This window comes from Oncorhynchus tshawytscha, linkage group LG13 (genome assembly GCF_018296145.1).
Source record: "Oncorhynchus tshawytscha isolate Ot180627B linkage group LG13, Otsh_v2.0, whole genome shotgun sequence".
NCBI lineage: Eukaryota > Metazoa > Chordata > Actinopteri > Salmoniformes > Salmonidae > Oncorhynchus > Oncorhynchus tshawytscha.
In genome coordinates, this window is record NC_056441.1 from 59,702,401 (window position 1) to 59,990,758 (window position 288,358).

Below are 288,358 nucleotides of genomic sequence, written 5' to 3' on the forward strand. Positions count from 1 at the left end.
TAAATTGAATTAACAAGAAAATTGTGGAGTGATTGAAAAATGAGTTTTAATGACTCCAACCTAAGTGCATGTAAACCTCCAACTTCAACTGTATATCCTGAGGCTGAATTTATTGTAGCTGGGGATTTTAACAAAGCTATTCTGAGAACAAATTCTATCAGCATCTCGATTGTTGTACATGAGTGGGTAACACACTCGACCATTGCTACTCTAACTTCCGCGATTTATACAAGGCCCTCCCCCGACCTCCTTTTGGCAAATCTGACCATGACTCTATCTTGTTGCTTCCCTCCTATAGGCAGAAACTAAAACAGGAAGCGCACGTGCTTAGGTCTATCCAACACTGGTCTGACCAATCAGATTCCACGCTTCAAGATTGCTTCGAACACATATACTGGGATATGTTCCGGGTAGCCTAAGATAATAACATTGACGTATACACTGACTCGGTGAGCAAGTTTATAAAGAAGTGTATAGGATTAATGGCAGCATTTGCGCAAAGCTGAAAACACTTATCACGGCATTTAATCATGGCAAGGCGACTGGAAATATGATTGAATATAAACAGTGTAGTTATTCTCTCCGTATGGCAATCAAACAAGCTAAGTATCAGTATAGAGACAAAGTGGAGTCGCAATTCAATGGCTCAAACATGAGACATATGTGGCAGGGTCCACAGACAATCACAGATTACAAAAAGAAAACCAGCCCCGTCATGGACATCGATGTCTTGCTTCCAGACAAATTAAACAACTTCTTTGCGTGCTTTGAGGACAATACAGTGCCACTGACGCGGCCCACTACCAAAGACTGTGGCCTATCCTTCTCTGTGGCCGACGTGAGTAAAACATTTAAACGCGTGAACCCCCGCAAGGCAGCTGGCTGGTGTGTTTACGGACATATTCAATCAATCCCTACCGCAGTCTGCTGTCCCCACATGCTTCAAGATGGCCACCATTGTTCCTGTTCCCAAAAATGCTAAGGTAACTGAACTAAATGACGATTTCCCTGTAGCACTCACTTCTGTAATCATGAAGTGCTTTGAGGGACTAGTCAAGGATCATATCACCTCCACCCTACCTGTCACCCAAGACCCACTTCAATTTCCTTACCCCCCCAATAGGTCCACAGATGATGCAATTGCCATCACACTGCACACTGCCCTATCCCATCTGGACAAGAGGAATAGATATGTAAGAATGCTGTTCATTGACTACAGCTCAGCATTCAACACCATGGTACCCTCCAAACTCATCATTAAGCTTCAGACGCTGGGTCTTGACCCTGCCCTGAACCACTGGGTCCTGGACTTCCTGATGGGCCGCCCCCAGGTGGTGAAGGTAGGAAACAACATATCCCCTCCGCTGATCCTCAACACTGGGGCCCCACAACGGTGCGTTCTCAGCCTCCTCCTGTACTCCCTGTTCACACACTAATGCGTGCCATGCACGCCTTCAACTCAATCATCAAGTTTGCAGATGACAATACAGTGGTAGGCTTGATTACCAAAGATGACGAGACAGCCTACCTGGTACGGCAACTGCATTGCCCACAACCGCAAGACTCTCCTGAGGGTGGTGCGGTCTGCACAATGCATCACCGGGGGCAAACTACCTGCCCTCCAGGACACCTACAACACCCGTTGTCACAGGAAGGCAAAAAGATCATCAAGGACAATAACCACACAAGCCACAACCTGTTCACCCCGCTTCCATCCAGAATGCGAGGTCAGTACAGGTGCATCAAAGCTGGGACAGAGAGATTGAAAAACAGCTTCTATCTCGAGGCCATCAGATTGTAAACAGCCACCACGAGCACAGAAAGGCGGTTGCCTACCTACAGACGTGATATCGTTGGCAACTTTAATAAATGGAACACTAGTCACTTTAATAATGCCACTTTAAGAATGTTTACATATCCCGCATTACTCATCTCATATGTATGTAATGTATACTGTATCCCTCACTATCTATTCTTTACTATCTATTTCATCTTAGCCACTCTGTCACTGCTCATCTATATATTTTATACTTATATATTCTTATCCCATTCCTTTCCTAGATTGTGTGTATTAGGTTTTGTTGAAGAATTGGTTACATATTACCTGTTAGATACTGCTGCACTGTCAGATCTAGAAGTATAAGCATTTCGCTACAGTCACAGTAACATCTGCTAACCATGTGTATGTGACCAATAACATTTGATTTGATTTGAATACTGTTCAGTCGTGTGGTCAGGTATCACAAAGAAGGACGTAGGAAAATTGCAATTGGCTCAGAACAGGGCAGCACGGCTGGCCCTTAGATGTAATCTCTCCTAGTTCAAAGTGGAGGAGAGATTGACTTCATCACTACTTGTATTTCTGAGAGGTATTGACGTTGAATGCACCGAGCTGTCTGTTTGAACTACTGGCACACAGCTCGGACACCCATGTATACACCACAAGACATATCACCAGTGGTCTCTTCAGTCCCCAAGTCCAGAACAGACTAAGAGAGGTGCACAGTACTACATACAGAGTACACAGAACTCTGTTCTCATGCAAGCAGTAAAATTAGATTAAAAACATAAAAAATAAACCTTATGGAACAGCGGGACTGTGAAAAGACACAAACACAGGCACAGACACATGCATACACACACATGATAAAATACGCCCTATATAGACATGTACACATGGATTTTGTATGGTAGATATGTGGTAGTGGAGTAGTGGCATGAGGGCACACACTTAATGTGTGTTGAAATCTGTTGTGAACGTATTGTAATGTTTTTAAAATCGGATAACTGCCTTAATTTTGCTGGACCCCAGGAAGAGTAGCTGCTGCCTTGGTGTAATAAGTAGAAATATAAATACACTAAATTCGTAGTTCTTGTTATGTTTCCCTCGCCGCTCTAGGGGGCACTGTCTTGGCATTGTGGAGATGAAGTCCTCGTTTCCTCGTCAGCAACCTTGTTTCCTCGTCTGAGTCTCAGACTTGCACCCCTTGCTATGGCTTTTCATCAGGCAGCCCTAAGGACGGAGCTATAGAGTCAATCACAGAAAGGAGAAACTGTCAGTTAGCTTATATCCGCGTGTCAGGGCAGCAAAGGGGTTGAGTCTGCAACTAAAGACCTGTAGTTAGCTGCCCTGGGACTACAGGTGCAAATTAGCTTTGGCTATCCACGGCACATTTACATGGATGTTGCATTACTGTAGTATTGTGTAATATAATGTGCATTGTCCCCTGTAAATAAAAAGACAAATATTATTAATTGATTGCTCTTTAAAAATGTAGGTTCAATTTCTTATTGTTTGCTTCATGGGTGTTGTGGGGAGGTTTGCCCCTTTCTGTCCTGAGGTAATTTCAAGACAGTATTTTTGTCCATTTAGGAGACAGCTTTTGGCTCGAGAGCACCCCTAGTAACAAAGGTTATGTAAACACTCTTTAATAAGAGGTGTCATAGATGTGATTTGCTCCATTGATAGTGGTTCTGATTGGATAAGTGAACAGGAAGGAACATAATAGAAACAAAAGTTGAAGCTCAAGCTCAAGTGTGCTACACCCAGAAAACCGTATGTCTGTAGGCACTAAGACAGACCGAAACGCATGCTACCTCAGACATTCTGCATGTATTAGCTTGAAATGAGTGTGGTGGCCTCTTTAAGTAGGCCAAGTTGGAATTTGAAACGCACTTCTATTGTGAAACAAATATTTTCAACAACACGAGAACAGCACATACTCACTTGCTATATAAACTGTAATCTTTTTACAAACAATTTACTTGTCAATTTGCTAGACTAGAATAGGCTATAGAGAATTTAATGTTGAGACATTATAAATAGAGGGAGCCATTTTCCCATAGGCATGTCATTAATGACAATGTATTCAGAGTTTGATCGATGGACTCAGCGTGAATGAAAAATACTTTTGAGTCATAAATTGTGAGCAGCTCTGTTATCATTGTTGAAACAATATTTTGGAAGTTTAACTGTTACCAGTTCACATCTATTCCCTTCGTCGACTCCCACTTAATTAATTTGTTTTTAATTAATAATCTTCTCTTAATGATATGAACCAGTAGATATTTAATGCACATTCATGATAACTTTGACTCACTATCAGACACACTCCCTGATCTTTCTCAGTGACATAATTAATCAAAAGGTTCAAAAGTTAGACATCACTCAACTAAGGCAAGGCATCTGCAGATGAAAAATCATGGTCTTTAGGCTCAGGAAATTGGTCCATAAAAATGTTACTTATTTAATACACATTTGGTTGACACCGGAAAGGAATATCATACCTTGCCTTTGACTTATACATTCCCCAGGTTTGACTATATGGTTTGACTATATTTTTTAAACTGTGCCTCTAAAAATCACTGTCACATACAATAAGACACTGTTTGTCTGTGCACGTGTGTGACCAAGGTGTGTGAAACCGTGGGAACCCTTTTCCTGTTGTCAAGTGTCTAGAGACTGATGATGATCTATAATGCAGAGAGTAAGGCTCTATGGTTTCAGATCTGGCTGTACACTGTAAGCACTTGGCCTGTTTTGTTAGCTGGATCGAGTCCTGCCACTTTCCTCTCCAAATCTAAATCAGAACATGATTGATTTACCCCCCAGCACAGTAAAGTACACTGACTCCAGGAGCAGTCAGCTGATTTAACTTTTTAACCAAATAACAATTTTAAATTACATTCACATTATCATTCAACTCTATAAGGCCCAATTACTAGCAGACAATAATGTAATACCAATTACTACTCCCCCCCACTCCCCCTACCCCTGCTGCATTCCTACATATCACTCAATGAGCCCATCAACGCTGCACTAAATGTCCTCCTACATCTACCAAGGGGCGGCAGGTAGCATAGTGGTTAGAGCGTTGGGCCAGTAATCAAAAGGTTGCTGGATTGAATTCCTGAGCTGACAAGGGAAAATCTGTCAGGCAGTTAACCCACTGTTCCCCGATAGGCTGTCATTGTAAATAAGAATTTGTTCTTAACTGACTTGCCTAGTTAAAAACATTTTTTTTACACTTAACTTACTGTGGTGCAAAAGACTGTAACTCGTCCCATTGTAGTACATAATTCTGAATGTGTTGTTTCACCTGGGGTAGGATCAATGAGTAACTTCATATTACTGAATTGTTAATTATTTTCCATATTAACTACAGTATGGAGTTGTTGTTTCATCCAAACAGTGAAACTATAGTAAATAACCAGCTAATTACAGTAAAACTTTAGGCAAGTTGAATGATAAGCATAAACTTAAAAAGTGAACTATCACTTTAATTACATTAAGTGTGTCTGTACTGTAGTCAAACCTCATGCAGCCCCTGAGAAAGCTGTGGGCTCTGACAAGCAGTAACCACATGTATAGCATGCATGTCAGTGGGAAAGGAAGCTACGGCACACAGCATTACTCAGAGGTCAAACCATTAGAACCAACCAACGGAAGGTAAAGCATTAGCTATATAGCTGTGAAACGGAATACAGTGCATTCGTAAAATGATTCTAAAATGTATACAATTATGTTTTTCACTCATCAATCTACACGCAATACCCCATAATGACAATGCGAAAACAGATTTTTAGACATTTTTGCAAATGTATTAAAAAAAGAAAACAGAAACACCTTATTTACATAAGTATTCAGACCCTTTGCTATGAGACTCGAAATTTAGCTCAGGTGCATCCTGTTTCCATTGATCATCCTTGAAATGTTTCTACAACTATATTGGAGTCCACCTGTGCTAAATTTAATTGATTGGACATGATTTGGAAAGGTACACACCTGTCTATATAAGGTCCCACAGTTGACAGTCAGAGCAAAAACCAAGCCATGAGGTCGAAGGAATCGTCCGTAGCACTCAGAGACAGGATTGTGTCGAGGCACAGATCTGGGGAAGCGTACAAAAAAATGTCTGAATCATTGAAGGTCCCCGAGAACACAGTGGCCTCCATCATTATTAAATAGTAGAAGTTTGGAATCACCTAGAGCTGGCTGCCTGGCCAAACTGAGCAATCAGGGGAGAAGGGCCTGGGTCGGGGAGGTGACAAAAAACCCGATGGTCACTCTGACAGAGCTCCAGGAAACCTAGCACCATCTCTATGGTGAAGCATGATGGTGGCAGCATCATGCTGTGGGGATTGTTTTCAGTGGCAGGGACTAGGAGACTAGTCAGGATCAGGGGAAAGAAGAATGCAGCAAAGTACAGAGAGATCCTTGATGAAAACCTGCTCCAGAGGAGTGGCTTCGGGACAAGTCTTTGAATGTCTTTGAGTGGCCTAGCCAGAGCCCGGACTTGAACCTGATTAAAAATCTCTGGAGAAAAACTGAAAATAGCTGTGCAGCAACGCTCCCCATCAAACCTGACAGAGCTTGAGAGGATCTGCAGAAAAGAATGGGAGAAACTCCCCTAATACAGGTGTGTCAAACTTGTAGCGTCATACCCAAGAAGACTCGAGGATGTAATCCCTTTTTTAAAGTATTGTATTGTCAGTATTGGTGGATTGTGTGTAGATTGATGAGGAAAAAAACAATTTAATCCATTTTAGAATAAGGCTGAAATGTAACAAAATGTAGAAAAAGTCAAGGGGTCTGAATTCTTTCTGAATGCACTGTATCATGTCATGTAAAATGCTGAATTTGATACATTTGGAAGACCTTCATTGTTTTTTTAAATAATGCATTATTATATTCCACTACCTATTGGTGAATATAACCTCTTAATGTAACTGCAGCAACCAGAAACTGTACAAATGGAAATTAGATTGAGCGAGTGTGTGAGGGGGTGTCCACATTTAATATGAACAAGAGCAGTTCTATTTATAAATTTAATTGATATTAAATACGGCGATCTAAGAGAACATAAAAAAATCACGATTTCAGTCCTATTTCTCATAAACACAAACACTCACGAGCATGCACGCACGCCAAACACACTCAGACACGCATGCACACACACAATTCTGAGCTGTACAAAAGAGGAAGCAACGCAGCTGTGATGTGTTTTACAGTGGTGTGGCACTCAAGATTTTTGGCAACATGAAGACCAACCTCCAAATGATTGCCTTCCTGTTTCCAAAGGGGCTTCAACATAACGCTTTCTCCAGTGATTCTGACAACATTGATTTTAGCACTGTTACCACACGTCAATATGCTGAAGTAGACAGTTACTCTCGTTAAAATTGTGGATCTCAAATTAGGATTTGGTTTGAAGTGCTACTTAAACACCATCCCTGTCTCTGATTAAAGAATGTAAAAATCCTTCTGTCCAAACAGAGGCCTACTCTTTTGTTCCTTTTATACTCACCAAAGTATTACATCTCCATCTGCTGCTTTATAAAGACTTTCTAAGTCAAAAACCACAGTAAATCATCTTAACCATGACACTAGAGTGCATAACGGTGAGGAAGCTTGGAGAAGACTATCCATCAAGACTGACCTGAAACATGTCGCCACACGACTTCAACGGTTGACTCAGCAAATACTAAGTAGAAAATCCTTTTTCTGTAGGGCATGTTGTATCAATTATGACCTTCAACCTCTGACCCCAACTTTTAACCCTCAATGACAATGTGCAAAATGCTTATTCTCATGCCATAGTTCTCAGTGCTGTTATCTTGTAGTAATCATATGGACTTGTTCAACACTGTGCACATTTCCACAGCGCCCACATACAGTACGTACTGTATGATGACTGGTCAGTTGGAGGAGGTAGGCTAATTGACACTGAGTCACTTGCTATTACTTTCCATGCAATAATATGTTAGCATGCTGTAGTAAAAAATCTAAATGATTATGTTAGGCAACATTTGATAAATTTATAAAAAAGTACAATATCATGCTTTGGAATATAGCACAACATTTGGTCAGATAAATTAATTAATTTATGAGCTGATGTGTCAACATTTCTAATTTCAATTTCGATTCAATTGTTTGAAAGGATCATGTACTTACATTTCTCCCAGGGCATGCTCTACGGCTGTCAGATATCTCAAGCTCTGAGTAATTTGTTGAATTGCTTGACTTTTCTTAATAGGATCTGAGTTTGAAACAGAACCATAGTGAGTGATGGGCTTCAGTGACTTTCTTTATAGCAGCCGCTACAAAACCTCAAGTGATGTCACATCTCTTCCAACCACAGGTTTCCCTGTGTGGTCCCAGTGTCACCAACGCTCCACTGACATTGACTTAGAGCTTGACTACTACACTCTTTTACACTCTAAACATGTCAGTGTTCACCAAGATCCATTAGATGAGATGTATTTTACTTGAATGGTACCTACATAAGGACTATGAGAATTTGCGATAAATATTTTATTATCCACACAATTCAAATAGTAACTATTAATAGTTACTGTTTTCTTTACATTCTTTATATTCAAACAAGATTACAACAGAGTAAGTATTGCTGCACAATATTGTACATGAAACAGTTCTTCCCCTCGCAAAGCCTGTAGAAATGTTGATTCATGGGGAAAACAAAGATAAAAATGTGCAGTTTTACGGCTAATCTCATGCTATTCTACACATTTTGCCATGAGGCTAAGAGAAACTGTTGCTGTTTAAAAGCAAATTTCCTGAAATTCTACACATTTTGTCATACTCGTGGCAAAGGCAGACAGATTAATAGGCTACACATGCAATAGTGTCTAAAAGACACATATTATCAACATTTCCAGGGTTTGAGATATCCATTGTAATCTTCCTGATATGTTACCTATAGCTACTATTTTGACCAGAACTAGAACATAATGAATACGTTTTAACTTACATTATCATGGTGAGATAATTATGTAGTTCCAGCTACTACTACTACGCCCTTGTCTAAAAGTTATCACTGTTCATTCTATTTTCTTCCCATGGCTTTTGAATGAGTGCACTGACTGATGCAAAGTATGGCTTCATTTAGATAGCTGATGCAAAGGAGCTGATTTAGAGGGGAAGCTGTTATAGAGGGGATTTCAAATGATCACAGAGGTGTTCTGTGGCATTAAGCAAAATGAGCCGCTTTGATTACAATGAACATTTATATTCACCATGATGTATTTTCAGTGTAACTGTATTGTAACACTGAGGTTGTGTCTCTCAGAAGTAGCTTTCTGATTTCACAAAGGAAGACGCTCATTGGCCTCTCTGACTGACACATGCACATTACATACCCAGACACGCACACACACATTTTCAAAATGTTTACAAAGTAATACAAATAAGTAGTTGAAATGTCTTGAGTCAGTGAGTATCCAACCCCTTTGTTACGGCAAGCCTCAATAAGTTCAGGAGTAAAAATGTGCTTAACAAGTCACATAAGTTGCATGGACTCATTCTGTGTGCAAGAATAGTGTTTAACAGTGTTAATGGTGTTTTTATTGACTACCTCATCTCTGTTCCACACACATACAACTATCTGTAAGGTCCCTGCATCGAGCAGTGCATTTTAAACACAGATTCAACCACAAAAGAAGGTTTTCCAATACCTTGCAAAGAAGGGCTCCTATTGCTAGATGGGTAAAAAAAATATACAAAAATGGAATTCCCCTTTGAGCATGGTGTAGTTATTAATTACACTTTGAGTGGTGTATCAATAAACCCAGTAACTATAAAGAAACTGACAGAGTGAAAAGAAGGATGCCTGTACAGAATAAATATATTTGAAAACATGCATCCTGTTTGCAACACGGCACTAAAATATATATTTTTTAAATGTGGCAAGCAATTCACTTTTTGTCCTGAATACAACATTTTATGTTTGGAGCAAATTGATTAAAACACATTACTGAGGACCACTCTCCATATTCTCAAGCATAGTGGTGGCTGCGTTATGTTATGGGTATGCTTGCAATAGTTAAGGACTGGGGAGTTTTTCAGGATAAAAAAAATAATTGAATGGAACTAAGCACAGGCAAAATCCTAGAGGAAAACCTGGTTCAGTCTGCTTTCCACCAGACACTGAGTGGCCGAATTCAAGTTTTGACTTAAATCTGCTTGAAAATCTATGGCAATGATCAACAACCAATTTGACAGAGCTTGATAAAAATAAAAAATAAAATAATGGGCAAATATTGCACAATCCAGGAGTGGAAAGCTCTTAGAGTCTTACCCATAAAGACTCACAGCTGTAATTGCTGTCAAAGGTGCTTTTACAAAGAATTGACTCAGGCATGTGAGTCAATTCTACGTAAATGAGATATTTATTTATTTCATTTTCAATAAATGTGCTAAAATGTATAAAAACATGTTTTCACCTTGTCATTATGGGGTATTGTGTGTAGATGTGTGAAAACAAAATCTATTTAATCCATTTTGAATTCAGGCTGTAACATGTAGAGTAAGTTAAGGATGATTAATACATTCTGAAGGCACTGCTCCTGTGTAGGGATACCGATGACTCTGGAAAAAAACAAAGAATGTGATACTTATCTTCCTGTATCTCTACTAGTACTTTATTCCTCTCTCACATGTAAAATCTCCATTTAGACATCCTTAAACCCTCAACAAATCAGAGGATTTTACTGGAACAGATGGTTCAATATATGAACAATGGATTAATATAATTTCTGAGAGGGAAATATAAATTAAACTTGGACAGCACAGATTTCTTTTGGTGATGGTATCAGAAATGAGTATGACATGGGAAAAGTACGAACCGCGAGGAAAATGTAACTCTTAACATCGTAATTTACTATGTCAATTACACAGACATGAACGGATGCGTGCCTGCAAGCACTCTCTCTCTCTCTCTCTCTCTCTCTCTCTCGCTCATTCACCATCTTAATCCCACTTTCAGCCCCTGTCTCCATGTCACATGCACACACTTGCTGAAGAGCAGTGAGGGGGTAACATGATGTTGCTGAGCTGAGAGGGAATTTCCTCAGGATGCCCACAAGGTAAAGATAATGTATTCTGTTTCAGCCCAAAGGTTGTAGTCAGCGTCATTAGTGGAAGTGTAAATTGTATAAGGGGCTTTAAACATACAATAACAGGTAGTTGAGCCAATCTAAATTTGGTAAGCAACATCGGTATGATCTCTTTTCTCCTTATGACCACAAGGAGGCAACCAAAGCACCATGAGAAGCCAGCAGAAGCTCTCACTTAGATTGAAAAGCTAATATCAAAATGGACAATCAGTCGTTGAAACAAAAATGATTGACTGTCTCTACCTTATCATACTGTATCTAAATACTGTATGAGGAGACATTCCCAAATTCAGTGGTATCAGGATTCAATGTGTTCATCAGGATTCAGTCAAGTTCTCCTCAGACATTGATGAACATATCTGATCAAGATAGTACCTCTGTCTAGACAGGAGGTAATGAATGTGATAATATTAAAAGATGTTCTAGATGGGACGGTGTGTGTGTGTGTGTGTGTGTGTGTGTGTGTGTGTGTGTGTGTGTGTGTGTGTGTGTGTGAGGTGTGAGGGCAGTATCATGAGATTACCCGGAGCAGTGTGTGTGTGTGTGTGTGCCAGGCCAAGTGAGGGCTGTGCTAGTTCCTACGGCCTGTGTGTACATGCCACCTCTCCAGAGAGCTGCAGCAGGCCAGGACCTGCTAAAACAAACATGAGCAGCCTGCTCCAGTGGCTGTGCACTTCCCTTGCACTTCTACTCCCCACTCAATCCCACTGCCATGAGATCAACAAGTCTAGGGTCTAACACGGGTGAGGATTTAAGGCGCCATACAGCCCCATCTCCAGGAGTAAAACTTGGGTTACTTCAGACATCTTGAATGAATCACTTAGTACATTTTGTAAAAAGGCCTGCACAAATCAAATCAAATCAAATGTATTTATATAGCCCTTCGTACATCAGCTGATATCTCAAAGTGCTGTACAGAAACCCAGCCTAAAACCCCAAACAGCAAGCAATGCAGGTGTAGAAGCACGGTGGCTAGGAAAAACTCCCTAGAAAGCTGTTTGTCTTCATATAATGGTCAGCAACAGGAGATTTGGGGTGGAATATGTTAATAGATCTGTAGAGGTTTGGTCTTCAACTGTCCTGGTTCTTCCCCGTGTGGGAAGGCTATACACTAGGTCTGAGGGAGTAAATACTTAGCAAATACCCAAAAAAGGGTTCAAAGTAACCGGTTCAAAGGAAGTAAGTTGATATCAATCAATATACAGTACATATCCTGATAACAAAATGGTACTGATAATACAGAAACACAGCTGTAAAACTACTCCTACAAGTAGCTACACAAGACAGGTAACAGTGGACTTTAACCAAATGACATAAATTGCTCCACACTATGCCAAATACATTAACTGCAAAAAAAAATCAAGTTTCCCACTACGTTTTGTTATTCACTGTAATGCACTACCTTTTTGCCTTGCTTACTTAAAAGCGAGAGCTGTTTTTAGACATGGAGTTTATGGTTTGTTTAATTGCTCGATAAACCAGTTTGAGTCTCTGTGCGGCTGTCTGAGACCTGCATTCTTTTTGATCAACAGTTAATCAGTAGGTGTTCTGTCATGTTTTATATGGTCATGATGCCCAACGAGAGGACACCGAGGAGGATGTTCATATCGATAGTTTAGAAGGAACTAGAGCTGGGAAATTCCCTATTCCTCCCCAAGAAAGATGAACTCCTTCACGGATGACAAATTACTTAAAAAAACAAGCTATGGCAAATCAGTTACTGTATGAGTGACATGCTAATGTAGGCTAAAATAGAGTACTGCATGACACAGAGGATTTCATACATGTAGAGTAAGTGTGTGATGCCTGTGGGGATATTTCCTTCACAGAGCAAACTATTATTTGTAATGCACCTGAGCAGTATCTGCCGTTGGACTCTGCCAAATAATGGAAGACAATACCCAAAGCTAGCTAAAAAACACTGAATTATGCTATCTTTCACCAAGAAGCGCTCCCCTGTTTCAAAGTACCATAATACCCATGGCAGAGTATACTATATACTCTCCCTGAGAATCCTGTCTGTCATCTTCTCAGTCATAGACATCAGCCTTGGTTCTCAAATGCACATGGACAACACTTAGGCAAGCGATTTACCTCCTTGCCACAGATTTGTAAATCACTACATGATTCTAGCTATCTCTATATCAACTCTGTGAGGAGGACAATGTACCGTTTATGATGGATATGTTTCTATGTTGTGAACAAGACAAGACATCACCTGCTAAACTTGAGCTATTTTGGCATACTGTCAAATGGAAACACGTTGCATACACGCTCTGAATTAGTTTTCCTAAATTAACTATTGCTCAAGTTGGATTGACACCTTTCAGTGCCTCACTTCCTCATTCAGTGGCTGAACAATGATAAATGGTGCCCTGTGAGGGACTTTCTCAGTATAGCTTGGTTAAACAACAGCGTTCCACTGAAAAGCACATACTGTACGACCAAGCAGCCAGCCATGCAGCCAGGCGTGCAGTCAGTCAATGGACCACTTTTTTCTCCCAATAAACATCTGAAGCAAAGTAGCCTATTTAGGTTGCCTTTGTCACAATACGACAATGACATCAGAGAACTGCCTAAAAGGTACATTTTCTTGGAGACATGAGATCTGAAGACTTTCTCTCTCGTTACTACATTCTTAGGTAAAAGGGTTCTAAAAGGGTTCTTTGGCTGGCCTCATAGGATGACCTTTTTTGGTTCCAGGTAGAACCATTTTTGGTTTTAGGTACAGTAGAACACTTTTGGCTTCCACATAGAACCCTCTGTGGAAAGTTTTTTCATGGAACCCAAAGGTGTTCTACCTGGAACCAAAAATGGTTCTTCAAAGGGTCCTCCTATGGGGATAGCCGAAGAACCATTTTAGGTTCTAGATAGCACCATTTTTTAAAAGATTGTATTATGTGTCCGACAGCTATTAAAGAAAACACAATGAAAGTGGGGAGAAGAACAGCTCATAGGCCAACTAAAGTGAACTACTGTAAGGCCACGATAAATCATTAACTTTAATAATGCAATGATACAATAACACTAATCCAACATTGGCTGGTTTCAACCAGCAACATTTTAATGTATTACAGAATCATGACACTGCTGATTTACTGTAAACTTCTCGCAGGCATGCCAGTTAAATTATAAATGATGAAATAGGTGGGAGGCAGGGGCAGGCATGGCTGTAGTCGGAATCAGGAGCAGGTCTTTGAGTCTAGTTTTTATGGGGGGGTTTTAAGAGCAAAATACCATGGACATGGGCATGCCCTTTTTAGTAGAAATTCATACTACCACACATAGATAGCACTGACAAAACTAGGCAACAATAAGCCCCAGCAGAACATCTTACATTGAATACAAACAAAAAATAAAATCAAACTTTATTTGTCACAATCGCCGAATACAAGTGTAGACCTTACCGTGAAATGCTTACTTAAAAGCCCTTAACCAACAGCGCAGTTCAAGAAGAGAAAATATTTACCAAATAAACTAAAGTAAAAAATTATAAGAAGTAACACAATAAAATAACAATAACGAGGCTATATACAGGGGGTACCAGTACAGAGTCAATGTGCAGGGGTACAGGTTAGTCGAGGTAATGTGTACATGTAGGTTGGGGTAAAGTGACTATGCATAGATAATAAACAGCGAGTAGCAGCAGTGTACAAAACAAATGGAAGGGGTGTGTCAATGTAAATAGTCCGGTGGCCATTTGATGAATTGTTCAGCAGTCTGTTAAGGAGCCTTTTGGTCCTAGACTTGGCACTCCGGTACCGCTTACCGTGCAGTAGCAGAGAAAGTCTATGATTTGGGTGACTGGAGTCTGACAGGTTTTTGGGCTTTCCTCTGACATCGCCTATTATATAGGGCCTGGATGGCGGGTAGCTTGGCCCAAGTGATGTACTGGGCCGTACACACTATCCTCTATAGCGCCTTGTGGTCAGATGCCGAGCAGTTGCCATACCAGGCGGTGATGCAACCGGTCAGGATGCTCTCGATGGTGTTAGCTGTAGAACATTTTGAGGATCTGGGGACCCATGCCAAATCTTTTCAGTGTCCTGAGGGGGAAAAGGTGCTGTCGTGCCCTCTTCACCACTGTCTTGTTGTGTTTGGACCATGATAGTTCGTTGGTGATGTGGACACCAAGGAACTTGTTACTCTTGACCTGTTCCACTACAGCCCCGTCGATGTTAATGGGAGCCTGTTTCAGCCCGCCTTTTCCTGTAGTCTACGATCAGCTCTATTGTCTTGCTCACATTGAGGGACAGGTTGTTATCCTGGCACCACATTGCCAGGTCTCTGACCTCCTCTCTATAGGCTGTCTCATCATTGTCGGTGATCAGGCCTACCACTGTTGTGTCGTCAGCAACCTTAACGATGATGTTGGAGTCGTGTTTGGCCACGCAGTCGTGTTTTTTCCATAAGGGTGAGGACTTTTTTTGTTAGGACTTTTGTAAGATGTTCTCAAGACATTTATTTTACCAGTTGTCAGGACGTCACTTGATGTCCCTGATGGTCACAAACCATTATAATTAAAATAATGTTATGGTTGTTTTAAAGTAAGTGGTACGCTGTTCAACTAAAATATGACCCATTCTGGGAATTGAAAACACAACCTCTCGATGTGAGGTGCGCTGATCTTTCTGTATCCTCACAAAGTCTGTAGCATTTCCTTACCTATAATGCATATTTTTACTCAAGTAAAGGAGGGTTTTCTGTATAGTTGTCTAATGTTGGTGGGGTATATTATTCTGTTTCAATCTTATTCCTGAATCACTATGATAGTTGTTCTTGAGTGTATGTTTTACAAAGCTGAGATTTACTGCAATTTACACAGATGTGCAGGCTTGGTTAGGTTACTTTCTAAATGTAATCTGTTACAGTTACTAGTTACCTGTCCAAATTTGGATTACCCAAACTCAGTAACGTAATCTGATTACATTCAGGTACTTTTAGATTACTTTCCCCTTAAAAGGCATTAGAAGAAGACAAAAATGTTACCAATTGAATGACATCTATTGCAGGGTAAATCAATGTTAAAGTTTACATTGCTGGACATATATGGATGTTACATTTTTCTTTATGGGTTGGTTATGTTGGCTTCTTCCAAACCATCACTTTCTACTACATATAATAATACGATTAAATTGTATCTTTACATTAAAAACCAAATTCTGAATTCCAGTCATTCCAATAAATGTTATACCCCTTGATCTTCAAGAATAGGACTTGGAAGTATAGATTAGCCAAATTGTTTTACCTGAGCATAACCCCATAACTAAGGACTTATTAGCCAGGCCTACTCTGTTGTCATGGAGGACTGATTGGGCTCACTGATTCAAGTTTTTAAATGTTTTTATTGTCACACCCTGATCTGTTTTACCTGTCTTTGTGATTGTCTCCACCCCCTCCAGGTGTCGCCCATCTTCCCCATTATCCCCTGTGTATTTATGCCTGTGTTCTCTGTTTGTCTGTTGCCAGTTTGTCTTGTTTGTTCAAGTCAACCAGCATTTTGTGTCTCAGCTCCTGCCTTTTCCAGTCTCTCTTTTCTTGCCCTCCTGGATTTGACCCTTACCTGTCCTGACTCCGAGCTCGCCTGCCTGACCATGTTATGAGGCTATACCGCATTTACAATGTTTACAAACATTGGAGAAAAACAAACTTACATTTTGGGTTCTCATCTCGTGTGACAGTTGAACTAAGCTCATGAGACATTTATAAATTATATTCTTCAAGAATCAGTAGATATATATATATATACAACTACAGATTGCCCTTTTAAGTCTGTCAAAAGTTTGCGAATTTGAGCACATGTCCATTAAAAACGTATGGGTTTATTTATTTTATCAGTATGAATTAGATTGAGCAATAAAAGCCCCACTTTTATTCCACAGGCTGGGATCCGTACTGTGCAGCTGTTGCAAGAGCGCATTTTTCACTGGCTGTCCACTGGTTCCAAAAACAATGATTGATAGGCAGTTTAAATGTATTGAATTAAACCATTATTGGGTTCAAATACACATTTAGATTTGTGAAAAGCCGTCCACAACAACCACAATCCGTAAGGCGCAAATAGCTAAATGAGAGAGCAGCAGTGTGATTCACATCAATGAGCTTTGTAGATATCAATAATAAGTGATATCCGTATCGCCATAGACTACACCACTGCTGTCATCCTTACCGCCAAGCGTTTATTCAAGTTGGATAATCTTAGGATGCCGACAGCAGTCGCACCATTGGAAGACATTGCTTGGACTGTAGCCTAAAAAAGCCTATTTCTGCTCTTTTCCCGCGATCCATCAAACCCATTTGGTGTGTCATCATAGTGGTCTCTGATTTGTGGTCAGACTCACTCAGGTGGAACAAACTTAAATTTGCGCCTTTTTTCAATGCGGATTTGAATGTCATTGAGAAAACAGAGAAGTGTCAAATAATTTTTTCCGCAAACATCCTTTATGAATTTAGAAGGAATCGTCTAGTTTTTCTAAAGTATCTGTAATCTGATTACAATATTTTTTCTGGTAACATAACGGATTACAGTTACCGTATTTTTGCAATCCCTTACATGTAACGGATCTGTTACATGTAATCCGTTACTCCCCAACCCTGCAGATGTGGAGGCGCAACAGAAAGATTGGAACGCTGTGAACCAAGAGGTTGCGAGGTCAAATCTCCGGTGATGAGATGTTGAATAAAAATGACTGTATATACAATGCAATCATGTGTGTCAAATCTGTCAATTGAAAACACTGTATGTCCTTTGTTTTCACGTATGAAGTGTTCCTAAAACACATTCACACACGTGAAATCATGTCGTTTTTCGGTGAGGGCTAATTCAATGACGAACATCTTTAGAAAAGTGATCCTCAATGAAAGCATATTGGCATTATCTATTGAAACAGATCTAAAGATGACTTACAGCCCCAACAGAGCATGTAGAGGCTTGTTTCATAATGCCTATAGAAAGTCACTCTTCCAATACCCACCCAACACATTCATGGTGCTCCAAGTATCAATGAAACGTGATTCATATACCTGCTAATGCGAGACAAACGCTTTCGTAAATATTTGTTCAAGGCACGCAAACTGTAAATCTGAATTTGTTGTTTCAAGGAGAACTTTCAACAAGTTTTGGATGAGTAGTGGTACTATATGTGCTAAAATATGTCATGTTCATTCTCCCTACACTCAACAAACCAGTTTAACGGTTTACATTCAAAAACCGTTTTCTGGGAAAGTTTGCTAGAGTGATGGGATGATAATTCTGCATTCCTATTGGAGTTTCAACTAAATGGTCTGAGTACAGTTAATAAGTTACACATGCAGTGCCCTATTTAAATTCCAGCATAGTAGGTTGTATTATGAATGGAAGACATAACCCCACATAACACCAAGGGCCCCCAAAAGGGTAGGGCTGGCTCTGACTGCATGTGTAGGTATGGATGTGGGTACACAGACCCGCAAGCCACTGGAGCCCCTCATGATGAGTTCAGATTTTTTGTGTCCCCCCCACCCCTATCAACGGTGCCCATCCCTAAACTATATCATTGGAAGTTGTTCTTATTATACTGTATATCAGCTGAAACAGTAGCATAAACTGAACCATTTATTTTCTACTTCCTCAGGATTTTCCTGTCTGGAAAAGTCTGCTATAATACTGTGGTATGGTCTTCTAAATTCAGTACCTTATTCAATAAAATAAAAATGTATGAATTGGTATTCCCCCTCCTATTATGCTACATTCCAATACACTACTGCCACCTAGTGTAGATATGGACTAACTACCATAATATACCACACTGTAATACAGTAACTGTAGGGCATGCTATACTGTATCACCAACAGCAGAGGGTGCAAAAGAATTGAAACAATTACGTAAGTAAAAACAAAACCCACTTACAAATGTACACTTACAAAAACACCATAGTAGAACTCAAGTAATGATGTAGTTTAATAGGCTAAATGCATTGTTAGCCGGCAAGGAGGACATGAGGAATCAATACAATTAAGATTCACTCAAAGACCCCAGCCTACATTTCCTTGGAGACATGATATCTATAGATTGCTTATTAAATCCTTTAGATGGCAGTGTTTTACGACTATGCACCGAAGATTTTTCTCAACCCTCTCCTTTCTGAGCCCCATTGAACTGTGGCGTTATCCTCACAAGGGGAGGGTGCTAGAGTATTGAAAACAGGGGAGCCAATAATTTTGACTCCTATCTTTTAATTACTTATTCAACAAAATACCTTATTTATACAAAGGTATATGGACATCCATTCAAATTAGTGGGTTCTGCAATTTCATATGCACCCATTGCTGACAGGTGTATAACATCGAGCACACATCCATGCAATCTCCATAGACAAACATTGGCAGTAGAATGGCCTTAATGAGGAGCTCGGTGACTTTCAACATGGCACCATCATGGGATGCCACCTTTCCAACAAGTCAGTTTGTCAAATTTCTGCCTTGCTAGAGCTGCCCCAGTCAACTGTAAGTTCTGTAATGGTGAAGTGGAAAAGTCTAGGAGCAACAACGGCTCAGTCAGGAAGTGGTAGGCCACACAAGCACACAGAACGGAACCACCGAGTGCTAAAGAGCGGAGAACGTACAAATTGTCTTTCCTCAGTTGCAACACTCACTACCGAGTTCCAAACTGACTATGGAAGCAACGTCAGAACAATAGCTGATCGTCGGAAGCTTTATAAAATGGGTTTCCTAGGCTGAGCAGCCACACGCAAGCCTAAGCATCGGCTGGAGTGGTGTAAAGCTTGTCGCCATTGGACGGGAGTGATGAATCACGCTTCACTATCTGGCAGTCAAACGGACAAATCTGTGTTTGTAGTTTGCCAGGAAATGCTACCTGCCCGAATGCATAGTGCCAACTGTAAAGTTTGGTGGAGGATGACCCTTTCTTTCAATTTTCACCTAAAATGACATACCTAAATCTAACTGCCTGTAGCTCAGGACCTGAAGCAAGGATATACATATTCTTGATACCATTTGAAAGGAAACACTTTGAAGTTTGTGGAAATGTGAAATTAATGTAGGAGAACATAACACATTAGATCTGGTAAAAGATAATACAAAGAAAAAAATGTGCTTTTTTCCCCTTCTCATGATATTTGAAATGCAAGAGAAAGGCCACAGTATATTAATCCAGTTTAGGCACAATTTAGATTTTTTTAGAGCAGTGTATGTGCAACGTTTTAGACTGATCCAATGAACCATTGTATTTCTGTTCAAAATGTTGTATCAAATCTGCCCAAATGTGCCTAATTGGTTTATTAATACATTTTCAAGTTCATAACTGTTCACTCTCCTTAAACAATAGCCGGGTATTATTTCACTGTAATAGCTACTGTAAATTGGATAGTGCAGTTAGATTAACAATCATTTAAGCTTTCTGCCCATATCAAATATGTCTATGTCCTGAGAAATGTTCTTGTTACTTACAACCTCATGCTAATCACATTAGCGCACATTAGCTCAACTGTCCTGCGGGGGGGGGGGGGACCTATCCTGTAAAGGTTAATGGCTCGGGCTAGGCCCCTTAGTTCAAGTGAAGGGAAATCTTAACGCTATTACATTCTAGACAATTCTGTTTTTCCAGTTTTATGGCAACTGTTTGGGGAAGGCCCTTTCCTGTTTCAGCATGACAATGCCCCCTTGCACAAAACGAGGTCCATACAGCAATAGTTTGTCAAGATTGGTGTGGAAGAACTTGACTGGCCTGCACAGAGTCCTGACCTCAATCCCATCGAATATCTTTGGGATGAAATGGAACGTCTACTGCGAGCCAGGCCTAAACGCCCAACATCACAGCCCGGCCTCACTAATGCTCTTGTGGCTGAATGGAAGCAAGTAACCGTAGCAATGTTCCAACATCTAGTAGAAAGCCTTCCCAGAAGAGGGGGGACCAACTACATATTAATGCCTATGATTTTGGAATTAGATGTTTGACGAGCATGTGTCCACATACTTTTGATCATGTAGTGTATATTTCTATGAGTAATTGAATTGCTAAAAATTAATATAATTTAAAAAATGTTTTTGCATAAAATATAGCTCAGTATATGTCTTGTTTATTTTATACAGTCTTTTTTTTGTGCTAATCTTTATCAAGGGTGTCACTAGTTATGGATCCCACTGTATATACAGTGCCTTTGGAAAGTATTCAGACCCCTTGGCTTTTTCCACATTTGTTACGTTACAGCCAATTTCTAAAATGTATTAAATCGTTTTCCCCCCTCATCAGTCTGGCACATAACCCCAAAATGACAATGCCAAAACAGTTGTTTTAGTCATGTTTGCTAATTTATTACAAATTATAAACTGAAATTTCAGATTTATATAAGCATATTTACTCAGTACTTTGTAGCACCTTTGGCAGCGATTACAGCATAATAAATAATACATGTATATCTAGATATGGCTATAGGGATATAGGCTATTAGTTTTCAAATAAAAATGACAAAAATGCCAATAAAGAAGAGACACTGAAGAATAGTAGGAATAGTGCACATGCGAAAGTGAGGGACTAGCTAGGCCAGTACTGAACATTTCTCTCTTCTTTTCTACTTCTGACTTGAAAAACAGGTGTGGTAAGAACAATTTAGCATTCGCTCCACCAGGTTCTTCATTTAGGGCAGGCTACCGCCCCACTGAGGGATTTCAGACAAAACTGACCTTGAACGCTGATATTTACAGGCAAGGACTCCCAGGTAAACAGTCCGTCTGTTTCAATATATTGAGAGTGCTCCGTTTGATTTAGTTTCCAACTAACTTTACTACATTTCCCTGCTGCTGCAAAGGGGAGCGAGATGCGTGAGCGATATAAAAGTAAGGAGAACGCGGGCAGTGAGTGCATCCATAGTTTTGAGGGGAAACGGGCGATTGGAAACAGGCTGTTTAAGAGACACGACTCACCTATGCCAGGAGAACCTGCCAGCTACTCGGAGAGGCCAAATTCCCCTACTGGAGGTATTCTGACAAGTTTGGACCACTATCATGGGACTGGGCCGAAAACGCTGGACTCTTTGACAGATTAGCGCAATTTAGTGACTGCCTTCCTTGTTTAATCAAATGTCATTATCTAACCAAATATATTAATTTAAGGGGTTGACGTCCATAAATGTTTTAACTCACAACTTTACTGAAAATGAGAATGACCACTTCAATGTGTCAACTTGTGTCGAGTAGTCAACATTTAGCCAAAAGGTGAAATACACAAGATTTCTAGTAACACTTTACATCCCAACACGGTCTCAGAGCATTTCGCATTATTCTGTACGATTTACAATTCGTATCCTATGTTACAAATTTGCAAAAATGTACAATGTTACCAATTTGCAAAATGTAAAATATGTTACAAATTTGCAAGAGGTATGATATGTTACGAATTCCAATTTGTTGTGGCTAACTTTAGCTAGCTGGCTAACGTTAGCTAGGCCAGGGGTTAGGGTTAAGGTTAGGATTAAAGTTAGAAGTTAGGTTAAAAGGTTAAGGTTAGGGGAAGAGCTATCTAACATGCTAAGTAGTTGCAAAGTAGCTAAAAAGTAGTAAGTAGTTTTAAAAAGTTGCAAATGAGCTAAAATGCCAAAGTCTTTTTGTTTAGGCCTTAAGTAACCCGCTGTCTTATGTAACCATGCCATACCAAGCCTAACATAGCATACTAATTTGAGTGTCCCGAAAATACGGTTACTATGTTACGTCTAGTGTATGAGACCAGGCTGCACATCCAGGTATACTGCTTTATAACTTGTTATAAGCATGTATGAGCCTTTATATTGTCTTACAAGCAAGGCTCATACTGTTCATTTTTGAAAATAACAGTGAGTAATATTTTAGGCCTTGTTATTTGGAATGAGTGATACATTTTAGGATAATCGGATCATCAGTTATCACATTTCTTCTGTCTGAATTCACAAATAAATTGCATTCTGTTGCAACATGGTTTTATTAATTAGGTCCAAAACGCTCCAACTATGACAGTGAGAAAAGGTACCTAGGAGTCAGGGTCAAAATGCCTGTGAGAGACATGCTTAATAACATTTGCATAGCAAAGGGACTGGACCCCAAAAATATCCAGGTATTCACTGTGACTAAATTGCTTGGAAGACAATTATCACATTCCCCAGTCAGATGTTTTGACATATTGATGATGTATCCTTTACGTCTGTCTACAGGGCAACCGCAGCAAGGCATTGAAAGGTTGAACACTTCTGTCAGCCTCCTTAAAAATGGCTCAGCAGTCAACACTGCATACTTATTATGTGTGCCCGCTGTGTTTCAGAGAAAACAACCTCCTTGCCATAATAGTGGAGGTATTGGAGCAGGATCTCAAAGCCAGCAAGCCATACAGCCAGTCTAACACGTCTGAGTCACCCAACTACAGCCCAGAGCCCACTAAGCAACCATGGAATATTCCAGAGCCACTCCAACATAGCCACTCAATGAAGTTCAGTCAGGAAAACAAGATGCCACAAAAAGCATCTAAATTACTATATGTCAGAGCTCAAGTTATCCCGCTCTGCAGACAATCACAACACTAGTGTTCCTCCGCTGAACTCCCAAGGAGGGTATATCAACGACGAATCCGACAATATGATGCCCAGTCCAGATTCATATACTGTATGTCTTACTCCCCCAGCAACACCAGTGAATACCAAGTGCCATCTCCCCAAGATTCGGTCTTCGCTAGCCCCCAGTCCTCCAGCTATGAGTTAGGTCAGAATGGAGAAAGTGACTACCAGGATAGCTTTAGCCGTCAGGATAGGTTCAGCTTGCAGTGCCAGGATAGCTTTAGCCTCCAAAGCCAGGATACCTTTAGTCCCCAGTGCCAGGATAGCTTTAGCCCCCAGTGCCAGGATAGCTTTAACCCCCAGTGCCAGGACAACTTTAGCCCCCAGTGCCAGGACAACTTTAGTCCTCAGTGCCAGGATAGCTTTAGCCCCCCGTGCCAGGATAGCTTTAACCCCCAGTGCCAGGATAGCTTTAGTCCCCAGTGCCAGGACAGCTTTAGTCCCCAGTGCCAGGGTAGCTTTAGTCCCCAGTGCCAGGATAGCTTTAACCCCCAGTGCCAGGACAGCTTTAGCCCCCAGTGCCAGGATAGCTTTAACCCCCATTGCATGGATAGCTTTAGTCCCCAGTGCCAGGATAGCTTTAGCCCCCAGTGCCAGGATAGCTTTAGTCCCCAGTGCCAGGATAGCTTTAGTCGGTATTGGCTTTGGGGATGACCAGTGAAATATACCTGCTGGAGCGCGTGCTACGGGTGGGTGTTGCTATGGTGACCAGTGAGCTGAGATAAGGCAGAGCTTTACCTAGCAAAGACTTATAGATGACCTGGAGCCAGTGGGTTTGGCGATGAATATGTAGTGAGGACCAGCCAACGAGAGCATAAAGGTCGCAGTGGTCGGTAGTATATGGGGCTTTGGTGACAAAATGGATGGCACTATGATAGACTGCATCCAATTTGCTGAGTAGAGGGTTGGAGGCTATTTTGTAAATGACATCACCGAAGTCAAGGATCGGCAGTATAGCCAATCATACGAGGATATGTTTGGGTGAAGGAGGCTTTGTTGCGAAATAGGATGCCGTTTCTTGATTTGGTTTGGAGATGCTTAATATGAGTCTGGAAGGAGAGTTTACAGTCTAGTCAGACACCAAGGTATTTATAGTTGTCCACATATTCTAAGTCAGAACCGTCCAGAGTAGTGATGCTAGTCGGGTGGGTGGTGCGGGCAGCGATCGGTTGAAGAGCATGCATTTAGTTTACTAGCGTTTAATAGCAGTTGGAGGCCACGGAAGGAAGGTTGTATGGCATTGAAGCTCATTTGGAGGTTTGTTAACACAGTGTCCAAAGAAGGGCAGACGCATACAGTATGGTGTCGTCTGCATAGAGGTGGATCAAATAATCACCTGCAGCAAGAGCGACATCATTGATATATACAGAGAAAAGAGTCGGCCCGAGGATTGAACCCTGTGTCAGTCTGGGTCCGGACAACAGGCCCTCCGATTTGACACACTGAACTCTGTCTGAGATGTAGTTAGTGAACCAGGCGAGGCAGTCATTAGAGAAACCAAGGCTGTTGACTCTGCCGGTAAGAATACGATGATTGACAGTGTTGAAAGCCTTGGCCAGGTTGATGAAGACGGCTGCACAGTACTGTTTTTTATTGATGGTGGTTATGATAACGTTTAGGACCTTGAGCGTGGCTGAGGTGCACCCGTGACCAGCTCGGAAACCGGATTGCATAGTGGAGAAGGTTCGGTGGGATTCGAGATAGTCGGTGATCTGTTTGTTCACTTGGCTTTCGAAGACTTTAGAAAGGCAGGGCAGGATGGACATAGGTCTTTAAAAATTTGGGTCTAGTGTGTCTCCCCCTTTGAAGAGGGGGATGACCGCGACCGCTTTCCAATCTTTAGGAATCTCAGACGATACAAAAGAGAGGTTGATCAGACTAGTAATAGGGGTTGCGACAATGGCAATTTTAGGGAGAGAGGGTCTAGATTGTCTAGCCCAGCTGATATGTAGGGATCCAGATTCTGCAGCTCTTTCAGGACATCAGCTGTCTGGATTTGGGTGAAGGAGAAGTTCCAAAACTTTTTGGAATTAGTGCTGCAGGATTCAAATTTCTGTTTGAAAAAGCTAGCCTTTGCTTTCCTAACTGATTGTGTATATTGGTTCCTGACTTCCCTGAAAAGTTGAATATCGCAGGGACTATTCGATGCTAGTGCAGTGCGCCACAGGATGTTTTTGTGCTGGTCAGAGGGCAGTCAAGTCTGGAGTGAACCAAGGGCTATATCTGTTCTTAGTTCAACATTTTTTGAAAGGGGCATGTTTATTTAAGATGGTGAGGAAGGCACATTTGAAGAACAACCAGGCATCCTCTACTGACGGGATGAGGTCAATATCCTTCCAGGATACCCGGGCAAGGTCGTTTAGAAAGGCCTGCTTGCAGAAGTGTTTGACAGTGATAAGGGGTATAACGGACGCAGGCAATGAGGCAGTGATCGCTGAGATCCTGGTGGTCTATTTAGAGGGCAAGTTGGTCAGGATGATATCTATGAGGGTGCCCATGTTTATGGATGTAGGGTTGTACCTGGTGGGTTCCTTGATCATTTGTGTGAGATTGAGGGCTTCTAGTTGATGTAGGGTTGTACCTGGTGGGTTCCTTGATCATTTGTGTGAGATTGAGGGCTTCTAGCTTAGATTGTAGGACGGCCGGGGTGTTAAGCATATCTCAGTTTAGATCAGCTAACAGTACGAACTCTGACAATAGATGGGGGGCAATCAATTCACATATGGTGTCCAGGGCACAGCTGGGAGCTGAAGGGGGTACATAACAAGCGGCAACAGTGAGATACTTATTTCTGGAAAGATGGATTTTTAAAAGTAGTAGCTCGAACTGTTTGGGCATAGACCTGGATAGTAGGACAGAACTCTGTACAGTAGATTGCAACTCTCCTTTAGCAGTGTCACGCCTTGGTCATTGTATTTTGTGTTTTTGTTATATGTTTGGGTAGGCCAGGGTGTGACATGGGTTTATATGTTGTTTTTCGTATTGGGGTTTGTAGTTTTGGGATCGCGGCTGATTAGGGGTGTTGTATAGGCTTGGCTGCCTGAGGCGATTCTCAATCAGAGTCAGGTGATTCTAGTTGTCTCTGATTGGGAACCGTATTTAGGTAGCCTCAGTTTCGCTTTGTATTTCGTGGGTGATTGTTCCTGTCTTTGTGTAGTGTGCACCAGATAGGCTGTATAGGTTTCACGTTTCGTTTGTTGTTTTTTGTATTTATGAGTTATTTCATGTATCGTTCCGTTTTCTTCATTAAAGTAACATGAGTAACCACCACGCTGCATTTCGGTCCGACTCTCTTTCAACAACAGACGAACGCCGTTACAGAATCACCCACCACCAACGGACCAAGCAGCGTGTCAACAGGCAGGAGCAGCAGGAGAGGCAACAGATGCAGCAGGAGAGGAGGCAACAGGAGCAGCCCAAAGAGGAGTACAGTATGGACTATACTTCTTGGGAGGAGATAGACAGGTGGGCGGTCGACCCAGGGTGCGTGCCGGAGCCCGCCTGGGATTCGATGGAGCAGTGCGCGGAAGGTTATCGGAGAATGAGGTTGGCGAAGCAAGCACGGCGGCGCGGACGGAAGCCCGAGAGTCAGCCCCAAAAATTTATTGGGGGCTCACAGGGAGTATGGCTATGCCAGGTAGGAGACCTGTGCAAACTTCCTGTGGTTACCGGGGGCTAGAGAGACCGGGCAGGCACCGTGTTATGCAGTGGTGCGCACGGTGTCCCCAGTGCGGGTGCATAGCCCGGTGCGGTATATTCCAGCTCCTCGTATCGGCCGGGCTAGAGTGGGCATCGAGCCAGGTAAGGTTGGGCAGGCTCGGTGCTCAAGAGCTCCAGTGCGCCTGCACGGTCCGGTCTATGCAGTACCACCTCCACACCCCAGCCCTCCGGTAGCAGCTCCCAGCACCAGGCTTCCTGTGCGTGTCCTCGGTCCAGTACCACCAGTACCAGCACCACGCACCAGGCCTTCAGTGCGCCTCGCCTGTTCAACACAGCCAGAGCCTTCCTTCCCTCCTACGCTGTCGGAGTCTCCCGCCTGTTCAGCACAGCCAGAGCCTTCCTTCCCTCCTACGCTGTCGGAGTCTCCCGCCTGTTCAGCGCAGCCAGAGCCTGTCTCCTCTCCTGCGCTGCCGGAGCCTCCTGCCTGTTCAACACAGCCAGAGCCTGTCTCCTGTCCTGCGCTGTTGGAGTCTCCCGCCTGTTCAGCGCAGCCAGAGCCTGTCTCCTCTCCTGCGCTGCCGGAGCCTCCTGCCTGTTCGGAGCAGCCTGAGCTGCCAGTCTGCAGAGAGCTGTCAGTCTGCCAAGTGCTGTCAGTCTGCATGAAGCAGCCAGAGCTGTCAGTCTGCAAAGAGCTGCAAGTCTGCAGGGAGCTGTCAGTCTGCAAGGAGGTGTCAGTCTGCATGAAGCAGCCTGAGCTGCCAGTCTGCAGAGAGCTATCAGTCTGCAGGGTGCTGTCAGCCTGCATGGAGCAGTCAGAGCTGTCAGTCTGCATGAAGCAGCCTGAGCTGCCAGTCTGCAGAGAGCTGCCAGTCTGCAGGGTGCTGTCAGCCTGCATGAAGCAGCCAGAGCTGCCAGTCTGCAAAGAGCTGCCAGTCTGCAGGGTGCTGTCAGCCTGCATGGAGCAGTCAGAGCTGTCAGTCTGCATAGAGCAGCTAGATCCGCCAGTCAACCAGATTCTTCCAGATCTGCCAGTCAACCAGTCTCTTCCAGATCTGCCAGTCAACCAGTCTCTTCCAGATCTGCCAGTCAACCTGAATCTTCCAGATCTGCTAGTCAACCAGAATCTTCCAGATCCGCCAGCCAGCCAGGATCTACCGGAGCCTACTACCTGCCTGAGCTTCATCTCAGTACTGGGCTTCCTCTCAGTACTGGGCATCCTCTCAGTACTGGGCTACTCCTCAGTTCCGGGCTACCCCTCAGTCCCGGGCTGCTTCTGTCCCGAGCTGCCCCTCTGTCCCGAGCTGCCCTTCTGTCCCGAGCTGCCCTTCTGTCCCGAGCTGCCCTTCTGTCCCGAGCTGCCCTTCTGTCCCGAGCTGCCCCTCTGTCCCGAGCTGCCCCTCTGTCCCGAGCTGCCCCTCAGTCACGAGCTGCCCCTCAGTCCAGTGGGGATCTGGGTAAGGACTATTAGGCCATGGTCGGCGGAGAGGGTGGATTATCCCAGGACGCGAAGGGGAGGAACAAGGACATTAATGGAGTGGGGTCCACGTCCCGAGCCGGAGCCGCCACCATGGACAGACGCCCACCCGGACCCTCCCTATGGTTTTGAGGTGCGTCCGGGAGTCCGCACCTTAGGGGGGGGGGGTTCTGTCACGCCTTGGTCATTGTATTTTGTGTTTTTGTTATATGTTTGGGTAGGCCAGGGTGTGACATGGGTTTATATGTTGTTTTTCGTATTGGGGTTTGTAGTTTTGGGATCGCGGCTGATTAGGGGTGTTGTATAGGCTTGGCTGCCTGAGGCGATTCTCAATCAGAGTCAGGTGATTCTAGTTGTCTCTGATTGGGAACCGTATTTAGGTAGCCTCAGTTTCGCTTTGTATTTCGTGGGTGATTGTTCCTGTCTTTGTGTAGTGTGCACCAGATAGGCTGTATAGGTTTCACGTTCCGTTTGTTGTTTTTTGTATTTATGAGTTATTTCATGTATCGTTCCGTTTTCTTCATTAAAGTAACATGAGTAACCACCACGCTGCATTTCGGTCCGACTCTCTTTCAACAACAGACGAACGCCGTTACAAGCAGTTATATCTTGATGGAAAATGTTGTAATTGGAGATGGACATTTCAGAATTTTTGGTGGCCTTCCTAAGCCAAGATTTAGACACGGCTAGGATATCAGGGTTGGCGGAGTGTGCTAAAGCAGTGAATGAAGCAAACTTAGGGAGGAGGCTTCTGATGTTAAATTATATTGTAAATTGGAATGGTAGAGTTATGTCCTTCATGGATTTATCAGAATTGTATGGAAAGGTCTGCTTAATCCAAGAGTACAACCAATTGGTTACAGCATTACCCCAAAAATGAAGGACGCGGGTGGCAGCGGGAGGAGGTAGGGAACTAGTATGTCTGCCCAATATAAAGGCTCAAAACTTGCGGAGGAATAAAATAGCATAAATAGGAAAGTATACCAGTTTCATTTGAGGACCAGGATGTTCCATACAGATTGCAAAATAGTTGGGAAGAGAGTTTTGATGTACCGATTCCATGGTACAGAGTGTATGAGTTGATCTATACAACAAAGCAAGATTCAAGACTTCGTGCTTTTCTACAAAAATTATATAGAATTCTTGCCACCATCAAAATGTTGAATATTTGGGGCATAAAATCATCGAAGCTCGGCAGATTTTGTTGTGAGGATACAGAATCAATAGACCATTTGTTTTGGTATTGCCTTCTGGTAGCCTGTTTCTGGTCTCCGGTTCAGGAATGGCTGAAAATGTTGATCTAAAATTGACCCTAGAAATAGTACTGTTAGGAGATCTGGAGAGACCGGGTCAGTAATTACTAATATACTAATACTCTTAGTAAAAGTATTTACATTCAACTCGCAATCTGTGGATTGTATTTGATTAGATACATTGAAATTGTACAATAAACATCACAGCATAGTTGAAAGATATGTGTTGCATAGAAACCTGAAGAGGGTGGCCAGCAGAGATAGATGGGATGGGCTGTGGAATTGGAGACGTGGGAGGGGAGTTGATGTGCAGGAGATAGAATGATGGTCAAAGATAAACTTTTTTTAAAAGTCTAAATAAAACATAATAAAAAGTATGTTTGAATGACACTGAGGGGCAGTGTTTTTACAATTAATACCGATTTGCCTGAGGCTGATGCCATGCAGGTGTTTGTACACATGCACATACAGTACACACACTCTCATTCAAATAAATGCATACAAGAACACACACTTACATGTAATAGCGCCAGACATGTAGACAAACATATACAGTTGGAAATGCTGTTATGATTTTACTTCTCCTTGGTGTCCTTTGTTTTTTGTTTATTTATTTATATATATTTTTAATGTGCATTGTTTGCTGTTTTCTTCTGTCTTTTTCTTTTTTCTCTTTAGTTCATTCTCTTGACTGTTGGTGCATTGGGGGGTTCTTAGGGGTGGGAAATGGAATAAATTGTTTAAAAATATATATATTCTTGGGGGGCACTGTGGGAGGGGTCTCGAATGGTTGAGAGACAGCTATTGGGGAACTGTGGGGGGATCTGGAGGGTTTGGGTTCACGTTTGTTGGCCTGGTGGGAGATCTGTCAATGTGCCCTTGAGCAGGGCATTGACCCTGGATGCTTCTGTGTGTCGCTCAGAATGGGAGTCTGTTAGATGACTGGTATGATGTAGTGGTTGAGTGGCTTCACTGCAAGTACAGTGGAGCAAAAAAGTATTTAGTCAGCCACCAATTGTGCAAGTTCTCCCACTTAAAAAGATGAGAGAGGCCTGTAATTTTCATCATAGGTACAGTTCAACTATGACAGACCAAATGAGAAAAAAAATATTTGGTCACCTACAAACAAGCAAGATTTCTGGCTCTCACAAACCTGTAACTTCTTCTTTAAGAGGCTCCTCTGTCCTCCACTCCTTACCTGTATTAATGGCACCTGTTTGAACTTGTTATCAGTATAAAAGACACCTGTCCACAACCTCAAACAGTCACACTCCAAACTCCACTATGGCCAAGACCAAAGAGCTGTCAAAGGACACCAGAAACAAAATTCGTAGACCTGCACCAGGCTGGGAAGACTGAATCTGCAATAGGTAAGCAGCTTGGTTTGAAGAAATCAACTGTGGGAGCAATTATTAGGAAATGGAAGACATACAAGACCACTGATAATCTCCCTCGATCTGGGGCTCCACGCAAGATCTCACCCCGTGGGGTCAAAATTATCACAAGAATGGTGAGCAAAAATCCCAGAACCACACGGGGGGACCTAGTGAATGACCTGCAGAGAGCTGGGACCAAAGTAACAAAGCCTACCATCAGTAACACACTACGCCGCCAGGGACTCAAATCCTGCAGTGCCAGACGTGTCCCCCTGCTTAAGCCAGTACATGTCCAGGCCCGTCTGAAGTTTGCTAGAGAGCATTTGGATGATCCAGAAGAAGATTGGGAGATCTGATCAATCTTTGTGGTAGACTTAAACAGTGCCAGTATCTCCTGTCAGATTTGTCAGAGCATGTCAGTACCAGAATACCTGTATAAACTCAATGTAGTCATCTGAGAATTAGAATCAGAAAAATGTCCAGTGTATGTCTCTAACACCGTAAATCTGGAAAATATATTAAATTAACCAAATGGCCACTGGATTATTTGCATTGACACCCCCCATCCATTTGTTTTTTACACTGCTGCTACTCGCTGTTTGTTATCTATGCATAGTCGCATCGCCCCTACCTACATGTGCAGGTTGCCTCGACTGGCCGGTACCCCCGCACATTGACTCGGTACCCATGCCCCCTGTATATAGCCTCGTTGTTGTTATTTTATTGTTTTACTTTTTATTATTTTTTACTTTAGATTATTTGGTAAATATTTTCTTAACTCTCCTTGAACTGCACTGTTGGTTAATAAGGGCTTGTAAGTAAAGCATTTCACGGTAAAGTCTACACGTTGTATTCGGTGCATGTGACAAATAAAGTTTGATTTGATATTCTCTGGAATATGGCTTGTTTGTAGTCAGATTTGTGAAATCCCCTCTTCCAGGGATAGGCTACAATACGGCCAATGTTAGTCACCTCTTTTCTCAGGACCCGATAGGCCTTTTATTACATCTCTGCCGCTGCGAATATCCAACAATCTAAAAAGTGATCTATCAGATGAGTTATAAAGGCAATGCCCCAAAGCAACCACATGAACAACTCTCAGAGAGTTGAAAGTTTCTACCCTGTTTCTACACTCTGTCTACCACTGTCTACCACAAACTGTGCAATGTATCCCTGTCTACAGTACAGTGCTGGTTGGTTAACTACAGCTATAATAGGATAATTGGAGGGGTGACTTTTACTGTACAATGGCGCACTATAGGATTAGTGTCACTATAGGATTAGTGCAAAGCATACAGATTGTGGTCTTAGAAAGATTGATGTTTCTAAACCCATTTGGCTCATCGAAACAGTGATTTTGACACCTCCAGAAACATTACAGAGAAGACATTTAATAAGGGATTGTTTAAGTTATACAACACTTTTCAAGATGTTCAAAGCACTTTACATTGTATGGGGCTTAACTCATCTCTTCCATTAATAATGTGTAGGACCCACCTGGGTGACCATAGAGAATCAGGATTGTATCTTAATATCTGATCTAATGGATGGTAGCCTGTACAGAGCAGTACCCCCAACCCTCAATGCTCTACTACGCTGGCATTGTTTTCTGTTCAAGTTTCTGTCCATCTGATAAATTGAGCAATGTATTATTTTTCACAAGAATAAAATATATGTTTACTGAACTAACTGCAATTATAACTAAATGAACCTCCAAATGTGCTATACTATCGATACAAATGTAATCACAAAACACGAGAGGAGTATATCACCCAACCACCCAGTGAGAAGACAGTGAAGCACTAGAGCGAAGCAGACATTTTTATTCCTTCCAGCAACACCCTCTTTCTCTCTCTGATCTGCAAGAATTGTATAAGATTGCCTCATACTTTCAGAGGCCCCTGTAGGATAGATATGGAGATGTTTCACACACCCTCCTAGTAGTGGTGGATGAGATTAGGAACTTCAGTTGTCACTCCAAGAGACAGATACCAGCCCTCCTCATTGTGCCTTTGGCCTCTGGGTATGCAGCAGATTATTACTTTAGCTTCAGATGACCTGGCCTCCACAATCACCTGACCTCAACCCAATTGAGATGGTTTGGGATGAGTTGGACGGCAGAGTGAAGGAAAAGCAGTCAACAAGTGCTCAGCATATGGCAGAACTCCTGTTGGAACTGTTGACTGTTGAACTAGAACTTGACTGTTGGAAAAGCATTCCAGGTGAAGCTGGTTGAGAGAATGCCAAGAGTGTGCAAAGGTGTCATCAAGGCAAAGGGTGGCTACTTTGAAAAATCTAAAATCTATTTTGATTTGTTTAACAATTTTTTGGTTACTACATGATTCAATGTGTTATTTCAGTGTTGATGTCTTCACTATTATTCTACAATGTAGAAAATAGTCAAAATAAAGAAAAGCCCTTGGACGAGCAGGTGTGTCCAAACTTTTGACTGGTACTGTATGTATAAATGACCATTTCTGTCATGCCCTGATCTGTTTCACCTGTCCTTGTGATTGTCTCCATCCCCCTCCAGGTGTCGCCCAGCTTCTCCATTATCCCCTGTGTATTTATACCTGTGTTCTCTGTTTGTTGGTTGCCAGTTCGTCGTCTTTGTCAAGTCAACCAGCGTTTTTGTATCAGCTCCTGCGTTTTCCCAGTCTCTCTTTTCTCATCTTCCTGGTTTTGCCTGTCCTGACTCTGAGCCCGTGTGCCTGACCACTCTGCCTGAGCCTGTCTGCCGTCCTGTACCTTTGCCCCTGTTGCTGTAATAAACATTGTTACTTCGACACGGTCTGCATCTGGGTCTTACCTTTATCCTGATACTTTCTATGTTTTCCTCCCTGACTTTACACTAGAGAGTGATCTCCTACAACCGTAGTGACTTTGCAAGCATTGTAGAAATTGTGTTTGTAAAATGTCCCATATTTCTATGGAAAATGCAAGATTTTATGGTAAACAGAACATTTACTAATTTTCATCATAATATGCGTCATGATTCCTTTACTGTCTTCCCTCTAGTGGTAAAAAAATATATGTACTTACTCTCCCTGCAACGCAGCCAACCAGACCAGAGGGAGTGAAATCTCAGTTCAAAACAGACATAGAAGAAAGGGGCATCTCACATCCTACTCTTGTCTATGACTTTGAGAATACAGCCCAAATAGAATGCATAGCCTTTTGGGATATGAAGGAACTGAATAAGTGTTAGAAAATAGTGATACAGTACTACACCTATAAAGGGTTTAAGGGTTTCGCCATATTGCTACACCAATCTGATTCCTTCAGATCTACACACCGACATACTGGCAGGTCAAGATGGGTCCACCTTAGCCTGGTGAAACCACCCTGATCGCTGCATTCATTATTCTGTAATATGTTACGTGAAATAGAATGTTGAATGCAGCAATCACGTTGGTCCTGCCAGGCTAGATCCAGATGAAATATTTACCTCACTGTCGGGTCTGTAAGAGTTTGACTGGGAATCTTTCAGCCTGTGTAACGTCTCTGTCTTTTTTCTTACCCTTGCTCCGCTGGATGTCTACGAGTTTGACCTTCCGGTCTGCATAATGCCCCTGCAATGCCCCTTACCACCCCATTGGGTTTCTATGTCTTTCGGCCTGTGTAAGGCCCGACACAGCGGTGTCTGGGCCGATGGAGAGACTCCCTCTTGATCTACCTTGACAACATTGTTTATTCGATGGACATTGACAGACATTGAGTCCACATTTAACTAGTCTTCCAGAAGATACATTAAGCTACATGAACAAGGCTTGGAAATCCTGCCCTTGAAGAGAATCAGGTGTGTTAGCTGGGCTAAAACAGAAAAGTGCACTCCCTCTGTGGGTCCCACAGGAATGGATTGAGCAACAATGATGTAAACTGTCTGACTTCTATAACAGTGTAATAACAATGTATTGTAATAACAGTCCACAAAGAATAAATGATCAAACATAACTGGTTTATTTGACTGCAATTTACCTGATAGTTACCTGATATAGTCATCTATCAAACAAGTAGACCTGAATTCAACACATATTCATTCAATAAGATTATCATGAAGACATTATGCCCAACAACAATTTATTGTTGTGTCAACAGGTGATTGTTTTTATCGCAAAATACAGCCAAGAAAAAACCAAGATGATAAAACAGTGATAGCCATGTCAATTTTCCTCATTATGTAAAAGTGGACAAACATCCTGAGTATAAAATAAATAGTTTAGAGTAAAGCTCTGTAGAACTTGTCAGCTAATGAAACTTAAACAGTTAAAGCATGACTTGAGAAAATGCTCTATGGAAACCATTAAATCAGGAAGCCATGCAGTTAAAAGAATAGTCATTTTCAAATAACAAGCAATCATGCTTTTTTAACAATCAAACATGCATTGGGTACTTTAGCAAGGTCTAGGTGGTTTCCTACATGTTCTACATCAGCCTTTTAGCAATAAAATGTTCTAGTAGTTTGCAGCATTTATGAACTTTTCCACAGCATTTTAAACATTCCTTCTTCAGTCCCTTATACCAAATGAGTGGACAAAGCAAAAGGTGATGAATAAATAAAACAAAACATACATCATCACAGCATGAAACATCCTTCCTTTATGCTGACATTGACTGTCAATAAAAACAGGCATAATTCAATCGTTTCTATTACGGTTAAAAAATGACTGTAAAAAGGTCAATCATTGCAAGCTCAAACTCCAACATTACAAGGCTGTGAGTGCAGGTCAGTGTCACAGTGGTCACGGACAGTTTATAGTTTCCTCCTAAATTCACCAACTAAGCCCTGAAGTCATTCAGGGAAACATTTGGAAAGATACATTGTGTGGCTTATTGTCTGTAACAATAATAAAGCGATTATATTTTTTAGAAAAACTACCAAAATCATGCAACTATCATTTTGAACAAACAAGTGCTCTTGATGCGAGTGCTGGTGTTGTGGGTGGGAGATTAGGCACTGGCATCTTGCTTTAGGCGTTGACTACGGGCTTTGTAGACCTCGATGAGTAAATCTTTGACATATTGAATCTCTCGTTCCACTGACTCCGCCTTGTCCTGGAGCTCCCGGTTCTGTCCCTCCAGCCCATGAAGCTCCTCCTCCAGTATGTCCAGCTCCGCCCTCTTACGCAGTCGATACCTTTAGTTTACAAAATACCAGGATCAGCTTGCATCTACCATTGGAGCCCCCCTCCATCTTTTCCCCTTATTTTGTCCTTCTCGCACGCCCCACGGCAACTGGCAGTTGCCAACCCTGTCCTACACCCACAACATCCCATCTGTCAAAAAAAACCTACCACAGGACTTTCTGTACCTTTGTAGAAGCTACCATGTCTGGGTCACTGAGCTACAGTAGGCTGGCAGTTCAATATCACTTCTCTCTAATTATAGAGAAAGCTAACATCATGAATTTAACATGGACATGTTTTCCCACCCTCATCCCTCAAGAACTAGATTTCCAGATATGCATCTATGAACATCCAAGATAGCGGGACCTATTAGAAGAAGAGTTCAGATTTCATCTTTTATAAAACACATTTTGTAACTAAGCAATTCTAGTAGCATATCACATCAGTGAAAAGCCAAAGTTATCCCATTCAAACCAGATATTAGAGTCTACAAAAAAGTTCAGTTTTTCAACTTTAAAAGATTAGTTAAAATGTACACAGACGTTTCTTTGGTCAAACTAAAAAAATGACCAAACATTCTATACTCACAGTTTTTATTTAAACTTCATAACACAAAGAAAATCACTACATTTTTCACAAAATACCTGTGAGCAGCTGTTTTGTTCTGGTCTCTCTTCTTCTGCTTCCGTTCTCCGGTATGTACTTCCAGAGGGACAGAGACAAGGCCTGGTTTGAGGCAGCTCAGGGAGCATGGATCTTCCTTTAGCCTCTGTACTGCTTGCCTGTGAATGGGCGAGTCCACCATTGGCCCCTCGCTCTCTCCTCTTGACAGACATTCATAGCTTTGGTCTCCGATGCATTCTGGGAAGAGGTAGTGGCCATGCTGGGGCTCTATACCATGTGCTTGTGTAGGCTCTTCGATTTCACCGATAAAGCTATGATAAGGCTCTGTATGAGCAACGTTCGGGTGGTGGTGGTAATACCCATCGTTTGCCTCTGGCTCTTGAGGAATAGTTCCAGAGAGTCCACCATCTTTGTTGCAATGCAAGACCTCCAGCCCCATACCATCATAACCACTAACCTTCATACCATGCATCAACTGTCCTTCTCTCTTGGGGTGGGTATCGAAGGACCCGCCCATACAAAAACCTCTGGTCATCTCTTCACTGCAAAACACGTCCTCTGTAAAACAATAACTTTCCTGTTCCTTCAACGATACACCACATTCTCTGACTTTCTTAACACTGCTAATGCTCTTCCCCACGGTTTTCAATGTAGAACAGTGGTTAACAGCCACCTCTGTGCTTCCTGAGTAACTTCCTTTGGCACTCCAGGTGTCATGCTCAAGTTCCTCACCAACTTTGTTGACACCATCTGAAACTATTCTTCGGCAAGTATTGTATGAACGATGATGATAGTTGTATGGGGCTGGTCTCGCCATTTTGGATCTTCCAACGGGACCACCACAGAAGCTCACCCGGTCGAGTTCCCCCGTTGCCAGGGTAACAACCAGTGGGCTTGTTTCTGATTGGTTGCCACTGTAGGAAGCATAGGGCAACTGGTAGTAAGAATGGGCACCCATTGCTTGGGCGCCTTTGTCACATTTTGGTGATTTGTCCAATTTGGTTGAAGTCGATTCAGACCGGAAGTAATCCTCAAGCTGAGCAAGCTCCTCTTGCAAAAGAGAGGTCATGACCTCCAAGTCAGAGGGCACCTTGACATCATGTTCCAACGGTGAGGGCGGAGAAGATGAGCTAGAAGAGGATTCAGTAGTCGACTGGAACGAAGACAAATCAACTTTTTCCGTCATCCAGTCCGTCTGACCATCACCTACGAAAAATACAATTTTCGTTAAAAATATTTTATTTGAATGTCCATATTGCAGGCATAAAAATTAAATGAGGATTTAAAAAAAAAGTCCTTTAATATCTGATGATAAATGTAGAAAAATCAGAAAATGAAGACGATAAATGTAGAAAGGTAAAAATATCCTTGAAAAACTAACCGATCATTTGAAAATGATTGAACGCCATCGTCTTCATTGGGAAAATATCCACTTAGCTTTACTCACTGTACGACATTAGCTCGTACTGCAGTGCGGTTCCACCTGGAATGTGGAAAAATAAAAAAGCGTATTGCAGTAACTCACCAATTATGTGCAGTCTCTCCAATAACTCCGCCCCCTTCCTTCCCCAGGATTGGCTGTCGTTAGCTTGTTGGAGAGAGGGAATAATGAGGTCGACCATGCAAACAAGAGGAATTTTCCTGCGAAGGATCGATGCAGCCATCGTGTCTTTTATTTCGGTCCAAGCGGTGAAATGCACTAAGTGTGCAAGGGTTTGAGAGAAGCGTCACTATGGGCAGAGTGGTGGGAACACTTGAAGACCTGTAAATGACAAAAAAATACAAATGAAAACAATCAACAACTCTACTGAATTTCCACACCCAAACACCCCATTACACCCTACTGCCACACCCCCAAAACCACCACAGTCTCAAAACACCTATACAAACGGTGCAATTATCAGAGAGTCCAAAATTGGTTAAAGATTCCTGATAATTGCATGTTACATGCATAAAATAACATCTAAGTTTTATTTTTATGAAACTACTGAACTTTAGGAAAATAAGTTAGGAAATGTTACAGGGCTACATTCTTTAACACTGTCTCTATGAAAACTCACTCCCCTCATAAATGCAACTATAATATCTCAACAACATCAACTTGTATTTATTCTAATCCATTTCACAGTTCAGGAGAGTGGTGTCTGCAGCATGGTAAAAAACTTTCATGTTAGTTAGCCTATGTGTATTATAGATCAAATACCAACAACAATTATTAATTTCCTCTCATTCCAACTATTGTTATGTGTTAATGTTTTTAACATACAGCACATTTCTACGTTTGAAAACTATAGTTTTACTATAGTAGTCCACTGATCAAATATGTTTCACTGGCAATTCTCACTTCTGAGCTCAGTAGGCTACTGTAAAACTGTATATTCAAAATATCTGTTAGACTAAAAGGTGATTACAATAACCCCAACATCATTTCAGAAATAGTTAATAAAACAATTACAATGTCAAAGCAAACATATTCAACACATTATACTTCACAACTACTGTAGTATAAAGAGAACAAACAATTTCACTTACCCCATTATTACTGGATAGTTTTTTGGAAGTGCGTTGCAAATGCAGAGCACAACGACTAGAGTGACAGTGGGGTCAATTTAATAAGCCATGTCTTCCTAAGAACACAATGACTTCACATGGACTGTTATGAAGACGAGTTGCAAACAGAAAGTTTTGGGATCCGCTACTTCTTCTGGAACTCCTAAAGCAGGACCGAATCACACAGATACAAATCAATCCGCAGTTTACATTTCACCTTTTTATCGCGTCATATATGCAAGGGACTTTCCACCTTCTGTTATTTTCAAAGGTCATATAGAAATAAAATGGAAAGAAAACGATGTAACTTTTAATTATTTAAATTGAAAAGAATACACCTACATTTCTACACCCACACTTCTGTTGCAATAACGTAATTCGCTTCTGCATCATGGTATTTTTATGGATAATATTTCCGAGCTAATGTATTGTTAGTAAATAATATGTCTCCCACAGAGAATGTCTTATAGCCTTCTGTAATAACGGCAACGGTTTATGAGGAACTATTTGGTCACACACCCGGGAGGAAGGATACAGTCTTGCAGTTGGAAGGTGTAACTTTTGTTGCAGCCTTGTTGCATCAGATACGCAGGGGATTCGCCGAATGCTGTAAGACTGTGGTCACACTATTGGTTTATCTAGACTGAACCGCTTATTGGTCTATTATGAATTGTCCAATGTTTTTATTTGTCATAGATCCAATGTTACTTTGTATACGTGTGTACAAGTAGTAAGGAGACAGAGGCCATCTGCCTCTTTAGTATTTATTATTTCCTACATAAGACATTACCTCTTTAATAATTATAATAAGAAGGTTGCAACCTTAGAACTTATAACGAATGAGCAACTTTTATTATAAATGTAATGCACTTTAGTGTCGTCAGCCAGAGAAACACTTAGTAGGCTACCAGCCATTAATTTCATCTCAGCTAAAATGGTCAAACTTGTATAAAAACATATATTATTTCCATATTCTGTTAATAGAAATGAGTATAATAATAATAATTCCAAAGGGCCATATGGTTAGAAGGACAAAAGGACACACAGGAGGACAAATCGGCTTACACTTGACTTTATCTCTCGTTAGTACAACAGTTACACCACTCCCTGTCTGGAGTTGCTATGCATTTTCCTCACTGAGAAACCCAAAGCTGATTGAAGCAGCCATGTCTTCTTCCTGTTGCTATAGTAATAGGGAACACTGCCCCCCTTTTGAAATGTGTTTTTTTCAGCATGTCTGTTGCCAAGGGTTTAAAATAATCCCCTTACCTCTGTGCTTACAATGTTCTTGTTATTGCACTCGTTGCAGCTTTTGTGCATATTTAACCTCTCAATTCTTTGCATTTGTAATATGCGTGTCATGAAGTTCATGAAAATGTCCTGCAGTCGTCTGACCCTCTCTACATCTAGCGTAGGGCCAGTTACCGAAAGGTTGCTGGATTGAATCCCAGAGCTGACAAGGTAAAAATCTGTCGTTCTGCCCCTGAACAAGGTAGATGTTCAGGGACAGGCCCAGTAGGCCTTCATGGTAAATAAGAATTTGTTCTTAACTGACTTGCCTAGTTCAATAAAGGTTGCATTTAAAAGAAATCTAATATATGCAGTGCATTCGGAAAGTATTTAGACCCATTGGCTTTTTCCACATTTTGTTATGTTACAGCCTTATTCTAAAATTGATTAAATTAACGTTTTCCTCATCAATCTGCACACAATACCCCATAATGACAAAGCGAAAACAGGTTTTTAGAAATGTTATTAAAATTGATTGCATTTTTTGTTGTTGCTTAGGTGCATCCTGTTTCCATTGATCATCCCTTCTACAACTTGATTGTGGTCCACCTGTGGTAAATTCATTTGATTTAACATGATTTGGAAAGGTGCACACCTGTCTATATAAGGTCCCACAATTGACAGTGCATGTCAGAGCAAAAATCAAGCCATGAGGTCGAAAGAATAGTCCGTAGAGCTTCGAGACAGGATTGTGTCGAGGCACAGATCTGGGGAAGGGTACCAAAATATTTCTGCAGCATTGAAGGACCCCAAGAACCCAGTGGCCTTGATCATTCTTATATAGAAGAAGTTTGGAACCACCAAGACTCTTCCTAGAGCTGGCCACCCGGCCAAACTGAGCAATCAGGGGGAGAAGGGCCTTGGTCAGGGAGATGATCAAGAAACCGATGGTCATTCTGACAGAGCTCCAGAGTTCCTTTGTGGAGATGGGAGAACCTTCCACAACCATCTCTGCAGCACTCCACCAATCAGGCCTTTATGGTAGAGTGGCAAGACGGAAGACACTCCTCAGTAAAAGGCACATGGAGTTTGCCAAAAGGCACCTAAAGGACTATCAGTCCATGAGAAACAAGATTCTCTTGTCTGGTGAAACCAAGATTAAACTCTTTGGCCTGAATGCCAAGTGTCACGTCTGGAGGAATAAAGGCACCGCTAATCACCTGGCCAATACCATCCCTACAGTGACGAATGGTGCTGGCAGCATCATGCTGTGGGGATGTTTTTCAGTGGCAGGGACTGGGAGACTAGTCAGGATCGAAGGAAAGATTAATAGAGCAAAGTACAGAGAGATCCTTGATGACAACCTGTTCCAGAGCATTCAGGACCTCAGACTGGGGCAAAGTTTACCTTCCAACAGGACAACGACTCTAAGCACACAGCCAAGACAACATAGGAGTGGCTTCGGGACAGGTCTCTGTATGTCCTTCAGTGACCCAGGCAGAGTCAGGAGTTGAATCCGATCTCTCTCTGGAGAGACCTGAAAATAGCTGTGCAGCGACGCTCCCCATTCAACCTGACAGAGCTTGAGAGGATCTGCAGAGAACAATGGGAGAAACTCCCCAAATACAGGTGTGCCAAGCTTGTAGCGTCATATTCAAGAGGACTCGTGGCCATAATCGCTGCCAAAGGTGCATCAACAAAGTACTGAGTAAAGGGTCTCACTACTTATGTAGATGTGATACTCCGTTTTTTTTTTTTTATAAATTTGAAAAAAGATCTATAAAACATTTTTTTCTTTGTCATTATGGAGTGTAGATTGATGAGGGGAAAAACAATTGAATCCATTTTAGAATACGGCTGTAAAGTAAAAAAAATGTGGGAAAAGTGAAGTGGTCTGAATCCTTTCAAAACGCACTGTATGCGTTCATCTGCCACATATCATCTCGTATCCCATACCTATATAATTTGATGCTATATTTTCTTCATTTTCTATGTACATTTCATTTATTGAAAAGAATACAAATCATATTTTCTGCTGCAAAAGCATTGCCCCTTTTTGAGCATTATTGCCGTCCATCATTCTGCAACTACTGTACAAGAAGCTCTGAGAGATCTGACCCTGCAGCATATAGAGAAACGCTTTCAAAGGAAGGCTTGCACTTCGCAAGTATGGCACATTGGTAACAGTTACAGCATAGTTTCATCACCAGCTCCCTGCAAATCCTGCTTACATTAACTTTTCACAGGGATTGGTAACATGGGAAGCAACACTACAGGTTATTGCCAATGCAGGGACACTTTTGATAGCTTTAATCCACCCTCCCTCCCACATTACTTGTGTTTAAGATGTAATTGTAGTGATTAAAACCTGTACTATAATAATCAACATAATTGCTTCCTTTACTTTCTGTATGTATATTTTGTCAAAATCATCCTTTACCGAAATGAATTTGCATAGAATAATCCCGAAAAATAAAATCAGAGGCAAATATACATAGATATGACCTTTAATTTGATGAAACCTTCTTCTTGAACATAAATCATCCCTGAGGAAGCTTTGTAGAAATAGGGAGAAAGAGGGAGTGTCATCCTGTCATCTTATCATGCGGATGGTGTGCTGCATTGTCAAATGTGGTTCAATCACGAGCTGGAACTAACAACTTTTGTAAGTCTGTATGACATTGAGAAGAATAAATCATCTCTGTGTTGAATTAATACAAATGCTCATACGAAAATACTTTAAATCATATTGACCATGAGTCTGAATATCAATTTAACAATTTAGCAGGAATAGTGAATTAGAGGCTAAAGACAATTTTTTTGCATGTATTTTAAGGCAAGGCTTCTAAGGTTCTCATTACATTTCATTTCAGTTGTCATTTAATTTCATTAATCATACCTGTGACATTTTGTTCACCTTCATCTTAAGCTCTCTCAATGTCACCTCCAGTCAGTAACTGATCGTGGCTCAGATTGGGGAGGTAGCTAGTATCCAATGCCCCACAGCCCTGACTGTGAGCTGACCAGGACCAGGAGAGCTAAGGCAGCAGACCACAAAATAACTGTAAGTTGCTCTGGATAAGAGCATCTCCTGAATTACTAAAATGTCAAATGTAAATCTAAACTATTTTTCCAGGGCCCATAGACCCTGGTCAAAAGTGATGCATTATTTAGTGAATAGGGTACAATTTGGGATGCAACTTCTGTATGGTCTGTCACGTAAAAAATGACAAACATGTCTGTGAGAGCCAAGACAATTAATACATCAACAGGACCTGGGTGGAAGATGGTGGGAGGAGGGAGACACTATCCTCTACCTTCACAACACCAGCCTCTGGGATGACAACAGTATTAATGCTTCGTTGTTATGGAGCCCTATTAAAAGCAGTCACTATGGGAAGATCACTGAAGAAGAGCTAAGAAACGACCAAATCCTAGACAGTAGTATTTCAAAGGGAGGACATAAGGGTTACAGTTATATGTTCAGATAATGTTACTGGATTACTGAATCTTATTTGAGTGCTGCATAACAATATGGGTTGGAATAGAGAACGATCCAGTGATTTCAAGCCATTGTAGTTTTATCACAGAACACAGAATAATAATAAGCCGGGTCTTTGATCGTAGAGCCAAAGGGAACAAGTGTTTTACAGTGTTCAAATAATGTTCTTATCTCTCCCTCAGCACCTTACTTACTCCCACCCGACAGTCTATTGTGAATCTCACCCTGAGAATATTTGTGGAGTGCTAGTCCACCAGGGGTTATCCTGAGGGATTATAGATACTGGATACTGGATAGGAAACTCAGAGTGGGTAGGACACAGCAACAGGGACGCTCCCGAACAGCAGTACTGCCATGATCAGTCACTCCTCCCATGACAACAGGGGCCTTTTGAACCTCAGCAGCAGTCTGAGTCTATAGGGAACTAACAGGCAGCAGCAGCCAGCTGCTCTCCTGTGTCAGCCACAACCACAGGCTTAATCAGTCCCTCATAAACAGGCCAGACACGACAAATGTCCCCAGTACCCTCACACAGGTGCCTCCGTACGGCTTCTGTATACTAAAATGAGATGATGTGTGCACCGATGAACATTCGGTGTCAAAATGCGTCAATGGGCATTTGTTTTTGTTACTCTGAACTTTAACATTTTGATGAAGATGTAGCAGATTCAACTCAATACAGTTGAGTTGTAAGATCAGGATCACTTCAGAAGGAGCCTCAAGAAAAATATAGAGTAGACTTGTCTTGGCCTCATGAGGTGATTCAGATACTGCAATACAATGCCCATGAATTAGATATTGATCAGTATTAGATATTGACCAGAAATAACTATTATTCCGAATTACATTGTTTAAATATATTCATCTATCAAGTATGATTACTCAAAATGAGCCCATCCCAAAAATACCATGGGTTCTTGATATGCTACTGTGCTTGAGTCTGCTGCCCTCTTCTGTTACTTGTTGTAGATGACTGTGAAACTGAAAAAACTTCATTACATTCAGGAGATCCTCCAGTACCACTTCTCTCACTTTTGTTCTGTTGAGAAGGAACAAATGATTGTCCAGCAACAACAATTAAGAGCACACATACAACACACACATGCTGGATCTAGTCTGTGTGTGTGTGTGTGTGTGTGTGTGTGTGTGTGTGTGTTTGGTGCATGTGTGTGTGTGCGCGTGTGTATGTACAGTGCATTCGGAAAGTATTCAGACCCCTTAACTTTTTCCACATTTTGTTACGTTACAGCCTTGTTCTAAAATGGATATAATAAAATAAATTGTCAGCAATCTACACACAATACCCCATAATGACAAAGTGAAAACAGGTTTTTAGAAATGTTTGCGAATGTATTTAAAATAAACAACAGAAATATCTTATTTACATAAGTATTCAGACCCTTTGCTGTGAGAAATTGAGCCCAGGTGCATCTTGTTTCCATTGATCATCTTTCAGATGTTTCTACAACTTGATTGGAGTCCACCTGTGGTAAATTCATTTGATTGGACATGATTTGGAAAGGCACACACCTGTCTATATAAGGTCCCACAGTTGACAGTGCATGTCAGAGCAAAAACCAAGCCATGAGGTTGAAGGAATTGTCCGAGCTCAGAGACAGGATTGTGTTGAGGCACAGATCTGGGGAAGGGAACCAAAACAAGAACCCGATGGTTACTCTGACAGAGCTCTAGAGTTCCTCTGTGGAGATGGGAGAACCTTCCAGAAGGACAACCATCTCTGCAGCACTCCACCAATCAGGCCTTTATGGTAGAGTGGCAAGACGGAAGACACTCCTCAGTAAAAGGCATACGACAGCCCGCTTGGAGTTTGCCAAAAGGCTCCAAAAGACTCTCAGGCCATGAGAAACAAGATTCTCTGGTCTGATGAAACCAAGATTTAACTCTTTGGCCTGAATGCCAAGTGTCACATCTGGAGGAAACCAGACACCGCTCATCACCCTGCCAATATCATCCCTACGGTGACACATGGTGGTGGCAGCATCATGCTGTGGGGATGTTTTTCAGCAGCAGAGACTGGGAAACTAGTCAGGATTGAGGCAATTATGAACAGAGCAAAGTACAGAGAGATCCTTGATGAAAACCTGCTCCAGAGCGCTCGGGAGCTCAGACTGGGACAAACGTTCACCTTCCAACAGGACATTGACCCTAAGCACACTGCCAAGACAATGAGGAGTGGCTTGGGGACAAGTCTCTGAATGTTTTTGTGGCCCAGCCGGAGCCCAGACTTAAACCTGATTGGGTATCTCTGGAGAGACCTGAAAATAGCTGTGCAGCGACACTCCCCATCCAACCTGACAGAGCTTGAGAGGATCTGCAGAAAATAATGGGAGAACCTTTCCAAATACAGTTTTGCGAAGCTTGTAGCGTCATGCCAAGAAGACTTGAGGCCATAATTACTGCCAAAGGTGCTTCAACAAAGTACTGAGTAAAGGGTCTGAATACTTATGTAAATGTGATATTTAAATTGTTTTTTTTTGTATACATTTGCTAAAATGTCTTAAAACCTGTTTTTGCTTTGTCATTATGGGGTATTGTGTGCAGATTGAATTTAAAAAATATATATATTTTAGAATAAGGCTGTAACGTAACAAAATGTGAAAAAAGTCAAGGGGTCTGAATACTTTCCCGAATGCACTGTACAGTATGTGTGTGCGTGTGTGTCCCTGCGTGTGCATCTTCAATTCAGATTGTGGTGTTGTGCTTCACAAGTCTGTAGGAGCTGGGTGTCAAGCCAACAACAACTCTAAGGGTCTCAAAGTGTTCTCTTCTCCAGCCACATCAAGGGTTATTACCGGACAGGGAAATATGAACAAATCTGTAACACAATTGGTAAATGTCTTGTCACCGAAAGAAAAATCATTTGTATACTGGTTCATATTTGATACAGACAGTAGGATGTCTTGAGAAACGTTCATATCCCTTGAACTGAGTAGTAATATCCTGTCCTATCAAACCAAGAGAATGTAGGAGCATGCAGCCTCTTCGGGAGAGGCTTTTCAATATGCGTTGGTCAATTCCTCTGTTAACCTCCCAATGGCTGACTAAGTGCTTCTGTCTCTGCTTCTGTCTCTCTTATCAAACCATAAGACCACTCTAGATTTATTACATATTCATATTATTAGTGTGCTTGCTGAAGGCAAGACCGCACAAGATTTCTTACATACTCATTAATGTGCTTGCTGAAGGCAAGACCTCACAAGATTTCTTACATAGTTGTATTATCAATGTGCTTTCTGAAGGCAATATCACTCTAGAGTTCTTACGTAGTCTTATTATTATTATTATATGATTTCTTTAGCCCGCTCTAGAACGTAAACAATTTAAGCCATGAATATGAAACCAACTTTAAAACGTACCGACGGCACCAACTTAGATTAAAAAAATAGATATAATTGAGAGCATTTCAACTTTTTGAACAACAACAATCTTTTTTTATGATCTCCAATGCATTTGAATGTCAATAAACAGAGTCATACAAGTGCATGAGTGAAGGAGCTGAACAGGGTGGGACTAAAGTTGGGGAAAGCTGAACTTCTTCCGCAATATGGCGATGCGAGTGACCGATCGAAGCTCACGATCGCTTCCAACCCCTACTAGATTGGCTGACAAAGGCTGTTAAATATTAGCACTACCTAGCTTGCTTGCTAGCTTGTTAGCACCCACATGAAGGCGAGGCTAGCGTGGCTAGGAGAATGCCACTTCTATAGTGTAAATGCTCTGATGGAGTTCAAGGGTAAAAAAAAATCTGAAATTCTAATTCTAATTCTAATCTCCTCTTTCACTGTGTAAGCAATCAACTCCAAACCAATGTTTAGATTTTATACAGCTTTCTGATACTATATCAACTTTTTGAAATGTAACTATTTTAACATGTGTTTGATAAGAACCAAATAAAATAAAATAACATTTTATTTGTCACATGCTCTGGTGTAGACTTTACCGTGAAATGCTTGCTTTACCATGAAACCCTTGCTTACAAGCCCTACCCAACCATGCAGAGTCAAATAAAAATGGAATAGTAACACAAGAGGAATAAAATAAAACACACAAGAACGGAGGTATATACGCATGGTACCAGATCAATGTGCAGAGGAGCAAGATAATGTATTTGAGGTAGGTACAGTATGTACATGAAGGCAGGGTAAAGTGACTAGGCATCGGGATAGATAACAAGTAGACCACAGGAATTGCTCTTTGGCCAATTAAGCTACAACACATCTGACTGACTTACTGCAAATTGAGAAATTGTGTGACAAAACTCAACATGAAGCCAAGATCAATTATTTAAAGAATGATGGAAAAAAACTTTGGAGTACTTTAAATGGAATTATAGGCATAAAGACAAATTGTACTCTCTTTCATCGAATCAGATGGCTTATTCATCACCAAACCATTTAACGTTGCCAATTATTTTAATGATTACTTCATTGGCAAAGTGGGCAAACTTAGGCAGGAAATTCCCACAATGAACAGTGAGCCATCGTATTCATACATAAAAAAAACAAATAATGAAAGAAAAGCATTGCAAGTTTGAATTTTGTAAAGTTAGTGTGGGAAAGGTGGAAAAATTATTGTTATTGATTAATAATGACAAACCTCCTGGCATTGACAACTTAGATGGAAAGCTACTGACGATGGTAGCTGACTCCATAGCCACTGCTATCTGTCATATCTTTAATCTGAGCATAGAGGAAAGTCTTTGTTCTCAAGCCTGGACGGAAGCCAAAGTAATTCCACCACCCAAGAGTGGTAAAGAGGCTTTTACTGGTGCAGCCAGCTCTTAGCAAACTTTTGGAAAATAATTGTGTTTAACCAGATGCAATGCTATTTCTCTGTAAAAAAAATTAACAACTGACTTCCAGTATGCTTATAGAGACGGGCACTCAACATGGACTGATGATTGGTTGAAAGAAATTGATAATAAGAAGATTGTGGGAGCTGTACTGATAGATTTCAGTGCAACCTTTGATATAGTGATGGAAAATTTTATGTTGGTGATTTTCTATTTATAGACATTTCTGCATTCTATGTTTGTGCTTTTTTAATAACTGTTCATGCAAGTGATTGGTTCAGTATCTGCAATTTGGCAGTATGTCCAGACCCTTGTTTTGAGAACGAAGTATATCTCAGTTTCAAGGTCTCAACTTAGAGAAGAAGCCTCGTGAGGTATTGGTCTGTCACATGCATAAACCAGTATTGGTTGGTCACATGAATGAAGCAAACGTTAATTATGATTTAATTATGAATAAGCTAAATTATGTAAAAATTACTTGGCTGCAGTATATAAGAGAACTAACATGACTGCCCTGTCAGAGCTCCTGACATAATTCAACATGGTGCATCACGTTTGTTGTAACCTCTCCAGTTAACTGATAATAAACAATGATTAATTTAAGATTGACTTTGAGTGTCCATGTGTAAGAATTTCCACAAAAATATTATTGACCATAACCTGTTGTTGAAAAAACGTGTGTTATGGCTTTTCAACCTAGGCCATATCGTGGATTCAGAGCTATCTATCTAATCGAACTCAAAGGGTTTTTTCTTTAACGGAAGCGTCTCTAATGTCAAACATGTAAAGTGTGGTATACCACAGGGCAGCACTCTAGGCCCTCTACTCTTTTCAATTTATACCAATGACCTGGCACTTGCATTAAACAAAGAATGTGTGTCCATGTATGCTGATGATTCAACCATGTATGCATCAGCACCCACAGCTAATGAAGTCACTTAAACCCTTAACAAATGGGTGGCCAGTAACAAACTCGTCCTGAACATATCTAAAACTAAGAGCATTGTATTTGGTACAAATCATTCCCTAAGTTCTAGACCTCAGCTGAATCTGGTAATGAATTGTGTGCCTGTTGAACAAGTTGAGGAGACTAAAATACTTGGCTTTACCTTAGATTATAAACTGTCATGGTCAAAACATCTAGATTCAGTGGTTGTTAAGATGGGGAGAGGTCTGTCCTTAATAAAGCGATGCTCTGCTTTTTTGACACCACACTCCAAAAAGCAAGTTCTGCAGGCTCTAGTTTTGTCTTATGTTGATTATTGTCCAGTCGTGTGGTCGAGTGCTGCAAGGAAAGACCTAGTTAAGCTGCAGCTGGCCCAGAACAGAGCAGCACATCTTGCTCTTCACTGTAATAAGAGGGCTGATATAAATACTATGCATGCCAGTCTCTCTTGGCTAAGAGTTGAGGAGAGACTGACTGCATCACTTCTTCTTTTTATAAGGAACATTAATGTGTTGTAAATCCCAAATTGTTTGCATAGCCAACTTACACACAGCTCAGACACAAACACCTACCCCACCAGACATGCCACCAGGGGTCTTTTCACAGTCCCCAAATCCAGAACAAATTCAAGAAAGCGTATAGTATTATATAGAGCCATTGATGCATGGAACTCTGTTCCATCTCATATTGCTCAAATAAACAGCAAACCTAGTTTCAATAAACAGATAAAGCAACACCTCATGGCACAACCCTCTCCCCTATTTGACCTAGATAGTTTGTGTATTTATATATATGTAGTCTATGTGTGCCTTTTTTTAAATGATGTAGTTCTGTCCTTGAGTTGTTCTTGTCTATTAATGTCATGTTTATTATGTTTATGTTTATTCTGTATTATGTCATGTTTCATGTTTTGTGTGGACCCCAGGAAGAGTACAACAGCTAATGGGGATCCTAATAAAATACCAAATACCAAACTTCAAATTCTCTAAAACCTTTATAAATTATTTGAAAAAATGTGTTGCATAAATTAGCAAAACATTTTATGGATTAAATTCCAGCCATAAGAACACAGTTGTAGACATTTTGAATGTTACTGCTCTTTTAACATTTCAGCTACAAACATTAAAACAACTTTAACATTTTTGAAAGTTATAAATGGTTTGTTTAAATTTGTACAAATTTGCATTAAAAAACACACCAAAAGTAATAGTAACTCTCTAACCATTCTAGCTAGACACCAAAATAACTGTCACATGTTCAGGCTATCCAATGCTATCAAGCAATCAATCGATCAAACTTTCCATCTATAGTTTTTCAACTATAACCATTTTAAAATATATTTAAAATTTGCATACTGCCCCAACAGATCAACGGATGACACAATCTCGGTTGCACACCACTCCACACTGCCATTTCCCACCTTAACAAAAGGAACACATACCTGAGAATGCTGGTTGTCGACTACAGCTCAGAATTCAACCCCATCATGCCCTCAAAGCTCATCACTAAGGACTCTGGGATTAAACACCTCCCTCTGTAACTGGATCCTGGACTTCCAGATGGGCCGCCACAGGTGGTAAGGGTAGGCAACAACACATCTGTCACGTTGACCCTCAACACGGGTGGCCCGCAGGTGTGTGTTCTTAGTCCCCTCCTGTACTTCCTGTTCACCCATGACTGCGTGGACACTCATGACTCCACACCTTCATTAAGTTTTCTGACGACACAATGGTGGTAGGCCTGGTCACCACCAACGATCAAACAGCCTATAAGGAGGAGGTCAGAGACCTGGCAGTGTGGTGCCAGGACAACAACCTCTCCCTCAACGTCAGCAAGGCAAAGGAGCTGATCGATGGGGCTGTAGTGGAGCAGGTCGAGCTCTCCCAGTACCTTGGTGTCCACATCACTAACAAACCATCATGGTCCATACACACTAAGACAGCCGTGAAGGGGGCACGACAACGCCTATTCAGGAGACAAACATGTTTTGGCATGGGTCCTCAGATTCTCTAAAAGTTCTACAGCTTCACCATCGAGAGCATGCTGACTGGTTGCATCACTGCTTGGTATGGCAACTGCTGAGCATCCCACCAAAAGGCGCTAAAGAGGGTAGTGCGCATGGCCCAGTACATCACTGGGGCCAAGCGTCCTGCCATCCAGGACCGCTATACAAGGCGGTGTCAAAGGAAGGCCCTAAAAATTGTTGAAGACTTCAGCCACCCAAGTCAAAGACTGTTCTCTCTGCTTTCGCAGGGCAAGCAGTACCGGAGCGTCAAGTCTAGGTCCAAAAGGCACCTTAACAGCTTATAACCCCAAGCCATAACACTGCTAAATAGTTAATGAAATGGCTACCTGGATCTTTGGCATTGACCCCCTTCTTTACGCTGATGTTACTCACTGTTTATTATCTATACATAGTCACTTTACCCCTACCTACATGTACATACTACCTCAATTACTTCGACTAACCTGTTTATTATCTATACATAGTCCCTTTATCCCTACCTACATGTACATATTACCTCAATTACCTCGACTAACCTGTTTATTATCTATACATAGTCCCTTTACCCCTACCTACATGTACATATTACCTCAATTACCTCGACTAACCTGTTTATTATCTATACATAGTCCCTTTACCCCTACCTACATGTACATATTACCTCAATTACCTCGACTAACCTGTTTATTATCTATGCATAGTCACTTTACCCCGTACCTACATGTACATATTACCTCAATTACCTCGACTAACCTGTTTATTATCTATACATAGTCCCTTTACTCCTACCTACATGTACATATTACCTCAATTACCTCGACAAAATGGTCCTGCTCCTTGGCCATTTAAGCTACAAGACCAACTTCAAAATCTTTAGGCTACCTAATGTCAAATTCTCTATAACCTTGAAAACTATAAACAATTTAATTTGAATAAATTAGCATACAACTTCATGATTCAATGCCAAAATGTCTACTACTACAAAGTAGTAGACATTTTAAATGATTCTGCTCTTTAACCATTACAGTTAAAAACATTAAAACAACTTTAACATCTTCAAAACTGTATAAACTATAACAATTCAAATTAGAATGACTTAGAATTGGTTAGAAAATAACTTTATGGTCTATACAGACAATTTATGCACAAAGCTTGGCAAAATTATTACTTAAACAGTGCGTGCCCCAATCTGTTATTGATTATGAAACTACGGACCGATCGCCTTAAATGGCATTATCTCTGGACAGCACTCAAACATATGGGCTTTGGAGATTGTTTTATCAGATCAAAGTACTGTATTCTAATCCATCCCCCATGGTGCTTGCTGGGAAAATATGTTCTAAACAATTCCCCATTGCCAGAGGAACAAGGCAAGCCTGTCCTCTCAGCAGCTTACTCTTCACTTTATCACTAGAACTCTTGGCTCAGGCAGTCCATCAGTTCACACATGTTCCTATCACTGATCACAACTATAACAACCATATCTCCCTTTATGTGGATGATATTTAAGCCATAAGGCCCGAGGAGGTGTGCTATATGGCCAATACATATACCACGTATGCGTGACACAACACGGAGTGCCTGGACACAGTCCTTTAGCCGTGGTATATTGGCCATATATCACAAACCCCTAGGTGCCTTATTGCTATTATAAACTGGTTACCAATGTAATTAGAGCATACCTGTGGTATACGGTCTGATATACCATGGCTGTCAGCAAATCAGCATTCATGGCTCGACTCACCCAGTTCACGTTCCTCATTCTCTACCTGTCCTTCTCAATATCTTTAAAAACTTCAGTTCAATCTCAGGTTACAACATTAATTGGTAAAAATCCACACTATTACTGCTGACTGAAGAGGAATACCTCCCTGTCCCCTGGCATCCCAATAGTAAGCCATTTCAAATACCTAGGTATTAACATCTCCCCGTCCTTACAGATCACCACCACCACCAATTTGAATAGCGTTTATAAACAAATAGTCCGACCTGCAAAGGTGGTCTCAAAGTTCGAATTTAAGGTATTTTCAGACATGCATTTCCATCATTAAGATGCAACAATACCACGGTTAAACTTTTACATCTCTTTGAACCCCAATATCTGGCGCCCCCTGGAGGGGAATTTAGCAAAGCTCTATGTTCAAATATTTCCATAAAAAATCCAAACTCACCTTTGGCTCCATCATCACACAAATGCTTACAGTATGGCATTCAATGAGGAACCATTGTAAATACAGTTGAAGTCGGAGGTTTACATACACTTAGGTTGGAATCATTAAAACTCGTTTTTCAACCACTCCACAAATTTCTTGTTAACAAACTATAGTTTTGGCAAGTCAGTTAGGACATCTACTTGTGCATGACACAAGTAATTTTTCCAACAATTGCTTAGAGACGGATTACTTCACTTATAATTCACTGTATCACAATTCCAGTGGGTCAGAAGTTTACATACACTAAGTTGACTGTGTCTTTAAACAGCTTGGAAAAATTCCAGAAAATGATGTCATGGCTTTAGAAGCTTCTGATAGGCTAATTGACATCATTTGAGTCAATTGGAGGTGTACCTGTGGATGTATTTCAAGGCCTACCTTCAAACTCAGTGCCTCTTTGCTTGACATCATGGGAAAATTAAAAGAAATCAGCCAAGACCTCCACATTATTTGTAGACCTCCACAAGGCTGGTTCATCCTTGGGAGCAATTTCCAAATGCCTGAAGGTACCACGTTCATCTGTACAAAACAATAGTACGCAAGTATAAACACCATGGGACCACGCAGCCGTCATACCACTCAGGAAAGAGACTCGTTCTGTCTCCTAGAGATGAACGTACTTTGGTGCGAAAAGTGCAAATCAATCCCAGAACAACAGCAAAGGCCCTTGTGAAGATGCTGGAGGAAACAGGTACAGAAGTATCTATATCCACAGTCAAACGAGTCCTATATCGACATAACCTGAAAGGCCGCTCAGCAAGGAAGAAGCCACTGCTCCAAAACCGCTATAAAAAGAGCCAGAATACGGTTTGAAACTGCATATGGGGACAAATATCATACTTTTTTCCCCTCTGGTCTGATAAAACAAAAATAGAACTATATGGCCATAATGACCATCGTTATGTTTGTAGGAAAAAGGGGGAGGCCAAAGAATACCATCCCAACCATGAAGCACTGGGGTGGCAGCATCATGGTCACAAAATAGATGGCATCATGAGGCAGGAAAATTATGTGGATATATTGAAGCAACATCTCAAGACATCAGTCAGGAAATTAAAGCTTGGTCGCAAATGGCTCTTCCAAATGGACAATGACCCCAAGCATATTTCCAAAGTTGCGGCAAAATGGCTTAAGGGCAACAAAGTCAAGGTATTGGAGTGGCCATCACAAGGCCCTGACCTCAATCATATAGAAAGTGTGTGGGCAGAACTGAAAAAGCGTGTTTGAGCAAGGAGGCCTACAAACCTGACTCAATAACACCAGATCTGTCAAGAGGAATGGGCCAAAATTCACCCAGCTTATTGTGGGAAGCTTGTGGAAGGCTACCCGAAACGTTTGACCCAAGTTAAACAACTTAAAGACAATGCTGCCAAATACTAATTGAGTGTATGTAAACTTCTGACCCAATGGAAATGTGATGAAAGAAATAAAAGCTGAAATAAATAATTCTCTCTACTATTATTCTGATATTTCACATTCTTAAAATAAAGTGGTGATCCTAACTGACCTAAGACAGGGAATTTTTACTTGGATTAAATGTCAGGAATTGTGAAAACTGAGTTTAAATGTATTTGGCTCAGGTTTATGTAAACTTCCGACTTCAACTGTATATCATTAATTCTCATCCCCATATGCCATTATTTAATAATCATAGTCTCCTCTTGGGTGGCTAGACAACATATTTTCCAGCTTGCAGTGAGAAGGGAATTCATTCTCTCTCTGACATTGTGGACAGTTGTAGCTTAATTGCGTTTCCAGAATTGAAAAAGCAATGCGATCTGCCTGGTTCTTCATTTTTTTTAATATACTGCTTCGTTCTACCCTAAGTGCTTATGTAGTACCTTGGGTTCAGATATAGTATCTCATCCAATCAAAAACATAATGACAGCCAGGGTAAGTCTCCAAATTATATTTTTACTCAAACCGACTTATCAGCAACTACCAATCTATTAAAACTGGAACAAAGATATACCAACAGTAGATATTAACTGGAGTACTGTCTGGTCTAACATTTCATTCTCATCAAGAAACCCTAATCACCAAAAGACCAACTACATTTTTGCCAACATGAGTTATGCAAACCCCAAAGAAGGATTTGGTTTGTCAGCAAAATCGGACAACATTAACATATGGACAACAACACTTCACTGTCACGTTCTGACCTTTATTTCCTTTGTTTTGTATTCATTATTTAGTATGGTCAGGGCGTGAGTTGGGGTGGGCAGTCTATGTTTGATTTTCTATGATTTGGGGATTTCTATGTTTCGGCCTAGTATGGTTCTCAATCAGAGGCAGGTGTCATTAGTTGTCTCTGATTGAGAATCATACTTAGGTAGCCTGGGTTGTGTTACGGTTTTCTTCGGGTGAAGGAGAGTCGGACCAAAATGCAGCGTGGTTAATACGATACATCTTTAATGAAGATGAAACACGAACAATACAAAAACAATAAACGTAACGTAAACACCGAAAGAGCCTAAACTAGTGCAAACTAACACAGAGACAGGAACAATCACCCACGAAACACTCAAAGAATATGGCTGCCTAAATATGGTTCCCAATCAGAGAATGATAATCACCTGCCTCTGATTGAGAACCGCCTCAGGCAACCATAGACTTTTCTAGACAACCCTACTAAGCCACAATCCCAATATCTACTAAAACCCCAATACAAAAACACACCACAAAATAAACCCATGTCACCCTGGCCTGGCCAAATAAATAAAGAAAAGACAAAATACTAAGACCAGGGCGTGACAGGTTACATTGTTTGTTTGTGGGTGATTGTCTATGTTGATTGCTTGTTTCGGCACAGTGTTTTCTTTATTAAAATTCATGATGAACACATACCACGCCGCATTTTGGTCCTCCGATCCATCTCGCCTTTTCTCTTCAGATGAAGAGGAGGACGACCGTGACGTTCACAGCTTAAAATCACTTATTTGATATATGTACTCAAATAAGCAGGTTGTAAGGGATTTCTTCCATTGACGGAGAGGCGGACCAAAGCGCAGCGTGGTTATTTTGATTCCTGTTTTAATAAATCACTTCACATGAACAAACTAACAAACTAACAAAAACAAGAAACGTGAAAACCCAAAACAGCCCTATCTGGTGCAAAACACAGAGACAGGAACAATCACCCACAAACACACAGTGAAACCCAGGCTACCTAAATATGGTTCCCAATCAGAGACAATGACTAACACCTGCCTCTGATTGAGAACCATATCAGGCCAGACATAGAAATAGACAAACAAGACATCCAACATAGAATGCCCACTCAGATCACACCCTGACCAACCAAAACATAGAAACATACAAAGCAAACTATGGTCAGGGTGTGACAGTACACACCCCCCCCGGCCGCAAAACCTGAACCTATTGGGGAGGGTCTGGGTGGGCGTCTGTCCGCGGTGGCGGCTCTGGCGCGGGACGCGGACCCCACTTCACCATTGTCTTAGTCCGCCTTATTGTCCGCCTCCGTGGCTTTCTAACCATGGCCACCCCTCTTAATGACCCCACTGGACAGAGGGGCAGCTCGGGACAGAGGGGCGGAAGCTCTGGACAGAGGGGCGGAAGCTCTGGACAGAGGGGCGGAAGCTCTGGACAGAGGGGCAGAAGCTCTGGACAGAGGGGCAGAAGCTCTGGACAGAGGGGCAGAAGCTCTGGACAGAGGGGGGGCTCCGGCAGCAGCGCCGGACAGGCGGGAGACTCCGGCAGCACCGCCGGACAGGCGGGAGGCTCCGGCAGCAGCGCCGGACAGGCGGGAGGCTCCGGCAGCAGCGCCGGACAGGCGGGAGACTCCGGCAGCAGCGCCGGACAGGCGGGAGACTCCGGCAGCAGCGCCGGACAGGCGGGAGGCTCCGGCAGCAGCGGCGGACAGGCGGGAGGCTCCGGCAGCAGCGCCCGACAGGCGGGAGGCTCCGGCAGCAGCGCCGGACAGGCGGGAGGCTCCGGCAGCAACGCCGGACAGGCGGGAGACTCCGGCAGCAGCGCCGGACAGGCGGGAGGCTCCGGCAGCAGCGGCGGACAGGCGGGAGACTCCGGCAGCAGCGCCGGACAGGTGGGACCACCTGCAGGGAGGAGACAGAGAGACAGCCTGGTGCGTGGGGCTGCCACAGGAACCACCAGGCTGGGGAGACCTTCAGGAGGCCTGGTGTTAGGAGGAGGCACCTGAAGGACCGGGCTGTGGGGGAGCACTGGAGCTCTGGAGCGCAACCTTGGCACCACTTCCCCAGGCTGGACAACTACTCTAGCCCGGACCCTCCAGAGTGCAGGCACAGGTTGAACCGGGCTGTGGGTAAGCACGGGAGGTCTAGTGCTTACTACACGCACCTCTCCCTTAGGCTCCACTCCCACATTTGCCCGGCACGAGCGGAGCGCAGGCAGAGGACGCACTGCACCCTCCCAGCGCCCCGGAGACACAGCACGCAGAGCCGGCGCAGGATACCCTGGACCAAAACTGCGTACCGGCGACCAGACCCGCTGAGCAGGCACCATATGCCCTGGCTCGATGCCCACACTCGCATGGCACTTTCGGGGGGCTGCCCTATAGCGCACCGGGCTATGGGCACGCACTGGCGACACCGTGCGCTTAACCGCATAACACGGTGCCTGACCAGTAATGCGCTGCTTATAATAAGCACGAGGAGTGAGCTCAGGTCTGCTACCTGGCTTAGTACCACACCTCGTCTGCCCCCCCAAATTTTTTGGGGGGGGCTGCCTCTCGTACCTGTCGCACTGCCGTGCTGGCTTCGCCAACCTCATTCTCCTGTAACCTTCCTTGCACTGCTCCATCGAATCCCAAGCGGGCTCCGGCACTCTCCCTGGGTCGACCGCCCACCTGTCTATCTCCTCCCAAGTTGTGTAGTCCAGATTCTGCTCCCATGTCCCGAAATCCTGACCTCGCTGTTGCTGTTCCTTCTCCTGCTGCTGCTTTTGCTGCAGCTGCTGTTTACCACGCCGCTTGGTCCTGTTGTGGTGGGTGATTCTGTAAGGGATTTCTTCCATTGACGGAGAGGCGGACCAAAGCGCAGCGTGGTTATTTTGATTCATGTTTTAATAAATCACTTCACATGAACAAACTAACAAAAACAAGAAACGTGAAAACCCAAAACAGCCCTATCTGGTGCAAAACACAGAGACAGGAACAATCACCCACAAACACACAGTGAAACCCAGGCTACCTAAATATGGTTCCCAATCAGAGACAATGACTAACACCTGCCTCTGATTGAGAACCATATCAGGCCAGACATAGAAATAGACAAACAAGACATCCAACATAGAATGCCCACTCAGATCACACCCTGACCAACCAAAACATAGAAACATACCAAGCAAACTATGGTCAGGGTGTGACACAGGTCTTGGGGATGGGGGATACAATTGTATCTGTGGAATGTCTGTTGATTTTTGTGCTTCTGTCCTTTCAACGGAAAAATTCTAAATACTTGATTAAAAAAATATTCAAATGAGCATAAATCAGCATATAATAACCCACCAACAACAATAGCAATTATTGAACCATTCAAGTTAGAGAAACCAACTTTCACAAGTTAAGGATATCCAATCAATCAATCAGTTCTCCCATCTATCTACTTTAAAAAAAACTATAACCAGTCATTACCACTGCTGCTGCAGGGGCTATCACTACTATCACTTATTTCACAACCATAAATTCTTTAAGACAATCAAGCAAGCACACCACATTTTCTTCAGCAAATGCACTTTTCTAGATATTATTATTTTTCCTTCTGTTGGAACCTCTAGTGCAAAAAAAACAAGAGCTGCCGAGATCAAAACCATTATAAAATGTGCTGACTGACTGTCTCCAGGTTGCTTGAAAAAAGGTTTTTGATACTACTTATACGTTTCACACTACAAACACATTTGCATGAATCCCAATGCATTTCAATGACCATCAACTTTAATGGGAAAATGTTTGATCGCGACTAGTCTTCCCCCATTTAAACTAGAAATGCCATTCAAACTTTAAAACGTGCAGACCGGTCTGGAATAGGTTGCTTTTACAGCTTTTTGATAACATTTATACTTTTTAAACTATAACCTTTTTTACATTTGCAAAAAAGCTCCAGACTTCAATGGGAAATATTTATCGCTAACACAACGTGCCATTGGAACACAGGAGTGATGGTTGCTGATAATTGGCCTCTGTATGGCTATGTAGATGTTCCATAAAAAAATCTACCGTTTCCAGCTACAATAGTCATTTACAACATTAACAATGTCAACACTGTATTTCTGATCAATTTGATGTTATTTTAATTGTCAAAAAATGTGCTTTTTCTTCAAAAACAAGAACATTTCTAAGTGACCCCAAACTTTTGAACGGTAGTGTAGGTTTTTACTACCATTCATACTTTATAAACGATAAAGCTTGTTTTATCCCCATTCATTTTGATGGTGGAATGTAGGGATTTTTTTTCTTTTTTTCGACACTCAGTCAAGTTTAATCTCACACAATGTAAATAAATAAAATAAAAAATATATTTTTATTTCCTTTTTGACCCACGTTCAAAAGTGTCACACATGCAAGAGACGTCATGCTCGAGAGGAGGCGTTCATGCATATTTCCAGTATTTTCTCATTAATACCTGAGTTCTGTTTTGTATGATGTAAGAATGTAAATTGTTGATCTGTATTTGAATTTAAAATTATTTTTGTTTTATTTTTTAAATTAACGATTTGGATTCTCGAGGGAGAGGGGCGTTCCTCCAGATGCAGGAATGCCCACATGCAGGGATACCCCGAATTACGGGCTGCATTTGCACACCATTAGGGATAAAATAGCCTGAAATAGTTTGGTTGTCATTCTGACTATCCCATTGGTCGGGGTGGCTGTGCGGTTCCGAACAATTGTTAAGGGAGTGACACAAGAGGGTGCATTTTGAGTATACACAGCCTCGTCTGTGCAACTTTCCTGACCATCTGGACGAGGGAAGGGAGCATTTCGAAGTGTGGAGGAAGGAAGACAGGCTGTGTACCACAGCTATGGCCAGGACTCTCAACTTACTTTGCCTTGTATTTATCAAATCAGCCATTTTAAAAACTGTGACATCGAGCACTTTCAATGAATCATAAGTACGCTACAAAACATTTGATGCAGTAGAAGCACGTAGAGTATTTTCGGCATTTCATTGAGGTATTAAACTCACATAATGCCTGGCTGCATACCAAAATCTTCAATCAAATGGAGGAATGCATTAATCTCCGTATTCTGCTGGCAATGCACCTGCAGATGTAGACTAGCCCACTGAGCATGGTAATGATTTTAGTAAAAAACATAATTTTGCATATAAAAATATAATAGTTTTATATTCTTACTGCACTGCTATAGCTGAATATCTGTCCTCCAATGTCCATCTGTACAATCATCCCCAAAAGGAGCGCCCCCAAAATCTGAGGGGATGGCAGGGGGGTGGTCCATAGGGGGTTTAGCAATCCCCCCCTGTCCCGAAGTTGAATTTCAAACGCATGAAAGGTATTTTTTTCCTGCAATCTAGAGCCATAATCATTACTATTAATTCTATGTCAACAATCTTTTTCAACTTTTTTTTTCATATCTAAGCATACCTTTTGAGCTCTCTTTATCGTCCTGACTGGAGATTTTTTTTTAAATAAACATTTAAGCAGCAATCTGCAGTTGAAACTATAACAAAGCGTTTCCCCGCTCCTTTTAAGGTTAAAAGCTGAAGGATGGGGCTGGAGAAATGAACCACTAACAAATTTATAGACAGAGCTATGGATGCAAAGACTGACCATCCATTATGTCAAAGTTATAGTTTTAACTTCTTGGATATAGGGGGCGCTCTTTTAATTTATGGATAAAAACACGTGCCCGTTTTAAGCGCAATATTTTGTCACGAAAAGATGCTCGACTATGCATATAATTGACAGCTTTGGAAAGAAAACACTCTGACGTTTCCGAAACGGCAAAGATATTATCTGTGAGTGCCACAGAACTCATGCTACAGGCGAAACCAAGATGAAACTTCAAACAGGAAATTAGCAGAATTTTTGACACTCTGTTTTCCATTGTCTCCTTATATGGCTGTGAATGCGCCAGGACTGAGCCTGCCCTTTCTATCATTTCTCCAAGGTGTCTGCAGCATTGTGACGTATTTGTAGGCATATCATTGGAAGATTGGCCATAAGAGACTACATTTACCAGGGGTCCGCCCGGTGTCCTTTGTCTAAATTGGTGCGTAATCTACAAGCTGCACGCAGTCATCCAGTGATTGAGAGGAGAGAGGAGGCTTCCACGAATGATATATCATGAAGAGATATGTGAAAAACACCTTGAGGATTGATTCTAAACAACGTTTACCATGTTTCAGTCGATATTATGGAGTTAATTTGGAAAAAAGTTAGGCGTTTTGATGACTGAATTTTCGTTTTTTTTTGGTAGCCAAACGTGACGCACCAAATGGAGCGATTTCTCCTAAACAAATAATCTTTCAGGAAAAACTGAGCATTTGCTATCTAACTGAGAGTCTCCTCATTGAAAACATCCGAAGTTCTTCAAAGGTAAATTATTTATTTGAATGCTTTTCTGGTTTTTGTGAAAATGTTGCCTGCTGATGCTAACGCTAAATGCTACGCTAGCTACGCTAGCTGTTACACAAATGCTTGTTTTGCTATGGTTGAGAAGCATATTTTGAAAATCTGAGATGACAGTGTTGTTAACAAAAGGCTAAGCTTGAGAGCTAGCATATTAATTTAATTTCATTTGCGATTTTCATGAATAGTTAACGTTGCATTATGGTAATGAGCTTGAGGCTGTATTCACGATCCCGGATCCGGGATGGCTAGAATGTTTTTAGGCTATATAGTGTTCATTTACATTTGACTTTGTTTACAAACAATTGTGTTTTTTTGTTTGTTTGTGTCGTTTGTAACTTATTTTTTAAACTTATTTTGTTCATAATGTTGCTGCTACTGTCTCTTATGACCGAAAATAACTTCTGGACATCAGAACTGTGATTACTCACCACGAACTGGCAGAATCCTTTTTTTCCTTTAACGAGCCCGACGTGAAGGACATACTGCTTTCCCGGGAACAGGCCCAGATCCCCGTCATTTGCGTGAAGAGAAGGTTGGAGAAAAAGGGTCCGGAGAGCAGGTTTCCTTCTGAGAATTTGTAGGCGATCAAATAAACCTCCACTGCCTTCCATTCTGCTATCTAAACGTGCAATTTTTGGGAAATAATTGATGACCAACGCGGAAGATTAAACTACCAACGAGACATTCAAAACTGTACTATCTCATGCTTCACGGAGTCGTGGCTGAACGGCGACATTATTAACATAAAGCTGGCTGGTTATATGCTGTATCAGCAAAATAGAACAGCGGTATCTGGTAAGACAAGGGGCGGCGGACTATGTATTTTTGTAAATAACAGCTGGTGCACGATATCTAAGGAAGTCTCGAGCTATTGCTCGCCTGAGGTAGAGTATCTCATGATAAGCTGTAGACCACAGTATCTACCTAGAGAGTTTATCTGTATTTTTCGTAGCTGCCTACATACCACCACAAACTGAGACTGGCACTAAGACCGCACTCGATGAGCTGTATTCCGCCATAAGCAAACAGGAAAATGCTCACCCAGAGGCAGCGCTCCTAGTGGCCGGGGACTTTAATGCCGGGAAAATTAAATCGGTCTTACCAAATTTCTATCAGCATGTTAAATGTGCAACCAGAGGGCGGGAAAAAAACTCTGGACCATCTTTACTCCACACACAGAGACACATACATAGCTCTTCCTCGCCCTCCATTTGGCAAATCGGACCATAATTCTATCCTCCTGATTAAAGCAGGAAACACCAGTGACTCGATCAATAAAAAAAAGTGGTCAGATGAAGCAGATGCTAAGCTACAGGACTGTTTTCCTAGCCCAGACTGGAAAACGTTCTGGGATTCCTCCGATGGCATTGAGGAGTACACCACATCAGTCATTGGCTTCATCAATAAGTGCATCGATGACATCGTCCCCACAATGACCATACATACCCCAACCAGAAGCCATGGATTACAGGCAACATCCACACTGAGCTAAAGGCTAGAGCTGCCGCTTTCAAGGAGCGAGACTCTAACCCGGAAGCTTATAAGAAATCCCGCTATGCCTTCCAATGAACAATCAAACAGGCAAAGCATCAATACAGGACTAAGATCGAATCGTACTACACCGGCTCTGACGCTCATCGGATGTGGCGGGGCTTGCAAACCATTACAGACTACAAAGAGAAGCGCAGCTGAGAGCTGCCCAGTGACATGAGCCTACCAGGCGAGCTAAACAACTTCTATGCTCGTTTCAAGGCAAATAGCACTGAAACATGCATGAGAGCACCAGCTGTTCCGGAAGACTGTGTGATCACGCTCTCCGCAGCTGATGTGAGTAAGACCTTTTAAACAAGTCAACATTCACAAGCCTGCAAGGCCAGACGGATTACCAGGACATGTACTGCGAGCATGCTCTGACCAACTGGCAGTGTCTTCACTGACATTTTCAACCTCTCTCTGTCCGAGTCTGTAATACCAACATGTTTTAAGCAGACCACCTTAGTGCCTGTGCCCAAGAACACGAAAGTAACCTGTCTAAATAACTACCGACCCGTATCACACCGCCCTATCAAAACCACAGCTGATGCAATCTCTATTGCACTCCACATTGCCCTTTCCCACCTGGACAAAAGGAACACCTATGTGAGAATACTATTCATTGACTACAGCTCAGCGTTCAACACCATAGTGACTTCAAAGCTCATCAATAAGCTAAGGACCTTGGGACTAAACACCTCTCTCTGCAACTGGATCCTGGACTTCCTGACGAGACACCCCAGGTGGTAAGGGTAGGTAGCAACACATCCACTATGCTGATCCTCAACACAGGGGCCCCTCGGGTGCATGCTCAGTCCCCTCCTGTACTCCCTGTTCACTCATGATTGCACTGCAGTTTGATGTCCTGCACGGTTTGTCGATGACAAAACAGTGGTAGGCCTGATCAACGACGAGACAGCCTATAGGGAGGAAGCTAACATGGTCCAATGCACACCAAGACAGTCGTGAAGAGGGCACAACAACATATTCTTCATGTTGTACAGGTACCCTCAGTGAAGACTGACAGTGTGGCCACTGTACATGTTAGCATCAAGGGGAGGAAGGATGAGATGAGTAAAAAGACCAAGATCTTTATCAAGCCCAAAAGATTCCTCACCATTTTCCAGACAGACAAACCAGTCTACAAACCTGGACAGACAGGTAGTTAGATACATTATTTGATGAACACTGAAATGTACTAAACTGACCCTTTTCGTCTGTTAATAATGTTGAATGATAATTATACATACTCATTTTGAGGAAAGGTCATTACTGAAATTGATGATGAATATACTGTATATAGACAGATGTTATATAGATACATGTTTCTACCACTTTTCCAGTCAAGTTCCGAATCGTCTCGCTGGATGCTAGTTTCTTGTCATTCCATCAGATGGTAAGTTACTCTCAGTGTTATTCAATAAAAATAAAGTTAGTCTTTGAAAGCATTTTTAACTTGGGTTGTACAGGACAGCCCAGTGTTAGTCAGCATTGGAACATTTTAGGGAGGTGCTGTGTGGTTTGGGAGAGGTTTACTGTAGTTTAGTAAGGAAGCGACGTGATGGAGCAATGATTTCATTCTCTTGCAGTCTCGTTTTTTTTTATGGGGCAGTGTGGGTGGCTGGGTGGGTGGGTGGATCAGAGTTCATTTGGCCCGGCTGTTTGATCAGAGCATCTGAATCGAAAGGAGCTCAAGGCCTGCTCTGTACTGTCGCTCTGTAGATGCCTCTACTGTGGAAACTGTTTTGGAAAGTTATGTATTTAATGTTTTAAACCCATTTCTGACACCAAACAATTCTGGGAGGAAATACAAATACAGTTAATTTTTTGGGGGGGCCCAATGTAAATGCTGAATGTTTGTTTCTCTTTTCTAGTATGAAACAGTGGAACTTCAGGTGAGACTCATTCAAATCTATTGCACCTAAACTAAATCTGCATATATAAGATAAGCAATAATAATGTCATGATCTCCCTTCGAAAATATTACCTGCCAATATGTACTGCGGCATAAATTGATACAATGCCTGCCTCTGTAACAAAAATACCTTCCTTCAGCCTACTATGAGTCTGTATACAGGACCCCAACTCCAACCGCATTGCTCAGTGGTTGAACCAGTTAACAGTGAGTGGAATTCTGGACCTGTCCCACCCCATGTCTGCAGAGGCAACGCAAGGAGGTTACATCATCACTGCATGGAATGAGAAGGGAGAACAAACCTCCCAAAACTTTGACATCAAAGAATATGGTGATGTCTTCTGTCTGATTCTATTGTTTTTACATTGTGATTAAATTGTGGTCTGTGATTTGTTTTTGGTGTAGTTCAACAGACATTGAAGACGTAATATCAACATGTATCTTTTACAGTGTTGCCCAAATATGAGGTGAAAGTCCATCTTCCCCAAACAATAACTATTCTGGACAATCAAGCAACACTGAGAGTTTGTGGAAAGTAAGTGAATAAGACGATGGCGTGTGACAGACAATAAGATGATAATGACCAGCAAGATAATGATAATGACAAACAAGCTTTTAAACAAGGACATTTTATGGGCAGAATATTAGGACTTAATGTGTGTGTTGCATAGACTATACTTTATAGATACTGTCCCATGTTTGATACTTGCTCATGTTCATAGCTGTTTATTTTATTTTTTTACAACACATGTATATACCATTATTGAATTGTCATTCTTCTGGTGACTTTGTTTCTAGATACACTTATGGAAATCCAGTGCTGGGGTCTGTCACGATGAAAGTTTGTAGAAATGCCATTCGACATCACTGGTTATATGGTTCTAGTAATATCTGCGAGTTGTATATTATGAAAGTAAGTATTTTTTATTCTTGTTACGCTAAATCCTTCGATGACAAATAGAACTCACTGTGGTGAAATTTGTGAAGTTTATGGAAGCATGCTTTTGTAGTGGAGCTAAGCTGACCTACAATAACTGTACTCATTCTCCTTAGACCGACAAAACTGGTTGTGCAACCCAAATTATTGACGTGACCCGATTCGCTCTAAATGAATCAAAGTTTGATGACTTTGAAGTGGAGACTGAGATGGAGGAATATGGAACGGTAGGAGAGAACTTCATCTTTAACGTAGAGGTATTTACATGCTCAACTGTTAACCTCTGACCCTTGCCTGTGTTCCCTCCAGGGGTCATCCTTAAAGGTAGTGGCAAGGCAAGCTTTACCGATGTCATCGTAACTGTTTGTTTTGAGGACGTGCCCCAAGCATATAAACCAGGGATTGAATATGAGGGGAAGGTGAGGACAAAATATATTAAATGCCTTTTTAATAACACTGCAGGGAAACGGATTGCTCAGGAAAATCTTTGAAAGATGTTATGATAAATGTTAACGCATCATTTGGAGCATCTAAACCATGATTTTGATGTGTTGTGTGAAATGGGAGTTTACATGTAGTATATTGGACATCTGCAGTCATCATGTCCTGTGTTTTCAGATCAAAGTGACCGATCCAGACTCTACTCCCATTCCCAATGAGCCTGTGTATCTCTTCCTACAAAACAGTGGCACATCTGAGGACTGGACTCTCACCACAGACAGCAAGGGCATTGCTTCTTTCTCTCTAGACACTTCTCTGTGGAGTTCTGAGTGTGTCTCTGTCGGTCAGTTGTCACTCACTCATGTTTTCCTCTAAATATTTAATGATAAATTATTTAAATATGAAAATGTTTGTTCAGAATGAGATCATTCATTTCTCATGGTGTATTCTCTAAGGTTACTACAATTGTTTATTTTTCATATATTTTCTGTATTTCTTCAACCAGGCTCGTTATCAAAAGGTTAGGGAGGATTATCCGTACACGCACGGTGTGCGTAGACGAGGATATAAATACGCTTTCCATTTCGCAAGGAAATTTTATTCCAAGAGCAAGAGCTTTGTGAAGATAATGCAGGGCGAAGAGAAGTTCTCCTGTGAGAAGGACGGTATTGTTCTTGCTCGCTACATCATCCAGGGGGTGGAGCTGATGAAGGGTGTCACGTTCTGACCATAGTTCTTGTGTGTTTTCCTTGTTTTAGTGTTGGTCAGGACGTGAGCTGGGTGGGCATTCTATGATGTGTGTCTAGTTTGTCTGTTTCTGTGTTTGGCCTGATATGGTTCTCAATCAGAGGCAGGTGTTAGTCATTGTCTCTGATTGGGAACCATATCTAGCTAGCCTGTTTTGGTGTTGGGTTTTGTGGGTGATTATTTCCGTGTCTGTGTTTGTTTCACCACACAGGACTGTTTCGGTTTTCACATTTATTGTTTTGTATAGTTGTAGTGTTTTCTCGGTATCCGTCTTGATTAAAGATGTTTAACCCTAACCACGCTGCGTTTTGGTCCGCCTCTCCTTCCCAGGAAGAAAGCCGTGACAGAATCACCCACCAATCATGGACCAAGCGGCGTGGTAAACAGAGGCAGCAACAGCAGCAACAGGTGCAGCAGGAGAAGCAACAGGTGCAGCAGGAGAAGCAACAGGTGCAGCAGGAGCAACAGCAGCAGCACCAAAAGCAGCAGCAGCAGTGGGAGAGGCTGCACTATTTGGAGAAATGAACTTGGGAGGAGATCCTAGACGGGAAAGGACCCTGGGCAGACTCAGGGGAATATTGCCGGCCCAAAGCCGAGCTGGAGGCAGCGAAAGCAGAGAGGCGGCATTATGAGGAGCTAGCACGGCAGAGCGGCTGGAAGCCCGAGAGGCACCCCAAAAATGTATTAGGGGAGGCACAGGGAGAGTGTGGCAGAGTCAGGAGCCAGACCTGAGCCAACTCCCCCTGTTTACCGTAAGGAACCATGGATGTTATCGGAGTTATCGGCGAAGCTGAGGGCTAAGTCTGAGAGGGTCGAGGAGTTATTGGACAGAATGGAGGAGAGTGAACGGATGGGAGATGAGGAGACACTCGAGGAGGTGTTAATAGAATTGGGGGAGTGTGAAGAGAGGGAGCAGTTGATTTGGCGTAGTATGCAAGGCATTCACCCTGAGGTGCGTGTCCCCAGCCCAGGTACCACCAGTGCCGGCACCCCGCACCAGGCTGTCTCTCCGTCCCATCAATACAGGTGCTCCCGCCTGTCTGGAGCTACCAGAGTTTCCGCCCCTCAGTCCAGAGGCGCCAGAGCCCCTCAGTCCAGAGGCGCCAGAGCCCCTCAGTCCAGAGGCGCCAGAGCTCCTCTGTCCAGCGCTGCCAGAGCTTTCCTCCTCTCCAGCGCAGCCGGAGTCTCCCGCGCAGCCGGAGTCTCCCGCCTGTCCGGCGCTGCCAGAGCTTCCGCCCCACAGTCCGGAGGCGCCAGAGCCCCACAGTCCAGAGGCGCCAGAGCCCCACAGTCCAGAGGCGCCAGAGCCCCACAATCCAGAGGCGCCAGAGCCTTCCTCCTCTCCAGCGCCGCCAGAGCCTTCCTCCTCTCCAGCGCCGCCAGAGCCTTCCTCCTCTCCAGCACCGCCAGAGCCTTCCTCCTCTCCAGCGCCACCAGAGCCTTCCGTCTGCCCAGCGCCACCAGAGCCTTCCGTCTGCCCAGAGCCGCCAGAGTCTCCCGTCTGTCATGAGTCGCCAGTCAACATGGAGCCGCCAGAGCCGCCAGTCAGCCAGGATCCTCCAGAGCCGCCAGTCAGCCAGGATCGGCCAGTCAGCCAGAATCGGCCAGAGCCGCCAGTCAGCCAGGATCGGCCAGAGCCTCCAGTCAGCCAGGAGCTGCCAGAGCCGTATGTCAGCCAGGAGCTGCCAGAGCCGTCAGTCAGCCAGAAGCTGCCAGAGCCGTCAACCAGCCTGAGCTACCTCTCAGTCCTGAGCTACCCCTCAGGCCTGAGCTACCCTTCAGTCCTGAGCTACCTCAGTCCCGAGCTGCCCCTCAGTCCAGTGGGGCCCTTTGTTAGGGTTCCTAGGCCGGCGGCGAGGGTCGGTGGTGGTGGTATTTAACCTTTATTGAATTGACCATAAATTGACCATAAACCATGTGTTCAAATGGTAACATACATTTTGTTTTTATTGCACCCTTTTCACCACCAGAGATACAGGAAAGGTGGATGTTGAGAAGACTGTCCCTGACACCATCACCAAGTGGGCTGCAGTGGCGTTCTGTACTTCCTCAGTGGGTTTTGGCCTGGCTCCCAACACTGGCCTCACTGCCTTCCAACCCTTTGTGAGCTTGACGCTGCCCTACTCTCTCATCCGGGGGAGGTGTTCACAGTCAAGGCCACAGTGTTCAACTACCTCTCCAAGTGTATCATGGCAAGCCCTCCCAGTATTGTCTATTTCTTTTACCTCTCCAGTCCCACTTCATTTGGATAGTCCCTGTAGACTACCTGACGCTCTGACACTAAGGACGAGACAAGAGGACGTGTGGAATCTAGGAAAGACTTGAGATTGACCCCATGTGTTTTCTCCTAGGTGAAGGTGATTCTAGCTGAGTCGGACCAGTTCACAGCCAGGCCATGTGAAGGCTGCCAGTACACCCTGTGTCTGTGTGCTGAAGAGAGCAGAACCTTCAAGTGGATCCTCACCCCAACTGCTCTGGGTGAGCCATACAGTACTTTCTGTCAATCTATCACAAGGCTCCAAATGTACTCCCTGCACCCTGGTCCTTCCCACTAATTCTTCTGTAAGGTGTAATAAATATGGTGGTAACTCCACTAAACTGCTTATACCTATCCAGACCCTTAATTAATGTAAATGTTGACAGGTTAGGGCCAAAGAGGGGGTAGGATGTGAATTTTGCCGTCTGTGGTACCACTGTGGTGCCTAAGGACAGTGTTGTTCACTTCGCACAGCTCTCGTCAGACTGAAATGTAAGAATATTCAGTTATGTATCTAATAGACATGGCTCAAATACATTCCTTGTATATATCCTAGCCCTGTAAAGAAATGTTGACAATCGCTTGTACTAACAAGTCAAGAGGGATATCTGATGTGCTCAGAAAGATCTCCCTTGGGGTATCAAATAAATGGAAGGAATGAGGGTGGGTGGGTGGGAAGGAACAAACGAGGGAGGATGGGAAGGAACGAGGGAGGGAACAGTTGAGCCAGGGTACATGAGTGACTGAGGAGTGGCGAGAGGAATCTTTTTTAAATCATGTTTTTATTTAATTAGGCAAGTCAGTTAAGAACAAATTCTTATTTACCAAAAGGCCTCCTGCGGGGATGGGGGCTGGGATTAAAAATAAATTATATAAAGAAATATAGGACACAACACACATCACGACAAGAGACAACACAACACTACATAAAGAGAGACCTAAAATGACAACACAGCACGGCAGCAACACATGGCAGGAGCACAACATGGTAGCAGCACAAAATAGGGTACAAACATTGTTGGGCACAGACAACAGCATAAAGGGCAAGAAGGTAGAGACAACAATGCATCACACAAAGCAGCCACAACGATCAGTAAGAGTGTCCATGATTGAGATTGAAATAAAGATGTCCAGTTTGAGTGTTTGTTGCATCTCGTTCCAGTCGCTAGCTGCAGCGAACTGAAAAGACAAGTGACCCAGGGATGTGTGTGCTTTGGGGACCTTTAACAGATTGTGACTGGCAGAACGGGTGTTTGTGGAGGATGAGGGCTGCAGTAGATATCTCAGATAGGGGGGAGTGAGGCCTAAGAGGGTTTAATAAATAAGCAACAACCAGTGGTCTTGCGACGTTTATACAGAGATCACCAGTTTACAGAAGAGTATAGAGTGCAGTGATGTGTCCTATAAGGAGGTAAACAGGTAAAGACATTGTCACAAATACTTGAATAAAAAAGGGGAAGGGAAGGGGGTTCTAGGTGCCGAGTTGAGGATGATGGGTCACGTTTCATCTGAATGGAGTTGGCCTCAAATATGGACATGGCAAGTCTGATAGCTGAATGAAAAAGAACATCTAGCAGCTCGAGAGCACCCTTACCTTACGTCTCCATAATCTGGCATGGGTAGGATGGTCTTCTGAATTAGGGTTAGTTTGTCAGCTGGGGTGAAAGAGGAGCGATTACGATAGAAGAAACCAAGTCTAGATTTAACTTTAGGATGAGAGGGTGAAAGGAAGCTAGCTGATGGGTGTCTGGTCTAGACTTGCATGTTAATGTCTCCCTGTCCTGAACTATAGGGGAGGTGAGTGTGAAAGTGAGCGCCGAGGCATTGAAGACTGAGGAGCGCTGCGGCAACGAAGTGGCCACGGTGCCAGAGAAAGGACGCCATTGATACCATTGTGCAAACACTGCTGGTAGAGGTGAGTGTCTGTCCTTGTTACGTTCCCCAGATTATGTGTTGTAGATTGTGTATTTGCATGTGTTTATTTCAGGAAATGGCTTCCTGAAATCCCTCAAGCAGCTGATTGGTCGACTCCAGGGCTAATTGGAGAGCTGACCCCGCCCCCTCGTCAAGACACAGCTGTCTCCAATTACCCATTCCTTCTGAAGCTATATAAAAGCCAGTGTTCTGTTCAGGAGGGAGATCTTTTTGGAGGTAGAGATTTTGCTGGAGGTAGGGATTGCTGAGATTGATTGTGATAGAGGTTGATTTTGCTGGAAAGTGGTATGTTCTGTGAGTTTGTTGCTCAGATAGAGCTTATTTGACATCCTTTGTTTCTTAGTTTGTTTGAAATTGTTTAATATTCTGTTTCATTTGTTCCCAGGGGGAAAGGGGAAGGCACCTTGGGAGTGTTTAGGCAAGAGGCCCGCGGGCATACATATACCCGTAGCATATTCGCTGTCTAGACACATTTTGGTTAGGGCACCAGGTGGTGCTAAATTAGGTAAGTAGTGGGTAGGCAGGTAAAATAGGAGAGGGGGGCTTTGAGATTTACTTTCTTTGCTTTGGTTCCGTCCAGCCCCTTTTCCCCATATTACCGTGTAAAGGAATAAAGTCCTTGTAAACGGTACCACATTCTGCCTGTTGTCATTCTTACTTGCACCTACAGTCCATACCTTTTTCGCTTCACGGAGAGTTTAGTTGTAGCAGGGTGTTGCGTTCCCTCTTCATAGAGGCGTGCGTAACAGTCCTGTATAGCAAGTCCACCGTTTCTCCCACTGTGATAACATGTTTTCAGTAACACTAGGGTGAGGGTAAATACATTAGACTTTATATCCCCTGCTATTGTATGTTTGGTATTTTGATGAGGAGACCAACATGGTTTGGTGTTTTAAGCTTAAATACACAGACACCGGCCCAGGCATAATAAATAAAAAAGGAAATGTTTTTTACAAGTTTGAAGAAAAATGTAATCTGTCAATTAATTAATGCATATATTTTCATATAGCTGGACTGACACAACAGACGGCCTGGGGCGTAGACTTATCTGAACGGTGTACTTTTCAGGTCAAAAGCCTCCCGGGTGGCACAGTGGTCTAAAGCACTGCATCGCAGTGCTAGCTGTGCCACCAGAGACTCTGGGTTTGAGCCCAGGCTCTGTCGCAGTCGGCCACGACCGGGAGGCCCATGGGGCGGCGCACAATTGGTTAAGTGTCGTCCGGGTTAGGGGAGGGTTTGGCCGGCAGGGATACCCTTGTCTCATCGCGCACTAGTGACTCCTGTGGCGGGCCAGGCACAGTACGGTGTTTCCGCTGACACATTGGTGCGGCTGGCTTCTGGGTTAGATGAGCGTTGTGTTAAGAAGCAGTGTGGCTTGGTTGGGTTGTGTTTCGGAGGACGCATGGCTCTTGACCTTCGCCTCTCCTGAGTCCGTACGGGAGTTGTAGCGATGAGACAAGACTGTAACTTCTAACAATTGGATACTACGAAATTTGGGGGAAAAAAACTAACTTAAAAACATTTAATTAACCTTTAAGTGATTAGCATATAAATCCTAGGATCAAATGAACTAGATTTGTCATCATTAGACTTATTTTGGTGCTGTTTTTTTTTCCTGAAAATGGTCAGTTTCCCTCTATTAGGCCGAGGGAAACCAGGAGACGGTTAGCCACAACGCCCTGCTCTGCCCTGCAGGTGATCTCCTGACCTCTCAGTCATTTTACTTTCTCATAATTACCCTGATGATTAAGTTGACATGCATTTGTTTTGGTTTAGATTAAATACTTTTTAATTGGTTGTACAAGTTTAAGTCACTCAGTCTGTCTCATTTATCTGTCTCCAGAGGGCCCAGTGGAGAAGGACATCTCTCTGAAGTTGCCTGAGGTGTTTGTGGAGGGCTCTGCCAAGGCCTCTCTCTCAGTACTAGGTGAGAATACTCCGCCTGTTTTGTTGAGGTTTCACACGTAATTCTAAGTTTTATAAAATGTTCAGGATATGTTTTCCTTTTGGTGCAGATGAAGTGTAGGCAAGGATTTTTCATCCATGTATTCATGATGGGGGAAGTGGATATTCAACTATTCAACCTGCAGATCTATGATTTCCTTAAGGTTATGGGTGAGGACAGGGATAAGCATTGATTAATGTTAGGGTAAGGAACAGGGATCTGCAGGTCAAATAACTGCCATTAATTAGAGATCAATGTTTGATTGCTTGCCTCAATGGTTGGTCTCTTTCACCAGGCGAACTGATGGGCCGGGCCATGAAGAACCTGGACAGCCTGTTGCAGATGCCCTATGGCTGTGGAGAGCAGAACATGGTGCTGTTTGCTCCCAACATCTACATCCTCAACTATCTGCAGAGCACCAGGCAGCTCACCAAGGAGATCCAGGCCAGGGCCACAGGCTTCTTAGAGAGTGGTGAGGAAGCTGGATCTGGTTCAGTAAGGCACAAAACAAAACTGTTTTAAAATATGTTGCAACGAAAAACAAGCATTTATTATCAGACATGTTCAGTTACAGCCTACACTCCCTATTTTCCTCAAAAGCATTTAAAAAAAAAATCTCCCTACTGGACACAACCCTGGTAAATAGGCTGCTATCTATTCTGAAGACAAATGTTTAATTTAATACATATAATGGGATATGACAAAATAATTTGCAATAAGCATTGTGCTTTAAAAAAAGACTTGTGATTGAACAAGACTCTGAAAAGATGACCACGGTCTCTAACAGTTTGTAGTCTGATCATTTCTATGTGCATCTCCCCTCTGACTAGCAACAACATGTTGCCTATATTTGGCACAAAACCAGTTAACTGCACCTTCCACATACAGTACCTGTCCCTAGAAGGAGAGTCTGTTTGTTCATTTGGCCATTTGTGTTGCAGGCTACCAGAGAGCTCAACTACAAGCATGATGATGGCTCCTACAGTGCCTTTGGGAAGAGTGATGAGTCTGGAAACACCTGGTCAGTTTATTGCAAGTCCACACAGTCATAATACCGTCTCTTAGATTATTCTACAATTTAAATGTTTTTTTAAGTCCCTCTAGAAAATGACATTTGATTTAAGGGTGTTAACAATATGTAATAAAGGTAGAATGTGATTGTCTCAAATCATTTCTGGGGGGAATGGCCCTAGCCCTCACCCTCCGATCCAACAGGTCCAAGATGTGCTCAATTGGATTGAGATCCGGGCTCTTCTCTGGCAATGCCAGAACACTGACATTCCTGTCTTGCAGGAAATCATGCACAGAATGAGCAGTATGGCTGGTGGAATTGTCATGCTGGAGGGTCATGTCAGGATAAGCCTGCAGGAAGGACCTGCCTTGCAATATGCCTACAAGCCCTCAGTCCAGCCTCTCTCAGCCTATTGCGGACAGTCTGAGCACTGATTGAGGGATTGTGCTTTCCTGGTGTAACTCAGGCAGTTATTTTTGCCATCCTGTACCTGTCCCGCAGGTCTGATGTTTGGATGTACCGATCCTGTGCGGGTGTTCTACGTTGTCTGCCACTGCGAAGACGATCAGCTGTCCGCCCTGTCTCCCTGTTGCGCTGTCTTAGGCATCTCACAGTACTGACATTAAAATGTATTGCCCTGGCCACATTAGCAGTCCTCCTTGCAGCATGCCTAGTGCACGTTCACGCAGATGAGACCTTAATTGCCTACAGTCTGTAAGCTGTTAGTCTTAACGACCGTTCCACAGGTACATGTTCATTAATCGTTTATGGTTAATTGAACAAGCATGGGAAATGTTGTTTAAACCCTTTACAATGAAGATCTGTGAAGTTAATTCAATTTCTACGAATTAGTTTAGTCTTAGTAACTCCAGAAACATCTTCCCTGTGTCCTCTCAGGCTCACCTCCTTTGTGCTGAAGTCCTTTGGCGGGGCCAAGCCCTACATCTTTGTGGACCCCGCCCACATTGCCCAGGCCAAGGCCTGGTTGGCCAGTCACCAGCAGAATGATGGCAGCATCACATCAGCAGGGAAACTCTTCCATTACGGCATGAAGGTAAAGGGGAATCAGAGTTTAGCTGGAAGTAAGAGGAGGAGGAGTATCTTACTGCTGCCACCTAATGTGAAAAGGTGACGTTAAGGGCAGAGATTCAGCAGGAGGTTCTGGTGTAAAAGTGTCCCATTCTATTTAGTGCAATGGTGGAGTCGGTATAAAATCCTAGATAACTAAACACAAAATACATGATAACAATACATATCGTACAATCAAATACGTGTACTTTATATAATTCATCCTGCACTGACACCTGGGATAATGTACTGTTCAGGAGGACCTTAGGACCCCACGTGTGCCCCCCAAAAAGCACATGCTGAGCACAACAAGAATCCCAAGCATGTTTTAGCCTGCCCTGAGAACACACCACCTCCCCAAAGTTACCAGAGTCTGACTAGTCCTGACATCTTTTGTGTATCTCCAGAACAGTACACTTGTATCTGAAGGGCTTAACAGGTTTTCCCACCCTGTTCTTTATCTTGGTGCACCATACCATGCAAATGTTTTAAACACTGCAATGATTTTTTTCCTGATATCGGTTGATATCAGTGTGACTTTGAAACTCTGTAGCACCTGAGAGTACTGTATCATTTTGGATGAAGTTTACTGTCATCCTTTGGTGTTATAGGGAGGGGTCGGGGATCAGGTGTCGCTCACTGCCTACATTACCACTGCACTGCTGGAGCTGGATGGCAACACTACTGTGAGTTAGCATGACCTTTCTCTCTTTCCATATCCATGCCTTTTTTCTCATATTGATAAACAAGAAGACCACATTTGGTGCTTTTATCAAAAAATGTACAGCCCTAGGGGATATTTCTGCTTAGCCGTCTCACTATTTCATAAATAGAAATACATATCCATCAGTGCATTCGGAAAGTATTAGACCCCTTGACCTAATCCACATTTTGTTACGTTACATCAGGGCGGCCCAACCCTCTTCCTGGAGGTTTTCAGTCCAACCCTAATTTAACACACCTGATTCTACTAATTAGCTGCTCAACAAGACCTTAACTAGCTGAATCAGATATGCTAAATTAGGGTTGGACTGAAACCACAGGACCGTAGAACTCCAGAAAGAGGGTTGGACAGCCCTGCGTCTCAGCCTTATTCTTAAATGGATTAAATTAAATGTTTTTGTCATCAATCTACACACAATACCCCAAAATGATGACAAAGCTGAAGCTGGTTTCTAGAAATGTTTGATAATTTATTAAAAATAGAAACAGAAATAATGTATTTACATAAGTATTCAGACCCTTTGCTATGAGACTCGAAATTGAGTTCAGGTGCATCCCGTTTCCATTGATCATCCTTGAGCTGTTTCTACAACTTGATTGGAGTGCACCTGTGGTAAATTCAATTGATTGGACATGATTTGGAAAGGCACACACCTGTCTATATAATCTATATAAGGTCCCACAGTTGACAGTGCATGTCAGAGAAAGGAAAACCAAGCCATGAGGTTGAAGGAATTGTCCGTAGAGCTCCAACACAGGATTGTGTCGAGGCACGAATCTGGGGGAAGAGTACCAAAACATTTCTGCTGCATTGAAGGTCTCCACAGTGGCTTCCATCATTGTTACATGGAAGACATTTGAACCTCCACAACTCTTCCTAGAGCTGACCGCCCAAAACTCAAGCAATCGTGGGAGAAGGGCGTTGATCAAGGAGGACAAAGTACCTGATAGTCACTCTGACAGAGCTCAAGATTTCCTCTGTGGAGATTGGAGAACCTTCCAGAAGGACATTCATCTCTGCAGCACTCCACCAATCAGGCCTTTATGGTAGAGTGGCCAGACAGAAGCCACTCCTCAGTAAAGGCACATAACAGCCCGCTTGGAGTTTGCCAAAAGACACCTAATAGACTCTCAGACCATGAGAAACAAGATTCTCTGGTCTGATGATACCAAGATTGAACTCTTTGGCTTGAATGCCAAGCGTCACGTCTGGAGAGAGCCAGGCACTGTGTGGACATGTTTAACTACTCTTGTGGGGACATCTGGGGACATGTTGGTCCCCACAAGGTCAAATGCTATTTTTAGGGTTAGGCGCTAAAGTTAGAAGCTAGGGTTAGGTTTTTGGGTTAAGGGTAAGGTTAGGAAAAATAGGGTTTTGAATGGGACTGAATTGTGTGTCCCCACAAGGTTAGCTGTACAATACTGTGTTTAAATACATACAGTACCAGTCAAGTTTGGACACACCTACTCATTCCATGGTTTTTCTTTATTTTTACTATTGTAGAATAATAGTGAAGATATCAAAACTATGAAATAACGGAATGGAATCATGAGTCTGTAATACCAACATGTTTCAAGCAGACCACCATAGTCCCTGTGACCAAGTACACGAAGGCAACCTGCCTAAATGACTACAGACCCGTAGAATTCACATCTGTAGCCATGAAGTGCTTTGAAAGGCTGGTATTGGCTCACATCAACACCATTATCCCAAAAACCCTAGACCCACTCCAATTTGCATACCGCCCAAACAGATCCACAGATGATGGAATCTCTATTGCACTCCACACTGCCCTTTCACACCTGGACAAAAGGAACACCTATGTGAGAATGCTATTTATTGACTACAGCTCAGCGTTCAACACCATAGTACCCTCAAAGCTCATCGCTAAGGATCCTGGGACTAAACACCTCCCTCTGCAAGTGGATCCTGGGCTTCCTGACGGGCTGCCCCCAGGTGGTGAGGGTAGGTAACAACACCTCTGCCACGCTGATCCGCAACACAGGAGCCCCTCAGGGGTGCGTGCTCAGTGTCCTCCTGTACTCCCCGTTCACCCACGACTGCGTGGCCAGGCACGACTCAAACACCATCATTAAGTTTGCATACGACACAAAGGTGTCACGAGAATGACGAGACAGCCTATAGGGAGGAGGTTAGAGACCTGGCCTGTTGGTGCCGGAATAATAACCTATCCCTCAACGTAACCAAGGACCAAGGAATTAAGGAGATGATTTGTGGACTATAGGAAAATTAGGACCGAGCACGCCCCCATTCTCAACGACGGGACTGTAGTGGAGCAGGTTGAGAGCTTCAAGTTCCTTGGTGTCCACATCACCAACAAACTATAATGGTTCAAACACACCAAGACAGTCATGTAGAAGGCACGACAAAGCCTATTCCCCCTCAGAAAACTGAAAATATTTGGCATGGGTCCTTACATCCTTACAAGGTTCTTCAGCTGCAACATCGAGAGCAAAAAGGCTTCTCAACAGCTTTTACCCCCAAACCAGAAGACTCCTGAACAGGTAATCTAATAGCTACCTGGACTATTTGCATTGTGTGCCCCCCCCCCCTCTACATATTTTACGCTGCTGCTACTCTGTTTATCATATATGCATAGTCACCTTAACCATACAGTGCCTTGCGAAAGTATTCGGCCCCCTTGAACTTTGCGACCTTTTGCCACATTTCAGGCTTCAAACAAAGATATAAAACTGTATTTTTTTGTGAAGAATCAACAACAAGTGGGACACAATCATGAAGTGGAACGACATTTATTGGATATTTCAAACTTTTTTAACAAATCAAAAACTGAAAAATTGGGCGTGCAAAATTATTCAGCCCCTTTACTTTCAGTGCAGCAAACTCTCTCCAGAAGTTCAGTGAGGATCTCTGAATGATCCAATGTTGACCTAAATGACTAATGATGATAAATACAATCCACATGTGTGTAATCAAGTCTCTGTATAAATGCACCTGCACTGTGATAGTCTCAGAGGTCCGTTAAAAGCGCAGAGAGCATCATGAAGAACAAGGAACACACCAGGCAGGTCCGAGATAGTGTTGTGAAGAAGTTTAAAGCCGGATTTGGATACAAAAAGATTTCCCAAGCTTTAAACATCCCAAGGAGCACTGTGCAAGCGATAATATTGAAATGGAAGGAGTATCAGACCACTGCAAATCTACCAAGACCTGGCCGTCCCTCAACTTTCAGCTCATACAAGGAGAAGACTGATCAGAGATGCAGCCAAGAGGCCCATGATCACTCTGGATGAACTGCAGCGATCTACAGCTGAGGTGGGAGACTCTGTCCATAGGACAACAATCAGTCGTATATTGCACAAATCTGGCCTTTATGGAAGAGTGGCAAGAAGAAAGCCATTTCTTAAAGATATCCATAAAAAGTGTTGTTTAAAGTTTGCCACAAGCCACCTGGGAGACACACCAAACATGTGGAAGAAGGTGCTCTGGTCAGATGAAACCAAAATTGAACTTTTTGGCAACAATGCAAAACGTTATGTTTGGCGTAAAAGCAACACAGCTCATCACCCTGAACACACCATCCCCACTGTCAAACATGGTGGTGGCAGCATCATGGTTTGGGCCTGCTTTTCTTCAGCAGGGACAGGGAAGATGGTTAAAATTGATGGGAAGATGGATGGAGCCAAATACAGGACCATTCTGGAAGAAAACCTGATGGAGTCTGCAAAAGACCTGAGACTGGGACGGAGATTTGTCTTCCAACAAGACAATGATCCAAAACATAAAGCAAAATCTACAATGGAATGGTTCAAAAATAAACATATCCAGGTGTTAGAATGGCCAAGTCAAAGTCCAGACCTGAATCCAATCGAGAATCGGAGGATGAAAAAGCCTGGAAGGAGGAGAGAAGACTAGAAACGATTCGTTTGGCCGTTTTATGTGTGGATAAATTGTTGAACCTTGTGCATTTCAGGTAAAATAACAACTCAATGTTTATATCCCAGGACAAATTAGCTAGCAACAGCAAGCTAGCTAAATAGGACAAATTAGCTAGCAACAGCAAGCTAGCTAAATAGGACTAAATTGCCATACATGTTTAATGCTTTTCGACCTGTCCCCAAATTAATGTCATTGGTTCAGAGTTTGTTTTGATATTTTAACCTGCGTGTTGGGATCGCGTTTGGTGTAGGGGGACAAAATGTATGTACGATAATATCTTTTTTTTAAATGTTAGTAAAAAAAAAAATTACCCCGTTTTCTCCCCAATTTCGTGGTATCCAATTGTTTTGTCTCATCGCTACAACTCCCGCACGGGCTCGGGAGAGACGAAGGTTGAAAGTCATGCGTCCTCCGATACACAACCCAACCAAGCCGCACTGCTTCTTAACACAGCGCCATCCAACCCGGAAGCCAGCCGCACCAATGTGTCGGAGGAAACACCGTGCACCTGGCAACCTTGGTTAGCGCGCACTGCGCCCGGCACGCCACAGGAGTCGCTGGTGCACGATGAGACAAGGATTTCCCTACCGGCCAAACCCTCCCTAACCCGGACGACGCTAGGCCAATTGTGCGTCGCCCCAGATAATTCTTTAAAAAAAAATGTATATATATTATTTTTACTTAGAAATTGCACTGTTGGTTAGTAAGCATTTCACTGTTGTATTCGGCGCACGTGACAAATAATTTGATTTGATGTAATATATTTGAGATTCTTCAAAGTAGCCACCCTTCGCCTTGACTGCTTTGCACACTCTTGGCATTCTCTCAACCAAAATTCAAGAACTTTGTAAGTTTCTTCAAGTGGAGTTGCAAAAACCATCAAGCGCTATGATGAAACTGGCTCTCATGAGGACCACCACAGGAAAGGCAGAACCAGAGTTACCTCTGCTGCAGAGGATATGTTCAGTAGAGTTACCAGCCTCAGAAATTGCAGCACAAATAAGGGCTTCAGAGTTAAACAGACACATCTCAATATCACATTTTCAGAGGGGAATCAGGCATTCATGGTGGAATTGTTGCAGTGAAACCACAACTAAAGGACAACATTAAGAAGAGACTTGCTTGGGCCAAGAAACATGAGCAATGGACATATGACTGGTGGAAATCTGTCCATTGGTCTGATTCCAAATTTGAAATTCTTGGTTCCAACCGCTGTGTCTTTGTGAGATGTGGAGTAGGTGAACGGATGATCTCCGCATGTGTAGTTCCCACCGTGAAGCATGGAGGAGGTGTGGGGGTCCTCTGCTGGTGACACTGTCAGTGATTTATTTAGAATTCAAGGCACACTAAACCAACATGGCTACCACAGCATTCTGCAGTGATACGCCATCCCATCTGGTTTGCGCTTAGTGGGACTATCATTTGTTTTTCAACAGGACAATGACCCAACACACCTCCAGGCTGTGTAAGCGCTATTTGACCAAGAAGGAGAGTGATGGAGTGCTGCATCAGATGACCTGGCCTCCAGAATCACATGACCTCAACCCAATTGAGATGTTTTGGGATGAGTTGGACCGCAGAGTGAAGGAAAAGCAGCCAACAAGTGCTCAGCATATGTAGGAACTCCTTCAAGACTGTTGGAAAAGCATTCCAGGTGAAGCTGGTTGAGAAAATGCTAACATTGTGCAAAGCGGTCTTCAAGACGAAGGGCGGCTACTTTAAAGAAACTCAAATATATGAAGAAAATAGTAAAAAATAAAGGAAAAACCTTTGAATGAGTAGGTGTCCAAAGATTTGACTGGTACTGTGCATGCATACACCTAATTTATTTGTATTGCTAACATTATTCAGTACTCATACCCATATTAAAGACCTGATAAAAGGTCTTGGTTGTATTAAATAGGGAACGCAGTGGAAAACCCATAGACATTTTGCAACTGCATTAGCATTTCTTATTGGTCCAGGTATTCCCTCATAGTTTCAATCAGTGTTCCTCTGTCTGGTGCCTAATGAACACAACACTGTTGTATTTGTATGTGGGTGTGTCAGGACCCCATGGTGGAGAAGAGTCTGGTGTGTCTGAAGGCAGCAGTGTCTGACAAGCTGGACAACACCTACACCACAGCCCTGATGTCCTACACATTCGCCCTGGCACAAACCCAGGATATGAGGGCCAAGCTCATCACCCACCTGGACAAGATTGCTGATACCTCAGGTATGTGTCTCGTCTCTTTGTGAAAATGTCTTTGTCTTTACCTGTCTGTCTGACTGCTGTGAAACAGTCACTGTTTGTGCCAGGGCGAATGTGTAGGACATCAGGGCTGTGGTGTAGGTGTTGTCCAGCTTGTCAGACACTGCTGCCTTCAGACACACCAGACTCTTCTCCACCATGGGGTCCTGACACACCCACATACAAATACAACAGTGTTGTGTTCATTAGGCACCAGACAGAGGAACACTGATTGAAACTATGAGGGAATACCTGGACCAATAAGAAATGCTAATTCAGTCTGGGAGAGAGCAGAGGCTTCTGGGCGGAAGACAGACTCTCTGGAGGTGGAAATGACATCCTACGTGCTGCTGGCGCTGCTCTCAGGCCCGTCCATGCCAGGCTTTGGGCTGGACTACTCCACCGCCATCGTCCGCTGGCTTGCCCAGCAGCAGAACCCCTATGGAGGTTTTGCTTCCACACAGGTACTTTTTTGGTCTGGTAGACATTAATTCACTAGCACCTCATCTGCCTGTCGCTCCTACTGTTAGTAAATGGTTAAACATTGATCACACCAAATACTTATTTTATATGAAATGTAGAATATTGGACATTTTATTTAAGCCTTACTTCATAACACATTGTATGGATTTCCTTGAATTGTTGTGATTCATTTTAGATTCTCAATGTATTTCTTTGTTATATTGATTCTCTCCATCTTTACCCAAGCTACAGTCATCCAGATTTGTTTTTGCAACAGTATCTCCCTCTTCCCCTGTCACCAGGACACAGTGGTAGCACTGCAGGCTCTGGCCATGTACGGTGCTGCCACCTTCAGTCCAGAGGGCGCCAGTACAGTCAGTGTGAGCTCAGCCGGAGGCCTGAATATGGAGTTCACTGTGAATCAGAACAACAGGCTTCTCTATCAGGAGGAACAGCTGAAGGAGGTCCCTGGGGACTACAACATCAAGGCACAGGGCAAAAGCTGTGTGTTTGTGCAGGTCAGGCTCCAGTCATTAGCCCTTTGCTGCCTCTACATGCAGTCCTGAGTGTCTGGTTTGTGTTCAGTAGGGCACACTGTTGAACAAAAACTAACGTTTCAACCCTAGAGTGTCAGCATTAATGGAAATGCCTGTGTACTGTACATTGAAATGTGGATGTTGATTTCATGCATCTCAATGGTATTGTCTCTGTTTTCTTTTCAGATCGCCATGCACTACAATATTCCCCCTCCTCCTGATTTCTCTGCTTTTAACATCTCAACAGAGACGCTGGGGAAATGCAACGGCACCAAGAAATCAATGATTGTGTCTGTGGATGTAAGGTATAGTGGTATTCCTTTTAACCTTGAAATAGCACCTGACTGATTCTGGTAGGAAGTGAACAAAGTAACTGAACCACCAGTGTGTAGATGTCAATATCTTTAAAGCTGCTATATGTAACTTTTTGGGCAACCCAACCAAATTCACATAGAAATGTGAGTTATAGATCTGTCATTCTCATCGACAGCAAGTCTAAGAAGCGGTATATCTGTTTTTATGTGTGTTATTTTTATGCTTCCCATTCTAACGTTTAGTTTTTACATCTTTTACTTTCAGTTTTGTACACCAGCTTCAAACAGCAGAATATACAATATTTGTTTTTATTGAAGATATATTTCAGAGGTTTAGATGGTACAATGATTCTCTACACCATAGAGCCCCACAATGGAGGTGTCATAATACCCAGAAAACCTAGCGGTCAAGCAGGGAAATGGTTCAGGTTGTTTTTTTAATCATTTATTTTAGAAACACTTAAACACATTTTTGGGGGATAAATACAGGCTAATATATATTGATAAGTCACCTTGTCCTAGAGAGATTTACACGGTTATCAAAACATCACACCAGGTAGAAAACGATTGGAACATTTCCCTGTTTGACCTCTAGGTTTTATGGGTATTATGACTCATACTGTGGTACTCCTTGTTTTGTCACATAAACATAAATTAGGCAAACTAGTAGAATTGTAGCAACCAGGAAATGGTGAGATTTCTGCAACTTTTTAAGGTAATACAGTATGTTACCTTCATCTGACCTGGTTTGACTGACAGGTACAATGGTCGGCGAGAGGAGACCAGCATGGTGATCATCAATGTCAAACTTCTCTCCGGCTTCGTCCTGGACAAGTCCTCCCTCAGGCCCGTGAGTCAATAAGAGAGCCATAGTTGAGGGGAACGCATATACAGTTTAATCAGGGTCAGGAGTTTTACCAGGTTGGTGAACACTCCTGGCCCTAAGTATAACCCCCTCCTGGATTAGTTAATGTATATTAATGATAATGGCGTCTGTTCTAATTGTAAGTATTGTAAATGCCAGTGGTTGTCCTTTGGACTAATCAGTTCTACTGTCTATGACAATGTTAACCTGTGTTCGGTTCTTCCAGTTGAAAAATGACCCCTGTCAAACGAGTTGATCTGGAGGAAGGACATGTCATCATCTACCTAGATGGGGTAGGAACATGAATAATGAATGTTGCGTCTAAACAGGCTGCTGTCTTTATCGGTCACATTAACCTGGTTGGATGTGGTCTCATTTGCATCCACACACTGGATTTAACTTGAACAGTAACATCAACGTAAGACCGTAGTGGATGTTTTATACAGGAACACTATATGAATCAATAACATTGAACTGCAGTGTCAAATGTATTATTTCCTTTTCTTCCAGCTTATTCAGAAGGAAACTAAGACGTACAGCCTGGCCATAGAGGAGGTTGTGCCTGTGAGGAATCTGAAACCAGCTGTGGTGAAAGTGTATGACTACTACCAGACAAGTAAGAATTCCATTTAACACGGACAGTAAAAACGTGTTCTCATGCACCGAAAACATTGTTCCCCATAGTCTATATTAGTCCTTTGAAATAGCGCACCATGAATTGAAAATAACAACATATACAGCAGTTGTTTGGATGTTGCTTTTTTTGTTGTCTATTAATGGAGACTACACGTTTCTATTAACCAGTTTCCAAACCACCCATTTCTCTCTGAAATATTTGGTGGCACTGGCATACCTGTCTGGGTTACATACATATCTCTTGTTCCCTAAAGAAGGAAACAAGACCTCCCCAGTGGGCCCATTGGTTCACCCCAGAAGTGGGAGTTTAATGATGATGTTGACTGACAGAAAGGGAAGTAGTTATCATTAGAATGGAACTGACCTCTGCATTATCTGTTCTGTTCTCAGGTGATGAAGCTGTGAGTGAATACAGCTCCCCATGTGCAGAGAGAAGGTACAAAACCTTTCTATAACCAAACCTACTCGTCTCATACTTCTGTTTGTGAAATTAGCCTAAATGACAAATGTAGATATTAATGTGTATGTTCTCTGTTTGTTTTATAGAGTAAAATCTTAGGACAAGTGATGTTTGACATTTTCACAGGTGATGAAATCAATGAAGTGTGAAAGACAGAAAGCCAATCACAAGCTGACTGGACCATGGCTCAACCAATTGCTTTCCTATCAAGGAAGTCATGTTTTTAGGTAGAGCTCATAAAACCTCTACAGTTCATGGTACCACATTGACCAACTTGTGATCTGTTTTTAACATGTGTTTAATAGATGGGCATTAGAATGTACTTTTAATTCTTTTCTTTTTTTGTAACTTTGATTTGTGCTAACACGTAACCCTAAAACGATTGTGAGATCGTTATTTCAAAAGTAATATCAGTGTTTCTACTGCGACGATGAGAATGAAATGTTTTAATTAAACCATGGCCATGTTGCTATGATTTCAAACCAGACTCACAGTAACATTTGTTTTAATAGATCTGACAATATCCTTATAATCCATACATGAAAGTGCCGTATAAAACAGTGTACCGTCAACATAACATAGTCTGAAGATGGTGTGAGAGATGTTCTACACGGTGTTGAGGGAGTGTAGACAGTTGTATGACCCTGTGAGTGTTTTAAGTATACTGAAGTGTATTCTGACCATTCTTTTGAAATGACAAAAACAAGTAAATTGCTTTTTATACAATACTGGTTGAATGATGAGTAAATTACATTTTCATACAGGCATCTTTTTTTTTTTTTATATAACACTATGATATACCTCTGGCCAATGCTGAATATTTGGTTGCACCCATTTCGGTGTGGGGAAAAAATAAACAGGAAAATATATTAAGGTCTTTTCTCACTAGTCTCTTTTCCTCTACTTGACAGTTTACAGTACTACTGTATCTCAGGCAGGTTAACCATAAATAGAAAAAGAGAACTACATTTCACAAGGCTTCTCAATAAACCTAAACACTCAGGTTTACATGTTCAAAATCACAGCATAGTCTTCTTTAAAAAGATATTCAGATGGTGATTTATAAATGTTGTGATCGTGTCGCCTGTCCGAGGCCTTTACAATGATTTGTCAAGCTACCAGATCATTTGACGTTCTATTAAAGCTGAAATGCACCCTGAGTCTGAAAACAAGCCCATATACCCTGTGCACTTGTGTAGATCTGTGTAAGCAATAGTATATGGCGACAATTCCACATTGCGTATCAGAGAGCGATATATGTAGCTACCACCTCTTTACCAATCATCTCAGATCAACACAAGAGCGTAGGATGTGGTGGGGGATGGAACTTGGAATTCAGGGGATGTTACTGTTCACATGTACTTGTGTATTGCTGCATCAAAACAGCAGTCAGACTCCCCTCTCCCTTCCCCATGCAAGTCTGTTGAATTCTGATACTGTTAACAAAGATTGTAAACCAGCACGATCAACAGTTACAGACTATGTATTACGACACATCAAGGCACAGAATGATTAGCATTATTATAATGACATGTACTGTTGTCTCATTTATGTAGTCCCTAGAGCTCCTGGTGTTGTAGGCTGGCAGTGATGGAATGGCTGCTTACGCAAGGGGTCAAGTTTTCAGGACTTGGCAAACAGACTGTGTGTGTCTTTAGGAGTAGTATAAGACGGACACAGTGGAATCTAGTTCAGTAAAGTAAGATCACAGAGATGGATCAAGATCTAGTTTCATCTGTGGAACTTAAATTAAGTATGGACTCCTGAGTTGGTGTGTTGTGTCATGGTCTTACTGATTTCAATTCGGTTTTCTCCATTTTCAATAGAATTTCTTTTAAGCATTTCTTAAATGATTACATCTTTCGCTCACTGATAAACTTAAGTAGATTTGGGCAAATGCCTTTGTTTTCTATTTGAAACATTCCATAAAAACGACCATCTGTTTGAAACCATTGTTATGTCATTTGGCAATATTCCACGTGTGTAAAAAAACAAAAAAACAAAAAAAAAACTATCAAAGACATTTACTGATACACAAAATAGGTCTCACGCAAGAGACTAACTAAAACAAGATCTCCATTTGGCAATATAGAAAGGCATTTGAGCAGAAAGTCTGACAGTTATGTCATTTGGTTATATACAGTGTGTGTGTCTCTTCCAGGGCTCCCTTTTTTAATGAGTAGAAAAACCAGTGGAGAAAAAATGTATATTGTAAAGTGAGAGACGTGAGATTTAAAAATAGATATAATGAACTTAACAAAATAAAAAGGCAATTTCCCAATATTGGGAGAGGCGCTAGAAGGAAAGGCCTGAATCTCTTGAAGTGTTCCTGCCGAAACAGTCTCCTTATGTCAACGTACGCAAGTCTCCAGTATTAGTTCATGAACTGCGTGTAGCCCTCGGCTCCGGTTACTATAACGTCCATCCATATCCTCATGGCCTCCGGGGCAGGGGCCACCATGTAGTAGAGTCTGTCATGAGTTTTCACACAGAAGGTCAACGAGGGATTGGGGCTCTGGGATTGGAGGAGAGAGAAAGGTCAAAGGTCAGTAATATGGAGCTGAAGTATAATTTAATGACTCCGATTTAGCACTCCATGTTAAGGGGTGTGAAAGTGCAGAAGCTACCCATATCCTTTTTGGGCATCATTGGAGGCTAGATCGAATGCAGAATGTGGGTGGAGAGTTTTTTTTCTACGTGCTACCCTCGGATATTGTCTCTGATTCAACTAAAATAACCAATATCATGCTCTGTCCCTATATATTTTTCCTAAATTAATTGGTCATGATGGTTAGTACAATGGGTGTGCTACAATAATCAAATATCATAAACGACAACCCAAAAACCACAGGCAAGGGTTAGTTGCTACACATTTGCCCATATAGATTTTTTTCAACTGATTGTCTTGTTGCCGGACAGTGGGGCTTCTCCTAGGACGAGTCACACGTCTGTCTTTTGGACAAGTAAAAAGAAAAGTGAGCCCTACTCTGCGCTACCACGTGTTTATCCACAACACACAGTTAATCAGGGCGTGGCTGGCACACACACCTCTCTTCGAAACTGAGGAGGCAGGAGCTCAGAAAAGTGCTGAAGGAGACAGAGTCAAAACAGGATATAAGAAATACAGCAGGACAGTACACACACACACACAAAACATGACATTCTCCACACAAACTATAAGACGCATGTGCCCATCGCACATATTTTACAGTTGCACACATGCACGTCTTAGGAGTTCATAAGCTATATACAGTGTATGAAATACAACGCTGATACACACAAACACACACCTAGATAATCCACCCTTATTTAGTCTGTTTCAATTGTATTAATTGAAGGGACAGATTCAAACACAACCAATTCCACAGAGGAGCAGACAAGTGAATTATCACTAAGGCTTGCTTTGGCAAACAACTCCAATGCAGGCACTTCAGACAAATATGAAACTAAGGGGGGAAAGGGAAAATGTGAAGATCCAGAGATGCACTGTTCTGTAATGGCTGTGTTTTTTTTGTGTATTAATCATGCATGATTACGCCCCTGGTGGGTATTCAACTGAGAGTTGCAGATAGCAATGGAATATGTAGAGCTGACACAAATCCTTATTCTACATGACAGACAATCCTATCTATTCTCCATGACACATTTCTATCTGAACATTCTGTGTAAACAAACAACCAAACCAACCAACAAACACACACACTGGGGTAAGGGGGGCAGAACAAGCAATGGGTGGGTCTGTGAGCTCACAGACAAAAAGTGATACATACATTGGCCAAATTGAGGTTGAAAAATCCTTTCTGTGAAACCAGCCAGTCAAAGCAAAAGAGTGAGAAGAGAAATGAAAGCGTAGAAGAAGCAAAATGTGTATAAAACAAAAGATCTTCAAGATAAATATTTAATCAGTACAGTGAAAGCGTAAAAAGAAAAAGTGATTAAAAGAGCATTTCATTGTGTTCTGCCTAAAGATTGTTTTCCGATTGTTGGGTAGATAACACAGAAAGTACCTTCGTGGCGATACGCAAGTGGTCGTAGTAGACCTCTTCAATGGCCTGGAAGTAGATGACTCCTTTCAGTTTGGTCTCGTGCTTGTCTGTAGAGGAGATAAACATCACATTATTATTTTCGATTCCTACAGTACAGTTTCCTTGATGACAGAGGGAAAGACAGTCATGGAATATATGTAGATACGGACAATCCTTTTCATTGTTTATCACAATTCTATTCTTGAGCTCCTACAGTATTTCCTAAGCCAGTGTCATAAAAGGAACATACTGTATCATCATGTCCATTTGAAGAATATTTCAGCCAAAAAAGCTCCTAGAAATATATGTATGTTTCAAGTAATGTTTTTGTAGAGAACACGGCTTCCTTTTTGTTTTAAATAGGTTGCAGTGTCTGACTACTATTGTATTTTAGACTTGGGGCTCTATTCAATCCTCCTCGCAGAAATTCAGCTTTACAGCGTGATTGGAATTTAAAGGCAATACCCCCCCCCTTTGCCAGCAGCATACCACCCTGCATACCACTACTGGCTTGCTTCTGAAGCTAAGCAGGGTTGGTCCTGGTCAGACCAGATGCTGCTGGAAGTGGTGTTGGAGGGCCAGTAGGAGGCACTCTTTCCTCTGGTCTAAAAAATATCCCAATGCCCCTGTGTCGGGTGCCGTCTTTCGGATGGGATGTTAAACGGGTGTCCTGACTCTCTGAGGTCGTTAAAGATCCTATGGCACTTATCGTAAGAGTAGGGGTGTTAACCCCGGTGTCCTGGCTAAATTCCCAATCTGGCCATCAAACCATCACGGTCACCTAATAATCCCCAGTTTACAATTGGCTCATTCATCCCCCTCCACTCCCCTGTAACTATTCCCCAGGTCGTTGCTGCAAATGAGAACGTGTTCTCAGTCAACTTACCTGGTAAAATAACGGATAAATAAATAAAATAGCGGAGACTGCATTCACAGTAAACGCTGCATGTTGACTCAATCGGAAGTTACTTTTAATCTATATTGCGGAATCTGTAACGCTTGAACAGAGCCCCTGATTTCTACATTCTTACACCCTTATGGTACAATATTGCAGATTATTTCATCAACCACTGCAAAAACATAAGAGGGACCGGGGGTAACTTTATGCCCATTTTTACCTTCAGGCATAAACTGATCCCTGCTACATAAAAATAATAATAAAAGCATCATTTTCTAGGAAAGTAGTTGCAATTTTATATAAAGTAATTATTTCATAATTAGCAGTTTATCATTCAAATCACCAAGCATTTGCATATTACTGTATCTAAAGCCTGCTACCAAACTGCTAACCACAAATGTGCATTACCCTTGTGTATCCTAATGTTCATCTCCACTGACTTCATTTACACCACCTTTCACAAATACGGTCTACATTAAGGTCAAGGGGTATCAATATGCCATGTACTGTATCTCCCATTGGCTCGATCAGAGCAATAAGAGGACACAAATATGTCTGTATATAAACATGGATATAAATGGCAGCATTTTCCTTACCAACGTAATAGGAGAAGGTCCTTTTGAGGCGGTCGAAGACAAACCAGCGTTTCTTCCACGACTTGATCTTGCCGCCCATCTTGACCAGGTAACCCTTGCACATCTTCTCTGTGAGGATCACGTGGTGAGAGGTCTCCACGTTGTGGCCGGATGACTCGATGTGGGAGCGCAGGTCAAACTCCTCCTTGCGGATGGGCAGGTAACGAGTCATAGGACGGGCCTGAGGAAAGAAGGAAACAGATGTGTAACCAGTCTTTCTGTACGACTAACAGAGGGTCAGAGAGACAGATCTCAAACTGCATATTCTTTTTGATTGGATTTTGTAGGTTGTTGTTGTCGGGCCTGAGGCTCACCTGGGAGAAGTTCTTGCTTCTCATCTTCACCTCCTTGTCCACCAGCTGCTGCCTGTGCACCGTCTCCTCCTGCAGCCTCTTCTCAGCCTCCTCGCGCCGCCTCCTCTCCTCCTCCAGCATCTGCCTACGGGCATGGCTCTCACGCTCCTGGAGAGAAGGACGGAGGTGGAGCGAAGATCATGAACATAAAGCCCTTTTTACATCAGCAGTTGTCACAAAGTGCTTCACAGATACCCAGCCTAAAACCTCAAAGAGAAAGCAATGCAGAGGCAGAAGAGTGGCTAGGAAAAACTCCCTAGAAGGCAGGGACCTGGGAAGAAACCAGGCTCGGAGGGGTGGCCAGTCCTCTTCTGGCTGTAAACACTGAAGTAAGACGTTAGTATGGGATCTGATAGGAAGCTAGACATGGTGTGTGAGGTGGTGTCTTACTCTGGATTCTATGAGCCTGGCCTTCTCTAGGTGGGCTTCTTTCAGCATCTTCTCCATCTCCTCGATCTTCAGCGCGTCCATCCCACTGGCACTGCAAACCGGACAGTCAGAGTTACATCTCAACTACCAATGACATCCATCATTCAATATATTTATGGGTTACAGTTTATTAATACTTTTAAGTCCTAAAACTGTGGCCCGTCATGGAAAACCACGCCCAAAATGGCTAAAGATCGGCAAGCTTCTTACATAGGAACGAAGAGGATTACGTAAGTAAGTAAGTCCTAAAAACACCTGTCATCATTGGTCATAAAAACAGTAACTTACTATGTGGACACTAACTAACACAAACAGTTATTAACTATCCCAGACAGTTATAAAATGTGTCATGACATGTCTATAACTGTTTAGAGGTCCAATACACTGGAAATGTCCCGTACAGCCAGGTGGTACCTAGCGGACAGTGAGTGCAAGGTTGTGTTCATTAAGGCATGAGAAGGTCAACATTCTAAAACACTTTGCAACAGAAGACAAATGACTGTTTCTCATTGGACATGTCCAGATAGTAGCCTTCCCTCTTTGGACAGTTTTTCTCTCTCAATTTCCTGCCCACTGAACACAACCCTAATGAGTGCTTGGGCCTGATAAGTACATGAAATCTTTGATTACCTGTTTAAAGTGGAGAAACAGCTGTGCTTTCACCAGATCCAAAAGGGGATGGTCACGTCTGCCTAATCTGTGTGACCACACACACACCCTACCTTTCAGACCAACTGGCTCAAGGAAACCCCTCTATCTGTGCAGAGTGTCTTTCACTAGTCTTAAAAGACTATATTTAACTACTCTTTTGACTATATTTCAGCCGGTGATAACTCATGCACGACAACAAACCAACAAACTTGACGAGTTCTGTACAGACTGGGAGTGCCTTTCACTGTCACAAAGATGACCTGTTCACATTTGAATTCTAAGTTGTAGAATGTTCGAACTGGATTTAGAGAAATATAGATTTTTCACACTATCGTGCCGACTGAAACCCAACTGTGCTGGCTCGGATACTTTACACACCGTCCTTTTCGGCATTGTTCCAGCACACCATCTCAGGACAGACAGCCTGGTTAGGTTCCAGTACACCATCTCAGGACAGACAACCTGGTTTGGTTCCAGCACACCATCTCAGGACAGACAACCTGGTTTGGTTCCAGCACACCATCTCAGGACAGACAACCTGGTTTGGTTCCAGCACACCATCTCAGGACAGACAACCTGGTTAGGTTCCAGCACACCATCTCAGGACAGACAACCTGGTTTGGTTCCAGCACACCATCTCAGGACAGACAACCTGGTTTGGTTCCAGCACACCATCTCAGGACAGACAACCTGGTTTGGTTCCAGCACACCATCTCAGGACAGACAACCTGGTTTGGTTCCAGCACACCATCGCAGGACAGACAACCTGGTTTGGTTCCAGCACACCATCTCAGGACAGACAACCTGGTTAGGTTCCAGCACACCATCTCAGGACAGACAACCTGGTTTGGTTCCAGCACACCATCTCAGGACAGACAACCTGGTTTGGTTCCAGCACACCATCTCAGGACAGACAACCTGGTTAGGTTCCAGCACACCATCTCAGGACAGACAACCTGGTTTGTTTCGGCTCAGTAGCGTACATTAAATATCCACCAGAATACTGACAACAGCTGAGCACACACATAGGATTCTTTTGTCACTGTTAGACAGACAATAATGAATAATGAGCTGATACAAGACACAGCTTTACACCTGTGGTTACTTATCGGAGATTCCTTGGCATAAGTTAGTCAGTATTTGTGTGTACTTTGTGTATCATGTAAGGCTGAGTGTTCCTCGCTCTGACCTGGACATGTCGGTGAAGTGTGTGTGTGTGTTCGAGGATATGCGTGCGGGGTGTGTGTGTACGTTTCTCTGACCTGGACATGTTGTCGGGGGAGCAGGCTGAGTTGTTGCCGGTGGAGACGCTGGTGTCCATGCTGTCAGAGCTTTCCAGACTCAGTGTGTCGTATGGCTGCTCGCCAGCCGGTGGCGGCTGGTGGTGCAGGATGGAGTGGTGCACCATGGGAGGGCCTTGGGCATGGGAAGGGGCATACTGGGTGTTGAGGTGGGTCTGAGAGCCGTGGAGCGCATCCCACTGGCACTGGGCCTCCACTGCAGCTCGCTGCTTCAGCTCAGCCAATCGACGCCGCTGCTCCTCGATCACCTGGTGGCCTGGGGGTGGAGGGAGAGGGAGGAAGTAGGAGGTCACAGCTGATCTGGGGGGTGGTTTCATCACGTCCAGGGATACCCCATTATGTCCCATGATGACAGTTCCAGGATGCATGGTAACACCCTCAGCATGCAGACATACATACTCACCCACTAACCAACTCAAACACACTCACATCCACTTGCCAAGAAAAAGGTCCTGATGATCAGCGTCACCCGGCTATGAAGAGAGAATACCTAAAGATTGCCTGTGAGTCCATGTAATGTAGATACCACAGGTCAGCGACAGATGAAACCAGGCCCCACACATACATCAAACATACATGTATAGTATGTGCTCGGTATTATCAAAAGCCCAAGCACTATTCAACCGGCAACACGTTTCCTCATCACCAAAGCCTCCTACGTACATTAGCAGCAGAAATACTAATGCAAAATTATCCAGTAACCCAAGGAAGTCACCTTCAAGTTCAAACCCATGCTCGCTATCCATCATATAGGTGACAGATACCTCTTTTAAAAACAGGCGCAAAGTTAAAGAGGAACAACGGTGGCCCGACAGATGAAGAGCACTGCTTCTACCAAATGCATGCATTGTTGATTCTCAGCAGGGGATGGAGAAGAAGAAAGATGGAGAGTTTATATGAGACGAACATCAGACTTTTAGGAAATTAACATGAGACCAAACCCACTCCCAGGCTCAGAGGTCTGTCTGTCTATCTGTCGGTCTGTGGGATTGTCCATGGTAGAGCAGGGAGACTCAGGCGTGGAAGGCAAGGAGGACTCTGTGACATGGAGAGTGGAGGACAGTAATGGAGAGAGGGATGGTTGGATGGAGGGACGGAAGGACAGGGTGACAGACAGGAGGACAACATGGTGGTTAAATCCGAGCTAGAGGAGGGACGCGTGGGAGGGGTCGTAACCGTGGAAGCAGAGACTGGGTGAGGGGGAAGTGGGGTGATGAAGACAGGGACGGGGTGTGGTTTCTCTGAAGCATGACAGGAAATCTTGAAAATGACAGACAAATCTTGGAGAGGACCATCTTAAACACATTCTAACTATATTTATTCCATGTTGATGTTTACTGCTGAAACTCTCACCTCAGACCAGAACATGGGACAGAGTGGCCTGGTGAAAACCCCCAAAAGGTGGTTACCTTTCTGCTGTAAGGCTAGCACTCTCTTGGTCTCTATGTCCTGCATGGTGGCAGCCAAGTTCCGTGGCAAACTGCCGGTACTGTTGGGAACCATCAGTGGGCTCTAGAAGGACACAAAAGGAGGAGAGTGATTGATTGATTAAATTAATTCAATTCAATTAACAATGAAAAACATATACAGCAACATATCAATGCAATGGAAGTACACAAGTGACAAGCCATCAAGGTTTCCACCAAAATATTGATTTCCAATGTGGTTGTCATTGACTGGCAGGCAAGGCCAAGAGCCAATAAGATATCCAGTGAATGGGACAGTATATAAACCATCATATGCTATGCATTTAAACTCTCGGTCTTGTGAGCAATGTCATCTAATACTATCATGTAACACACAACACATAACAACCTGCCGTTGTTTACCAGTATGTAACCATATGCTAGGTCAAATCAATCACTAGGTGACCTGAGCAGGATACATGTACTACATTCAGATTGATTGTGTATAAAGGGCATTATGTATTTTAGTCGTCCTCATAGAAACTTAACACAAACTATTATGATGAAGCTAGCTAGATTGCAAGTTTACAGCAAATGGCTGCCTCAGAAGAGATCTGCACGAGCTACAAAATCCAGCCACAAACGTGACCTCCCTCCTACACCAGTACCTTCTATTTAGTATTTTCATTTGGTTGTAGGCTTGTGTAGGCTGCAATTCGGCTTTTAGCTGCAAATGTGTGCTATTCAAATGAACCTTACATAAACCTCACATTATAATAATAGTTGATTACTACATGATCCGCTGAGGAGCCTACTACTAGCCAACCAATAGAGATGGAGCGGAGGTGGCGAGGTTTACCTTGGAGGTTGTGTTGCGTCCCAGTGTGGCAGCTCCACACTGCAGATGGGATCCGGAGCCTGCTTTGGGTTGATGTACCGTCTGTCCAGCATCACTGTCCAGCTTGGAGCGGAACACCTGGGAGGAGTGAAGATGGACCAGGATCAGCTATCAAACACAGTAAACTAATTGTTCGAGGTTACCCCGCACATAGTAAAACATGTATTACATTAAATGGAATGAGGAATATAAACTGTGATGCTTAGTCAAAACTAGTCTGGTGGGAGATGCTATGAGAAGTAGAGTAGGGTACAAATACAAAAACTGTTGGCTTTTTTAGAGTTTCAAAGGAATTTCAATTCAACCAACATATTGACATTGATTGATATCTTTGAAATGTTAAAGCAGCCTACTTTTGGTGAGTGTACTTTAAATCACTACAGCTACTACTGAGATATCAGCACCAACAACATGGCAGCACCAACAACATGTCACGACTTCCGCCAGAGTCGGTCCCTCTTCTTGTTGGGGTGGCGTTCGACGGTCAACGTCACCGGCATTCTAGCCATCGCCGATCCACTTTTCATTTTCCATTTGTTTTGTCTTTGTTTTCTACACACCTGGTTTCAATTCCGCCATTACATGTTCATGATTTAACCCTTGTGGTACCGGTATTGTTCCTGCACCATAGTATTGTGTTTATATTGGTGTTATCTTGTATTAAATACCTTGTCCACATATCTCAGCTCTCCTGCGCCTGACTCCTTTCATCAGTTACCCACAGCCTTGACAGAAACACGCACCCACTCGGAATGGAGTCAGCAGGAGCAGTTGCCCCTGCAGTAGGGGTTGAGGAGCGAGTCCAGCAGCACGCTGCCATGCTACAGCATCTCGGCAGCACCATAGATCGCATTCTACAAACCACAGAGCGCTGGGAGAGAAGAGTTCCTCCGCATCTCCACCAGCACCACCAATCTCACCATCACTCACCCCTCCTTCACCCGGGCCCAGTGGGATTCGGCTCTCCCTCCCGACAAAGTATGATGGAACGGCAGCGGGTTGTCAGGGGGTTCTTGCTCAAGCTAGAGCTCTACCTGGCAAACGTCCACCCGGCTCCTTTGGGCCGTGAGAGTGTGGCCGCCCTCGTCTCCTGCCTCTCAGGGAAAGCCCTGGAGTGGGCCAACGCCGTATGGGGGGAAGAAGCGGTGTTGGACCACTTCGAGGATTTCACCCGCCGCTTCCGGGCAGTCTTTTACCACCCGCCTGAGGGTAGAGCAGCGGGAGAACGTCTAGTCCACCTGAGGCAGGGGACGAGGAGAGCACAGGTGTTTGCGTTGGAAATCCAGACCCTGGCTGCGGGCGTGGGATGGAACGACAGGGCCCTGATCGATCACTACCGGTGCCGTCTGTGTGAGGACATCCGTCGGGAGTTGGCCTGCAGGGACACAACTCTTACTTTCGACCAGCTGGTGGACCTGTCCATCCGGCTGGATAACCTTCTGGCTACCCGCAGACGTCCAGATCGGGGTCTGTTGGTTCCATCCCCAAGCACCACCGCTCCGACGCCCATGGAGCTGGGAGGTGCTGCACTTAGGCGACCGGAGGAGGGGCCGTTCCATGCACTATCTGTGGCCGCAGAAGGCACACTGCCGGTCAGTGCTGGGGAGGTTCCTCTGGGAGTCGAGGCAGCAGGCAGGGCACTCTCGTGTCACCCCAGGTGAGTCGGCACCAGGCTCACCCAGTTTTCCTCGCATTCCCAGCATAAGGCGCTTGTAAATTCAATTTTTTATTGACAGATCATTTGCCCATAGTTTAGGGATCCCCATTTTTCCTGTGGATATGCCCTTCCCTGTGCACGCCCTAGATAGTCGACCATTAGGGTCAGGGCTATTTAGGGAGGCCACCGCTCCCCTGGGCATGGTTACGCAGGAGGGTCACAAGGAGAGAATCAGTCTCTTCCTTATTGATTCTCCTGCGTTTCCCGTGGTGCTGGGCCTACCCTGGTTGGCCTGTCATGACCCCACTATTTCGTGGCAACAGAGGGCTCTCACGGGGTGATCACAAAAGTGCTCGGCGAGGTGTTTAGGGGTTTCCGTCAATGCTACTACGGTGGAAAGTCCAGCCCAGGTCTCCACCGTGCGCATCCCCTCTGAATATGCCGATTTGGCCCTCGCCTTCTGTAAAAAGAAGGCTACTCAATTACCGCAAGAGGGGGTAGTGTGCAGGGTAGTGTGCAGACCTCACTACCCTCTGGATAGCCTTACGGTTGCGCACTATGTCTCCGGTGCGTCTGCACAGCCCAGTGCGTCCTGTGCCTGCGCCCCGCATCTGCAGGGCGAAAATAACCATCCAGCCAGGACGGGTTGTGCAGGCTCTACGCTCAAGACCTCCAGTGCGCCTCCACGGCCTAGTGTATCCGGTGCCTCTGCCTAGGACAGGGCCTCCTGTATGTCTCTCCAGCCTGGTGAGCCCTGTGGCAGCTCAACGTACCAGGCTGCCCATACGTCTCCTCCCTCCAGTGATGATCCATGGCACGAAGCCTCCATTGATGATCCATGGCAAGAAGCCCCAGTGATGATCCAAGGCACGAAGTCTCCAGTGATGATCCATGGCACGACTTCCTCCAGTCCGGAGCCTCCAGAGATGGCCTCCAGTCTGTGGCCCGCAACGCGGGTGCCCAGTCTGGGACCCGCAACGAGGGTGCCTAGTCCGGGGTCCGCAGCGAGGGTGCCCAGTCCGGGGCCCGCAGCGAGGGTGCCCAGTCCGGGGCCCGCAGCGAGGGTGCCCAGTCCGGGGCCCGCAGCGAGGGTGCCCAGTCCGGGGCCCGCAGCGAGGGTGCCCAGTCCGGGGCCTGCAGCGAGGGTGCCCAGTTCTGGGCCAGCAACGAGGGTGCCCAGTCTGGGGCCAGCAACGAGGGTGCCCAGTCCGGGGCCCGCTATGAGGGTCCCCAGTCCTGGGCCCGCAACGAGGGACCCCAGTCCGGGGTCGGCGATGAGGGTCCCCGCACCAGAGGTGCCACCAAAGTGGGGTGAGCCAGTGGTGGAGCGGGGTCTGCGTCCTGAACCTGAGCCGCCACCGTGGATAGATGCCCACCCAGACCCTCCCCTATAGGTTTAGGTTTTGCGGCCGGAGTCCGCACCTTTGGGGGTACTGTCATGCCCTGACCTTAGAGATCCTATTTATGTCTCTATTTTTGGTTTGGTCAGGGTGTGAGTTGGGGTGGGTATTCTATACTCTATTATTTGTATTTCTATGTTTTGGCAGGGTAGGGTTCTCAATCAGGGACAGCTGTCTATCGTTGTCTCTGATTGAGAACAATACTTAGGTAGCCCTTTTTCCACCTGTCTTTGTGGGAAGTTGACTTTGTTTAGGGCACAAAGCCTTTGAGCTTCACGGTTTGTTTTTGTAGTGTTTTTTTTTCTGCGTCTCTTTTCAAATAAAGAGAAAATGTACGCTCACCACGCTGCACCTTGGTCCTCTCCTTTCAACAGCCGTGACAGGAAAACTAAATGCATGAGTGGCAGCAAGCCCAGGCAGGCCATTGATGAACAATTAGCTCAATCAACAAAGCACACTGCACTTGAAAAGGCATTTTCATCGGAAGTGAGAACATGAAGACAGAACAGAAACAATGGAAGAGTAAAACATGGTGAGGAATAGAAAAGAGGAGGAGAAGGCAGCACCTCTGAGAATTACCTGCATAGGCCTGCGAGGGGAGAGAGATTTAGCTGGGAGAGGGGGGCAGAGATGGCTGCTCACCCCAGCAGCCATCACCTCCTGGTACCACTGCTCTAAATCGAGAGTGGGGATTTGAGGCCTACTGCGCTCAGGCTGGTACTGGAGGGCCGCAGTGAAGAGTCCACAGTAAGAGAGGCAAATGACAGGATGGACAGCAGAGAGGCAAAGGACAGGATGGACAGAGCAAGGGAGTGGAGGAGGAAGAGAAATAAGAAAACAAAGCATTAATGAGCAAATAAGAGGATCTGGTAGTTTTCTAAATGTTATGTTTTTTTATGTTAATTCTCATCTTCTTAAAACATCAGCAAATGCTGACAAATAGGTCTCTCAACAGAAAAAACCTGTTGAAATGAATGTCATTTCAACTAGCTTTGTCCACTGGGGTAGAGGAGTCATTTGGGCATCTTCACAGAAACGAGAGGTGGAGGAGAGATGGGTGAGAAGGAATAGAGAGAGAGAGACCAGACACACACCTCAACAGAGAGAGAGAGGGAGGAACCGTGAGGAACGGAGAGGCAGGAGAAGGCAGGGTCTCCCGCTCCTGACTGGAGGGGCCGGAGAGGAGAGGTAGGGGAGGACTCGACCTTCGGCATCCCAAAGATCTGAGTTAACTGGCCCACAGTCAAATACTCCTTTCATTCAGGGAGCCACATATAAACAGGCAGACAGGATGTCAAAGGGCAAACAGGGAAAGATAGAGAAACACAGGCAGAGAAGGACACACGTCAACAGGGAGGAAAACAGAAGCTACAAGGACAGCATGTGAAATACATGTGAGTAAACCTGACTCTCATATGGATAGTCTTTCAATAATATCAACCCATTGTACCATCCAGACCTGGGTCAAATACATACAGTATGTCAAATACTTGAGCTGTGCTTGATTCAGTTTGCCTGGTACAATGGAACCAATGAAACAGTTCCAAAAGTGCAAGCTCCAAGCTAAATCAAGCTCACCTAAAATATACTGGCAAGTATTTGAATGTATATGACATATGTACAGCATTTCATCCAGGTCTGGTACCATTATCCTCAAAATTCTCATTCTCAAATCAGTAATGCAGAGGTTAGTTGAGCTGATTATAACAAGGACAGGGCCATCTAGCAGAAAGCCAATACACCAGTATGTAAGTACAGTAAGCTACCTACAAGAGGACAGCTAGAGAGAAGAGCAACAGCTAAAGAATGAAAAGATGGGGTGATAAGGAGAGAATAGAGTGAGACAGAGACAGGGAGAGAGAGAGAGAGAGGTAGGAAGTGATGGAGAGAGTGATAGAAAGAGAGAGCAGTGGTACCTCGCAGGGGACAGCTGTGTCTAGGATGAGCGAGAGGCCGTGCTGAGCAGTGGTGGTGAGTTGGGTGTCATGGCAATCTCTCCCATACATCCTATAGACATCCGAGAGCTTCATGTACTCCTGAGAGCCAACGCAACGCAAACCAAACAGGACAAGAGGCCATGAGCTCACTCCATGACACGTCCTTTTCATAATATGCATACTCATACACACACGGATGTGCACCCATTTCACACACAGGCATAAAATATATGTACACTTTACAACCACCTAAGACTGCTGCTTTATCTTGTGTTTTTAAAACATAAAACACATATATGTGAAAAACTACATGAACGGAATACATAAGGAGCACAGCATCTCTCTACCCTGTAATTTCCCACAATTCCCCAAGCCTCACATCGGGCTGGAGAACTGCAAACACGCTGCGAAAGAATAGAATAACAGTGACGTCAACAAGCTCTCGCCATCTTCAAAGGATAGCAAAACGCTAATTGAGAGAAGTGTACTACACAAACCAAACAGAATAGTACACTTCAATGAGAGACAAAGCACCATGCATGTGAGCCTCTGGCTAAACTGTCACACAAACACAGCATCCTCACACCCCAGTTGTAGCATGAGTTGTTTATGCTTTTGCCCATTCTAAAAGTTGAAGAGACACATCAATTGAAATGGCAACAGTTAATCCAGCAGACCAAGTATTTCATAAAGACAAACAATGACGACATTCAAATCAGTACTGTATTTCAAGGGCCTCACAGGATAACCAAATGTGTTTTTAAGCTACATATGGGGGCGGGGTGAAATTTGCTGGGAGTCATTGGGGGTAACAAGACATAACTCACGCAGACCTCTTAAAGGCCCACTCCTTAATTAAAAAACAACGATAAAATGGCAACCTCGCACCTTGGTTTCCTATAAAGCTGTAAATATCACAGAGTGGGCCTTTAAGTGTTGGACGAAGACACACTGTGCATAGGGGGGTTACAGTGAGTGAGCTCAGGTGTCATGCAGGAACAGTTACACTGACAGTCTGGTTACCTCTGTCGGGCTGCCCCCTGGGTATAACTGAAAGGAGGAGCTTAAAAAGAAAGCAGCGGGTCGGCAGAGAGGATGCTGGGAGTGGGAGTCCTTTAACAGGTCAATCTCGCTGATATGGAGCACTTCCTGTTTCAACAGGGACAGTCAGGGACACTGGTCTCAGCTCCAGTTGCTGTAGTGTACAATTACTGTTTATGTCCCTCTAAACTACACAAGTGTCAATACAGTATTGGGGTAAAAACTGTCAATCACAAAAGGGTCAAACATAGGTGTTACTGCACATTGAGTGCCCTTGTATGGGTTATATTCAGTTTAATAGGTCTAGTTTACAGTGGTCTAAATGATTATCATTGTTGAATATCCAATTCAACAATGAAACTGATAGCCATCTCATGTGATGAACGTGGTCTAAATGCATAAGAATGCAGGTTGATAGGATATGTTAGAATTGGACGAGAGTTTAGCACCAGACTAATCGGTTCATGTTTTCAGACTAAACCACACAGCCCACGGATTCAGTATCTCGCTGGCCTGAGTTGAGATATGTACAATCCATCATAAAAGTGCAGATGTTTCCAATCCCCCAAAAATATTAATTATCAGATCAAACCGGTCTTACTGATGTGATCAGCTGCATCTAACTATCTGAACACAATGTAAATAAGGCCATACTTCACAAGCGGACACCACATCGTGTTAAACACAGTAAATAAATGGTTACTCTGGCACGCCAGTGGTAGAACAAGCACACACTAGACCTACACCGCATGTAAAAACAGAGAGAGAGATACCAAGTTCTATTCACCAGTCAAACATTCTACCATCTCAACTATGAAAACCATCAAATTCCCCTTAAAGCCACAGTCTAATTGTGTAACTTGAAATAATTCATTGAGAACAACAGATGTATCATAGAAAACCAGTATCCTAAGCCTACTATTTGCATATGAAAATGTAATGGAGGCCATTTGCTCCATTGTTAACATCTTTAGTGGTGGTCTTTGTTAGTCTTTGCCAGTATACACAAATTAAGGAGTGTGGCTTTAGACAAGTGAGCAGAGCGGAGGTCCGTTTATATATCTGCGTAATGGTAGATAACTGTCCTTGGCGGTGTGACCCCTGAAAGACCGTAAGATAAACCCCCCTCACCTCTTTCATGGTGCTGGAACTCTTAGGGAAAGTCCTTCCTCCAGTAAGGCTGAGGTACCTCTTCTCCAGGGCCGATAGTCTCTCTTTCTCCTAGAACACAGAGACACCAGAACACATAAGTATCGGACTCTGTCCTGATTATGGATTGCCATAGTTTCTTCACCAAATTAAAAAATGTTCCACTTGCAGAAAAGCTGGGGACAAGGCAGCACATACGCCGAGATTGAAAGTGAAATGTCGACAAATGGGAAAAACGCCAACAAGCTCTTAGTTAATAGACTTAATCCGAAGCGGCTGGCATGGCACAATGCCCTTCATTTGGTGATGACTTTGTGTGCAATTCTCACATTGTCAAGCAAGACCAGAGTGATAATGATTAGATTCTAATTATATTCATTTTCAAAGTGGTTCCATGGGAATCACCAGTCCATTTACAAAAAACAGAGTAATAACCAACCAATGTATGATTGTAGTGGCTGCTGGGCCAGATATAGACTGTATTATAATGTTACCTTATGGAGCATCTGCAGGGTAAGGTTCCTGTCCTTAGCCAGCTTGTCACACTCCTGAGACGCCTGCTGTCCCAGCTGACTGGCCTGGCCTTCCAGAGCTGCCACCTTGTCCTGGAAGAAAACATGTTTAAAGAGTTATTGATGAATTAAAGGGGTACTCAACAAGATAACTTTAAATTGAGAAAATATACACTACCATTCAAAAGTTTGGGTTCACTTAGAAATCTCCTTGTTTTTGTCCATTAAAATAACATCAAATTTATCAGAAATACAGTGTAGACATTGTTAATGTTGTAAATGTCTATTGTAGCTGGAAACTGCACATTTTTTATGGAATATCTACATAGGCGTACAGAGGCCCATTATCAGCAACCATCACTCCTGTGATCCAATGGCACATTGTGCTAGCTAATCCAAGTTGATCATTTCAAAAGGCCAATTGATCATTAGAAAACCCTTTTGCAATTATGTTAGCACAGCTGAAAACTGTTGTTCTGATTAAAGAAGCAATACAAACTGGCCTTCTTTAGACTAGTTGAGTATCTGGAGCGTCAGCATTTGTGGGTTCGATTACAGGCTCAAAATGGCCAGAAACAAAGAACTTTCTTCTGAAACTCATCAGTCTATTCTTGTTCTGAGAAATGAAGGATATTCCATGCGAGAAATTGCCAAGAAACTGAAGATCTCGTACAACGATGTGTACTACTCCCTTCACAGAACAGCTCAAACTGTCTCTAACCAGAATAGAAAAAGGAGTGGGAGGCCCCGGTGCACAACTGAGCAAGAGGACAAGTACATTAGATTGTCTAGTTTGAGAAACAGACGCCTCACAAGTCCTCAACTGGCAGCTTAATTAAATAGTACACGCAAAACATCAGTTTCAATGTCAACAGAGAAGAGGCGACTCCGAGTTGCAAAGAAAAAGCCATATCTCAGACTGGCCAATAAAAATAAAATATTAAGATGGGCAAAAGAATGCAGACACTGAACAGAGGAAGATTGTAAAAAAGTGTTATGGACAGACAAATCTAAGTTTGAGGTGTTCGGATCACAAAGAAGAACATTTGTGAGATAGAAAAAATGAAAAGATGCTGGAGGAGTGACTCCATCTGTCAAGCATGGTGGAGGCAATGTGATGGTCTGGGGGTGCTTTGGTGGTGGTGAAGTGGGAGATTTGTACAGGGTAAAAGGGATCTTGAAGAAGGAAGGCTATCACTCCGTTTTGCAATTCCATGCCATACTGTGGATGGCGCTTAATTGGAGCCAATTTCCTCCTACAAGACAATGACCCAAAGCACAGCTCAAAACTATGCAATAACTATTTAGGGAAGAAGCAGTCAGCTGGTATACTGTCTGTAACGGAGTGGCCAGCACAGTCACTGGATCTCAACCCTATTGAGCTGTTGTGGGAGCAGCTTGACCGTAAGAGGTGCCCATCAAGCCAATCCAACTTGTGGGAGGTGCTTCAGGAAGCATGGGGTGAAATCAATTCAGATTACCTCAACAAATTGACAACTAGAATGCCAAAGATCTGTAAATGGAGGATTCTTTGACAAAAAAAAGTGTATAACCTTGTCAACATCTTGACTATATTTTCTATTCATTTTGCAACCCATTTCATGTATGTTTTCATGGAAAACAAGGATATTTCTAAGTGAGCCCAAACGTTTGAATGGGAGTGTACACTACACTCAAAACAAAGCAGTGATCATGTATCATGTCTTTGTCAGGTATCCCCACCAACACCATTCTTGATGTGAATAATCATACTATTTACACTCAACCTGTAAAGGCATTTGGCCATCATCAGAAATGAGCTAGTTTCTCTGACAGACATTCATATTCACAGCTCCAGATATGATGAAGGGGATGCCAGAATTGATAGGAGCAGCCATTGTGGTCCAGTCCATTACCTTCCTCTTGGCCATGCTGGTGTGGTACTCGGCCCTCTCCTGCAGCAGCTGCTGGCTGATGGTCTCCCTCTCCTCCTCCAGGCTACTTTCCCTCTCCAGCTGCTGGAACTCCAGGTCCTCAAACTGTTTTGTCTCCGACTCCAGGGTCTCGCCCTCCTGTTGAACCCCACACAGAGCCCATCACAATGGGTCACAACCACACCAGGCCTCAGCCTCCTCTAATATACAGTTTTCACACTGCTGAGCCGAGCCGAGCTGTATTTGGCCTGCCTGTTCATGCATTCATCATAGAAAGCACAATGTGTTTAGAAAATACCTGAGCCAGCAGAGTCTGGTGTGGGTTGGCACGATAGTGTGAAAAGGGTTCTAAAGTACCAACAACTACCAACCCCAAGAGACAGACAGCCCCACCACACCCCACAAGGTCACCACAGGGTCAGGCCAACCCCCTCCGCCCCCTTGACACTCTCCAATGACCATGCTTCTCAGCCATGGCGGTCAAGGCCCAAGCCAAGCCAGCACAACCAGGGGTGATAGGCCACGGAATGAATGTGCTTCAAGTCCAGAGTAAACTGCATGGAGGTTCTAACTAACGATTGGTGGAGTTCTGTTTAACACTATGACTACGTTGATCATGCTTTGATAGATTTGAATATTATGTTATTTGGGTTAACTTTGCCATTAGACTCTCTCTTCATTGTATCCTAGGTTCCTAACTATGCCACCAATGGAGAAGCACCATAACATTATGAAAATGTTGTGGTATACAGCAGCAACAACAATCAATATTACATGCATATCTGGAGGAAACTGCCTCATTGCGAATCTAATTGGTTGAAAGATTTTATAGCCCAGTAGGTTGATTGAATGGTGACAAGCAGTCTTCTCTGCTGCACTATCTATCTATATGTTACAAAAGGTAATACTGTGCTTTTACTCTAGTAATACTAAAGTACTTATACAGTACTATCTTCTATACTGAATTGTATAGCTGATTTGCATGTGAGAACCCAACTGAATGCCTTGATCCTTTACCATAAACCGAAGAAACCCACACAGAGATGTGAGGACTTTGCAGGGGGAAAGACAAGGGCCTGCCCTTGCTGTCAGTTCATCAGAGCGTTACTGACGTTGACGAGAGAAGGCTCATGTCAACACTGACATCTTCAGGCCCTCTGTGTTTGGAGAGCAGGCCACTCAAGAGCCTCTGTCGCACTTCTGAAGAATGCCTACAGCAAATCAGGGTCGTGTTCATCAGTGTACGCAATGGAAAATGTTTTGTTTATTTTTGTCCAGATGGACCCCCCTCTCCCCCTTTCAGTTAATTTTCCTCCATTCGGTGCCTAATGAACATGACCCAATGAGACGTACAAGGCGGCATTTGCAAATGTAGAAGTATACAAAATGTATTATATCTGCTTTCTGTCCGGTAACGAAGGGAAATTGGATAGCAATTGTTCTCATTTCAAGTCAGTCAGCCAATATGTCATGCTACTTTACGTGGATAGGACAGCAAAGTGAATAGAGCTAACGTGCTAAATGTAATTGGCTGATAAACAGTTGCACTGCCTGACAAAATGTAAAATACATTTTCTATGGACTGACATTTCAGAGCTGACGATATAAAACATTATTCAGACACAAAACAAACCCATTTCCATTTAGAGGAAAGACATGAAAAGAGAGTAGGACAGGGAGTGGAAAGTGTCTACATTAATAGATTAGTAAGCAGTTATTAAGGGGTCATAAGCCATCACTAATCAAGAAGAGAGGGAGGGATGCTTCCAGATGCAGAGACTGTATCAACCAGAAAGACAGCACACACACCTCTTTGTGAAACGTCTGCAACGCACATACAGCCCAGAAATCACCACAATGCAGCACCTCGCCCCAAAGTCATCAGGAGCCATATTGACACTCCTTCTGATTGCTCAGAGGCATAGCACATCGTTGTGGCGGAGAGAGGAGAGGGGAAATTCCAGCAGCTTGTGGCATTAGCACATAGGCGAAGGGCATAAGACAGGATTTTCATACGTGCAGAGTGCAACAGGTCCCGGCTAAAGGGGTAAAGGTCCCAGTAACAGTATCTGAAGAGGTATGCACCAGGTCTTATGATACCAAGATAGTGTTTTGCATACTATGCAGCAATCACCGACCGGCATCTGGCATAAACATTACAGGCAGGTTTCCCAGACACAGATTAAGCCTAGTCTAGTCCATGTAGAATCTCCATTGAGCATACTTTCTAGTCCAGGTCTAGGATTAATCTGTGTCCAGGAAACCTACCCTAGATCTGTATGCCATCTTCTTGGATGTTACGAACATTTTTCAGTGTTCATCATAGAATTTGAATTCCAATTCCATTTCTTTGGCCGTCAAGTGCAGCCTTCTATGCACTTTATCCAGGAGATCAGTAGACATTACACTTGTAAATTCATCAGTACACCACTTCAGCTTTTCCTGAAAATGCTATTCTCTTACTGGGTACTTCAATAATCTGGAGGTAAGTATATGCTAATTGTGATGTGGCTCTGCTGGAATTTCCCTTCAAAATGTTGGATTGGTGTAGCTCAGAGACGAGGGTGGAGGAAATGGGTGGGTGTGTGGAGGGGTACAAGGGCTGGGGGGACACTGCCTGTCTCTGGGTCTCAGGGGTGGTTGGGGGTGATGGTCTTGGTGGTAGATTGACGACTGACCCTTTTGAGCTGTTCGTGTAACTGCTCCCTCAGTGACTCGGGGCAGTTATGAAGCTGGTTCTTCAGCTCACTGTAGCCCTCCTGGAGGCTCGCCAGGGCTCGGCGCTCTGCGTCAACATTTGCCCTCTCCTAGAAAGAGAACACACCGTCCGGGTGGGAGGGAGGAGAGGAAGGGGGGACGGACAACAGAGAGAGAAAGCAACAAAAAAAAAACACTTGCTCAAATCCACGCCATGCAAAAAGCTTCCGATGTTAGAGGTCACAACAGTGGATAAGCCAGAGGACGAGGGACATGGGGCATCTGTGGAGTTTATAATACTGTGAATTCAATCCCCAGTGACTAACTTTAAAAGTGCTGGACTGCAGGGCACAACACTGAAAACATAAAAAAAAAAATTGCAATGGAAAGCAAAAATGTCAGTTTCTTATTGGACAAGTCCAGGTACATTCTCCTTGATTAAGTCATTTTTTCCCCCATTTCGGTGCCTGATGAACACGACCCAGGACTCAAACAGGTCTGAACAGACTTCTTGTTCCCAGACATTTCCAAGCTGCAGGGTTCGATGCTCATGATAACACTGGTCTGCGATGGAATGGGAGATTTTGCTATTTGATCAAACATTAAATAGTTTCTGTTTTGGCTAAGCTGTGGTTGTTTTTTCACGTCACAGTGCTCTACTTTGAGTGGTGCCTCTCTTTATCATGTGGCTTGAATTTTTTATTAAATAATAATAATAATAATAATTGGCCTATCCAGATTTTCATGTGACTTTGGTATTAATACTTTAGGTCAGTCCAGTTAGTTTTGAACCGGATGTCTAGGCATGCTAGAATGATCAGAAGTCACATTCATGCTTCTTCGGGCTTCCCAAAATGAACCATGAGCAGCATATCGTTACTAATTAGTGTGTTGCTTTAGTTATCATGGTTGACTACCATTGTGTTTGAAATGTTTTTAAAACAGTTGTATTATAAAACAGCAGAAAATATCAATCCGTTATTTTCCAGGCACTTTGTGGGTTTCGCTCATACCAAATTAGACAAAACAGTAGATCATAGTAAGGCCCACTGCTAAAGCATGAATTACAGAAGGTCAAGGGTAGCAGGGTTGGGTATCCTCTGGGCATCTGGTTAAAAGCTTACGGAACGATCAATAACAACAGATCTTTGTTGTTATTGCAGCATGTGAGTGCAGGCGGTGTAAGCATGGGTAACTAGTGCTCTGCACTACTGCACTACTGGCACCCAGGCTGTGATATCAAAACCCCCGGAGGGAATAAAAGCTTTCACTGGTACAGTATGGAGCTCTTTCGCAATAGGCCCTCCTCAATTCCCTGCGTCGGCTCTCCTCGTATCCTTCGAAACGCAATGGAAGGTCAAAGGGGAAAAACCTTGGATCTTTTCCTTCAATATGTTTTGAAGAAAAGGAGAGGATGTGTGGAATAAGGAGAGAGAGAGTTAGAGCCTGGGTCTGATTGTAGTGAAAGCGCCTGGTAAACTACCTCTAGAGGGCCACCACTGTACAACCAGTAGAGTAGAGTAAACCATGCACGAGAGAGAGGGAAACGTTCTGCAGACCAAGAACCTTTTTAGCATTACTGCATTATCTAAAGTCACATGGTGGGATAGGGGTGTGGGCGGTGCTTTGGAGTTTGAGTGGCACTCCTTTTCTTCAATCTGCCTAACTGTCACCCTGCTCTGGCTCCACCTCTGTCTGTGACCAATGGCAATAACAGTAGAGAAGAGGTTTTTAGCTGAGACAGACCGACAGGGTCTCAAGGTTCTAACTTGAACACAGGAAGTGAGAGCGAGAGAGAGACTCTCCGAAATTGTCAGGAATATACAAATAACAAGATTTTGTTTTTAAAGCCTTAAGAAGAAAAGACAAGAAAATGACCCCTTTCAGATTCTCAGTTTAAGTGTGTCTACATAAACCCTACATCAGTGGAGTGACATGACTAGGTGAAAACAACATACAGTTGTGTAAAGCGTTCAGATAGAGGCCCTCTGTAATGTTATGAACTACTGTATTTGGTAGCCTACACAATAGTCCTAAAAAGACTCCCACAGATATACTTTTAGTGGCCAGCCACTCATACCCACTAGCATCCTGTCCCGAAAGCTTCAGCGAAGTAGAAACCTAAAAGATCAATTCACACCTACGTCCCAAATGGCACCCTATTCCCTTCATAGCCCATAGCCTGGTCAAAAATAGTACACTGTATAGGGAATAGGGAGCATTTGGGACACGTTAAAGACAAGTGATAATGACATACATGGATTTCAGGCTGACAGTGGAGGAAAGGAGGAGAGGAAATTGCTGAGTGAAGCAGTGAGAGGATTAGAGGTTAATGGAGGATGGTTAGTGGAGCCGAGCTGCAGAAGAAGAAAAATCCCTGAGGAGAGAGACAGAGAAACCACCAAGGAAAATGAAGAACCAAAATAAAGAAAAAAACACCCATACTTAAGTCTAAGAGCCATCGTCCAAAGCTCTTCTAAGGTAAAACACCAATGCATACAACAGATGGAAGGATGGAGCATTCCTCGCTGGGGGAGGTTGAAGAGCGACTGCTACGGCTGGGTGAATTTACCTTGGGATGGCAAAACCAACTAGATACGGTCTTGGGAAGCCATCCAGGATTTGGCAATGCCTTTAAGGAATGTCAAGATACCAGAAAAGGCTGTTCAGTCCCTTTGAGGCTTACATGATGTATAGTCAGTGATGTGAAACGTTCGGAACGCTGCAGAAACATCACGAATAGAACTGCCATGAATCTTTTTTTCTATCTGTCAGAAAATGGTATATATTGTTCTACAGGATACATTTCTACGTGAACGTTCTGTAACGTTACATCCACCTGAACAGGAACTATAACAGACAGTCCAGTGGAGGGAAAGGTGGGATGGGTTGTGTCTGTGGTGTTTAAACACAATGTTAAGATCTCACAAATCTCACCTCCCTGTCTGCATACCCACCATCTGTTTGTTGGTTTTCTCCATTAAAATACAACACAGTAACATTGGAATGACAGGTTTATAAATCGGGCTAAAAGTCATCTGCAGGTGGTAAGACTGGTTACTGTGTACAGGAGATTATACTGTGTGTGTGTTTTCCCCCAGGGTCCGACCTTGTCTTTCTCCCTCTGGATGGTGTTCTCCAGCTCCTTGCGCTTGTGTTGCAGCTGTCTGATGATCTCCGTCTCTGCCTCCATCTGGTCCAGTTCCGCCTGCCTCTCCCCTTGTAGCAGGGCCCGCTCCATCTCCGCCTGGGAACGGGACACACCCGTCACACATGAGCCCCCCTGGCCCCCTGCTCCAATCACAGAGCTCCCTAACAGACAGCAGACCTAGCGGTGCATGTGACTTGACACCACCCAGTGCTCATTCAATCACTTTCTGCTTGTTTGTGTTACTAAATGTATGTGAATGCACACACACTCACAGACACACAAACAAACACACACACATTATATAGTTTCCTTCAGCTTCCCCACATATCTTTCTAGTATTAGAAGTAGCTTACTATCTGGAAATTGAACTGATGGACTTTCTTACCTCCTGCTTGGACTCCTGTAGCTGTTGCTCCAGCTCTGTAATCCGTGATTTGAGCTCGTCGACTCGGGCCAGCACTCTGACCCTCTCGTCCTCCAGGTAACCCAGCTCTGCCCGCTCCACGCCGCCAGAAACAGACTGCTCTTCATGCTGAAGGGGGAGAGAGACAGAAGAGGCAGGCACATATAGGTGTGAAGAGCATGGCCCATTGGCAGTAGTTAACGGTTTCAGTCGGTTGCACGCACACACAGACACACACATTAGGTTAGGGAGGGACTATTTACATCACATGCCTCCTTGTTAAACACTGTCGCTTGGCAAACAAATGTTGTGATCTTCCTCCTGTGTCTGTTTAACCATCAATCGTGTCAAAATTCAAGGTCAGGCTATGTCTAGCAATTTTCCACATTAAATGCATGCAGTAAGCTCTTGCATGCTGTTGTCATTTCAACGGCATGCCTGTAGTTCTCATAGTAAGTACTAGTATGTCATGCCTGTAGTTCTCATAGTAAGTACTAGTATGTCATGCCTGTAGTTCTCATAGTAAGTACTAGTATGTCATGCCTGTAGTTCTCATAGTAAGTACTAGTATGTCATGCCTGTAGTTCTCATAGTAAGTACTAGTATGTCATGCCTGTAGTTCTCATAGTAAGTACTAGTATGTCATGCCTGTAGTTCTCATAGTAAGTACTAGTATGTCATGCCTGTAGTTCTCATAGTAAGTACTAGTATGTCATGCCTGTAGTTCTCATAGTAAGTACTAGTATGTCATGCCTGTAGTTCTCATAGTAAGTACTAGTATGTCATGCCTGTAGTTCTCATAGTAAGTACTAGTATGTCATGCCTGTAGTTTCTCATAGTCAAGTACTAGTATGTCATGCCTGTAGTTCTCATAGTAAGTACTAGTATGTCATGCCTGTAGTTCTCATAGTAAGTACTAGTATGTCATGCCTGTAGTTCTCATAGTAAGTACTAGTATGTCATGCCTGTAGTTCTCATAGTAAGTACTAGTATGTCATGCCTGTAGTTCTCATAGTAAGTACTAGTATGTCATGCCTGTAGTTCTCATAGTAAGTACTAGTATGTCATGCCTGTAGTTCTCATAGTAAGTAGTAGAAATGATGAAAGTGATAATAGACGGCCCTACGTCTGACCTGGTATCGGTCTCCATTGTGGAGGGCCTGTGGAGGAAGTGGCGTCCTCACCTCCTGATGGGTGCTCTCTGTACTGCTGCACTCCTCCTTGAGGTTCTCCTCGTCGCTCTCCCTCTGCTGTCTCTGGGCCATGCTACGACGCAGCGAGCTGGACCCTGCCAAGCTGTCCATAGAGGGTCTCCTGGCTGCCCCCTCCCCCGGTCCCAGACCCCCAGGGAAGCCCATCCTCCCCTCTGCCTCACCCCCCAAGGGCCCGTCGCCCTTGTTGTACTCAGCACACAGGTTCAGGATGGTCTCCAGCCTCTGCCTCTCCTGTGGACAGACAGAAACATAGAAGATCTGATTACATCCAGCCTCAGCTGCAAATATGTCCTCCTCCTCGCCCTCGCCCCAAATCTCATTTCCTGTGTGTGGCTGCCACTGATGCCAATCTGGAAATGAGCAATTTGGAGGTGGGTGGAGATAAACAAAACCCTCCCCAGACCCTCCCCCACCTCCCCCCAGTGATGGCATCTTTCCTCAGGAACCAGGTCTTATCAGGGACAGATCTAGCTCCAGCAATGGCTAGGCCAGACCAAGCTGGTCTTATACGCAGTACAGATCACACTCCTACCAAACAACACAAAAAAAACTCCCTTAACCGACATGTTTGTGGATGTTGGTGTGTTCATAGTTATTGTGTCATTGCCTATAACTGGGTCACAGGAAGTTAGTAGGTTAACTATAGGTACTATACTGACGACCGTGTCTTGATCCCAATGAGCAGACATATAGACTGCCTGTGCACCCCTGAAACAACAAGATGTATCACAGCTGGCAGTGCATTGCCAGTTTCTAGAGGTCCTACTCAGGGGTCTCAACAAACAACAGTGATTGTAGAAACAGGTGTCATTCTAAGAGGTGTGCTGGCCCACCTCTGCAGCAGTCCATTGCTGCTCATCACCAGGTGACCCCTGAGGTGACCTTTAACGTCTAAAATTCAACTGGCCCCTGCTGTGAATCCTTTGCTGCAGACGCTGTGACTCTGGTTTTACAGAGACACAAGTTCCTTTTCACTCTATTGTGCCGAACCAACTGTACTGTGCTGACTTGGACTTGGCTTTTCTTTTTACATTGTTCTTTCCAGCACGGTTCCGGTAACCGGGCCAGCGCAGTACAGCTCGACTAAGTATTGTGAAAAGGTTATTAGGCAGTCAGTAGAATACAGTGCTCAGACAGATAAACAGACAAAGAATATTAGAAAACACATTTTTTTCCAGATGAGTTATGTTTGGTATTTTCAGACAAAGGAGATGTTTTGATCACATGGAAATAGCACCCGTACCACATTACTCCGTCAGATTTGACACCAGGTCTAAAACCAGCTAGGTTTTAGACCTAACTAGGGATACTTGGGGTGGCAGGTAGCCTAGTGGTTAGAGTGTTGGGACAGTAACCAAAAGGTTGCTAGATCAAATCCCCGAGCTGACAAGGTAAAAATCTGTCATTCTGCCCCTCTTCCTAGGCCGTCATTGTAAATAAGAACTTGTTCTTAACTGACTTGCCTACTTAAATAAACATATGACTGAAGTTTTCAGGTGGTAGGCTCTAGAATTTTTGATGCACACTCAGACAGTGATTCCCTGTGATTTAGGTAAGTGAGGTTCTCTGATTGGGGTTCCACACACCAAACCCTACATTACCTTGACCTGTAATCTGAGTCAGCCAGCTTCACTTAACAGAGGGTTAGAAGAACAAGCCCTGGGCTACAATATGTTCACTAGAGATATGAGGGGAAAGCACAACAACAGTGGAGCCTCCATTTGCAATGCACAACACCCACATCTTACTGGCTTTCATCTGAAAATGGCACCATGCCTTCCCTTTCTGGATTCACTGATTAGTGAATTAGGTCTAGAAAATGCAGGCCTGACTACACCGACAGCTGAGAAAAACAGAAAATGTTCTCGTTCCCTGCATTTTTGTTTGCTAAGAATGTAGTTTAATAAGAAACAGAGCATACCGACAGCAGGCATTCATGGGGCTTTAAAGTTTGTATGGCATAAATCCAGCAGCTTTTCTCTCATATCATGTAACAGGACCAGGCTGGCAGTGCATGGCCCTGGGCAGGTTTGCACTTTTGGGACCATCCCATTGGTTCCATTGTGCCAGACAGAGCTGCTTAAATATTTGGAAGAAAACACTATTTGAACAGAGGTCTGAAAAGAATATCTGGATAACATACTATATGCTCTCTCGAATCCCACCACCTCTCTGTGAGCATGTTTACTTTTTGATGCTGTTAGAAAGTTAACAGAGAGTCAACATAATCGCTGTGTCCAAACAGACTGTCTGAACACAGTAGGCCTGTCTGTCTGTCTAGGTTCAAAGAGCCTAGGCTGATTTCTGTTTCTGCAATGCCCATGTGTTTCTCTGTACATGAATCAGCATGACAGTGTCAAATTAGCATAGACACAACCTTCGCATTATGTGATTTTCTGATCTTATTTTCAGTGACTGGTTGCCCGGCTTTTGCTAACTTCAGCAAATTGCTAGTACGTTTTCTTTTCCTCGCACAAGCAGAGCTAGTGTCTAAAGACCTTCAAGAGTGGAGCACCTCGCCATCTGACGCACCATTTGAGCACCTCGCCATCTGACGCACCGTTTGAGCACCTCGCCTTCTGACGCACCGTTTGAGCACCTCGCCATCTGACGCACCATTTGAGCACCTCGCCTTCTGACGCACCGTTTGAGCACCTCGCCTTCTGACGCACTGTTTGAGCACCTCGCCTTCTGACGCACCGTTTGAGCACCTCGCCTCCTGACGCACCGTTTGAGCACCTCGCCTCCTGACGCACCGTTTGAGCACCTCGCCTTCTGACGCACCGTTTGAGTACCTCGCCTCCTGACGCACCGTTTGAGTACCTCGCCTCCTGACGCACTGTTTGAGCACCTCTACTCCTCTTGTATAAGCACAAAGTACCTTCTTTTGTTTTACAAGCAGAGCTCCCAGAGCCTACGGTGTTTTTATGTTCAAGTCCCAGGCCACCACAGACTTAAGTGTCAATATGTAACTTTTTGGATGACCTGACCAAATCCACATAGAAATGTGAGTTATAGATCTATTATTTTACTTGAAAGCAACTCTAAGAAGCATTATATCTGTTCAATGTGCGCTATTTCTATGCTTCCCATTTGTATGTTTTTTTGGGGGCTCCCGAGTGACACAGTGGTCTAAGGCACTGCATCTCAGTGCTAGAGGTGTCACAACAGACCCTGGTTTGATTCCAGGCTGTATCACAACTGACCGTGATTGGGAGTCCCATAGGGCGGCGCACAATTTGCCCAGCGTTGTCCGAGTTTGGCCGGGGTCGGCCGTCATTGTAGATAAGAATTTGTTCTTAACTAACTTGCCTAGATAAATAAATGTTAAATTATGCGTCTTTCACTTTCGGTTTTGTACACCTGCTTCAAACAGCTGAAACAACAACATTTTTGGTTATGGGAAAATATATTTCACAGCGGGTAAGATGGTACAATGATTCTCTACATTATATTATCTTATTTTGTCATATAAACTGAAATTAGGCAAACTATTAGAGTTTTAACTTCTTGGTGACAGGGGGGCAGTATAGAGTAGCTTGGATGAATAAGGTGCCCAGAGTAAACTGCCTGCTACTCTGTCCCAGATGCTAATATATGCATATTATTAGTAGTATTGGGTAGAAAACACTCTGAAGTTTCTAAAACTGGTTGAATGATGTCTGTAAGTATAACAGAACTCATACGGCAGGGGAAACCCTGAGAAAAATCTAAGGTTTGTAGTTTTTCAACTGTTTGCCATTCCAATATACAGTGTAAATGTTGCACTAAGGCTTCCACTAGATATCAACAGTCTTTAGAAAGTTGTTTCAGGCTTCTACTGTGAAGGAGGGGGGAATGAGAGGGGAATGAGAGAGGGTGTCTGGCAGAGTGCCACAGGCTCTGAGGCATGGTCACGAGAGAGTTAGCTCTCGTTCCATTGCTTTTCTACAGACATAGGAATTCTCTGGTTGGAATATTATTGAACATTTATGATAAAAACATCCTAAAGATTGATTCTATACTTAGTTTGACAAGTTTCTACGGGCTGTAATATAATGTTTTCAACTTTTCATCCGACGTTCGGCTGGACCTGAACGCGCGATTGGATTTGTTTACCAAACACGCTAACAAAAGAGGCTATTTGGACATAAATTATGAACTTTATCGAACAAATCAAACATTTATCGTGGAACTGGAATTCCTTTGAGTGCATTCTGATGAAGATCATCAAAGGTAAGTGAATATTTATAATGCTATTTTTGACTAATGTTGACTACACAATATGGCAGATATCTTTTTGGCTGCTTTGTCGTCTGATCGCTGTACTCAGATTGCATGGTTTGCTTTTTCCGTAAAGGTTTTTTGAAATCTGACACAGCGGTTGCATTAAGAAGAAGTATATCTCTAATTCCATGTATAACACTTGTTTTTTTCATCAAGATTTATGATGAGTATTTCTGTGAATTGATGTGGCTCTCTGCACAATCACCGCATGTTTTAGAACTACTGAACGTAACGCGCCAATGTAAAATGAGATTTTTTAAATATAAATATGCACTTTATCGAACAAAACATACATGTATTGTGTAACATGAAGTCCTATGAGTGTCATCTGATGAAGATCATCAAAGGTTAGTGATTCATTTTATCTCTATTTGTGCTTTTTGTGACTCCTCTCTTTGGCTGGATAAATGGCTGTGTTTTTCTGTGACTAGGTACTGACCTAACATAATCGTTTGTGGTGTTTTTGCTGTAAAGCATTTTTTAAATCAAACACTGTGGCTGGATTAATGAGAATTTAATCTTTAAAATGGTGTAAAATATTTCTATGCTTGAGGAATTTTAATTATGAGATTTTTGTTGTTTTGAATTTGGCGCCCTGCACTTTCACTGGCTGTTGGCGAGAAGGGACGCTACCGTCCCACATATCCCAGAGAGGGTTAACCACCAGGAAATGGCGGAGGGATTTTAAAAAGGTCAAATCCCTCAGTTTATGAGCCTTAAACAGCCTCTGTAGATGTCATTAGCTGGCTCCCCCAGGGTAGAGGCACAGCAGAGGCAAGGTGGGACTAAAGTTTTCCAAGCACATTTAAAGCACACAATACCAAAACCTGGTGGCACAGTCAGAACCCGAGGAGTCGAGAGGAAAGGAGAAGAGGGCGACTCATTGGATCTCCAAGTTGGCCCACACGTCTCACTCTGAACCTGCAGCTTCCGCTCCGTGTAGGTCTAAGTTACTGACTGGTTCCAATCACAACATAGCATATCACTTCACATCCACTACCTATTAAACACATGACTGTTAATGGTCTAGCACCCGCTAGTCTCATGCTTTGATACCGATTATATGACACAGAGAATTCCAAGAGTTTCCTCGAGTTCCACAACCAGCATGGCAGCATCCACACAACACTATGTAGGCCTAATACTACACTGAACAAAAATGTAAACCAAACATGTAAAGTGCTGGTCCCATGTTTCATGAGCTGAAATAAAAAAATCCCAGAAATGTTCCATACGCACAAAAAGCTTATTCCACTCAAACTTTGTGCACAAATTCATTTACATCTCTGTTAGTGAGCATGTTTATCCTTTGTCAAGATAATCCATCTACCTGACAGGTGTGGCATATCAAGAAGCAGATTAAACATTATGATCATTACACAGGTGCGACTTGTGCTGGGGACAATAAAAGGCCACCCTAAAATGTGCAGTTTTGTGACAAAACACAATGCCACAGATGTCTCAAGGGAGCGTGCATTTGGCATGCTGACAGCAGGAATGTTCACCAGAGCTGTTGGCAGAGAATTTAATGTTCATTTCTCCACCATAAGCCGCCTCCAACATTGTTTTTGAGAATTTGGCAGTGTGTCCAATCGGCCTCACAACAGCAGACCACATACAAGCACGCCTGCTTAAGACATCCACATCCGGCTTCTTTTCCTGCGGGATTGTCAGATGGGAGAAGAGAGTGGGGGGGTGGATTTCTGTCAGTAATAAAGCCCTTTTGTGGGGAAAAACTCATTCTGATTAGCTGGGCCTGGCTCCCCAGTGGGTGGGCCTATGCAATCCCAGGTTTTCTTATATGAACTGTACTCAGCTAAATCTTCGAAATTGTTGCATGTTGCATTTATATTTTTGTTTATTTTGTTGTTTAAAGTTCACCATGTTCAAGAGTAAAAAACAACAACTATCAATTATTAAATCAATCAACCAATGAAAATTCAATTTGATCATCTACAGTACAGCAAATAAAAGTCAGCAAATCAGTGGGCTACTTACTCTCATTGTGGAGGTGTGAAAAGGCAAAGCTCTAGGAGGACAGTGAGACTCATTGGAGTCCCGTTCAAACAAGTCCAAGTCTCCCTCTTTGAGACAGATAAACAAACACAGCCCTTCTACAGAGTCCCACCCCCAAACCCCTCCATTGTCTCCAGACCTGAGTAAACACAGAGATGTAGGGATGACAATGAAATATATTTTATTTAGTGCCCTCAATAAGCAACAGGCCTCTGACTCACATTCCTACCTAGTGTATAGTCGTGGCCAAAAGTTTTGAGAATGACACAAATATTAATTTTCACAAAGTCTGCTGCCACAGTTTGTATGATGGCAATTTGCATATACTCCAGAATGTTATGAAGAGCGATCAGTTGAATTGCAATTAATTGCAAAGTCCCTTATTTGCCATGCAAATGAACTGAATCCCAAAAAACATCTCCACTGCATTTCAGCCCTGCCACAAAATGACCAGCTGACATCATGTCAGTGATTCTCTCGTTAACACAGGTGTGAGTGTTGACGAGGACATGGCTGGGGATCACGCTGCGATGCTTATTTGAGTTCGAATAACCGACTGGAAGCTTCAAAAGGGGGGTGTGTTTGGAATCATTGTTCTTCCTCTGTCAACCATGGTTACCTGCAAGGAAACACGTGCCGTCATCATTGCTTTGCACAAAAAGGGCTTCACAGGCAAGGATATTGCTGCCAGTAAGATTGCACCTAATTAATCCGAAATCTAAATTTATCGGATAATCAAGAACTTCAAGGAGAGCGGTTCAATTGTTGTGAAGAAGGCTTCTGGGCACCCAAGAAAGTCCAGCAAGCGCCAGGACCGTCTCCTAAAGTTGATTCAGCTGCGGCATCGGGGCACCACCATAACAGAGCTTGCTCGGGAATGGCAGCAGGCAGGTGTGAGTGCATCTGCATGCACTGTGAGGCAAAGACTTTTGGAGGATGGCCTGGTGTCAAGAAGGGCAGCAAAGAAGCCACTTCTCCCCAGGAAAAACATCAGGGACTGACTGATATTCTGCAAAAGGTACAGGGATTGGACTGATGAGGTCTGGGGTAAAGTCATTTTCTCTGATGAATCCTCTTTCCGATTGTTTGGGGCATCCGGAAAAAAGCTTGTCTGGAGAAGACAAGGTGAGAGCTACCATCAGTCCTGTGTCATGCCAACAGTAAAGCATCCTGAGACCATTCATGTGTAGGGTTGCTTCTCAGCCAAGGGAGTGGGATCACTCACAATTTTGCCTAAGAACACAGTCATGAATAAAGAATGGTACCAACACATCCTCCGAGAGCAACTTCTCCCAACCATCCAGGAACAGTTTGGTGATGAACAATGCATTTTCCAGCATGATGGAACACCTTGCCATAAGGCAAAAGTGATAACTAAGTGGCTCGGGGAACAAAACATTGATATTTTAGGTCCATGGCCAGGAAACTCCCCAGACCTTAATCCCCTTGAGAACTTGTGGCCAATCCTCAAGAGGCGGGTGGACAAACAAAACCCCACAAATTCTGACAAACTCCAAGCATTGATTATGCAAGAATGGGCTGCCATCAGTCAGGATGTGGCCCATAAGTTAATTGACAGCATGCCAGGGCAGATTGCAGAGGTCTTGAAAAAGAAGGGTCAACACTGCAAATATTGACTCTTTGCATCAACTTCATGTAATTGTCAATAAAAGCCTTTAACACTTATGAAATGCTTGTAATTATACTTCAGTATTCCATAGTAACATCTGACAAAAATATCTAAAGACACTGAGGCAGCAGACTTTGTGAAAATTAATATTTGTGTCATTCTCAAAACTTTTGGCCATGTCTGTCCATACTGCATGTTCTCATGTCTGACCTATTCAGATGGAAGAGTTGAATTTGATGTTGCTCCAGCGTTGAAGTAGCGTTGAAGTAGTAGCAGATCCAGCTTGCTGACAGGAGGAACACTGACTGGATTTCCTAACCAAGCTAAAGACTTATTCCTTATCTGCTAAAGCGAGACTCAAGGGATCAGCTCAGTCACAAGTCTAAACCACAACCAGCCTTACAGTTACACTACAGTCTGCTCCACAGGAAACTACTTAATGAGAAGTAAAATACTGTACAACAAGGTCCATCCCTGCTATGGCCAACCTGGGATTTGAACCCACAGACCCAGAAAAGCCAGGTCCGGGTTGACAGTACTACTCAATAGTCAAACTGGTTGCAATTCAAAGATGGCAGTACTCCCACCAACTAACCCACCCACGTTCCATTTATCCATGACTCATTCCTGGTTATTTCATGTTGTTCTGCACTGTTTACTGAGTCATTCTTCCTCCCACCTCCATTTAAATTCATCGACAGAGAAAATGTGACAGCACAACACAAACTCGCAGCGAGCTCTCTAAGCATCATTAGCTTTCCTTCTCATATTAGCAAAATGTACTTAGCTTGTTTAGCTAACTGACTGGCAGCGATCCAATGAGTAAATGAAGTGTACAGTTAAGAAAGTCAAAGGAGATTACAACCCAGGAAAATGTTAGGGTAATTGCTTGACATGAGACCGATTTGATAAAGAGTCTGGAGTGAGGATACATGGTGTCTTGCAGAAAGTGATTGATGCTCCTCGTTGGGACATTCAGGCACACTCATTTCTAGCCAGCGATTTTAAGGCATTCCCCAAACACCGAGACTCTATCTATCCCTCACTCTCTCAACATCCTCTTTCTTTGAGTAAGTCAGTAGCTTTCCCACAAACCCACTCTCCCTAACGTTTAACGACTAGGCCTATTCTTTAACGACTAGGCCTATTCTTTAACGACTAGGCCTATTCTTTAACGACTAGGCCTATTCTTTAACGACTAGGCCTATTCTTTAACGACTAGGCCTATTCTTTAACGACTAGGCCTATTCTTTGAATCAAAGCATCTCTTCCTCATTCTTGCCTTCTTTACAATGTGAATCTGTGGTTGTACCAGTCTCTCTCCCTTCTTCCTCCTTTTTTCTGTTCCTCTCTCTCCTGTCCTTGTTATGCACTTCTGCATCCTTTTCCCAGTGAGCAAAGCTGTTTACAATGACATATTTTCTGATGGCATGGTCAAATTACACTGAGTTTACAAAACATTAAGAACACCTTCCTAATATTGAGTTGCACTCCCCCTTTTGCCCTCAGAACAGCGTCAATTACTCAGGGCAGGGTCTCTATAAGGTGTCAAAAGTGTTCCACAGGGATGTTGGCCCATGTTGACTGCAATGCCTCTCACAGTTTTGTCAAGTTGGCTGGATGTTCTTTGGGTGGTGGACCATTTTTGATAAACACAGGAAACTGTCGAGCGTGAAAAAAACAGCACCGTTGCAGTTCTTGAAACAAACCGGTGCACCTGGCACCTACTCCATACCAAGTTCAAAGGCACTTAAATATTTTGTCTTACCCATTCAACCTCTGAATGGCACACACACACAATCCATGTCTCAAGGTTTTAAAATCCTCCTTTAACCTGTCTCCTCCCCTCCATCTACACTTTTTGAAGTGGATTTAGCATAAATAAGTGATCATAGCTTTCACCTGGTCAGTCTATGTCCTGGAAAGAGCAAGTGTTCTTAATGTTTTGTACACTCAGTGTATATACACTGACCAGAAAACAACCTACACCCCTGTGGGGAATGCCCATATTCTAGGCATCTTGTCAGCTGTTGGATTGGAACATATTTTGGTATTGCTTAAAATGTTGCACTGTAGACATGCAACAAGGCCACCACCGAGTTACCCAGAACAAATTCAGAGTCTCACTGATGCAAAGGCATTATTCACAACTCATAACCCAAGGAAAAAAAGAATGTCACACTCTCCTTAGTGCAGCGAACACTGGGAAAACAACCACATTGAAGATCTCTCTCTCTCTCTCTCTCTCTGATGAAAAATCACGGCGGTTTCCGCTAGTCATTAGCTCGCGCTAATTAGAACGGCAGCTTCAAACAGCCACATGGAAGACTAGCCCTCCAGCAGCATCCAGTACTGGTGGCCATGTCCCAAATGATACCCTATTCCCTATACAGTGCACTATTTTTGATCAGGTCCCATAGGGTAAAATAGGATACCCTTTGGGATGCAGCCTCTGTCACTGACTATGTTTGAGAGGAAACTTGTTGTCCCTGGTCGAACTGGCTTACATTCAAAACGAATGATGCCTCTATTAAATGAGACAACAGCCCCCTTCCCCTGGTTGTCTCTCTGAGTGGCAGTAAGGCCGGTCTTACAGCCACATGTCAAATAAAAAACAGAGACAAGTTGAGGAAAGATGCAAGTGAAGTATGATCCCGTTTTAGAAGCTGACTAGATGACAAAGGTTTCCAAACCTATACATTGTGTTGTGCCTATCATCCATCCCACAATATTTAAATGCAAAACAATGTACTACAGGAGAACATGGAAGCACCAAGTCTACACCACTATACAACTAGTAGCTTTTATGATACTGCAGCATGCTTTCTATGATATCCATAAGACCAGGTTTGTCCAGGTGAGGTTAAATGAACATACGGGCTCTCACTCTCTGTCTCCCCACTTTCTCTCCCTCTCTCTCTGTCTCCTCCCTTTTGGCTGGGCCCCTGTCTGAGAAGACAGAACACACTGGCACGGCAGGATGTTGACTAGGCTAAACTCAGACTTCACAGCCACACAGTAGAAGATGAATGACCCCTGACCTCCAAACATTTACACCCTCAGGTTGGAGTTTTCACTGTGGCCTGAGTTGTGCTCATTAAAAAGGATAGTTCACTCAAATAACAAAATGACATACTGGTTTCCATACAATGGAAAATGAAAATGAGCCCTGAGTCTAGGTTATCCCTCCCTGTTTCCGTCTATTTGGTTCCTAACTAACACGACTCTAGAATCTCTTAGCGACAGATGCAGAGGTCTTGAAGCTGAGTGTGTTTGACGTTGTGTGGATAGGATGCACTTTGAAAGGAAGCGTAAGAGTTTCATGGTATGTTTCTCTGTGAGAATTGAATCATTCAATTCAAGGTCATCTTAGCATAACATTGTTAACCTCTCTAGGGTAGGGGGAAGCATTCGGAATTTTGGATGAAAAGCATGCCCAAATTAAACAGCCTGCTACTCGGGCCCAGAAGATATGATATGCATATAACTGGTAGATTTGGATAGAAAACTCAAAGGTTTCCAAAACTGTTCAAATAGTGTTTGTGAGTATAACATAACTGATTTAGCAGGCGAAAACCTGAGAAAAATCCATTCAGGAAGTTTTTGGGGGGATTTTGTAGTTTTCTATTCAATGCCATTACAGTATCCATTGACTTAGGACTCCATTTGCAGTTCCTATGCCTTCCACTAGATGTCAACAGTCTTTAGAAATCGTTTCAGGCTTGTATTCTTATAAATGAGGGAGTAAGACCAGTCTGAACGAGTAGACCCTAACGTGACGCAGAGTTTTTTCAGGCGCATGTACAACCTGAGGATTGAATATAAACATCGTTTGACACGTTTCTATGAACTTTACGGATACAATTTGGATTTTTTTGTCTGATTGTTTTGACTGAGTTTGAGCCTGTGGATTACTGAAGAAAACGCGCTAACAAAACAGAGGTTTTTGGATATAAAGAGACTTCTTCGAACAAAAGGAACATTTATTGAGTAAATGAATGTCTTCTGATTGCCACCATATGAAGATCATCAAAGGTAAGGGATTAATTTTATCTCTATTAAAGTGTTTTGTAACGCTTCTGCTTGGCTGGTTACTGTTTGTAATAATTTGTCAACTGGGCTATGTTCTGGGCTAGGTATGCTTTTGCCGAAAAGCATTTTATAAATATGACACTGTGGTTGGTTTAACAAGAAGTTAATCTTTAAACCTATGTAAAATATGTTTTGTTTTCTGAATTTTTATAATGAGCATTTCTGTAATTGAATTTGGCGCTCTGCAACCTCACTGAATGTTGGCGAGATGGGACGCTAGCGTCCCACATACCCTAGAGAGGTTAATTCTACAGTACAGACTTGGCGAACAGGCCTAATGTAAAACTTTTATTCTGGCCTAGCGAGTGGCGCAGAGGTCTAAGGTAGAGGCATCACTACAGATCCGGGTTTGATCGCGCTTTAGCGACTCCTTGAGGCGGCCAGTTGCATGTACGCTGACTTCAGGTCACCAGCTGTACGGTGTTTCCTCTGACACATTGGTGCGGCTGGCTTCCTGGTTAAGCCAGCAGTGTGTCAAGAAGCAGTGCGGCTTGGCAGGGTTGTGCTTCGGAGGACGCATGGCTCTCGACCTTCACCTTCCCCGAGTCCGCACGGCAGTTGCAGCGATGGCACAAGACTGTAACTGCCAATTGGATATCAAGCACATTAAGCATATTTCACATGCTCTAACCAGCCAAATCTCCAAAGTCTAAAAACTGGTTGAAACTGTTAATCTGAATGCCACCATTGTGAATTGCTCTGCAAATGAGCTCAACAAAACACACCCACACACCAACTTCAGCACATGCAGGAACGCACAGGCCCACGCACACATACACACCAACTCAAGCAGATACAGGCAGACACGCACGTACACACACAACCCATTGTTTCCTCCCAATTCCACATCTATTCTGGAACAACAAACAATAATTGCGTTAACTTCTCTAGGGTAGGGGGTAGCATTTGGAATTTTGGATGAAAAGCATGTCCAAATTAAACTGCCTTCTACTCAGGCCCAGAAGATAGGATATGCATATAATTAGTAGATTTGGATAGAAAATAGAGGTCGGCCGATTATGATTTTTCAACACCGATACCGATTATTGGGGGGGGGGGGCGCACACAAAAAAAGTGGATACCGATTAATCGGACGATTTTTTTGGGGCATTTATTTGTAATAATGACAATTACAACAATACTGAATGAACACTTATTTTAACTTAATATAATACATCAATAAACTCAATTTAGCCTAAAATAAATAATGAAACATGTTCAATTTGGTTTAAATAATGCAAAAACAAAGTGTTGGACAAGAAAGTAATGAACGCAAGAGAATGAACGCAAGAGAAGTGACACAATTTCACCAGGTTAATATTGCCTGCTAACCTGGATTTCTTTTAGCTAAATATGCAGGTTTAAAAATATATACTTCTGTGTATTGATTTTAAGAAATAGCATTGATGTTCATGGTTAGGTACACATTGGAGCAACGATAGGCACTGCATCGATTATATGCAACGCAGGACACGCTAGATAAACTAGTTATATCATCAACCATGTGTAGTGAACTAGTGATTATGATTGATTGATTGATTATTTTTTATAAGATAAGTTTAATGCTAGTTAGCAACTTAACTTGGCATACTGCATTCGCGTAACAGGCAGTCTCTTCGTGGAGTGCAATGAGAGGCAGGTGGTTAGAGCGTTGGACTAGTGAACTGTAAGGTTGCAAGATTGAATCCCCCGAGCTGAAAAATTGTGAAAATCTGTCGTTCTGCCCGTGAACGAGGCAGTTAACCCACCGTTCCTAGGCCGTCATTGAAAATAAGAATATGTTCTTAACTGACTTGCTTAATTAAATAAAGATTAAATAAAGGTGTAAAAAAATAATAATAATAATTGGGACATCGGCCAAATCGGTGTCTAAAAATACAGATTTCCGATTATTATAAAAACTTGAAATCGGCCCTAATTAATCGGCCAATCTGATTAATCGGTCGACCTCTAATAGAAAACACTTTCCAAAAAACTGTTAAAATAATGTCTGAGTATAACAGAACTGATTTGGCGAAAACCTGAGAAAAATCCATTCAGGATTCATTAATTTTTCTTTTTTGTAGTTTTCTATTCAATGCCATTACAGTATCTTATTGACTTAGGACTCAAATTGCAGTTCCTATGCCTTCCACTATATGTCAACAGTCTTTTGAAATTGTTTCAGGCTTGTATTCTGAAAAATGAGGGAGTAAGAGCAGTCTGAATCAGTGGACCCTGCCATGTCAGAGATTTTTCATGCACATGACCGAGAGAGTGCCTTTCTTGTTTACCTTTTAAATTGACGACGTTATTGTCCGGTTGAAATATGATTGATTATTTAGGCTAAAAACAACCTGAGGATTGAATATAAACATCGTTTGACATGTTTCTATGAACTTTATGGATACAATTTTTGTCTGCCTGTTGCGACTGTTTGAGCCTGTGGATTACTGAAGAAAACGCGCGAACAAAACTGATGTTTTTGGATATAAAGAGAGACTTTATCGAACAAAAGGAACATTTGAATCCTACAGACGAAGAACCATATATGTGACAATTTTTTGTGTGTACCACATTAGGTGTTTTATAGTTGACAAATAATTCCCCATACCCATATCTTCCAACAACAATTGATATTTAAAAAAAAAAAGTATTAACTGCTTAGAGTTAATGCTAAATGTGGTGACAGAGAGACGTACTGTATATTGTAATGAATAAAAAAAAGGGAATCAAGATCAAATGAATACTCACATACTATATGTGATGACTTTTGTTTTTAATTAATTCAGATTAAAAAAGGTTCAAATGATCACACACAAAATAATTCTCAACAGAACATATTGTACATAACATTTTCTACACTAGGAACAACATCTTAAAATTGAATTAATTCAATATATTTGTGCTGGTTCAAATCATACACAAATTGATTCACATAGAAAACACCCACTATACATTTAATTTCCTACAACAGGGGTGACATGTCTTCTGTAATGTATTCAGATTCATCATACTATACAGGTTCATGGGATCATAAACTCAGAAAAAATGCTCTGCAGCAGCTGGCAAGGTCAGCATGGTCATCAAATCTTGGTACTTGTTTTTTTTGATGGGCAGAGGACTCTGATATGCTCTATGGTAGTGGCTTGCAAAATAGGGAGGTAGAGGTGTAGCTCCTTGTTTTGGTTTGGAGATCAGCCACGATTTCCATACCTCAAATAGACTGTGGCTCTGTCTGGCGTACAGATTCCAAGGATCCTCAACTGAAATTAGAACAGAAACATTTGAAGTTCCTGACATCAATAAACAACTTTCACAGTCAAGCATTAGGATATTTTATTGTTAGAACAACATGGTGCATGTTGATGGGATGTTAGTAAACTATTCTCTGTGCAATATCTGTGACTTTTAACCACCTCACTGAGGTGATCTGTAGTCCAGCTGGTCGCTTGAGGACAGAATCTGGGAGGTGCCTGAAGTCTTCACATTTCATCCTCATCGCCTTGAATGGTTTTGCTGGTTGTGCTTCAAGTATCATCATCAGGTGTATGAAGGACTGACACCTTGCGCCTCTTCTCGATGGTGGCAAAAGATCGATCACAAGGAAGAAAAGAATGACCAAAGACCATGAACTTCTGCTCAGCTTGGGTAAAGTAACCCATAGAGACGAGCATCGACATCAGGTTGAGCATCCGCCAGTTGTTATTCTGCCCACAGCATCTGTCACTAAAGATGATCAACTTGCGCACCGCTGGTTTGGTGAGTGGCGTGAATTTTGTCTTCACCCACTTCAATACGCAGCTTGTCACCTCAATGAACCCTCGGTGTGCAATCCCTGCAGGATACAGTGTAACGTTACATATAACTAGCTAGCTACTGTAGCCATGTCGAATCATCTGGTGGATGGAGAAAAAGTAACTAGCTATGTTTCTTCTATAATCTAGCAATAACATTTGTAACGATAATGTGTAAGTTAGTAGCCAACAAACTTTAGCCAATATGTCTTCTCTATAGTCACAAATTAGACAACCCAGAAGATACATGTTACTTACTGTACTCTATAGCTAGCTAGCTTGATTGTTTGATATACGGTTCTTCCACATACCTCTTTTGGACAGCTTTTCTTGACCCTTGCTATTTGTATAGGGTTTTCCCGCATCCCGTAAGATCTTCATTTGCCTGTCTTTCCATTCTTTTAGTTTTGTTTTACGTTTCTTTCTCACATTTCGGCAATTTTCATCAGCAACAGAAAAGTTGTGCGCTTGTCCGTCCATTCTGAGTTGTGCACATAAACGGTTATTCCACGAGAGCCTATCTTTAAATTTAAAATGATTGTTAATTAGCGTGTGGAAAGCTTGTGAAACCGGTTCACTATAGAAAAAGGGTGTCCAGTAATGATTTTTCATGTATATCTCTTTTTTTCTTTTTTTTTATGTCACATATATGGTTCTTCGTCTGTAGGATTCATTTATTGAATAAATGAATGTCTTCTGAATGCAAACATATGAAGATCATCAAAGGTAAGTGATTAATTTGATCTCTATTTCTGATTTGTGTAACTCTTCTACTTGGCTGGTTACTGTTTGTAATGATTTGTCTGCTGGGCTATGTTCTCAAATAATTGTAAGGTATGCTTTCGCCGTAAAGCATTTTTGAAATCCTACACCGTTGTTGGATTCACAAGAAGTTCATCTTTAAACCTATGTAAAATAGTTGTATCTTTTCTGAGTTTTTATAATGAGTATTTCTGTATTTGAATTTGGCGCTCTGCAATCTCACTGGATGTTGGCCAGGTGGGATGCTAGCGTCCCACATACCCTAGAGAGGTTAACAGTTTAAAAACTTGTCTGTGTAGCTCTCTCTTGCTAATGCAGTTATAACCAACGAAACAATGAATACCCGACACAAGTCTTTAACACCATCCAAACACACAGACACATAACAAATCACATTTAAATATAGACAGAGACAGCAGCAACAGTTCCACGATTGCTAATATTAGAGTTGTCCCCTGTTACCCTCATGAGTGCAGTCACATTGGAGAGGAAAGCTGGGTACTCCTGAGCCAGAGAGAGTAAGTACAGCATGGCTTGGTCCCTACTCTGTCCCGCTGTGTGTGCTTCCGATCCGCTTCCATTGAGGACATTACGTTGCTCCATTACTGGTCCTAGATCAGTGTAGTATGTACAGTCAAGCTTTGGCTGCACTGTGGCTCTATTGCTAGGTTCTTTTCTCAGTGCTGGCTTGTTCAGTTGTGATTCACCTCCTCACGTTTCAACAGAGCTCGGATGGAGATCATTCCTCTGTCCTCAGGCCCAGGGGGAGAGGCTTAGACACTGGGAGGAGGGGTCAGAGCTCACTACATGGGGCTGACTTCCTCAAACGGGATGTGGCTTACATAACCACGCCTATGTTACTGATTAATATTTATATCCTAATAGAATTGATAAAATATTAAGAATCCTACAGCCAAATCAACAGATCAGAAAAACAAGTTATTGGGGGCCTATTTGTTTACAATGCTCTAGTCTTAAGACATGTTTCTGCACACCCTTGGGAGACCATAAAGTAGGAGCTCTCCTAAAATACAGTAAGGTAAGAATAGTCCCTCTTGTGGAAATATTTTTTGATATTTGTTTTTGTTGTCAAGATAACATTTCTTGTCCTCTTTTCAGACAGAGGGTTTTTGACCGCTTGCAACTTCTGGAAATGAAGCTTCTCCTCCAAGTCGTTCCAATTTGTACGTAAAATGATTTACCTAATTCATGTAAAAATGAACAACTGCTATTGGGTAAACTTTATCTACTTGAATATAAAGTGTAATCCCCCTTCATCTAAAATGAATGCATTAAGATGGTAATGACAAAAACAAATTTCAGATCACGGTTATTGTCCATAATAGTCGGCTACACGATTACACAATAATTGTGACAGCCCTATGACCTCTATCTCACTGAATGTTCTCTGAATGCAGATAGCCTAACATATTTTTGATCACCTCACATGCCATCTTAAGCACCCAACCAACGATTGCTTTGAAACAGCATGGTAGCGTGCCGTATTTGGCAAATCGTGACAATGGGGCGGTAGAACTGACACAGAGAACCTAAAATAGACACAGAGCATATTTATTGTTATTCACACAGAAAAGCTACTACAATAGCTTCCCTTCAAATGGAGTATGAATGAGAGATGTGCTACTTACTGTCTACTCACAGATAATCTGGGTCTCTCTTTTCACCGGTAGCTGTCACTATAATCTTCCCTGGCTAGTAAACTCGATACTCACATGCTTTAAAACCACACACACAGGCCTCCATGGATGCAGTTAACCAACTGTTCCTAGGCCGTCATTGAAAATGAGAATTTGTTCTTAACTGACTTGCCTAATAAAATAAAAATAGACCGTAAGTTAACAAATACATTTATCATTTTCTGGCTTCCACACACAGCCTACAAGCCACTGATACAGACCTTTGGAACATCTACATTTTAAAAAGTCTAATAAATCCTTGTAATATAGCCTACACCTTCACAATAAATCCATTATTTATTTTAGACAGGTCTAAAGAAACATGATATGAAGAAAATGTAGTCTATTTCAGAAGAACAAAATAGCATACTTTGAGTTGTCCTGATCTGGCTATGCCATGGCTGTGGGCTACACTAGGTTAATTTAGCAGACAAGATTTGCTTAGAAGTCCGTGGAATTATTTTATATTATTTTATAGCATGAAGAATACAAATGAACAAAGCTGAATAAAATAGAAAGGATGTTTTCTCCAAACGATTTGAGGAAGTGCGCACGTGTGACTATTCTGTTTTAACTTCTTTGGGGTAGGGCAGTATTTTCACGTCCGGATGAAAAGCTACTCAGGCCCAGATGCTAGGATATGAATATAATTAGTAGATTTGGATAGAAAACACTCTGAAGTTTCTAAAACTGTTTGAATGATGTCTGTGAGTATAACACAACTCATATGGCAGACAAAAACCCCAGAAAAAATCCAACCAGGAAGTGGGAAATCTGAGGTTTGTAGCCTATCCAATATACAGTGTCTGTGGGGTCATATTGCACTTCGTAAGGCTTCCACTAGATGTCAACAGTCTTTAGAACCTTGTTTCAGGCTTCTATTGTGAAGTGGGAGAGAATGAGAGCTGATTGAGTCATGCGTCTGCCAGAAGGCCATGTGCTCAGTCAGGCGCACGCCCGTGGGAGTTAGCTCTGTTCCCTTTCATTTCTAAAGACAAAGGAATTCTCCGGTTGAAACATTACTGAAGATTTATGATAAAAACATCCTAAAGATTTATTATATACATAATTTGGCATGTTTCTACGAACTGTAATATAACTTTTTTGACTTTGTCTGGACCTAGTGCCTGTGCATTTGGATTACTGTACTAAATGCGCTAACAAAAAGGAGGTATTTGGACATAAATTATGGACTTTATCGAACAAAACTAACATTTATTGTGGAACTGGGATTCCTGGGAGTGCATTCTGATGAAGATCATCAAATGTAAGTGAATACTTATAGTGCTATTTATGACTTTTGTTGACTCCATAACATGGCGGGTATCTGTATTGCTTGTTTTGGTCTCTGAGCGCTGTACTCAGATTATTCAGTGGTGTGCTTTTTCTGTAAAGCTTTTTGGAAATCTGACACAGCGGTTGCATTAAGGAGAAGAATATCTTTAACCTTTCTAGCGCAGGGGTTCCGCTAGCGGAACACCTCGACAAACATTCTGCTGAAAAGGCAGCGCGCGATATTCAAAAATATTTTTTTGAAATATGTAACTTTCACACATTAACAAGTCCAATACAGCAAATGAACAGCGTCCTTATCCAATTCCGAGGTGCATATTGAAGGTATTGGAAGAACTGTCCACATTTACTCCGTCAGCCAACAAGATGAGTAGGTCTAACAAACAGCAAAAGCACCAGCCTATGTCAAATCTACTATCCTCATAGGACAAAAGTTGTCCTATTATATTCTGTGTGAGGAATAAATATTCCAAACAGTCTGAGACAGTTGTGGGATGCAATAGATCCCAAATTAATACAAGCACTAGCATCAAAAAAACAATCTTTAATAAGGCTGACACAACAGATCAGAACGTTTAACATAAAATGTTGATAGCCTAATAGGTTATTTCTTCACATTATAAGAGCAACAATGTGCACACGGCAGTAGGCTATTGTTCCATTAGTGCAAAAACGCCATTCTCAAAAGTGACCACAAATACAATTATGCATTTAATCCTTTTATTATAAAGGTGCATTTTTAGGGTGAAAATGATCTTCCCCAAACTTGAAACTCACACGCTGCTTATGTATGCTAGTTAGGCTCTACACCCTTTGTAACGTGGAGTAATGTGCTTAATTTTAAGAAGTTATTTGGCCACCTTAGTTGTGATAAACCTTATCAAATCATATAGGCCTATGGGCTAGGTTACATGATGTGCATGAATATGATTTTCTTTAAAAAGGCATTTCTTACCTTAATCATTCAAAAGTGATAATACAGTGCCTTGCGAAAGTATTCGGCCCCCTTGAACTTTGCAACCTTTTGCCACATTTCAGGCTTCAAACATAAAGATATAAAACTGTATTTTTTTGTGAAGAATCAACAACAAGTGGGACACAATCATGAAGTGGAACGACATTTATTGGATATTTCAAACTTTTTTAACAGTTCAAAAACTTAAAAATTGGGCGTGCAAAATTATTCAGCCCCTTTACTTTCAGTGCAGCAAACTCTCTCCAGAAGTTCAGTGAGGATCTCTGAATGATCCAATGTTGACCTATATGACTAATGATGATAAATACAATCCACCTGTGTGTAATCAAGTCTCCGTATAAATGCACCTGCACTGTGATAGTCTCAGAGGTCTGTTAAAAGCGCAGAGAGCATCATGAAGAACAAGGAACACACCAGGCAGGTCCGAGATACTGTTGTGAAGAAGTTTAAAGCCGGATTTGGATACAAAAAGATTTCCCAAGCTTTAAACATCCCAAGGAGCACTGTGCAAGCGATAATATTGAAATGGAAGGAGTATCAGACCACTGCAAATCTACCAAGACCTGGCCGTCCCTCTAAACTTTCAGCTCATACAAGGAGAAGACTGATCAGAGATGCAGCCAAGAGGCCCATGATCACTCTGGATGAACTGCAGAGATCTACAGCTGAGGTGGGAGACTCTGTCCATAGGACAACAATCAGTCGTATATTGCACAAATCTGGCCTTTATGGAAGAGTGGCAAGAAGAAAGCCATTTCTTAAAGATATCCATAAAAAGTGTTGTTTAAAGTTTGCCACAAGCCACCTGGGAGACACACCAAACATGTGGAAGAAGGTGCTCTGGTCAGATGAAACCAAAATTGAACTTTTTGGCAACAATGCAAAACGTTATGTTTGGCGTAAAAGCAACACAGCTCATCACCCTGAACACACCATCCCCACTGTCAAACATGGTGGTGGCAGCATCATGGTTTTGGCCTGCTTTTCTTCAGCAGGGACAGGGAAGATGGTTAAAATTGATGGGAAGATGGATGGAGCCAAATACAGGACCATTCTGGAAGAAAACCTGATGGAGTCTGCAAAAGACCTGAGACTGGGACGGAGATTTGTCTTCCAACAAGACAATGATCCAAAACATAAAGCAAAATCTACAATGGAATGGTTCAAAAATAAACATATCCAGGTGTTAGAATGGCCAAGTCAAAGTCCAGACCTGAATCCAATCGAGAATCTGTGGAAAGAACTGAAAACTGCTGTTCACAAATGCTCTCCATCCAACCTCACTGAGCTCGAGCTGTTTTGCAAGGAGGAATGGGAAGAAATTTCAGTCTCTCGATGTGCAAAACTGATAGAGACATACCCCAAGCGACTTACAGCTGTAATCGCTGCAAAAGGTGGCGCTACAAAAGTATTAACTTAAGGGGGCTGAATAATTTTGCACGCCCAATTTTTCAGTTTTTGATTTGTTAAAAAAGTTTGAAATATCCAATAAATGTCGTTCCACTTCATGATTGTGTCCCACTTGTTGTTGATTCTTCACAAAAAAATACAGTTTTATATCTTTATGTTTGAAGCCTGAAATGTGGCAAAAGGTTGCAAAGTTCAAGGGGGCCGAATACTTTCGCAAGGCACTGTATATACAGTTGGAGGTTTACATACACTTATGTTGGAGTCATTAAAACTCGTTTTTCAACTACTCCACAAATTTCTTGTTAACAAACTATAGTTTTGGCAAGTAGGTTAAGATATCTACTTTGTGCATGACACAAGGAATTCTTCCAACAACTGTTTACAGACAGATTATTTCACTGTATCACAATTCCAGTTGGTCAGAAGTTTACATACACTCAGTTGACTGTGCCTTTAAACAGCTTGGAAAATTCCAGAAAATGATATCATGGCTTTAGAAGCTTCTGGCTAATTGACATCATTTGAGTCAATTGGAGGTGTACCTGTGGATGTATTTCAAGGCCTACCTTCAAACTCAGTGCTTCTTTGCTTGACATCATGGAAAAACCTAAATAAATCAGCCAAGAAAAAAGTTTTTGTAGACCTCCACAAGTCTGGTTCATCCTTGGGAGCAATTTCTAAATGCCTGGAGGTACCATGTTCATCTGTACAAACAATAGTATGCAAGTATAAACACCATAGGACCACGCAGCCATCATACCTCTCAGGAAGGAGACTCGTTCTGTCTCCTAGAGATTAACGTACTTTGGATGCGAAAAATGCAAATCAATCCCAGAACAGCAGCAAAGGACCTTGTGAAGATGCTGGTTGAAACGGGTACAAAAGTATCTATATCCTCAATAAAACAAGTCCTATATCAACATAACCTGAAAGGCCGCTCAACAAGGAAGAAGCCACTGCTCCAAAACCTCCATAAAAAAGCCAAACTACACATGGGGACAAAGATCGTACTTTCTGGAGAAATGTCCTCTGGTCTGATGAAACAAAAATAGAACTGTTTGGACATAATGACCATTGTTAGGTTTGGAGGAAAAAGGGGGTGTCTTGCAAGCCATAGAACACCATGCCAACCGTGAATCATGGATTGGCAGCATCATGTTGTGGGGGTGCTTTGCTGCAGGAGGGTCTTGTGCGGTGTGGCGGTAATACGGTCACTGCAATACGGTCAATGATTGACCACAGATTTTGACCAGTGACTGACCGGGCATTGTTCTAGGTCTAAAACCTAAGCCACGCTGTCCGATGACAGGACAGTACAGCCAAGAATATATTTGGTGTGCTGGTTATATTTGGTGTGCTAATCCATGTGAACACTGACGAAGATTTCTTCTCTGCATGACTGGCCTTTCACTCTCTTGTGAAGAGCCAATCTTTTTCTCTGACATTCTCACCAACTCTGAAAAGTCAATCTCCATTTGCTAGAAATTCTTCACGAACAGAATTGCATGCACAGAGAGACAGGGAAAGAGAAAGAGAGTTGGCGAAAGAGACAGGGAAAGAGAAAGGGGGGTGAAAGAGAGAAAATAGAGAAAATAAAGTAGAGAAAATAAAACAGAGATACCTTTTTACATAGGTATTCAGACCTGTTGCAATGAGACTCGAAATTTAGCTCAAGCATTTCGCTACACTCACATTAACATCTGCTAACCATGTGTATGTGACAAATAAAATTTGATTTGATTTGATTTGAGGTGTATGCTGTTTCCACTGATCTAGAACTTGATTGGAGTCCACCTGATTGGACATGATTTGGAAAGGCACACCGTGTCTATGTAAAAGGTTCCACAGTTGACAGTGCATATCAGAGCAAAAACCAAGCCATGAGGTCAAAGGAATTGTCCATAGAGCTCTGAGACAGGATTGTGTCGAGGTACAGATCTGGGAAAGGGTACCAAAAAATGTCTGCAGCATTGAAGGTCCCCAAGAACACAGTGACCCCCATCATTCTTAAAATGGAAGAAGTTTGGAACCACTAAGACCTTTTCAAGAACTGACCGCTTGCCAAACTGAGCAATCAGGGGAGAAGGGCCTTGGTCAGGGAGGTGACCAAGTACCCGATGGTCACTCTGACAGAGCTCCAGAGTTCCATTGTGGAGATGGGAGAACCATCTCTGCAGCACTCCACCAATCAGGTCTTTATTGTAGAGTGGACAGACGGAAACCACTCCTAAATTAAAAAGGCACATCACAGCCCACTTGGAATTGGCCAAAAGACACCTAAAGACACTCAGACAATGAGAAACAAGATCCTCTGGTCTGAAGAAACCAAGATTGAACTCTTTGGCCTGAATGCCAAGTGTCACATCTGGAGGAACACAGGCACCATCCCTATGGTGAAGCATGATGGTGGTGGTATCATGCTGTGGTGATGTTTTTCAGTGGCAGGGACTGGGAGACTAATCAGGGTTGAGGGAAAAATGAACAGAGCAAAGTACAGTGAGATCCTTGATGAAAACCTGCTACAGAGTACTCAGGACCTCAGACTGGGGCAAAGGTTCACCTTCAAACAGGACAATGACCCTAAGCACACAGCCAAGACAATGCAGGAGTGGCTTCGGGACAAGTCTATGAATGTCTTTAAGTGGCCCAACCAGAGCCCGGACTTGAACCCAATTGAACATCTCTGGAGAGACATGAAAATAGCTGTGCAGTGATGCTCCCTATCCAACCTGACAGAGCTTGAGAGGATCTGCAGAGAAGAATGGGAGAAACTCCCCAAATACAGGTGTACCAAGCTTGAAGCATCATACCCAAGAAGACCCGAGGCTGTAATCGCTGCCAAAGATGATTCAACAAAGTGCTGAGTAAAGGGCCTGAATACATATGTAAATGTGATATTTCAATTTTTTATTGTTAATACATTTGCTAACGTTTCTAAAAACATGTTTTTGCTTTGTCATTATGGGGTATTGTGTTTAAATTGATGAAGACATCAAAAAAAATCAATGGTCAAGGGTCCTGAATACTTTTCAAATGCACTGCATGTCCCTCGAGCTACAGAGAACAATAATAACCTAAATCGTATCCATGCTAATTCGGAGACGCTCAGCTGACAAATAAGGGTATTTTTGTTTAGCTAAGTTTAGAAATGTTGCTGTGAGCATGACGAAACTTGTCAGCATTATAATGGTAACGGAATATGTGATATCATCATCCTTGGACCTCTCATTACAACAATGAGATCCTCTTCAGTAGACTGGCGTTTTCACAACACTGTCTGACAGTCAGAGCAGCCAGCCAGTGACTAACGCCATATGCCAAGTGTCTTGGCCAAGGCAACGCTTCACTAATCAACCATGTATAGCACTATAACTCAAAGGCAGCTCAGATGTGACAAATAATATCCTTAACTGTCTGGACTCCTATATGATATAGAGCTCACCTCTGAAAATAACATCTAACGGTACCGTTTCACTGGTTTATGTGGCACGTTATACTTGGATGAAAGAGAATGAAGGCGCTGTGTAAACATTGCAAACAGACGGTACGAATGATATCGTCCCTGGTGAACACTTCCGTTTTCTCGGTCAACAAATCACACAAATGTCTTTCCAGAACACTCAAATAATTGAGTATGCTTGGTACAGTAAACAAGTCTTATGTATAAACCCTGCTGATAGTTTCAGGATGCCAGAGAGAGCCTGTGCTGCCTCCCTCTGTAGGGATAGATAGCTGTACCCAGCATACCTCCTTGCTTCGGGCATGACACTGATCCCCAGGGTCTGACTGACTGCATCCGAAAATAACTTGGCGACAAAGTGTAGTTAGTTACCCCTGGCTTGGACAGACCAGACCAGACAGACAGACACGGTCCATGGGTACAGAAAGTGTGGCTCTTTTGGGGTAAATATAGCCTCAGTGATTGGACTGTACACCTCCCCCCACCTCCCCTTCCCCCATATCCCTGTGAAAGACACTGAGGACCTGTGTCACGCTAGGCTCGCTGTGCTGCTTCCCACCATCTTGCACCACGGCAGGATTCTATGGCCTTCCACTTACAAGGACCTTATGCCATGCTTAGCTCTGCACAGTTCTTTCTGTGTCTAGTTGCTGGATCGTAAAAACCCTTTCAGAACAGAATCTTTGGGTCGATTAAAATGGATGTAGAAATAGCTCATGGTAATAATGGTTACGGGACCCAAATCCTTCATTCAGTGCTGCATGAGCTGAGCACACCTGGGTTCACAGTGAACACATACAATACCCCTCTCGATCCCTCCTAACAAAGAAAATACTATCATACCAGTGGCAAAGCTCATATGCCAGGCGCTTAATCTGGTTATACTTGGGATAGCTAGCTCACTAAGCTAAAGCCTAGGCATTTGCTCAAGCCTTCTGGCTTCAGACAAGGTTACTAATCACGCAGGCATTACGTAATTCGCCAAACCACCCGTCTTACATTTTGAAAGTAAGAACGACAGTTGACAAAGAAAACGTAAATCCCTACAATCTGTCCCCCTTCTTAGCACCTTTCTCCATAAACCACATGCCTTATCCGCATGGTTTATGTACATTCCCCGAGATTCCTTCTGCTATTTACATTCTGTCCTATGTCAATATTTCCCAGTCTTACGGCCCAAGGTTAAGACCAAAGGTCATTATGGTTCGCTGTAATAACCCTCCTTTCAATTTAAACCCCATCCATACAGAGAGAATCACAAATACAATTTAACTGAAAAGGTTGGGGGACCTTTTTGTCCTTAACAATCCTGGCAATTGCTTTTCTCGTTGAATCGGAACAGAGATATTTCTCCTACACTTAGGGCAGCAGCCTACTCCAATACATTGGGGTGACGGAGGAGACAAAGACAGATTGTGTCCATTCTGGGATTGCCAGACATGGTTTTACTGCTGTGTAATGGAAGTAATGCTCCTGTTGGGAACCAGAGCATAGCCCAGTGTACACAGAGTTGCAAGTCATTCTTCCTCTGCCCAAAAGAACTGCCCTTATTTTGGCAGCAGCACCCTACTCATAGAAATAGAATGTACCCATGACTGTAACTTCATATTGCCAAGGTCTGAGGGGGGTTTCCCAATCTAGTCATTCTATTGCTATGGTGTACCTACAAGGAGGCAGACGAGTATTCATCACACAGATATAAAAGGACATTGTCTCAGGCGCTTCATCGGGGACACAGACAGATCCAAGATGTCTACCGCTCCCGCCCCCTCTTCAGTGCAAAAAAGGACAACAAACAATGGGGTTGCCATGGAAAAACCTGGACGTTTAGTCACCGCACATTGGCAGATTAGAAGGTTTCAGTCAGGATTCAGAGTTCTTTACAATCCCTACTCCTCACAAATATGGACTTCACTGTGCTCTCCTCTCCCATCCTCTTAGGTTAAACAAATGGTTAACTGGTCATGTGGAGGAACACTTGAGTGGAGACAGACTAAACATGGTGGTTTAAAAAAGGCTATAAGACAAAATACAGCTCAGCACATCCAGTAGCTTCATCATAAACATGTTGTGTATGACAGTATAACTCTGATTTAATTCTTATGTGAAAACCACGAGGGGGCCAATCTAACAACATTCTGATTTCATTGTTGTTTTTATTGGATAAATAGTGGAGAGAGAGAGACAAGCAGGGAGAGAGATTTTTCTGTCAGCATAGTGTCAGGGGCTGGATTTGGGAATATTCCCAGGCGGCTGAGTTATCCCCTAGGCCACTGGTCACCAACCTTTTCTGACTCCAGATCACTTTCTGAGTCAAAATGCAAGCCGAGATCCACCGCTCAGATTTTGCTGAACATTGCTTCAAAAACGTAAGCTTATGCAACATGAACCTATTAAAAACACAGTACTGTAGCAATGAGACACAGAGGAGCGACAGAGCAGCCATTTGAGGGCTCGCCTCAACGTACCTCCGCTCTCCCTTTCCTCCGCTGACACTGACCAAAAAGATACACTGCCTTTCAGCTGAGGGCGAAACTTGAGTCGCACTGCATTATTTCATGCACAAATTCATGTTGTTACTCCTATGAACAGAGAAAGTGAAATATTCCTCAATATTAAAAAGACACAAGACACCAATAATAACGATACACTTTCCTACTCATTCACTACAGCTGCAGTGCTGGTTGTAGCACAAGTGGAAGTAGGAAGAACGTGCATTTTATGGCTTATAAAAGCGTTGAAAACAAAGTGTTGACAGTGCTGAGTAAGAACTCACTCATAAAAACAACAGCTCTTTGCTGTATTCGTTGACAGTCTCTCTCTAGTCATGGTTTTAGAAGTTTTCAAATCTCACAGTATCAACTTTGCTGTAACATTCTTTTACGTGTGCTACGTTACTGCAGGCATGGTAATCTGAGCCATTCGATTGGCCAGCGGCAGGCCTATGGTGCACTTGATTTGCTCTCTGGGCCCACAGGGAAGGCAGAGTTTGTACCTTCAGACACATGAAATGGTTAAAATGGGAACACTTTGCCTACCCGGGCACGAAGGGTAGCAAAAAAATAGGAATAAAAAAATGTAAATAGGAACGCAAGGCTTTATAGTTGTTCTTTTTCATAGAAATGTTTGGCGATCGACTGGCCGATCTCCAAGGCATTCCTAGTCGATCACCAAACATTTCTGTGAAAAAAACAACGATAAAGGCTTGCGTTCCTATTTTTGGTGACCACTGCTCTTGACCATCTTGATGACCAGTAGAAAAATGAATGGTCATTTAATTGATAGTATTACTTGGATAAATATTGTTCAACCAATCCAATAACTTCTAGGTTGCTATTTTCCTGCATCTCTGTTTCACGTAGGTCAATGATGATTGGTGTGAACGACTAGCCTAGCTCACAGCTAACAGTTGATCCAGCTAAGAGCAGGCCGCTCTACTTACCAGTCTCTCCATCTCCTGCTCCCTGAGCCTCTCCTCTCTCTGACGCCGGTGGTACTCCAACAGCTCGTCCTCGTTGTCGCTGATCTCAGAGATGCTGTTTTTGCGCTCCCGCATGCCCGGGTGGGGGCCCCTCAGATCCCGGGGGCACCCAGACATCTTCCTATGGCCCCTGGGGCTGGCGAGAGGAGAGGAGCCAGGTAGAGAGCCCAGGCTATAAGCTGGGGAGAGGGCATTTCCAAAGCTGGCCTTCCTCCCCCCTCCCCCGCTCTCCATCATCATCAACCCTGAGGTGGGGGAGGGGCTGCGGGCTCGGACCACACTGCCGCCAAACTGATCCTCCGCGGGGGACTCGGCCTTGCGTTGGAGCCTGGGGCTCTCCGGGACTCCCAACTTCCCCGATGATGATGGGCTCTCAGGTGTTCTCAATGTGGGGATACTTCCAGGGAGAGCCCCCGGGAGAACAGGCACCCCTCTGCGAGCCATGGAGGGGCTGAGAGGAGGGAGCTCCTTCATGCTGCTACCCCCGCTGCTGAGCTCAAGGTTCCTGCGAGACAGTCGAGGGCTCTCTGGGGGCTGCAGTGTGCGGGGGTGGGGGAAGGGGTGGTGCTGCTGGAGTGGAGAGCCCCCCTGGATGATGTGGACGATTGGGTCAAGGGGAGGCTGAAAGGCCCTGCTGTGCTGGGATAGCAGCTGTCTGGAAGGGCTGGAGGTGAGGGAGTGGTCCGCTTGCTCTCTGAAGGGGCTGGCCGGGCGCTCCTGGAGGATGGTGCCCGCTTTCGTCCTGGGACTGGATGGGGAGGAGGAGGTGTAGGGGAACTTGGCCGTGAATCTGGGGCTACTTGGCACTGCGTTCCTGCCCATGTACCCGGCATCGGCTGAGGCAACAGATAGGTGGGTCAGTCTAGGGCTCTCTGAACCCATCCCCCCTGGGCTGTCCAGGCTCTGGCCTCTGCGGGCTGGCTTGGGGCTCTGGGGGGCCTCCAGGAGACCTTTCCTCTGGTGCCTAGGGCTCTCAGGAACCCTCTGCACCCCGCCGCCAGGGCTGTAGTTGGTCAGTGTGGTCCTTGGCTGGGGGATGGGTGGTGTAGTTGTGTAGTTGTAGCTGGATGAGCGGACCGGCACGGGGGGCAGGGATGGGTCCTGGGGGTCCAGGCAGCCGCTGGGAGAAGGGCTGGTGTAGCTGCCTGCGCTGCTGGCCGCCGAGGGAGAGGACAGGGGGGAGAAGGGTGGGGAGGTGTTCTCATAGCTGGAGCCCACCGACATGGCTCCTGGGCTGGTGGGAGGGGAGAGGAGGTATCGGCCTCCTCCATTGACCATGGGGGACAGCGGGGAGTGGGGGATGGGGTGGTCTGAAGAGGGAGGCTGGGGATCATCCATGACTAGGGAGTCCATGATGTCCTGGAGGTCCTTTTCAATGGAGCTGACGATGGCACTATGCTCGGAGCGGGAGTCTCTCTCCCCGGGGGCTGGGTGGCGCGACTGGGACACTCCTGACTGATGGTTCCCATTGACCAGGCCCTCTGTATCTGTAGAGAATACATAACTAATATCAGTCTCAGGTATACAGTACATAGGCCTACTATACAGTACACATACATGTAAAGAGTGGTCAGAGTAAATATTATGATCACTCACTAGGCTATACTATGAGTAAAGACTATGATCACTGCAATATATACAGTATATATATATATATATATATATATATATATATATATTTTACAGTATAGATACCAAAATGTGCAATATTTACAGTATAGTATATCCCTGAAAACAAATAGAAACAGACATAGGCTCTAAGAGCTGAATAGATAATGAGATGTTGAGAGAAATTAATGGACCATAAAGTTCATAAATGGACTGTATCTTACGGTTGCATCACCTCTCATTAATATAAAGTGCCTTGTTACTTTTATGATTTAACCAGAGCCCTTAGCACAAGTACCTACAATTGGCACTTAAGTTTTATAGGTTGGCTACACTTCAATCCATCAATTATCTTAAAGCGCTTCTAAATTTAAACCCACCTGCTGCCCAACTTAATTTACCCAATGCACAATTTGCATGAAGAAATGCTACTGAGAAAAAGGAGGGATAAAAGAGGCAGAGAAAGAGTGAGAGAAACAGACAGAGAAAGACAGACAGACAGAGATTTGTACATTGTTACAACACTGTATATATACATAATATGATATTTGTAATGTCTTTATTGTTTTGAAATGTCTGTATGTGTAATGTTTACTGTTCATTTTTATTGTTTATTTCACTTTTGTATATTATCTACCTCACTTGCTTTGGCAATGTTAACACATTTCCCATGCCAATAAAGCCCCTTGAATTGAATTGAAATTGAGAGAGAGACAGACAGACAGACACCGCAAAAGACAGGCTTTGGAAAGATAAAGATTGAGGAGAAAATGTGCCAGTATAACCCACTTAGTGTGTGGCTGAAGAGCAGCGCAGGCCAGGGCACAGTGGTAATTCAATCGAAATCTCAGGCAACTCGCTGCCTCGCCATAATGTCAATGTGGTAGATTAGGGAGCACAAGGGGACATCCAGGTGTAACCTATGGTATTAATATGATATGCTAATAGGCTCTAATAGAAATAAGCAACGTCATCATCGGTATGATGGCAGGCAGCCTAGCGGTGAGAGTGTTGGGCAAGTAACCAAAAGGTTGCTGGTTCAAATCCCCGAGCCACAAGACACTTAATCTTCTCCAGGGGTGTTGTACTACTATGTCTGACCCTGGAAAACAACACATTCCCCTGCACCTATCTGATGCATGTGAAAATAACGCTGCTGGGTTTTTCATGTTCAACAGTTTTCCATGTGTATCAAGAATGGTCTGACATCCAGCCAACTTGACACAACTGTGGGAAGCCTTGCCTTACCTCCCTAATCTTACTACATTTGCACACAATGTATATAGATTTTTCTATTGTGTTATTGACTGTACGTTTGTTTATTCCATGCGTTGTTGTTTGTGTCGCACTGCTTTGCTTTATCTCAGCCAGGTCGCAGTTGTAAATGAGAACTTGTTCTCAACTGGCCTACATGGTTAAATAAAGGTGAAATTAAAAAGTCAACATGGGCCAGCATCCCTATGGAATGCTTTCAACACCAACACCATTTTCAAGTCCATGCCCTGACAAATTGAGGCTGTTCAGAGGGCAAAAGGATCGGAGGGTGCAGCTCAATATTAAGGTGTTCTTAAATGTTTGGTATATACTGAGTATACCAAACACATATATATATATAAATTCATACAGTTGGGTTTACATTCAGACATGACATGGATATGGTGAGAACATGTGAGCGAGTACGATGTCATTAATGTTTGTTGGAATTTATGTAGGACTGAGTTTGTGTTTTTGTCTTCATGTTGAAGGTTGACCATTAAGTCACAGACAATGTAATGTCTAGGTTAGTGGATCCATGTCTGTGGACTGTTCAGTTGTCTTTTGACTTTTGTCTATGGCTATTTTCTATTGTCTAAAAATGTAAACATTGTAAAGAAAAGACATCACAATCAAAAATACCTTGCCATAAGATGTCATAGTGCTACAATGTACATTACAAATGAGCGAGATCATGCATCTTTGGCAACTATTGTATTTGGAAATATGTACTGTGTGTAGCGAAGGTGTATGTGAACACATTTCTGTGACATGTCTATATCATGCACATGCCAAACGTGAAAGCCATTCTAAATCCAGCTCGGTTTTTAATCCCCTTCAAATAGGCTACTTTCAGTCCAGGATAAACAAGCTACTGTGTATCACTGCATTAAATAACCATCTTAATTAAATAGCCCATGTGATTTTGCGTTCTATTCATAAAGATGATCTCATCGCCCTGGATGATGAAGTGGCTTCACAAATAATGCATAACCACTATTTGTTCAGTAAAGAGCTGGGAGTAGCCTATCTGCCTGGTCTTTCTACAATGACTCAACCAGAGCTCTTCTTCTGCTAAGCAGAAAACTATCCAAGCATCATGACGTTTTGAGTGACAGCACGACCACCATATGGCCCCAATACATTTTGGTGTATATTACAATTATATGGATATTTTTCGGTTATTTGGTTATTCATTCCCCGTTATTTTCTCAGCAGGCCACATGGTCGTCGCCAGCATTTCGTGTCAAACGTCTCAGAATATGAATAGGCCCATGTCTAAAACGTATAATGACCGTGAAAATACATTATTCTCTGGCCCTGGACGGACCTCATCATGTCCAACACCAAAGCGACAATAATAATAATTATCAGCACTGACATGAATGGGTAAGCTTGCGACTAAGTCGTTTATAATGACTTATAGCCCAGCTAAAATCCAAACGCTGGAGCCCGGCATTCCTACCTCAATAAAGCTGCCTTTACCGAAGCCTGTTGTAGCCTACCCGGGTCTCCGCACCCGGGAAGGTTGAGAGAGCCTCTGCCGACGTGATATTCCAGCCGGGTTTCGTGTGCCAGGCGCCGCTATCCTGCTTGCTCGCTCCCCCTCCCTTCCCTGTCCACGGTGCTGATGTGACCGCCTGCTAGATTTACCGGGGCGGCAACTATGTCGTCTGTTTGTCTTCTTAAAGGGGCAGTGCAGTCAAAAACGTGATTTGCCTATGCTTTATAAAAATATATTTCCACACTATGAGGTTGAAATATTACTGTGAAATAGTGTAAATTATGATAATACAGTTTGAGAGTAAGTGCCATTTGAAAAGACTGCCTGAAATTTGTTTAGCATGGGTGGAGTTTTGCCCTGCCTGGCGGAATCACCAGGCGGTAAAAGTAAATAGACCAAAAACAAAGAGAATTTCAAACCTCTTCCAATAACAGCTAGTTTCTATGTTACATATCCCTCCCATTAGACTCCTCCAATTAGGTCCCTGACTCAAACCACTCACAGACTGGTTGAATATGTGCTTGAGAAATGTATTTTTGCTATTTTAATTAAAGGCCATCACAGTAGCTAGGTTTCCATCCAATTAGTGACATTTTTTCATGCAAATATCCTAGAATCTTCATAAACAAAATATGCATATTTTCACACCAGTGCTGTTTCCACCAAACAGACTTCTTGTGGATAAAAATCAGTGCGTGATGCCCTAGTGCACACAACGTTTATTTTTTTGGTTAAGTTTTCATGTACCAAATAAAAATAATGTGTTTCCATTTCAAGTCTACCTATAGTTTTGTCACAAAAACTGTTACGTTAAATAGCAAATGTGCCTACCTGGGTCTGGGCACCTGCGCTCTAGCCGACAGCTCGCAGATACAGTGCAGGTAGGCTGTGTGAGTACAGTAGGCTAATCTACATGAGGAGATTATTATGGATAAGAAGGAAAATATTTGTATTTGTCAAATGGCAGTCAAGCATCGATCATTTCACCAGAATAAGACCCTCGATATTTATTGGAAAGCAGCATCAAGCTCATCACCGTGTACTTTCACAAAACCCTGTGAAGTTCCTCGTAATTTATTTAATCTGTAGCCTAATAAACTGCATGCCTTCCCGAGTTATAGTGGGAGGCCCACACACCATATCATCGCACGACTCCAACATCAAGTCTGCTGACGACACGACAGTGGTAGGCCTGATCACCAGCGACGATGAGACAGCCTACAGGTAGGAGGTCAGACAGCCTACAGGTAGGAGGTCAGTGACCTGGCAGTGTGGGGCCCCAACAATAACCTCTCCCTCAACGTCAGTAAGACCAAGGAGCTGATCATGGATGACAGCAAACGGGGAAGGGAGTATGTCCCCATCCACATCGACGGGGCTGCACTGGAGGAGGTCCAAATCACACGGGCACCGTTGTCAAGAAGGTGCGACAGCGCCTCTACCCCCTCAGGAGGTTGAAAAGGGTTGGCATGGGCCCTCATAAAGTTCTACATTGAGAGCATCTTCACTAATAATACAGTAGCCATTAATACAGATAACGAGTGGAGGACAAAGGAGCCTCTTAAAGAAGAAGTTACAGGTCTGTGAGAGCCAGAAATCTTGCTTGTTTGTAGGTGACCAAATACTTATTTTCCACCATAATTTGCAAATAAATTCATAAAAAATTCCTACAATGTGATTTTCTGGATTTTTTTTCTTCTCATTTTGTCTGTCATAGTTGAAGTGTACCTATGATGTAAATTACAGGCCTTTCTCTCACCTTTTTAAGTGGGAGAACTTGCACAATTGGTGGCTGACTAAATACTTTTTTGCCCCACTGTATTTCCTTGCCTATTGTAATTTGTACTGCATAGACAATGACCTGAGGGATTTTGACTACATCAAAAAACAGTTGTAGAATGTGTAAGCTAAATCAGACGTTCTAGGCAGAGCCCAACCATTTGAAATTATGGAATATTAAGATTGAAGCCAGGAGATCATTAAGATAAAGAGGGCATTTAAATCCCCTCTGTTAACCTAAAATACACAGGGAAAAGGGTGCGGTGCAGGAAAGGTTGAGGAAACACACAGGAAGTGGAAGATGGAAGAATAGGGTGGAGGTTTAAAAATAGAAACAGTAAAAGATACCCCTCAACTTAAAATAAGCAGTGCTTAGCCAACAAAGCTTGCCTGGCTGGCATACGAATGAGCCTGGTAGGAAATGTGTCAGAGCTGCTCACTGAGCGTGGCTGAACTACTGTATAGGCCTACTGCAATGTACTGTTGGTGACTGGGTTGTGTTACCAAGCAAGCACTAGAAATGTCTTAGAAATCATACTCATAAATCAAATCTATCGACCTTAATGTGACACACAATAAATCCACAGTTTAAGTACTTCAAGGGTAAGAACAGAGACTCTCTACCGACCTCAACAAGGAATACACATCTAAGGAGAAATTAAGACCTTTAAACAACAGTGAAAAGCATTCATTACCAAACCAGGAAGATCCCAACGCCCAATATGTATATGCGCTATACTTATCACCGGTGGCACGTCAGCAACACGCAACAAAATAAGGAAATAACAAGATGCTGGAACAGATCCCCCGAAGGTGGCCAAGGGGAAACACTCCACTGTGCCTGCGAGGAGAGGACAGGGCAGGGCTAGGCAGCTGAACACTTCTGCCTAGAGAGGAATGAGATGCTCATAAAACATGCATGGTGTGAAACCAGGGCCAGCAGGCATAGGCAGCCAGGGTTCTGTTGCACCCTGTCTCCACCCAGGCCAGAAATGGAAAGGCAATAGGGGGCCTTCTGTGGCGTGTGGAACTCAGCACCTGTAAGGGAGCTGCTTCCTTTGCCACTAACAATCTGAGCCATTCATCTGTGGCGACACAGAAACAAGGACCTTGGGTACAGGAAGTGTAGCCCTGTTTATTCAGTGTCTTTTCATTTGACGGGGTATTCAAAATGTCTTTATAATACCTGGCTTTTAACCCTTTGCTTACTTTTAGATATGCCCCAGTAGTTTATATTCAGTGTGTGTCATTGTACTCCAACGTAGGTTGCCATAAACTTACATCGGCCATATATTCTGAATATTATGCTAGCATTGTATTTGAGAGGGTTCAAGGGAAGTGATCACAAAATGTATCTTGTAACATCTACATTTGATTTTCATACAACAGTAGGCCTATACCTTGTAGACCCTGCCACATACCTCTTGTGTCTGAGCCGCTGAATTGAGATTCTACTTTGTCTCTGTAAAGCCTTGCGGAGGGAATAGCTGCACTGTTTGAGTGTGTCATGACAGTACTGTATTACCTGTGACAGTATTGTATTACCGGTGACAGTATTGTATTACCTGTGACAGTACTGTATTACCTGTGACAGTACTGTATTACCTGTGACAGTACTGTATTACCTGTGACAGTACTGTATTACCTGTCACAGTACTATATTACCTGTCACAGTACTATATTACCTGTGACAGTACTATATTACCTGACAGTATTGTATTACCTGTCACAGTACTATATTACCTGACAGTACTGTATTACCTGTGACAGTACTGTATTACCTGTGACAGTACTATATTACTTGACAGTACTGTATTACTTGTGACAGTACTGTATTACCTGTCACAGTACTATATTACCTGTGACAGTACTATATTACCTGACAGTACTGTATTACCTGTGATAGTACTGTATTACTTGTGACAGTATTGTATTACCTGTGGCAGTACTATATTACCTGACAGTACTGTATTACTTGTGACAGCACTGTATTACCTGTCACAGTACTATATTACCTGTGACAGTACTATATTACCTGACAGTACTGTATTACCTGACATTACTGTATTACCTGTGACAGTACTATATTACCTGTGACAGTACTATATTACCTGACAGTACTGTATTACTTGTGACAGTACTGTATTACTTGTGACAGTACTATATTACCCGTGACAGTACTATATTACCTGACAGTACTGTATTACTTGTGACAGTAGTGTATTACCTGTGACAGTACTATATTACCTGTGACAGTACTATATTACCTGTGACAGTACTGTATTACCTGAGTGGATTCTGTAGTTCCCACCGGAGCCCCTGCTTCCCCCTGGCATCATGCTCTTCATCCTGAACGCCTCCTCTGGGTGGTTGAAGCGGAAAAAAGCCGACTGGCCAAAACACAGCATACAACCTGTAAAAGAAAACATGGGAGGTTGAGAAAGCAGCAGTTGTAAGGGAGGTGTTTCAGTGAACCATGCTCACGTGATGAGTAACCTTGCCTAAGACCTAAACACTTGCATTAACTCCCCAAGGCCATGCTTGACACATTGATAGCTGTCATCTGTATCTTCAGTTCAACAGCTTTAGCTTCAACTGATGCTGCCTCTGTAAAATGAGTGAAACACATCTAATAAGTCTGGACAGTGTTAATGGAAACTGATGATGAAAAGATAAAGTATTACAAGTCACTGGGGTTTGGCAGCTTGATAAGGTGGTGAGGGGTTATGAAAAGGCAGGCATAGCCTGTAACTCACTTCTATGTAAGCAGTGATGATTGCTTTGTGAGTGAACAGACCATAGATTTAGTTTTTATCTCCATGGAAAAGACTCCCTATGCTTGTAGTGCCTATTCTGATCGACTTACAGCCTTACTTGAAAAATCAAAAACATATCAAACGTTCTTATTCAGTCCTGTATGCTACTAACTAAAAGCAATCAGGAGAAAGCAATGATTGCTACTGTACTGTCCAAACATAGTCCCATTACACAGTGAACAGCTGAAAATAGATTTTAGATTGAGGTAAATAGGGTGGGTGGTCTGCTAACTGATATCTGTCATCAGCAACCAGAGAACCTGGGGGTAAAAAGGCTTTCATGGAAACTTTTCAATCAGAGCACCATCACTGTACAGTGGGTGCGATCCAGATTCACCCTGTTCCCTTTACAGTGCACTACTTTTGACCAGGGTCCATAGGGCATTGTTCAGAAGTAGTGCACTATATAGGGAATAGGATTTCATTTCGGACACATGCAGTGTGTACAATGCAGCCAGATGCCTTTTTATTCCATGGAAGTGGGGAAGAATAGTTGATTACTTCACAGGCTCTGACAGGACAGCAAGTGATTAGGACACAAACACAGGCACAGCTGAATTACCGTGGTAACTATCACATCAGTGTAGGGAGACGAGATGACGTCAATGCAGAGGAGCAGAAGATAACATTTTTTTGTGTCGACAGTGAAGACTTGGTGAAAACGTTAGCTTTAATTGTTCGACTAAAGGGAAATTCTAAAAGTTACAGACAAAATTAATTTATATATAATGTTTATTTCCAGATTTGATAATAAAGTATGAAACAAACTTCTCTGGGGTGGCAAGAAGGGAAGCTAACGTAAAAACAAGTGTCATAAAACAAGACGATGGTAGTACTGAGACGGATTACATTTTATAACAGTATTATTTACGATTTTAGTGGAGAGCGCCACATCAGCTGAATATCTGTCTGTACACGCTCTCTGTTCTTCTTCAGCAGATAGAGATTGTGCATTTTGGCTGGCCGATTTGTGGCAAAACTCAATCATGCCCAATGTCAGACCCACCCTTCAAATGACATAGCCCCGGGGCTACAGCCATCACACACCGTAAGCCAACTCAACCTCACAACTCATTGGCTATTCAGAGGGCACACACACGCTGTACAGGCCTGATCCAATGTATTAATAGCATGCATAAAACTATGTTGCACACCATTCCATCATGGTCATATAATAGCAGGAAAACATGTCAAAATGCAAAGTGAGAATGGAAAATGCACTGTTATGTGTGATTGTAATGACTTGTACGTGGTTGTATCTGACACCACAAATTAGAGGTCAACCAATTATGATTTTTCAACGCCGATACCAATACCGATTATTGGAGGACCAAAAAAGCCGATACTGGTCGTCGTTGGTGGAAGAAGGTGAGGACCAAAGCACAGCATGGTAGGTGTTCATATTTTTTATCAAATAAACTGAACACTATACAAATACAAAATAACAAAGTGAAAGACAAACGTACAGTCCTGTACAGTGAATGAAAAAACACTAAACAGAAAATTAACACCCACGAAACACAGGTGGAAAAACGAAACACAGGTGGAAAAAGGCTACCTAAGTATGATTCTCAATCAGAGACAACTAACGACACCTCTAATTGAGAACCATACCAGGCCAAACTCAAAAACCAACATAGAAAAACAAACAGATTGCCCACCCCAACTCACGCCCTGACCATACTAAAACAAAGACAAAACAAAGGAACTAAGGTCAGAACGTCACAGATACCGATTAATCGGCCAAACCGGGGACACCGTGCGTAAGGCTGGTGCCATGTACCCCGGCCCGAGGAGACGCACTGGAGACCAGATGCGCTGAGCCGGCATCATGGCACCTGGCTCGATGCCCAACCTAGCCCGGCCAATACGAGGCGCTGCGGGCTATGCCTGCGCACCGGGGACACCGTGCGCCTCACGGCATAACACGGTGCCTGCCCGGTCCCTCTCTCTCCACAGTAAGCACGGGGAGTTGGCGCAGGTCTCCTACCTGACTTCGGCACACTCCCCGTATTTTTTTATTTGTAATAATGACAATTACAACAATACTGAATGAACACTTATTTTAACTTAATATAATACATCAATAAAATCAATTTCGCCTCAAGTAAATAATGAAACATGTTCAATTTGGTTTAAATAATGCAAAAACAAAGTGTTGGAGAAGAAAGTAAAAGTGCAATATGTGCTATGTAAGAAAGCTAACGTTTCAGTTCCTTGCTCATAACATGAGAACATATGAAAGCTGGTGGTTCCTTTTAACATGAGTCTTCAATATTCCCAGGTAAGAAGTTTTAGGTTGTAGTTATTATAGGAATTATAGTACTATTTCCCTCTATACCATTTGTATTTCATTAACCTTTGACTATTGGATGTTCTTATAGGAACTTTAGTATTGCCAGTGTAACAGTATAGCTTCCGTCCCTCTCCTCGCTCCTCACTGGGCTCGAACCAGCAACACAACGACAACAGCGCACGCTATTAGCGGTTACACAAGCCTAATCTCGGGAGTTGATAGGCTTTAAGTCATAAACAGCGCAATGCTTGACGCACAACGAAGAGCTGCTGGCAAAACGCAGGAAAGTGCTGTTTGAATGAATGTTTACCCATCTGCCTACCACCGCTCAGTCAGATACTTAGATGCTTGTATGCTTGTATGCTCAGTGAGATTATATGCAACGCAGGACACGCTAGATAATATCTAGTAATATCATCAACCATGTGTAGTTAACTAGTGATTATGATTGATTGTTTTTTATAATATAAGTTTAATACTAGCTAGCAACTTACCTTGGCTTACTGCATTCGCGTAACAGGCAACGAGAAAGAGGCAGGTCGTTATTGCGTTGGACTAGTTAACTGTAAGGTTGCAAGATTGGATCCCCCGAGCTGACAAGGTGAAAATCTGTCGTTCTGCCCCTGAACGAGGCAGTTAACCCACCGTTCCTAGGCCGTCATTGAAAATAAGAATGTGTTCTTTAACTGACTAGCCTGGTTAAATAAAGTTTTTTTTTTTTTTAATTAAAGATCGGTGCCCAAAAATATAGATTTCCGATTGTTATGAAAAATTCAAAATCGGTCCTAATTAATCAGCCATTCCGATTAAATGTTCCCTAGGGAAAAATAAAGTATTTAAAAGCATGTAGCCTGTGCAGAATGCAGATATGAACTGTGAATACAGAACCCTAACCCACAACAGTAAAATACTGTCAGGCTAAAATGGCCTTGTTTACTGTACCCATTACAGCTGTACAACTCAGCTCTATTGGAACACAGGCAGTGGACGAATAAGCAGTATGCATGGTGGGCTGATGTATGCAGAAGAAGACTGAAGCTCTTTCTGAAGCTCTTTCTCTTTTCCCCTCAGGGAGTCTGATCCAAAGATCTCGGCAGCCGTAGGACCCTGTGTGCCCCTCTCTGTCTGGAGCTTCCGGTGAGAGTTAACTAAAAGTGCCTGCTGCACCAGACGCTCCCCACACACAGACATACATTCAAATCAAATCGTGTTGGTAAACAACAGGTGAAATGCTTATTTACTATGGGCCCTTCCCAACAACGCAGAGACAAAAAAAGAGAGAAATTATCAAAAAATAATAACACAAGGAATAAATACAGAATGAGTAATGATACACACACACAGCCCCAGGGCAGAGGGGCAGCGGAGCCTCATCCTGCTGCCTGCTACATCTACAGCTGAGCGGTGACACGACAGACCATCAAGGATCAGACAGGCAGGTTGAGTCAGCAAACCACACAAAGAGCTGCTCACTCACACCATTTCCAAACTACAGCAGCCTCTGTGTGTGTGTGTGTGTGTGTGTGTGTGTGTGTGTGTGTGTGTGTGTGTGTGTGTGTGTGTGTGTGTGTGTGTGTGTGTGTGTGTGTGTGTGTGTGTGTGTGTGTGTGTGTGTGTGTGTGTGTGTTCATAAGCCCATAACCAGGAGTGGACAACAGAGTAAGACAACACTGGACAAGCACAGGCATCAAACTGGGTCTGAGTCAATGACATGACAAGTTTAAGAATTTCCAATCTCTCTCAACTAACTTTTGACTGGCTAGCTACTACGAACCGTGAAGTATGGCTCATGAGACTAATGCATTTTTTAATATTTTTTCTTTCCTCAGGGGCAGAGGCAGGAGAGCAAAACCAAACATCCAGCCTTGGACTGGTGGTTGATCAATATCAACGCAAGGGAAATATTGTGAAATTACCGTATGATTAGTTGTGTGAGTTACTGCACGGACAATGTTAAAAATGTATGACAGCTGCATAAATGGCTAGTCAGTAGCCACTCATAGTGACAGGACAGAGTCATTCTCTGTGAACCACATCATTGCCAATGAGGACTCTTCAATTCAGCCGTTAGAGACCTACTTATATTGATGGATCACTTGGCATAGGGAAACACTAAACAACAGTATGTGACTATAGATTTACAGAGTGCTGAGATGTGAGGCATTTATTTATGTCCTGAAATGGTAGTATAGCTCAGCCATGCATTGTGTAAACTGTACCTGGTGACAGTGGCATAGCCAGAAATGTATTTTTGGAAAGCAGCTAATTTCCTGCAATTTTACACATTTTGCCATGGGGCAAAGAATCAAATGTACCGTTTTATAGCTAATCTCATGTTATTCTGCACATTTTGCCATGAGGCTGAGAGAAAATGTTGCTGTTTTAAAGCTAATTTCTTACAATTCTATACATTTTGCCATGAACAGAGAGGAAAATGTGCAGTTTTATAGCTTCTTGTGCTATTCTACACATTTTGCCAAATGTAGCATTTCTAAAGCGTATTAAAGATAAAATATGGGTGTTGACTTTTTTTGCTCAATCTGATTGGTTGGTCCTGGCTCGCCAATGGGTTGGCCTGGGCCCACTTAAGCCCACCCGTTCCTTCACCCGGGGATATTCCCTGACTGGAATCATAAATTAGGTCTAATTAGGTCTAATCAGAATACGGGACACGTAGAATAGCAATCTGCGATTATAGTGCCTCGTTTTAATTTTGAACTATCTTTCACAATAACAAATAGTCATTGAGCGAGTCAATACCATTAGCAAGGTTCCCAGGCAATCACTGTCCTGGAATTCAATAAATCTAGCAGTCGTTTGTTACAGCTATAGCTAATGTACAGAGGAATAGATAAATGGAGAATTTGCATACAGAAATAAAAATGGATTGATGGTGGTAACACATTGAGAATGAATATCATGAATAATTTGATGTTGGTTTGGTGGTACAACAGATCAACATACTAAGAAGTGTCCACGTTTTCTGTTTGCCTCTTGTCATCAGACTTACCTGTAAGTGAACATTTGTCTGGAGATTGAAGGCTTCCATACTTACTCTCTTCCTTCACAATTTGTCTGTATTAAGAGTAGGGCCGGCGTATTTCCAGACCATGTGACCTGACCAGGGAAAACTAATGGCACTAAGTGTGTGTGTGTGTGTGTATAAGCTGTCTACTAAGAGTAGAGGTATACATTGAGTATACATTGTTGATATGATAAGCTACTGTGTGGATGTTGCTAATATTTTGGCATCACGACACTGAAGTGTGAGAGGCCTCAAATTTTGGGGTGAACTAAAAATTCTCCCTTACGTAAAAAAAAACCTCAGGGTGTGAGCTCCTCATTGCAGCACCTCCTCCTCTGCTTATCTCTACTGAGACAGCGTTGTTGGGCAAATGACAGTCTGCTGTCTTTTAACCAGACCACAATTATGCCAAATTAGACTACAGAGATACCTAACCCAACTCCCTAGGTGGTCCATGGAGGCCTCCACTAGAGCACATGTAGGGGTCACATTCCCATTGGACCTTCCCTAGTCAATCACCTTTGGTTAATCATAGGAGATGACAGAGTATAGGCAGCGACGGCACTAAACCAGTGACAGGGTTGTAGAATAGATCCTTGGGTTCTCCCCTCCAGGGGTGGACTGGCCATCTGGTATTTCTGGCAAATAGATGGGCTGGTCAATTTTTAGACCAGTCGCCCTGTCTAACATTGTTTTTTTTGTGCAAAATTATCATTATCTGGTTCGAGGGAAAAAATGGGCCAGTGTGGGGTCCTCAAGGAAAATAATGGGTCAGTGTGGGGTCCTCAAGGAAAATAATGGGCCGGTGTGTTAGAAATTCCAGGGACAATTTTTGGTCCCAGTCCGCCACTGCTCCACTCATCACTCCATATGCTCTCAGCTCTCCTCAGATTTGAAGTGAAGAACCTTTTTATCAGAGACAAACATCTCAGAGATTCCAATCATGTTTAATCAAGTGTTTGCTAAAAACAACCTGACAGTAAAATATGACACGTTGCCATTTTTTAAATAATAATTCATTATATCATTTGGGAGAGGACATGCTTCAATGGTAAATGAAAAAACCTTCACAGAAGATAATTAATTGGGGCTGTTGGAAGAGAACGGGGGTGGCGGCTGCGCAGCCAAGATCTTCACAGTTAATCAGCGAGATTGATTCTCTCAACGTTGCGAGGCAGAGTTATCCTTTAACACTCCAATATTGGCAGAACTCTTGGGTTCTCATCACAGTGAGTGCACTTTGGGAATGGCTCCAAAGTACATCTTTCATATCTCGTATGGGGTTCTCTCTGCAAGTTACCATATTCATGTTATTCAATTACAACAACAAAAAGGGTACCATGTAGCCTACTCAAGTAGAAGACTTGATTGCGAGAAGTCAACGGGTTAATTGACATTACTATATTTTCAATACTCTAAACAGAAAATCACAGATGAGGTTGTCTGAGATGGGTGTGGATTTGTCTTTACTTCAAGGTAACTTTGACACAACCTAGAAGTGACACCAAAAAGAAGAGACCATTATTCCCTGAAAACACTTGGACACTGGCAGGGATTCAAATCTCCTCAAGAGATATTCTTTCATGAAAACCTGGTAGATGAAAGAAACCATAGGAGAAGGTTGGGTTGGTGTACCTGAGGGGTACTACATTGGTTTATATCACTGTAGTGTAAAATAAATTGAGACCATATTCCCTGGACTTAAACCCTTGCCAAGCAACGATATGAAAGCATTTTCATATCGTCATTTAATTTTAGTATAGTTAAAAATTTTTAAAGAATCTTCATTATTAAGCCTTGGAAAGTAAGCTATTGGGACCACTGAAATAAGATCTAAGAAACTGGGTTAAGAGCAAATACTTGGAATTGTGATTACGTGAGGGCATGTGTGAAGAATAGAGATCATCTGAGTTTCAGTTGGCTTCAACGAAGAAAGAGTCCCTCTGACCCTCCATCTGTGACTAACCTGAACTACTATCTCAAGTTCAGATAAACTTTTCATTACTTTAAAATCAATCAATAAATCAACTTCTAGTAGTAAGACCAAATGTATTTCCATTCCTTTACTACTAGTTAACTATCATTTAAGCTCACAGTGTTTGACAATTTCACATTTAACTGTGTCATCATAAAACACAGAAGACCAGACACTAAACCTAGAGTGTCAGATATCTCTAAAGCAGAGGACACACTGGACAAAGGGATGCCAAAAAGTAAGCAAGACAGTTGCCATGGCATTGTTGTGTTTTACTGCTTAAGGAAAGGCCAGACACTTTCAAGCTCACCAGTTAATCACTCAAAGCTTTAGCCAATGCAGAGGCCATAAAGTGCAGCCACACATACCAAGAGATAGAGAGGAGATACACAGGAAAGCAGTGGAAGTTCTCATGTGACCATTCTATTTTCACCAACATAACGAAGTTGGCATATCCAACATAACTGAGTTGGTATATCAATACATGTCATAACTATGACGTCTGCCTACTTTCTAAAGTGGGTAGAGGTATCCTATACAGCAATACCCAATGAGACATTTTAAGCTTGTGATGAATAAAATGAATGATGGTGACAGTCAAGTATTTTGGTAAGATACAATCCACTTAATTTGAGACAGTCAACCCCTTACAGTATAGAATGTGGCATTTGACACCATTGATACTGATTTCAGGTTCCCTCTTCATATACTTTCATAATTGAGAAATCTATTCCATAACATTTATCCCAGATACAATATCCTGAAACTATCTGCCATCTCCTGTGAGTGGCACAATGAAGTGTCAGGGGGTCTAGTAACATATGTGCACTGTTCGCACTCCCTCCCTCACCTCCTTTTGCCAGAACAACATAAGACAATAAATACTCCTGCTGGTCAAGTCAGTGAAACAGATGGCTATGGGTTACTTCTCTATCCTCGCTCTGTGGATGTGGCCTCACAAACAGAAGAGTCCAGGTTCAACCAAGCATGAGCAGCAGGATATGTGGCTCACCGAGCTGTAAACAAGGAGTGAATTTTAGGGCAGCCTGATGCTTGTTTGCAGAGGTGGTACACCTCCTGTCTCTTTATGCATGCAATGGGGGTCAATGCAATGTGTCAGAAATGACAGATTTTGGAGGGGGGAGTTTTGAGTGGGTTTGCTAATATGAGAATAGACTGCGTCTAGATTCTAGACAGGGTTAACAGCATGCTTAGGTCTCATGGACCAGGAATAGAAATGTAACAGTATACAGGCACCTGGTGACCATGCCAAAATGAAAAGAGATCACTGCCCTGTCATAGTGGAGGATTTGGCTAGAGATTGTATCCTTGTATATGTTTTGCTGTCAATATTAATACAACAGGTCAATGTTACTTTACTGGTGCAGGTGTATTATCTTTTTTTACGATATCAATAAAGGAGACAATGTCTACTTTCGAGATTAGGGCACAATGTATCATTTGAATGTTACAACGTTATACTTACTGTACGTCACCCATCTACTGTAACGAATCTAGCATCTCGCTTTTTTTTATTTTACAACTGATAATTAACCAATTGCAAAACGTTGGTAGATACAATAAATTCACACAGCTGCAATACTCTACAACATAGGCATTACCTTTCATTCTGACTATAACACTTACTTTAAATCCAAATGAAAGTCCTCTTGCACTCTGCTGTTAACATCGCAGCTGCTCCTTTAAAAACAGCCACGTGTTTTTCCTGAATGGAAAATGATTGTTGAAGAAGAAGAGAGCGGCAATGCGGGCTTGTCCTGACTACTCCTTTGTTATGGTAATATGGGTCAGTATTCTTCCACAGGCTACTCACATAGGCTACGTTCTGTTTTCACAAAATACGCTGTCCACCTGCCTTGTAGTGCAGTCTGTAGAACAGTTGGTTCAGCCAACGCGTACTGTAAGCATACAATCCATTTCAGTGAAATATGTTGCGTTACAATTCGTTGTATGTTGCTCCTTCCAACGCAGCCTCGCGCAATGTCCTATTTGTCACTATAGCAGTGGACTACACCCGCATGTTTGTTTTGCCGGGGCTCCTTGCAGCAGGAGAGATGGTCGAAGTTGAACAGCTGTTTCCGACACAGGCTCAAACTAATATCCACCCCAGAGAGAAAGAGAAAAAGGTTTGGTGTGGTGGGAGGGGGAGGCTCAGTGGGGTGGAGTGAGAGGAGCACTAACCCTGAGTCAGAGCTTATATGTGCAATCCCAAATCTCTGTCATCTGAATCAACCTCACCCATTTTCTCCAGTATTAGTTTAGTATCTTCTGAGTCTGTTTGACTGACTGACTACCAAGTTATTATGGGGAAGGGTTCAATGGATTTGTTGTTCACATGTTAACATCATACACTCAGCTTTAAACAAAGCCCTCAATATGTCTCATACTCTCTTCACAGGACCACTGCTCTGTGCTATAAATCAGAGAAAAAATCTATATACTGTACCTTCTGAGATGAAAATGTAATATCAACCCAATTTTCAAGTCTGGATTTAGTCTATTCTTTTCAATAGTTTACCACTCACCCAGAAAAAAACAAGGAATTTCTGCATCTTGAATGACAGTAGCAATTCCAGCTTTTCACTGATGCCTGTTACATAATATGACCGCCACAGTGTCAAAGGTATCTAGTATCAACTAACTCATCTCTACATATTATTACACAGATCTTGAGTCAGCACAATCAATGACACCACCTTGGTCTTGAAGTTATTCTTCACCAGTACAATTCATTTTTTTTTGTACCAAAATATATACATATATGCATGATTCCCTCAAAAATCATTATTTGACCTTTTACCCCCAGGGGTAAAAGGAGATCTGTTGGGGTAAGAGGGGTGGAATAAAAATAGCAATGTCCCTGCTCGGATTTACAAGAAAATCCAGGTTGAGGGATGCCAGGAGACAGGCAGTGTCATCATTAGCCTCCAACTCCAGCTCTCTCGTTACTGTTTTTTAGTTTATGACTATCAAGTTCCTGTGATTCTATGGAGCCAAGAAGCCGTTGAGATACTGTAAGTACTATGACTAATATCATAGATACTCTCCCAGCGGGAGGGCCTGTTGCTTTATTTTCTGTTGGTCTTGTAGCATAAATTCAGACATCCTGGTGAAAGAATGTGATGTATTGGAAATCAATAGGCTTCCTTCCAGCCATGTTGTAATATCCCAGTGTGCTTGAGAGCACAGTCAAGTTTACTGTGGTAACAAATGACTCACTACAGTCCCACAGGAACGTGTGGTTGTTTCTCAATCGATGTGTTTAGAAAAGGCACACATTTGCATTTACTGAATGGATTTCTTGACTCTAATACTCCCATCTTAATTGATTTGGGGTTTGTAAGTGCTGGTTACACAGTTAGCAAATAGGCATCGATCTTTGGCATTAATTGTACACATGTGCATTGGTTAGTCCAGGAATGTAATTGAGTTCCTCTCAATGACCAAAGCAATATCACATAAAAATGTTTAATTGCATGTTTGTTTTTTGTCAAATCATCTTGAAACAGTATGTGCGTCTGTTGCTGTACGTCATTATTCTATGTTGAATGTGTTACTATAATAGATGACAATAAGAGTTGTAGGTATGCAGAAACAGACTCCTTACCAATGAGGTTTAGTTCCACAAGTCAGTTTGTTTGTAAGGAGCCATACCTTGTGACAGGCGGACCGGTTTGGTGACAGGAAGCCCGTCTATGGCACACTGGTTCCCACAGGGGTGGAGAGTGATGGTCCCTGCCCGGTTCTCTATGTAGCAGTGCTGGGCGGCAACTCCTGGGCCCTGGATGCTGATGTCCATCGCCCCATGGCCCAACGTGGTCCTACCTGTAGGAGCAACACCCAGAAGAGTATGAGCAAAAGATGAACACTGGAACTGAGGGATTCTAGCCTGGTGGTAGCCTGATCTGTCTGTTCAAATAAAAGAGACAGCTAAAGAAGCACTAAAATATTTCACTACCAGGCTAGAATGATCCCTCAATGTTCATAGAAACAGTCTCTCATCAAACTGTGTTGCCAAGAGAAGAATGTGGCTGTATGTTGACTGTGGCTGTTAGTGGCTGTAAATTGACATTCAACCACAGTGTTTTACTTATTGTGTTCAACGTCCATGTTGTTACTGTATAATGACAAAGTTACCTATTCATTAAGTTACCAAAGTTACCTATTTATTACGTGATAGAATAACTTGCAAGAGAAGTGAAACCTTCAAAATAAGTGAATGATTACGTAATCTTGTTTTATTCTGAAATAGTCCATTGGACAAGTCTTTGTAACTCATGGCGGGAGTCAATGTCATATCCAGCAGTCGTGCATTAAATTAGGCAGACACGCTAAAAAACAGAAATGCTTTGTAACTAAATCCCATTCCACCCTTCACAACCCCCTTCCTCTGCCCAACAGTGACCCTGTCCAGCCTCATCTCTACTGGGGCTCCAGATAAAAGGAGAAAACCCAGTGGAATGTCACATCACAGTGCAACACACATTCTCATCCTCGCTCCCCTCTGGACCAAGGCTGCCTCCCAAATAGCATCTTATTTCCTATAAAGTGCACTACTTTTGACCAAGGCCCATAGGGAAGAAGCTGCCATTACATAGGGCATAGGGTGTCATTTGGGATGGAGCCTTCTCAGTGCATTCCATACCCAACTCCCTGCAGAACTCCAGACAGAGGGGCATGGAGAAAGGAATTCCCAGGATGAATGGTAGCAGTGGTGGACAGTGCAGGAGGTATGGAGAGGGTAGTAAAGCGGCGTTAGGGAGGGGTGGTGGACAGTGCAAGAGGTAGGGAGAGGGTAGTAAAGCGGTGTTAAGGAGGGGTGGTGGACAGTGCAGGAGGTAGGGAGAGGGTAGTAATACGGTGTTAGGGAGGGGTGGTGGACAGTGCAGGAGGTGGGGAGAGGGTAGTAAAGCGGTGTTAGGGAGGGGTGGTGGACAGTGCAGGAGGTGGGGAGAGGGTAGCAAAGCGGTGTTAGAGAGGGGTGGTGGACAGTGCAGGAGGTGGGGAGAGGGTAGTAAAGCGGTGTTAGTGAGGAGTGGTGGACAGTGCAGGAGGTGGGGAGAGGGTAGTAAAGCAGTGTTAGGGAGGGGTGGTGGACAGTGCAGGAGGTGGGGAGAGGGTAGTAAAGCTGTGTTAAGGAGGGGTGGTGGACAGTGCAGGGGGTGGGGAGAGGGTAGTAAAGCAGTGTTAGGGAGGGGTGGTGGACAGTGCAGGAGGTAGGGAGAGGGTAGTAAAGCGGTGTTAGGGAGGGGTGGTGGACAGTGCAGGAGGTAGGGAGAGAGTAGTAAAGCGGTGTTAGGGAGGGGTGGTGGTGGGGGTTGAGGTCAGGGCCAAATTATGGTGTAGAAATTGGGGGGTACAAATAGTAGACAGAGAGTCCATGGGGTCAATTAAATAAATACAAATTCAAACATTTCCTGCAATTCTAGACAGTTTGACATGACTTATTATGCCTCTCTTTGGTATTTTGAGGGGTATTTTGAGTACACAGTATAAGTGGAAAGATAATTGGAAGGCCCCCCAGAAAAATGACTAACCTGCATTTCAACCCATTTTGCCTTGGGGCAGAGAGAAAAATGTGTAGTTTTGTAATGCTATTCTACACATGTTGCCATGAGGCTGAGAGAAAATGTTGCAGTTTTAAAGTAACTGTGTGGCTACCCAATGAGCATGAGCGACCCAATATGCACTGGGTCCATTCTTAGCAAGGTTCCGTCGGCCACATAGTAACGAATGACTTTGTTTTGAAAACTACGTTTCTCTAGGTGGCTATGTTAGCGTCAACTATGGGTAGCTATCACTAGAGTTTGGACTTCTGTTAACGTTACGACATGATGTCCTTGCTAACAATGGTGATCATGCCGCCCGTGATCATGCCACCCAATTCGCACAGGTTCCATATTGACAAATTACTTCTTTAAAGCTAAGCAAGCTGTTATAGAAAACTGTTTGTCAACAACCAGAAAATAACTAGCTGCTTCCAGGATGGGGGCGAAGGACACTGTGTACTTCCCTCTTTTTAACGTTAACAGAAGTCCAAACTCTTGTGGTAGCTACCCATAGTTGATGCAAACGTAGCCATGTAGTCATTCGTCGCTATGGGGCCAACGGAACCTTGCGACAAGGGACCCCTGTGCATATTAGTTAGCCCGTGCTCATTGGGTAGCCACAACTGGCCAGTGAAAATCTTACTTTTAAAAGTTCCTATTCTGTTAACTCATCCTCTAGTCGTATTTGTGGCCAAAGCATACATTTGAGAAAAAACACTGTGAGTGTGTGTGTGTGTTTCTGGCTGGGGTATAGCCAATAGAGGTTCTAGTGGTATTGAAGTGAACACTGCAGGGTGAAGGACATGCCACTGTCAGTTTTATGCTCCTGGGGCTGATGTGTGAGCATGTGCATGTTCTTGTATTCTGTGCTCCATTGTGTGTGTGTGCAAATCCTCACTGTTCAAAAGCACACATATGAAAGAGCAAAAGAGGTGTAAGGACCAACCAAATTCTTACACCTCACCTATCTACATTCCTTGACATTTGGATAGAAGCAATATTAGCTCACCTTCGGGAAGGGGCAGCAGTGTGATGGCCGTACTGAGACGGCCACTGCCCAGACTGACCAGATGGGGGCGCTCTGCCTGGACCTTCAGCGCCTTGCCACTCTCAAACAGATCCAGTGGCGTGCTCTACGAACAGAAAGGTCATAGACTCAATTATCATTGTATTAGCTCCATTTGGCCTCATATGGCAGTATAAGTTAATGATTGGAAGCAGACTTAATATCATCAAATGTTTTGGAAAAGCTAAATGGGGGAGAGAATAGAGACAACTACCCTCAAGCTACAGTTGGCCTTTTGACGAACCATTAATGCATCCCAAATGGATGGATGCTCCCTTTCACTGCAAAAGATAGTCACACAAAAATGTTCACTATCCAGACAAACAGCCATAACATGATATTATATGACCATGTTGGCTATTCAGAATGATCCCTTTCATTCCTTCTCAATTCATGAGAACAATATGTTTTAGTGCTGTTTTAGCAGCTACACTGGATCACAGGCCTACATTAAGGTTCATTTCATAGCCCAGGGACATCCAGCCTGTATGAATGTCTTCTCTGTGTGGTGGCATTGCTCTAGCTGACTGCTGGTGCTGTTTACATATCGCTTTATACAGAGAGAGTGTGAGCTGTGAGGGAGCCTAGTTATGCCCGCAGAGCAAAAACACCAGCATGCGGCTTTGGGAGAAGGAAACGTTGTCATGGTAACAGCACTCGCTGGAAACCACTGAAGCACTGCAATTAAGAGACATTACCTCCTGGAAGACATACATGAGCTAAACTGTGAAGAACCTCTTTGTCATCATCAGCATAGCATCTCTCTGAATGTATTGCACATGTGGGGTTTGCATTACATTTTTTGTCCAAATGAATTCATTTGATGCCAAGGCTACTCTAACATTGTACTGTAGAAGACTAGAGGGAGTAAAATGGTTGAACCCAATGATCATTAGCCCAATGTATGGCATGCTACTTTGAGTCTGTTGTATAGCCTTGATGATAATCTTTCTCGTTCACCTGATACAATCAACCCATCTGCACACCAAGCAGCGTTACGACAGACCATGAAGTCAGCCTCTCGTTTGGGTGGCAACCCATGGCTGTCCAAATAGGATGATCTACTTTCAATTAGATCGATCTGTTAAAGCTGGGCCCAGGAGAAGAGAATTGGGGAGATAGATGATAATAGCTTTAAGGCAAAAGCCAACTAGCTTTAGTGACTAGATGTAGTAGATGAGGGCCCATGAGTGCTTTGAGGGATAGTGCAATTACATTTTGGACTAGTAATAGGCCTAATCACATGCCAACATTTTGTAGCAGGTAGTGGTGATGAAATGTTGAAATGCCACAGGGTCTCTTTGTCATCAGGATGGTGTTCAGTAGGGACAAAAAGTTTTACCGTTGCCAATTTGTTTTGCTACAGTGTGCCCTACTGAACACAACCCCAATAAACCTTACTAAGACCTCTCTGAAGAGCATCCAAGTGTTTCCTGCTTGATAGGGCAAAGGCCTACTCTAACAAGTTCAGTCTCTTCTATCAGCCTCTCTTTGATATTTTACACTTTGATCTTATGCTGGTTTAATCATTGTCTCTCTCCTGCATGTCAGAATAGGCTACTGTGTTAGTGGTACCCAGCTGCAGTTTCCTGTGTGCTACTGCTCCCCTGTGGCACTCCAGAGTCAGAGTCTGAGTCTGTCAGAGTCTGAGTCTGTCAGAGTCTGAGTCTGTCTGAGTCTGAGTCTGTCTGAGTCTGAGTCTGTCTGAGTCTGTCTGAGTCTGAGTCTGTCTGAGTCTGAGTCTGTCTGAGTCTGTCTGAGTCTGTCTGAGTCTGTCTGAGTCTGAGTCTGTCTGAGTCTGTCTGAGTCTGAGTCTGTCTGAGCCTGAGTCTGTCTGAGTCTGTCTGAGTCTGAGTCTGGAGCCTGAGTCTGTCTGAGTCTGTCTGAGTCTGTCTGAGTCTGAGTCTGTCTGAGTCTGTCTGAGTCTGAGTCTGTCTGAGTCTGTCTGAGTCTGTCTGAGTCTGTCTGAGTCTGAGTCTGTCTGAGTCTGAGTCTGTCTGAGTCTGACTCTCTCTCTGAGTCAGTCAGTCTCTCTCTCTCTCTCTCTCTGAGTCAGTCAGTCTCTCTCTCTCTCTCTGAGTCAGTCAGTCTCTCTCTCTCTCTCTCTGAGTCAGTCAGTCTCTCTCTCTCTCTGAGTCAGTCTCTCTCTCTCTCTCTGAGTCAGTCTGAGTCTCTCTCTCTCTGAGTCAGTCTGAGTCTCTCTCTCTGAGTCAGTCTGAGTCTCTCTCTCTGAGTCAGTCTGAGTCTCTCTCTCTGAGTCAGTCTGAGTCTCTCTCTCTCTGAGTCAGTCTGAGTCTCTCTCTCTGAGTCAGTCTGAGTCTCTCTCTCTCTGAGTCAGTCTGAGTCTCTCTCTCTCTGAGTCAGTCTGAGTCTCTCTCTCTCTGAGTCAGTCTGAGTCTCTCTCTCTGAGTCAGTCTCTCTCTCTCTCTGAGTCAGTCTGAGTCTCTCTCTCTCTCTCTCTCTCTCTCTCTCTCTCTCTCTCTCTCTCTCTCTCTCTCTCTCTCTCAAATATCATATAGATTAGCTAACCATTATTTAAGAGCTCCTGAATATAAATGGTACTGACACCCACAATGAGTACTGGCACCTACATGTATTTCAGTCCAAGTCAAGCACTGCCTGGAGTGCCAGATGGATATTTTAACTAGTATTTGAACCCAGGACTCAGCAACACAGAGCCACACTAACAACAGGTGGGTACAGAGGTAGCTTGTTGTTACAGACCCATTTCTCTCTTATCTAGTTAGTCTTCAGGGAGCCTTGACATGCCACATCAGTGGACACAGTTATCCAGAGGGGAAAATGCAGCGGGTATGGTTTGACATTGGAAAAATAAAACCAAATTACATAGTACGATGACAGCCAGGATTTCGTTTTGTTTCCAACGTCACTTGCCAAGTTTTTAGTATCGCTCACACAATGGCCTCACAGACCAAGTGCCCCTCCCCATTATGAGAACACTCATCACAGAGTGGTAGTGAAGGGCAGGTTCACAAAGAGCGCATCAGCAGTAAGGAAGGAGGAAATAAAGACAGCTCGTTCAGCTCTTTGGGGAGGAGCTCATGGTTGGAGCGACAGTTTGATTGTGTGTGCTATGCTGCAGAAGTTTGGTTTATTTTCGGCGTGTGTAGTTTATAAAGTATTTTTTCAAATGCATTTCCCATTGAAGTTCATTAGAGCTGTACTATTATTGCCCTGCCAGAAGTTTTTGGGTGGACATTTTAGTTAAAAGTGAGGTTGCTTGTAAGTTGTGTATTGTTATTTGAACTGTATTGAGGTGGGGTGTATTAATGACATATGGCCGAGAAGACATATGTGGACATTTTTAAGGCCTTTGTTGTGTCTAAGAACACCCCCCACATTCAAACCCTCTGAACTCCTCCACTGGACGATTAATACATATTATTGCAAATCCTCTGTTGATGACTGGGTTCTTTCTTGTATGAAGTTGCTGTTCAATTGCTTTGCCATTAGTATTATTGTATGAGGTATTCTTGTTGGGGTTACCCCTGTGCTGTGATGTGGGTTTATATGGTGTGTATTCTCTTTTCTCTCCACTGGCTATCTGGTAAACAGGCTACACTCTAGGCAGTCTCATCTGCTGATGTGTGTGGGTCTGGTAGTAGTACTCTCTCTATTCTACTATTTTCCTTTCGGCATGGTTAATACCTGCCTGGCGCCTGAACAAAATCTTTCTTTACCCCTCTCTAATAAATACCGCTACAATACACACAAACTAGCAACGTTGCAGTTCTTGACACAAACCGGTATGTATGCTACTACCATACCACGTTACAAGGCACTTCAGTATTTTGTCTTGCCCATTCACCCTCTGAATGGCACACATACACAATCCACTTCTCAATTGTCTCAACGCTTAATCCTTACTCAACCGGTCTCCTCACCTCCCCCGATTGAAGTGGATTTAACAAGTGACATCAATTAGATATCATAGCTTTCACCTGGTCAGTCTATGTCATGGAAAGGGCAGGTGTTCTTAATGTTTTGTATACTCAGTATATATATATGTATATATATATATATATACACACACACACACACACACACACACACACACACACACACACCTCACCTGTAACACCTTATGGGTCTGCCATCCGCGTTCAGGCAAGTTCCTGTTCAGACTGTCCATATCCACTGCGTTGTCGATCATGCCCTCTGACACATGAAGATCCTATGGAACAAAACATGACATGACACACCTGACACACCTGTGAGAGGATCATCTAAGAAAGGAGACTAACAGCGACGAAAGGATTCAAAGGGCTTCTGCCGTTACTGACTCCTGCTGTTTACAAAAGGCAACATGAACACTTAATCTACTCTTTGTGTCTCTGTCTTCAGTCAAGTCTCGTCTTATGTGGCGTTTATACTGTACATGCACGGTTCTATACATTGCAAGTGAAAGACAAGGGTCCAGAATGTTTAACCAGGCATGGCCAATGGGACTGTGAAAAGTCAGACCCTTCAGCCCCTCTCAGCAAGGATGAGTCAGTAATGTGATTCATTAGATGAGAACACACACCACACACAGGGAGACAGACAACGTTTACGCACAAATAATGCTGATGTCCCCTGTTATAGAACTCAGCCAACACACACATACAGTACCAGTCAAAGGTTTGGACACACCTACTTATTCCAGGGTGTTTCTTTATTGTTACTATTTTCTACATTGTAGAATAATAGTGAAGAGATCAAAACTATGAAATAATACATATGGAATCACGTAGTAACCCAAAAAGTTTTGAACAAATTGTACTTGAGATTCTTCAAAGTAGCCACCCTTTGCTTTGATGACAGCTTTGCACACTCTTGGCATTATCTCAACCAGCTTCATGAGGTAGTCACCTGGAGTGCATTTCAATTAACAGGTGTGCCTTTGTGGATTGTCTTACTGCATTTGAGCCAATCAGTTGTCTTGTGACAAGGGTAGGGGTAGCACACAGAAGATAGTCATATTTGGTAAAATACCAAGTCCATTTTATGGCAAGAACAGCTGAAATAAGCAAAGAGAAATGACAGTCCATCATTACTACAAGACATGAAGGTCAGTCAATCCGGAACATTTCAAGAACTTTTAAAGTTTCTTCAAGTGCAGTCGTAAATACCATCAAGTGTTATGACGAAACTGGCTCTCATGAGGAACAGGAAGACCCAGAGTTACCTCTGCTGCAGAGGATAAGTTCATAAGAGTTAACTGCAGCTCAGATTGCAGCCCAAATAAATGCTTCACCGAGTTCAAGTAAGACACATCTCAACATCAACTGTTCAGAGGAGACTGCGTGAATCAGGCCTTCATGGTCAAATTGCTGCAACGAAACCGCTACTAAGGTCACCAATAATAAGAAGAGACTTGCTTGTGCCAAGAAACACGAGCAATGGGCATTAGAACGGTGGAAATTTGTCCTTTGGTCTGAGTCCAAATGTGAGATTATTGGTTCCAACTGCCGTGTCTTTGTGAGACACAGAGTAGTTGAACAGATCTCTGCATGTGTGGTTCACACCGTGAAGCATGGCGGTGTGATGGTATGGGGGTGCTTTGCTGGTGACACTATCTGTGATTTATTTAGAATTCAAGGCACACTTAACCAGCATGGCTACCACAGCATTCTGCAGCGAAACGCCATCCCATCTGGTTTGCACTTAGTGGGACTATTATTTGTTTTTCAACAGGACAATGACCCAACACACCTCCAGGCTGTGTAAGGGCTATTTGACCAAGAAGGAGAGTGATGGAGCGCTGCATCAGATGACCTGGTCTCCACAATCATCCAATCTCAACCCAATTGAGATGGTTTGGGATGAGTTGGAACACAGTATGAAGGAAAATTAGCCAACTAGTGCTCAGGATATGTGGGAACTCCTTCAAGACAGATGGAAAAGCATTCTCGGTGAAGCTGGTTGAGAGAATATCAAGAGTGTGCAAAGGGTGGCTTCTTTGAGGAATCAAAAATATATTTTGAATTTTTTTAAACACTTTTTTGGTTACTACATGATTCCATATGTAGTATATAAAGAAAATGTAAAAAATAAAGAAAAACCCTTGAATGACTGGTACTGTACGTACGAACACACAAACACCCACACAAACATACGTGGGCACACGTTCACACACACACACACACACACACACACACACACACACACACACACACACACACACACACACACACACACACACACACACACACACACACACACACACACACACACACAGGGTGATCTCCCTGAGACCTGACACATCCAGAGGAATGCATAGCAGCCGCCTTGCGTCTGTCTGTCTGTCGGTCTGTGTCTGTCTGCCCTCCCATCAGTCTCTACTACATCCACCCCTCTCTTCCACTCCTCTTATCCCACAAATTCTTTCTCTCTTATTCAATGCTTTTTGGCTTGTCCACAGAGTCGGCCCACAACAGATTGCTACACATACTTTTTCATGTCTATATTTGTAGACGTGTTATAATTGACCAGATTTGAGAGTGAGTGTATGTGAGACTAAGAAAACACGTATGCATCCATTATCTTCAAAATTAGAGGCTTGTGGGCAAATTTAGTTGAGAAAACCACAAGCAATGTTAACCAACCCATATTTATAGTCATCTTTGTACATTTAAGTGTCTTGGGTGGAAGTCTTCTCAGAGTAATTAGCATCCCTAAAATGTTGTGCAGGGTTGGAAAATGTGTTTCTGATGCATCCCGATATACAACATAGATTCAAATGGTCTTTATCATTAAGTTTATCCTGTTGTCATGATAGAACTCAGTCAAGAAATTAGCTAAAATATCTGATCTATCTATAGAAATGACAACAGGGAAAGGGAAAGTGGGATACCTAGTCAGTTATCCAGCTGAATGTTCAACTGAAATGTGTCTTCCGCATTTAACTCTGAATCAGAGAGGTGCGGGGGGCTGACTTAATCGACCTCCATGTCTTCGCCCAGGGTCAAACATAAAAAAAACACTATGATCAGAACAAAACACTTTCAATCTACGTAAGTTATATTTTACATGACCATATATACTAAGAAACTACTATATGTGAGAGACCCAGTAACCTCATGATATAGCCATCACGTCCCTTGTCATATCTCACAGTGTAGTTATAGGGCGATCCAATAATTACCTTTCGCCAGTTGTCCAGCAAATACACGTCCTCCATTTGCGAAATGATTCTAGCTCTCAACTACCGAGTGAGCGAATTAGAGCTTCCTTCAAAGCTGCTACAGTCTCTACTACCTGCCAGCAGCTCTACCTACTGGTGTATCGTCTACCTCAACAATCACCGCTGATTCGCTACCTGCTCCCATTTACAACACGAACCTGTCTGTGCTTGCTACACTGAACTAAGCCCGCATTCCTGCCTGGCAGCCACAAGCCCTGATAACAGATGGAGATAGGAATGTATAAAGGACAGAGAAAAATAGGGAAGGGAAAAGTGAGAGAGGAAGAGAGGTGAGGGGTAGAAGTAGCCTTTAGAGTGAGTTGACCATGAAGCAGACACAGTGTATATTAACACTATTAGAGAAATACAAACATGCAACAACTCAGAGAGAATAACTAGGCAATGTAGGTCAACTGGAGAGCTGGATAGAACATACAATAGGCCGCTGTCTAATCCAATATATCTCTGTGATCTAGTCTGGTTTGATCTGATTCCAGCCCCTATTCTCAGCCAGTTCCCACCACATGCCATCACATTCATCAAAGCCTCATCTCTCTCTCGCTCTCTGTCCAAATACTGTTGACAGCCTTTTCTCTATCGATGCGCTCTAAAGAACCAGCCCACTGCTAACTACACGCACACAGATTAAAGGGGCAACAATGCAAAGAATGGCGGCCTGGAGTCACTGCTATAAAGGCAGGCGTTGTTTTCAAATGAGCATGCATGGATCTTTCCCTCACACATTAAGGAATATTTGTTGATGGGGATATGAGTTGGAGAGCAGAAATGTTGGAGGGAAGGAGGGAGCTTGTGGCTTGCTGAAGGCATGCGGGTATGGGCAATAGTCCCACGACTGTCCCGTGAGTCAAACAAATCAATCACTCAGACACGTTGATGACAATCTGGGAGAAGTGTGGAAAATTGGTGAATTTGGGAATTTCTTCCCTATTTTCGTCCCCTAGTCAAGACAGGGAAACTCCTAAACAGCAGTGGTAGTGTAGAACTGAACGTCCTCGACTTAACAACAAGATATGACCTCCTTAGACATCAAGTCATGTCATGTCAAAAATCCTTTTTAGGCCTTTATACTGCATGGAGGAGGAGATTCCTGTGTCAGGGGTGGGTGTCAGAAAGAGCTACATGAAATGATGCCTTCATTTAACCACAGGGTTAACAGTTGGATATATAGTAACGCCTCCGCTCAAACTACGCTCTGGAATATCCTCTCCCTACCATCCAAAATCAGCATTTGCAGGTTTTATCATGCATATGAATGCACGTGGGACAACATTCTCCACAGATTCTCTACCCATGGGCATGAATTTCAAATGAAGAGACGCTTTGTGAGCTTCCAAAATGCTGATGCATCTGAAATAAATAGCTATTAGAATATAAATGAATAGTCTCGTATGGTGTCCTGTAGTTCCAGGGTAATGATTGGCTTCCTGTTCCTTCCTACCCAGAGGATTACACAACACTGGCATTAGAACTGAGGTGGGAGAGAGAGAGAGAGAGAGGGAGAGGATGGTATTTTCAATGGCTGGTTTATCTTCCTCTGCCAGCTCTGAGCCCTGCCTCCTCCACCTGGTGATGAACCACCTTGTTCTAATCGTCTCTCTCGTGACACCAAATAAACTCCCTCACTCCTTTTCTTTCCCCACCCCACGCACGCACACGCGCACACACGCACGCACACAAACACACACACACACACACACACACACGGGTGTTACTCTAACTGTAAGAGAGACATGAGAAGAGCCTGATCGCAAAGGGGAGGAAATCAAATAAGCCAATGAGGACATTTGACTGTTACTCATGAGGTAATGTTACATTTACTGTTGAATAAACAATCGATAATTTCAGTTACAAATGCCATATCTGCTCACATGACTGTTTTATCCTCATCCTTTTAGTTTTTGTTCTCAAAATAAAATATTCACTGTCTCTATAATCTGTAAGCAATCTCTCCCTGAGGCCTGATGTGTTTCTCACCCGGAGATGTTTCACTGAGATAACATCTCGGAAATCATCTGTTCTAATATTCACACTAGCATACTACCTAGAATGAAGCAATCAATTATTGGGCTTGCTGGCATGGACATTGACACTAAATGGCCTTGTTACAATATCAAAACTAGCTTACCTTCTAGAATGAAGCAATGTATTGGGCACATATTGTAGCTAAGTGGTATGTTAGTATGGACACTGGAACGCCAACATGTCAGGGAACAGGTTAGAGAGGGGAGGACAGTAGGTCTAGTAGTAGGCACCATGTGCAGCCTACTATAGGAAACCAAGTGGCTGCACATAAATACTTAGCATTTCAAAGAACATATGATTATGGCAACAATTTTACTCTGCAATGTTCCTTAGCTATTCACAACTGGATGTGGCTGGAGCCAAATAGCACCTTCTGTTTTTAGGGCCACAGAAATATAGCAAACAACTGTGGGAAGAGGTCCAGCATGCATCTTTTAGGCAGTCTTTACCAGATACCGTAAATCAGATTATAGAAAGATTCATGCAATATGCACAATACGGGGATATTGATACAAGAATACAAAGCAACAAAGCAACAGTAAACATGTCGTCCCCCACACATGATGTTGCGCCCCCCTTGGGCCAATCAGTGTAATTTTGTAAATGACGGATCTCTATGGCAACGAATATCCTTGACAGATTTATATGCATTTATGTGCCAGACCACGAACATGTGAATTTATATTGGTCAGTAACGGCCATTTTGTTTTAGGTACTAGTTTGGAAAGTAAAGCGGGGCATGACCTTTCGCATTTTCTATCACGTGTTATAGCGCCACCATCTGGCCAATCAGTACAATTTTGTAAACGCCAGCTCTCTATGGCAAGACACATCATTCACCCAAGTTTAGTCCAAATCAGGCCAGTGCTGTCTGAGATATCGTGTGTGACAAACAATGTATGTACTAACGGACGGAGACAGAGCCACAAATCGACAGAGACGATTTCATTGTGGGGGACAATCATACTACTTTATGTGATCGAACCAAGTAATATATTGAGGGTTACCACAGCCATTGCATCACAAGAAAGCACACAACCTACTGAAACAAAGTGGTATTAGAAGTCTAGGAGTTGGGACCAAACCTGTTGCCACTGAAAACAAATACAACACAAATAACTTCCATGGTTACTACATGAACGTGATGAAAAGTCCTGCTGCACGTTGTTGTTTAACTTGGTCTGGTTTTCACTCGGTGGACTAGTAAACTACTGGTAAATTCCTTATAACACACAACATAAAGCATTTTCAAACAACATTAGAACCACATTGAGGGGTTAATTTAAAATCTGTCTGAAGAAAGAGTAATAAATAAAGAGTTTATGGTTATTTTGCTTACTGCCGTTTGCTAGAGCAAAATGTCACACTTTGTTGCATGGAATGCAAAACAGTTCAAAAAGTAGGTTTAGCTCAAAACAAGAACTAAATTTATGAGATGGAAGGAGAGGCAATTTAAAATGTGGTATTGCGAAAGTGCCCTTCTGTGGTAACACCCTTCCATGGTCTATCACCCAAACAAAGTTTCTATTTTCTCCGGCTGAGAATACAGTACACCATACAGTCGTGGCCAAAAGTTTTGAGAATGACACAAATATACATTTTCAAAGTCTGCTGCCTCAGTTTGTATGATGGCAATTTGCATATACACCAGAATGTTATGAAGAGTGATCAGATGAATTGCAATTAATTGCAAAGTTCCTCTTTGCCATACAAATTAAATGAATCCCCAAAAAACATTTCCACTGCATTTCAGCCCTGCCACAAAAGGACCAGCTGACATCATGTCAGTGATTCTCTCATTAACACAGGTGTGAGTGTTGACGAGGACAGGGCTGATTGAGTTCGAATAACAGACTGGAAGCTTCAAAAGGAGGGTGGTGCTTGGGATCATTGTTCTTCCTCTGTCAGCCATGGTTACCTGCAAGGAAACACGTGCCGTCATCATTGCTTTGCACAAAAAGGGCTTCACAGGCAAGGATATTGCTGCCAGTAAGATTGCACCTAAATCAACCATTTATCGGATCATCAAGAACTTCAAGGAGAGCGGTTCAATTGTTATGAAGAAGGCTTCAGGGCGCCCAAGAAAGTCCGGCAAGCGCCAGGACTGTCTCCTAAAGTTGATTCAGCTGTGGGATCGGGGCACCACTAGTACAGAGCTTGCTCAGGAATGGCAGCATGCAGGTGTGAGTGCATCTGCACACACAGTGAGGCAAAGACTTTTGGAGGATGGCCTGGTGTCAAGAAGGGCAGCAAAGCCACTTCTCTCTGGGAAAAACATCAGGGACAGACTGATATTCTGCAAAAGGTACAGGGATTGGACTGCTGAGGTCTGGGGTAAAGTCATTTTCTCTGATGAATCCCCTTTCCGATTGTTTGGGGCGTCCGGAAAAAAGCTTGTCCGGAGAAGACAAGGTGAGCGCTACCATCAGTCCTGTGTCATACCAACAGTAAAGCATACTGAGACCATTCATGTGTGGGGTTGCTTCTCAGCCAAGGGAGTGGGCTCACTCACAATTTTGCCTAAGAACACAGCCATGAATAAAGAATGGTACCAACACATCCTCCGAAAGCAACTTCTCCCAACCATCCAGGAACAGTTTGGTGATGAACAATGCCTTTTCCAGCATGATGGAACACCTTGCCATAAGGCAAAAGTGATAACTAAGTGGCTCGGGGAACAAAACATTGATATTTTGGGTCCATGGCCAGGAAACTCCCCAAACCTTAATCCCATTGAGAACTTGTGGTCAATCCTCAAGAGGCGGGTGGACAAACAAAACCCCACAAATTCTGACAAACTCCAAGCATTGATTATGCAAGAATGGGCTGCCGTCAGTCAGGATTTGGCCCAGAAGTTAATTGACAGCATGCCAGGGCGGATTGCAGAGAGCTTGAAAAAGAAGGGTCAACACTGCAAATATTGAATCTTTGCATCAACTTGATGTAATTGTCAATAAAAGCCTTTGACACTTTAAGAAATGCTTGTAATTATACTTCAGTTTTCCATAGTAACATCGAACAAAAGTATCTAAAGACACTGAGGCAGCAAATTTTGTGAAAATGTATATTTGTGTCATTCTCAAAACATTTGGCCACAACTGTACACAAATCACTATACAGGTAACTGCCAAAATAAAGGAAACACCAACAATTGTCTTATTATTGCCTTGGCATTGATTCTACAAGTGTCTGGAACCCTATTGGAGGGATGCAACACCATTTTTCCTTGAGAAATTCCATCATTTGGCGTTTTGCACCTCTCCACCGCTCCATAATCCCCCATAAGCATTCAATTTGGTTGAGCTCTAGTGACTGACACACACACACACACACACACACACACACACACACACACACACACACACACACACACACACACACACACACACACACACACACACACACACACACACACACACACACACACACACTTAAACCCCTATGCTCATGAGTCACCTCTTTCAAAGTCACTGAGATGTCTTGTTCTAGCCATGGTAGACAAAATAATAGAAAACATTATTTTCATACATGACCTTAAGAATGAAAGGATGTTAATTGCTTAAGTAACTCAAGAACCATACATTTACTCAAGTGTTTCCTTTATTTTGCCAGTTACATGTACATTAAGTGCCATGAGTATAGCTCTACAACTCACAAAACCAACTTTAATTTTGAAGTTTATTTATTTAGCAATTATTTCTTAGGTATTTCTAAGAAGACCAAATGCAGGATGGAAGATTCCACCCCAAAACTCTATTTTGATATTTGTTTCATTAGTCCATTGTTGATATGGTCCTAAAATGTTTTGTCGGTCAGCAATCAAGTTTTCAAGATATATACAGTGCAGTCGGAAAATATTCAGACACCTTGACTTTTTCCACATTTTGTTACGTTACAGCCTTATTCTAAAATGGATTAAATTGTTTTTTTCCCTCATCAATCTAGCTCTGTCAGACCATCAGGTTCTTGGTCACCTCCTTGACCAAGGCCCTTCTCCCCCATTGCTAATTTTGGCAGGGTGGCCAGCTCTAGGAAGAGTCTTAGTGGTTCCAAACTCATTCCTTTTAAGAATGATGGAGGCCACTGTGTTCTTGGGGACCTTCAATGCTGCAGACATTTTTTGGTACCCTTCCCCAGATCTGTGCCTCGACACAAATCTGTCTCGGAGCTCTACGGACAATTACTTTGACCTCATGGCTTGGTTTTTGCTCTGACATGCACTGTCAACTGTGGGACATTACATAGACAGGTGTGTGTCTTTCCAAATCATGTCCAATCAATTGAATCAATTGAATGTACCACAGGTGGGCTCCGTTCAAGTTGTAGAAACATCTCAAGGATGATCAATGGAAACAGGATGCACCTGAGCTAAATTTAGTCGCATAGGAAAGGTGAATACTTATGTAAATAAGGTATTTCTGTGTTTTATTTTTAATACATCTTCAAAAATGTCTAAAAACCTGTTTTCGCTTTTTCATTATGGGGCATTGTCTGTAGATTGATGAGCAACATTTTTTATTTAATCCATTTTACAATAAGGCTGTAACGTAACATAATGTGGAAAAAGTCAAGGGGTCTGAATACTTTCCGAATGCACTGTCACTTTCAAAATACAGAAATACAGCCGGTAGGATTTTTTCCTTTAATGCTTTTTTCCTGCAAATATTACGATTGATAATCACAAAATGTTGATGGGAGTGATTCCCTCATCCCCCCTTCCTTTCACCTCCAGTGACCTCTGACCTTAGTAGCTGCTTCTCCGAGTGTTAAAAGGGCCTGACGCCAAACCACTCCTCTACCTAACCACTCCTCTGGCTTAGATCATGCTGTTTAACATGGGCTGATTGCATCATTACGATCATTAGGACAGAGGCTGGAGATGACTCACCTACCCAGTGGGCACCTAGGACAGGCAGGAGGGGTGTATGTCCTAATATGTACACCGTACAGGGTGCTAAACAGTGAACAGCATCAAAGGCTTCCCTCCCTACTCTCCTTCTCTTTAGCACCAGCGAGATACATGACTGTTTATTATAGGCCACAGAAAACAAAGGGAATCTGGAATAGGCAGTGTAAAATGCCAATCAGGGTCAGTGGTTGGGGTTGGTCAGTCTAACATAGTAAAAAAGAGAATCTCAGTTTAGACAATCTTCTTAACTGGATAACTGGCCTCACAAGTTTGGATTTATTTAGTGTTTCACGATTCATTGTAACGCCATCCAAAGCTTTCAAAGCATAACAGAAATCTAAGAATGGATTAATGAATAGCATTGGTATACGGGATACAGCCAATGGATGTGGCCTCCCAGACAGAATAAATGGTTTCCACTTTTGCACATGGCTAAAAGTGTTGTTTATGGCTATATGTTTAGTGAGCAATGCACAGTATTTAACTCAAGTTATGGTCGCCATGTATAGCTAAAACTGGCCAGTATGATGGTACTTCCTTATAAAATTCTCCATTTAACAAGCAAAATCTTATGAAAGCACCTATGAAAAACCTTATTGTAAATCAGGCAATAATTTAAGAAAATAGACCTTGAGAAAGTCAATAGATGGACTTGTTGTGTGAACTGTGAACCATATAAGAGATTGTATCTCTTCACGGAAGGATCAAGGAAAAACAGAGTGACAGCAAGAGGAAGATGATGACAAACCAAGGACAGCCAGAAGACTCAACGGTCCTGTGCCACTATATGTGGACATCCTGTATGGCCGACAGAGGCAGCTTTTCCTGTTGGGCTGAGGCCAAGGCCAGGTCCAATAGTGGCCCCCAGGTCTGATAGTGGCCCCCAGGTCCGATAGTGGCCTCCAGGTCCGATAGTGGCCCCCAGGTCCGATAGTGGCCCCCAGGTCCGATAGGTCCTCTGTCACTTTCTTATAAGGAACAGGGGGATATAAGGGATACAAGGATCTCTGTGTGTAGTTCAGGGAACACGTCCAAGAGATCAGGATGCAACAGACAAAAATGCAAACAGGACATTTAACATTTGCTAACAACAGATGCAGATGTTTTAAACATTAAATTGGAGATTTGATATGCACAATGATCTCTCAACTAAATGGTCACTTGCGCTTCTGATGCCGAGTTACATATTATAAAGTGAAACTATTTCTGATTTACAATGAATCGTTCTGTAGGATTAATAGGAGTGTCGAACCAACCGACCACATGTTCCATAAGCAGCTAAAAAAAACACAGGTCAGAATGAAAATAAAGCAATGATATCAATATTGACATACTCTGCATTGCCTGGAAGAGTTTTTGGCATTCTTTCCTCAGCTGATGGTGTGGTCTAAACACACAGGCTCAGTGCCCTGGCCCAGAGCTATCCGTTTTGGACCACAGCCACTCTCTGCTGCAGGCTAAACACACCACCTGCTCCACCGTGGGGAACAGCAGAGCTACAGAACACAGACTCACAAGATCATCATACCCTTTGTGAAAGCCGTTGAAGGTATGACACTTTAATTAGTTAAAGCATACCTGTGTCATAATGCTTTAGAACTTATTTGTGGCCGTTATTCAGTCAATTGTGATCATTATCAGATAAAAATTGTATTTGCCACATGCGCCAAAGACAACAGTGAAATGCTTACTTAAAAGCCCTTAACCAACAATGCAGTTTTAAGAAAAATAAGTGTAAAAAATCGAAAATACAAATAATTAAAGAACAGCAGTAAAATAACAATAGTGAGGCCATATACAGGGGGTACCAGTACAGAGTCAATGTGGAGGCTATATACAGGGGGTACCAGTACAGAGTCAATGTGGAGGCTATATACAGGGGGTACCAGTACAGAGTCAATGTGGAGGCTATATACAGGGGGTACCAGTACAGAGTCAATGTGGAGGCTATATACAGGGGGTACCGGTATAGAGTCAATGTGGAGGCTTATACAGGGGGTACCAGTACAGAGTCAATGTGGAGGCTATATACAGGGGTAGGCCAGGGGGTACAGAGTCAATGTGGAGGCTATATACAGGGGGCACAGGTTAGTCGATGTGGAGCTAATTGAGGTAATATATACATGTAGGTAGAGTTAAAGTGACTATGCATAGATAAACAACAGAGTAGCGGCAGCGTACAAAAGGTGGGGGTACCGGTACAGAGTTGATGGGGGCAATGCAAATAGTCTATATACAGGGGGTAGCCACTTGATTAGCTGTTCAGGAGTCTTATGGCTTACAGGGGGGGTAGAAGCTGTTAAGAAGCCATGTAGGTAGAGTTAAAGTTTGGACATAGACTGGGGGGCGCAAATAGTCCGGCCACCTTGATTAGCTGTTCAGGAGCCATGTGGTAGCAGAGAGAACAGTCTAGGACTAAGGTGGCTGGAATCTTTAACAGTTTTTAGGGCCTTCCTATGACACCGCCTGCTATAGAGGTCCTATACCTCTGTGCCTTGCGGTCGGAGGCCGAGCAGTTGCCATACCAGGCAGTGATGCAACCAGTCAGGATGCTCTCGATGGTGCAACTGTAGAACTGTTTGAGGATCTGAGGACCCATGCCAAGTATTTTCCTGAGTGGGAATAGGCTTTTTCGTGCCCTCTTCACGACTGTCTTGGTGTGTTTGGACTATGATAGTTAGTTGGTGATATGGACACCAAGGAACTTGAAGCTCTAAACCTGCTTCACTACAGCCCCGTTGATGAGAATAGGGGAGTACTCTGTCCTCCTTTTTCTATAGTCCACAATCATCTCCTTTGTATTGATCACGTTGAGGGAGAGGTTGTTATCCTGGCACCACACGACCAGGTCTCTGATCTCCTCCCTATAGGCTGTCTCATCATTGTCTGTGATCAGGCCTACCACTGTTGTGTCATTGGTAAACTTAACGATGGTGTTGGAGTCATGCCTGGCCATGCAGTCATGAGTCTACAGGGAGTACAGGAGGGGACTGCGCACGCATCCCTGAGGGACCCCCTTGTTGAGGATCAGCTTGGCGGATGTGTTGTTACCTATCCATACCACCTGGGGGCGGTCTGTCAGGAAGTACAGGATTCAGTTACAGAGGGAGGTGTTTAGTCCCAGGGTCCTTAGCTTAGTGATGAGCTTTGAGGGCACTTTGGTGTTGAATGTTGAGCTATAGTCAATGAATAGCATTCTCACATTGGTGTTAATTTTGTCCAGGTGGGAAAGGGCAGTGTGGAGTGCAATAGAGATTGCATCATCTGGGATATGTTGGGGCGGTATGCAAATTGGAGTGGGTCTAGGGTTTCTGGGATAATGGTATTTGATGTGAGCTATGGCCAGCCTTCACTTCATGGCTACAGACGTGAGTGCTACGGGTCTGTAGTCATTTAAGCAGGTTCCTTAGTGTTCTTGGGCATAGGGACTATGCTGGTCCACTTGAAACATGTTGGCATTACAGACTCAGTCAGGGATAGGTTGAAAATGCCAGTGAAAACACTTGCCAGTAGGTCAGCGCATTCTTGGAGAATACATCCTGGTAATCCATCTGGCCCTGCGGGCTTGTGAATGTTGACCTGTTTAAAGGTCTTACTCACATCAGCTACAGAAAGCGTGATCACACAGTCGTCTGGAACAGCTGATGCTCTTATGTATGCTTCAGTGTTGCTTGCCTCGAAGTGAGCATAGAAGTAATTTAGCTCGCTGGTAGGCTCATGTCACTGGGCAGCTCGCGGATGTGCTTCCCTTTGTAGTCTGTAATAGTTTGCAAGCCCTGCCACATCCGAAAAACGTTAGAGCCAGTGTAGTACGATTCAATCTTACTCCTGTATTGACGCTTTGCCTGTTTGACGGTTCGTCGGAGGGAATAGTGGGATTTCTTATAAGCTTCCAGGTTACAGTCCCACTCCTTACATTCTGTGATTATATAGTCATTATTATTATACAGTCTTAAGTCTTAAAATGCATTATAGCCTCTTCATGAGACATATTACAAGGCCAATATGAGTGACTGTATGTTATGTGACTAATTTCCCACCCAAGCACTGACCTCACTGAACAACTCACACCAACAAATACTGAAACTACAGTGAGCAGCTCAGTGGATAGAAGAGGGACACTATAATTATCGGATTAACATTTCCATACAAAAATATATCCTTCACATGCAAAAACACTTGTTGTCCGCAATCTACTGCTATCTAATAAATGCATGACCAGCATGGCAAGCTTGACTAAAACTAAACCCCTGGCTTAAATGCAAGTGCAACCGTTAGGGAGTGAGTCATTCTTTCTCAGGCTCCGATATTTCCCTACTACCATTAGGGGATAGGGCAGAGGGACTTTGAGAGTTAGAGTGGTATTCCCTGGTATTCCCTGCTATTCCCTGGTATTCCAAAAGCAGGTCATTGCTCAAAAGTTCCGTTGACTTTGGCTGTTTGTTTCCCAAAGACACGGAACTCTACAGAAATTCCTGTGCTGGTCGGCACAAAGAGCTCTTTTCAATGTCCATAATCCCCCAGAGGAGAGAGGGAATGGACTAGGTGACTGGACCCTCCTCCACTCCACTGGGTTACAGGGCCCAGCCACCCCATACAGTTGCCCCACCACACATGCTGATACAGACAGCACATGGCCAGGGAAACCCCCAGGGAATTATTGGACAATGTGTGTGAGAACAGAGCTGACCGATAGCCTTTGGGAAGTAGCAACTGATATCGTAACCACATGATGTAAAGAGAGAACGAGCGAGAGAGAGTGAGGGGGAACCATGTTGATTAGTATACACATCTGGTCTCCAAATTCACCATTTCTACTTTGCATTTCCACAGTCCAACTGTTTTTGTTGTACAATGAGACATTAAATGACAATCAGTTACACTACGTTAATCTAAGCTCAGCCAATACATGCCCTTCTGAGCATGTTTCACAACATGCCAACTATGAGGCTCACTAAAGTATCAAATGTTTTCCTTATTCATTTATCTATCGCCACAATTTAATCTCTATGCTCCCACTTACCTTCGGTACAACCTGGATTTTAGTTTGGGGATTTGACGGCAGAAATATTTTGAGCCCAATGTTAGCTGAACAGAGATAATGCTCCATCGCTCAGGTCAGTGGGCAGAAATGCTGGTGCCATGGCTTACTGGATCCTCAAAACAGACTATCCCTGGACTTGCTCCTATGGTATACACAGAGTTCCTTCTTCTCCAACTGAAAATTCTCCAAATGTAAACGACAGCAGGCAAATGCAATACTTCTCTTTCTCCAAGCGAATCTAAAAGTCTGTAACTCTATACCAGCCAGGTGACGTTTGGCTGAAGTGTCAACTGGTGCCACCTGCTTTGGTGCCAGGCTGTGCCTCGCCAAAAGTCCTTTGATAGACTCCTTGGTCTATTCATTAATCTTGCAGTCCCCCTTTTTAGAAAGAGAAAAACAGACAAAGAGGAACAGCGAGCCAGGAATTTGAACGTGGTGTTGCCAGAATAAGCTGAGTAACAAGTACACAAGGCCCTGTGTGTCAGTGCAACAAAACAGCAGCCACACTCCCTCCTTTTAGGAGTTAAAAGGCAACCCTTTCACACAGTATGTTGCTTGTCGAGAGTGTCACAGACTCATCCTCTCCTTTCTCCTTTTGACTCTAGATTGGTCCTCCTCTTCCTCAAGTGGTAAATGTCAGTCAGTTACAAGAGAGAGGTCTTCACAAATGAGTTCAGAAATCCATAGAAATGTCCAACTCAAACCCAGTCCGGTGTGTAGAGGAAAAAGTATTGCTTGTTGTTGTTGCTAAGGACAGCACTATGGGAAGACAGAGTAACAGGGAAGAGGTGGAAGCAGGGTTGGGGTGGGGAGGAAACGACAGTGTGGGATATATCCCTTTAATTAATGGAAACCGATCCTCTGGATGGATGGACGGACAGCAATCCTCTACTCCCCCTCTGCTACATTCAGGAATCTCCTTCCCAAAACAAGTATATTTCTAATTGCTCATATTCAGATATTCAGAATCACAGATTCCAACCTGATGAATATGAATCGAAAGCCTGCAATATATCATAGTAATGTGGTTCTTGTTTTGGACAAGCATCCTGTGTTCATGTGTATTCAACTGATGTGGCCTATAATGAGACATTTTCCAGACAAGTAGCCAGAGAGAGAGCGGTTTCCTTGGAGAAAATGACAACAGGTGCACTATTCAACTGCTGTAAATGTCACCAGTGCCTCACATGATGACATCATCTCATTTGGACTGCCAACCATGTGTTACCATGACAACACATTTGGAAAACACCCCAACCATCAGTTTGGCTTGTTCTCATATATATAGGACCAGTAATGATGATGATCAGCTAATTTTGGGTTTCATTCATTGTAAACTAACTACCGCCAAACAAATCTGTGAATGCTAATATGGTCAGTTAGCAGACGCTTTTATCTAAGCAACTGTGTGTATATCTGGACCAAGCAGCAATGGAACCCACAACCCTGATGTTGCTAGCACCATGCTCTACCTCACTGAGCCATTGGAACCACCAATTTGAAGAGAACAATGTGAAGACTGATGCTGAGCTCACTTTCCAAGGCCTTGCAAACAGGCAATAACCGACTATGAAATAGAAAAAAGATTGCAAAGGACGATTCGGGCAGAAACTGATTATCTCTTTGTTTTGGATGAAGCGCTTGCCTCGAGGCGAGACATAAAAGAAGAAGAAGAGTGAAGAAAGGAAATCACATGAGGAAAGAGCTTTTAGTAGAGGTCACCCAGTCTGCAGCATCTACAAAGACAGGCACCGCCTGGTAGTGTGTGAAGCCCAGATATTGCAGCTGTTGGAAAGGCCTGAAGTCCCAGCCTCACACAGCCATTTATAACAATAACACTCTCTCACAGACAGGCATCCTCACAGCTTGGGAAACTACTCATTAGATAAAAGAAAGATAAATATGCTATATGACAGGTAGTCTCTATTGTATACAACATATAAATATATATCCCTCAAAAATAACCTATTTGATTTGACCGTGAAGAAGGACAGGGAAGTAAGGCTCTCACATTCCGGGAAGCCAACAGCAATAAGCAATGGGGCTACCGAGTGGCGCAGCGGTCTAAGGCACTAAATCTCAGTGCTAGAGGCGTCACTACAGACACCCTAGTTCGTATCCAGGCTGTATCACAACCGGCCGTGATTGGAAGTCCCATAGGGCGGTGCACAATTGGCCCAACGTCTTCCGGGTTTGGCCGGTGTAGGCCGTCATTGTAAATAAGAATTTGTTCTTAAACTGACATGCCTATTTTAAATAAAGGTTAAATAAAATAATGAAATTAGGAACAGGTCAGTCAAAGTACACACATTAGAAGTCGGACTGGTGGAACAACACAGTCACATTTGATGACATGGCCCTGATTGGTGTGTGAACATAACAAAACAATCTTCCATAACAAAGGAGTTATTATTGCAGTTTAAGTCAATGTCTAGAGAGCATTTCCCTGTCTGCTAGGCCCCCATTACGTGTCTGACCCACTGCAAAACCACTCTCTCACTCCCTCTATTTCTCTCAATAGCATCCACTGTTTGAGGGGTGGGAAGAAAGAAGAAGGGACGAAACGTGGCAATGACTGTTGCCTTTGTAACGGGTCTGTGCCCTCTCTCTCTCTTCCTCTGTCTCCCCCCTTTCTCTGTCTCTCTGTCTTTCTCCCTCTATCCTTCTGTCTCTCTCCCCACCCTGATAAGAGAATCTGCAAAGAGACTATGAGAGAACAGTTAGAAGAGGCAGAGGTACACAGACATGATCATTGTCTGTTGGTCTCCATCGTAGCCAACTAGCCAAACAATACCTAGTTAATCTGCCCTGTAGATCTCAGCTTCCAGTGTGCAGACTCAGGGGAGGACAACCTAGGCTTGTGTTGTGTCTGTCTGAGGCTCTGATAAGCCATGGCCAGTCACAGGACCCACTCCTGTAGGTTGGCATTAACACAAACAACCAGATGCTATCCAACCAATGATATCCAACCAAGAGTGACTATACAATTCCTCCACAATCTCAACCAATTATAACATTTTGTTATATATTTAGTTCAGTTTGTTTAAACCCCTTATAATTCAATAATAAAGTATCACAAGAATAACAAGCGCATGATCCACTCATTAGTTAATTCATTCATGATTCTCCCTCCTTTTAAACCAGCAACATATAATACAGAATAAACTATATTGAATAACATGCAAATAGACAAACTCATCAATGAACCTTTAGACTACTGACAGATCTACACATGCAGCCAACACAAAGTGAGTAATGTGTCTCACCTGGAGTCTTTCATACACCACTTCTCTCCCAGCTGATTGTCAGTCTGAAAAAGTCAATCCTTCTAACAAAGCAAGATGGAAGTTTACTTTACCTAAGGGCAAGTTTCCAGTAACAACAAAAGAAAAACAGCAGGACTTAGCAAACACACAGCTTGTCACGTAGAGTGCACCACTGTCAGTCTTCTTCATGTACAGCAAAACCCAAACAAAAAAATCCTGGATGGAATCCAAATAGAGGGAGAGGTGCAGCAGGAGTTTGTTTTTCTTCTCCCCTGTCCTGAACACACTCTCTCACATCACACTGTCATGACAAAAAGAGGGAGAAAGCAATGTGTCCTGTACTCTGCTCTGCTGACACAGTGTGTGTGTGTGTCTCCCTCTCTCTCTCTCTCTCTCTCTCTCTCTCTGTCTCTCTGTCTCTCTCTCTCTCTCTCTCTCTCTCTCTCTCTCTCTCTCTCTCTCTCTCTCTCTCTCTCTCTCTCTTCTCCTGTGCTGTGCTGTCAACCACTCCTAGCAGGACACAAGGCAGTCATTCTTCTGGCTAAAGAAATCCTGACTTGTTCTCACAACGCCTACAGAAACAACTTCACCTTGAGTCACTAGCATATTTTGGAGGAGATTAAAATTACTGTAAGGTGCTGGGACTTTTCATTGGACGAGAGCAATTTACTCCCTACTCTCTTAGAAAAAAGGATTCCAAAAGAGTTCTTCGGCTGTCCACATAGGATAACTATTTTTGGTTCCAGATAGAACCTGAAACCAAAAAGGGTTATTCAAAAGGTTCTCCTATGGGGACAGGCAAATAACCCTTTTAAGTTCTAGATAGCACCTTTTTTCTAAGAGTGTAGAGGGGCAGCAGCTCATATAACAGGGCAGTGACTGCATAGTGTGGAGTGGACCTCCACCTTTTCTCAAATAGTCATAACATGAGAGCTAGATATAATTGTGTTCTTTGTGTTCTTAGATATGTCCTGAACGGCTCAGTCTCTCTGTCTCTACACCGAAACAGAACCCACGAATGCATTCAATGAGTTATTTTGACCTACTGCGTTCCTGCATTTTAATAGCAGATGCTTCACTTCTTCAACATAAAATAAACAAGTCTATTTCTTCCTTAAACTCTTATATTGTAAACTCTATATTTTCTGCAGCTCATTTGGTTGACTGAGTCAAACATGACTGAAACATAGTAAGTGGGGAAATCAGCATATAATACAACAACTAGCTGGGGCAGTTACTAATCACATAATGGCAATGTCTATTATTTTCAAAGTGAACGTAAACTGCAGACGTCTGCTGTTTGTAGATGCTCAGAGCCTCAGACTCAGAGCCTCAGACTCAGAGCCTCAGACTCAGAGCCTCAGACTCAGAGCCTCAGTTGTCATAATTGGTTCAAGCTGTCATGGCTGACCTAACCAGAGATGCTGCTGCTTGTCAGCCTGGCTCTAACACAGACAGAATACAAAACACGCCAACAACATAGCCACAGATATAGCTCATATAGCCTCTGTAAAAGCACATTATTTTCCTGATTTAAAAATACTGTATATATATATATATCAAAGTGAAATTCAATGAAAGATGGAAAAGCATTAGCAGGTAGGCAGAAGTGGGTCAGATATTTGGAAAGCCCGTATAACATGTAGAAGTCATTTAGGATGGAGAGAACTATTTGCCTAAAAAGCTAGCTGTGGATTGGAGAGTAGCGGCACTCTTTCATCAACCTTGCGTGGTCTGTGCTTCCCTAAGCCTAAACCGTCTATTTAAATGTAATTAACCTCCCCACAGAGATAGACTAGCAGAGAGCCAAATTCCAACCCAAACCGTGTGTGTGCGCGTGTGTGTGCAAATGATGAGGAATTATTTTAAGCTAGGGAGAATGATCATCTGTGAATGTATTGTAGGTATGGTATACATTACTTGTATCAAAAAGATTCATAATAAATGGTACTCTGCCCATGTCCATTACACAGACATTAGATGAGAAAATATAGTGTACCTTATTATCTCTTTAACCTCAATGAATGGTTGTTTCTCTACTCATCCAGGTGGTTTCAACAGAGTGCCTCTCTACATCCACGACTATTCCATTGATCACATTCAAGGTGTTTTACATGTTTTATTGAACCTTTATTGAACTAGGCAAGTCAGTTTTGAACAAATTCTTATTCACAATGACGGCCAAGCCCTAAGCCGGACAACGTTGAGCCAATTGTCCGCCGCCCTATGGGACTCCCAATCACGGCCAGTTGTGATACAGCCTGGAATTGAACCAGGGTCTGTAGTGACGCCTCTAGCACTGAGATGCTGGGCCTTAGACCGCTGCGCCACTCGGGAGCCCCCCCAAGGTTCTTCAGAGCTTCACTCACTCACAACCATGTCCAGTGGACTATAAATACCCTATAAATACACACAATGTTCTCAGGAGCCACTATTAAATATGCACTTTATCTACAGCCCACTATTGATCTGCATACTGTAAACACATAGGTTGCATGATAAATTGCACCCTATTCAAGTGCACTATGTAGGGATTAGGGTGCCATTTGGTATGCATCCCTACAGTACACTGTTAAACTAAATGAAGACACGACAGGCTGTGTCACTAGAAAGCTTGCCTCTGCTTTCCTTTCATCTTTAATGAATAGCATATTTCTCCTACCCCCCTCCCACTCAATTCTTATTGGCTTTGTGGGAGCATGTGTGAAGGGCCCAGGGCCTAATTTGAAGGAAATGTTCATTACAGACATCAAAAGAATTGATAGGCACTGACTTGATCCTTTGAGCTGATTTCAACGTCTCAATCGGTGAACAAAACAACCTATTCCAGGTCTGGAACAGTACTGCAGTCTGGGCTGGAAATTCATTGAGTGATTTCAGACTACAATATAGTGGGAATTCAGAGATTCCAAGGAAATGGGTCACCGTTTCTCCAGAAGCACAAGTGGATTATTCAATATTTCTACTAGCTGCAGGCTAAATGTGTAAAATGTTACTATTCTGTAGCCACATATCCTTTTGTGTTAGTTGCTTAGTATTTTCTACATTAACATCCGCATAAAGTGAGAACTCAAGATGACCATATGAATGATCGTAGCTGCTCTCTGGTAAATAGGTTAATCACTGTCCATAGGAGATTACTCTCCATTCTAATATTGTTATGCTGGCAATATGACAACAGACCACTTTGAGTAGTATTGCCATGAGGAATTAAAACAACTAGCAAAACTCACTATCCCTTCATGTATTCTCCCATTCTAGTTCACTCTTAGCAACAGACTGCTCTACAGATAGAAGTGACCAAGTATTAGTTGGATATTCTATCCTTTCAACATGAGGGTTGTATGTATGAAGCATCTTAGAGTAGGATTACTGATCTAAGATCAGGTTCCCCCTGTCCATGTAATCTTATTCATTATGATCTAAAAGGTCAAACTGATCCTAAATGAAATTCGTGATACATGTGGACCCAGAGCCATACAGAGACATACAGCAGGGATCTGAATATTATGTAACAAGAGTGCCACCTAGTGGGAGTTTAGTGTAAAACAGTGATAGTTTAAAATTAGAGGTGGAAAGCCCAAACCGGTATAAAGCATGGGCTATAACATGATTAACTAAGTCAAGAAACTTAAATACGTTCGGCTAATAGTGGTACAATACATAATTCATTCCACTTGTCTCTGTGAAATGATCGAATATCGAAACGTGTTTTTTGACAGAGGAATAATGAATACTTGAAAGAAAACAGCGGTTTTGTTTTAAGATTCAAACTGCAGTCTCGCTATATACCTTTGTATACCATGCGCTGCTTTAGGAAATGGAAACAAATAGGAATGCTAGGCCTCCGTAAAATAACATGTAAGTGATAGGATTAGGACAGACCCTAACAAAAGCATGCTGATGGTCTGTTTGGGAGGGAGTGGGTCTCTCACACATAACAGCAACACTATTGTTTCAAATCAAATCAAAGTTTATTTGTCACGTGCGCCGAATACAACAGGTGAAACAGTGAAATGCTTACTTACAGGCTCTAACCAATAGTTCAAAAAAGGTTTTAGGTGAAAAATAGGTAAGTAAAGAAATAATACAACAATAAAAAGTAGCGAGGCTATATACAGTAGTGAGGCTATATACAGTAGCGAGGCTATATACAGTAGTATATACAGTAGCGAGGCTATATACAGTAGCGAGGCTATATACAGACACCGGTTAGTCAGGCTGATTGAGGTAGTATGTACGTATAGGTATGGTTAAAGTGACAATGCATATATGATGAACAGAGAGTAGCAGTAGAGTAAAAGAGGGGTTGGCGGGTGGTGGGTTGGACACAATGCAGATAGGCGGTTAGCCAATGTGCGGGAGCACTGGTTGGTTGGCCCAAATGAGGTAGTATGTACATGAATGTATAGTTAAAGTGACTATGCATATATGATCAACAGAGAGTAGCAGCAGCGTAAAAAGAGGGGTTGGAGGGGGGGTTGGGGGGGCAAACAATGCAAATAGTCCAGGTAGCCATTTGATTACCTGTTCAGGAGTCTTATGGCTTGGGGGTAAAAACTGTTGAGAAGCCTTTTTGTCCTAGACTTGGCACTCCGGTACCGCGTGCCATACGGTAGTAGAGGAAACAGTCTATGACTGGGGTGGCTGGGGTCTTTGACAATTTTTATGGCCTTCCTCTGACACCACCTGGTGTAGAGGTCCTGGATGGCAGGCAGCTTAGCCCCAGTGATGTACTCGGCCGTACGCACTACCCTCTGAAGTGCCTTGCGGTCAGAGGCCGAGCAATTGCCGTACCAGGCAGTGATGTAACCAGTCAGGATGCTCTCGATGTTGCAGCTGTAGAACCTTTTGAGGATCTCAGGACCCATGCCAAATCTTTTTTTGTTTTCTGAGGGGGAATAGGCTTTGTTGTGCCCTCTTTATGACTGTCTTGGTGTGTTTGGACCATTCTAGTTTGTTGATGATGTGGACACCGAGGAACTTGAAGCCCTCAGCCTGCTCCACTACAGCCCCGTCGATGAGAATGGGGGCGTGCTCGGTCCTCCATTTCCTGTAGTCCAAAATCATCTCCTTAGTCTTGGCTACGTTGAGGGATAGGTTGTTATTCTGGCATCACACTGCCAGGTCTCTGACCTCCTCCCTATAGGCTGTCTTGTCATTGTCTGTGATCAGGCCTACCACTTTTGCGTCGTCTGCAAACTTAATGATGGTGTTGGAGTCGTGCCTGGCCATGCAGTCGTGGGTGAACAGGGAGTACAGGAGGGGACTGAGCCCTCACCCCTGTGGAGCTCCAGTGTTGAGGATCAGCGTGGCAGATGTGTTTAGTCCCAGGATCCTTAGCTTAGTGATGAGCTTTGGAGGTACTATGGTGTTGAACGCTGAGCTGTTGTCAATGAATAGTATTCTCACATAGGTGATCCTTTTGTCCAGGTGTGAAAGGGCAGTGTGGAGTGCAATAGAGATTGCATCATATGTGGATCTGTTTGGGTGGTATGCAAATTGGAGTGGGTCTAGGGTTTCTGGGATAATGGTGTTTGATGTGAGCCATTACCAGCCTTTCAAAGCACTTCATGGCTATGGATGTGAGTGCTATGGGTCTGTAGTCATTTAGGCAGGTTGCCTTTGTGTTCTTGGACACAGGGACTATGTTGGTCTGCTAGAAACATGCTGGTATTACAGACTCAATCAATGACATGTTGAAAAAGTCAGTGAAGACACCTGCCAGTTGGTCAGCACATGCTCGGAGTACACGTCCTGGTAATCCGTCTGGCCCCGCAGCCTTGTGTATGTTGACCTGTTTAAAGGTCTTACTCACGTCGGCTACGGAGAGCGTGATCACACAGTCGTCCGGAATAGCTGATGCTCTCATGCATGCCTCAGTGTTGCTTGCCTCGAAGCGAGCATAGAATTTAGCTCGTCTGGTAGGCTTGTGTCACTGGGCAGCTCGCGGCTATGCTTACCTTTGTAGTCTGTAATAGTTTGCAGGCCCTGCCACATAAGACGAGCATCGGAGCTGTTGTAGTATGATTTAATCTTAGCCCTGTATTGACGCTTTGCCTGTTGGATGGTTTGTCGCAGGGCATAGCGGGATTTCTTGTGAGCTTCTGGGTTAGAGTCCCGCATTGTGAAAGTGGCAGGTCTACCATTTAGCTCAGTGCGAATGTTGCCTGTAATCCATGGCTAATGGTTGTGGTAGGTACGTACAGTCACAACGTCCTCGGTGCACTTATTGATAAAACCATTGACTGATATGGTGTACTCCTCAATGCCATCAGAAGAATCCCAGAACGTGTTCCAGTCTGTGATAGCAAAACAGTCCTGTAGTTTAGCATCCGCTTCATCTGACCACTTTTTTATTATCCAAGTCACTGGTGCTTCCTGCATTAATTTTTGCTTGTAAGCAGGAATCAGGAGGATAGAGTTGTGGTCGGATTTACCAAATGGAGGGCGAGGGAGAGCTTTGTCCGCGTCTCTGTGTGTGGAGTACAGGTGATCTAGAATTTCTTTCCCTCTGGTTGCACATTTACTATGTTGATAGAAATTTGGTAGAGCTGATTTAAGTTTCCCTGCATTAAAGTCTCCGGCCACTAGGAGCGCCGCCTCTGGGTGAGTGGTTTCCAGTTGGCTTATTTCCTTTTTCAGCTGATTGAGTGCGGTTTTAGTGCCAGCATCTGTCTGTGGTGGTAAATAAACAGCCACGAAAAGTATAGCTGAAAACTCTCTAGGCAAGTAGTGTGGCCTGCAATTTATCATAATATACTCTACTTCAGGCAGGCAAAATCTAGAGACTTCCTTAGATTTCGTGCACCAGCTGTTGGTTACAAATATGCACAGACCCCCCTCGTCTTACCGGAGTGTGCTGTTCTATCTTGCCGGTGCAGCATATATCCCGCTAGCTGAATATCATGCTGTCATGTCGTCTGTTTGTAGCGTCATGAGAAGGAAATTCCACATACTCTTACAGAATGCATCCAATTTCCTTTTCCTTCTGTCTCTCTATCTCTGGCACTGTCTCTCTCTCACTCTCTCTCTCTCTCTCTCACACACACACACACACACACTCTCTCTCATGGCCCATGGACAGGAAAAGTGGCAGTCTTGAAGGGACGGGTGACAGGTGAGAGTGACCAAAAATAGGAAGCTCCTTCTCAGGGACAAAGAGCACAATACCGTTTGAAAGTATTCAGACCCCTTGACTTTTTCCACATTTTGTTACATTACAGCCTTATTCTAAAATTAATTTTAAAAATGTTTTCCCTCATCAATCTACACGCAATACCCCATAATGACAAAGAAAAACACGTTTTTAGAAGTTTTTGGAAATGTATAAAAAATTACAAAACTAAAATGTGACATTTACATAAGTATTCAGACACTTTACTCAGTACTTTGTTGAAACACCTTCAGCAGCAATTACAGTCTTGAGTCTTCTTGGGTATGACACTACAAGTTTGGCACACCTGTATTTGGGGAGTTTTTCCCATTCTTCTCTCCTATTAAGCTCTGTCAGATTGGATGGGGAGCGTCGCTGCACAGCTATTTTCAGGTCTCTCCAGAGATGTTTAATCGGGTTCAAATCCAGGCTCTGGCTGGGCCACTCAAAGACATTCAGAGACAAGTCCCGAAGCCACTCCTGCATTGTCTTGGCTGTGTGCTTAGGGTCGTTGTCCTGTTGGAAGGTGAACATTTGCCCCAGTATGAGGGCCTGAGTGCTCTGGAGCAGGTTTTCATCAAGGATCTCCCTGTACTTTTCTCCATTCATCTTTTGCTCAATACTGACTAGTCAACCTGTTCCTGCCAATGAAAAACATCCCCACAGCATGATGCTGCCACCATCATGCTTCACCGTAGGGATGGTGCCAGGTTTCCTCCAGACGTGACGCTTGGCATTCAGGCCAAAGAGTTCAATCGTGGTTTCATCAGACCAGAGAATCTGATTTCTCATGGTCAGAGTCCTTTGGGTGCCTTTTGGCAAACTTCAAGAGGACTGTCATGGGCCTTTTACTGAGCAGTGGCTTCTGGCCACTCTACCATAAAGGCGAGAATGGTGATCTGTGCCTCGACACAATCCTGTCTCGGAGCTCTACGGACAATTCATTCGACCCCATAGCTTGGTTTTTGCTCTGACATGCACTGTCAACTGTGGGACCTTATTTGGACAGGTGTGTGCCTTTCCAAATCATGTTCAATCAATTGAATTTACAACAGGTGGACTCCGATCAACTTGTAGGAACATCTCAAGGATGACCAATGGAAACAGGATGCACCTGAGCTCAATTTAGAGTGTCATAGCAAAGGGTCTGAATACTTATGTAAATAAGGTATTTCTGTATTTTTATTTTTAATAAACATGAACATTTCTAAGAACCTGTTTTCTCTTTGTAATTATGGGGTATTGTGTGTAGATTGATGAAGGGAAATAATGATTGTATGCATTTTAGAATAAGGCTGGAACGTAACAACATGTGGAAAAAGTCAAGGAGTCTGAATACACTGTATATCATGGTGTCAAAAACGTCCACATGTTCAGAGTAGTCTTATGATGATATTATACCACACCCTTAAACCCCTACTCAAAGTTAACTAGATCATCTGTTGTTGACGCTCAACCCCAAGCCCTAACCCAGGCAACCTCCAACCAAGTGGTTGTGTTATCTTTCCCAGGAAGAGAAGCCCGGTGTCATAATTATCACCTGGGTGTCACCACATGGGCCACAACAGCAGGCCTAATTTGAACTGCAGCGCTAAGGTCAATGTCCACCGGCTGTGAATAAGTGGGGATAACCAACTCTAATCTACTGAGTAAATACAACATTCTATCTCCTCTGTGACTCCACTCTGTGGAATGCAAAAGGGATGAATGTCATCATATTAGATAGGATTCATCAAGCGGGTGTATAGCCGTATAATGGGCAGTCAGTGTAAGCTGGCCAAACGTGACACAGAGGTGACATGGACAGTACACAGCTGTTGAATGTTGAATTTCAAATACAGTATTTATAAATAAAATGTACATTTTCTATCCCTGGTTAAATCGGTGTGATCTTTAACACTACAAATATTTTGGGAAGTTTTTACAGTGCTTATAAAGAGGTTATAAAACAAAATACTACAACAACACATATCTATTTTCAGGTCATTGGTATTAAGTTCCTAAGCTTGATGTAAAAAGAAAATGCAGATTCAGCAATTGTCTAATAAAGCAATACCATTGCTAGAATCCCGCGTCATAATATGGCCATGTATTTTGGTTAATCATGTCACATGACCTGGATTTGAACCTTTCTTTGAACCATTTTCCAGAAATGACAATTAGACCAAAAATGAAAGCAATTGTTTGAGGATGATGCTGAACCATCTGACATAAAAATAAAAGGGACAGTTTAACAAAAAAGCTTTAAATGAATGATGAAATCCAGGTCATGTGACATGATTAACCCAACCACAGGGCCCTACACATGCCCTGACTAAAAAAACAACATAAGAGAATAATAGCTTACCTTGAAGCGGACCTTCTTGAGCATCATCCTCGAGTCCAGGTGAACAGGCTACTTCTTACAACAGATTCCCAGCAGGTCTAGAAGCACTTCCAGTTCTACTTCCACTGTACTGAGTTTGGACTGCACTCACCAAACCATACAGGAATCACACCACAAACACCAGTGCCCAAAACAGCCAGAACAAAGTAAAAAATCCTATGTAGTTCACAGGTTTTCTGACAGACTGAATCCTGAAATCAGACTCTCTAACAGCATACCAATGATAATGGTGTTCTGTTGAGTCTATTGTCTGTGCCCAGCTCTCCCCTCAGCCTCTCTCTCCTTTGAGACCCTTTACAAAGCCCGGCTCAGTGCTTATCTGCCTGTTCATTCATTCGTTTAAAAAAATGAGGAAGAGCTGCTATTAGCACCCCCTCCTCACCACCTCCCCCCCCAAACCCCAAATAAGGATGTTGTTAACCCCCTGGCCCATTTGACCTCACCCCCTTCCCCTTCCTTTACCCCGGTTGCCCATCTGTTTGAAGGACCACAAAGGATTTGTCTGTCCCCGTGTCACCAACAATTTCCATCTAGATTTGCTGTATTTAATATCTCCCTCTTTGTGGTTTCTAATGTCATCCCCCAGTCTGTTTCCATCCATGTTTTCCATGTCCCAATCCCCTACAAACTTCCCCAGTCGACTCTCATCCTTTCAGCTGCTCCTCACTCCTAGCAATCAATGCACAAATCAGGTCAGCCCTGAACTAATCCAATGCATGCTTATTCCTTCATGCCTGCTTATTTATGACACTATCCAGCTCCCTAAATCAACTGTTAAATATGTTTTACTGACCCCCCTCTTGAAAAATCGCTTTAGGAAAATAAATAGATTTCTGTTATCCAGATTTGATCAGAAACAATCCCACAACAAATAACCCCTGCCGGCCCCTGGAGATGGTCATTGGTTGTGTGACACACTAGCTTCAAACCCGGGTCTCTGTCACCACACAAGACTGTGTTAGCCCACTGCGCTCAGGTCTCAGGTAAGGTTACTCAGCATGTGATTGTGGTTCACGCCTCCATTACGGTTGCATGGTCCAGTGAATGCAGAAGCAACATATTTTTGAAGAGTGTGGTTTATCAGGCCTATTGTATGTATGTCTGAATCCTCATCGTCCTCATCCTCAACTTATCATCTGAATTTCATCGTTTTCATAGTTGAGGAGGAGTGTGTTTCAGAGGACAAATTAGAGTATGGTGTTTAAAGGGGCGTTCTGGGATTGGGACATCCTTTTATTACTTTTCAATGAATTGTATATAGCCATTGTTTTTTACATTTGCATTTAGGTAATTTAGCAGACTCTCTTATCCAGCCAGTACATTCTATGGAAGTAGATAGAACAACTACATATTACAGTCATTGCAAATAAAATAAAGAAATCTATAAAGAAGCTGCCAGCAAAATCAGTGCTGGTGAGAAAAGCCAAACGCTAGTATATATAAATTAACACCTTGTACTATTTGTACTTATTCATTTATATATATATATATTTTGAAGAATATAACTTGTAAATGTATCATGAGTTCAACTGTGTTACCTGAACAGAACTACGAAACTACGAAGCTTGGTTTACACCATTGTTTGTCCAAACAAATGACATAGCAAACAAACACTTTATACTTTTAAAACATAGTTAAACTATCCTTTTGATCTCATGTATGGTCCTTGTAGTCCTTGTAATACATTCAAAGCCCTGTCTATGAATTTGAGTGGTTACATTTCTCCAGCTCCATCCCTCTGCTGTTTGCAAAAGAAGGTGTTGGGGAGTCTGTTTTGTTTTTGTTTGAATCCTAGATTCTCCCTTTACAGTAGTTAGGGGGCTACAGTTTATAGTGGCGGATTATTGTGTCCATTACCATTAACTCCACCTGTCAGGTGTCATGTCACACGTGTGGTACTGATCACAGACCTACCACTGAATTACAGAAATATGGCATTGTAGAAACTTGATGAAATGTAGGTCAGTTGTGCCATGTCAGAGGTAGTATTAGTGCTCTACTGTTCCACTCTATTTTTTTAAACTTGTGATTCACTTTGGTTATCATTATCACCATAGGTTTTAGGGAAACTTAAACAAATGACATAAATTCCTAGATTAAAAACACACACAAAAGATAATATTTTGAATATGCCATTTTGTATTAGGCCGAGGCTGTAGATCTGTAGGTATCCACCCTGTCCAGCCCCTTGGATCCCTTTTCGCCAGAGCTGAAGATCCGGATCATGTTCTGCCTGTGTTTCTTTACCTTCACTTTATGTGAACCTTCTTGTCCTCACCGTCCCTTCACATTTCTCACTGTCAATCTTTAATGATAATTCTTCAGGTTTTACCTGTGAAACTCCCATGAAGCATCTGCATACCAACCATTTGATCTCAATCAGTTTTGTGGAGATATGCAATTAGATCTTCTTCAGTTATACAGTATTGTTTCAAAGTAGCCTACAGTGTTGTACAGTGAGCACATTTTTACAGCAGATGGTGTTAAACTGTATAGCACACCTGTGTTTAGTTTCAATCAAAGCACATATTTTGTCTAGTGGCGACATGAGTTTTGGCCACACGAGAGAAAAATGTGACCATTGGCGCAATCAACCTAATATCTCATTACTGACAGTAAGTCATAATATTATATTTGGTTATTTTATGTAGAATACTATCATTACGTGATCTTGCAGACATTGATTTAAGTTTGATCTAACTTTAATTAGACGAGCACCCCCTCCTCAGTAGTCTGTTCTCTGGGCAGTTGAACTAGTAGAGCAGAGACTGCATGAAGTAGAAACCTTTCACCGTCGGGAAGAGGGGTCCAGAGAAGTCGGATCCACAGCCACTCCGTTAATGTCCAGGTCTATGTATTTACAGGAAGTGAGCTATAATCATCAGTCATACAGTATAGTGAAAGAGCCATGAGTTATAATATGTGAGAATCGTAATGTTAAGAAAACATAATCCAATTGGTAGCATATTACATGGGAAATCCATGCTTAGTGTATAATTTACAATGTTATAATGCATGTTACCGATGTTTTCTATTATTTGATGGGCAAATTTCACCATTTAATTTACTAATGGCTTTGATCACAGTTTTGAGGTGTAGGTTATTTGATGTTCATAGCTAGCAGGCAGCACAAACAAACTCTTCACCTACCATAAAACACCAACAATCTCTGCAATCCTCTTTCATGCCATTGACCTTATGATTTTGTCTCTGTATTCTAGCAGAGCAAATCAAATAGAATTGGAAAACCAGACACAGCGATGATTGGCTTTCCTCCATCTCTTTTGGTTGTGCTTGTCTGGAACTAATGACCGGTGGAACTATGTTTCATGAATGGAAGCTTTTCAAGCAAACATCTGATCCTCACATGATTGGTTAATGGCAGTGGTGGACACATGCAATATGCATAAAGTAGAGAAGAGCTGAACTTTTTCTATAGCTCCGCTAGTTCGCACTGCTCATCTTCCCACAATCCACTGCGCATTGCTCCTCATGCTTCCGTTAAAAAAGAATTGGGGTGGAACTTCATCTGGCAAGTGCTGGAAACCCTACGTTATTCTGCCCATCTGCATCCACTGCACCTACTGTATACACATAGAGAACAGGATATGACATCAGATATTGTCATCACAATCTTGTTACATTACACTAGTGGCGACCCTCCTTCAATCAGTGAAAACCCCCACATAAGCTTCAACTCAATAACCCCCCTGTGCTGTTATTCTCTTCAACTAGTTTGCCTCTGGATCCTAATTGATGCTATGGCGTTCTCAACTCCAGGGCATTTAAATTCCCAAATTTCTCATGATTTGATAGGACTACCCATGAACCAGGATGTTACCCACAACCCAAACACACTCATGTAGTAGGCCTAGGTCAAATCATAAGGCTAAATCTCATGGCCCTTATTTGCAAAGAGACCATCTATGGGTAATGCAGTCATTTGACAGTTTCCAAATTGTCCTACAACCCCTTGAGGGACCTGCCGTTTTTTATTGGAAGGGGGTGCGAAGAAAATTGGGGTGTCGTAATATTTTCTATTTGGGTCACAGGGAGCAACAATTATTTTTATTTTGATCACCAGGGAGGGTCCTGCATTTTTCCTGTCAGGCCATCATGTAGGCTAGAACATTCTATGCTTATCCAAAGATGGTGGATAAGTTCATTGACTTCCACTGAACCAGAAAAAAAACAGTGAGTGGTGTCTCTTCCTCTTCTGTCTCTGGCTCATGTACAGTGCAATAGCTCCATCTAGTGGAATTGCAATGCATTGACTCAGAAAAACCCTACTAGTGTAAATTATGTGCCTTACAACTAGATTTATGTACATTTACGATGGATTGAAATTTACATAATGGAGACCTGGAGGAAAATGGGAGAGGCTCATGCATTTTCAATTTCAGTCAGGGGGAGGGTTTAGTGTTTTTTTTTAATCTAGTCCAGGGGAGGGTCATGTAATTTGTCAATTATGAATTTCACTATTGCTTAATGTTTTAGAAAATGAGTTGCTTATTAGGCTGTATATCGATGTGTGCCCGATGTTGCCCCTCATCTCAGATTTTCTGCTGAGCGCACAATATCAAGCACTATTTAGTGTGATCTCAATCAAATGATCCATAGCCTATAAGCTATAGGCTACAAAGTGCATGCTCGGAGAAGCACAGATCAACGTTATTTTTCAAGATAGCTGCTGGGATGGTGTAATTAAACTAGGCTGCATTACAAACTTCAATGGATATTACAACCCTGAGTCCAGTCTGCTTTCAGGGAAACACTTTTGGTTAAGCCATGGAAGAAGGGTAGCCAGCAGTTAAAGCTTACATTTTTCTGCGTCAGTAAGTCTACTCTGTCTGGGGTTGAAAGGTAGGCCTAACTTTTGAAAGTACCATGCTCAGATTCCTGTGTGTTTTTTCACATTGTTTGTATCTTATTTTGAACATAATGTTGTTGTATGACTGAAAAGAGCTTCTGGATATCAGAACAGCGATTACTCACCTCGAACTGGACAAAGATGTTTTCTTTAATGAGTCTGACGTGAAGGATATAATGATGCTCCCAGACAAGGCCTAAATCCCCGTTATTCACATGAAGAAAATACGGAAATACAGGGGTGCGGAGATCAGGGTGCCTTGTGAGAATTTGTCAGCGAGTGGGTAACCCGCCTCTACCATGATTTCTATTGGTCAACGTGCAATAAACTGGATGAGTTCTGTTTAAGACTATCCTACCAACTGGACATATCTGTAATATCTTATGTTTCACAGAGTCGGGGCTGAACCACAACATGGATAATATACAGTTGGCTGGGTTTTCTGTGTATCGGCAGGACAGAACAACTATGTCCAGTAAGATGAGGGGTAGTCTCGCGGAATTGCTCGCCCGAGGTAGAGTACCTCATGATAAGCTGTAGACCACACTATCAACCAAGAGAGTTTATCTATATTTTTCATAACCGTCTATTTACCACTACAAACTGAAGCTGGCACTAAGACCGCACTCAATGTGCTGAATAAGGCCATAAGCGAACAAGAAAATGCTCATCCCGAGCGGTGCTCCTAGTGGCCAGGGACTTTAATGCAGGCAAACTTAAATCCATTTCACCTCATTTTTACTAGCATGTCAGCTGTGCAACCAGAGGGAAAAACAACTCTAGATCACCTTTACTCCACACACAGAGACGTGTACAAAGCTCGCCCTCCATTTGGAAATTCTGACCAAAATTTGTGGATGCTACACTACAGGACTGTTTTTATAGCACAGTCTGGAATATGTTCCGGGATTCATCCAATGGCATTCAGGAGTATACCATCTCAGTCACCGGCTCCATCATTAAGTGCATTGACAACGTAGTCCCGACAGTGACCGTATGTACATACCCAAACAGAAGCCATGGATTACATGAAACATCCGTACCGAGCTAAAGGCTAGAGTTGAAACTTTCAAGGAGTAGGACACTAATCCGGACTCTTGTAAGATATCCGCTATGTCCTCCGACGAACCATCAAACAGGCAAAGCATCAATACAAGACTAAGATTGAATCCTTCTACACCTGCTCTGATGCTCATCAGTTGTGGCAGGGCTTGCAAACTATTACGGACTACAAAGGGAAACCCAGCCGTGAGCTGCCCAGTGACGCAAGCCTTCCAGACGGGCTAAAGGCCATTTATGTATGCATGAGTGCACCAGCTGTTCCGGACGACTGTGTGATCACGCTCTCCATAGCCAATGTGAGCTTGACCTTTAAACAGGTCAACATTCACAAGGCCAAGGCGCCAGACAGATTACCAGGACGTGTACTCAGAGTATGCGTGGACCAAGTCTGGTAAGTGACATTTTCAACTGACATTTTCAACCTCTCCCTGACCGAGTCTGTAATACCTACATGTTTCAAGCAGACCAAGAAAGCGAAGGTAACCTGCCTAAATGACTATCGCCATGTAGCACTCACGTTGGTAGCTTTGAAAGGCTGGTCATGGCTCACATCAACACCATCATCCCGGAAAACCTAGACCCACCCCAATTCTCATACAGCCCCAACAGATCCAGAGATGGCGCAATAACAGATGACGCACTCCACACGGCCCTTTCCCACCAGGACAAAAGAAACTATGTGAGAATGCTGTTCATTGACTACAGCTCAGCGTTCAACACCATAATGCCCAAATTAGCTAAGGACCCTGGGACTAAACACCTCCCTCTGAAACTGGATCCTGGACTTCCTGACAGGCCGGCCCCAGGTGGTAAGGGGAGGCATCAACACATCTGCCACGCTGATCCTCAACACGGGGGCCCCTCAGGGGTGCATGCTTAGTCCCCTCCTGTACTCCTTGTTCACCCACGACTGCGTGGCCAAGCACGACTCCAACCCCATCATTAAGTTTGCTGACAACACAACGGTGGTAGGCCTGATCACTGACAAAGATAAAACAGCCTATAGGGAGGAGGTCAGAAACCTGGTAGTGTGGTGCCAGGATAACAACCTATCCCTCAATGTCAGCAAGACAAAGGAGATAATCGTGACCTACAGGAAAAGGAGGGCCAAACACACCCCCATTCACATCGATGGGGCTGTAGTGGAGCGGGTTTCGAGTTTCATGTTCCCTGGTGTCCACATCACCAACAAACTATCACGGCCCAAACACACCAAGACAGTCATGAAGTGTGCACAACATCGCCTTTTACCCCTCAGGAGACTGAAAAGATTTGGCATGGGTCCCCAGATCCTCAAAAGTTCTACAGCTGCACCATCGAGAGCATCCTGACCGGTTGCATTACCGCTTGATATGGCAACTGCTCAACATCCGACCGTAAGGTGCTACAGAAGGTAGTGCATACAGCACTTTATTATTATTTATTATTATTATTATTTATCTACCTCTTTTTTAAATATCTTTCTTTTACTTTAGTTTATTTAGTAAACATTTTCTTAACTCTTTTTTTCTTAAAACTGCATTGTTGGTTAAGGGCTTGTAAGTAAAAATTTCATGGTAAGGTCCTGTTGTATTCGACATGTGACAAATAAACATTTATTTGATTTGGCATTGGAGAAATATGATAAGATGAACATTCTGTCCATTCTTAGCCGGTAATTTCGGTAATTTCTGTGCTATTAAAACATATCTGCTAATATGTAAAATTATGTAGAATTGCATGACATTTTTATGAAAGGCTATTTTTTTCTCGGACATGCAAATACGATGATAGATTCATGCCGTGTTTTTACTTTAAAGGAGATCCATGTAATGCTCACAGGATGAAGAACAGTTTCTAAAATGCCCTATCTAAGGCTCTGGTCTGTCCAAAAACGTTTTGGTAAATGGTAGACATGCTCTCTGCTATCCACTTAATGTTTGAATTATTATTTTGGGTATAGGGGAGGGTCAATTGTTTAATTTTCAAGCGCCGGGGGGGGTTTAGGTAAAACTCGCAGACACTCGGCCCTCCGTGGAATGAGTTTGACACGTGAGATACTACATCATTAAACCTAATGTGGATTTGTTTGGTTTGTTCGGCCCCCTGCTCTGTGCTATGCTGGATCTAGAGACGTGGCGTGTCATGTATGCACTGGGAACAGAAAGCAGAAAGCCTTCATGTCTTGTATGGTGTGTCTGTTGTCTTACTGTGAGACTCACCTCACTATGAATCTACTGGTTTCAGGGCGCACACTTTTTTCATAGCCACCGCACAACTACTGGAGAAGATCTGCTCTCATCACCACAAAGTGCTGGATCTTTATTGCTGTACCGATCAACAGTGTTCAGTGTGTTGAACATAAAGGCCATGATACAGTGTCAGCTGCAGCAGAGAGGACTCAGAAGCAGGTAAGACCAGAACAACTCAATGGTAACTCTCTGAAAATTAAACAGTGCCTTCAGAAGGTATTCACAACCCTTGACCTTTTCCACATTTTGTTGTGTTACAAACTGGGATTAAAATGGATTTAATTATCATTTTGGTCAACGATCTACACAATATACTCTGTGATGTCAAAGTTGAAGACAAATTCTAACAGAATTGTTTTAATAATGAAGAATAAGTCTTCACTCCCTGAGACAATGCATGGTAGAAACACCTTTGGCAGCGATTACAACTGTGATTATTATGGGGTAAGCCTCTAAGAGCTTTGCACACCTAGATTGGACTATATTTTCCAATTATTCTTTTAAAATTCAATGTCGTCTTGGTAAGCAACTTCAGTGTAGCCTTGTGTTTTAGGTTATTGTCCTGCTGAAAGGTGAATTTGTCTCCCAATGTCTGTTGAAAAGCAGACTGAACCAGGTTTTCCTCTAGGATTTTGCCTGTGCTTAGCTGTATTCCTTTTCTTTTAATCCTAGAAACACTCCCTAGTCCTTGCCGATGACAAGCATACTCATAACATGATGCAGACACCACCATGCTTTAAAATATGAAGAGTGGTGTGTTGTGTTGAATTTTCACCAAACATAACGCTTTGCATCCAGGAAAAAAGTTAATTTCTTTGCCAAACATTTTTTTGGTACTTAAGTGCCTTGTTACAAACACGATTCATGTTTTGGAATATTTTATTATTTTCACTATGTCATTTAGGTTCGTATTGTGGAGTAACTACAATGTTGTTGATCCATCTTCAGTTATCTCCTATCACAGCCATTAAACCATGTATTTTTTTTAAATCACCATTGGCCTCATGGTAAAATCCCTGACCAGTTTCCTTCTTCTACGGCAACTGAGTTAGGAAGGACGGCTGTATCTTTGTAGTGAATGGGTGTATTGATACACCATCCAAAGCCTAATTAATAACTTCACCATGCTCAAAGTGATATTCAGCATCTGTTTTTTTTATAAAGGGGTTGAATACTTATTGACTCAAAACATTTCAGCTTTGAATTTCTGTATTAATTTCTAAAATGTTCTACAACGAAAATTCTCTCTCTGTCACGTTCTGACCTTAGTTCTTTTGTTATGTCTTTGTTTTAGTATGGTCAGGGCGTGAGTTGGGTGGGTTGTCCATGTTCGTTTTTCTATGTTGGTTTTTGTGTTTGGCCTGGTATGATTCTCAATCAGAGGCAGGTGTCGTTAGTTGTCTCTGATTGAGAATCATACTTAGGTAGCCTTTTCCCACTTGTGTGGTGTGGGTGATTTTTTTTTTGTGTGTCTGTGTGTATCACACGGAACTGTTTCGGTTGTTGTTATTTCACGTTGTTATTTAAGATTTTTTTCAGTGTTCTATTAAAATAATGATTAACACTTACCACGCTGCGCATTGGTCCTCCGATCCTTCCTACTACTCCTCGTCAGAGGACGAAGAAGACCATTACTCTGTCTGTCCTCTAACAGCGCTCTTCAAAGGCAGCAGTGGAGGACAGTGAGAGGATCTTTGCTGATCTGCTCCATCAAGAGAAGGCACTCTGAGATGAAGGAGCTGATCAGAGCCCAGGAGAAGAATGAATTGAGGTGAGCTGAAGGACTCCTGGAGCAGGAGATAGCTGAGGTGAGGTGCTGAACTGGAGGAGCTCTCACAGAGGATCACATCCATGTTCTTCAGGTAACTATGCTTCCTTGTTAAATGTTGCAATAACATATTACATTTAACACTGACTTAGACCTAGAAGTGCCCCTTAATTGACCCTGCCAAATATCCCCCTGAATATGATATGAAAATTAACTTAAAATAATGTGAAACCATGATGTTTATTTCTCTCTGGCCCTCTCTCTTATCAGTTATCAGTCTCTCTCCTGTCCTAGTGAATCATCAGACTTACTCCATCGTTGTCTGACCTCTTCAATACTTTGGAGATGTGAGCAAGTCTGTCTGAGCTGAGACAAACTAGAAGACTTCCTTAAAGGACAATGGACTAAGATCACCACTCCAGGTGGGTTGTAAATACTAAAACTATTTACTTTAAACTCTTAACGCTCAAGTTTTATATGGACAATTTGTATCATGTAACCCCTGCTGACCAACCAAATTTCACTTTAGGGACAATAAAGTTTGTTTGGTTGGCTAGTCTACTTTAGACCAATGAAAGGTCCCACAGCCATCACTTTATACATGTGTAATATGTAGGGCTCTGTGTTTTGCACAATCATGTGACATAGCAAGATGTATTGTGTATTGTAAGCCTTATCCAGAAATGAGAATTACATCAAAAAATAAAAGCAATTGTCTGAGGATGATGCTGGACCATCTGACATAAAAAGAAATGGGGACAGTTTGATGAAAAAGCTTTAAATAGATATTTTGAATCCAGATCATGTGACATGATTGTGCAAAATGCAGGGCCCTAGAATATGGTACGATGATAATATTCCCTCTGTGTGTGTCTGCAGTGAACATGGATATTTTACAGCCTCCTCCAGAGCCCCAAGACCAGAGAATTGTTCTTACAATGTGATTCTGTACCCTGAAGTAAACAGTCTGACACAATCCTAAAATAATAACAGCAATAGCAGACAGTATCCACAGTCACTGAATACAGGCAGGCGACGTTACTGGGAGGTTGAATTAAGTGATCGTACTGATACAGCAGTGTCATAAAGACATTAAGAGACAAGGAGGGGACACCTTATTTTGATACAATGACAAGTCCTGGAGTTTAGAGTGCTCTAGGGATGGTTATTGTTTCTCACACAATAATGTTACAACTGAAGTATCAGGCCCTCAGTCCTCCAGAGTTGGAGTGTTCCTGGATCCCAAGGCAGGTACTTCTATGGCATCTCACACAATGCCCCCCTCCAGAGTCCAGCCCACATTCACTCAGCCCCTCGATCCTGGGTCTTGGGTTAACCAAAATACTTCAGCTGAGCTGTGTAAGCTGTGGTAAAGTTACACTGATGCTTTATTTGCATAGAGAATGATAGAGGCCTCTTGTGGCCAAAAGACAGTTTGAGCATGGGCAGCACCATTATTGTCAGCGTTTTGATCTTGTGTATTGATATCTTAATGTAAAACAAAATATTGTTTATGAATTACAATAGGTAATTCGGTGTTTTGTGATTTAACCCTCTAGTGATGACCAACAGTGTAACCAATGAAATGGAATGTCTTCACTTTAAAGCATACCACCCAATGATGTCGCCTCTATAGGCCTTGAAAGGCAGATGCGTGCTTCCCGCGCGCCATAGCCTTTACTACAGACCTATGCAATCACCTTGAATGGCAGATGTGCGCGCTTCCCCACACCTTAGCCTAGGCTACTTTTGTCCGAACGGTGCTGAAACTTTCAATATTGAAAGTTGAAAAATGAATGTCATACCTACAGAATGCTGAGGCCCTCCTATCCCCAACAGTCACATCAGCAGGTCTACTGCTTTTTTCTCGCGACTGCATTTTGAAATGTTGCACAATCAGAATGCATTTTATTTCCTCTCTGTGATGAAGCTGGCCGTTGCTTTTTCACATTAAAAAGGTTCAAGTCTGGAACAGTTATAGTACATTGTTAAAGTTTTATTATCAGTATGTGAGCAAATACTTGGACATAAATCAGTCAGAATAAAATGGCTAAAACAAGGATAGAAAATCAAACGAATGTGCAAACATGCCATGATGAATGATGCAATGATGCAATGATGCAATGATGAACTATCGCAAACAATGTGCCTCACAACACAATGCAAATAGTCCGGGTAGCCATTTGATTATCTGTTCAGGAGTCTTATGGATGCTCTCACTGTTGCAGCGGTAGAACCTTCTGAGGATCTCAGGACCCATGCCAAATCTTTAGTTTCCTGGGGGGAATGGGCTTTGTTGTGCACTCTTCACGACTGTCTTGATGTGTTTGGACCATTCTAGTTTGATGTGGATACTGAGGAACTTGAAGCCCTCAACCTGCTCCACTACAGTCCCATCAATGAGAATGGGGGCGTGCTCGGTCTTCCTTTTCCTGTAGTCCACAATCATCTCCTTAGCCTTGGTTATGTTGAGGGATAGGTTGTTATTCTGGCACCGCCAGGTCTCTGACCTCCTCCCTATAGGCTGTCTCGTCGTTGTCTGTGATCAGGCCTACCACTTTTGTGTCGTCTGCAAACTTAATGATGGTGTTGGAGTCGTGCCTGTCCATGCAGTTGTGTCAACAGGGAGTACAGGAGGAGACTGAGCAAGCATCCCTGTGGAGCTCCAGTGTTGAGGATCAGCGTGGCAGATGTGTTGCTACCTACCCTCACCACCTGGGGGATGGCCTGTTAGGAAGTCCAGGATCCAGTTGCAGAGGAAGGTGTTTAGTCCCAGGATCCTTAGCTTAGTGATGAGCTTTGAGGGTACTATGGTGTTGAACGCTGAGCTGCAGTCAATGAACAGCATTCTCACATAAGTGTTCCTTTTGTCCAGGTGTGAAAGGGCATTGTGGAGTGCAATAGAGGTTGCATCATCTGTGGATCTGTTTGGGCGGTATGAAAATTGGAGTGGGTCTAGGGTTTCTGGGATAATGGTGTTGATGTGAGCAATTACCAACCTTTCAAAGCACTTCATGGCTACGGACGTGAGTGCTACGGGTTTGAGTTTATTTATTTTAGTTTTACAGGGACAGTGCACATTAATCAACATTTCAGTAAAAGTGCCGGTTTTAGCCAGCTGGCTAATTTTCAACCGCAGTCCCTGGGCAGGTTATTAAAAACAATTACAATATAGACAATCATTGAGCAGTGAGCACACGCAGAGCAACATAGGACAAGCAAGACATGGCATACAGACAGAGCAACATAGATTCATAAAAGCAACAAAGTGTTTCCACACCTCACAAGCTACAGACAACATGGAAAGCGGCAATACACAGCTAGGAATTATGATCACAAATCTGATTGACCTTTAGCCATGTCTTCATGCATTTTGTGTGATAGGTGGTGCAGTTGTGTGTCGGATGGCAGTGTATTCCAGACATGGGAAGCTATCACAGAGAAAGCGGATTTACTAAAGGTGCTTTTCCTTAAGGGAACTATACAGTCACCTCTCATGGCAGACCGTGTGGATCTGCTGCCATATGTTCGGGTTTTCTGTTTAACAAAAATACTGAGTGGAGGGGAGCCAGGCCATTTAGGTTCTTGAATACAAGACATGCATCGGTGTATTGCACAAGATTTTCCCAACTCAGGAGCTCATGCTTTCTGAGGATGTAACAGTGATGGCTATTGGGCTTCCTAATCAAGCACTTTGAGAGCCTGTTTGTAGACCGACTGAATAGGTTTTAATGTTGTACAGCAACCTGGTCCCAACTAGTCAAGCAGTATGTTAAGTGGGGGAGTACCATAGATTTGAACTAGTTGATACCTCTGTAGTCAAACAATTTCGTATAAATCGGAAATTAGCTAGGTTGAATTTGGTTATTTGAATTACCTTTTTCACATGCTTTTTAAAAGAGGTTGGAATCAAGTATGATGCCAAGGTACTTAAAATCAGATACCACCTGGAGCTTCTCCCCTGCCACATAGACATCTGGCTCAGTAGCATCTGTTGCCCTCTTTGTGAAGAACATGCAAACAGTTTTTTTCACATTGAGATGCAAACACGAGTCACCGAGCCACTTTGTAACCTGGACCATTACAGTTGTGAGTTCTTGTGCAGTTTGTTGTATGCACTTTGCATGCACATATCACTATCATCTGCGTACATTTGAACTTCAGACCCAGTACAGACAGAAGGCAGATCATTAATGTACAGGCTGAACAGGAGGGGCCCCAGTATTGACCCTTGGGGCACGCCCACATCATAGCTAAGAGTGTGCGACAGCTCATTGGTCACTCTGACACACTGAGGGACTGGGTCTGTAGTCATTTAGGCAGGTTGCCTTTGTGTTCTTGGGCACTGGGCCTATGGTGGTCTGCTTGAAACATGCTGGTATTACAGACTCAATCAGGGACATGTTGAAAATGTCAGTGAAGACACCTGCCAGTTGGTCAGCACATGCCCGGAGCACACGTCCTGGTAATCCGTCTGGCCCAGCAGCCTTGTGTATGTTGACCTGTTTAAAGGTCTTACTCACGTTGGCTACGGAGAGCGTCTTACTCACAGTTGTCTGGAACAGCTGATGCTCTCATGCATCCCTCAGTGTTGCTTGCCTCGAAGCGCATAAGTGATTTAGCTTGTCTGGTAGGCTCGTGTCACTGGGCAGCTCATGGCTGTGTTTCCCTTTTGTAGTCTGTAATAGTTTGCAAGCCCTGCCATATAAGACAAATTAAGTATTGTTGTAGTTTTACTGTGGTCTTATGTCGCACTATTAGCATGCTTTAAGATTAGTCTGGGCTACAGCTAGCACAGCATTTAGATAACAAGTAGGCTAATTCCAAAGCTAATACTCACTGGAGGTGTAGAATAGGACAAACTGTTGTTAACTGGCATGAATCTACAGTTTATTATATAACCTTAGTGGTACAGGCAGGTGCTTTTAGCTCCAGCAAAACGGAGCAATCAGATTTCCAAATGACAAACAGTATGCAAATAGCATCTATGAACACATGTGACCTATGACCGTAACAGTGTGTATAAAAAGCAGCTTTCTGTTTTGAAAGGCCACTGATTGGCCAGCTCATCTTCCTTAGGAGGATGACATCATCCTTTATGAGGATTAGCAAGCATTTTTTTTAAACAGTGTTTGAGATACAATTGTTTTTTCCAAGTTACACTCGTATGTGGCCAAAGTATAACGGCTTTCCTCTTGAGGAGTAGCAAGGATCGGATCAATACGCAGCGTGGTAAGTGTTCATCTTAGTTTTTTAATAAGAATAATGAACACTGAACAAAACAAACGACCACGTGAAAAACCGAAACAGTTCCGTGTGGAACAAAACACTGACATGGAAAATAAGCACCCAAAACTCAAAAGTGAAACCAGGCTACCTAAGTATGGTTCTCAATCAGGGACAACGATTGACAGCTGCCTCTGAGAACCATACCAGGCCAAACACAGAAATCCCAAATCATAGAAAAAAAAGAAGATAGACAACCCACCCAACTCACGCCCTGACCATACTTAAAACAAAGACATAACAAAAGAACTAAGGTCAGAATGTGACAACGAGTATAGGATGAGTCAACAAAATTATTTGGGTATGAGTTGACCGTTTAAAAGTGAGATTCTCACTGGACAGTTTAACACTTAATTTTAATAAATCCAAATAAGTTTAGCTGATCCTAAATCTACACTTTGGGGCAATTGTAGCTTTCGAGAATCCAAGGGGGCGTACAACCAGCTCTATAGGCTTCTCAGTTGAACGTATGGACCATGTGTACTACAATGCTGACGCTCTGTTTTAACGTTGAGAAATGTTTATAATAATCCTAGCTTGCGATACGGTTTTGGAAAACTTGAGCTTAACTTTCATATCACAGATAAATAATTTTAGAAATACAGAAGATAAGCTTACCGTGTGTCGTTTTAAAAGAGATTTGCGTTGCACATTTACTACAATGACACTACCGGCTGAGCTAATGGAAACCGGGAGGGGGGAAAAAAACAAAATGTAGTTTATTTTTCTTAAAGCTGTTACACAACCTCTGTGGGATTCTGTGGTAAAACAGCTGTACCTTTTTTGTATTGGTAAAGTTATTTTTGGATGATAATTTAGTTGAGAGTTCAATGTTTCCAAAACCGTATAGCAAGCGAGGATTATTAACGTTTATACAGAGCATCGAGGCAGCGTCGGACCGTCAGGGCATTCCCTCCGCGTGGCAGATGGTAAGGCGCCAGCATTAGCCTACAATCTATGAATGGGCTAGGGTAAAGGTTGTCTCCCGCAACATTCGACCTGATTTACTTTCGTGTTTGCATGTGCTTCTGATTAATATAATAATCAAATATCATCTCCCTCCCACGCCAGCAACAAGGCCTGGTATTTGGGCAGGAAACGAATGAGCTACAATGCCGTTAGAGGGGTGAGTGGAGCCAGGTGAGGCCCATTCTTCAGCCTCATATTAAATTATCTGGCAGATGACCCTGCAGAAGGGAATTGTGGGAAATTCTAAATGACATTAATGGAAATTTCATTAACCCCGGAGATACTGTAGTGTTCTCAGCGGAGAAAGTTTTGAAAAATTACAGAAACTGAAAAGAGCCATGGGCTAGTGGTTAAAATTCACGTGATTACAGTTAGTGAGCGGGCCTATGATTTCATGAGGGTCCTGACCCCATTACCCCAGGGCATGCTTGCAGTCCCATGAGAAATGTTACTCACTTTGTAGAAGTGTCAAAATGTTTGCCTGTGATGCATGTCTACTACACACACACGTATAAAGTAAATAGTTGACTGCGGAGTTGTAGATATTCCTTAACGAAGCCATAGTGGTGTCAGCAGTGACTACAACTCCAACTCCTTTGGCTCCTGCTTCTGGCAGCTCTGTAGGATACAGACAGAGAAACAAAACCCACTTCCCCAAAGCTTACCAGCGTCCCCCCCACACACTTTACTAATGTATAGGCCTAGCTGAATCCCACATTTACCATAGTTACAACCTAAACTCACCTTGACCAATAAAATAGAATCAAAGGACATAAATGAGGCTAAGCCGAGAAGCTAAACTCATCTATTGTGATTTACATTGTTTCCAAGTTAATGCCATTGATAATAGATCTCTTGCCACTTAACGTTGGAGAGCCACAAATTATGTAATCTGCTGCATTGAGCAGTCATCACATTGGTCACGTTCCCCTGCTCAGACATTGCACGCATCAACCAATGGTTGCATGCCACGTCGGCGACGCGACATCGACTGTGTAATCAACTGACAGATTGCTGTAACATATGTGGTTAGCTGATCAGTAAAATACAGTACCTTCAGAAGGTATTCACACCCCTTGACTTTTCCCACATTTTGTTGTTACAGCCAGAATTTAAAGTGAATTAAATAGTTTGTCACTGGCCTACACACAATATCCCATAATGTCAAAGTGGAATTATGAATTTAGACATTTTTACAAATTACTTAAAAATGAAAGGCTGAGTCTTGAGTCAATAAGTATTCAAAAGTTTTAGAACACCTACTCATTCAAGTTTTTTTTACATTGTATAATAATAGGGAAGACATCAAAACTATTAAATAATACATATGGAATCATGTAGTAAACAAAAAACATATCAAAATATATTTTATTATTTGAGATTCTTCAAATAGCCACATTGGCCTTTGACAGCTTTGCACACTCTAGGCATTGCACATACATACTCCAACACAAAAGGCAAAATATTGTAGCAATTATCTAAATGCTAGATATTAAAATTGTAAAATTCAAATGTCTACAATAGCTACTTTTGGGCCTTTTTTCTAAACATGCAATGAAGGAAACTTACTTTAACCTCTCTCTCCAAAAAAGAAACACTATCCTACCAAGATATATGCACATAAAACCTTTACTTGAACTGACAGTGTTTGGGGCTTAGTGTTCCCCTTAACACCCTGATTGTGTGATCAGAGATTAAATCATTTTCGGAAGAAAAATGTTACATTTGATTAAAGACTCACATCAAGATAAGGTTATCAGTGCATCACGCAATGGAAATAGACTTCTGACACTTTCAATACATTTCCTTAGGAAATGTAAGACTCTGCATTGGTCCTCCAAGGTGAGGGTATCCTCATCAACGTCCTTATTACAAGGCCAGACAATCTTGTCCAGAATCATCAAAAAAACAATAGAATAATAGGTTAAGTTGCATTCTTTGTAAGGATTAAGCTTCTTCAGACCTACATTACATTAGTTTGGTCATTTACAAAGGAATTTAAAAAATACACTTCTACAGATTTACACAACTATCTAGAAATTGTAAGTTTTGAGCAAGCTATACATTTGAGCAAGCTACGGTATATCATAAAACAAATCTTATGAATCAAAACTAATGAAGTTTTAAATCCAAATGTACAGAGTAGCATGATTTATCATGACACAAGGGTCTTTCAGATATCTCGCACTGTAGCCCTGATTGGGGCATGGGACAGGTATAATGATGGATCCGTGTAGTTCCAGAAATGTTCAGTAGCTCGTACCCGCCCTCGTCTCAACTTTGGAAACGAAGTTAAAATGAACTCCACAAATTCTTGTGAGCTTTCTTGATTACCTCTGAGATAATGACTAACAAAACATATATTTAACTTGAAAACCTGATTTTTAGCGTTATATACTCTTTTTATAACACATTTTATTAGGTACACTTATCTAGTACTGGGTAGGACCCCCTTTTGCCTCCACAACAGCCTGAATTATTCCCGGTGTTGTATGTTAAGAGATGTCCTTCTGCACACCACTGTTTTAAACATCTGTTATTTGAGGATTTGTGGCCTTTCTGTGAGCTTGAATGAATCTGGACATTCTCCTTTGACGTCTCTCATTAAAAACTTCTTATGGACTTGGTTCCTGTGGCGGGATCAAAATCAGCGGAAATTTTAGAGCGCCACCTATTGTTTTCGATAAAACTCAAACTTTCATTAACACAAATGCAAGGTAGTGAATTAAAGCTACACTCGTTGTGAATCTATCCACCAAGTCAGATTTGTAAAATGCTTTTCGGCGAAAGCATGAGAAGCTATTATCTGATAGCATGCACCCCCCCAAAATACCAGACCGTCAACAAAACAGATTTTGCGGTAACCGGCGCTACCCAAAACGCAGAAATAAAATATAAAACATTCATTACCTTTGACGAGCTTCTTTCTTGGCACTCCTATATGTCACATAAACATCACAATTGGGTCTTTTTCCCGATTTAAATCCATCATTGTATACCCAAAATGTGATTTGCTGAAGACCGGTCTGATCCAGAAAAATGCCCCTTTACAAGACGCAACGTCACTTTTTAAAATTACACAAGTTGCCTATATACTTTTACAAATCACTTCAAATTACTTTTCTAAACCAACTTTAGGTATTAATAAACGTTAATAATCTATTAAATTGATCACGGGGCGATCTGTATTCGATAGCAGCAAGTCTTGAAATCATCGTCCATGTTTTCACATTCATAACATCCTGTGGTGAGCCCAAAGAAAGGAAGTGCTTATACGTCACCAAACCAAGGATAAAGCCGCCCCTAAATGACAGCACTGGCGACATCGTGTGGAAGCTGTAGGCGTTTACAGGGGATTGCCATGTATTTTCTTCAGCCTTAGACAATACATTGACTGGCGGATGGATATTATTTTTGTGTTTTTGGTGACCAGTTTTTCGAAGGATTTTGACTCCTAAACACGTTATGTTATAGCCACAGACACGATTTAACCAGTTTTAGAGACTTCAGAGTGTTTTCTATACACACACACACTTATCATATGCATATACTATATTCCTGGCATGAGTAGCAGGACGCTGAAATGTTGCGCGATTTTTAACAAAAAGCTGCGAAAATTCGCAGCCTCCTTAAGAGGTTTTTAACAAGGTGTTTTTGCCCACATAACTGCCACTCACTTATCATACCATTCTCTGTAAACTCTAGAGACTGTAGTACGTAAAAATCCCAGAAGGGGCAGCTGTTTCTGAGATGCTGGAACCACCATGTGTGGCACCAACAATCATACCACGGTCCAAGTTGCTTAGATTATGCATCTTGCCCGTTCTGAGGTTTGGTCGACCAACAACTCAAGCTCTCAACTCTATATACTCTAGAGACTGAGTTGCAGTCAGCCACATGATTCGTTGTTCGAAGGAGCAGGCTATTTGCGTTAACACCTAATACCTATTAAAGTGGACGTTGAGTGTACATATCTAACTGACAGGCCCTTAAAAATGGTGTGATATCTGGGCCAGCTGTCCAGCTTCTTGCACTATGGTGCAGATCGACGATCACATTTCCCCTGTCTATATTTTAGCCTTATTCTTTGATAGCAAAACTGACCCTAGATCGGCACTCATACTCTGAGAAGCTTGATAACTACATGCCCAGATTAGCTTCAATCACATGAGTAGGATTTCATATTTAATAGCCATAGAAGTTATCAGGCTTCTCAGAGTACAGGTGCCGATCTAGGGTCAGTATTAAACACTATGCAAATTGAAATCAAATATGCAAGAATCTCTTCATAACTCAACAAGAAACCCCCTTACACATTAAAGTTATGTTCTGAAACTTAGATGTGTGCATGCCTGTGCACACCATAAATCCAATTGTCACAATATTGCACAAAACAATTTGGTTCACTGTTGATTGACTTTAAATGTCTGGTTAAAGGCTCCCTTTTGTCTATCAAGTGACGTGACCATGATTATTTTTCAGCACAACTTTTGTCAGATGGCATACCTCAAGTTCAGGCACCTCTCACCCACCCCATTCGCTGGAGGTGCTCTTTGCCAACCCTGCTTGAGACAGTTGTGTCTTTCCGCCCAAGACAGCAAAATGTGTGGGTGTACGTGGAAAGTGTTTGTTTGGGTGAACATTGGTTTACTCCTTGACCTTGTTTGGTTATACGCACCAAATAGCCTTGTAACTTCACCCTTTAGAAAAAAACTATGATTTCAAAAATATATTCTAAACCAATAGATCAGCTTAGCTTGTGTCATGTCTAATATTTTAAGTACACTAGTCTTATGCACAAGTAAGTTAGGCTATATAACAGAAAATTAAGTGATATGTCAGTAGTCGGGGGCACATTCTTACTTTACACTTGGTTTGCACTTGGTAATAAATAATATGTAATATTAATTATAATACATTATATTTTAATATTAGCTAGCTCACCATCAACAGTGTCTCGGCCTACTCAACCCCCTGCAGTAACGGCTGCAGTAACGGATGAACTGTTTCAGCCTCCAGTATTTATGCTGCAGTAGTTTATGTGGCGTGGGGCTAGGGTCAGTTTGTTATATCTGGAGTACTTATCCGGTGTCCTGTGTGAACTTAGGTCCTCCGAGAGAAAGAGAGCATACTTGAGCCCTAGGACCATGCCTCAGGACTACCTGCATGATGACTCCTTGCTGTCCCCAGTCCACCTGGCTGTGCTGCTGCTCCAGTTTCAACTGTTCTGCCTGTGGCTATGGAATCCTGACCTGTTCACTGGATGTGCTACCTGTCCCAGACCTGCTGTTTTCAACTCTCTAGAGACAGCAGGAGTGGTAGAGATACTCTTATTGATCATCTATGAAAAGCCAACTGACATTTACTCCTGAGGTGCTGACTTGCTGCACCCTCGGCAACTACTGTGGTTATTATTGTTTGACCATGCTGGTCATTTATGAACATTTGAACATCTTGGCCATGTTCTGTTATAATCTCCACCTGGCACAGCCAGAAGAGGACTGGCCACCCCTCATAGCCTGGTTCCTCTCTAGGTTTCTTCCTAGGGTTTGGCCTTTCTAGGGAGTTTTTCCTAGCCACCGTGCTTCTACACCTGCATTGCTTGCTGTTTGGGGTTTTAGGCTGGGTTTCTGTACAGCACTTTGAGATATCAGCTGATGTACGAAGGGCTATATAAATAAATTTGATTTGATTTTGATTTGAAATACAATCCACATGTGTGTAATCAAGTCTCCGTATAAATGCACCTGCACTGTGATAGTCTCCGAGGTCCGTTAAAAGTGCAGAGAGCATCATGAAGAACAAGGAACACACCAGGCAGGTCCGAGATACTGTTGTGAAGAAGTTTAAAGCCGGATTTGGATACAAAAAGATTTCCCAAGCTTTAAACATCCCAAGGAGCACTGTGCAAGCGATAATATTGAAATGGAAGGAGTATCAGACCACTGCAAATCTACCAAGACCTGGCCGTCCCTCTAAACTTTCAGCTCATACAAGGAGAAGACTGATCAGAGATGCAGCCAAGAGGCCCATGATCACTCTGGATGAACTGCAGAGATCTACAGCTGAGGTGGGAGACTCTGTCCATAGGACAACAATCAGTTGTATATTGCACAAATCTGGCCTTTATGGAAGAGTGGCAAGAAGAAAGCCATTTCCTAAAGATATCCATTAAAAGTGTTGTTTAAAGTTTGCCACAAGCCACCTGGGAGACACACCAAACATGTGGAAGAAGGTCAGATGAAACCAAAATTGAACTTTTTGGCAACAATGCAAAATGTTATGTTTGGTGTAAAATGCAACACAGCTCATCACCCTGAACACACCATCCCCACTGTCAAACATGGTGGCAGCATCATGGTTTGGGCCTGCTTTTTTTCAGCAGGGACAGGGAAGATGGTTAAAATTGATGGGAAGATGGATGGAGCCAAATACAGAACCATTCTGGAAGAGAACCTGATGGAGTCTGCAAAAGACCTGAGACTGGGATGGAGATTTGTCTTCCAACAAGACAATGATCCAAAACATAAAGCAAAATCTACAATGGAATGGTTCAAAAATAAACATATCCAGGTGTTAGAATGGCCAAGTCATTCAGTCCAGACCTGAATCCAGTCGAGAATCTGTGGAAAGAACTGAGAACTGCTGTTCACAAATGCTCTCCATCCAACCTCACTGAGCTCGAGCTGTTTTGCAAGGAGGAATGGGAAAAAATGTCAGTCTCTCGATGTGCAAAACTGATAGACATACCCCAAGCGACTTGCAGCTGTAATCGCAGCAAAAGGTGGCGCTACAAAGTATTAACATAAGGGGGCTGAATAATTTTGCATGCCCAATTTTTCAGTTTTTGATTTGTTAAAAAAGTTTGAAATATCCAATAAATGTCGTTCCACTTCATGATTGTGTCCCACTTGTTGTTGATTCTTCACAAAAAAATACAGTTTTATATCTTTGTTTGAAGCCTGAAATGTGGCAAAAGGTCGCAAAGTTCAAGGGGGCCGAATACTATGCAGTAACAAAGTGTTAGATGCTGTAACAGATTAAGTCTTTCTCCCACTCTAGGGAGGACCTACAGTCGCAGCCAAAAGTTTTGAGAACGACACATTAATTTCCACAAAGTTTGCTATTTTTAATCAGATGTTACTATGGAATAATGAAGTATAATTACAAGCATTTCATACGTGTCAAAGGCTTTTATTGACAATTACATGAAGTTGATGCAAAGAGTAAATATTTGCAGTGTTGACCCTTCTTTTTCAAGACCTCTGCAATCCGCCCTGGCATGCTGTCAATTAACTTCTGGATCACTGATGGTAGCCCATTCTTGCATAATCAATGCTTGGAGTTTGTCAGAATTTGTGGGGTTTTGTTTGTCTACCTGCCTCTTGAGGATTGACCACAAGTTCTCAATGGGATTAAGGTCTGGGGAGTTTCCTGGCCATGGACCCAAAATATCAATGTTTTGTTCCCCGAGCCATTTAGTTATCACTTTTGTGGCAGGACTGAAATGCAGTGGAAATGTTTTTGGAGGATTCAGTTCATTTGCATGGCAAAGAGTGACTTTGCAATTAATTGCAATTCATCTGATCACTTTTATAACATTCTGGAGTATATGCAAATTGCCATCATACAAACTGAGGCAGCGGACTTTGTGTGAATTAATATTTGTCATTCTCAAAACTTTTGGCCACGACTGTACAACCTATCCCCTCTCTGTCACGCCCTGACCGGAGATATCGCTTTCTTTATATTTTGGTTAGGTCAGGGTGTGACTAGGGTGGGTACACTAGTTGTATTGTCTAGGGGTTTTTGTAATTATATGTTGGCCTGATATGGTTCCCAATCAGAGACAGCTGTTTATTGTTGTCTCTGATTGGGGATCATTTTTTGGTAGACATTTCCTTTTGGTGTTTCTGGGATCTTGTTCTATGTTTAGTTGCCTGTTTGCACTATTTGTATAGCTTCACGTTTCATTTGTTTTTTTGTTTTGCTGAGTTCCGGTTTAATTAAAAACATGTGGAACTCTACTCACTTGCTGCGCCTTAGTCTCATCTTTATAACGAACGTGACACTCTGGGCTTGATTGCTATGCCTGAATGTTGAAGCCCCACCTCATATTTTGCATAGGGAAGAAATGCATAAATACATTGAGAAATAAAAGTTGGCAAAAATAAAGAAATGGGGACAGAAATACGGAAAAAAATAATTAGGAAGATGCATATTTTGGCAAAATAAGTAAATGCAAAATAACTCATATCAAATTGTTTTTATTGATTTTCTGTGTACATTTATTTTTACATTTACATGCATATTTATTTAATTATGCATTCATTTATTTTTGATTTTGGCCTTGTTTCTATATGTATTATAGTGAAATGAATTTCATTGAATATATGGGGTGATATATTCTGACCATGAATGCCCCGCTGTAGCAATCACCATTGTATTGAATGTTCTAAAATAAAACATGTTATTTTCAGATACTGATCTCTTTTGTAGTGATGGGCGTTCCAGCTCTTTTCAGTGAGCCTCTTTTCAGTGAGCCTCTTTTCAGTGAGCCTCTTTTCAGTGAGCCTCTTTTCAGTGAGCCGGCTCGTTCAGCTCAGCTCACCAAAAAGAGACGTCTCTTTTGGCTCCCAAACGGCTCTTTTCAAAATAAATGTAGGTTTTGTATTTTTTTGAAGTCAAACAGTTTGCGATGGTTTGACTGATTGGTGTTAAAACAATTCTAATCAAATGAAATCATACTCTACCTTAACTAACTTACTGACTTTATTGTCCCCATGGGGAAATTTTGTTGCAGTGTCATGTACACATTTAAAGTGGCGCTTAAATACAAAACAAAATTGACAATACAACTTTAGTGGAAATAAAACATTAAATATAAATGAAGAAAAGACTAGCCTGCTGGCCTTACGAAGTCAATGGGAACAATCGCCTGAGCTATTTTAGGAGGGATATCACACCTGGCACAAATGATTGTCTCGTTCTGTTTCTCCTGTATTTAAAAATGCATTGGTTTGTTATGAAAAAGAATGCTATTAAACATTTGCATTTAAAGTAACTTAATGTATATAAACAAAGTGCATATAAATGTAACAATTCAAAACAAATACAATCTGAACAACATAAGAAATAAATAATGTGCAAAACTGCAGCATCCCACTTAAACCATTAAACTGGTCCCTCTTTTCTCTCCTTTTATGCCATGTTATAACCAGCAGCACACAGAAATGCTGACCATATTTCGCTTTTATGAGAGATTTGCATTCATAAATGCCTCACTTTTTCAAGGGGCTGATGTGGTTTCTTCTCTCAATTGTACTTCTTCCTGCACTGTACTTAAGTACATTTAAAACCAGATACCTTTTTAGTCACGTAGTATTTTACTGGGGGACTTTTGCTTGAGTCATTTTCTATTAACTTCTTATGGCCAAAAGCCAGGGAAAATGCAGCGCGGCAAATTCAAATAAAATGATAACAATCAAACTTTCATTAAATCACACATGTAAGATAGTAAATGAAAGCTACACTCGTTGTGAATCTACCCATGTCAGATTTTTTAAAAGGTTTTTCGGTGGAAAGCATAAGACGCTATTATCTGATAACACAACAGTAAACAGAGGGTAGCATATTTCAACCCTGCAGGCGCTACACAAAACACAGAAATGAAATATAAAACATGCCTTACCTCTGACAAGCTTTTTTTGTTGGCACTCCAATATGTCCCATAAACATCACAATTGGTCCTTTTTGTTCGATTAATTCCGTCCATATATATCCAAAATGTCCATTTATTTGGCGCGTTTGATCCAGAAAAAAACAGCTTCCAAATTGCGCAACGTCACTACAAAATATTTTAAAAGTTGCCTGTAAACTTTGCCAAAACATTTCAAACTACTTTTGTAATAAAACTTTAGGTATTTTTTAAATGTTAATCGATCAAATTGAAGACTGATTTATCTGTGTTCAATACAGGAAGACAACAAACCAAGCTACTTTTCAAGTCTTGCGCAACTCTCAGCAGTGTTACGCAGTTCCTAGATGGCCATACTTCTTCATTGCACAAAGGAATAACCTCAACCAAATTCCAAAGACTGGTGACATCCAGTGGAAGCGGAAGGAACTGAAAACAAGTTCCTAAGAAATATCGTTTCCCAATGAGAACCCACTGAACAAACAGACCTAAAAAAAATAATCTGAAAGGTTAGTCCTGAGTTTTGCCTGCTACATAAGTTCTGTTATACTCAGACATGATTCAAACAGTTCTATCCAAATCTACTAATAATATCCATATCTTATATTCTTGGCATGAGTAGCAGGAAGTTGAAATTGGGCATGCTATTTATCCAAAAGTGAAAATGCTGCCCCCTATACCTTAAGATAAGCTATCTTTACTTTTCAGCGTGCCTGCTGGGTTTTTTTTCCACCACTGTGTATTTCCACAGGTTATAGTTGCTGTTGGGGCACTTCTAGATCTATTCTGGTTAATGGAGATTGGACGCTTTGTGTTTGGGTAAGATGCTTTTTAGAGCTTGTCCTTGCTACAGCTCCAAGCCACTTCTCTCCCCCTAACTAAGTGCTCTCTCTGGGTAGGATCGGCGGTGAGTCCCTGGCAGTGGCCCAGAACACCTATGCAGTGAGCTGGTTCAAAGGGAAGGAACTCAACCTGGTGTTTGGTCTTCAGCTCATTATGGCCAGGCTGGTAAGAACACGCTGGAAGCTATGTATTACACTGTATATAAATACAGAAGCAAATACTTAAGGCATTATTTATGTGGCTGATCAGGGAGTGTTGGCTTGTCTCCTCTCCCTCAGGGTAGCACGGTCAACATGAACATCATGGGCTCGGTGTACAACCGTGTCGCTGACCTGGTAGGCTTGACAGGACACACCACTCTGGGAGTCTCACTCATGATCGGTGAGTTAAGTGTGTGTGTTAGTGATGCATGGGTCAGCTGTTTGTTCACCCGCCTGCAACTGATAATAACCCATCCGCAACCACCCGACCTATATCTGCTAAAGAGAAAATCTGAGGCCCGCACCTGACCCTTACCGGCAAATATCCAAAATGCGCTGTGCAGTTCGTTTTTCTTGTCTTCTTAAACAATTTATTGAACCATTACATTTCTCTTGAGCATTTAAAAAGGCTTGCGCCTATTGAACAGTAGCCTATTATTTTACTAAAACAAAATGTGAAACTGTGAATGGACATCTTGTTAGCAGACTGCCTGTCTGGGCTAACATACCGGTATATGAATTATTTGAAATAAATAGAGAGATATATATCTCATGAAAAAATAGGTTTAGAAAATAAATGGATTATAACACCAAAGTTTAGAAAATCTAAGTACCAACTGTCCAGTTATGAGGGTATAATTGTGTACACTGTCTTGCTTTCTTTTGCAGCACTGTTAAGAAATGGAATCGGGTCCACTGTGCCAGGTTTCAGGTTGCGCCTGGATTCAACAACGCGCCCAGCAGTGCTGAAGATGCGTTCACTCGATGTGCTTGGTGCCGGAACGCAGAGAATTCTCTTTGCAAGAGTCCGGAGTTGAGCTGCTTCTCCCAGAAAGCAAGTAAACTTTCCCTAACACAATCCGCCAGGGAAAAGTGAGTGCTCTGGATTTCGTCGATCTCTTCGGCTTCTGTCTTGTCCTCCCGCTCCGTCAAGTTAAATCTTGGTCTATTTATGGAGTAGTTACTTGTGCTTCCAACTGTAATGTCAATATTTTTCAATACATTATTTGACTATTAGGCCATGAGGCATGGTGACACAATTTAGCAAGTAATAGGTCTATGAATATCCATAACCTACTAGTTTAGTCTTACCTAATGATTCAGGCCTATAGCAGTCTAAATCATAAAAATACCTAATAAGAATAGATTATATGTTATCTTGGATGAAATCCTCTGTCCGTGGTGCTGCAACTCCATCAGCGTCGACACAAGGCTGGACAGGTCCGTGGTTCTGAAACTTGACTGGCTCTGTCAGTCTCCTGGCTTGGTCGTACTTAGTGACTCGTTCTTCGTTGAGGTACATCTTCAGTGTTTTGAATTTTGGCACAGGAATGTGGCGAGTTTCCAAGTGGGAGTGAGCAGCATCTTCTCGGTGAGGACCTTTGATGCCTGCGCGAAGAGTGGATCCCCGCATAGAGTGGATCCCCGCGTAGAGTGGATCCCCGCGTAGAGTGGATCCCCGCGTAGAGTGGATCCCCGCGTAGAGTGGATCCCCCCGCGTAGAGTGGATCCCCGCGTAGAGTGGATCCCCGCGTAGAGTGGATCCCCGTAGAGTGGCGTAGAGTGGATCCCCGCGTAGAGTGGATCCCCGCGTAGAGTGGATCCCCGCGTAGAGTGGATCCCCGCGTAGAGTGGATCCCCGCATAGAGTGGATCCCCGCGTAGAGTGGATCCCCGCGTAGAGTGGATCCCCGCGTAGAGTGGATCCCCGCGTAGAGTGGATCCCTGCGTGTTGGCTCAGTGTTTTAGTTTGTAAAACCAGAGCATCACCAAATGGAGAGCGGGGTACTTCCCTCCTTCTAGCTCTAAAAATGCTGCCTTGAAGACTGACAGGAAGTCGATGAGTACTCAGCTCATCCTGGTAAATGCCCTTAATTCAACCCAGTTGGTCTCTGTCCTTGAGCAATTGCCGTATTTCTGTTTACTGCTTGCTGACCGATTTCAGCATGTCGGCTTCACACTCCACGCTGGTGATGACAACGCAACTTTTCAGTTGCCAATCGTCGGTCCAAAAATGGCGCGTAAGCACGGTGTCTGCTCTTCTCTTGAAATCATCCGTCCACATGTCTGTGGTGATGGCAACGCCACCGTCATCTAAAGTGTTTTTGATTGATTTCAGACAGTGTAGCCTTCTGTTGCAGCCTGTTTGGCTCTTTCGCACACTGTCTCTTCTGTGCGGGATCATAGAGTTTGTGTTGACCGCTCTATAACAGGCTCCAATGTTAGTCCCTGTGCCATGGAGGTGAAGCCCTTTCCTGAAAACGATGTCCACACAAACATCAACGAACTTGTATGTCACCTGCGGTGGTACGTTTTTGCTGTCAGAGTACATGTAAGATGAGATGGGCTTGGGGCTGGAGACCTGATCTGCTGGTACACGGTTCGGCTGGTTGGGCCTGCTCTGTCTGCAGGTATGACGGGCCATATTTGAAGTCTTGTGACTGTCTAATTTGTATAGTTCCTCAATCATCACACAGGCTGCACTGCTATCATCCTCTTTTACCAATTCAACAAATCTTTCCCAAACATGGCTTTTCTGGCCTTCCCTTTTCCTTATTTTCACCTCGTTTCTGCAGCTTTTCTCTTATTGAATTCAACTTCGACACGGTCCTTTTTGCCTCAGTGGATTGATGTTACAGTTTTCTGCCCAAGTTCCCAAAAGCATTTTGGAGATTGGCACATGTATTTGGCATGCACACCATTAGGCCCTATATCTTAGGCTTAGGCACTAATGCCAGATAGAAAATATGAATCTCAATGTGGCCTATAGATAGGAACAACAATATTTACATTTATGGTTTTTTATAATGAATTGTTTCTCTTTATTCAACCCGCCTGCCCTTCATCCACACAATATTTCATGACCCTACACCCGCCTGCCCCCCCAATATAACCCTAGGGACTGCGGGTTGTGAGTCAACCCTCGCATCAATGGCGTGTGTGTATTTTATTAGGATCCACATTAGCTGTTGCTTAAGCAGCACTTACACTTCCTGGTGTCCACATTAAACTTCACATAATATAGAACCACACGTGTGTGTGTGTGTGAGAGAGAGAGATGCGTGTCCACATTTAATCAGGAGGAGAGTGAGCTAGATTTCCAGGCCTGCTGTCTACATTGAGCCTCAGGTTACATATCTCTCTCCAGCTGCATCACCATACCATTTCTATCACAAATGCTCTCTAATCTCAGCACTGATAGAGGGATGGACTTTTTAAAAAGGGGGAGACTAAGAAACTGAGGCTGAGGAAAAAAGGTGAAAAATTAAGCCTGTGAGATGGGTCTAATATATCCATACCCTACTGTTAGTTCAAACCAAAACCTACCTACTTTAGCCACATCCTGTACTTATTGAAATTTCACCTGGTTAATAGAGAATATTTGATGGACCACAGACCCCTCTGTTGTAGCAAGGGGATATGATGTGAAAGAGTTCGAGGCAAATCAAAAAAGAATTGGTCACATACACATGTTTAGCTGATGTTATTGCAGGTGTAGCGAAATGCTTGTGTTTCTAGCTCCAACAGTGCAGTAATATCTAACAATTTCACAACAATATACACAAATCCAAATTAAAGGAATGGAGTTAAGATTATATAAATATTTGTACGAGCAATGTCGGAACGGCATAGAACACAGTATATACATATGAGATGAGTAATGCAAAATATGTAAACATTATTAAAATGACGTGTTCCCTTTATTAAAGTGGCCAGTGATTTCAAGGCTATGTAAATAGGGCAGCAGCCTCTAAAGTGCTACTGATGGCTTTTTAACAGTCTGACGACCTTGAGATGGAAGCTGTGTTTCAGTCTCTTTCTCAGCTTTGATGTTTTCATTCTCTCGGTCCCAACAATCGACCACCTCCAAGAAATTGAAAGCATTCCGGCAACAGCTCTCGACACTAAATCCAAAGTAAAACTTTGAGCTACTTTGTTATCTAATTACTGTGACTGTTGGGCCTAAGGAAGCAGATATGTTTTTTTTATGAGCTGGCGCACACCCAGAATAATAGTTTGTGTGGAGGTGCTGACTAACGGCAAATAAACTATCAAAATAAAGTTGCGCACTCCATGTATAATCTCCCAGGAATTGAATGGGTATTTACCAATGTCTCGGCATCACTGTGCCTTCCTAAGGAAGCAGTCATGTTTATTTAGATTAAACTAGACGGGGCTTTACAGATCCTTCCCAGGCTCTTCTCTTGAGGACTTACCCTGTGGTGCTGCTGTGGGTTCATGAGACACACCTACCTGTTCATAGCTGATGATTTCCTGTCTCTTTCTCCCTTATCCCCTCCTCACCCTTTCTCTCTCTTGCTCTCTCCATCTATCTCTCTTCTTCTTCTCCAGCTGGGACGACCTGTATATTCTCTCTGGTTTGTGCTCTAGTGTTGGGCTACCTGGACAAGCGAGCCGAGAGGATCCTCAACAAGGAACAGGGAGGGACCGGTGAGTTAACACGCATCTGACGCGGTCACAGAGTGTCGTGTTCCAATCAGAGCTGAATAACACCGCGTAATGACATTGACGATGGTCATTATCTATGGTTATCATGTCCACTGAATTCTGACAGCGTTAGTGTGAGGAGGGAGGTGATGAAGGGTAGGTTCCTTCTACTAATCTGTTACCTCACCATTAGCCAATCTTATTTTGCCTTGATGAATTTAGTTGATTTAAGTAGTTCTTTATCCACCTGGGAAACCTCCAACTCCCAGTTGTGTTGAGTGTAATCTTGTTGTCAGAATTGATCATTGTGAAGGTAGCCTGTGTTTCCCTTGGCTGGCTCTAGTGTGACCGGAGCGGAGGCCAGGGGTCATAGTACTACTTCCTGTGGGTTATTGACTGGCTGTTGTCATACCTCTTTCCCAAAGTGATGCTTTAGCCAAGACTGGTTCTGTGTGTGTGTAGGGGAAGTGATCAAGCTGACGCATGTGAAGGACTTTCCCTTCCCACTGTGGCTCATCTTCATCATCTGTGTGGGCTACTACGTGGCCATCTTCCCCTTCATCGGATTGGGACAGTAAGTAGCACACAAACCATCACTCATCATGTCTTATCAGCCAAAACCATCGACAATATGGCCTGCTTTTTATCACAAGCCCGTCCCCTCGTTCAAGCGCGTCCCCTCGAACACAATGTCTCTTCTCCGTCATGTAAAATACCTCGGAAACATTATCTTTAGTTACTCTTTTAGAATATAATCTTTAATTCCATTTCTCCCTTGCTGATTAAAACATGTATTAACAGTTGGTGAACATCTAATCCTTTGAGTGAGTAGGAAAGATAAAGGGACTGAGACCTGAAATAGCCGTGTTAAATTACAATAGCTGTGTCTGATCAATAGACAGACGTACTATTCTGCCCTGTAACAGTCTATCTCTTGGTATAAAAGAAAACCAATCCATAAGCAAAGGGAGAACAAAAGGGGAGAGAGAGATATGGGGGATGGTGGGAGGAGAGAGATGGGTGAGGGGACATGCGGGGGGAGGAGGGGACACGGGGGGAGAGACAGGGGGAGGTGGGAGGAGAGAGATGGGTGAGGGGACATGGGGGGGGAGGAGGGGACACGGGGGGGAGAGACGGGGGAGGTGGGAGGAGAGAGATGGGTGAGGGGACATGGGGGAGGAGGGGACACGGGGGAGAGACAGGGGGAGGTGAGAGGAGAGAGAGGGGGGGGGGACTGGGGAGGAATGAGGCAGACAGGGAAAAAGTGGGGCAAAAAAGTATTTAGGCAGCCACCAATTGTGCAAGTTCTCCCACTTAAAAAGATGAGAGGCCTGTAATTTTCATCATAGATACACTTCAACTATGACAGACAAAATGAGAAAAAAAATCCAGAAAATCACATTGTAGGATTTTTAATGAATTTATTTGCAAATTATGGTGGAAAATAAGTATTTGGTCACCTACAAACAAGCAAGATTTCTGGCTCTCACAGACCTGTAATTTCTTCTTTAAGAGGCTCCTCTGTCCCTCACTCCTTACCTGTATTAATGACACCTGTTTGAACTTGTTATCAGTATAAAAGACACCTGTCCACAACCTCAAACAGACACATTCCACTATGGCCAAGACCAAAGAGCTGTCAAAGGACACCAGAAACAAAATTTTACACCTGCACCAGGCTGGGAAGACTGAATCTGCACTAGGTAAGCAGCTTGGTTTGAAGAAATCAACTGTTGGAGCAATTATTAGGAAATGGAAGACATACAAGACCACTGATAATCTCCCTCGATCTGGGGCTCCACGCAAGATATCACCCCGTGGGGTCAAAATGATCACCAAAACGGTGAGCAAAAATGCCAGAACCACACGGGGGGACCTAGTGAATGACCTGCAGAGAGCTGGGACCAAAGTAACACAGCCTACCATCAGTAACACACCGCAAGGGACTCAAATCCTGCAGTTCCAGACATGTCCCCCTGCTTAAGCCAGTACATGTCCAGGCCCGTCTAAAGTTTGCTAGAGAGCATTTGGATGATCCAGAAGAAGATTGGGAGAATGTCATATGGTCAGATGAAACCAAAATAGAACTTTTTAGTAAACTCAACTCGTCGTGTTTGGAGGACAAAGAATGCTGAGTTGCATCCAAAGAACACCATAGCATGGGGGTGGAAACATCATGCTTTGGGGCTGTTTTTCTGCAAAGGGACCAGGATGACTGATCCGTGTAAAGGAAATATTGAATGTGGCCATGTATCGTGAGATTTTGAGTGAAAACCTCCTTCCATCAGCAAGGGCATTAAAGATGAAACGTGGCTGGGTCTTTCAGCATGACAATGATCCCAAACACACCCCCCGGGCAACAAAGGAGTGGCTTCGTAAGAAGCATTTCAAGGTCCTGGAGTGGCCTAGCCAGTCTCTAGATCTCAACCCTATAGAACATCTTTGGAGGGAGTTGAAAGTGTGTGTTGCCCAGCAACAGCCCTAAAACATCACTGCTCTAGAGGAGATCTGCATGGAGGAATGGGCCAAAATACCATCAACAGTGTGTGAAAACCTTGTGAAGACTTACAGAAAACGTTTGACCTCTGTCATTGCCAACAAAGGGTATATAACAAAGTATTGAGAAACTTTTGGTTATTGACCAAATACTTATTTTCCACCATCATTTGCAAATAAATTCACTAAAAATCCTACAATGTGATTTTCTGGATTTTTTTTTCTTCTCATTTTGTCTGTCATAGTTGAAGTGTACCTATGATGAAAATTACAGGCCTCATCTTTTTAAGTGGGAGAACTTGCACAATTGGTGGCTGACTAAATACTTTTTTGCCCCACTGTATGTATTGGTTAAAATGAACACTTTCGTTTTATTCTATAAACTACTGATAACATTTCTCCCAAATTCCAAATAAAAATATTGTCTTTTAGAACTTTTATTTGCAGTAAAGGACAACTTGTTTAACAAAAAATATGCAGTTGTCAGACTTTCAATAATGCAATGAAAATACTTAGGAAGAGTTCAGAAATCAATATTTGGTGGAATAACCCTGATTTTCAATCACAGCTTTCATGTGTCTTGTCATGCTCTCCACCAGTCTTCCACATTGATGTTGGGTGACTTTATGCCACTCCTGGCGCAAACATTCAAGCAGCTCAGCTTTGTTTGATGGCTTGTGACCATCCATCTTCCTCTTGATCACATTCCAGAGGTTTTCAATGGGGTTCAGGTCTGGAGATTGGGCTGGCCATGACAGGGTCTTGATCTGGTGGTCCTCCATCCACACCTTGATTGACCTGGCTGTGTGGCGTGGAGCATTGTCCTGCTGGAAAAACCAATCCTCAGAGTTGGGGGACGTTGTCAGAGCAGAAGGAAGCATGTTTTCTTCCAGGACAACCTTGTACGTGGCTTGATTCATGAGTCCTCCAGGAAGACAAATCTGCCCGATTGCAGCCTTGCCAAAGCAACCCCAGATCATCACCAATCCTCTACCAAATTTCACAGTGGGTGCGAGACCTGGAGAGGCTTTCAAGCCACACTGTCTCACACCCAATTTGGTGGAGGATCAGTTTGACAACATTGCCTCTTTTTTTTGTTATTTTGACCAGTTGTCATTTTCTGCAAATGTTCTAAATTACAATATTTTTATTTGGGAGAAATGTTGTCAGTAGTTTTATAGAATAAATACAGTTGCGACGCCTGCTGAGCAAATAAATGTCAAATACAAATTGTCAGACTCGAGTCACCCAAGTCAGACTGTTCACTCTGCTACAGCACGGCAAGCGTTATCGGAGCGCCAAGTCGAGGACCAAAAGGCTCCTTAACAGCTTCTTCCCACAAGCCATAAGACTGCTGAACAACTAATCAAATGGCCACCGTACTATCTTCTATTCCTCCCACCCCTTTGTTTTTACACTGCTGCTACTCGCTGTTTATTATCAATGCATAGTCACTAGGTGCTGCATCTTAGTGCAAGAAGCGTCACTGCAGTCCCTGGTTCGAATCCAGGCTGCATCACATCCGGCCATTATTGGGAGTCCCGTAGGGCGGCACAATTGGCCCAGCGTCTTCCGGGTTTGGCCGGGGTAGGCCGTCATTGTAAATAAGAATTTGTTCTCAACTGACTTGCCTAGTGAAATAAAGGTTAAATAAAGCTAATAGCAGCATAAAGAGTACATTGGTCTGAGCTGTGAGGATTGCCAATAGGACAGGAGCAGGGATGTGCTTAATGTGGTGGTGGGATATGTTACAGTGATCGTATGGACAGACTCTGGTCTGCTGTGACTGACTGTCCTCTCACCTCTGTCTGTCTTCCCCTTGCAGGGTTTTCTTCATTGAAAAGTTCAACTTCTCACCAGCTGAAGCAAGAGCAATCAACAGGTAACGCACAGCACTTCACCCCAGTCTGAGATGCTAGAATAATTCAATAAGACGAGTGATCCCATTTGGACGGAGTGAGGCCTGTGTTAGTTCTTCAAAATGAGGTTTGTTTTAGCTCTCCTCACCTCAGGCTAAGAACTGCCACAACACATTGTAACTATACGTTTCTCTATCCCCCTTCTAAACACTTTCTCTTTTCCCTTTTCTCTTCCTTCTCCTCCTCCCTTCCTCTCTCTCCGTATCCCTCTCGCCACCCTCTTCTTCTCTCCCAGTATTGTGTACATCATCTCGGCCCCAGCTTCTCCTATGTTGGGCTTCATGGTGGACAGGATAAGGAAGAATGTAATCTGGGTGCTGTGTGCCGTCGTCACGACGCTCATAGCCCACATGATGCTCACCTTCACCTTCTGGAACCCCTGGATCGCCATGGTGATGACCATTCTCCATTCGGTTACCGTTAGAATGGTACAGAGTGGTTCACAGCAAAATATGCCCTTGGGGACATTTAGTAGGATATTCACTAGACACCTGGTGTATGCAGTGATGAGCAACCTTGGATCACTGGCTCCTTGAACACTCAATGTGCGTGTGTGTGTGTGTGTGTGTGTGTGTGTGTGTGTGTGTGTGTGTGTGTGTGTGTGTGTGTGTGTATATATATGTGTATATATATGTGTGTGTGTGTGTGTATATATGTGTGTATATATATGTGTGTATGTGTATATATATGTGTATATATATGTGTATGTGTATATATATGTGTATATATATGTGTATATATGTGTATGTATGTATGTATATATGTATGTATGTGTATATGTATATATATATGTATATGTATATGTAGTTGTATTGTGACTGGGTAACCAGGTATAGTGAATGGTGTTGGTAACAGTGTTGATAACGGTACTGTGTATCTGTGTCCTCCAGTCCCTGTTGGGTTTGTCCTACTCCCTGCTGGCCTGTGGCCCATGGTGGCCTTCGTGGTGCCAGAGCATCAGCTGGGGACAGCCTATGGCTTGTAAGTATACTTGCTCCTACCCACCCCTTCTGTCTGACCAGAAAACGTCCTCATACCTACAGGCTTTTGCATTCTGGCCACCATTATTTGTGCCTATGATGATACTGCTGCTGCTGCTGTTGATGGTGACGCTGCTGTTGATGGTGGTGGTGATGATATATGGCATTCCTACCTCCCAGCATGCAGTCCATCCAGAACCTGGGCCTGGCTCTGATCTCCATGGCAGCAGGATCTATTCTGGACAACAAGGGATACCTCTTCCTGGAGGTCTTCTTCAGCGCCTGTGTCTGCTGTGAGTAAAACTTTTATGTGTCTGTGTGTGTTGAGTCAACCAATAAATGTGTCTCTCTCTCTCTCTCTCTCTCTCAGTGGCGCTGATCGCAGTAGTGATGCTGGACTTTGTTGATTGTCTACGAGGTAAGAGAGATGGGAGCGGGCCTCCTGCTCCCCTGACACCGTTATACCACCCACTGTGGAACGTGCCTTATGATATCATCACTAACCATGCTCTTTGATATCCCTCTCCTGTTCTCTCTCCCCCACCCTTTCTCTTTCTGTCCTTCTCCCTCTGTTTCCTCTCCCTACCACTCTCTCCCCTCTCTCTTCAGGAGGAGATCTGAACCTCTCATCCTCTGCCCAAGCAAAACTCCTGAAGTGCTCCGATTCAGAGTGAGTATCCATGACCTTTCACCCCCCCCCCTCTCTTCCTCTCACACTCAATACACAAGAGCCACTGAACGTTAGGTTCTCAACCCACTCATAAGGAGAAAGGCAAGTTCCTATTATCAAACATCCAACTGGTGCTGGATTTTTTTTAAAGCCTGCAACTGTGATATTCTTCACTAGAGTTCCCAACCTCTCACCTTATCTGAAGGCTCAGAGAAAGTTGTAAGAGAAACTCTACCATATATGATCCCAAGTGGGTTTGTTGAAAACATTTGAGAAAAGCCATTTCAGAGGTTTGTAGTTAACATTCTGAATGAACATGTGCAAGCTTAGTAGATCATATGACTGCTCTGGATTGAGTAAGATGTAGACTTTGTCTAGATAAAGAGTGTATTTGGTGCTCAATCTGCATAATGTTTTCATGTATTGTTTTCTTGCTCCTTAATAACCAATTCTGGCTCTCCTAACTCGCATACACTGTTCCTGAACGCGGTCCGTGTGTGGTCTAACCTGTTACTGCTCGGCCCAATACCTCTCCAGCATCTTCTCTCCTTCCCTCTGCCCTTGTTGACTTGCCCATGCAGATGTGAAAAACAGGATGAAGTTAAGGTTTCACTTATCAACAATTCAACAAGGGCAGTAGAGAAGGATTTATTTTCTAGTTGGCTTTTGGTGTGTGTGTGTGTGTGGCTGTGTGCAGAGTACCCCAGACTAACGCATTGGCCCTGTGCTGTGTTGTTTTCCAGGTGTGCGGGCACACAGTTTTGGGCCACAGCTGTCAATCACCCCCTAGGGAGCCTACTGGCTCCTCCCATCTGCACACTGACCCATTCCTGCAATGTAACTGATCCCTCCCAACAAGATACTGACCCATCACAGCTCAGATGCTGACCCCTCTGCTCTGACATCACATACCGACTCCTCCTCACTGACTCCTCCCTCCTGTGGCTGTGTGAGGGCTGGCTAATGACTGACTGGTGTTTGTGTGCATGCTTTGGAACCTCAAACCTCAGCACCAATCACACTTTAATGTCAGTAGAGTGGGGTACCAGAAAGCACTTTAAGCTGACTTTGAAAGGTTTTTAAATGTCTGTGGAACTAGGCCCCAGGCTGAGTGACTTTTACTTCAGGGATGTAAAGTTCTTCACCGATAATGTACGCCTGGATGTGTCTTATTGCTTAGTAAAATCATCTATGCTATAAGAGGTGAACGAACTGGTTCAATATTCTTCGAAAAAATCTTTTAAGCATCTCTCTAAAACCAGGGTGTTAGAAAGGACTTAATTGTCCATCAATGTTATATTATGCATGTTTTGTTAAATGTATATTGTTCGGAAAGGTCTTTACATTTCTACTTCAGGTTTTTGATCATCTGAAACAAACAGTTGGTGTGCTTAACTTTTAAACACCCACAAATGAATAATCTGTGTAATCATCATGAAGAAAATGTCAAACTGGCCACCGCAAAACCAACCCATCTCCTTTCCCGGCGTTTGCATACAGTGAGGTCATTCTCAATAGTAATCATATACGCATCATCTAGTTTGACAGATTTATGCTGGAGGATTTCAGAATCTGCATTGTGTTAAATTCCTTTTCTCTTGGCTCGTCATATAGGCTCGTAAAACGTGACTCTCTGTCACACCATCAAGGCTAAGGCAGACCTTGTCAAAGTGATAAAGGAATTTAAAGGGGAAACATTTTTGATAGTATTCACCCAATGTATAATTACGTTCCATTTCTTAACTTTGAACTCAAATTTTGAATGCAGCAGTTTTTAGTGACCTTCATGAAAATGACCTGGCTTATGTGTAAGAAGAAGAACTTTGAAGAAACCTAAAACATTGGGAAAGGGGGATACCTAGTCAGTTATACAACTGAATGCATTCAACTGAAATGTGTCTTCTGCATTTAACCCAACCCCTCTGAATCAGAGGTGTGGGGGGCTGACTTAACATTGGCAATTGGGTGGAAACCCTCTTTGCTGTACAACTGAATGAAGGATAAGTGTTTTTTTTGCTGCTGTTTATCGACCACTCTCAGGAAATTGCCAAGAGACACTTTCATGTGTTGAAAACCACTAAATCAAATGATAATTCTGTAAATCACTTTTGATGATAGTTGTTCTATTGTAATGAATGATTGCTTCAAATTCTTTAACCCTGAATCAGTTTTCTGCCGGACATCACTAGCTTTAACTAAGTGGCTTGCCGTAGCATAGTATTAGGTCAAATATTGTGGTGGAGGAAGCCTATCCATATACCACTAAAGTTGTGATGGCTGTTTGTTTGTCTGTTAGATCCAGAATAGTCTGTGTAAATTGCAATGAGTGCTGTCTGTTTAGAGTTGATCTCTCTAACAGCTCTAAATAACATGTGTTCTATGGGTACTACTGCCTAGAGCAAAGATCTCCAACCCTGTTCCTGGAGAGAAATTCATATTTTATTTTTTGCAATAAAAAATGACCTCAAACTACATGTTGTACTTTTAGGCTATTTTAAATTTCCACAGTTAAATTTGTTGTTAAAAAAATGCCTGTTTTTGTTACATATGATGTTCACTGTGTTTGTTAAAGAACATTATCAGGCCATTGTGTCCTTGCCAGAACTGATTGTCACTCTGTCTGATCAAATGTACTTTTATATACTACAGTATTGTCTCAGGACGGCAAATAAACTTCTGTATTTTTACCATGATGATTACGCCACTCCCCATGCTGTCCTTGTAGAGTTGAAAGTTGTCAGAGGGTCAGTCAGCAGACTGGGGAAAAGCTGGCCAAACTCAGGCCCATGTCTGGTTTTGGCCTGCGCAACCGTTACCTGTCCAGACTAGGAGCTCCGGTACACACAAACACCGTATGCAGATGGATGCTAAATTCCCTTCTACTTCCTCCAGCTCCCAGATGACTGCTGTACCCCCCGGTCTTCACTGGCACACAGAAGTGTACTGAAGTGATGCGGCCTACTCTGCACAACCCTCTCAACATAGAAATTCAGCCTGTGTTCATGTACTTTCAGGTGTTGACCTGACGTAGAACTGATAAGCTACTGCTGTATTTTGTATATGTTGCTGGCACACTTGTGCCTTTTTGTTTCTGTATTACTGTTTCTAAGCTAATCACGAAATTACATTTGATGGTGTAAATGAGCTACTATATACATCGTAACTATGTTTGTATCTTGAAAGTACTCTTTCGTGTAATAATGTATGTTTTCCATGCCCTGTACAGTAAGTGTGAAGTCTTGAGTAAGTTTTATTTCTATTTTATTGTCTGCATGGACCTCAACCATATCCACATTGCTATCAACTGTGTCAACAGCAGAGGGCACTATTTATCTGTGATACACTATGAAAGTCAACGTTGGAGTCCATCTGAGTTTGAATCTTTTTGTTGCACATACCTACAGGTGAGGATATTACCTTCATGATTGAATACAGCCATTGCCTTTATTGGTATGTGTATGTAAATTGCACTATATTAAAGTGTCAGTAATATATTGAAGGTGTTTACTTTGGTATTGTAATGAGTTATGTACTTTGTTGTTTGTGAAATGGAAAAACATGTGGTTCCAATAAACTATCTGAGAGAGATGTGCTGTGTGTTATTTCCAGAATAGGGGACAAAGGCCCTTAAGAACACATCAGAGAATCAGTCTTTTAACCTGTTGTCACTTTGACTGAGTGGCAGAGTATAGTCCAGTAGAGGCTAAGATGAACCCATCTGTATGCAGCAGGGCTGCCTGACCAAATGGGTAATTCTGTGCCAAAAGCCTAGAATGAAATGGGCCATTCACCTACTAAAATCAAATAAGAATTCTGAGTTGCAGAGAAAAAAGAATCCGTCACTGATTTCTGGCAGTACCAGACACGGTGGGTACTATATCTGGCTGTACTGTGCACACCGCGGGATGGACCATCTTACTCCTAAATAACTGGGCCCAGAGCTGCTTCCGTTGCCTGTCTGAACCCAGGAAGTACAGCAGTGGGTTTGCGCAGCTGTTGAAGCTGACCAGGGGTTTCCATATCTTATAGCCGATCATCACCAAGTTGATGACTCTACAGTCACTGGACACATAGACGCGTATGAACAGGCACACTATCCGCGCAATGTGATAAGGCACAAAACACAACACGAACATCAAGCACACCGCCAGAATGGTGCGTATGGACTTGTTTAGATTCTCTGTCCCTTCCTGTGAGTTGTCCCTTCCAGCCCGGTAGAGCACTCTCATCATTGAGCAGTAACAGATTATAATAATCATGAAAGGTACCAGAAATCCAACCACGTCCAGAAACATGTCGTAAGGAAAGTAAGTATACAACTGGCCAGGGTTGGTCATTTCATAGCACACCGTCATGTTGTTGATGAACCCAGTGTGGGCAAACAAAAGGGTTGGTGATATCTCCAGCATCACCAGGACCCAAACCGAGCCAGACATCAAAACAGCCAGGTTTTTGGTCCTGAATCGGAGTGCAGTAATCGGGTAGCACACACCGAGGAACCGGTGCACGCTGATGCACATGAGGAACATCATGCTGCAGTGGAGGTTCGTACAGAAGAAGAATCTGACGACTTTGCAGATTATGTCACCGAAGGGCCATACGTCATCCATGGCATAGCTGACAATGAGCAGCGGCAAGGACAGCACGTACAGCAGGTCAGCCACGGCCAGGTTGGTCAGGTAGATGACAGAGCAGCTCCAGGTCCGGGTCCGGAAGCACACCACCCACAGCAGTGCTCCATTTAGGGTCAGACCCAGAACAAACACCAGGCTGTAGGTCAGTGGGAGCAGGATCCTTTTATAAAAGTCCGAGATCGGACACAAGGTGAAGTTATTGTTCCCATTCATATTGTCACAGCCACATAGGTCACCTGGATGTCTTTTGAAGTCAACTCATCTCTCGTCTCCTCCCACAGGTCTCCATTGGAGAGCCTCTTTCACCTGGGCGCATCTTCTGTGTGTCTAAAGATACGTTTTTGAAAAGCTTTACAATTGTTTGTTTGAGTTTACCCAAGCTTGTCTTCAGTGATATCCAGCATGAGCTCTCATGCCACACTGCGTAAAGACTGATACATCCAGAGATGGACCCGGCTTTAAAATGACTGAATGCTTGTATCGCTGTTTGTTAAAGCCTTGTGTCTCTTTACCCAAGCCTTAGCCTGTGTGCCATTACTAAGGCATCAACGTCTCCTGGACTAATGGGCAAATAAAGGACGCGCTCCAGGAATCGATTATTACCAGGGCTACATAAACCTTGCACAGCAGAGTCCGTGGGTTACCAGAGGGTTGATGTGTAGATCAGGACTATTTTATTGTACTTCCAGTGACAATGTAGATGTAGCTTTGTAGACAAATGTTACACACACACTTCTTTCTATTAACCCCATCAGTTCCGAGACCCCAACAAAAATGGGCTTTTCATTTCTATTCCTTTATATCCAGCCCTTATAATTAGCCTCACTTATTTCAGGACAACCAGGGATACACGTAGAACACAAAAACAACTTGAGATTACAAGTTGCATTCATGATTTTTTTGGGACAAATATCAATAAAAATAAAAAAGGTCCACCAAAGGAAAAACCTGATCAACATGAATTCACAGTACCTTCCGAAATTATTCACTCCCCTTGACTTTTACACATTTTGTTGCGTTTCAGCCTGAATTTAAAATGGATTAAATTCAGATGTTCCACTGGCCTACACACAACACCTCATAATGTCAGTGGAATTATGTTTTTTGAAATATTTACAAATTAATTAGAAATAAAGAGCTGAAATGTCTTGAGTCAATAGGTCACATAATAAGTTGCATGGACTCAATCTGTGTGCCATTATAGTGTCTTGTATGATTTTTGAATGACTTACCTCATCACTGTACCCCACACATGTAATTATCAGTCGAGCAGAGAATTTCAAACACAGATTCAACAGCAAAGACAAGGGAGGTTGGTAGATGGTAGATGGGTAAAAAATAAAACAGACACCTTTGAGTATGGTGAAGTTATTCATTACGCTTTGGATGTTGTGTCAATACACCCAGTCACTACAAAGATATAGGTGTCCTTCCTAACTCAGTTGCCAGAGAGGAAGGAAACCACTCAGGAATTTCACCATGAGGCCAATTGTGACTTTAAATCAGTGGCTGTGATAGGAGAAACCAGAATGGATCAATAACATTGTAGTTACTCCACAATACTAACTTAAATGACAGAGTGAAAAGAATGAAGCCTGTACAGAATAAAAATATTCCAAAACATGCATCCTGTTTGCAATAAAGCACTAAAGTAAAACTGCTAAATGTGTGACGAAGAAATTAACTTAATGTCCCGAATACAAATCCAACACATCACTTAGTACCACTCTTTATGTTTTCAAACATGGTAGTGGCTGCATCATGTTATGGGTATGCTTGTTAATGGCAAGGACTAGGGAGTTTTTTAGGATAAAAAGAAACGTGTCACGCCCTGGTCTTAGTATTTTGTGTTTATATATTTATTTGGTCAGGCCAGGGTGTGACATGGGTTTATTTTGTGTTGTGTTTATTTATGGGGGTTTTTCGTAGGTTTTGGGATTGTGGCTTAGTGGGGTGTTCTAGCAAAGTCTATGGTTGCCTGAGGCGGTTCTCAATCAGAGGCAGGTGATTCTCGTTGTCTCTGATTGGGAACCATATTTAGGCAGCCATATTCTTTGAGTGTTTCGTGGGTGATTGTTCCTGTCTTAGTGTTTTGTATTTCACCAGATAGGCTGTATAGGTTTTCACGTTCCGTTTGTTGTTTTGTATTTCGTGTTTATTCGTTTATTAAACATGTATCTAACTTACCACGCTGCATTTTGGTCCGACTCTCTTTCGACGGAAGAAAACCGTAACAAAACGGAATAAGCACAGGCAAAATCCTAGAGGAAAACCTGGTTCAGTCTTCATTCCAACAGGCACTGGGAGACAAATTCACCTTTCAGCAGGACAATAACCTAAAACACAAGACCAATTATACAATGGGTGGGTCTAATCCTGGATGCTGATTGGTTAAAACCGCATTCCAGCCAGTGTCTATTCCACAAGTTACCACCTGCTAAAACTATGATGTTGAAGTGCCTATTTACTCTGTGCCATCTCACTGCGCAATACACGGTCTCATCAGCCCAGCCAGGCAATATATAAACTTGATCTCCACTATAAAGAGCCTCTAGACATTATCTCTCATTTCTTTTAGACTAGCATTATATTTTCTGTCTCTGACATTTACAACATTGTTTCAATATTGAAATTTGATCTCCAGCTCTCCCATAGTAATGAATGTGTCGGGACGAGACAGACCGACAGACAGCTTTTCTCAGCCAGTCGAAATCATGAATCAGCTGGCATATTTTTTATGGATATATACAAAGAAATGTCAATAGAAAAAAGGTCAAACGAAATGCAGCTAGTTTGCAGTCTTTCCAGCTTCAGTTTGAAGTGATCGTGTTACTGTAGCTGTGTTGTTGGCTAGCTCCTCTGAATAACAGTTTCCTGATGAGAAACAGATTTTCTATGCCAGGCGAAATTGTGCATCATTAGCTCATTGTTATGGATGTATCCAAATAAATGTCACTAGTAAACAGCTTAAATGCAAATGCAGCTACTTTGCTGTTATTCTAGCTGCACTGTTTGACGTGACTAAGTTAGCCGTAGTTGGCTAGGTAGAAAGGGATAAGAACTTTGCAAGCCAGTATGGTAATATAACATTTAGAACGAACGACTGAGTTGTGTCCATAGATACAGAACAAAAAGACTTAACGACTGGGTCACATCCCTGGCAACCGAACCGATAGAACGAATGACCAGCCGGCTTGGGTAGCAACCTGAGATTTGTGTCAGGACTATATCTCGTGGAAGGATGAAATAGTATGAAAAATTGTATAAAAATAACGTTTTTAATGAAAATATGTCAATCCTTGTTTGAATATGTTGCTAAACAGTTGTATAAATTCCCTCGAAGCCAGTGCTTGGAGGATTTTTGGCACTGTTTGCCGATCCTCAACTTCGTCTCGAGCCTAACAACACCCATGCCAATATATCCTCCAAACACTTCTCGGGCATTATCACTTAAATATACCCTGGACTTACTTACCAAGACGACATTCAATGTTCCTGAGTGACCTAGTTACAGTTTTGACATAAATTGGCTTGAACATCCATGGCAAGACTTGAAAATGTCTAGTAATGATCAACAACCAACTTGATAGAGCTTCAAGAATTTTAAAAATAACAATGATCAAATATTGTACAATCGAGATGTGCAAAGCTCTTAGAGTCTTACCCAGAAAGACTCACTATGTAGAAGAACCTCTTACAGTATTATAGACACCATGTCCTGGGGTTTCCTATGTCTTCTATGTACAAGAACCTCTTCAGTATTATAGACACTATGTCCTTTTTCCTATGATCTTCTATGTAGAAAAACCTCTTACAGTAGTATAGACACTATGTCCCCTATAGAAGAACCTCTAGGAGAACCTCTTACAGTATTATAGACACCATGTCCTGGGGTTTCCTTTGATCTTCTATGTAGAACAAACACCACTCTAGCTCAGCTCCCAGCTTTTTGATGATAGTTTGTCACAGACCAATCTCGTTTTTGCCAAAAAGAACCCCATAGATTCTTGTCTCACAAACACCAATGGTGATGACAAGACTAATTCAAAGAAATAGATTCATCCAATGGTACAAACCAGAAGTCTCAAACACAATGTTTAGGAGGGGTCAGAAGTCCTAAATTACGACAGTGGGACTCATTGGGTTAAGTAAGGTGTGTGTGTGTGTGTGTGTGTGTGTGTGTGTGTGTGTGTGTGTGTGTGTGTGTGTGTGTGTGTGTGTGTGTGTGTGTGTGTGTGTGTGTGTGTGTGTGTGTGTGTGTGTGTGTGTGTGTGTGTGCGCGCGCGTGCGTGTCAGGGGTATTCGTTTTTTTATGATTCTATTACAGCATATTTGATCACTGTTATTCATATTCATTTACCCAGCTCAATGTAACATCGATAGGTTTAGGCTACTACATGATCCTCTGAATTGCCCTATATAGACCCATCATGAGGGTTGCTACAACCTAGTTTACAAATGAAAGGTTTTAGCTAAACCTTCATACCATAAACATTAACCGCGAACTGTCCCCGTATTAGCTGACATCATAGTCAACATAGCTACTAGAACTAAAACCACAATCCAATCCATGTGTACAATCACACAGTACAGTGTACAGCAAAGAGTTTATCAGTGGCAATAAATGAATCAAACAAAAAGCTTACCTTGACTTGTAAGAGTTTCAGTGTTGGATAGCCTTAGCCAGCTAGCTAACATAAATAGCATTCCTCTCTGTTTTGAGTCAGATTGTTGAGTAGGCTAAATTAGCTAAGTAAGTGAAAGGTAAATTAGGAAGAAGAAAAGAATACAACAAAATATTGCTATCTCTCTCTGCTGCTTCTCATAACCTTTTAAGAAATGAATTTGTTCAAAACTGGTCAATTAATTGTCTTTCTCTCTTTGAGTGAACTACTCACCTGTCACGACTTCCGCCGAAGTTGGTCCCTCTCCTTGTTCGGGCGGCGTTCGGCGGTCGACGTCACCGGCTTTCTAGTCACCGGCTTTCTAGTCACCACCGATCCATGTTTCATTTTCATTTGGTTTTGTCTTCATTGTACACACCTGGTTTCCATTCCATAATCATGTTCCTTATTAAATCCTCTGGCTTCCCCTTTTGTTTTGTGCATGATTGTTTTTGTCAAGGTGTTCCGTGTACGTGTTCTGGATTGTTCATGTTCATTGTTCCTTGTTGGATTGTTGTTGATATTGAGTAAATATCGTGGCTTTACTCATACCTGTGTCCTGCGCCTGACTCCGCTTTACTCCATTCACCTTGAACATTGACTTCACCACACTTTATGCACTGCAGTGCTAGCTAGCTGTAGCTTATGCTTTCAGTACTAGATTCATTCTCTGATCCTTTGATTGTGTGGACATCATGTCAGTTCATGCTGCAATAGCTCTGATACGTTGGAGGATGTCCTTTGAAGTCGTCATAATTACTGTGTAAGTCTTTGGAAGGGGGTAAGAACCATGAGCCTCCTAGGTTTTGTATTGAAGTCAATGTACCCAGAGGAAGATGGAAAATAGCTGTACTCCGGCTACAGCATGGTGCTACTACAGAGAGTGCTGTTAAGGCTACTATAGACCTTCATTGCAAAACAGTGTGTTTTATTCAGTTATTTGGTGATCTACAAAGGATAACTTTAACATTCAACTGTTTTTGTATTTATAAATTTCACTGAGGATGGTACTCCCCTTCCTCCTCAGAGTAGCTGCCGTGTGTGTGTGTGTGTGTGTGTGTGTGTGTGTGTGTGTGTGTGTGTGTGTGTGTGTGTGTGTGTGTGTGTGTGTGTGTGTGTGTGTGTGTGTGTGTGTGTCTAACTGTAACACAGAAACCATATTTATTGATCGAAATGCACATCTTGAGGATTCGATGTTGGTGGTGAACATATCCACTTTTCTTACCTTACTCATCAGAGAGAAGTTTATGTTTCTAGTCCCGGAAAATACCATAGTTGTGATGGGAGACACTCCAACTCCTTGACTTCTGCTGCTGGCTGCTCTGTAACAAATGGAGAAACAAAACATACTTCTCCAAACCTTACCAGTTTTTGTCCATTTGACTTACCTGGTTTAAGTTAATTAAAACATAACATAACTCACCTCAATAAGACCACACTAAGCTACACCTAAAAAGGCTAAGCCAAGAAGCTAAGCTGATGAAGAATTCATTCAATTTTTTCCAAGTTAATGCCATTGATAATAACATCTGTCTACTTACTGTTGGAGACAGAGTGTCAGTCTACCCAGACCATCTCAAGCCACCTACAAAGTATATGTATAACTAACCCAGATAGTTAATCTGTGTCGTTTTTAATCAGCGCAAATAAAGCATAATGGGCAGAACCATCAAGGAGGTGGGCAGAGCCAAGTACGAGCTAGCGAGATCCTTTGGTGTCCTAGTATGTATTTACATATTTCCGTTAGGTAACGCCTTCTCTGTGTGCAATATCTCAATTCGCCATTGCACTCCTTGTAAACAAAGTCATTTTTTTTTCAACTCACATCTACAAAACTTAGTGCACTCTGTTTCATAACAGATTTTAGTTTTGGGCACAGAAAACTGTACTGGATGGCTTTTCTTTGATGAGAAAATCAGCCCAGTTCCATCTCATACTCTCCCACTGCCGGCCAATGGGCTTCCTCTCCTCACCATATGTTGTGGGGGGTGGAGATTCCAACCACTCCAACCAGATGATTCAGATTTATACATCTGGTGAAACATCTGGCTCCTTGTTCTAACTGTGCCGCCTATTTAAAAGGTTGAGCGCTATGACGTCTCGTCATGGCGTCATATATAACACAATCTCCTGCAGCGATTTGCTGTCATTACATTGACAAAATGTATCATCAACATGCTTTGATTTTCTTGAGGACTTTTCGGGAAAAACCCCCAATAATGATCAAAAACAAGGGCACCTCAAGGGCAGCTTCAACAGTAGGCTATTGTCAAATAAATACATGTGATTAATTCTATGTGCCCATATTCATCTCCCATGTCTTACTCCATGACTCGCGCCTGTACGTCCACTGGCGACACATGAGGATTGTAATTTCCTCCCCGCTTACCCTTGAATGAGAATATATATTTTAACGCCATGCTTTGCAGAGAGAGCTAACAAACTGGTTATTTACGTTGATTACAGCGCTCAATTACTCCCCCTTTGCCGCGACACACACGCGGTATAATTCATACACGACCTAAACATCTTATTGGATGAGAGAACAATTCCCAAGTCGGCTCTGTCTGACTGTCGGCTGCTCCACTCTCTACTTTCTCCACTGCTGTTTTTTATCTGACGGTGGAAAGAGGCAGCTATGCTCAGGACCGGCAATTATCGGTTAGTCAAGATCTTACCCTGATATGACAGCGATGAACCCGTCGTGGGTGTTTGATAAGTGACACATTCTGTTATAACTTAGTTTGAGTGATGGAATCCTGCATCACGTTCTAGCTTGCATAACAAGCTCTATAGATGTTTACCAGCATCTATGCGGAGAGACCTACTATAGTCACCTGCTTCTCACTCGGAGACATCTGTATTTTACTGTGTAAATGTAGATATTACGCTAATTGACATAACTTTTGCATGTGTCGTTCCAGGAACATGTATCAAGGAGAAGGCACGAGGCTGCGTGGCGGGAGTCTCGGCGGCGCGCGGGAAGGGAAACGTCTTGCCCTGTGCATCAGCCAGGTAGGTTAAACACCAGCCTCCAGCGATCCCGTTGCTGTTTCAAATGCGTTAACATCGATCGTTTAAAGATTACATTGTAGCCTATGCGTTGGTGATTTATGATATGTTGACGATTATTCTGTAACCGACCTATGATAGTTGTATGATTTTGAAATGGATTTGGGTTAATTATTGGTCTGCGTCGTTGTGTGTGCATGGGCTGATTTCAGTTGGTTTGGTCATTGCTGGGATTGATAATGTGTGAAGAGGAATCCAATAAGTCTTTAGTCTTTTCAAATAAGTCTTTGCGGAATCCAATGGGCAAAGCTTTCATAAAATATAACATAAACAGTTCCACTGGAATCGACTACTATGACATAATTCTGGTCTCGTTCAACAGCTGTGTACTGTGCAAAAGGTAGCCTACAATAAAATGTAAAGTCTTCCAAGCAAGCACTCAGTTTCACCAAGCCCAGCCCGTTGAATTTAGGGCTGGGAGTTGTTCTTTCAGCACCATGGACAGCGAAGCCCTGTATTTGTAGTGTAGTTGTTGGTTGTGTAGTTAGTACAACTCTCTCTCTCTCTCTCCCTTTCTCACACACTCACTCACTCACTCGCTCACTCATTCACTCACACACACACACATACTTTCATTGTCTTCCAACGGTCATTTTCTTAACTGGCTTTGCCAGCCATTTCAAATAAAACAGTAGACTGAAGCAATTCCGTGTGTCATTCATCGTTGGTTTAGAGTCGTGTGCTGGCACTTTTCTCCATCTGCCAGCCGCAGCTGTAAAGGTCTCATTAAAACCATATCCACCAATCTCCACACTACGACTTTCAATTTCCAGCCGAGAAAAGGCAAATGCAGGCGACCTTTCACTCCTTAATTAAATCTCAGAATAAAATCTGATTCATTTAGTGCATCGAACGAGATAAACTAGGCTTACTTGTGCATAAGAATTACATGAAGGTGACCAGCAGAATTCCACCACTTTTGGTTCACACAGTAATTTTTATTTCTATTGAAAATGATCCTCGTGATTAGACCGACAATAATGGGAATATCTGTTGCTTAAACAAGTCTATATGCCATAGACAAATAACAGTTACATGACTCACACCAAAGTTGACAGTTTGACACACAGCGGAAGAAACAACTTTCAATGCTTGAGCTATTTGTCTGTGTGTGTCTGTGCATGTCCGTGCATGTGTGTGTGTGTCCGTGCGCATGTGTTAGACTGCAACCAATCCACCTGGCCGCGCGCAGCTCGTGTATATTTAATACCAATGATGTAGTGCAGCGCATTATCGCGCACGGGGTATTGAGCGCACGCGCGCCTGAAAGCACTGCTCGATCCCACATCTTCTAGCTCCGTGATATGTTATACTGATGCTGTCAGTGTTGTGATACTGCGCTGTGCTTTTCATCCCTCTCCACTTTGTTAGTTTTCAGTTGTATAGGCTACTCGGTTGTTCCCACTCTCATTCTAGATCTAGATTTGGTTATTTTTATTGCTTTCTTACACTCCTGCAGGATAGGATAATGGGCTATAGGATCTTCTAACTTGGTAAGGTCTTAGCAACTACACACTGGGGTTAGTTACCCACAGCATTAATCCACTCAACAATAATTCATAACTGTTCCAATCAGCAGCAAGATGCAAACTATTTGATTTGATTAGTATTTTGTAAAGTGTGAAGAAATCAATACCCTCTAGCCCATACAGCTACCAGAGGATGTTTATAAAGCCAAGACAGGGAGGACCTGCTTAGAATACTATTCACTAATTGTCGAAAAATGTGTGGATAGAAATGTGCAGGTCATTGGTCTACACTGGAGCAAATGCACCTGCCTGAGATTAATGTGCTGCATAAGGACCCTGGGAACTGCATTCATCTATCCAACCATCCATCCTTTCATTACCAAGTAATCACTCATTCATCTATCCAACCATCCATCCTTTCATTACCAAGTAATCACTCATTCATCTATCCAACCATCCATCCTTTCATTACCAAGTAATCACTCATTCATCTATCCAACCATCCATCCTTTCATTACCAAGTAATCACTCATTCATCTATCCAACCATCCATCCTTTCATTACCAAGTAATCACTCATTCATCTATCCAACCATCCATCCTTTCATTACCAAGTAATCACTCATTCATCTATCCAACCATCCATCCTTTCATTACCAAGTAATCACTTATTCATCTATCCAACCATCCATCCTTTCATTACCAAGTAATCACTCATTCATCTATCCAACATCCATCCTTCCATTACCAAGCCATCAATCATTCATTTATCCAACCATCCATCCTTCCATTACCAAGTCATCAATCATTTGTCTATCCAACCATCCATCCTTCCATTACCAAGTAAATCAATCGGCAAGCAGAGTTTTACGGCCAGCAGGTGGTGTTGTCAACCATTTATACAGTGGTTATTTAAACAGGATTGGAAAGAGGACAACGCAACATGTTGGACATGTTGTGATATTCACTAGTCCTGAAGGACTACAGTGGGTGCATGTAACCGTCAGTAGGTCACAGCAGCACACTTCTTGGATATGAAGAAAGCATTTGACACTGTTCACCAGCACACGCTTTTGAGAAAGCTTGACAAACTAGGCTTTGACAGCACTGCGATCAAGTGGTTCACATCATACTTACAGGGGCGGAGGGAGTACACTAAACTGCAAAGCACGCAGTCAACCCAGGTACCTGTGGGGAATTAAATGCCACAAGGGAGTGTGCTTGGACCCCTGCTGTTCTGTATTGACATAAATAACCTTCCACCAGTGCTGGAGAAATGCCGTATACATATAGTGGGGAAAAAAGTATTTAGTCAGCCACCAATTGTGCAAGTTCTCCCACTTAAAAAGATGAGAGAGGCCTGTAATTTTCATCATAGGTACACTTCAACTATGACAGACAAAATGAGAAAAGAAAATCCAGAAAATCACATTGTAGGATTTTCATGAATTTATTTGCAAATTATGGTGGAAAATAAGTATTTGGTCAACAACAAAAGTTTATCTCAATACTTTGTTATATACCCTTTGATGGCAATGACAGAGGTCAAACGTTTTCTGTAAGTCTTCACAAGGTTTTCACACACTGTTGCTGGTATTTTGGCCCATTCCTCCATGCAGATCTCCTCTAGAGCAGTGATGTTTTGGTGCTGTTGCTGGGCAACACAGACTTTCAACTCCCTCCAAAGATTTTCTATGGGGTTGAGATCTAGAAGTATAAGCATTTCGCTACACTCACAGTAATATCTGCTAACCATGTGTATGTGACCAATACCATTTGATTTGATTTGATTCGATTACAACCATCAGTGAAAAACATGGCCTTTCAAGGCCGTCTGAAGTTCTTTGTAATCTTTGCCCTGGAACAAGCTGTACGTGTCCACACGACAGCTAGCTAGCATGTCCACCTTCAAAAGAGCAGTACACATAGCTGTAATGTGAGCATTGTTTTGTAATGTGAGCGTGGTTTGCTCCCATGTATGATGTGTGTGCTTCTGTGTATGTTGGGATTTTGAAATCGTCCCAACCCTGCAATAACACGCCTTTTTAAACTGTAATATTAAACCCTTGTCTACAGCTGAATCAGGTCTAGTGCTGGGCTTGAACAAATGTCTACGCACATCACACTCTGTGGATCAGAAGTGAAGAGCACTGGTCCACTGTATCCCATTGAACATGTAGTTTACAGGATCCATGACAGTGAACTACTGCATAGTGGAGTTGGTACAGTAGTGAGATCTACTGTAAAAGTGTGTGAAGGAGGGGGTCATATTTCAGAAGTACATTACGGTGTCTCCATTTCCCCGTGGGACTCCACTCTGCTGAGTGCCGTCTCCATTTCCCCGTGGGACTCCACTCTGCTGAGTGCCGTCTCCATTTCCCCGTGGGACTCCACTCTGCTGAGTGCCGTCTCCATTTCCCCGTGGGACTCCACTCTGCTGAGTGCCGTCTCCATTTCCCCGTGGGACTCCACTGTGCTGGGTGCCTTCTCCATTTCCCCGTGGGACTCCACTGTGCTGGGTGCCTTCTCCATTTCCCCGTGGGACTCCACTCTGCTGGGTGCCGTCTCCATTTCCCCGTGGGACGCCACTCTGCCGAGTGCCGTCTCCGTTTCTCCGTGGGACTCCACTCTGCTGAGTGCCGTCTCCATTTCCCCGTGGGACTCCACTCTGCTGGGTGCCGTCTCCATTTCCCCGTGGGACTCCACTCTGCTGAGTGCCGTCTCCAGTTCCCCGTGGGACTCCACTCTGCTGGGTGCCGTCTCCATTTCCCCGTGGGACTCCACTCTGCTGGGTGCCGTCTCCAGTTCCCCGTGGGACTCCACTCTCCACTCACATACACATACTTCCCTTCTCCTGGCAATGCAGTGCTCACTCACATTCCAACTCATTAGCATGTCTTGGAAGACTGGTTTGGGCTAAATGAGTGAGCTCAGTCTTTGATCACTGTGAGAGCCAGGCTCTCTGACACTGTGTGAAACCATGCAGCTCTGCCCCTCCTCTCTCTCTCTCTCTCTCTCGCTCTCTCTCTCTCTCTCTCCCTCTCACCATATGTTTACCAAAGCAGCTCTCCACTTGCTAATTGCACCAAGGGAATAGTCCAAACCGCTCCATTTTATATTTTGATAGACCATATGATCATTTTCTCACTCTCTCACCTCTTCCATCACCCCAACCATCCCTCTCCCTCTCTATTCCCTCTTCCCTCTCTCCCATGTTCTCACTTCCCCTATCTCACTAGCCTTTTCTACTCCTTCCCTCCCCCTCACTCCTCATCATCTCACCCATCGCCATCCTCCCCTAACACCCCATTCTCATGCATCCAGCCTGGACGTGTGTGTGTGTGTGTGTGTGTGTGTGTGTGTGTGTGTGTGTGTGTGTGTGTGTGTGTGTGTGTGTGTGTGTGTGTGTGTGTGTGTGTGTGTGTGTGTGTGTGTGTGTGTGTGTGTGTGTGTGTGTGTGTGTGTGTGTGTGTGTGTGTGTGTGTGTGTGTGTGTGTGTGTGTGTGTGTGTGTGTGTGTGTGTGTGTGTGTGTGTGTGTAAGTATGTACTGTAAGTATGCATTTCAGGGGAGCAGATATCTTTGAATTGGATCCATAAACCCAGGGCTATCTCCAACCCTTGTGAAAATGGGGTTGTCTCACCCTTGATGAACTGCTTAATTATAGATATGAAATGAATTCCATATCTGCATGCTTGATGTCACCTCCAAGGTGAGGCGGCTCCTTATCGCTGCTTCGTCGATCAGTTTCCACCTCCCTCCATGGCCTTTCTATTGATGTGTGTGCAACTGCCACTCTGTCAGGGGATCCTGGCCACCAATGTGGGTTATTACACACGTCATCCTGTCTGTCATCTGATCTGTTTGTCGTCTGTCTGTCTGTCTGTCTGTCTGCGTCCGTCCGTCCGTCCGTCCGTCCATATCCCCCTTATTCCCCACCTTGCAGATAGGTTCCTATTGACACAGAGATTGGGACTGGGAAGAATCTCACCTATCCACTGCTGCTGTTTTATCTCATGGCCATTACATTCAAGGTGCCTTTCATCCACATGAATTATTCCAGTCTCCACTCAAGCCCTGTAATCATATGATTGTGTCCATTAAATGTACATATCCCTCTTAGTGGAAGTGATTGCATTCTAAGAGACCCTTTTCCCACTCAGAAGCCGTGTTAGAGTACGTGTTGCATTCCATACATCCGTTCCTGCCAGCGCTGCTCATGTAAATTGATTTCCAAAATTCCGACTAACGAGCATCCCTACTGATACAGCTCTTTTCCCCGATTGGACATTTCCTCCGGCCGACTGATAGCCATGACACATACTCTACATCGCTTCAGTCACAGATGTTTGTGTCTGTGAGTGTGTGTGTGTGTGTGTGTGTGTTCTGTTGTCCTGTGTGTTTCATTCTTCAGTGTGTGTTCTCTTCTCCTGTTCTCCTCTGTGTAATAAACATAACATGTCATACCTGTTATGCAATGGTGTTCTATAATAAACCTGAGCTAGTGTGTTCTGTTTGGTCTGTTTTCTTCTCATCAATTCACCCATGTGATGTGTTTTCCTTGTCTCTGTGTGTGTGTGTGTGTGTGTGTGTCAGGGACGGGGGACGACACCATAGTCTGAAGGGCAACCACCAGACCATTCCTCACACACTGTGTGTGTGCGCATACTCAACTTTTCTGATGTGTGTTTCCCATCGATCTCTCTGATAGAACTGGGCCTCTGAGAAATAATTATTTGAATAACTCATCAATTAAAGGGCGGGGGAGCCGCTTGTGTGTGCTGTTTTTTCCCTCTCCGCTCTTCCTCCTTCCTTCCTTCCCTCCCCTCTCACTGCCTCACTGTTTATTTCAAGGCAGTGTAATGTAGCTTGTTTAGAGCCATCTTACCTCCTCTATATTATGTTTTGAAGAGAAATAGATCTATGGTGGCTATCATTGGCCCGCATATCACATTTCCTATAAGATGCCTATAAACAGTCCCTCTGAAGTTATGCATCTAGTCTTACTCTGCTAATTTGTTACCCTCTCTCTCGATCTTTCTCCACCCTCTCTCTCTCCCCCTCTCTCTCTCCCTCTCCCTTCTGTCTCTCTCCCTCCTCTCTCTCTCCCTCCTCTCTCTCTCCCTCTCTCTCCCTCCTCTCTCTCCCTCCTCTCTCTCTCCCTCCCTCTCTCTCTCTCTCTCCCTCCTCTCTCTCCCCCTCTCTCTCTCTCCCTCCTCTCTCTCCCTCCTCAATCTCCCTCTCCCTCCTCTCCCTCCCTTCTGTCTCTCTCCCTCCTCTCTCTCTCCCTTCTGTCTCTCTCCCTTCTGTCTCCCTCCTCTCTCTCCCTCCTCTCTCTCTCTCCCTCCTCTCTCTCCCTCTCCCTTTCTCTCTCTCCCTCCTCTCTCTCTCCCTTCTGTCTCTCTCCCTTCTGTCTCCCTCCTCTCTCTCCCTCCTCTCTCTCTCTCTCCCTCTCCCTTCTCTCTCTCTCCCTCCTCTCTCCCTCCTCTCTCCCTCCTCTCTCCTCCTCTCTCTCTCTCTCTCTCTCCTCTCTCTCTCTCTCTCCCTCCTCTCTCTCTCTCCCTCTCTCTCTCTCCCTCCTCTCTCTCTCCCTCCTCTCTCCCTCCTCTCTCTCTCTCCCTCCTCTCTCTCTCTCTCTCTCCCTCCTCTCTCTCTCCCCTCTCTCTCTCCCCCTCTCTCTCTCTCCCTTCTCTCTCTCCCTCCTCTCTCTCTCCCTCCTCTCTCCCTCCTCTCTCTCTCCCCTTCTCTCTCTCTACCTCCTCTCTCTCTACCTCCCTTCATGTTCATATCTGTTACATCCATTGCGTCTGGGCCTGGCTGAAGTTGACAGTCAATCAATGTCGTCAAACACAAGCCAGACAGACACCCCCTCAGAGACGTGTGAAAAATGTCACTCCCGAAATAACCAGGCTGAATCTGAGTACACTTATCCTCATTTATCCTCCTGACTGGGGTAATGGTAAACACAAAGGAGAAACTAAAAGTTTGACTAAAAAGAGTTTCTGTGTAGAACTGGTCATATTGATTGTTAAACAGGATCAGTCAGTCTGGTTAGGAGTGTTTGAGCACACAGAGCAAACCATAGCATAAAAACATGTTGGAAATATTGGTGTTAAAAGTGAACAATGAATGTCTGGTCAAAATGCGCATAACAAACGCAAATAGACTCGCATTTACACATCAAACAACGTCAATAATAATAACTGCAGTCACTGACTACTGTACAGCAGAATGGAACATCTGCAAGAGAACAACATATATCCAAAACGGAATATACCAATAGAATTAGTGATGTCACCAACCCAGCATAATGAGGAAATGTAGCCTAATGGCCGGTGTTAATATAGAGCGCTATTGTGCGGTGAAACATCGGAAGCCATTCAAATTCAATGGAAGGAATGCAAGGAGAAGCAGAGTGGGCGGGGACTATTGAGCGAAGCCAGCATGGGCGAGGGAGCTGAACAGGGCGGTACTAAAGTTGGGGAAAGCAGAACTTTATGCAAATCTTCCACAAAATCGCAAAGCGAGTGACCAAACAAAAGTCACTATAGCTTCCAGACTCTACTATATTGGCTGACAATGGCTGTTGATACCTAGCACTACCTAGCTTGCTTGTTAGCACCCACATGAGGGTGAAGCTAGCGTAGCCGGGCAAGTGCTGCTTAGTAAAATTCCCCATGTAACAGTGCATTTCCACATAACACAATAATTAGGATAGCCACGCTATCTTCCCCTCATATGGGTGCTAGCAAGCTAGAAGGTATGCTAGGTAGTGCTAGGTATAAACAGCCAATCCAGTAGGGGCTAGACAATATAGTGAGCTTCGATTGGTCAATAGTGTCGACATAGGGCCTCCCGGGTGGCGCAGTGGTTAAGGGCGCTGTACTGCAGCGCCAGCTGTGCCATCAGAGACTCTGGGTTCGCGCCCAGGCTCTGTTTTAACCTGTCGTGACCAGGAGGTCCATGGGGCGACGCACAATTGGCCTAGCGTCGTCCGGGTTAGGGAGGGCTTGGCCGGTAGGGATGTCCTTGTCTCATCGCGCACCACGACTCCTGTGGCGGGCTGGGCGCAGTGCGCGCTAGCCAAGGTTGCACGGTGTTTCCTCTGACACATTGGTGCTGCTGGCTTTCAACCTTTGTCTCTCCCGTACAGGAGTTGTAGCGATGAGACAAGATAGTAGCTTCTAACAATTCGATACCATGAAATTGGGGAGAAAAAGTGTTGCGATATCGTGAAGTATTTGCATAAAATTCAGCTTTCTTTTGGTCCCGCCCTGTGCACGCTCCCTCGCCCATGCTCCCTCGCCCAACAGCCCTCCCGCCTTCCTCGCTGTAATGCGAGCGCATCCTTTTTTGAACAGTGGCGCGAAACACAACGGTAGATGGCAAACAACAAACACAGTTTGGGATTGAAATAACCGTTTGCATGATTCAAGAAATTGATACAATGTATTACAGAGAAGTTGTTTGTGTAGTCTGGTATGTGCACACATAAACAAATGCTACAAAGTTGACAGATTGTTTGAGAGTTCTGTTTGTGTTTGGTGCTCAGTGGAGATTTCAAGCAAAAGTTGAATCTCTAATGCAAGACATGATCTCAGTGCGTTCAAAACAACAAATACTGTTGTTTTAATTATACACAAGGAGGTGCACCTCAACAATAGGCTAGCCTACAGTTGGCCCTTCCCCAGTATTTCTGAATATGAAATCCCTGTTGGCTGTACTGAATAGAGAGTGAGGAGCATTCAGAATGGCATGATTCAGATAACAGAAAGGAGCTGTTTTCAGACACATGTATGATCAAATCACGTGAAAAATGGCACAAAATAAATAATAAAAATGCATTTTTCACATACATTTTTTAGGAGTCAGGTGTGGTTTTCAGACACGTGAGGTTTTACATGGATTTTTCACATGTTGATTATGCATATGTTTTTTTTTCACATGTTGATTATGCATATGTTTTTTTTTCACATGACACAGATTTAAATTATATTCTGCGTTTAACATGTGTGTGCATTTGTAAACGGCAGGATTAGAATCCAGGTTTCTCCCAGGGGAGAAACCAATGTCTTGCCCATTCGACCAAGAGGACAAACACTGGGGGTTCTCTTCCAATGTATATTTATGATCAATTTCTCTCAAACTCAGAATACTGACTGTTTAATTCAAAGTTCTGTCGGTCTGTCAAACGTTTAAACATTTAACCGCGTTAATCGCAGGATTTGCTGATTAATCACGATTAATCGTAAATTCAGAATTGGCTCAAATTGAGCTGTAATTCAAGATTTATTTTCTGTATAAAAAGCATTACAACAATTTGAACGTGTGGATTTTGTCCAAAGTAACGGTTAGCAAAATGTGGTAGATTGATAAAGCAGACTTTTGTAACCTCAAAGTCAACTTGTTTTGACATCACATTGTTGTTTTTAGCTGCATAGATTTATTTGAATTAGGATGTTTTCAAACAATGCGATTAATCACGATAATTAAAATGAGTGCACTAAAATTACAAAAGTTAACTTGAGTTAATTTGTAAACTCTTTATGTGTGTGTGTTAGCAATGTGCAGCTTGTTGGCAGTCAGGATGTGCAGATGCCAGAGAAGCCACAGGGGCCAAGCAGGAGCCAGTTGCAAGGGGCCAACCCTGTCAGAGAGCCTGTGGATGCTGTGCCACCCCCCCCACCTGAACCTTCACTTAGACAGGACTGACAGATGGATGTATTCATGAAGCCACTTCACTACATCTCTCCCATTCACTGCTGGCCTATCAGCTCTGCCAGCAGCCAGGGCGCATACTGTGTGTGTGTGTGTATGTATGTGTGCCCTTACAAATAAAACTTCCAAATTGCATTTACCAGACAGAATAAAGAGACAGTAGTTGTGTTGTCTCCCTCAGTGCTCTACCAGACAGAATAAAGAGACAGTAGTTGTGTTGTCTCCCTCAGTGCTCTACCAGACAGAATAAAGAGACAGTAGTTGTGTTGTCTCCCTCAGTGCTCTACCAGACAGAATAAAGAGACAGTAGTTGTGTTGTCTCCCTCAGTGCTCTACCAGACAGAATAAAGAGACAGTAGTTGTGTTGTCTCCCTCAGTGCTCTACCAGACAGAATAAAGAGACAGTAGTTGTGTTGTCTCCCTCAGTGCTCTACCAGACAGAATAAAGAGACAGTAGTTGTGTTGTCTCCCTCAGTGCTCTACCAGACAGAATAAAGAGACAGTAGTTGTGTTGTCTCCCTCAGTGCTCTACCAGACAGAATAAAGAGACAGTAGTTGTGTTGTCTCCCTCAGTGCTCTACCAGACAGAATAAAGAGACTGTAGTTGTGTTGTCTCCCTCAGTGCTCTACCAGACAGAATAAAGAGACAGTAGTTGCGTTGTCTCCCTCAGTGCTCTACCAGACAGAATAAAGAGAGTGTAGTTGCTTTTTCTCCCTCAGTGCTCTACCAGACAGAATAAAGAGACTGTAGTTGCGTTGTCTCCCTCAGTGCTCTACCAGACAGAATAAAGAGACAGTAGTTGTGTTGTCTCCCTCAGTGCTCTACCAGACAGAATAAAGAGACAGTAGTTGTGTTGTCTCCCTCAGTGCTCTACCAGACAGAATAAAGAGACAGTAGTTGTGTTGTCTCCCTCAGTGCTCTACCAGACAGAATAAAGAGACAGTAGTTGCGTTGTCTCCCTCAGTGCTCTACCAGACAGAATAAAGAGAGTGTAGTTGCTTTTTCTCCCTCAGTGCTCTACCAGACAGAATAAAGAGACAGTAGTTGTGTTGTCTCCCTCAGTGCTCTACCAGACAGAATAAAGAGACAGTAGTTGCGTTGTCTCCCTCAGTGCTCTACCAGACAGAATAAAGAGAGTGTAGTTGCGTTTTCTCCCTCAGTGCTCTACCAGACAGTGTGAGTAGGTGGTATTAACGTTGCAGACAGACGGTGTAACACCAGGACAGTTATGACTGAATCTTGCAGCAATATTTTCATCTTCCCTGTTATCCTCCGTTCAAGAGAAGAAACTGCTCTTGTCTTTCTGTGATCCTGTGTAGGAGGAAGAGAAGAGGCACCATCGCTTCTGCAACCATGGTGGAGAACAACAAGTGCTTAAGATGGAGAGGTAAAGAACATTTAACCAACCGTCTACTCGACACAGCAGTGAATGTTACTTTCAAGTGCCTTAACACTGTCGTGACTTTACTGTCAGTAATCTGATCACTGTTATTTATCTAATCAACTATCTATGTTTGCCTCCCGGGTGGCGCAGTGGTTAAGGGTGCTGTACTGTAGCGCCAGCTGTGCCACGAGAGACTCCGGGTTCGCGCCCAAGCTCTGTCATAACCGGCTGTGACCGGGAGGTCCGTGGGGCGATGCACAATTGGCCCAGCGTCGTCCGGGTTAGGGAGGGTTTGGCCGGTAGGGAAATCCTTGTCTCATTGCGCACCAGCGACTCCTGTGGCGGGCCAAGGTTGCCAGGTGCACGGTGTTTCCTCTGACACATTGGTGCGGCTGGCTTCCGGGTTGGATGCGCGCTGTGTTAAGAAGCAGTGCAGCCTGGTTGGGTTGTGTATCGGAGGACGCATGTATCACTTGACTGTTCTTCCACTATGTGTCCCTGTAGAAATGTTTACCTGAAGAGTGAGGAAGCGGATGACAACAGTCCTCGTTGCCTTGAGCATCAGCGCTACTGGGAGACCAAGGCCATTGTGTGAGTACCACCTACCTGTGTTTAATACACACCACCAGGAGGGGGCACTGTGGAGAGAGAGAGCGGGGGGGTAGTGGCACACATGTAAATAGAGGAAGTGTTTGTAAATATTGTTTTTGTTTTTCTCCTTGTATGTAATAGTTTGTGTTATGTGTGTGAGTGTGAGTGTGTGTACCCCTGTGTATGGTCAGGTGTGTCCCCCTCTCCCCTCTGTCATTGTGTATTCCTGTCTCCTATCCATTCCCAGGTGTGTTGTTGTGGTTGTGGTTGTAGTGGTGGTGACATCAATCCCACTGTGGCCTTAAACCAATTCACCCTTTGATTGGCTTTCTACGGCAGGATCAGAGTTCATCTGCGTTTGTGTGAAGCCAAAACCTACCTTTAACACCATGTGAGAGGAACATGAACCCAACCTTAATAGCTGTTGTTATAGGGGGTCAGCTATCACCCCAGGCTGCCTTCTCTGGAAGGACTAGGAGGCTGGAGTAAACACATTTAGGAGGGAATGGATGGAGAGCGGGAGGTATGGAGGGATAAAATAAACACATTTGAAGAGTGTATGGAGGCAGAGAAAGGGATGGAGGGAGGAAGGTGGACAGAACAAGGGATAGAGGGGGAAAATTCATTGGTGTGGGTATGGATGGAGGGAGGTAGAAAGAGAGGGGGTTATAGAAGAAGTGAGGGAGGTGGGCAGAGTAAACCTATGGGTTTTGAAGCGGTGGGTTATGGCTTAATTCAATTTGTTCCATTTGGCTCAGCTGGCTCCCTGCTCCGCTGGAGGTGAATGTGTTTCTCCATCGGGTAATTGATCCTACACATCACCCTGGACCCTGGAGCTGGGGTTATTGGAAATGGAGAGAGGGATAGAGGAGAGAGAGAGGAGAGAGGGAAGAGAGAATGAAGGAGAGAGAGAGATGAAGTGTGGGAGAAGGAGAGAAAGGGAAAAAAATGCAATATGCCACACTATGAAGTGGTTATCAAGGCTCTCTCCACTCTCCAGAGGGAATCACTGTATCACCCAGCAGACACTGTCCTCACTCTATCATGGGCTTCATTTCCCCTTAACCAAAGTTAAACTTAATCTGTTTTATCTTGTGCTTTAATCCATACATTTGGAAGTGCATCACTTAAGGGCTGTGTAGAAATAAATGCCCACTAGATTTCCTCTATGTATGTCAGTGGTGGTCAGTGCCATTTAAGATCAGGGAGGACATTTATTTTATTTTTATTGAGCATGGCCTTATTTCTATTACAGCATATTGGATGACTGTCATTCATGTTCCATTCACCCAGCGCAATGTAACATCGATAGGTGTAGGCTACTACATGATACTCGAATTTGCCCTGTACCCATCATGAGGTTGCTGCAACCTAGCCTACAAGTGAATGGACGGAAATTAGCTGTCTTCCGGCCACACCATGGTGCTACCTTAAAGCTAATGTAGACCTTCATTGTAAAACAGTGTGTTTTAATCCATTATTTGATGACATGTTCATATATTTTGTACAGTTTTATCTAAAAAGGAGAACTTTTTTAATGTTTAATGTTTACTTTTTTTAAATTCACTGAGTAGGATGGTCCTCCCCTTCCTTCTCCTCCACTGTGTGTGACCTAGAGCAGTGAGAATGTCAGAATGTGATTGTACAACATACAGTGCCTTCGGAAAGAATTCAGACCCCTTTACTTTCTCCAGATTTTGTTAGATTACAGCCTTATTCTAAAATGGATTAAATCATTTTTTCCCCATCATCAATTTATACACAATTACCCATAATGACCAAGCAAAAACACATTTTTAGAAATGTTTGCTAATTTATAAAAGAAAAACCTGAAATATCACATTTACGTAAGTATTCTGACCCTTTACTCAGTACTTTGTTGAAGCACCTTTGGAAGCAAATCCAGCCTCGAGTCTTCTTGGGTATGACGCTACAAGCTTGGCACATCTGTATTTGGGGAGTTTTCCCACTCTTCTCTACAGATCCTCTCAAGCTCTGTCAGGTCGGATGGGGAGTTGCTGCTGCACAGCTATTGTCAGGTCTCTCCAGTGATGTTTAATCAGGTTTAAGTCTGGGCTCTGGCTGCGCCACTCAAGGACATTCAGAGACTTGTCCCCAAGCCACTCCTACTTTGTCTTGGCTGTGTACTTAGGGTCGTTGTCCTGTTGGAAGGTGAACCTTCGCCCCAGTCTGAGGTCATGGGAGCACTGGTGCAGGTTTTCATCAAGGATCTCTCTGTACTTTGCTCTGTTCATCTTTGCTTTAATCCTGACTAGTCTCCCAGTCCCTGCCACTGAAAAACATCCTCACAGCATGATGCTGCCACCACCATGCTTCACCGTAGAGATTTTGCCAGGTTTCCTCCAGACGTGACACTTAGCATTCAGGCCAAATAGTTCAATCTTGGTTTCATCAGACTAGAGAATCTTGTTTCTCATGGTCTGAGAGTCTTTTGGTGACTTTTGGCAAAGTCCAAGCAGGCTGTCATGTGCCTTTTACTGAGGAGTGGCTTCCGTCTGGCCACTCTACCATAAAGGCCTGATTGGTGGAGAGCTGCAGAGATGGTTGTCCATCTGGAAGGTTCTACCATCTCCACAGAAGAACTCTAGAGCCCTGTCAGAGTGACCATCGGGTTCTTGGTCACCTCCCTGACCTTGCAAGACCCCTTCTCCCCCGATTGCTCAGTTTGACCGTACGTCAAGCTCTCGGAAGAGTCTTGGTGGTTCCAAACTTCTTCCATTTAAGAATGATGGAGTCCACTGTGTTCTTGGGGACCTTCAATGCTGCAGAAATGTTTTGGTACCCTTCCCCAGATCTGTGCCTTGACACAATCCTGTCTCGGCGCTCTACAGACAATTCCTTCGACCTCATGGCTTGGGTTTTGCTCTGACATGCACTGTCAACTGTGGGACTTTGGATAGGCAAGTGTGTGTACTTTGTTAGGTTCTGACAAACAGAGTGAAAAACTAACGGAAAACTAGTTAAAGCTCAAACCAAGTTTATTCACCCAATGGTTCAAACAGCTGCAAAGACATGTTTACACAAGCACATATATTTATACCTCCCTCCTATGCTGAGTATCCTCCTTTCACATCTGGACAGTCAATATACCTCTGTTGCTAGACAGGACTTTACTGAGGCTTGTTCATTCTCACTTCATCTAACCTGACCTTGGCCCAAATTCCTCACTCCCCCTCAACTCACGGCTGTCCTACCTTATCTGTTGACTGGAACCAGACCGTGGCCCTTCTCCTCTCCATAGGATACCTGAGATTTAACAATAACATGTTCTTCCTGCACTCTCCTTTCTCACTCAATAGATTACCCTCAGTTCTAATATGGTAACATAACATATTTCATATTTCAAGTTTAGAAGTTAGTACACAACACCTTCCAAATCACCATTAATTGAATGTAGCACAGGTGGACTCCAAACAAGTTGTAGAAACATCTCAAGGATGATCAATGGAAACAGGATGCACCTGAGCTCAATTTTGAGTCTTATAGCAAGGGTCTGAATACTTAAGTAAACAAGGTATTTCTGATTTTAATTTGAATAAATGTGTACACATTTCTAAAAACATGTTTTCGCTTTGTCATTATGGGGTATTGTGTTGAGATTGCTGAATTTTTTATTTTATTTAATCCATTTTAGAATAAGGCTGTAGCGTTACAAAATGTGGAAAAAGTTAAAGGGTCTGAATACTTTCCGAAGGCACTTTATAATGATACTGATATTGTGGTCTGTACAGTTTCATTTCAATTAAAAAAACAACAGCACAGGCAATCTCAAATTTCAGTTCCAGATTTGACCTTATGTGTAATTTATATATTTGTTGTTTTTCTACCCAGAATTCAGCGTGCCTGGCGTGCCACCCTTTACCGCAGAGAGAGCTGGCAGGGGGACTGTGAGAACCGTACACATCATCAGTGTGGGACGGAGTCGCTGGAGTCCTACCAGACGGCTGTGATGGATGAGTTTGGCCAGGACCTCTCTCTGGTAAGACCAAGAGATTCTGGTGGTATGAATAAGCAAGGTCGGTTGAGCTTTCTCTGAAAACTATCTTGCGTGGGCAGCAGAGCTTGGTGGCATAAGTCCTAATGGAGGAAAAAAACAGATGGATGGATGGATGGATGGATGAAGAGGAAATGTATTTACCTCTCTCAGCAAACTAACTGTTGAGGGCCTCAGCTGTTGGTGGCATGAGGAAAAGGAGGGTGGATGGATGGAGGGAATAAAGATGATGTCTGGGGCACGACGGGGGTGGTGGCGGAGGGGGATGTGATGAGTGTTGGCGAGGTGCCCAGATCCTTAATTAGACGTTAATTAGGTGAATTTGCAAAGTTGCTTGATTGATTAATAAAGTGCCTCTGCTCTTGTCCTCGCCCCCCTCACCCCCTCCCTCCCCACTCAACCCCAGAGAGTGTGGAGGGGAGATAAACAGTGCTCACAGGGCATGGCAAGAAAGCAACAGGCAGGGAGGAAAAACGACATCAGGGGCTGCAGATCAACAGAGGAAAACAGGAGGAAGGAATAAAGAAAAAAGGGTAGGCAGTGATAGAGGGACTGTCATGGAAACAAACACATGAACAATAGAGTTCTTTTGAAGATAGGAGGGTAGAGAGAAGGGTTGAGAAGGTGAAATACCTAATATACTATTCGGAAAGAGGAAAGGGGATAGAGGGAGCCACATGTTAGATATACTGTAGATGGACATACAGATGGACAGAAATACTGTCCAGAAATGACCTCAATCACCAGAGAGGCGCACACTTCCCCACACCTTTGATTGCGAAAGTTATTGAGAACGTTTGTTTGCCTGAAACTAAGGGAAGAAAGTCTCTTTCTGCTGGGCTAGCACAGAAGTGTTGTTGTCATTTGTCCTGTTATTTCTGCTTTGCTAGAGATGGTACACAACAATAATTAGTCTGCAACTGTCCACACACCTACACACACAATGTGAGTTTGTGGGTGTGTGTGAGCGTGTGTGTGTGTGTGTCCTATGAGATAGTGTGAGGCAGCAGATGGGCCGTGTCTCCTGTTGGAGGCTTTCAGTAGGGTTGGAGGTGTTGTGTTGTTCTAGTCTGTTTGTTCTGGATGAGGAGGTTTGTTCTTCATTAGTACACAAGCAGATGCAATATAACACCCCCTTCATTAGAGAGAGGTAGAACAATTGTACCTGAATAATGACACAACCACTTTCTCTCTACGGCTCTGTTCCTCCATGGCTGTTTGATGGGTGGGGATCCCTCTCTGTGTCTTTCTCTCTATGGCTCTGTTCCTCCATGGCTGTTTGGGGGTGGGGATCCCTGTCTGTGTCTTTCTCTCTATGGCTCTGTTCCTCCATGGCTGTTTCCTCCCTCCCTCCCTCCCTCCTCCCTCCCTCCCTCCCTCCCTCCCTCCCTCCCTCCCTCCCTCCCTCCCTCCCTCCCTCCCTCCCTCCCTCCCTCCCTCCCTCCCTCCCTCCCTCCCTCCTTCCCCCTCCCTCCCTCCTTCCCTCAATCCCCTCCTGCTATACCTCACCTTCTCCACTCCCCCCCCTCTCTGTATGGTGCCTGTGGTGCTATCTCAAAGACACATCCATCACCGAGAGGCCAACACTGCATTGTGTGTGAGTGTGTGTGTGTTTATATGCACCCTGAGCCCTAAGGGACCTTGCCACTGGCCTGGAGAGAAGGGGATGTGAAGGTAGGGGTTCTAACATACATAATGCATTATACAGTACATGGAGCAGTCATCCAGAAGAACACACATATTGATACAAACCCAGTCAGGTTCAAATAGAACTACAGAAATACACTAGATACTGTAGATACTATCGAGAAACTCAAGCATAAAACATCAATAGCAACTGTAGTTAATTATCATAATATGCACACCTAGACACATACTGATTCTCAGAACCTTGGCTTTTGGAGATGTCAAGGTTTCTCCTCTTTATCTATATACTGTATCGGTGTGTGTAGTGTGCACACTCACCCCTTCCCCTATGTATTATTTACAGCCCAAACGGGGCCAGGTCTGTCTAGCTGATAGTAAATCAATGGGATTACGATGGAGATGCTGCTGTGATGGTTAGCCTATAGGCTCCACCTATAAGAGATCACCCTCTCTGACATACGCACACACACCCACATGCATGCACACACTCAGATAAAATAAAGTTAGAAATAAAGTGAGACGCTTTTAATGGGCTGGGTTGATTTGAGTTATAATCAGCATGGGGATTTTTACACACTCAATATGTGACATTACTGACAATGTCACAATGTCTGCAGTGTCTGTAAAAAGCTGCTGCTGTGTGTGTGTGTGTGTGTGTGTGTGTGTGTGTGTGTGTGTGTGTGTGTGTGTGTGTGTGTGTGTGTGTGTGTGTGTGTGTGTGTGTGTGTGTGTGTGTGTGTGTGTGTGTGTGTGTGTGTGTGTGTGTGTGTGTGTGTGAGAGAGCGGCGAGAGCAGAGTTCAATGCCTGTCGCCAAGGCATGTTCGGTCATGTTTTTCACGGTGGAGAAGTGTTTGAGTAAGCATTCCCTGGAGTACGTGTGGGAGATCACGCTCTCGTCTTTCAGACCCCAGTGTCTAAGTGATGGCTTATTTTCCTCTCCTTCCTGTCATCCATCACTCTTCAACACACTCACACACACACACACACACACACACACACACACACACACACACACACACACACACACACACACACACACACACTCACACACACACACACACACACACACATACACACACACACACACACACACACACACCTTAGACTCCCATCTCTGCAGACAGACACAAACATATGACTAGTTCTATATGTGTCAGTTGAAGGCACATTTTAAAGGAAGAGTAAGTTATTTCAGAAGCTAGCAGATTCATTACTTACCAACAACGGGTGTAAATCCCGATAAACTACATCCCATTTTGAAGTTGACTTTTAACCACACTATCATGAATATAGAAAATACTTTTTATGGGTCAGAGTGCAGTATTCATTTAGTTTAATAGCACAAACTATTGCTAGCAAATTTCTCAGATTTTAGCTGGGTCCTGCCCAGGCAACTGCAGGGGGGTTACCGAGGCAACACGTGCCTCGGAGGGAGGCAATTCCCATTATTCAATGCTATGTTCGGACCGAAAAGCTAGCGTGACAGATAAAATGGCTTGGAAAAAAATATATTTCAGCTAATAGGGAGAGGTACTGTATCTAACTAAATAACTACATGATGGCATTCACTAATCATAAACTGTTAACATATAACAGAAATGTGGGTACATTTGTGAACAAAATTCTAACTTACTCAACCTTTAAATGAATGTATATTCCGCTGGTCTGGAGTAGGCATCGATCCAGGCTAACTCATTTAAGACCAGGTACCACAGGCTGAAATGACATTTTTGCATCTACCTATCAGTTTTGAGATTTGTTGGTATTTTGGTCCATTAATATGTTCTAAAACTATACATAAAAATGTTAAAAACTTGATGAAAATGTATATTTTCTTTAGTTTATCATAGCCTACTACAATTATTAAACTGTTTATGAATTTTAAGCACTTTCAAATTGAATCAAAGCTCCCTATTGAATTATACATATGTTAAAAGCCCATTTCATAGAGAATGTTACAAACTGGACTATACTGTATTTAGTAACATACTTTGAAGAGATGGTGATTGTGTTTATATAGGATTTTGGTGTCTAAATAGGCATTTGGTAGTCTAATTTCAGTGTACTTGCCTTTAACTGCCATTCCCATAAGTCAGACTCTTCCCACATGCCAACACATTTTTTCTCAGCTTCAGAAGCATCTGCATTCACCACATTGTGTGCGGGTATTCTTAGATATATTCTCCAGACTAGCCCAGAGGGATTAACTGATATGTTGTCCATTTTTTATTCTAGAAAGCATTTTATTTGGGAAAAATGCACCAAAAATGCATTTTACATACATGTCTTTACTATTTATCCACAATCTGCTCTGGACAAGTCCGGTCCTGGAGTGTCTTAACAAAACATTGAAACGGACTTCATCCAGTGTCAACTCAATTATATTTGTGTCTACATTCAACTGGTAAAAGTTGGATTGTGATTAACAGAAAATCAATTCCCTATTAGGGTGTGGTCCCTGGCCTTAATAGCCACGCACCACAGGCACCACAGGCACCACTAGCTCACTGGGATGTTTCTCACGTTTGTATCCTTTGGAGGAAACGAGATGGTGCACATAAAGTAAAGACGCACATACAGACATTTGTGAACACACGCTCATGCACGCGCACACATACACACTCATAAGGTCTATAAAGTGATGCTTCAAATTAGCCATTGATTTTGTGAGAAACCGTTGAGGGTAGCTGGGAGATTTATCATGAGCATATGGCAGCACGAGCAGAGGGGTCATATTTCTCAGGGAAAGGAGGAGGAACAGATGGGAAAAGGGATGGAGGCAGGAGGTCAGAGTGCTGGTATGATATGGAGGATATGTGTGATTATCAGTCTAATAATACATCTGCATTAGAAGCTCTGGGGTCCTGATGTAGAGGTAGAGATGAAGAGGAGTGTGTGTGTGTGTGTGTGTGTGTGTGTGTGGGCGTGGTTCATGTTGGGACTCCGACTGAAACAGAGACAACATTTAGCTGTTTTTAAGCTAATTTCCTGCAATACTACACATTTTGCCATGGGGTGGAGAGAAAAGGTTTCAGTATTAAAGCAAATTTACTGTAATTCGATACAAAGCTTATGCCGTGTTCTTATGCTATCTGAGTGACTCAAACATAACAAAATCAATCGGGGCCCCATGCGATGGCATTTTTGGAATTTTAGTTTCTCTCTGACTGTTTCTCTCAAATTTTTATTTTGGTGATTGCTAGTTCTCAAAGATGATCTTATTAAAATTAAAATACTATTAAAATACTCTATATCTGCTTTTAATCGTTTATGTTTACACAGATTTTTTTTTTTTTACAGTCCCGAAAATTATATATCCTTATCTGACCATTTTGGGGGGAAGGTGGCAATGCTGCTAATTGAATATAGGGGAAACACTGGTGGTAGAAAGTAAGGAGGGAAAAGAGAGGGAAAAGAGAGTAGGGAAGAGAAGAGGATGAGATGGAGCTGAAGACGGTCACTTTTCTATAATGTTAAAGGGCAAACCCACCACATTTCAACCTCATATTCATTATATCCAGTACCAAACCAGTGTCGACACACTGTATGTGACAACAGCTTGTTTCTATGATCTGTGGTTAGAAAGAGAAGGAGAAAAAAATGCTTATCTGTGGCATCACACGGTAGAAACAAAATATAGAACGGTGATTTTCAAAACCTGCAAAGAGTTTCTAACCAGAGGCACGGTCTTTCCTTGCTTCCCACATCACGTGAATCTCATAGTGTTTGAAAATCACTGTTTTTAAAATGTTTTCACTTTTGATGATCAGGCAGAACGTTTTCATTTTATACACTTTCTACAAAACGTAGAAATGCACCGTTTTCACATATATAGACACTTTCATTGTGCTGGAGATACAAATTAGGTTGAAAAGTGGTGGAATTGGCTTTTAATGGAGTGATTGTGTGTAGATTTAGTCCCGCGTTCAGCAGAACCGCTCTATACTGGATCCTATATTGAATGAAAGTGGATGCTGTGCTTTAGGGCCGCCTTCACCATCCTTTGATTGGATATTGTGGGTTACCGCAGCCTGTGTTTTGATTGGATGCTGTGCTTTACTAAAGGCTATTGGAGGTTTTAATTTGGATGTTTAGGAATAGGAAGCACTCCTCCCTTAGCTCCTATTACCAACACACTCATAAACCAGCAATGGTACGCACCCACGCACGTACGTATGCACGCTCACACACACACACACACCCATCTCCCAGTCAGATCCACTGATACACCAGAGAATCATCGTCCATGGGAGGGAGTGCAGTGAGAGAGAGAGAGAGATGCTCTGGAGGAGTATACTGTCTCTCCCTTCTGATCCCCTCTTCCTGTACATACTGTACATACTACTGTATGTTTCCCCTCTCTTCCTCTCCCTCTCCTATTCACTCCCTCCCCTCCTCCCTCATCATCCTGCCATTACTGTCCATTAACCAAATCACAGAGACGGTCCTCTCTCTCTCTCTGAGTGAGAGTGAGAGAGAGAGTGAGAGAGAGAGAGAGAGAGAGAGAGAGAGAGACTGCCCTGTATTAGAGGAGACAGAGCAGGCAGAGGGAAGAGGCCTTTGGAGGACTGAAACCCCAGAGTTGAGAAATGAGGGAGATCTTCCCAAAGAGGAGAATAAAGAATAAGTCAATCTCCTTTTTGAGAGCAGAGTTGAAGCAGGGTGGGGTACCTCTAAATGACTAAAATAACAAAAGAAAGTAGGCCCTTCCCTTCAATCTTGTGAATTTACGGTTGTAGGACATGTTTATCTCATCCAATCTTCAGTGGCACGGACCGCCCCTCTCCAAAGAAATGATGTAACCTTTGACCCCTCACCTTCCTGATGACCCCAACGCAACACATCCTCTATAAAGCATCTACACAGGAGAGGAAGAGATCAACGCTGTGACCTCTGACCTGTAACATTACAGTAGCCCTCAGGGCTGTGGAATGGTCTGTCCCCTACTATAACCCTGACAGTGGCACTGCAGGCTGCAGGCTAAAACACACTCTCTCTCTCTCTCTCTCTCTCTCTCTGCACTCTCTGACATAGAACTATTGTAGTGTTTATTATGCATCAGTCTGTACCTTCAGAATATTTTTTGGAGCTGTCCCATTGAAATAGAATGAGTAGACATATGCAGTCGTTCTTTTCTCTCTCACTCACTCTCTCTTACTCTCTCTGTCTCTGTCTCTCTCCAATCTTTTACAACGATGCCTATATTCAGCCATTTAGCCTCGATTAGGCCCATCCATAGAAAATGATTGTCTCTATCGACCATTAGCGTGCCAGGAGGTGGGAGGCAATGAGCCAATCATTGCCTGTTTAACGGGGGGGTGGGGGTAAAGAATGTCATAACAAGTCTCTGGTAATGGAAGTCTAATTAGGCAGTGTTGTAATATAGGAGGTGGAGCTTGATGGATGCATCTAATAAACACATTTTCTTGTCATCTAGAGACATTCTTACAAACAGACGCACACACACACACACACACACACACACACACACACACACACACACACACACACACACACACACACACACACACACACTTTAAGATGCTAATGATACCAATGATTTAGCGTGCTAATTAATGTTTAAGTTGTTGGTCTTTAGGCCTCCCAAGTGGTGCTACGGTCTAAGACACTGCATTGCAGTGCTCAAGGCATCACTACAGACCCGGGTTCGATCCCAGGCTGTGTCACAACTTGGAGTCCCATAGGGCAGCGCACAATTGGCCCAGAGTTGTCTGGGTTAGGGGAGGGTTTGGCCAGGGGGCTTTACTTGGCTCATTTCGCTTGATTGATGCCTTTTTGTGGGCCAGGCGCCTGCAGGCTGACTTTAGTCGTCAGTTGAATGGTGTTTCCTCCGACACAACGGTGCGGTTTCCAGGTTAAGCGTGCAGGTGTTAAGTGTGGTTTGGCGTGTCTTGTTTCGGAGGACTCATGACTCGACCTTCGTCTGTCCTGAGCCCGTTGGGGAGTTGCAGCAATGAGACAAGATCGAAATTGAGTATAATTCTTTTTTTATGCAATGTGTTGGTCTTGGTTTCTTTCAGGCCAGGTCTCCGTTGCTTCCTCTCAGATCGATCAGGCAGGTTTCTGTTCAGTTTGGAGATACAGGTCAAACTACTTTAAAGAGCGACTGCCTTTAAAAAGCAACGATATGAGTCAGAAACAGTTGTTCTGGTGTTGAGACTGACTACAAAGTGTAAGTAAGATTATTTTTTTCATAAAGTCAGTCTCGTATTAAACGGAGTTTGGAACATCCGTGAGTGTCATGACACATGGCGAGACCCAGATGCAGACACAGGAGGCAGATGGTTGGAGTTTAAGATGTTTAACAAAGCCAAAGGGAATAGGCAAGAGAATGGTCGTGGACAGACAAAAGGTCAAAACCAGTTCAGAGTTCAGGAGGTACAGAGTAGCAGAAAGGCTTGTGGTCAGGGCAGGCAGAATGGTCAGGCAGGTGGGTACAGAGTCCAAAACAGGCAAGGATCAAAACCAGGAGGACTAGAAAAATGAGAATAGCAAAGGCAGGCATATGGGAAACCGCTGATTGACTTGGAACACTCAAGACGAACTGGCACAGAGAGACAAGAAACACAGGGATAAATACACTGGGGAAAACAAGCAACACCTGGAGGGGGTGGAGACAATAACGAGGACAGGTGAAACTGATCAGGGGGTGACAGTGAGTCACAACGGGTAAATGAAGGTTGGGTTTTAATTTGACAATGTCCATTTGCCCACTAACGTGGGGTGAGCGGCTCGGTGATTGCTCTCTATCCAATAGCATAGACAGTGAGATAGACCTGGCCAGCAGCTTCAACTTTGTTTACTTAAGAGAACAAATCACACATTTGTTTACTTGAGAAATACTGCACCAAACATCTTAGTTAGAAGTAAAACATCCTTGCCAAAAACGTCAACATTTCTTACAGATTTCTTGAGTTCTCTTAGATTCATTCTGGGGATTTTGAGGACATAAAATAGGCTTCCGTGTCTACAGTGTCTCATTGGAGACAAACATCATTAACCAAACAACGAATCGGTCAGGAAACACCCCTCCAAGACTGAAATCTTGTTTTTCTAATGAGAAACACACATGTGCCAATCGGTGTATTCAGTGGTTCTTTAGTAGACAATTGTGTAGGTTAGCTCTATGTGTGTGTGACCTTGTGTCTAAAAGTTAATTGGTGTGTGAAGGGGGATTTGCTGCTCTTTGAGTTTGTGTATTCTGTGTGTTTCTACCTCTCCAAGGCTCAGAGGGGAACGTGATCATCTCAGGGCGTGTGTGTCTGTGTGTGTGTGTGTGTACTCTAGCAGATAGGGAGGTAAACTATACCACAGAAAGCCCTAGAGAAAGCATGCGAGGGAATCTTTCCGGCTCTCACACAAGCCCATTTGATCAAGCACATCCACCCATTATTTCTCTTCTTTTTGATGTATGAACAAGGGATGAAACATAAGAGAGGTCATCCTCTTGTTTGCTATCTTCACCCTCCAAAAGAAAAAGGAGAAATGAGAGATGAATTGGTGGAGAGAGAAGAGAGATAGGAAACCATTTCTGATCACGCTATGGACAGCCTACAAGCATCTAAATGTGTGTTTGTAGTTGTGTGTGTGTGTACACGTGTGAGTGTGTGTGTGTATGTATTTGTAACTGTGTGTTGAGGAATGTCTTATTAGCCAAGAGGAATCCCATTGCTTTGAAGCCACTGTGAGATGAGGATATGTGGGGTGAAGTAGATAACATGGAAACACACTTACTGTATACTGGTGTGTTTAGGAATTCTATTTGTGTGTATTTTCTTCCTGATGTACAGTATGTGTTTAAAGTGGAACTGACAGCGTATTAGCAACATGAAATCTTATAAAAAATATGTTCCTATACACCCCCGGGCGAGCACTTAGTTATGGTCATTTTCCTGTTTTCATAAATTCATCGAATGTTTGGGAATGTCATATAGTAAGCCATTTGTGAAAATTCTATAGCAATATAGATTGGGAAAGCGGCCGTGCGTTTGGACAATTAATAGATAATGCACTATTAAAAACGTGTCAGTCTTGTCCAGGAAAGGACTCAACATAGACAGGTGCGCCATAGCCAATCAGAGCTACAGTAGGCCTATATGCAAATTAAAGCTGAAGAACATGCACATCCAAGTACTCTTTGCAGGTAATGGAGTTATAGGTGAGTTCAAATCAAATCACATTTTATTGGTCACACAGACGTTTAGCAGATGTTATTGCGGGTGTAGCGAAATGCTTGTGCTTCTAGTTCCGACAATGCAGCAATATCTAAGATGTAATCTAACAATTCCACAACAACTACCTAATACACACACATTTAAGTAAAGGCATGGACTAAGAATATGTACAGTGCCTTGCGAAAGTATTCGGCCCCCTTGAACTTTGCGACCTTTTGCCACATTTCAAGCTTCAAACATAAAGATATAAAACTCTATTTTTTTGTGAAGAATCAACAACAAGTGGGACACAATCATGAAGTGGAACAAAATTTATTGGATATTTCAAACTTTTTTAACAAATCAAAAACTGAAAAATTGTGCGTGCAAAATTATTCAGCCCCTTTACTTTCAGTGCAGCAAACTCTCTCCAGAAGTTCAGTGAGGATCTCTGAATGATCCAATGTTGACCTAAATGACTAATGATGATAAATACAATCCACCTGTGTGTAATCAAGTCTCCGTATAAATGCACCTGCACTGTGATAGTCTCAGAGGTCCGTTAAAAGCGCAGAGAGCATCATGAAGAACAAGGAACACACCAGGCAGGTCCGAGATACTGTTGTGAAGAAGTTTAAAGCCGGATTTGGATACAAAAAGATTTCCCAAGCTTTAAACATCCCAAGGAGCACTGTGCAAGCGATAATATTGAAATGGAAGGAGCATCAGACCACTGCAAATCTACCAAGACCTGGCCGTCCCTCTAAACTTTCAGCTCATACAAAGAGAAGACTGATCAGAGATGCAGCCAAGAGGCCCATGATCACTCTGGATGAACTGCAGAGATCTACAGCTGAGGTGGGAGACTCTGTCCATAGGACAACAATCAGTCATATATTGCACAAATCTGGCCTTTATGGAAGAGTGGCAAGAAGAAAGCCATTTCTTAAAGATATCCATAAAAAGTGTCGTTCAAAGTTTGCCACAAGCCACCTGGGAGACACACCAAACATGTGGAAGAAGGTGCTCTGGTCAGATGAAACCAAAATTGAACTTTTTGGCAACAATGCAAAACGTTATGTTTGGTGTAAAAGCAACACAGCTCATCACCCTGAACACACCATCCCCACTGTCAAACATGGTGGTGGCAGCATCATGGTTTGGGCCTGCTTTTCTTCAGCAGGGACAGGGAAGATGGTTAAAATTGATGGGAAGATGGATGGAGCCAAATACAGGACCATTCTGGAAGAAAACCTGATGGAGTCTGCAAAAGACCTGAGACTGGGACGGAGATTTGTCTTCCAACAAGACAATGATCCAAAACATAAAGCAAAATCTACAATGGAATGGTTCAAAAATAAACATATCCAGGTGTTAGAATGGCCAAGTCAAAGTCCAGCCCTGAATCCAATCGAGAATCTGTGAAAAGAACTGAAAACTGCTGTTCACAAATGCTCTCCATCCAACCTCACTGAGCTCGAGCTGTTTTGCAAGGAGGAATGGGAAAACATTTCAGTCTCTTGATGTGCAAAACTGATAGAGACATACCCCAAGTGACTTACAGCTGTAATCGCAGCAAAAGGTGGTGCTACAAAGTATTAACTTAAGGGGGCTGAATAATTTTGCACGCCCAATCTTTCAGTTTTTGATTTGTTAAAAAAGTTTGAATTATCCAATAAATGTCGTTCCACTTCATGATTGTGTCCCACTTGTTGTTGATTCTTCACAAAAAAATACAGTTTTATATCTTTATGTTTGAAGCCTGAAATGTGGCAAAAGGTTGCAAAGTTCAAGGGGGCCGAATACTTTCGCAAGGCACTGTATATATGAACATATGGATGAGCAATGACCGAGCGACATAGATAAGATGCAATAGATGGTATAAAATACTGTATATACATCTGGGATGAGTAGCGCAAGATATGTAAACATCCTTATTAAAGTGTCATTAATAAAGTGAGAGTGAACTATTTGTTAGAGTGGGCAATGATTTCAAGTCTGTATGTAGGCAGCAGTCTCTCTGTGTTAATGATGGCTGTTTAACAGTCTGACGGCGTTAAGATACAAGCTATTTTTCAGTCTCTCGGTCCCAGCTTTGATGCACCTGTATTATATGTTATAATTCATGAAAAATAAAAAGGAAAACCCTGCACACTGCTGCTCATGCTCCCAAGTGATTATATTACAATAACATTTCAAGCCTCTTAATCAGGCATCCATATCCCAGATGGGAGTGGAAGGTCCTATATATAAAGGCAGAGCTCAGTGACATCACTTCCTGAAACAGGAAGTAAAAATGTATAATATTGGTTCACAATATCAACATTGTAACACACTAGGCATAGTGGGTGCGGAGTCAGGTGCAGGAGGCAGAAAGTTCAGAATAGCGCTTTATTACGCACAGGGAAGAAGTAGTACTCTCCACGAAACTGGCCGTAATAAAACAAATGCCCAAAACAGGTAACTAAACAACACGCACTACCGGCCATCAACACAGTGGGAAAATTAATCAAGCCCGCACAAAGAGCAGGTGGACCTACTGGCTTAAATAGCCCAACTCGAAATCTAAACAAGAAACAGGTGAAACAAATCAGACAAAACCAACAGAAAAGGGAAAAGGGATCGGTGGCAGCTAGTAGGCCGGTGACGACGACCGCCGAGCTACACCCGAACAGGAAGAGGAGCCACAATCGGAGAAGGGGGAAGATAGGTAAGGAAGTCCACCGACAGGTGAGACCATGGCCGTTGTGGAACGGGGAGGGGCTGTAACTTCCCTCTAGGAGGGTGCCTAGGAGCCTTACTCTGGGCGCACACCGAACAGGAAGAGACATAAAACCTCACATCCCTAACCAAGGTAGACCACCAGTACTTCGCACTGTCCTCGCCACACCAGGATGACCCGAAGAGGGTAGTGTGTGCGCCCACCAAATCAATTGATCACGAACACCAAGCGGCACGTACTTGCGACCTGTAGGACATTGTGGAGGTGCAGGTTCCACCCATAACACCCGCTCAATGTCCGTGTCCACCTCCTATACCACCGGTGCCACCAGCCTAGAGGCTGGAAGGATGGGCGTAGGGTCGATGGGCCAATCCTCCGTGTCATATAGACGGGACAGCGCGTCGGTCTTAGTGTTCAGGGAGCCTGGTCTATATGAGATGGTGAACCTAAATCGGATGAAGAACATGGCCCAACTTGCCTGACCCGGATTCAGTCTCCTAGCTGCCCGGATATACTCCAGGTTCCGGTGGTCAGTCCAGATGAGAAAAGGGTGCTTAGCCCCCTCAAGCCAGTGTCTCCACACCTTCAGGGCCTTTACCACAGCCAACAACTCCCGGTCCCCCACATCATAGTTACACTCCGCCGGACCGAGCTTCTTCGAAAAAAAAGCGCAGGGGAGGAGTTTCGGTGGCGTACCCAAACGCTGTGATAGCATGGCACCCAGCATGGCACCCACCCCAGCATCCACCTCCACTATGAACGCTAAAGAGGGGTCCGGGTGCGCCAACACGGGCGCATCTGGGAACAGCGCCTTCAAACGATTGAAGGCTCTGTCAGCCTCTGCCGACCACCGCAAACTCACCGGCCCCCCTTCAGCAGTGAGGTAATGGGGGCCGCTACCTGGCCAAAACCTCAGGTAATAATTGGCAAACCCCAAAAACCGCTGTACTTCCTTCACCGTGGTTGGAGTCGGCCAATTACGTACGGTCTTAACGCGGTCACACTCAATCACCACCCCCGAGGTGGAAATGCGATAACCCAGGAAGGAGACGGCTAGTTTGGAGAACACACACTTCTCAGCCTTGACGTATAGGTCATGCCCCAGCAGTCTCTCAAGCACCTTGCGCACCAGAGACACATGCTCGGCGCGTGTGGCGGTATAGATCAGGATATCATCGATATATACAACCACGCCCCATATATATATATATATATATATATAGTATATATAGTATATATATATTCAAGGGTTTTTCTTTATTTTTTAATATTTTCTAGAATAACAGAATAATAGTGAAGACATCACAACTATGAAATAACGCATATGAAATCATGAAGTAACCAAGAAAGCCATCCTTTGCCTTGATGACAGCTTTGTAGACTCCTGTCATTCTCTCAACCAGGTTCAACTGGAATGCTTTTCCAGTCTTGAAGGAGTTCCCACATATGCTGAGCACTTGTTGACTGCTTTTCCTTCACTCTGCGGTCCAACTCATCCTAAAACATCTCAATTGGGTTGAGGTTGCGTGATTGTGGAGGCCAGGTCATCTGATGAAGCACTCTATCACTCTCCTTCTTGGTCAAATAGCCCTTACACAGCCTGGAGGTATGTTGGGTCATTGTCCTGTTGAAAAACAAATGATAGTCCCACTTAGCAATAACAAGATGGGATGGCATATCGCTGCAGAATGCTTTGGTTGCCATGCTGGTTAAGTGTGCCTTAAATTCTAAATCAATCACTGACAGTATCACCAGCAAAGCACCCCCACACCATCACACCTCCTCATCCATGCTTCACGGTGGGAACCACACATGCGGAGATCATGCGTTCACCTACTCTGCGTCTCACAAAGACACGGCGGTTAGAACCAAAAATCTAAAATTTGGACTCATCAGACCTAAAGACAGATTTCCACTGGTCTAATGCCCATTGCTCGTGTTCCTTAGCCCAAGCAAGTTTCTTCTCATTATTGGTGTCCTTTAGTAGTGGTTTCTTTGCAGCAATTTGACCATGAATGCCTGATTCACGCAGCCTTCTCTGAACAGTTGATGTTGAGATGTGTCTGTTACTTGAACTCTCTGAAGCATTTATTTGGGCTGCAATTTCTGAGGCTGGTAACTCTAATTAACTTATCCTCTCCGGCAGAGGTAACTCTGGGTCTTCCTTTCCTGTGGCGGTCCTCATGAGAGCCAGTTTCATCATAGTGCTTGATGGTTTTTACGACTGCACTTGAAGAAACTTTCAAAGTTCTTGAAATCTTCCGTATTGACTGACCTTCATGTCTTAAAGTAATGATGGATTGTCTTTATCTTTGCTTATTTGAGCTGTTCTTGCCATAATATGGAATTGGTCTTTTACCAATAGGGCTATCTTCTGTATACCACCTCTACCTTGTCACAACACAACTGATTGGCTCAAATGCATTTAAAAGGAAACAAATTCTATAAATGTACTTTTAACAAGGCACACTTGTTAATTGAAATGCATTCCAGGTGACTGCCTTATGAAGCTGGTTGAGAGAATGCCAAGAGTGTGTAAAGCTGTCATCAAGGCAAAGGTTCGCTATTTTGGAGAATCGCAAATATAAAACATATTTTGATTTGTTTAAGACTTTTTTGATTATTACATGATTCCATATGTGTTATTTCATAGTTTTGATGTCTTCACTATTATTCCACAGTGTAGAAAATAGTAAAAATAAAGAAAAACTCTTGAATGAGTAGGTGTGTCCAAACTTTTGACTGGTGCTGTGTATGTATATATATATATATATATATATATATATATATATATATATATACATACACATATATATATACATATATATTGTGGCAGACCAGGGGGTTGGGTCAAAAAGTTTAGACAGATCAGACACGGACAGAGTAGGATTAGTTCAGTTTCAAAGGTGTTTATTAAAATAATAGTTCAAATGAAAAGAATAGGTCTCCCCCATGAGACCCTCTCTGGGATACCGTGTTCTTGGCTCCGGGTCTTGCCGTATCCTGTGGGGATCAAAACCTGAACTCACACCTGTTACCACTGCAATCGTCCCCAACTATACGGGAGTCCTTTCTTCCCCCACTCTCCCCTGTGTACTGCCCTTCTGGTAGCTTTATGGGACTTGTACAGCTGGTGAGCAATCAGCCCTTGATTACTCACCAACTCCCAATCAGCCCCAATTAGTCCTGGCTGGAGAGCCCGTCGAGACCTGTCACGTCCAGCAGATGGAGCCATCGCCTCGTGGTGTATACTCCATCTCACCAGGCCTCGACGAGTTTCCCACTGGTGGCTGACCTGCTGTACACCACACCCCCCGGGGAGGGGACTGTCATCAGTGCGACATATGTCTCCCTTCTCGATAGGGCATCCGCGTTTCCATGCTTCGCCCCTGACCTCTGCACAATAGAAAAAGACAAGCGTTGAAGGGACAAGAACCACCTGGTGACCCGATCGTTTGTGTCCTTTCCCCTGTCCATCCAGACCAGGGGAGCATGGTCCATGACCAGGGTGAAGTGGGTACCTAATACTTGAGATTGTCTAGCGTTCACTTCACTGCTCGACACTTTCTCAACAATAGAGTACTTTTTTTCTCTAGGTATCAGCTTTCGTGTGATGTATATGATGGGGTGCTCCTCCACATCGTGTATCTGGGACAGAACAGCCCCTAGTCCCGTATCACATGCATCCGTCTGGACCACCATCGGCACCTGGAAATCGGGCATTACGAGAATCGGATGGGAGCACAGTGCTTCCTTCAGACGGCTGAAAGCTGCTTCTGTCTTGTCCTTCCATTTCACTGTTTTCAGGGGGGCGGGCCCTGGTTAAATCGGTGAGGGGAGAGCTATAGCCGCAAAGTTGGGGATAAACCGGCTATAGTATCCTGCCAGTCCCAGGAAGGACTTGACCTATGTCTTGGTGCATGGAACAGGCCAGTCATGTACCGCATGAACCTTCCTCTCCTGGGGCTTGACGTTCCCCCGTCCGATCAAATACCCCAGGTACTCCACCTCCTCGAACCCTAGTTTGCATTTCTTGGGGTTTGCGGTCAACCCGGCTTGTCTGAGCGCGTCCAGCACACCTGGAGGTGTGTCAGTTGCTCTTCCCAACCTTGGCTGTGGATGATGATATCATCCAGATAGGCAGCTGCGTACTGCTAGTGGGGTCGAAGCATTCTGTTCATCAGTCGCTGGAATGTGAGCGGGGCTCCGTGGAGACCGAACGGGAGCACCCGGTACTGATACAATTCATCGGGTGCCGAAAATGCAGTCTTCTCCCTGGAGGAGGCTGCCAACGGTACCTGTCAATATCTTTTGGTCAGGTCAAGGGTGCTGATGTACTGGGCCTTTCCCAATCGGTCGATGAGCTCATCCACCCTCAGCATGAGGTAGGCGTCGAACAAGCTTATGTTGTTCACACCCTGGACATTACTACAGAAGCGGAGGCTACCATCCAGTTTGGGCACCAACACGATGGGGCTGCACCATGCACTGTGGGACTCTTCAATGACCCCCATCCTCAACATAGCCTTCACTTCCTGTTTCACGGCCTTCCTTCGGGCCTCCGGAATCCGATGTGGCCTCTTTCGTACCGTTTCCCCGGGCCGGGTACGGATGTGGTGTTCAGTGAGGGTTGTGCGGCCTGGCTTCTTGGAGAACACCACCGTGTTCCGATCGATGTGCTCCCTGAGCTCTTGCTTCTGGGCCGGGTTGAGGTCCTCATTGCTCAGGACCACCACTGGTACCGTTGACCATCCTGGGTCCCGACCATTACACGACCAAGGCTGTCCTCTCGTGCCACTTCGACAGGTTCACGTGGTAAATCTGTTGGGGTTTCCGTCTCCCCGGTTGCCGTACGTGGTAATTGACAGGTCCCAGCATCTCGATCAACTCGTATGGCCTGTGCCATGTTGCCAGGAACTTACCTTTGGCCGTGGGGATTAAGACCAACACCCTGTCTCCCACCTGGAATTCTCGGGGCTGGGCTCCCCGATTGTAGACTTGGGCTTGGGCGCGTTGGGCCTTCTCTATATGTTCCCTCACGACTGGTCATATGGTTGTCATCCGCTCCCTCATCATCTCCACGTGCTCTACCACGCTGCGTAAGGGGGTCGGTTGTGCTTCCCTCACCTCCTTGGCGAGGTCCAGTAGGCCGCGTGACCTCCTCCCATGGAGGAGTTCGAAAGGGGAAAACCCAGTGGAGGACTGGGTTACTTCTCGGATTGAGAACATTAGGTGGGGTAGTAGCTGGTCCCAGTTCTTCCCGTCCTGCTCGATGACCTTCTGCTGCATTTGTTTGAGCGTTTTATTGAAGCGCTCGACGAGCTAATTCTTCTGCGGGTGAAAGACGGAGGTCCAGATCTGCTTGATCTGCAGGAGAGCATACAACTCTTTCATTAGGCGGGACATAAACTCTGTACCTTGGTCTGTCAGAATATCGTTCGGGATGCCCACCCAGCTAAAGAGGTGGAACAGCTCCCGGGCGATTCCCTTGAATACTGCCGCCCATAGGGGAATGGCCTCGGGATACCGGGTGGCATAATCTACTATCACCAGGATGTACTGGTGTCCTCGTGCTGTTTTTACCAGGGGTCCCACTATGTCCATGGCGATGTGTTCAAAGGGTACCCTGATTATTGGCAGGGGGACCAGAGGGTTTTGGAAGTGTGCTTTCGGGGCAGTGAGTTGACACTCCGGGCATCTGCAACAGTAGTCTTCCACTGCCCTCCTCATCCCGGGCCAGTAGAACCAGGCGGTGATCCGTTCCCGGGTCTTCTACATTCCCAGGTGCGCCTCCAACAGGTGGGTGTGGGCCAGCTGAAGAACGGTTCCCATGTACCGTCGGGGCAGCAACAATACCTCTTGATGTTCCCCCTGTTGGTGCGACACCTGATACAAAAGGTTATTCTTGATTTGGAAATGGGGGTATCGCCAGTCACTCACCCCCGGAAGTAGCTGTCCATCCACCGCTATCACTTGGGCTGTGGCGGCATTCAAGTTCGGATCTTTCCACTGGGCCGACCCGAATTGTCCCCTCAGTTGACCCCCAGCGGTTGTCTCGACTGAAAATAATAATAGTTCAAACTCAATCTTTTTCAGCTTGTAATTGGCCGTGAAAATTGAACTGCTAAACGATGGGGAATAGTAGCCTGCTCGCCCTTCTGCAGCTTGCCTGCCAATGCATGCTTGTCCCAACCCATGTTTTGCCAACTGAATGGGAACTGTCTATCCACCATTTGATCAATGCCAAATACATTTCATTGACAACTAAGAGATGTGCATGCTAACTGTGGATAACAGTAGTTGATATTAAGCATAGGTAGCTAGCTAGCAAAATGATTGACATTTCTTGCTTGCTAATCAAATGACACCGGCTCACCGAAAAGACTCAGAATGTCAATCACTATTATTTTGACATTCCCAGCCTTAGTTCCATTTGTCAGTTTTTGTCCAAAATATTGAGCCACTGAAATGGGAATTGCAACCCGAATGGGTGGGGACAAAAAACTATGGACCAGGCCAGCTGGTTGCAATACTTTTTGGACTACCAATAAATGTATTAGTGAATTCTGGCTTTTAAAACCTAGTTGTGTAGCTTAAACTGTGAATTTTATATTTTTGTGTGGATTTATGATTGTCTGTTTGTTACATATCTGCAAAGTAGTTAAAACGTTGTCAGTTCCACTTTAAATGGTGCAGTAAGGGTATGTTATCAACGTGTGATTCCCCCCTCCCTTTGTATCAGCTGAATCCTCTACACCCAGGGATAAAATCACTCTACCTCTATACAGCATCACCTGATCGATAAAACTATCACCACCATAACCATCACCACACCTGCACCACACCTCCAGGGAACGAGAGGGGGAGGAGAGGGGGGGGAATAAAGATGCTACAGGATGGGAGGAATGGGAAGTATAGGAGTGAAAAGGAGAAGAGAGGCGAGAAAGGGGTGTTCAACCACTATGGCAGGTGTCCTCATGTAGAGTCCTAACTGTGTAGCAGCTCTATGATTCCACATTATAAAGCACTATAAAATACCTCATCGGGATGTAATGGGTACAGGGACAGGCCCAAATAGCTCTGAGAGTCTTTAGCTACTGTCTGTTTGCTTAATGGCCACTTAGAAGCTGCTGTTCTACATCAATGGGCATGATGGTCTCTCTCTCTCTCTCTCTCTCTCTCTCTCTCTCTCTCTCTCTCTCTCTCTCTCTCTCTTCTCTCTCTCTCTCTCTCTCTCTCTCTCTCTCTCTCTCTCTCTCTCTCTCTCTCTGTTTGTGCTCGTGTGTACATGTGCATTTGTCTGTGTCCTTGCGCATGTACCCGTGTGCGTGTGTATGTGTAGTATTGTGTATGGAAGTATGATTGTTGTGTGAGTGGGTTTTTCTTTGGAGTGCAGGTACCGTATATCCACTGACAGGGGATGACGTCATGCTGCATCTTGCTTCACTGAGTTCAAATCAAGTCACCTGTTATTGGTCGCATACATGTGTTTAGCAGATGTTATTGCGGGTGTAGCGAAATCCTTGTGTTTCTAGCTCCGACAGTGCAGTAATATCTAACAATTTCCCAACATATACCCAATACACACACATCTAAGTAAGGAATGGAATTAAGAATATATCCATATATGGACGAGCGATGTCAGAGCGGAACGGACTAAGATACAGTAGAATAGTCTAGAATACACTATATACATATGAGATGAGTAATGCAAGATATGTGAACATTAGTAAAGTGACTAGTATTCCATTTATTAAAGTGGCCAGTGATTTCAAATCTATGTATATAGGCAGTAGCATTTACGTGCTAGTGATGGCTATTTAACAGTCTGATGGCCTTGAGATAGAAGCTGTTTTTCAGTCTCTCGGTCCCAGCTTTGTTGCACATGTACTGACCTCGCCTTCTGGATGATAGCGGGGTGAACAGGCAGTGGCTCGGGTGATTGTTGTCCTTGATGATCTTTTTGGCCTTCCTGTGACACCGGGTGTTGTAGGTGAGTAATTTGCCCCCGGTGATGCGTTGTGCAGACCACCACCCTGTGGAGAACCCTGCGGTTGCAGGCGGTGCAGTTGCTGTACCAAGCTGTGATACAGCCTGACAGGATGCTCTCAATCGTGCATCTGTAAAAGTTTGTGAGAGTTTTAAGGGCCAAGCCACATTTCTTCAGCCTCCTGATGTTGAAGAGGTGCTGTTGCGCCTTCTTCACCACACTATCTGTGTGGGTGGACCATTTCAGCTTGTCAGTGATGTGTACGGCTTTCCACCTTCTACACTGCGGTCCTTTCGATGTGGTTAGGGACGTGCTTCCTCTGCTGTTTCCTGAAGTCCACGATCATCTCCTTTGTTTTATTGACGTTGAGTGAGAGGTTATTTTCCTGGCACCACTCTCCCAGGGCCCTCACCTCCTCCCTGTAGGCCACCTCGTCATTGTTGGTAATCAAGCCTACTACTGTTGTGTCGTCGGAAAACTTGATGATTGAGTTGGAGGCGTGCTTGGCCACGCAGTCATGGGTGAACAGGGAGTACAGGAGGGGGCTGAGCATGCACCTTTGTGGGGCGGGGTTCAGACCTAGAGCCTCAAGCTTAATGATGAGCTTGGAGGGTACTATGGTGTTGAATGCTGAGCTATAGTCAAAGAACAGCATTCTTATGTAGGTATTCCTCTTGTCCAGATGGGATTGGGCAGTGTGCAGTGTGACGGCGATTGCATCGTCTGTAGATCTATTGGGGAGGTGAGCAAATTGAAGTAGGTCTAGGGTGACAGGTAAGGTAGAGGTGATATAGGATCCTTGACTAGTCTCTAAAAGCACTTCATGATGACAGAAGTGAGTTTAGTCCTGTTTACATTTCAGTAATTTATCTCGTATTCAGCAAGAAAGTGACAGTGTACAGAGGGTAAATGGGAGAGTGAAGGACAGAGAGAATGTACAAAGAGAGAGAAATATAACACAAAAGAGGGAGAGACAGGATTAGCTGGAGTGAAAAAGATTTGGAATGATTGATGGATAGAGAGGAGAGCAGAGGTGGAGAGAGGAGATTGATAGGAGATTGATTGGAGATTGATATTAGATTGATAGTCGGTGTGTGGCAGCTCTGCTCTCTAAGTCTTTCTCTATAGAACCTGAGTGAAGGGTCATCTCTTTCTCTCTTTCTTCTTCTCTTTCGCTCTCTTCCCTCCATCTACAAGGGTGTGTTTGCTCCTTAAGTCATCTGCCTTCTTGTCCCCTCTCTCTCTCTCCCTCATCTCCCTCTTTCTCTCCTCATCCTTCCTGTCAATCTTCTAACTGGCTGCTCCCTTCACCAGAGAGAGAGGGGGAGATAGAGAGAGGGGGAACAGTAAGAGTAACAGAGTGTGGGACAGAAGGAGAGGAAGCAGCAGCTGAATACATATTTTCACTGATTTCTTCACTCTGCAGGAGACCAGCATGCATCTGGTATTGTAATTTACACTTCCTTTTAGCTGCTTTTCTCTCTCTCTCTCTTTTCTCCTCCCTCTCTCTCTTTTCTCCTCCCTCTCTCTCGCTCTCTTACTATCCCACTCTTTTAACTCCATCTCCCTGTCATGCCATTCATCTGTTCATGGAGCAGTGTAATTTTCCTTCATACACTCCCTCTCTCCAAATGTCTCTTATTTCTCGGTTTATTTGTTCTCTCTCTCTTTATGCTAACATTCATTATGTGGTGCGATTTCAGGCAATGTGTGGAGTGTTTACTGTTGCAGTGTGTGTGTGTGTGTGTGTGTGCGTGTGCGTATGTGTGTGTGTGTGTGTGTGTGTGTGTGTGTGTGTGTGTGTGTGTGTGTGTGTGTGTGTGTGTGTGTGTGTGTGTGTGTGTGTGTGTGTGTGTGTGTGTGTGTTGGACTGGGGAGAGAGAGGGAGGGAGGGAAGGGGAGACAGAAGGTTAAACTGTGTTTTGCTCTATTTTCCACTGATCTAAAAGTAAGGCAGCTCAAATTTGGCAGAAACACTGGAGGAATTTCAATGGTGTAGTAGAGGCTAGAGAGAGAGAGACGCGAAGCAAATGTGCTTGTGTTCTGTATAATTACACTGTACCACTGTCCTCCTCTCTCTCTTTCCCTCTCTCTCTTTCACTCTCTCTATTTCCCTCACCCTCCCTCTTTATTTCTCTCTTTGTCCCTCTCTCTTTCTCTCTCTCTCTCTTTCTCTCTCCCTCCCTCTCCCCCTTCTCTCTCTCTCTCTCTCTCTCTCTCTCTCTCTCTCTCTCTCTCTCAGCGTGATGACTGTTAATTGCTTTGTGTGTCATCCGAAAAATTCATTAAACACTTCTCCATTTCCCTTCTCCACAAAGGAGGCACACAAATGCTATTGTTTCTACACTCTCTCCCTCTTTCTCTCTTTTCTCTCTCTATACACCCTGTCTCCCTCTCATACACCCACACACTCTTATAGCTGCAGACTAGATGCCTTCATGGGTCCTAAAAGTAAAACATAGTTCTGAAATGGACCTGGGGCTATCTCATAGAGATCCATTCCAAACGGACCCGAGGAAAACTAAACCTGTTCCGTATAGACCTGGTAGGATCCAGACCCGGTCCTATCAGAGTGAGGGAAGCAGCAGAAAAGTGCATTTTTAAGCTATTTTATTAACCGGAGTTGATAAAGTGCGAGGGAGAGGAGGTAGAGAGAGGTGACGCTCTAGCAGGGGCCGTACTGTGTGTGTGTAGGCTAATGTGAGTGTGACCGCGTGACACGGAACAGGGAGGAGGGTGGCAGAGACGAGAGACAGCAACCTACCAAGCAGACTCGCGCTATAGTAGATTCATAGCTGACATAGCTAGGTCATTTATCATCCAATATGATTACATAGTAACTGTCTTGACTGCATCCAACCGGGAGAAGCTAGTTAAGCTAGCAGCTAACTAGCTAGGCTAATTGATGCAGTATGCTATTTCTTGTCCTACAGTTACAAACAACAACTACACCATTCAGAATATAAAGTATCAGTCTACCTATTGGCTCTTGGTCGTTGTAGCCTATCCTTCTCCTTTAACTTATAATTCCATCAATTTCATTCCATCTTCCATTGATTAGATATCTCCTAAGTTTTGGCCCACATGGAGGCTCCATGACTGTAGCCTGTTGCTGCTTTGATGACTTATGATGGGCCAACAACAACAACAAGCTACGTGCGCCACTCCTGTGAAAAGCAAAGAGTAGCAGCATAAATTCTAAACTTCTCTCTCTCTCTCTACTGAAGCAGTTGTGTTCGGATCTGTATGGGTCCTTCAGGACAAGTCAGTTAAAATTACACATCGGCGAGACCCGTGACAATCATATCAGATCTGACCCAGACCCGTGACAATCATATCAGATCTGACCCAGACCCGTGACAATCATATCAGATCTGACCCAGACCCGTGACAATCATATCAGATCTGACCCAGACCCGTGACAATCATATCAGATCTGACCCAGACCCGTGACAATCATATCAGATCTGACCCAGACCCGTGACAATCATATCAGATCTGACCCAGACCCTTGACAATCATATCAGATATGACCCAGACCCTTGACAATCATATCAGATCTGACCCAGACCCTTGATAATCAATCTGACCCAGACCCTTGATAATCATATCAGATCTGACCCAGACCCGTGACAATCATAT

General features: G+C 43.1%; 4 protein-coding genes and 1 pseudogene across 21 annotated transcripts; 2 read left to right on the top strand and 3 right to left on the bottom strand.

Annotated features, from left to right (window-relative positions):
• Positions 1 to 35,189: 35,189 nt before the first annotated feature.
• On the bottom strand, positions 35,190 to 40,010 carry LOC112265403. 2 transcript variants are annotated; one of them, XM_024442669.2, is made up of 5 exons: positions 39,895 to 40,010; positions 39,535 to 39,715; positions 38,528 to 38,764; positions 37,023 to 38,208; positions 35,190 to 36,389 (listed from the first exon to the last, which is right to left on the bottom strand). In XM_024442669.2, the coding sequence occupies exons 3-5, from the start codon at positions 38,664 to 38,666 to the stop codon at positions 36,203 to 36,205; spliced, it is 1,512 nt and encodes a 503-aa protein (XP_024298437.1). In that variant the 5' UTR covers positions 38,667 to 38,764; positions 39,535 to 39,715; positions 39,895 to 40,010; the 3' UTR covers positions 35,190 to 36,202. The 2 variants fall into 2 exon arrangements, with proteins under 2 accessions (XP_024298437.1, XP_024298438.1); XM_024442670.2 differs by lacking the exon at positions 39,895 to 40,010 and having other exon boundaries at positions 39,535 to 39,739.
• An 11,761-nt stretch (positions 40,011 to 51,771) lies between these two features.
• LOC112266101 (alpha-2-macroglobulin-like) lies at positions 51,772 to 87,565 on the top strand. The gene is made up of 21 exons (XM_042294933.1): positions 51,772 to 51,822; positions 65,385 to 65,541; positions 67,542 to 67,651; positions 67,851 to 68,002; positions 70,391 to 70,523; positions 70,772 to 70,898; positions 72,470 to 72,540; positions 74,389 to 74,539; positions 74,853 to 75,052; positions 75,499 to 75,578; positions 76,467 to 76,623; positions 77,249 to 77,323; positions 83,332 to 83,497; positions 83,750 to 83,976; positions 84,277 to 84,492; positions 84,697 to 84,815; positions 85,584 to 85,674; positions 85,916 to 85,982; positions 86,200 to 86,305; positions 86,716 to 86,761; positions 86,912 to 87,565. Exons 1-18 carry the CDS (start codon positions 51,772 to 51,774, stop codon positions 85,943 to 85,945), a joined length of 2,313 nt encoding a protein of 770 aa, XP_042150867.1. The 3' UTR covers positions 85,946 to 85,982; positions 86,200 to 86,305; positions 86,716 to 86,761; positions 86,912 to 87,565.
• On the bottom strand, positions 87,518 to 189,011 carry LOC112265394 (pleckstrin homology-like domain family B member 1). Of its 17 annotated transcripts, none has more exons than XM_042296061.1 (28): positions 188,748 to 189,011; positions 170,301 to 170,402; positions 166,151 to 166,274; positions 163,247 to 163,417; positions 151,747 to 151,872; positions 143,276 to 144,801; positions 114,375 to 114,686; positions 113,224 to 113,370; positions 112,797 to 112,934; positions 112,260 to 112,319; positions 109,669 to 109,797; positions 106,973 to 107,128; positions 105,060 to 105,170; positions 104,548 to 104,637; positions 103,399 to 103,524; positions 101,533 to 101,691; positions 101,018 to 101,158; positions 97,343 to 97,459; positions 96,487 to 96,589; positions 96,023 to 96,115; positions 95,039 to 95,333; positions 93,087 to 93,177; positions 92,658 to 92,804; positions 92,305 to 92,524; positions 90,793 to 90,878; positions 90,556 to 90,585; positions 89,834 to 89,872; positions 87,518 to 89,300 (listed from the first exon to the last, which is right to left on the bottom strand). In XM_042296061.1, the coding sequence occupies exons 2-28, from the start codon at positions 170,379 to 170,381 to the stop codon at positions 89,160 to 89,162; spliced, it is 4,959 nt and encodes a 1,652-aa protein (XP_042151995.1). In that variant the 5' UTR covers positions 170,382 to 170,402; positions 188,748 to 189,011; the 3' UTR covers positions 87,518 to 89,159. The 17 variants fall into 17 exon arrangements, with proteins under 17 accessions (XP_042151995.1, XP_042151994.1, XP_042151993.1 ...); XM_042296060.1 differs by having other exon boundaries at positions 188,656 to 189,011; XM_042296059.1 differs by lacking the exon at positions 188,748 to 189,011 and adding an exon at positions 173,355 to 173,505 and having other exon boundaries at positions 114,426 to 114,686.
• Positions 189,012 to 208,090: 19,079 nt separating this feature from the next.
• Positions 208,091 to 238,662, top strand: LOC112266102 (annotated as a pseudogene).
• An 813-nt stretch (positions 238,663 to 239,475) lies between these two features.
• LOC112266103 (P2Y purinoceptor 3-like) lies at positions 239,476 to 240,483 on the bottom strand. Its single transcript, XM_024443580.1, has one exon. The coding sequence runs from the start codon at positions 240,481 to 240,483 to the stop codon at positions 239,476 to 239,478; it is 1,008 nt and encodes a 335-aa protein (XP_024299348.1).
• Positions 240,484 to 288,358: the final 47,875 nt, after the last annotated feature.

Bases quoted from the DNA above. Each gene is read 5' to 3' on its own strand.
- LOC112265403 (XM_024442669.2), bottom strand. From the start codon at position 38,666: ATGGCTGCATCGATCCTTCGCAGGAAAATTCCTCTTGTTTGCATGGTC. The intron at 38,209-38,527 runs GTGAGTTACTGC...TATTTTTCGTAG, and splicing joins GGAGAGACTGCACATAATTG to GTGATGGTCAGACGGACTGG. The intron at 36,390-37,022 runs GTATTTTGTGAA...TGTAAACTAAAG, and splicing joins AACAAAACAGCTGCTCACAG to GTATCGACTGCGTAAGAGGG.
- LOC112266101 (XM_042294933.1), top strand. From the start codon at position 51,772: ATGGTGGTAGGCCTGGTCACCACCAACGATCAAACAGCCTATAAGGAG. The intron at 83,977-84,276 runs GTACTTTTTTGG...CCCTGTCACCAG, and splicing joins GAGGTTTTGCTTCCACACAG to GACACAGTGGTAGCACTGCA. The intron at 84,493-84,696 runs GTCAGGCTCCAG...TTTTCTTTTCAG, and splicing joins AAAGCTGTGTGTTTGTGCAG to ATCGCCATGCACTACAATAT.
- LOC112265394 (XM_042296057.1), bottom strand. From the start codon at position 173,390: ATGGAGGACGTGTATTTGCTGGACAACTGGCGAAAG. The intron at 144,802-151,746 runs GTAATACAGTAC...TATTCTCTACAG, and splicing joins GAACTACAGAATCCACTCAG to ATACAGAGGGCCTGGTCAAT. The intron at 96,116-96,486 runs GTAACCACCTTT...TCCATGTCACAG, and splicing joins GCTAGCCTTACAGCAGAAAG to AGTCCTCCTTGCCTTCCACG.
- LOC112266103 (XM_024443580.1), bottom strand. From the start codon at position 240,483: ATGAATGGGAACAATAACTTCACCTTGTGTCCGATCTCGGACTTTTAT.